Source organism: Biomphalaria glabrata, chromosome 8 (genome assembly GCF_947242115.1).
Source record: "Biomphalaria glabrata chromosome 8, xgBioGlab47.1, whole genome shotgun sequence".
NCBI lineage: Eukaryota > Metazoa > Mollusca > Gastropoda > Planorbidae > Biomphalaria > Biomphalaria glabrata.
The window spans coordinates 7,964,977-8,194,810 of NC_074718.1; the positions used below are offsets into that span (position 1 = coordinate 7,964,977).

The 229,834-nt window shown below is 36.8% G+C and overlaps 10 protein-coding genes, 4 long non-coding RNA genes and 3 other non-coding genes across 37 annotated transcripts; 7 read left to right on the forward strand and 10 right to left on the reverse strand.

Moving 5' to 3' along the window:
* Nucleotides 1-5,306: 5,306 nt before the first annotated feature.
* Nucleotides 5,307-6,131, reverse strand: LOC129927787 (uncharacterized). The gene is made up of 2 exons (XR_008779463.1): nt 5,742-6,131; nt 5,307-5,623 (listed from the first exon to the last, which is right to left on the reverse strand). It is a non-coding gene; the product is annotated as an uncharacterized LOC129927787 (long non-coding RNA).
* Nucleotides 6,132-7,404: 1,273 nt separating this feature from the next.
* Nucleotides 7,405-26,853, forward strand: LOC106078230 (uncharacterized). Of its 2 annotated transcripts, XM_056038583.1 has the most exons (10): nt 7,405-7,612; nt 8,392-8,500; nt 9,713-9,930; nt 14,412-14,525; nt 16,079-16,261; nt 18,278-18,500; nt 19,854-20,025; nt 23,137-23,285; nt 23,915-24,224; nt 24,303-26,853. In XM_056038583.1, the coding sequence occupies exons 1-9, from the start codon at nt 7,559-7,561 to the stop codon at nt 24,100-24,102; spliced, it is 1,410 nt and encodes a 469-aa protein (XP_055894558.1). In that variant the 5' UTR covers nt 7,405-7,558; the 3' UTR covers nt 24,103-24,224; nt 24,303-26,853. The 2 variants fall into 2 exon arrangements, with proteins under 2 accessions (XP_055894558.1, XP_055894559.1); XM_056038584.1 differs by lacking the exons at nt 7,405-7,612; nt 8,392-8,500; nt 9,713-9,930 and adding an exon at nt 11,193-11,844.
* Nucleotides 26,854-28,834: 1,981 nt separating this feature from the next.
* LOC106077593 (tripartite motif-containing protein 2-like) lies at nt 28,835-34,046 on the reverse strand. The gene is made up of 2 exons (XM_013238319.2): nt 33,894-34,046; nt 28,835-31,671 (listed from the first exon to the last, which is right to left on the reverse strand). The coding sequence occupies exons 1-2, from the start codon at nt 33,928-33,930 to the stop codon at nt 30,629-30,631; spliced, it is 1,080 nt and encodes a 359-aa protein (XP_013093773.2). The 5' UTR covers nt 33,931-34,046; the 3' UTR covers nt 28,835-30,628.
* Nucleotides 34,047-35,798: 1,752 nt separating this feature from the next.
* LOC106080040 (tripartite motif-containing protein 2-like) lies at nt 35,799-43,679 on the reverse strand. Of its 2 annotated transcripts, none has more exons than XM_056038586.1 (3): nt 43,344-43,679; nt 41,152-42,305; nt 35,799-37,555 (listed from the first exon to the last, which is right to left on the reverse strand). In XM_056038586.1, exons 2-3 carry the CDS (start codon nt 42,239-42,241, stop codon nt 37,350-37,352), a joined length of 1,296 nt encoding a protein of 431 aa, XP_055894561.1. In that variant the 5' UTR covers nt 42,242-42,305; nt 43,344-43,679; the 3' UTR covers nt 35,799-37,349. The 2 variants fall into 2 exon arrangements, with proteins under 2 accessions (XP_055894561.1, XP_055894562.1); XM_056038587.1 differs by lacking the exon at nt 43,344-43,679 and adding an exon at nt 42,520-43,163.
* Nucleotides 43,680-48,271: 4,592 nt separating this feature from the next.
* LOC106080044 (tripartite motif-containing protein 60-like) lies at nt 48,272-61,327 on the reverse strand. 6 transcript variants are annotated; one of them, XM_056038967.1, is made up of 4 exons: nt 61,223-61,327; nt 54,500-55,737; nt 52,342-52,601; nt 48,272-50,120 (listed from the first exon to the last, which is right to left on the reverse strand). In XM_056038967.1, exons 1-4 carry the CDS (start codon nt 61,276-61,278, stop codon nt 49,941-49,943), a joined length of 1,734 nt encoding a protein of 577 aa, XP_055894942.1. In that variant the 5' UTR covers nt 61,279-61,327; the 3' UTR covers nt 48,272-49,940. The 6 variants fall into 6 exon arrangements, with proteins under 6 accessions (XP_055894942.1, XP_055894943.1, XP_055894945.1 ...); XM_056038968.1 differs by lacking the exon at nt 61,223-61,327 and adding an exon at nt 60,962-61,206; XM_056038970.1 differs by lacking the exon at nt 61,223-61,327 and adding an exon at nt 58,739-58,825.
* A 4,299-nt stretch (nt 61,328-65,626) lies between these two features.
* Nucleotides 65,627-83,412, forward strand: LOC129927711 (uncharacterized). The gene is made up of 10 exons (XM_056038046.1): nt 65,627-65,815; nt 66,253-66,398; nt 67,601-67,769; nt 72,170-72,270; nt 72,397-72,519; nt 73,503-73,658; nt 77,151-77,239; nt 78,897-79,110; nt 80,386-80,532; nt 82,359-83,412. Exons 2-10 carry the CDS (start codon nt 66,338-66,340, stop codon nt 82,832-82,834), a joined length of 1,536 nt encoding a protein of 511 aa, XP_055894021.1. The 5' UTR covers nt 65,627-65,815; nt 66,253-66,337; the 3' UTR covers nt 82,835-83,412.
* Nucleotides 83,413-86,607: 3,195 nt separating this feature from the next.
* LOC106080045 (uncharacterized) lies at nt 86,608-96,462 on the reverse strand. Of its 4 annotated transcripts, none has more exons than XM_013241335.2 (3): nt 96,195-96,462; nt 88,954-89,037; nt 86,608-87,988 (listed from the first exon to the last, which is right to left on the reverse strand). In XM_013241335.2, exons 1-3 carry the CDS (start codon nt 96,325-96,327, stop codon nt 87,288-87,290), a joined length of 918 nt encoding a protein of 305 aa, XP_013096789.2. In that variant the 5' UTR covers nt 96,328-96,462; the 3' UTR covers nt 86,608-87,287. The 4 variants fall into 4 exon arrangements, with proteins under 4 accessions (XP_013096789.2, XP_055895553.1, XP_055895551.1 ...); XM_056039578.1 differs by lacking the exon at nt 96,195-96,462 and adding an exon at nt 96,070-96,091; XM_056039576.1 differs by lacking the exon at nt 96,195-96,462 and adding an exon at nt 95,279-95,384.
* Nucleotides 96,463-101,690: 5,228 nt separating this feature from the next.
* Nucleotides 101,691-112,437, reverse strand: LOC106080043 (uncharacterized). 3 transcript variants are annotated; one of them, XM_013241332.2, is made up of 3 exons: nt 112,290-112,437; nt 106,988-107,183; nt 101,691-105,119 (listed from the first exon to the last, which is right to left on the reverse strand). In XM_013241332.2, the coding sequence occupies exons 2-3, from the start codon at nt 107,079-107,081 to the stop codon at nt 103,579-103,581; spliced, it is 1,635 nt and encodes a 544-aa protein (XP_013096786.2). In that variant the 5' UTR covers nt 107,082-107,183; nt 112,290-112,437; the 3' UTR covers nt 101,691-103,578. The 3 variants fall into 3 exon arrangements, with proteins under 3 accessions (XP_013096786.2, XP_055894839.1, XP_055894840.1); XM_056038864.1 differs by lacking the exon at nt 112,290-112,437 and adding an exon at nt 107,623-107,811; XM_056038865.1 differs by lacking the exon at nt 112,290-112,437 and adding an exon at nt 107,629-107,800.
* On the forward strand, nt 109,466-109,537 carry Trnam-cau (transfer RNA methionine (anticodon CAU)). The gene has a single exon. It is a non-coding gene; the product is annotated as a tRNA-Met (tRNA).
* Nucleotides 110,510-110,581, forward strand: Trnam-cau (transfer RNA methionine (anticodon CAU)). The gene has a single exon. It is a non-coding gene; the product is annotated as a tRNA-Met (tRNA).
* Nucleotides 110,791-110,862, forward strand: Trnam-cau (transfer RNA methionine (anticodon CAU)). Its single transcript has one exon. It is a non-coding gene; the product is annotated as a tRNA-Met (tRNA).
* A 4,395-nt stretch (nt 112,438-116,832) lies between the features above and the next one.
* Nucleotides 116,833-117,980, reverse strand: LOC129927790 (uncharacterized). Its single transcript, XR_008779465.1, has 2 exons — nt 117,268-117,980; nt 116,833-117,149 (listed from the first exon to the last, which is right to left on the reverse strand). It is a non-coding gene; the product is annotated as an uncharacterized LOC129927790 (long non-coding RNA).
* Nucleotides 117,981-118,029: 49 nt separating this feature from the next.
* Nucleotides 118,030-120,315, reverse strand: LOC129927789 (uncharacterized). The gene is made up of 2 exons (XR_008779464.1): nt 119,920-120,315; nt 118,030-119,801 (listed from the first exon to the last, which is right to left on the reverse strand). It is a non-coding gene; the product is annotated as an uncharacterized LOC129927789 (long non-coding RNA).
* Nucleotides 120,316-135,463: 15,148 nt separating this feature from the next.
* LOC106080042 (uncharacterized) lies at nt 135,464-185,047 on the forward strand. 6 transcript variants are annotated; one of them, XM_056037983.1, is made up of 13 exons: nt 135,464-135,623; nt 149,795-149,894; nt 158,568-158,637; nt 162,121-162,146; nt 170,037-170,144; nt 171,781-171,907; nt 172,331-172,593; nt 173,125-173,217; nt 174,454-174,648; nt 176,617-176,782; nt 178,301-178,469; nt 179,309-179,457; nt 182,498-185,047. In XM_056037983.1, exons 2-13 carry the CDS (start codon nt 149,796-149,798, stop codon nt 182,686-182,688), a joined length of 1,656 nt encoding a protein of 551 aa, XP_055893958.1. In that variant the 5' UTR covers nt 135,464-135,623; nt 149,795; the 3' UTR covers nt 182,689-185,047. The 6 variants fall into 6 exon arrangements, with proteins under 6 accessions (XP_055893958.1, XP_055893959.1, XP_013096784.2 ...); XM_056037984.1 differs by lacking the exon at nt 170,037-170,144; XM_013241330.2 differs by lacking the exons at nt 135,464-135,623; nt 149,795-149,894 and adding an exon at nt 151,003-151,157.
* A 1,569-nt stretch (nt 185,048-186,616) lies between these two features.
* On the forward strand, nt 186,617-196,313 carry LOC129927810 (uncharacterized). Its single transcript, XR_008779497.1, has 3 exons — nt 186,617-186,771; nt 191,944-192,076; nt 196,213-196,313. It is a non-coding gene; the product is annotated as an uncharacterized LOC129927810 (long non-coding RNA).
* LOC106080041 (interaptin-like) lies at nt 196,306-212,769 on the reverse strand. Of its 4 annotated transcripts, none has more exons than XM_056039262.1 (5): nt 212,620-212,769; nt 202,559-203,673; nt 201,011-201,099; nt 198,142-198,274; nt 196,306-197,541 (listed from the first exon to the last, which is right to left on the reverse strand). In XM_056039262.1, the coding sequence occupies exons 2-5, from the start codon at nt 203,512-203,514 to the stop codon at nt 197,466-197,468; spliced, it is 1,254 nt and encodes a 417-aa protein (XP_055895237.1). In that variant the 5' UTR covers nt 203,515-203,673; nt 212,620-212,769; the 3' UTR covers nt 196,306-197,465. The 4 variants fall into 4 exon arrangements, 3 of the variants coding, with proteins under 3 accessions (XP_055895237.1, XP_055895236.1, XP_055895238.1); XM_056039261.1 differs by lacking the exon at nt 212,620-212,769 and adding an exon at nt 206,939-207,554; XR_008779496.1 differs by lacking the exons at nt 196,306-197,541; nt 212,620-212,769 and adding an exon at nt 206,939-207,558 and having other exon boundaries at nt 200,913-201,099.
* Nucleotides 212,770-217,869: 5,100 nt separating this feature from the next.
* Nucleotides 217,870-229,384, reverse strand: LOC106058344 (bromodomain-containing protein DDB_G0280777-like). The gene is made up of 5 exons (XM_056039666.1): nt 229,175-229,384; nt 225,221-225,999; nt 223,011-223,099; nt 221,509-221,641; nt 217,870-219,210 (listed from the first exon to the last, which is right to left on the reverse strand). Exons 1-5 carry the CDS (start codon nt 229,238-229,240, stop codon nt 219,138-219,140), a joined length of 1,140 nt encoding a protein of 379 aa, XP_055895641.1. The 5' UTR covers nt 229,241-229,384; the 3' UTR covers nt 217,870-219,137.
* Between the last annotated feature and the right edge of the window lie 450 nt (nt 229,385-229,834).

Below are 229,834 nucleotides of genomic sequence, written 5' to 3' on the forward strand. Positions count from 1 at the left end.
TTTACTTGAACAATAAGGGAAGGCCTAGTCTACAGATCTAGATCGCGTAGGGGCCATTAAAATTGAAGTTTTAATGAAATGCAATCCATTATGGCCTTTGTTTTAAAATCAAGAAACATACTAAAATAAGAGTCTAGTTAGGTTTCTGGATTTTTATTTGCGATTTTCGTCCAAAATATTGAATAATTATGTTTATAAATCAACTCTTATTAGAGCAAGTGTTATTGACTTTAATCAGATTCAAAATGATTTTAAACTGACTTAGACTATGCTAATTAGAGATTATGTATCAACACTTTACAAACTGTGATACTATATGGCTCCAAATGAACACCAATAACAATAAACTCAGGTGTATCTGAAGGAACAGTCTTGGGCCTGCTTTTCTTTCTGATTTAAGTGAATGGTTTACTAAATATATTGAACAATAAAAACAACAAAAGATACTGAAATCTTACAAAGAGAATTAGATAGATTACAAATCAATTTAAAGCATGTCTTTACAGACAGAAAAAGGCCAATTAGTAAGAGTAGCTAATACCTAAATCAAAACAAAAAACTACCTTCTCATTTCTGGTCAACCGGTTAGAAGACGAAACACTCATAATATCTAGGTGTTATAATAAATGAAAAGATATGGAATTTTCATATAAATGTAATGATTAAGAAATCAGACAGAGAACTAAGGTTTTTTTTTATGTTTACTTATCAAACAAGATCATACATTTAAAGTGCCACTAAAACTGGTTAGATCAATATTAGAATATGAATGCCATTCGAAGTTTTTTTTATAGATAATCATGATTTTAAAACCATTGCTACTTTAGGTGATAACAGCTTGGTGGCAGTTGTGAATGGTAAACTACCTACGCTAAACAAGAGAGAAAACTAGAGTCGTTCCACTTCCTCAGCCTCTGAAAGATCTTAAAAATCACATGGAAAAAAAAAAAGAGAGTTTGTAACACTGAGATAGTTGCGAGTACCTAAAGGCAGCACGGAAAACCTTCTCCCAGATATCCTATATAAAAGCTATAATTATTTTAAAAAAGACCTCAGAGCAGTGGACCGTTTAATTTTTTTTTTTATATAATTATTTTTAAATTAAATTTAGCTATTTTCAACATGTCTTATATTGAAAATCAAAAAAGCATATGTAGATGGTAAGATATATAACCCAATTATTTTTTACTCAGTATCTTGAGAGACGTGTTTAAGTTATCATCCGTCAAATTACCATTGACAAAAGTGTTGAAGCATCTTACTGAATCAAGTGAATTAAAATAAAAAATAAAACCAATAGAATTGAGTGAATCAACAGATCTAAAAAAAAAAAAATCTCGATTCTGTCTAAATCCATTATTTCTAAACTTAATTTTTTTAGACTTATATACACGTAGTATACGTCCGCTGGTCATTGACAGTATTTCTACTGGTTGCAGATATACGGTATATCCGCCGGTCATAGACAGTATGTCCACTGGTTGCAGATATACGGTATATCCACTGGTCATAGACAGTATGTCCACTGGTTGCAGATATACAGTATATCCGCTGGCCATAGACAGTATGTCCACTTGTTGCAGATATACAGTATATCCGCTGGCCATAGACAGTATGTCCACTGGTTGCAGATATACAGTATATCCGCTGGCCATAGACAGTATGTCCACTGGTTGCAGATATACAGTATATCCGCTGGCCAAAGACAGTATGTCCACTAGTTGCAGATATACAGTATATCCGCTGGTCATAGACAGTTTGTCCGCTGAACACTGACAGTGTGTCTACCTCTGTAAGTGTTAACTCCTTACACGGATGTTGCAAGCTTGGTGTAAGACAAGATAAGAGATTGCAATCAAGTTCATTTTGACACACAGGATCTGTGTCATGAGTGGTATGTGTTATAGGTTGAAATGTCAATGTGTGTGTGTCAGTAAAAGTACATCCTTATATACACTTCGTAGTGAATAATCGCTCTGTACACTCTGGCATTCAATGTAGATCTACGACTGAAATTGTTCTCTAGTAATTGTTCTCTTCACACGTGACAGGCACTTTATATTAGTCCCAAAAAAGTTTTGCATAAACCATAAAATCAATAAAGGTGTTTGGTCTTTGTTCTAACCACATAATACTCTTCTTAACCGTTGGCCATAGAAACAGAAAACTAATAAATTAGTTGTTTTTGTATTTATTCCAATCTTCCAAAGGCATTTATATAATTCTAAATTATATACATTCCTCTATTCCCATCAAGGAAATTGCATATGCCCATAAGTAAGCAAAGACATAATAACTTTACCTATTCGCGTGCCTTGTTTAGCAGCGCTTGGCTTCCGAATTCAGGAGTCTCAGGTTCGATTCTTAATTTGGCCTATGTCAAGATCTTGATATCAGCTCTTGATGTCTATACGTCTAGGATGATTCTTACTGATGTAATTTAGCTGATAAAACACACACATCACAGATGACTATGGATTAAAGACCACAATATTCAATAATGATATAAATCATGATCTCTGGACACAAATTTGCATATGAAAAATAAATATTTAATTAACAACTATAGTTACATATAACATGTGATTCTAGAATTAAAATTTAATAATCACATAGACATTGATGCTTGGCTGTAGGTCACGATGAATTAAAGTTCCTACATGTTGTCTCTGGCAAACAACTCACACATCTTGGAGCCAAGATCGCGAGCCAACCTCGGCGACTTGCTCCCAATGTCTGTATGTGTCGTTCACCAGAAAACGCCTAGCATACGACACACGCCCCTGCTAAAACTACATGGCGTTGTGTCCCGATTGCCCCAAACTCTACTCTATATAGGCTGAGTATCTAGCCTACGCCTAAACTAACATTGCTAATGTCTGTCCCGACCCACATATCAGTCTCTCTACAAGACAAACACCTAACTGACATTGTCCTAACCTTTGTCTGGTCTCTGTCAAGTCTATCGGTGAGCTTTGATAACATCTATTAAACTAATTAATAACCCTTGCACAACACTGTGACATCTTCCCCTTCTCCTTTGACTTTTGTTGCAATATTTGCAACCAAAGTCACACTAATACGACTCACTAAACTGCCTCTACCATCTCACATTTGGAGAACAAATTCTGGAACTATATTGAGACATAAAAATAATGTTATAGAACACATGCAGCATTGCTAACCAAAGTCTTTAGGCAACTGTAGCACACTGGAATAAGATTATAAAATCATAAACAAAGTGGTTGTAATTAAGAAGAAAAAAAAATCAAAACAAACATGTGAACATCGTCATCTCATATATCTGCACTGCAACTGTCACAAACTTCAACTTTAAACATCAAATAATATAGTCATGAATCTCTGCAAGTAGATTTACAAAAAAAATATACATCAAAGTGAACATGCAATTCTGCCAATCAAATCTTGAGTGCAAGTAAAACACGAATTAATATAAAACTAAAAGTAAGAAAAATGATATCATCTAATCATGGACAAAGTTTTTCGGATTGCAAGCTCCACTTGCATCTTATTTTCGACCTAAATATAGAACAGTATAATTCAATATATAAGTAACTAAAACATAATGATAATAAAATGAAAATACAAAATTCATTAGCATCCCTATAATAGAATAGAAATTGTAAAATGGCTGTACTCATTGCCAGTGTCCATCACACATGTCGTAGAAAAAAAACAACGCTTTGTCATTTACTTCAGTGTCTGTTATGCACCCTCCCCCATTAGAAGGACTCACTTGACTCTTCAACAAACAACTCATGTTCCACCTTGGATACAAATGTCCCTAAACGCCAATTTTCTGAGCTATCTAGATAGCGTGTACATTAATCGCCATAACTCAGCTAAAGCTCAAATATTTGCCAACAAAAAAAAAAAAAAAAAAAATCTATGTAAAAAAAATCAAAACCAATTCAAGCTCATCAGGCCTAAACTGTAACATCTTAGTGCTATCAAGAGTTGAACAAACTAATCAAATGACCTTGATACACTGATGATCTGTCAACACAGCAACATCTCACTGAAATAAAAAAAAAAAATCCACGACATACCTAATGTCGGATATTCTATATATAGCTAAAGCCAACTATCATCAACACGTTCAAGAAAATAAAAAAAAATAAAAAAATAGACGGCATACAAAAACTGAAACCAGGCCCAACAAAACTCGAGACCCACTGTAAAAAAAAAACAACTCTTGCCGCAACAACAAAAAATCATTACGTCACCCTGTGACTTAACTACCATGAATCCGTACAACAAGGACACACCAGGTAAAAAAAATCAACGCTCGACCTCAACTAAGAGGGAGAAGAAAAACAAATGTCCCTGCCCTCTGGCATGGCACTGGAAACGAAATTCCAAAACTTCCATTAACAACTACAAGGTTTGATAGGCATTACTAAAATACATGGGTGGGGTAGACACTACATGACCCAACGCCATTGTCTGTCTCTCAAACCCCCTATCCCGCCTATCAAAACACCAAAATGGCAACAAAAAAAACAACTGGCCAACAGTACTGCTCACCTGGCTAACCATCTACAAAGCTTAACAAGCTAAAAAGCAAGAAAAAAAAATAACTGAGGACAACGACACTATACGTTTACCCAACGCGAACATACAGGTCCAACCACTACATCATACAGCTTACCTAAACATTGAAAAAAACACGCGCTGAAGATAACTACGTTACCCTCAAACCGTGGATACACGAAGGCCCCAAGACAATGGGCGCAGGAATCAGGAGTGACAGTCTAAAAATAGATCATGTGTGACGTCCACTGCCAAACAGCCAATTCACCTGTACCACAACAAAAATAGGCAGAAAACAAAATGTAGAAAAAAAAAAATTTTGAAAAATACAATCATGGTATTACAACAAGTGTAAAAGTGTAAACAGAAACTCTACTTAATGCTAATTCTAAGCAGTGAATATTCGTCCAAACCTTTACAAGCAAAATACAATTTTCTCAATACTATGCTGGATAAAAAAAAAAAGTCAATACTATATCAAGTATAACCAAAGTATTTTCACTTAAAGAAAAATAACAGGTCCCAGTTATTCATTAGCCCCCAGACATCATTAAAGTGTCGTAAAAAAATTAAAATAAAACTTTAGACGAGGCCCCAATTGTCAAGATCTTGATATCAGCTCTTGATGTCTATACGTCTAGGATGATTCTTACTGATGTAATTTAGCTGATAAAACACACACATCACAGATGACTATGGATTAAAGACCACAATATTCAATAATGATATAAATCATGATCTCTGGACACAAATTTGCATATGAAAAATAAATATTTAATTAACAACTATAGTTACATATAACATGTGATTCTAGAATTAAAATTTAATAATCACATAGACATTGATGCTTGGCTGTAGGTCACGATGAACTTTCCATTTCTCTTCTCTCTCTCTCTCTCTCTCTCTCTCTCTCTAGTCTCTGCACGGATCCTGGAACCCAACGTCACAGTCCGCTCAATACTAGAGTGATATCCCCTTGAGTAGCAGGCAAAGATACACCATATATAGATCTACCGTCTCTGACCGTCAGAATGTCACTAAGACTCAGACAGTCGCCAAGACTGTCACTCTAAATAGACAAATAATCAAAAATATCGCTAACAACTAGCTAAAGCGCCATTCTATTTATTCATAATCAATTAACATCTAATACTAGATATATAACTAATAAAAACATTTCTTCTTACCCTGGTCCTTAAGAATTAAAGTTCCTACATGTTGTCTCTGGCAAACAACTCACACATCTTGGAGCCAAGATCGCGAGCCAACCTCGGCGACTTGCTCCCAATGTCTGTATGTGTCGTTCACCAGAAAACGCCTAGCATACGACACACGCCCCTGCTAAAACTACATGGCGTTGTGTCCCGATTGCCCCAAACTCTACTCTATATAGGCTGAGTATCTAGCCTACGCCTAAACTAACATTGCTAATGTCTGTCCCGACCCACATATCAGTCTCTCTACAAGACAAACACCTAACTGACATTGTCCTAACCTTTGTCTGGTCTCTGTCAAGTCTATCGGTGAGCTTTGATAACATCTATTAAACTAATTAATAACCCTTGCACAACACTGTGACAGCCTATTGTTGTTGTTTTTTTTTTTATTTCTGCCTTATTAGAACGCCCCTGAGTCTACCCAAATCTAATGGGTAACAGATTTTAGTTGGGGAAAGTAAAAGTGGTTGGTCGTTGTCCTGGCCACATAACAGTCTTGATAACCTTTGGCCATAGAAACAGAACTTTTACATCAGCGCATTGTCTACAACGGTTACTTAACTTTTTTTTGTACTCTTTATTTTCTTCCATTACTGGCCTTATACCTGACTCCGCCCTGCCAAAGCCCAAATGAATCGTAATGATTAATGCTTGTACATTTCTAAGATCACTATAAATTACATACAATTTCAGCACAGGCTTCATCCGATTATATTCCACTGGCTACCCACTTTGGAGAAGGAAAAATCTTTAAAAAAAAACAAAAAAACTCAGCTGCCTTGTGGCTAAACTCAAACATGGGAAAGGCTTCGGGAGACAACCCTGAGAAAAAAAATCAAGAACCGACTACTCCTAGGCAGATTTCAGTGCTTCACCTTGGCAGAGCCCTTAATGTCGCTGATCCCAAACTGTATTGACACTTGACGCTGGACATGCTGTGTGGGCGACATCGCATCGACTATAGTTAATGCCAAGATTTGATCTTATATCTATGAGATGATTAATAGTCTTGTACTTAAGTAGATATGGAGTTAGAAACACGTACGAATTGGTCCTTTGAATTAAACTTAAATCAATAAATGTAGGCTTGCTTCAAGGCTCCTTTTTATTTTATTTATTTTCGACAGCGATTAAATATTACAAAGTATAGAGTTAGAATTTTAATTGATATTATAACTTAATGGATATTACAGCTAAGTCTTTCGATTCCCCTATCACCCTGGTTTTAGTTGATGACAGTAGCTCTAGACGTGGGATTGGTGATTGTCTTAATGTGATTAGATCAAGTGAATCTCTAATTGCAGAGATCTTTAGTTAGCGTCTGGAGAACAATACATACATAAATGTATGAGTCATGAGCAGTGGCGTAGCTATGAATTTGCAATCATTAGGGGGGCCCGGGCGGCTTGACCTTTTTGGGGGCCCCTGCATTTTGCGTAATATTTAATTTAATTAAATACTCTTTTGGGGGCCCACCTTAATTGGGGCCCGAGGGGAATTTTCGAATTCTCTCCCCTCCCTCCCCCACCCTATCTACGCCTCTGGTCATGAGTGGAAGTAAACAGACAATTGGAATGTGAAAAGTAGATAAAGTTCTAATTTTCTTCCCACGCCAAGTACGTAGAGCAGACTTGAACACTTGCTGGTGAGTACGTGCCTGTATATATGCTGCTTAAGTGAGCAGTTATTGTCGAGGTCAGAGATAGCCCTGAAGTAGAGCTCATCTCACTGTTTGGTTTCCTGGTCTTCTCAAGACCTGGTGTAAGGCCACTGAAAAAACTGTAGCCATGAATGCAGTCTATTTAAATCTACGTTATGGGAATATTCGTCTAAGAAAGAAGGTAAGACATTTTATGTATTTGGTTTTGTTTAATGACATTTTTTTTCTTTATAACAAGACAAAATGTAAACAAAAGCATACAGAGCCATATCGGGACAAACGAGAGACGAATTTGAAAAGTAAGCTATTAATTATGTTTACGAAATGTTAGGTAGTGTATTAACTGTACTTAAGCCAAAACGATAACGGAATTAAAAGTTCTTTTCCGTATCTTATCTTATCTTATATAATACAGACGTTACTTCAAAAAAGAAGATGATTACGTTCTACTTGGCATGCATCTAGTCATGCATGTTAACCAATGACTTAAATTCTGCCAAGTCACTGGTTTTCCTGGCTAGCTCAGGCAACCCATTCCATGCTCTAATAGCACTAGGGAAGAAGGAGCACTTGTACAAATTTGCCTAGCATATGGAACGAGAAATGTGCCTTTATCTTTGTGTCTTTCTGAGTATTTTATTAGATTTTGTTTTTTGTATTTAAAGATTATGGTTCAGTGTTTTATGTATAAAATAAGACTAGTTATGGCTCGTATTTTTGTAATAAATTTCTCTAAAATTTTTACTTTAAGTCTCATTTTAGTTTTAGTTTTAATTTTCGTTATTCAGTTTATAATTATTTCATAGTTTTTTTCCAATTTCTTTTTTTATTTTATTATCCCCCTCATTTCTATGATTGTTAACGAATTTTGTTTTCCAATGTACAATCCTTACCGTCTTTGTTCCCTGACAACTGCACTAATGTCTGGATTCTACACTAAACGTTTTTTGTGTGTGTCAGTCTGTGGTGGATGCCTGGAACTCTTCAAGGAAATGTTTGGAATACGAGGACCATTATGACATTATAACAGAGTCTCCGCCTAGCTACGAGTCGGCCATTGGGGAAACAGGTTGGTATTTCAAAGTGGGTAATACACCATGGGATAAACAAAATGGGTAATATGTCAAGGCATATACAGCCCATTACACCATGGGTAATACAAACATGGGAGTGATAGCAAGTGCAGGTACCACGCGGTACACACAATCGAAGATACGACTTGTCTTGAAACAGAACTGATGCATGTCTTGTACGGAGACAGAAGACCTCAGAACACTGCCAGATACCTGGACCGTGCTGAAAGGGATTAATCCCAGTACGGAGCCTTAGTGCATGGAGGCTTACAAATGGTACCACACGGGGAATACTAAATGAGCTGTACAGACTGTCCTTTAAAGTTCGTCAGATGTTACCTATGGAATCAAGCCAAAATACATCTCAGTTTGGTGACTTAGTAAAGTTTAGTCACCCGAGTTTCTTTCGTGTTTAAGCAGACTGATATCGTCTTCGTAACAAATTTACCTAAATCTAGAGGTTGTTGAGAACAAAACAGGTAATATGTATTTTGTTAATGTTTTTAAATAGCTTCTATATAGCGCAATTTTCATGCTTATAGCATGCTCAGAATGCTATGGTCCAATCGAGACCAATCGTCACTAGAAGGCCTGAACACTGACCTTCAACGTCGCAACTTGTGGGCCCCACAGGTTGCAACGACGCAAGTCAGTGTAGAGGCCTACTATTACAAATAGTATCCTCCCCCTCTGTCCCTCCCCCTAGTTACCCATATGTAAAAAATAAATGTTTTATATGTTTCGGATGTTCCTTCAGAGCTGAAGATAGTCTGTTTCCTAGTCGAAACCTCCCGCAGGACGACGGGTGATGGGAGCGGGCGGGGTTTGAACCCTAAATCATCGCTATATCCGAATGACAGTCCAGCGCGCAAACCGCACGACCAGGCAGCCATCTGCTACTTAAGACCGGACTAATTTACCTGAGTAATGTACCATCGTTGTATAGACGTCTTTTGCGTGAACTAAACAAGCCCGATAAAAGACGAATTACTGAACATGAAATGCACTTAAGATCATCATATTGACTTGCTCTACTGTCTTAAAAGTCTCTCACACTTCAGTATTCATATATCTCATCTTTTCGTCAATTTAAGTGTACTTAACTTGCAATCTTCTGAATACCAAACAAAAAAGAAGCCAGAAGAGTTTTCGAAGATAGAAAATGATGATAAATGTTCTTATAAAGAAGTAATTTTTGGTCGCTCTAGAACTCAAAAGATGGAAGGCCCTGGAGACCATCAACACTCACTCAGCAGAGCGTGCTTGGAGCACTTCCAGCCTGAGCTCCCTGAGCAGCGACACGGAGGAGGAGCAGGACGTCCCTTCGCTGCTGACGGAGATCAAGCTTCTCAAGAAGCAGCAGGAAGATATGAAAAAGAGACAGCGAGACCATGAGCAACACTTGAAGGAGCTCTTGGAAAGACAGGTCTGTGTTCATGCCTAAATTATATCACCATTGGTCTGTCTTTTTTTGGCTTTAGTGTCTAGGTTTGTTTGCTTTTTGTTCTTGTGGTATACTCTTCGAACAGCCATCACGAATGTCCCGAGTTTGAGTCCCTACCATCCCATCCCGTTCTGTGGAAGTTTAGAACTAGAATTAGATAGTCTTCAATTATAAAGGGGAGGCTCGGTGGCTGAGCGGTAAAGGCTTTGCTCCCGAACTTGGGATCCTAGGTTCGAATCCTGGTCAAGACTAGGATTTTCAATTTCGGGATCTTTGGGCGCCTCTGCCTCCACATTACTCTAATACAGCGGTTCTCAACCTTTTGTGATCGGCGACCCCTTTTTACAATCCCCCACTTTGCCGCGACCCCCCTCACACACACACACAGCAATAAAAGATTAGACAAAAACAATCCATATTTTCGATGGTCTTAGGCGACCCCTGGCAAATCGTCAATCGACCCCAAAGGGGTCGCGACCCACAGGTTGAGAACCCCTGCTCTAATAGGTACCGCACATTAGTCGAGGAAAAGAAAAAAAAAGTTTAAGTCGTTGTGCTGGCCACGTGACACCCACGTTAACCGTAGGACAAAGAAACAGATAAGGTTTACACTTCATCCTATGATTCCTCAGACTGATGAGTTTACTTTATCAATCAAGTTTAAGCAACTTTCTGCCGATGCGGAACGCTTAAGAATTAGAGTTGTTGTTTTTGTACATGGTACACGTTTTAGAAGAAACAAAAAATCTAAGCAGCAGAAAGCTACCTAGATCAAGACGTGCTTTACAATTGAGCTGGAGTAATATTTAATTCACAAAAAAGTAACACGATGAGTTAAATATAAGTAACAAAGAGGAAGCGAAAAACACATAATCTTCATCTTATCTCTCTCACGAATTGAATAGTCCGGAAATCACCATTCTGAAATCAGACACAAGACTAGGATAAAGAAAATGAAATAATTGGATCGTGGCCGAACTAGTATCAACCGGAAATAAAGCGCTCTCATTTATTTTGTGTGTACTTTACAATACAAATATTCTTTTTTTTTTTTCGAATATGTAAATTAAAACTTTGAAGAATTATGAACTTGATAATTGAATTTAAAAAAAAACGAATTTCTTTCACAGTAACAAAACTATTTCGTCTTATTGTTATTATGAATCGATAGAAAGCCCATTTCCTGCTTTAAAAAATTGTAATATTATGTTGAGACCATAGACATAAATAAATATAGACTGGCCAATTAAAGATTTTTATGAAACGAAAATTTGTGACTTGCAATTTTGTGTACTTTATTATAAAGCATTTATGAGCAGTATAAAAGTGCTTTTTTAACTTTGATACACACCTATATATATTGTAAATAATGAGGCAGTGTAGCTTTGTTTAATCTCTAAGAATGAAGATCATGCAACTTTTCATAATTCGGAAATCCGAATACAATAGATATACATGTTTTCAAGTTACATGAAGTTACTTCCTTTTTCCAGTCTATATTTATTTATGTCTATGGTTGAGACATAAGGGGAGTAAACTACTTTCGATACATCTTAAAAATAGGAGTGATTTTTCTTAGTGAGGTTATTTAAGGCCACGTAAAGTTAATTTAGTTGCCACTTGCTCCTGAGTTACCATTTGTAAGCCTCCAAGAACTTAAGGCTCCGTGCTGGGATTAATCCCTTATTGCGCGGTCCAGGTATCTGGTAGTGTTCTGTAATGTTCGCCTGTTTCCGTACAGGGCAAGACACTGCTTTAACCAGTTCTTTCTGTTTCAAGACTAGCTGTGTTTGTGTTTCTAAGCACCCTGCTAGCGTAGAGGATGTGTTCAACTGTCTCCTCTTCCGTGTGACAGTGTCCACATCTGAGATCCTGATACTCCCGGATCCTAGCGAAGTAGGCTCCTATCGGACAGTGTCCCGTGCGAAATCGTGACAAAACTGCCTGATCCTTTCTGTCTATCTGCCACCATTCGTCCTTCATGTTTGGGCGTTTGAGAACTTTCCAGACTTCCCGTCTAGTATTACAAAGATCCCAGCTATCGTAACACTTGGACTTGATCCATTCACAAATCCTGGCTTTTGCACTATCGTTACCAGCTTGACCACTGGACCTTTCTGTGTGTTATAAGTACTGTGGATATTTTTTGTTAGTCACCTGGTGGTGTGTCACGTGGTACTCAGGAGAGGTGTGCCCTGCTCTGGAGATCTTTGAGCTAAGCATATCTTTAATCATCGTTGCAACACTACGATCAAAAGTTGTTTGCATTTAACTATTTGATATGTGAATTTAAACTTTGACCAATTATCAAGTTAATAACAGAATAAAAAAATAAATTTCCTTCATAGTAAAAAAACACTATTGCTCCAAATTCGTATTAAGAATCGATAAACGGCTTGTTTACTGCTGTAATAATGCTAATATCATGTTATGCATGTAGGCCTTCAATATCATTTACATAGGTATGTAAAGCAAAGTAAAGTACCCCATTACAATAAGTGCGATCTGTAAAGCATATGATGTAAAGGTTGGCTGTTTCTTCTACTGAAGAATGACGAGGGTGTCATGTGGTGTCATGACCAACCGCATTTACTTTCCCCAACTTAAGTCATTCATCCATTAGAGTAGGGTGGACTCAGGGGCGTCCTAAAAAATAAAATTCAAAATACCAAGATTCGAACTCGTGACTCCTCGGTTCGTAAGCCAAGAGCTTTAGGAATCAACCACCACACCCCGCCACTTGGAAAAGACACTGTAAAAAAAAATGTTTGCAAAATAGGAACATATTTTTTTTTTACCGAGCTTATAACAAATCACTCTGTCTGTCTGTCTGTCTGTCTGTATATCTCATCTAAATTTTGAACACTTTATTATTTCTCCCATTTCCCTTTCTAGCAGGGCCGGTCTTAGGCCACTGCAACCTATGCGGTCGCAGTGGGACCCGCGCTTTCATAGGCCCCGCGCTAATTCTATGTGTAATTATTAAATTGCAAAATATATCTGGAAATGTCCTGCATTTATTAAAATCTCTTGAAAACTCATAAAAATTTCCTGAAAAATTGACAAAATTGTCATTTGTGGGTGTCATTTATTACGGAAAACGCCAATCGTACATGCGATAAAAAAAGGAAATCATTTTTCATGTAATAAAATGTAATAATCTGACGAGTTTTTAGCGAAAGTTCCAATACCTTATTTACTTTTATAGTTATTGGCATATAAATATGCCATAGGTTGCAAGGTTCATAAAGTAAAGTTAACTGGATCGCAATTTGTACTTAGTAAAGAATGAATAAAATGCAAAGTCGATTTTTTTTCTAATACAAAATCTTAATTTTCACTTATTATCCTTATTCCCACCCAGACTAGGCCCCACGCAATCAGTTTCGCTTAGGGCCCCGCAATTGTTAGGACCGACCCTGCATAGATGAATTTGAAGAATAATGCAAAAGCTAAGAGACCAATTCTGTGTTAATACACTCTTTGGGTTGAGACATTTAAACACAAATATAGAGCGAAACACATACAGACACACACACTATCAATATATGCCCTTGTTTGCAAAATTGATTACTGCTTTTTTTTAAAATATTGTATGCATACATCAACCAAGAATATATGTAAATAAAACAATACCTATATGGATGCTTATTATGCTCAAACCAGTGGCGTAGCAAGGGATTTGGGGGCCCGGGCGGCTTGGCCTCTTTGGGGGCCCCTGTATTTGACATTCTGCATCATGACATGAATAATGTTGTAATATTTAATATTTAATTTAAAAAAAACGAACTCTCATTTAAGCCCAGGGGATTTTCACTTTCTCCCCCCCCCCTTTCCACAGCATAACTACGCTAATGGTTCAAAGTTATATAGCGATTCAGCTTCTACAATTTTCAATTAATTTGTTTTAATATTTTTGCAAACTTAATGTACCTAAACCGAAAGTTCCAATACCTTATTTTCTTTTATAGTCAGTGGCATATAAATGTTCCATAGGTTGCAAGGTTAGTAAAGTAAAGTTTATTTGATCGCAATTTTGTACTTAGTAAGGAATGAATATTTTTTCTAATACAAAATCTTAATTTTCACTTATTATCCTTATTCCCACCCAGACCAGGACCCGCGCAATCAGTTTCGCACAGGGCCCCGCAATTGTTAGGACCGGCCCTGATTTCTAGGATCAAGTTTGAGACTTTACACAAATCATTCATTGATGATGAACAAAACATGAATCAATAAAAAAAAATTAAAACATTTGTTAACTAAGTAGTTGTAAGTTATTAAATTTGTTGGCTATTGTAAGGGGGAAATAACTCTTACTATATTAACTGATATGGCTGTAAATGAGGAGCTATTCCCAATAGTTAAGCTTTAATTTTTTTTTTTATATTTGGCTTGTTTCTAAGTTTCACTTTGAACGCATTGTGTTTAAATCTCATCATTTCGTATGTTGTGTCATTTAGCCCCTTCACCACAGACGTCTGTCCAGTTTCAGCTACCATCAGACTGATACTAAGGTCATGTCCAAACAGTCCAGGATAGAACATCAGTTGAGGCGCAGTTCTAGTTATACCAAAGTAAGTCTGACACTGGAATTTTTTTTTTTTTTTTTTGTGGTTTTCAGGAGATAGTGATTCTTCGTAAATGTCCCACCATTAGTTGACTCTTGTAACTTTAGACCTATGGAAGCTTGCCTGCTTCTGCCTGTCTCAACCAACGCCTGTCTTATCTTATCTTATATAATACAGACGTTACTTCAAAAAAGAAGATGATTACATCCTACGCGTCATGCATTCAGTCATGCATATTAACCAATGACTCAAATTCTGCCAAGTCACTGGTTTTCCTGGCTAGCTCAGGCAACCCATTCCATGCTCTAATAGCACTAGGGAAGAAGGAGTATTTGTACAAATTTGTCCTAGCATAGGGGATGAGGAATGTGCCTTTATCTTTGTGTCTTTCTGAGTATTTTATTAAATTTTGTTAATTCATTTTGTGAAGATTATGGTTCAGTGTTTTATGTATAATTGCTACTTTACTTTTGAGTCTTCTGTCTGGAAAAAAAACCAAGCAGATGTAAATTAATGTATCCCTATTATCAATAGCTAGTATCCCAAGATGCTCGGTTTAGAAGTGAGGCCCAAGTCTGAGCACAACGGGTAAACTCACACATATTCCAGCTTTGTACCACAACAGCCGTGCAGATTTCCCCATATAAAAATAAACTGCCCCTTTAAAAATGGTGTGTGGATAGTGACTGTTGGGACTTTGCTTCACCACCCTCCCCCCTTAAAGCAATATATGTTTTTTGGATTTGGCTTCCCTCTTGGCTTAATCGTTTATTCTAACAACTGTTTTAACCCACGGTAAGGCTGATGACCATTTCCCAGATTGTTTTTTTTTCCAAAGTCTAGTAGAGTTCCAAATATGTTTTAATATTAATATTTTACATCGAACAGACCATTATGCTTGAGACTTACTTTGGACTGACCATTATACCTGAGATTTACAGTGGACTGACCTTTATACCTGAGACTTACAGTGGACTGACCATTATACCTGAGACTTACAGTGGACTGACCATTATACCTGAGACTTACAGTGGACTGACCATTATACCTGAGACTTACAGTGGACTGACCTTTAAACCTAAGACTTACAGTGGACTGACCTTTATACCTGAGACTTACATTGGACTGACCATTATACCTGAGACTTACATAAGACTGAACACTATACCTGAGACTAACAATGGAATGACCATTATACCTGAGACTTACATTGGACTGACCATTATACCTGAGACTTACATTGGACTGACCATTATTCCTGAGACTTACATGAAACTGAATATTATACCTGAAACTTACATTGGACTGACCATTATATCTAAACTTACATTGGACTGAACACTATACCTGAGACTTACATTGGACTGAACACTATACCTGAGACTTACATTGGACTGATAATATACTTGAGATTTACATGGAACTGAACATTATACCTGAGACTATATGAACCACCAAATAGAAGTTTATTGACACAGTCACAATTCGTATATTTATTTTTTTTAATGTTATAATTATTGACATGACGATTATGGGGCTATACAAAAATCTATTTTCAGGACGTGTTGACTGGTCTAAACGAAGAACTGTTCATTCAACTGAAACAGATGTATGTCAATACTTCACCCTTTAATGGTGACAATCCTGGAATGCCTAACTTAAAACATAACGCCATGTCTCACGATATCTTGCAGAACGAAATTATTTCTCTTAAAGAACAAACCAGACAACTCAAAGAAAAGGTAAGCAGTTCGGGAAAATGAATCCGCAGACGAAATAAAACTCTCAGCTTTTATTACAAAGCTTTTATCAACTCAATCTGTCTGTCTGGTAAAATGTTTGTAAATGCTATTTCTCCTACACCCAATCTCGGATCAGGCTGAAATTTTGGACATCTATTTCTTTTACCCGACAACACAGGACAAGAATCAATGTAACAAACTAGTTTATTAACTATTGGTAATTAAGTATTTTGTTTGGTATCTCGAACAAGGGAAAGAAATTGTAATTGGCTGAAGCTGAATTAGTCCCCTTGTGTCGCCGCTTTGTAGTAAGTTTCTAACAAACAATATATAACTATACAATCTTCTATTTTCATAGGCACTTCACTATCAAAGTGGTTAGTGTGTCGACCTAAGTAGTCTTGAGCCCTGATTTCGAATTCAGCTTTGTGTTTGTGTGTGTTTTTGCTTGTTCTATTTGTGTAAGTGCTCTATCAAAGGGAGATAAACAACTAGTTCTATTCTTAGATTGAGATGAGCTACGAAATGGCACACGTTTCAAGAAAAGAGTTTTTCTTTGAAAGTAGTCCCTTTCAAGGCATAGCGATCCATACGCCTGACTATACTGAGTTCATCGACCTTTTTTGTTTGCAGGGCGTCTACCCAACTGATGACTTTTTTTTTATAGAGAATCGATTTTATCACGCCCTAAACCTACACATTTTTAATGGTTTAAACTCAAACAAGAAATGTAGCGAATATTTTTTTTTTAATTCAATAAGCCACTTATAGTTTTTCTCTTAAAAATTAATGAATTTTAGTAAAAAAAAATATGAACATTTTTTACCACGCACCCATCCCACTTCTCCCCGAGAAAGAACCCTGGTTAAACGTATGTACAGATAAAGTATAGATCTATTATACCTTTTATGAACCTCCAAACATAAGTATTTATATCAAGACCTAGAAGAAATGAATAGAGGTGACATAGGGACTCCGAACTGGTATCTTTACCTAGCATGTCCAACAAACTCACTGTAGTAATCTTTATATATAATTATCTTCTTCCCTAATCAGGTCAGACGAGAAGTAAATGGGAAGATCACTCTCTTATTTCTGTGTATAGTCACCCCACGAAAAAAAACAAGAGCTCGCTACGGATGGCTGCGCGATGGAATGTCGTTTAAATTTATCAAACCCTGCCCGCTCCCATCCTCCTTTGTTCTACGGGAGGTTTGGACTAGGAACTAATCTAAGTATTCTACTATGTATATATTTATGTAAATAGCAGGGCCGGACTTAACCATTGTGGGGCCCTATGCGAAACGAATTTCGCGGGGTCAAGTTTGGGTAGGGAAGCGGAAAATATGAGAAACTTATGTGTTTGTATTAGAAAATAAATTCGTCTTGCATTTTATTTATTCCTTATTAGGAACAGAATTACTTTACGAGCCTTGCGTATAGCAAAGTCATACAGTATATCATAATAATTCTGTTTCCTACATAGATCCCGCTCACTAGCAAGAATTACCAAATGTTTCAATCTATCTTTGAGAATTGTTGACCTCCTGGTAAATCGACATGAGGGCGCGGGAAATCTGTTTTAAGTTAAAAAATGGTTTAAATTAATAATTTATACACCTTGAATTAGCGCTGGTCCTATGAAAGTGCGGATCCTTTGAAAGTGGGGGCCCACTGCGGTCGCATAGGTTGCAGTGGCCTAAGACCGGCAAAATAGCGGCGTATGCTACGCCGCCGGTCGACTAGTAGTAAATATATTAGTAAAGTTCACCTTCCAGACATTGTGCTCTATGGGGCAGATGGTTTCTGTGGCCCACGGTTAACGGGGATGACATGTGGGTGACACAACGACCAACCGCCTTTACTTTTCCCAAATAATGTCAGGTATCTATTATAGCCGGCTGGAATCAGAAAGCTAACTATAAGGTCACGTAATAAACTATTTTAATTTAACTGATTGCAAAGGTTAAATATCTTTATATATCTTGAAGCTTTAAAAAAAAAATGTATGTATAGGTCAGTGAACTAGAATCGGAAAGAACGGAATACACTAGCAAGTACTGTGCCCTGTATGACGAAACAAATGAATGCAGAAGCCAGGTGATGATACCTTCATGCCCGCCAGCCCATTCCTGGGGAGGCAGCAGTGCGTCTACAAAGATTTGCAGGTCTGATGGGAATAAGGATGAATCTGGCAGAGCCTACTGCAGCAATCCCCCGGGATGCCATTTTGTTGTGGGTATGTATTGCATGGGAAGCGTGGTCGAGAGGATAAGTACGCTTGAACCTGGCTTGGCAAGGCTACCTATCAAGAGGGGTCGAGGTTCGAAACCCGACACGAAGAGTTGTGTTTAATGAGCACCTAAAGGGCAGCACGGAAAACCTTTTCCCAGATATCCCTTCCCCCCCCTCCCCCCCCCCTCCCCCCAACTGGTCCACACATGAGATTGACCAAAGCGCTCTGAGCATGCTATAAGCATGAAAGTAGCTTTATATAAAAGCTATAATTATTATTATGTAATAATAACTATTATTAGTATGTTTAATCTTAATAATGCGAAACTAGAGCCCTATCTTAGATTTGTTGATGTCAAAGCTAATAATCTTGACATCAATTCTATTCTATCTACAGCTAAGTTAGATTAAGTATCATTGCACGCGATTTCTTCTATTTTGAGTGTTATGGTTGAATGTGCTTACTGTTTCATGAGCCTCTCTGTAGGTTGTGTCTGTTCTGTCTTGTGAGATGTTGTTATTTTTAATTGAAGAAAAACAAAATGACATGTAAGAATAACACTTTATGCAAACGGTTTTAGATTTTTTGTCCAAAAAAAATATTTTTTTTTTACAATTGTATTGCTACGTTAAGTAGGATCTGTCATACTAACTACTACATTTACAAAAATAAATTTTTACCTTTATTTTTGAATGGAAAAAAATCTATTTAGTATGCATATAAGTGGAATATAATTTAAAACAACAATTAATAAGTAGTATTTCACATTATCTCATAACTGTAACAATGACTAATAGTAATAAATCACTAAACTAAAGGAAGGGGAGATTTTTTAATATACTATGTACGGAAATGTTTTTTTTTTCCCTTCAGGCTTTGAATAAGAGATTGACTCTTTACAAAACAATTAGATCAATTAGATCTTCATTATATAACATCATTTAGGCCAGGTTCACATTTAACTTCACATTCACTTTCACCTATCCCTTGGTCGGCTGGATCGTTGGGGCACCACACAAGATCTGTCAACCTTCTTTCTCCATTCTTCTCTGTCATTTTGCCTTTGATAGAATTTAATTCTGATGTTCTTTCTGAAAATATTGAATCCTGCCTAATTACCTGCCTGGGAGGACCAGTTTGGGGGCCGATTGTGAGTTTGTGTTCCCACACAAACTGTCTTTGTAACCTTGTTAAAATGTGATTGCTAATGTGCGAAATAAACATCACTAGAAAAACGTAATTGCTGATTTGCATAATTTCCTGATTTAATCAGCTATCCGTCTGCCTTTTTCCTGGAGTAAATGCCAGACCAAGACAATGCAACTTACTGACTATATTCAAATGACCAATTTACAGGTAAGCCAACACTGACTCCTCCCATGAGAGCAATACTACCTGACATCAAGCCTATTGAGATGACGTTCAAGTGGACCATCTCCGACTACTTCAGCAAGCTCAGGTCGGAACATTTAGGGTACATGCCGAAACAAACATCCAGTCCATTCTACCTGGCTCACTGTGGATACAGGTAGGTGGATAGAAGGAGTACGCACTTACATATAAGTAGACCTTTTTTCTATGCAAGACCTTAGATTTTATCTTTGAACACTCGCTGGAGCATACAGGAAGTATGTCTTGTTTTTGATGTTTCTTTATAAGTGAGGGTTTATTGTCCAGGCTTATTGACCAGATTTATTGTCCAGCTTTATTGACCAGATTTATTGACCAGATTTATTGTCCAGCTTTATTGACCAGATTTATTGACCAGATTTATTGTCCAGCTTTATTGACCAGATTTATTGACCAGATTTATTGTCCAGCTTTATTGACCAGATTTATTGACCAGATTTATTGTCCAGGTTTATTCTCTGGGTTTTTTGTCCAGGTTAATTGACCAGCTTTATTGACCTGGTTTATTGTCCGGCTTTATTGTCCAGATTTATTGTCCAGGTTTATTCTCTGGGTTTTTTGTCCAGGTTAATTGACCAGCTTTATTGACCTGGTTTATTGTCCGGCTTTATTGTCCAGATTTATTGTCCAGGTTTATTCTCTGGGTTTTTTGTCCAGGTTAATTGACCAGCTTTATTGACCTGGTTTATTGTCCGGCTTTATTGTCCAGATTTATTGTCCGGGTTTATTGTTCGGGTTTATTGTTCAGATTATTGTCCAGGTTTATTGTCAAGGTTTATTTTCAGGGTTTATTGGCCGGGTTTCCTGCCAGACGGCAGGAGCTGCAAGTGAATAAATGTAAAATTCGGGTTCTTAATGAAGACTTTATATAAGCTGTCTTCAAAGGTGACTATATTACAAAGTGTATATCAACTCACTCGGTCTGGCCGATCTCGGATCAAGCTAAATTTGCACAATTATTTCTCTTACCTGTGAACACAAAAATCAAATTGAAAAAAAAACAACAACCAATTAGTTAATTAACTTTTGTTAATAAATTACTTTGTTTGGTATCTCAAATAAGGGAAAAAATAGTACTTGACTGAAGTGGTGGTATAAGCTGAATTAGTCCCCCTTTTTTAGGCTGCTGTCTCAGGCTTAGTGAACACAAACATGAAAAAAAAACAAGAGATAACTCTACAATCTTCCATGTTCATAGACTCTTCCCTAGCAGAGTGGTTAACGCGTTGGCCTGAGAAGGCTTTAGCCCACAACTTCGAATTCAGGTCGATCCTTTTTTTTTTAAGTACAATACTTCGTTCTTTCTCTCCAACTGGTCCAGACATGTGATAGGATCATTAAGTGTTGAAAATGCTAAAAGCATGAAATTGCGCTAAACAAAAACATTTGGTAAAATAAATATATTTCGAATCACACAGATTTATTATTGTTAGTCTAGATCTATTACAAATTACATTACACGACTGATCCAAACTAATTAATACACATTAAGCTTTGTCTTTATAGAAAAGTTTTTTTCTTTTTTTTTGTCTTTTGCTTTTCTTTATTAGCGTTAAGATTCAATGTTAAAGACATATATATCTAACAACAAAAATTTGTTATTAAAAGACAGTCTAATTACTTCAAACAATAAACTTAGTTTTGGTTTTCAATTTCTAGTGAATATGTGAAATGTTGAAATGTAAAAACTCTCAAATCTCATTGCCATTAATTTCTCTTCCTAAAATGTACTCCTCGTTTTGCTACACATATAAATTTAAATTCGTTGGGGAACATATTTTGTTCATTATTTAATGCAAGAATGAACGATTTTATTCTCAGTATATGAAGTGTTATAAAAGGTGCATTTTAATAGCAAGGCGTAGGCGTATAGTCCATATCGCCCACAATACATAGCAATAATTTCATAGAGGTTATTTCGTCCTCCATTGTTCTATTTATAGAACCTCTCGATGGCATGATAGCTTTCTAAATGTATTTTTTTTTCGGCAAGTTGTACGATTTGAATTAAAACTCGATGGCTCAAGCCTTCTCAAGCCAATACACTAACCACTTTGCAAATGAAGTGCTTATGAAAATAGAAGGTTTCAAAGCTATCTATTTTCAGTTTTAAAGTCTTAAGCGACGACCTAATTCTATACATAAGTTATAAAGGGGACTAATTCAACTTCAAGTACAATTTCTTTCCCTTGTTCGATGCCAAACAAAATACCTTATTGGCTTATTATGGCCAACAATTATTTAACTAATGTGTACATTTTGAAGTATTCTTGTTTTGTCAGAATAATGAAAGAATTGTGCTTATTATCAACTTGATCCGGGATTGGGTTTGGGAGAAATAACGTATATTAAAAATGTACCAGACAGACAGACAGACAGAGTGATTTGATAAAAGCTTTGTCAACACACACACACACACTTACAAATATTGTGGTCAACTCTATAATATAGCATTTATAGTTTTCCTAACACGTGACCAGCCCCCCCCCCCCCCCCGTGGCTTCTGTGGGCTTGGAAATCTCCCACACAAATCGGAAAATAACTTTTTAAGAAATGATGTTAAAACTTCAAACCCTTATTGGATTTCCTAATTGAAATACACGGTGGTGTGGTATTCGCTCTGTGCTGTCTATGGATCGTCCCAGGTTCGAAACTTCCTCGCCGTTTCGCGACAATCTGCAGGAGATTTAGGGTAGGATGTAATAATCTTCAATACCGAAGAAACATTCAAAACTAAGACAAACTAAGACAAACTAAGACAAACTAAGACAAACTTCTCACTTTAAAATCAAGCTCTTTCTAACATAAAGAAGTGTGGTCGAGAGGCTAAGTGCGCTTGAACTTGGCTTGGCTCGAGGTTCGACACCCGACTCGGGCAGAGTTGTGTTTACTGAGCCCCTAAAGGCAGCACGGAAAACCAACTTCTAGATACCCCCTCCCCCCACTGGTCCACAAATGAGATTGGACCAAAGCGCTCTGAGCATGCTATAAGCATGAAAGTAGCGCAGTATAAAAGCTATAATAATAATAAATTGAAGGGGAGCAAAGTTCCATTTTAGACATTGCAATCAATGGGGGGAAGTTGTTTCTAGTGTCAAATGATAACAAGTCATCCAGGACAAGGGCCAACCGCCTTTAATTCTCGACGTCAGGTCCGTTTGGTTGGAAGAGCAAGCGCTGTATGTCTCGGCCAGTCAACTTATATCACTTTATATTCTGTTTGTTACAGGTGTCAAATGGAGGCCTACCTAAATGGTGACGGCACCGCACGAGACAAAGGCCTGTCGGTGTTTCTTCGTGTCATCAAGGGAGACTATGACAAACTCTTGACCTGGCCGGTTTATCTCTCTTTGGACATTGTTTTAATAAATCAATCAGGTACAAACTCTTAACCAGTGACTTAAAATATAAAACTCAATCAGGAACAATCTATAAAACAATTAGATACAATCTAAGGATCAATCGAAGAGACTCTTATGTTTGTTGCGCAGATGTTTATATTGCAAATATAAAAGTATTTTAATCACTCAAATGATGTGTATATAGCATTAAAACTAAGTACACCTTGATTACAATGTCAGCAAACCTTAAATTAATTCCTATTTCTAAAAGTATATCAATCACTCTTCTTTATTCATTCTTTGCGTGTAATATATGCAATAAAGACTGTTTTTTAAATCTAATATTTAGCCCTACATTTATTTTGTTTATATGAAATCTAGGCCTCGTTATATACAATTGCTAAGAGAACAGTAATTTTGATATTTTGTTATAATATTTCATTTATTGCATAATAATTACAAATTTTTTATTGCATATTTTCGCATTTAATTACATACTATTTTCAACTTTGCATTACAATGATTTCGAATTATTACATACTCTGTAAAAATTTCGAATTTCATTTAAGAATATTATCGACTTTTTTATTACATAATAATCAGATTTTTTTTTTTTAAATTACTAAATAAGTTAGTTTTTGTTTTTGTTTCTTGTTGTATTCACAGAAACCTGCGGCGCCTCGCTGAAAGCTGGAGAAAATCAATTTCAGTTCCGGGAACCTTCCGGAACATCAGATTCTGACACTGACAGTTGGGGCCTTGTTGAGTTTATCCAACACGACGTCATCAAAACGCGGAACTATATCCGGAACGACGAGATAATCTTCAAATGTCGTGTGAGACTCCTTCAGTAGCAGACGACACTGTCACCTTGCAAAGAATAACAAAATAACGTAGATTCATAGTTTTGACAGAGAATTTGTAATTCTGAACGTCTATGTGAACTATACTTTCAAAGTATCCTCAAGCGGCAACGGTTTAACCCTTAAAGCGCGTGTGCTAGTTTTAGCCTTTAAACAACACAATTGTAATTAAAACAGCTCAGCATTTTAAGGGTTAATAATGGTGAAAATTGACTTTACCAATCATTCCATTCATGATCTTATGTCAATTGTGGCATTCTTCTCACTGAGTGTTAATAATAATAGTGATGACAACTTTAATGTATTTACCTCTGTTGACAAATATAATGTAGGCTTAAAGCGGTATGATAACATAACAATCGTGAGAGTTAAGATGACAAACTAATCTTTAAAAGTCCTGAACAGAGAAGTCTTAGTGTTTATCACGAATGTAGTGAAGCATGTTGTCTGTCTAAAGTGGATGGGGAGTGAGTTCCAAACCATTGGTCCATGCACTGTAAAGCCCGCAGACCGCAACGTTTGAAGGAGAAACGTGGCACAGCTAGAAGCCTTGTGTCCATGGACAGCAGAGCTCTCTGAGAGACATATGGAGTGGTCAGTTCACTAAGATACAAGGGAACGTAGCATCACTTGAAGCCTTGTGTCCATGGACAGCAGAGCTCTCTGAGAGACATATGGAGTGGTCAGTTCACTAAGGTACAAGGGAACGTAGCATCACTTGAAGCCTTGTGTCCATGGACAGCAGAGCTCTCTGAGAGACATATGGAGTGGTCAGTTCACTAAGGTACAAGGGAACGTAGCATCACTTGAAGCCTTGTGTCCATGGACAGCAGAGCTCTCTGAGAGACATATGGAGTGGTCAGTTCACTAAGGTACAAGGGAACATAGCATCACTAGAAGCGTTGAGCCCGTGGAGCACAGTGCTCTCCGAGACACATATGTAGTAATCAGCACACTAAGGTGCAAGGGCATTTCCTTGTTGTGGATGCACTAATGACAAAGTTTGGTCGAGCTGAAGTATCTGTGTTATCTGCGTTATCTTTGTGTTTCAATGTATCTCACAGATTCACCTATTACATTAACATACACGGAATGCATACAATATCAACTTTGCGTTAAGTTCAATCTATTCAATGACATATCCACATAAAATGAATATAAATCAAAACCATGAAATTAATCACAGTGACAAATAAAAGATGTGTACTGTGCAACTATAAATGGCTGACAGTATGAACCAATCAACGAACATTAATCAGCAATGAATAACTATGACCAATAAACCTCTGTAATTTGCCCTATCTTTTACAGTACAGTACTGTTAATCTATTCAGACATGTGAAGATTCTGAGCCGTTTGTTTGACTTTCTTTGATTTTTTTTCATGTGCTGGCCAGTAAATTTGTTGCCCCAACTAATAAGGGACACAACTTGAAGCTTACCTGGACATCTAGAATATATTTTGTCTTTTTTTCCGGCCAACTTAACCGAGACCAATCGTTATAGAGGGCATAAAAATCGACCTGCAACTTTGTAACCAGTGGGCAGTTTACACCAATAGCTCGTTACCACGTCACAGCTCTGTACAACGTGGCAACGAGCTATTGGTCTAAACTTCCCATTGGTTGTGACGTTGCAGGTGGGTGTTGAGGCCTTCTGTAACGAGTAGTCTCGACTTCACCAGTTTAAGTACTGAGTGTGCAGCCGAGCGTGACGAAAATCTTCCTCTAGACTGAAAGAAGTGGGCTATGCTTGAGTCACGGGTTATCATATCTGAAAAACAACGTGTAACTACAAGAAGAACGTAGATCTGGAGTTATCCTTACCCCAACGAGTTATGCATTGCCACATAAATCTAAAGCTAAAAACTGCAAATTGTGGAAAGTTTGCACTTGAGAAAACAGTGTGAAAACACATTACTATTGACTCGCTTTACGTTAGTACTTGACTACAAATAGACTGGTTGACTAGTATATGAAAAGATTATTTGGATAGTACTCTGTAGTCTTGCCAACTTTCAGCTTTCTAGCACTTTTAATAAGCTAGAAATGCGGTCCAACATATGAAGACAACACGATAGAGAGAGAAGTGTCTAAAATGCAAGGAAATTTCTTGGATCTAGAAACAAAACTACAATTAACTTCAAGCTTTAGTTGCAGAATAATTGATTACAATGCAGCATACTGGATTGGAAGCTTTTATCAAAGCTCTCCATCCAAATGGAGTGTCAGTAAAAAATGTGTCTTGGATCGTCATGTGCTGAAAACGTTAGTACTAGATTTATCAGGTGGAAGATCTTAAGGCTTTTCTGGACTATGTTGAGAAGTGTTTCAAAAGTAGAAGAGATAAGCTTAAACGAATCAAACCTATTATTAAGAAATTTTACTCAAAATGTGATACGTAATATCTTTGCATAGTAGTAGTTCTTCTAGTTCCTCTTTCAGACCTTGTGATCTATGGGGCTGATGATGTAAAGGTCATCCGTTTCTGTATCCCACGGTTAACGAGGATGTCATGTGGCCAGCACAACGACCAACCGCCTTTTTTTAGAGCTGGGCGTCCTAAAGCTAAGTCTTTCCGAAAGTAAAAGAATTATTCTTCACCAGGATTCGAACCCGGGACATTTGGTTCGAAAGCCAAGCGCTTTACCACTCAGCCACCTAGCCTCCAATATCATTACTTTGAATTCTTAATATTCTGATTTATAAATTAAATAAAATAAAAAATAAATTAAGCAATTAAACATTGAAGTCTTTATTGCTTTCACCGGAAATGAGAAATGAACTATAAATATGTCTATATGTATATTTTCATTGTTTATTCTTCTAAGTTGTTCATGATATGTGATTTAATATCAATTGTGTATTTATTTATTCCAATGTCAATAAAACTTATATCATTCCAAAACGGTACGGGTGATTATAGATATTATTTCGCATTGTTAATAAGTCTAATTATTGTAATTGGGTCGCGTCAGATTATTTACGATATAAGAAAACAACTTTTGCCCTGTCGCTAAAATTTTGCCTTATCTCTTGACGCAAAGTTTTGTAGATGGGAAACTGCAAATATCAAACAACAGTGTTATATATTATAATCTTGTATGTGTACCTAACTTTCTTTTATATGGTGTGGTCATTAGGGTACGGTTGATTGATCTTGCAACGCGACATTTGCATTAATAAGATGATACGAGAGCTTCGCATGTATTATTTGAAGCATTGATATGGTATAACTTATAAGTAGGCAAATTAAGATGGCTACAAGGCCTTTATGTAGATATGCATTCTATATTACATTGTCACCCTTCATCTAGCCCTTTGTCTGTTGAACCGTTTTGGCACGGTTTGGGCTCCATGGCTGACCCTGGTTCGTCATTCTTCACTGTCTTTTGCCTTGGATACAATATCCTTTAATAACAAGCCTGTGCATTTTTTTATATTGTCTTATCGTATGCACTTTTTTTCTCCTGGTATTGTTCCCTGAAGGAAGTTCTTTGCGAGCAGTGATTTCTTAACTTTCTGATAAGTAACTCTTTAATCAACACACGTGTTGTATATCTTGTTATCAATTAATCGAAGTTGAAACGACTTGAACAAATCAGCACGCGGATCTATTTATAGCTGTTCCTGGTATTTCTAGTTATCTGCAATATAAAAGGGTTTTTCCCGATCCACCCCTTAGAAATCAAACGAGTGCATATACAATTAAACAAAATTACAAAGGTCAATGCAGTATTGATAATTAGGGTTAAATCGGATAATTGATTGTAACACGGACTCAGACAATATGTGACATTTAGACTTCCGCTAACTTGTCCAACTATTGTTAGTTTGAAATTTATCGTTAAAACAGGTACTAGAGTTTGCTGGACTCTGTGACCTCTTATCCTGCGAGGGTGATGTGTTGTCAATACAACTACCAAAGATAACATCCAAAAATGCCCGAAGCCTATTAAAGTTAGATGACGCATCTTAAAAAAAATTATCTGTAGACTAGAGACGTTTGCTTTGATTGATGATCTCCGCGATCATGTTTCGAAAAAAAAATTTTCTATAAAATTTTGTGATTGTCTATTTGTAGATATGTCATTTAAGAAACCAATAACCAACTTGTATTGCTTGGTTCACAGTTGTAAAATCAACACTGATATTGTATAAAAGCTTTTATCAACTCTGTCTTTGTGGTAAAAAAATTTGTACACGTTATTTCTCCCACACCTAATCTCGGATAACTGAAATTTGGCACAATTATTTCTTTTACCTGACAGCACAAGAATCAATTGTATAAAATTAGTTAATTAACTAGTGGTACTTAATTATTTTGTTTGATATCTCGAAAAAGGGAAAGAAATTGTTCATGACTGAAGTGGTGGTATAAGCTGAGTTAATCCCCTTTAAAGGTCGCCGATCTTAATTGAAACAAACAATGTATAACTATGTATTCTTCTCTAGTCGTCAGTTCCTCACTAGCGGAGTGGTTAGCAGGCCTGATTCACGCGTTCGAAATCAGGTCGTTCCGCATTTTTTTTTAGAAAATGTCTTTAAAAACCAATTAAAAACCAATTACGTATAATCCACCCATAAATATCTTTCTTGCCCCTCCCCCGCCCCCAAACCATTTTCCCAACTAATCCAGACAAGTGGTAGGAATCATTGGCTCATAACCTTTTGAGAAAGCTAAAAGTATAAAATAGTTCTGAACAAAAATTTATGTTAAAAATATTGTTAATCCCATAGATTTATTGTTGTTGGTCTAGAATAGTCTAGATCTATTACAAATTTAATAACATCACTGATCCAAACTAATTGATACAATTACTCTCCGTATAAGCTTTAATTTCTTTAAAGTATTTTTTTAATGTTGTTCTTGTTTTATTATAATGCAATTATTGTTTCTGACATTCTAGCGCTGTACTGTAGCCACCTCTTTCATACACATTAGCGCCGCCTCTGCATTTAGCAGTTAGAGTCAGCGATCTTCATCTTGGCACCACTTTGTTTTGTCGATATGACTCCAAGTTCAATGTTTTATAGAACTCTTTTGTTCTCTACCAACAGAAATGTGTTATTGAAACTAGGATACAGTGTTGCCAACACACTGACAATCATCTCCGATGTTCGTAAGTTCAATTATCAACCAGGTGTGCGTTAGGCTCAGAAACGCCACCTTTTTTTTATGTTTGGGAGCTGACCTAACATTATGGGAAGTGTGGTCGAGAGGCTAAGTACGTTTGAGCTTTGCTTAGCTTGGCTACCTATGGAAGGGCTCGACTCCCGCCTCGAGCAGAGTTGTGTTTACTTAGCGCCTAAAGGCAGCACGGAAAACCTTCTCCCTTCTTTTTTAAAGAACTTAGACATTCCTTTATCTTTTTGGATCAGTAAAATTATTTTCATGTTATAGAGAACAAAAGTTAGGAAGAAAGTTATATTCCGATTAGCTGGATACGTCTAAAAATTCATAACAAAAATAAACAATTTCATAACAAAAATTCATAACAAATATTTATAACAAATTTCATAACAAAAATTCCTAACAAATATTTATAACAAATTTAATAACAAAAGTACCTAAGAAATATCTTACTTAATGAAAGTCTTCTTATATGATGACGTATAGTTTCAGGCACTTTTGAAGAGTTTAATTATAGAGAATTAAGTTAAAAATATAATGCATGTATTTAATTTCTACCATAAAATAAACATTAACATTTTCAACAATAATTTTTTTCGTAACGCATATTAATGGTGACAATTACTTTCGTCAAAAATCCTAAAATATTTTGCACTGCGTTGCAAACTTTCACCAAAACGTTTATAAAGAAATGAAAATGCTTATCAAGGGTTTACATAAATAATATCTTAGATTTAAAAGATATAAGATTAGTCAGTATTTCACATGTCTACACAAACCCAGTTATGCCCCCTGCTTATTGTTCTCATGCAGACAAAGCCGTTGTACGATGGAAGTCTATTTAATTTTTGCTTTTCGTTTTCTGATCCTGTCTTGAATAATGGCTTTTCTTTCAGTCCCAAATATGTGTCCCTGAGCCTTTGTAAGAGAACTAATTCAGAGACCATCTTCGGCCAGCTACTTTCATTTAAGCCAGTGAGAGCGAAATGAAGCCTGAGTTGATCTTTTATAGCGGGCACCTCTGTTACGCAGTCTCCTGTGAGCTTGCCAAAGAGGGTCGCCTGCAATTAGTCAACATACAAACACATATTTCAAGTGTAATTATTATTACACTTGATTTCTCAAAATCAGTTGAACATACACTCCATATCTTCTGTGTCCACTACACTCTATAACAGCAGTTCTCAACCTTTTAAGCTCGGCGACCCCTTTTTATATTTTCCCACTCTGCCGCGACCCCCCCCCCCCCAAAAAAAAAAAGAAAAAACACACACAAACAGCAATAGACAATAACAATCCATATTTTCGATGGTCTTAGGCGACCCCTGGCAATTCGTCAATCGACCCCCAAAGGGGTCGCGACCCACAGGTTGAGAACCCCTGATCTATAACCTTGAACTCTCTGCTGACCCATTGTCTTTCAAGGTCTCAATTTCTCCTAGGTCACTGATCTCACTTAGCAGCTTGTCACAATTAACAGGGACAAAGTTAAAGCGAACAAGGCCTAAGGCCTCGCTTCCTTCTTCAATCGTCAAGAGCAAAGACTTTTCTTTCAGTTTTAACTCATTGAACACTTCAATGGCGGAAAAGGCATCATCGATGATCGACATCTGGTTGAGCTGCTCCACCAGAAGGGAGAAACTCTTCCTCTCGATTTCAACATCGTCCTGGACACGTTTGAGCACGTGTCTCTCACGACTAACAGCATCCGAGATTTGCTCTTGTAAATATGCGTTTCTTTGTTTCAAGTTTTCAATAAGTTCCTCAAACACGTAGTTAACCATTTCCTTGGCACTTGCCTCGTATCGATCAAGTTTCTTTTGAGCAGTTTTTGGGGCACCAAATTTCTGGTCAAACTGAGACAAGACTTCAGCCGCTCGCGTTTGAATGGATAGAAATTCGCCCTCGATTTCTTTGGCGACTTCGTTTATATTTGTGATGTCGTGGTTTTTGGAATCTCTGTGGTCAATGACAGTACAGTCTCTACAGATGGAAGTACAGCATGTCCTGCAAAAGAAGCTCAAAGGCTGGTCGGCATGTTTCGAGCATCCGTTTTGAGCAGAACCGGAAATGCAGTCCATCATCCGAAGAGCTTTGTGATCTAATGGCAATCTGTCTAGGTCAATGTTTCTATAAGTGTTTCTACGACAAATTGGACACTGAAGAAAATGTTCGGGTTTTCTAAGTGTTTGCACCATCTGAATCAGGCAGTGTTTACAGAAAGTGTGGTTGCAAGGCAGTAATTTCGGCTGTCGTTCTCCATTGTCGTAATTTTCACTGCAGACAGAGCAGATGAGAAAGTTTTCACGTATAGTCTGAAGCAGAGAGATACTTGAGGATGGTAAGCTTGAAAAATCTGGCTCAGATTTTGTGAGAACGTCGCTTCCTTGTCCTAACATGTCTTCAGGAAGTTGCCAGGTTTGCTTTCCTGTGAAGTTATAATTGATGGATATATCTTCTTGTAAAACAATGTTTATTGATAGCGGGTTTTAAAAAGCAGATAAAGGGTTTAGATAGTTATTAATAATGATTTCAGTGTCGTGAATGTATAACTGAGACAATGGACCTCATTCAAAAATCGTATACAAACAACATTTAGCCGCGTGATTCTATATATCTTCTATACAAATTATGTAATCCATAGTAGCTGTCACGTGATACGTATTTTTCATTGTTTTATCAATATTATGACGTGGCTAAATGTGTTTATTTACAATTGGTGAATGAGGTCCATTGTACACTTGGAGATAAATAACTCGCGATACAGACGAGCTCTAGGCATTTAACAACCATGGCTTCCAAATTAGTTCCGATATATAATTGGTTGCAGATGGCCGAACTAAATCTCGAAATAAAGCCTACGTGAAATCAAAAGGCGCTAGAGGGGCTGGAATTTACATATAATACAAAGTACAATAGAAAATATTGGAAAACAGGCTCTAGACTGGAACCTAAAGTGGACGAGAAAGTCTGAGAGACCAAAGCAAGCATGGAAGAGAAGAACAATGAGCAAAGACGGACATGGAACTGAGGGGAATAGCCCCAAAACAGAGTCTGCTGAGAGGTAGTGTTGCTCCACTGAGAGTCAAATGAAATAAATCAAGTCAATGCTATCATGAAATCGTCATTGTATATGTTTTGTAATAATAAGGCTTGTCATTGAGTCCGAAGATCAATGAGGATTGCAGTATTTCCCGTGGCTGTAATAACTGCATTTAAAATACCCAAACTCTTGGCACGTGAGTTGAGAATTATCTAGTTTTATCTTCTAGAAGGAGCATCCAATCATAATTCTGAAAGGAGGCTGCCCGAGTAGATATTGTAAAGAGATACGTAGTTAACTTTTGCACTACAATCTTGCTTAATAGACTCTGTGTACGTGATATTAGTCTAGGGTGAGATAGGACAAAGGAATCAACGAAAACACGGCTTCACAAATACATTACGTATATTTATTCCTAGAGCACACCACCAGTTGTGAAACTATTTTATTATCTTTACTTGTGTAATCACACTGTCTTTATCATGCATGCACGGTGGGTGTATTATATTGTAACGGTACATTGGAATGGAGGTGGAGCTATTACAATACGACCAATGTGATTCTAACATTGCTGTTACATTGACTTGACTTACGCCCTGCCAGTTTAACGTAAGGTAGCAACAGTACTTCGCCATTGGAATCTGTTCTGGGCGATTCCCTTGGTTGGGTCCATGCCCATCCTGCCATTTTTTTTGCTTCTTGGTCCCCTGATATCGTTCATGTTTGCTTTGGTCTCCCAGACTCTCTCTTCCCCTGTGGGTTCCAGTCTCGAGCCCGTCTTGCAATGTCGTCTGCTGTTCTTCGCACTGTGTGCCCAATTCAGACCCAATGGCGTCGTTTGATTTCTTGTTCTTTTGGTGTTCACTTCCTTTTGTTTCCATTAGTTGCAGATTTTGTTTGGTTCTCTGACATTTATAATTTTGGCTTTGCGTATGGTCACGGTAACCATTAAAGTGCCTATAATACAAATATTGTTCTAACATTGTTAATACATGTTATTGTTTAGAAAGATTTAACTTGCTAGTTTAAGAAGATTTTTCTGGTTGGAATTTCTTGGCAGTGTGTGTGTGTGTGGAGGGGGGGTAGGAATGAGTGTGTGAAGTTACTTTCAACAGAATAACAACTTTTAAACACTGCAGACTATATTAATGCAAAGTTAATCAATTATCCAACACCTTTACGTCATTAAATATTGGTGTGAGCTCTTGAACATGCATTTACATAATATAAATAATTTTTAATAGATTCTCCATAAAACACATTTGGTGGTCTATAATATAAACCAATCTTGATGGCAGTTAAACAAAGTAGCCCCTTTAACGGTGCATTAAGATGAATTGTAATGTCGTTTAACTCGAAAGAAAAGTATTAGTGTAGTAGAAGTGCCTTATTGATTTAGTCCCATATTTCTTTTATAGTCAATTAGACCTAAGTATTCTTGGCTGTTGTCATATACCCCAGATGGGACCACAGGCCGAGATGAGATGAATATAAAATGTCAAACTATATTGTGAGTGTAGGTAATTATATAAACACTATTCACTCTATTTTTAAAATTATTACTTTAAAACTTAATGTACAAATACTTTGTAATATTATGTCAATACCTGAACGCTTGGAGGTGAATCCATCAAAAGTGTCCATTACTCTCTCTCTATATATAAGATGTTCTTGTATCTATTCAAATACACAGGTAAGTCTAGTATACGTCATTAATTAGCTTGTTAATATATGCTAACTGTACATAGAGTTATCAGACACAATCATTTGTGTGTCTGTGAGTGTGTGTGTGTGTGTGTGAGTGTGTGTGTGTGAGAGTGTGTGTGTGTGTGTGTGTGTGAATGCGTTTAAATTTTAATCAGTAAAGAGGAAAGAAAGATAACATCTCACTGATATCTACATGCATCTTATCAATTACAAAACTTCGATACCAATGTTTTATTGAATGTATCGATCTGCTTTCTATTTGACTCACAACGCAGACAGTATCGATTCATTGCTACTTCAGAAAAACGATCAACGATTACCTTTGTTGTTCAACAAAATACATTTCAAGCTTTCGATTCTTTTAAGTGTTAAAAAATGGGTCGAGAAAAAAAGTTACTTTAACATAAAATAAAATGTGTTAAGATCACATCACAATGATAATATGATCATAACTTCAACATCTTATCTCTGCCTCAGGTCGCATCTTGGTTCAGGACTAGTGCTTACAACTGTCCCCACTTTTAGCTGATCTGTTTGGCATCTGTGCCGCCATGTATTCCTGGGTTGTCTACCCTACCTCTTTCTTGTGAAGTCCCCTGTTATGAAAATGATATTCTGTATCGGTAGCCGTACTTATGTTTACATGTGCTTGTAACTCGTCCGTTAGAATGTGTTCACGAAATGTGTGTTGTGTAGTCATTCAGTGTATTAAAGCCATACTAAGCGGTCATGGTTCTCGACTCTGTTATCATTATGTTCATATAGCAATTTAATACACTGAATCCAAACTGTGCAGTTGTAAGAATTTCGAAATGGATAGGATATTTCGGCCAGAGAAGTTTGACATCGAGCCCACAGCACCTAAAGCGGCAGAGCATTGGCAGCACTGGTATGAAACTTTTAAAAATTTTGTATCAGTATGAAACTTTTAAAAATTTTGTATCAGTATGAAACTTTTAAAAATTTTGTATCAGTATGAAACTTTTAAAAATTTTGTATCAGTATGAAACTTTTAAAAATTTTGTATCAGTATGAAACTTTTAAAAATTTTGTATCAGTATGAAACTTTTAAAAATTTTGTATCAGTAGTATCGTAGATAATCTTGATACTAAGAAACTACTGATAAACTATATCTCTCCTGCAGTATACCAAATGATACTTGATAAAGACATTCGATGAAGCAATCCAGACTCTAAACTGCATCTACATTCAACCAAAGAATGAGGTGTTTGCTAGGCACAGGTTAGCTACTTGTAAACAGGAGCAAGGTCAAAAGATAGACGCCTACATGCAGAAATTAAGAATTCTATCTAAAGATTGAAACTTCAAAGCGGTGACTGCTGAACAACACCAAGAAGAGGCTAGTAGAGATTCGTTTATCAATGGACTAGTGTCCAACAGCATTCGAAAACGTCTACTTGAAAGGACTTCACAGACTTCTTCATTAATAACTCATGCTTCATTTATAGATTCGCGCATTGGTACAAAAACAAATTGCATCGAAGGTCACTAAGGAAAAAGTATCAATGGATCAATATAAAATATACTTTCCATTTATTAACTAACTCTTTAAATGAAATACTGATTTAAATGTTTTAAGAAAATAATTTTTAAAACCATCTTTGTTTTAGTTGTAAGTTTTAAAAAAAAAACGATTTCCGGTCACTTTATCCCTGGTCACATCATCCAAGGTCATCTCATTCCCTGGTCATTTCAACTCCTGGTCATATCATTTTTTTGTCGTTTCATCAGCTGGTCATTTCATCCTCTAATCTATCATAAAATAATTGTAATCTAATTGTAATTAACAATATTTCATATATTTATTTTTATTTTCATAACAAAAAGAATGCCACATTAAATAAGAATAGAATAAAATGTCATTAAAAATATAAAAATGTCACATCTATAGTTATAGAGATAATGTCAAAATTATTTCTGCGAGTTCATTGAAATCAGCAAGATAGGCTATTAATAGTAGGTACATAAGACGTTCCATAGGTACAGAAGACGATCCATTGATTCGTATTGCTGTACATAGTTTGTAATTTTTTGACTAATGTTGTGTATTTCTTGTAGTCAAGTTTATTACAACAATAAAAACGTCATGTTCAAGAGAGAACAATTGACAACTAAAGATAAAGTGAAAGATGGCCATCAGAAGATAAGATATCAGCTGATAGCCTTAAATTCTAATCTTTCTCATCTCTCAAAAGATTTCCACTAATTCCACCAAACATTTGATCATTACATCATACAATATGCGTAGGATAACATTAACATCCCCAATATCAAATATAACTTAATACAAACCCCGCATTACAACGAGGGAGAACACTATAAACACTATAATAAGATGTAAAAAAATATCAAAAAACATTATAAATAAACATATTTGCATATTAGATTAAACGAGGGCTTAAAGTCAAAGCCTTAACAATACAATTATACATTGACTAAGAAAAAAAAATTTAATTGGGGATGAAATGACTGGGAATGATGTGACCGGGGATGAAATGACTGGGAATGATGTCACCGGGGTTGAAATGACTGGAAATGATGTCACCGGGGTTGAAATGACTGTAAATGATGTCACCGGGGTTGAAATGACTGGAAATGATGTCACCGGGGTTGAAATGACTGGAAATGATGTCACCGGGGTTGAAATGACTGGAAATGATGTCACCGGGGTTGAAATGACCTGCAACCAAAAATGTTTTATCCCTCTAGTCAAGAAAACATAAATAAGCTAAAACAAATACAAAATAGAGCATTGAGTTTTATAACAAATGAATATTTCTATTTGATTAGAGTAACACCATTAGTAAAATCACTAAACTTAGAGACACTTCAGGACAGAAGAATAAAAAGTAAAGTAGCTATACTACATAAAATACTGAACAATAATTAACAAATAGAAAAGCAAAACCTTGTTCTAGAATTTCTAGGAAAATATATAGATCTAGATCCCTAATCCTCCTGGGCCCCCACTTGTGGAGGCCCCCAAATGAGAGCTCGTTTTTTTTTTTTTAATTAAATATTAAATATTACAACATTATTCATGTCATGATGCAGAATGTCAAATAGAGGGGCCCCCAAAAAAGCGTAACCCCCCCCCCCCCCGGGCCCCCAAATCCCTTGCTACTCCACTGGTTTGAGCATAATAAGCATCCATATAGGTATTGTTTTATTTACATATATTCTTGGTTGATGTATGCATACAATATTTAAAAAAAAAGCAGTAATCAATTTGGCAAAGAAGGGCATATATTGATAGTGTGTGTGTGTCTGTATGTGTTTCGCTCTATATTTGTGTATAAATGTCTTAACCCAAAGAACTGGTCTATAGGCTTTTTCATTCTTGAAATTCATCTATGAATCTTTGTAGGTCGAGGTCGAGTGCGTCTTCCTCTTCGCTATTACAGTCTTCTTGACTGAATGCTTGTAGATTCATTCTTCGAAACGCGTCATCATACTCTGTAGCTATACTATCGTCTTCATCGCTGTCATAGTCTTGTGTTTCCGTATGACTAAATGCTCGTAGTTGGGGCTGCAAACGACCTGAAAAACATTTATAAGGTTTACATTTTGTAATGTATATATATTTATATATATGTACATATATATATATATATATATATATATATATATATATATATATATATATATATATATATATATATTGCTTTTTTGTAACGGTACGCATCGGTACAGCGTACCGGCACCTTTTTTTAATTTGGGGGGAAAATATGACCTTTCTTATATTTTAACGTTTATTATTAAAGTATTAGTAGTTATAAGTTAGGCAATCTAATTGAAAGAAAAACGTGATTGAAGTTTAACCTTAACAGGTTAGTGAAATACAAATTGGAAAATGAATATTTCCTTCTGAGCGCGGAAAAAATAATTACGGAGAGACAGAGTTAAGTATTGTTGAATACATCAAATACAAATGCAAGAATAGGGATGTAGATCTTAAGTACCAGTGTTTTAAGGAGCTATTTTGGGAAGCACTACTTTGTTCACAACTTTGGACAGATAATTAACAACAACAAAGAAACATAAATCAAATATGACATGTTTCCACATCCATTCTCTCCTATTGACAAAGCATGTTTCCCATAACAATGCAACACAAAAGGACAAACAGTAGAATATCGTTCTTTCCAGCTAAAAGCTGAGATTACCCTATCGACAGTAACCTATTTCCATACACTGACGCGATAACATATACATGGTAAACAACAGTGTGAACAGAAGAAGTGGGCATCTAAAAGGTACAGGTAACATGTAAATATGTTCTATAAAAATATATCCAGAAATTGAGGAGCCGTCACCATTTTTATGTCATAGTTCTTGTGCCACATAGAAGTGGTTCTCGCTCGCACACTCTTTCTACTGATCTGTAATGTTCTGTGAATAAATCGCTGAGCCCCATCAGGGCCGGCGCTAGACTCTAATGCATGTCTTTGTGTTGTTATTATCTCTGGATGAGGCTTCAAGAAAAATCTTTAAGGGTTACGGTTTCGTCATCTGCAAAGAAGTTCGAGATAAACTCTGTTTCTTACTTAGATACCTCACTCCTTTCCCTTCACCGAGTATGACCGCCCTATGTTTCTCTTGACGATCTCCGTATTCCGCGTCTTGTTTTTTTTTTTTAATTATTTTTACTGCGGCTTCAACTTTTCCGTTACCTTTGGGATGTCCAGGCTCGGACCTGATGTGCGATGTGTTCCATCTGTTAGGGACTATTGCGAATTTTGTGGCTCGCAGTCAGAGATTAGGACTTTGAGGTTTCCGAATCTGGTGAAATGAGCCTTCCGTTTTCTAATAAACTCGAGACAGTGTGTCGATGGTGCGGGCCGCACAGGGCATTAAGTGATGAGTGGCATCAAGCCTACACCTGACATGTCAAGGCTGGATTAAAAGTCCTAAAATAGTGCAATATTGGCTGCATGAAAAAAACAACAGGCTAAAGCGACGAAGATTCTGTAAAAACACACATATAAGAGCTACGGGCTGATTTTTTTTTTCATTGGACCAAATTCTTCTAGAAATTATCCTCAAATTTTAGCAATATCATGATGCGGTATGAAAATTATAGATAAACTGCTAGTAAGAAAGCACTAAGATTTATGTGTAGTATCTTTTTTGTGAAATAGATTTTTTTCCAAATTAGCAATACTTTAACATTAAATACGCATTTCTTTTGGGGGGAAAAAAAAGGACTTATTGTTTGGGGGGGGGGGGCATCATGAGGACCGACCGTACCAGGCATCAAATACCCTAGCTACGCCACTGACTTAGGAATATGAGAAGTAGTCAACTGTGATGAAGTATGTTGTCCCTTGGATTTCCATTAAGTCACTTCCGACCTTTTCCCAAGGTCAATAAAGTTTCTCTCTCGTTATTTCGCGTATCCTAATGACATGCAGTGCATACACATAAGCGCTGTTACAGATGTAAGCTATTACATTATTTCGGAAAATGTGTTCGATTAAAGTAGTATTTCACTTTGGAGTCTGTAAAAGAGTTTTTAAAACACGACGCTCAATGGGTCACATTTATAAGAGAATATTTAAAAAATCTTTAGAAATTTACTATGTGTCATAGTGGCATCCATGCGGTCCTTTTGTTAGCCTTACCGGCCCACCGGGCAATGGCACTAATGCCTATATAGCCAGCTCGCCCCTGGATCTAGCCTTGGTGAATCAAAAGATGCGCGAGATGTGCTAATTCATGTCATTGACCTAGAATCTAAATCTTGTAGGCCTTCACACACAAAAAAAAAGGATTTAATTAGACTGTAGAAATAAAGAAATAGCAATTTTCAAGCAATTGAATGGACGTAACAAATGTACTTATTTTAAACTATTTAGATGTTAACTCTAAGGAATATAAATGCCAATGACTAAATACTTTGCAAAGTAGTAACAATGTACATTTTAAAAAAATATACAGCATCAGAAGACGTGAACTAGATCTATGTGTGGAGAGGTCAAGTTTTTGTTCAACTAAATCTTAAAGACTTATTATTTAAGCAAACGTGTTGTTCTGGTGTGTTTTTGTTTTTTCGAAGATTACTGGAAAGTAAAATAGCATTATGTAAGTGTTTTTTTTATTAACGTGTGAACAGGTCCATCAATAATACACATTGAATATGATTTCAATTTCGTTTAATTTGTAAGGTCTTAAAATGTTTGACATGTTTCGGATGTTCCTTCAGAGTTGAAGATAATTTACTTCCTAGTCCAAACCTCCCGCAGGACGACGGGGGATGGGAGCGGGCAGGGTTTGAACCCTCGACCGTCGATAAATCCGAACGACAGTCCAGCACGACCAGACAGCCATCCTATGAAATTATGAATCGGGATGTTAAAATGTAAGTCACGATTCTAATTCAGCTACAGCCAATAAATTCCATTGACTGACTCTATTGCGTTTATGGAATTGGGCATTTAAATTTGTTTTGGGTCTTTAGCTTAGGTAGGGCCACTTTGCATATCTTAAGTTTGCCGCTTGTATTTAAGAAACGAATTTTATTAAGACTGGTATGACGGTTTAAATTTTTTTTCGGAACATACATTGCAAACGCATAGTTATAAACATACATACAAACATACATGCTTACATACACACTAGCGGTAAAGTCATGTCTTAAAAGTAGTTAGATCAAAGTTATCATAAAATACACACAAACAAAAGCTGTATACCCACTATGCCTTGTATGTCTCTTTGAATCAGGACACCGAACAATAAGCGAAGAGCCGTCAAGAACTAAGGGAAAAAAAAAGGTTCCAATAATAGAGCTTCTAGACTACATTAACAGGATGGATCCTTGTCTATGAAATGATTCAGCACACATCTTCGACGCTAATGAAAACGGAGAGTAACCATAAATATATACGGCTACCTCAGGCTGTAAAACAAAGGCGGCGGTACAAAGTGCAACAGGGCAGTATTATGCCTCACGCTAGCCACCTCATAGAGCCTCTAGACCAGGCTTTGTTTAAAGTCATGAAGCTCTTATTGGGATAATGTGACACAAATAATACGATTTTGATTCTCTTTAACCGCAAAAGAAAGAAAAACTTTACCTTATAAATCGTTTTTCATTAAGTAAGAGCAAAGGAAAGAACTTAATAGGTACTACTCACTAAATCTTGTCTCTTCTTGGTGTTCTCCCAAAGCTAAAAGCTCCTGATCACTGAGAGTTTCCTTCAAGCTGGTGTCCACTTTACTTTCGATCTCTCCAAGGTCGCTCAGGCTTGTCAGGAAATAGTCTTCACCCTGGCGATTGAATTCGCAGGATTGGAACAGTTCGTTGTCGTCAAGACTTGCCATCTCGGAGAAGACGTCCTCTCCGTTATTGATCTGCTGCGCCAATGAGAAAATTTTGTAGATGTCATTGTTAGCGCGAGAGGCTTTGAATTCGTGGTAGAGTTTCTGGAGCTCCTCACTCTTCTCGCAAACAATGTCGAATCTGGATTGTATTTTGCTCTTTTGTTCTTTGATCATGTCTGTGACCTTGCTAGTGAGAGACTCCTGCCTCTGTTGTAAGTCCTGTTGATACTCCGCGAAAGCGTATTGAATCTCTTTTTTTATTTGTCTGTCCAAAATGTTCAGCCTATTTGAGGCATTAACTAGAGCATCTGACCTTCGCTTCAGTTTGTAAAAAATGTCTTTGCTTCTAATTTCAAGAGCAATCAACTCGGTTGAGTAATCTCGCATCGCTTTGGAAATGTCTGAGATTGTGTGCCCATCAACTTCTTTATGGTCTACGACAGTGCAATCTCTGCAGATTGGGACAAAGCATTTCTTACAGAAAAAGTTAACAGGCTGCCATTCGTGTTTTATGCACATCTGTTTAGAATTTCTGGTCGTTTGCGCTAAAAAGTCCATCATCTGAACTACCCGGTGGTCACTGGTTAGCTCCTTGATACTTTTACGATTAAGGAAATTAGCTTTCCTGCACATTGGGCAGTTTAGGGTTCTGTAGATTTTGTCTTCTACTGGACGGTAGGGCAGATGGGGCTCTTTTGGTTGATCGTAAATCGTCAACAGGCAGGTCAAGCAGAATGTATGATTGCAAGGGAGTAACTTCGGTGCGCGCTCCTTCTGATTGTATCTTTCGTCACACACGGAGCAACTCAAGAACTGTTCATGGAAGATGTCCTCGTCTATGAAAAGGTTCTTGCTTGTTTCTGGGCCCTTTGATACAGCCGATGCAGCAGCAGAACGGGCCATAATTGATTTGCCAGGAGAAGAGGAAGAGTCGCAAGGTACCTGTCTAGACCAGAAGCGTTTAATTCTAAAAAGCAGAAGAAACGTTTATTATATTTCAAATTGCTAATATGATTAGTATATAATTAGGTCGCATAAGGTAAAATTACGATTTTAAATAAACTTTTTTTTTCATTAATTATTTTGATATGTTTCAATCTCAATTTTGTGGAGAAATGTATGTGGGTGGGGTTCTCTGGGAAAATATTTTCATGCTTCCTTTAAGGGTTCAGCAAACTTACATCAGTTCGAGAAGGAATTCGAGCTCAATCCTCAAACAGGTGCAAAAGTGGTTTTGGCAACTCAGCTATACTGTCAGCCTGTACCAATTTTTTTTAAAACTTTTTTTTGTATATGGCCCGAAAATGTTTTGTATCCCAGTGACCTATGTTGCTAGTAGAATAAAAAAAAAAGTTAGCATTAAAACAAACAAGAGATAAGAGATCTTGTTGCGCATGCACTGACCTCTTACTCTGAATTAATGCAGCTCCGAGTCCCTCCCGAGAGGCATCCATAGACAACTGGGCTGGATGTGAAACAAAAACCTGGTGGTCTATACGCCTGATACACTTTCACGGGCATTACTGCCAATACCATTAAATGATGGTGCACAACTTCATCTCTTGTAAATAGTCTGCCAGTGTCGGACATTTTCAGCAACCAAATGCAAAAGATGCCATCCTAAGCATGCTAAAGGATCAGATTTTAATAGGATGGCCAAACAAGAGAAATGAAATTCCTCAAGCAATAGTCTATTTTTAAAAGGAGAAAGAATAGGCCAAATAGTACCAAAGGCGTTACAAAAGAAGTTGCTTACAGTTCACCGCCCCGCGCACTATTAAGGCCGCATCTGCCTTTAGTTACAAAATGATAAACATGAATTCTAAAAAAAAAAAAATAAAAAAATAAACGCATTGTAAAATATATCTATATAAATTCCCTCCCCTCGCTCCCGCCCCCCCCCCCAACAAAACAATCCTGCCTACGCCCATGCTGACTAGCCGTTGTTATAACTACATCTACAGATTTAGATTAATTTGTTTAATTGGGCATTGCATTATCTTACCTGTTGTATAAAATGTATTTCTATATTTTCTATGATAAATACATAAAAAACTTCAGTAGTTCTACTCTCATATAGATCTACTAGAAAACACTATTTTACTACAAACACTTTCAAAATGCCCTTTAATTTACGTGTTAACAACGCTGTCAGACTGTGTATAAATTTTTACAGATCACACAGAGGCCTAGAGCTATGAAGTTAAAATGCGTTCCTTTAAAGGCATATCCCTCCTTTATATAGTGTACAAACTGACCCGATGCGGATTGTCTGACATCAGCGTTTGAAATAGTTAGATGACGTTTAACAGAGCATCCTCGATAGCGTAACAAAAGCAGAATAATAGATACACAACAATGTCATCTTAACCAGAGGTGCCCAAACTTGTTTTTGCCCTGGGCCATATATATATATATATATATATATATATACATGGCCGCCGCTACCTACTGTGTTTTGCACGCAGACGGCCAAATGTAGGGGTCGTCCAAATCATTATTCCAAGGTTACCTATATTTTTATTATTTTTTTTGGGTGTAATAAAAAAAATTACTTAAATATTTTATTATTTTTTATATAAAAATAAAAAAAAGTTCCCCTTTCAGACCTTGTGGTCTATAAGGTAGATGATGTAAAGGTCATCTGTTTCTGTGGCCTACGGCCGGGGTCGGCAACCTGCAGCTCGCGAGCCACATGCGGCTCTTTGGGTGTGAAGCTGCGGCTCTTTAGTTCCATACGCAAATATTATTTATTTTATCGAAACATTTTTTTCAAATAGTTCTGAATATTTTAACGAGAATTAGGCACTGATTCTATCTCTGAGCCACTTGTACTCGCTTTTCACTACACCCCTCTCCCATTACACACGTTCTCACTGTTGTCAGTCGTCGGAAGCTCTCGGCCGTCGTCGGATGTTTCTATGTAGGTTTTAATTCGCTTTCGACACAAGACGAATTAACATCTTCACCAAGTGCTTTGAATAGTTTGTTGTTTCAAGTCAATGAGTTAGAAGCGATTATCTTCTCAAAGTTAGAAGCAATCTACAAGTAATGCTAATATGGCGAGCTTTGCGGTACCACTAGAAATTGTGCAAAAAATGCAAACCATTTATAGATGGTGAGTATCTGAAAGACTGCTTCATACATGCATCTGAAGAACTGATTCATGATTTCCAAAACAAACCAGAAATTTTGAAAAAAAATCAAAGATTTGCCACTGTCCTCTTAAACAGAACAAGATAGAATAGCTCAATGGTCTTCAAATGTAACATATTTGCAGGCGAAGATTTCCAACTTTTTTCTGTCATATCACTTGCTATAGATGAGTCTTGCGACATAAAGACACGACACAAGTTGTCCATTTTGTCAGGTATATGTCTTCCGAAAGGCCCAAAAGAAGAAACTCTAGGATTGCTACCACTCTCATGATAAACAAGAAGAGAAGATATAGCGCATGCCATGCAGAGCGGCAAGTTACTTCATTTTCAATTTTTAAAACAGTATCGCGATAAAATCAGTACAACTTTTGACATGAATTACTTCAGCACAGTTATAACCAAACCTAAGATGAATTTCTTGATAAATTTGAGCAGTTCAAAACCAATCAAACTATTCTAGCATTCCTGGTACACCATCTCAACACAAATAGTAACGAAATCTACATTGATCCATTTCAAATTGATACTGGATCTCTAGAAATGCAATTGCTCGATTTAAAAATAAAAAATAAAAGTAAAGTTTTGTGGGGTGGAAAATTTACAGAGTTGAAAATCAAGTTGGAAGTGTTGGAGGTCCAGAAATGTGTGTACGTAACGCAACAAAGGTGACCAGCTTTCAAAGAAATGCCGCGAGATGATGAGTTGAATAGTCTTTCAGATTGCTACATCTTTGGATCGACATGTTCGTGCAAGAAAGCGTTCTCTTGTATAAATAGAATTAAAATTAAAGTAAGAAGCCAACTTAAAAATGAAAATTTAGAGTCGTGTTTGAAACTAGAAACAAGTTATGAGCCTAATCTATCCAAACTTTCTAAAACCTTGCAAAACCATCGCTACAATTAAATTTGTTTGCTCAATTGTTTGTTAGTGAAGTACAAGTTAGTGGTGTAGTAAATGTTAAACTGCTTTAGTTTTTATCGAATTAAAAATAATTAGCTAATAACGCTATAAATATTATCTAATTTGTAGTGAAAAACACTATATATATAGGAATAAAAAGTTTAAAAAGAGTGTGTGAGTAGGCCTACTGTTTATTGTTGGCAAGAAATAATGTTGTGGCTCTTTAAAAACTTTAAAATTTTGTAAATTCTAATTTGTGGCTCTTCCGACTCAAAAGGTTGCCGACCCCTGGCCTACGGTTAACAAGGGTGTCATGTGACCAGCACAACGAATAAAACCGCCTTTACGTTTCCCTAACTAATGTCAGGTACCCATTACAGCTGGGTGGACTCAGAGGCGCCCGAAGATCTCGAAATTAAATATCCCAGTCTTCACCAGGATTCGAACCCCGGTCCCTGGCTCGGAATTCAAGCGCTTTACCGCTCAGCCAGCGCTCCTCCATTATTTTATTTTATATAAGTTCTAATTATTCTATTATCCTTTGAAAACTATTTAAGTTATTAAGCTAGTTAAGCGTAGAAAATTGTTGGGTCATTTTCGATCGATGTAGATGTACATTAAGTTGAAGGCTACTAGCTGTTTGGAGCAACACGCCAACGACCGATGAACAACAAAAAAGGGGGGGGGGTGGCGAAAAATAAAAGATTTATTTTCATTGTAGTTATTAATTCGTGTTTAATTATTACCAATGTTTCCAAAATTAAAATATCTTAAGTAAGAGATGTCGTTTCATCTTCTAATAAGACTTTATCAAATGTAGACCGTTTTCGCGAGATGCGTAAGCAACAATATGGGTTAAAACATTTTGAAGAAAACATCTCAAAACGTCTTCCGGATTTTTTTATCTGGGATTGGTCGAATTTCTTCCGACTTTCTAGCCGACTTGAGCAAAGTATCCTTTTTGCGACTCTTAAAAATTATGTAGGCAACACTATTTCCACCCCCCCCCCCCCCCCAAAAAAAACGGACTCGTTTTAGTGAAATTGCATTATGTCATTTCGTATTCTAAACATTCTTAGAAAAACTCATGGACCTCACTGTGGGAGCCTACATTGCTCCTCTAGGTCCCCAGCTTTTAAGGGGCTCGAACGAAAATTTTGTCATGTATGACGTCACCATCCAGAATTGCTTAAGAAACACTTTTTAATGTGTTTTATTTCAAGTCATTGTATAAGTGACTTGTACTTAGGATTATTTACTTTATATCAATTCAATAATAATTCACCGTTCAGTTTTTTCATTTTGTCCTAGATGTGAGTTGAATAATTTTGTAGGCACCTCTGAATCCGCGTATATCAAATGATTTTGGACACAATGCACATCTCTCCTACATATAATCGCGATAATCATTATCAAAGTTTACGAAATGTTGAAAATGGTTCACTGTCAATGGCTTTTGTGTTTCGCGCCACCATATTTTGAACTGAATGGTCCATGCTGGTTGGTTTAGGAATAAATAAATAAAGGCGACATTACAGGCACACAAGGAGTCAATGATTAGGGTGATATTAATTCTGAAAAGACACGAATATAATGCAGAAAGAAAATTTTTAAAAATTGCTCTTGAAAAGAAAACAACAATAGATGCAAAGCAATAAAGAATGAATGATTCTGAAAAGCAGCCTTAGCAACAACTGGAGAAGGACTATGACTTCGTAAAAGAAAAAAATACAAAGTTAAAATTGGAAATAAAGCATCTAAGAGGGATACTACAACGGTGCGAATATGAAATTATGAAATGGAAAAAAAAGGAATAATCAACAAAAATGGTACATGGTCCAGCTCAGTCGTAATAACTTTTTTTCTAGAAACAAAAAAGATGGGGGGGGGGGGGAATTTTTTAATTTCACACGCAGGCGGCCACAACCCTCGCGGTGGCCCTGTATATATATATATATAAATATATCCTAATCCAAAAGAACTCTTCAACAGCAACGCGCAGCAAAGGGCGTAAAGTCTTAAGGGAGGAGGGAAAACTCTCATCGCGGGCCGGATATAGCCCACGTGCCGTAGTTTGGTAATCGCTGACCTACAGTTAGTTTTGACATGGCGGATCTAAAGTTAGTTTGGGAATCGCTGGTCTTAAATTAGTTTCATACATATCTTAAGGTTATATCTGAACAAAGAGCGTTGAAAAAAAAAATAGACTTAACAACATGAAGCCTTTAGACTTTGGACCATTGTATTGACACAAGAAGTAAAAATAAAAATAGTTTTTTTTGTTGTTTTTTTAGGTTTACTGACATGGATGATGGATTGATATTTATATATACATACAGAGAGAGAGAAAAGAAGATAAATATAGATAGATAGATAGATAGAGAGAGAGAGATAAATTAGAGAGATAGAGAGAGAGAGAAATAGAGAGAGAGATAGAGAGAGAGAGAGAGATAGATAGATAGATAGATAGATAGATAGATAGATAGAGAGAGAGAGAGAGAGAGAGAGAAATAGAGAGAGAGAGAGAGAGAGAGAGAGAGAGAGAGATAGATAGATAGATAGATAGATAGATAGATAGATAGATAGATAGATAGATAGATAGATAGATAGATAGATAGAGAGAGAGAGAGAGAGAGAGAGAGAGAGATAGAGAGAGATAGAGAAATAGATAAATAGAGAGATAGATAAAAAGAGAGAGAGAGAGATTGAATTAGTTATTCACGTTGTTAGAAGTGTTTGTAATCTTTTCACATTGATACCATTGTTTTATTACACGTATCGATCTTTCTCTTTTTGTATTCACAACGAATACACTACCCAATCATTTCGATCACGATTCTTAATTAATAACCCAACAATTGAACAGAATCATAGATCATTCTATTATCTTTATTTCTATTTAAAATCATTGCAATGACATGTAGACGAAAGTAATATAAGAAATGGTAACAATCAGATAACAAAATCTACACTAAGAATGCGAGTTATAACAGAGCAACATTTTTTTTAACTTCACTTGTTTATTTAGAAATATTTATACCTGATAAAACATAGCTACGAAGGTGGAGAAAGCTATTTAACATGCTCAAGTAATGGAGGTTGTTTTTCTTAAACTAAAAATTTCTTATGGAGCATGATGGTAAAGCGTTGGAACCGTGTTCAAATTTCAAACGAGACTGTTTTTTTTAGTGGAATTTTTGGAAATCGCTGAGTCTAATGGGTGCCTTGCTTTAGTTGGAATAAGAAAAGGCGGTTGGTCGTTGTGCTGGCCACATGACACCCTCGTAGGCCTTAGTCCATAGAAGTAGATAAGCTGTAACATCATCTGCTTCCATAGAAGGCAAGGTCTGAAAAGGGTACATGACTGTACTGTACTTATTTCGTGTGCAATGTTTGAACGTGACTCTGGTTCTAGATAAATCTGTCAAAATAACAACGTCTATGGTTTCAATGAATGTAGACAATGGACTCTAAGACACGAGGAGTTTTGAAAACAAATGCTTGAAAGATATTAACAGAAGTGGGGTAGCTGGTTGTGTAAAGGGTTTACTTAATAGCTGGAGCCGACACCGAGCCATTGATCTCTTGTTGATTTTGGAGGATAAATTGTTTGTATTCAGGCCCAACCCTAACAATTGCGGATAGGGATGAGGAAAATAAGTGAAAATTAAGATTTTGTACTAGAAAATATATTAGTCTTTAATTTGTTTCATTCTTTACTAAGTACAAAATCACGATCAAATTAAGTTCACTTTACGAGCCTTGCGTGTAGCGACGTCACACAGTAGATCATCATAATTCAGTTTCCTACGTAGCTCACGGTCAATTGCAAGAATTGACTAATTGTTCAATCTATCTTTGTGAAATGTTGACTTCAAGTAATTCTTGATTAGTTTGAGGCGCGAGAAGCTTCTTTCACTAGATGCCACAGTTACGGGTAATGTTAAAATATTCTGAGTGCAACAAAGTAGTTTGAGGAAGCAGTGTATCTTTCATTAGTGGACAGATACGCTAAAATTTTTACTTGGGTTTATTGGCGGTATTTGGTAGAATATGCCTTAAAGATGACAATTTTGTCTATTTTCAGGAGATCTTTATTATGAGTTTTCAGGAGATTTTAATAATTCCAGGAGATGTCTAGGAGCTCCTGGAAAATCAAGAGGCTGCGGGAATGTTATAAGTTATAATCGACTGCTTTAATTATTTACACCTAGAATTAGAGCGAGGAAAATGAAAGAGCGGGGGCCCAGTGCGGCCACATAGGTTGCAATAGTCTAAGGCCGGCCCTGTTTGTATTGTTGGCCACATTGTTGATATTGGTGGATAAATTGTCTGTATTGCTCAGAAATCTCTGCATCGTTCGTCCTGTGCCGAAAATGTCTGATAGGCCGCTTACTGACCATGTATACAGTAAACTCTTTATGAACGAAAAGCAAAACGTCAATGAATAATTTTTTGAACATTTTCTGAACATTCTGCAAACAAGATGCCCGGTCAAAATATAATGAAGGTTAATCTAACAGTTGGACGTTTTGGCGAGTTCTTTAAGAACTTTGGTCCCTGCTGTTGATCTGCAGCCTGTTGAATGCATCCAAAGCCTGGCGGTACGGTGATTGTGGCTGTGGCGCTATTATACGACCTCGGCTGTTGGCTTGAGTGGAGCGAACACTTTGACCCTGCAGCAGACGAGAGATATCCGTTGATGGAGAAATGGAACTTGCCACCTGTGGTTATAAAAACAAGACACAAAATTAACGTTTTAAATTAATGTTTCGCCAAGAAAATAAAGTCATGTTATAAAACACAAAGAAAAGGGGAATAATAAAATAAGCTTCTCATTATTTTTCTTTACGACCTAACGTCCTCCCGTATGATCTCTAATATTATGTAAATATTGTTTACTTTATTAACTACAAGAATCATCTGCTATAACTTAGCAGATGGCGTTTAATGACTACGGTCGTGTTTCACGGAGACAAAACTGGTTATCTCTGCATCTACAGACTAGATCCCGTGTACGGAAGATTGGAGATACCCGTTACCCCTTTCCAAAAGTACAGCCCATAACCCAGAAGCGTTGTGAGGGGGGGGGGGCAAAGGGGCACGATGCCCTGGGCGCCAGCTTCGGGCGGGGCTCCCCCCGCAGCCCATATTTCCATATGTGGTGTTCATGGAAAATGGGGGAGGGCGCCAAAAATGCACCCTTCCCCGGGAGCACGTTTTGCCCACCACGCCTCTGTCATAACCTACAGTCAATCACATCCTAAAGAAGACCCTATTGTCAGGCCTGCTGTATTGGATTCAATAGAAAGGAAAACGGATAGCTGTGCGATATATCCTCTTACAGTCTTACCTTGTTTTTTACGTCCATAAATTCATCCGCTGTGACAAGAAATGAGTCCCAGGGAGATGTGTAATTTAATGTACGATATGTATACACCTGTTGTTGTTGTTGTTTGTTGTTGTTGTTTGTTGATGTTGTTGTTTTCACTTATATTCGCGTTCATAAAAAAAAATTACAAAAGGTTAATTAAGTTTATCTCATTTAACTTTATACAAAATGTTGATGTTCCAAGTCTGTTTCAAGCACACACACAAAAATACAGTATAAAGGGCATTGAGGAAGCTAGGGGATAGAGATGGAAATAGATAAAATAAATAATGTCAAGGAAACTTCAGTAAAAGATTACTATTGTATATGTTTATACCTGTGGTATTTATTGTATGTGTTTCAATACATGTTTGTACAAATACTCCTTCTTCCCTAGTGCTATTAGAGCATGGAATGGGTTGCCTGGGCTAGCGAGGTAAACCAGTGACTTAAACTATTTAAGTCATTGGTAATATGCATGACTATGCATGACGCGTAGGACGTAATCATCTTCTTTTTTATTTTTGAAGTAACGTCTGTATTACATAAGAAGATAAGATAAGGTGTGGCCTTTACTATGCATGCGTCTATACATGTTATACTCATTGTGTACACTGTTTTCATTCAGGCCGGTGAGAGGGAGCCCTTGTTCACTTTTACTGGCCTAGAGTTCCAAGAGCCGAAGGTTCAACTCTACCTGACAGTTTAAGAAGAAGAAGAAGAAGTGTGTGTCTAGACCTGCGACATTGCGTCTATTGTGTCTGTATCTGTCGGATGTGTCGGTACAAACACAACAGATGCGGCAGCTGAGAAGAGGACTTCTGTTGAGCTCAACTAGGAAATTTTATTAACAGTCAGAGTAGAACGTCGCCTTCGTTCTCAACGTGTCTTACTTGAGAACTCAGTGATGTCTAAGAGTTTTGTAGTATCTACATCACTAAATATCTTTGTAATTATGTGTGTGTGTCGCGTCTGTCGCCTCATTATTACCCTAATTGAGTGTAGGTCTAGATATAAACCAAGTTTTCTTTGGGACAGCTAAAACCAACCTGGAAATCTCCTCACATCTCAAACAAGACTTAACTAAGAATCTTTAACTCTAATGTCAAGGATGTCCTACTGTATGGTTCTGAAACATGGAGAACAACTGAAGCGACAACAAAAAAAAAATACAGACCTTCATCAACAGATGCCTGAGAAATATCCTAAGAATATACTGGTACAACAAAGTAGAAAACACCAAACTGTGGGAGATGAGTGGGCAGAAAAATATAGAAGTGCAGATCTTAGAGAGGAAGTGGAGATGGATTGGTCACACCTTTAGAAAAGATACCAGCAACAGAGCTAGACAGGCCTTAGAGTGGAACCCCCAGGGAACAAGACGCAGAGGAAGACCAAAAAGAACATGGCGACGCAGTGTACTAGAAGATGCCGAGAGGACCGGGAAGAGGTGGGAAACCATCAAAAAACTAGCAAGAGACCGTGGAGAGTGGCGTGTTTTTGTCGAGGCCCTATCTTCCATGAGGAACCCAAAGGAATGATGATGAAACAAAATTGAGATCCCTGCACCGTACCTGAGAGCTGTTGGTGTCTCGCGCTCTTCGCCCTCGTCTGTGTATGGGTCTGACGTTGGACATGCGTGTGGTGTTGCTCTCGTCCGCGTCCTCGTGGCTGCTGTCCCCGAAGGTTATGGAGTCTTGGCGTAGCTGTCCAAACAGATGGGATACCATAGAAGTTGAGGGCCAGGAATCAGAGTTAAAGCTGTGCTCTTGTTCCTCGTCGCTGTCACTTGTTCCCTCGTGACTTAACGTTTGATGCCGGTGGACTGAAGGAACTGAAAAACAAAGTCACATAATTTACATTTGGAACTAAAATCCTTGCCTAGAAAGCTAAAGATATATTTTAGGTATATATATTTATACATTTTTCCAGTATCAGAATATTTCCATTTTCTGTTTGTGTTTAAAGTGTTTTGTCGTAAAAAAAATAAAAAAAAAAACTCAGTAATATTCAAAAACTAAAAAACTCAAAGTTAAACATGTTTTATTGATTTAAGCTAAAACCATCACAGAACAGCAATGTACTCTATAGAGCGTGCAATGCAAGCGGGGCTACTGACCGACGTCCTCCGCAAGGGGGGGAGCGCCCCACAATAGAGATATAGCTAATTTTCAGCAAAATTATCGAGGACATATCGTTGAAAAAAAGGCGCAAAGTTCCATTCCTTAACGCGGTAATTTAGTTTTTAATCATTTGTATTTGACATTAACAACTTGCTACAATCTTTGTTGAAATAATTTTATTTGTTGGTAAAACCTTTTTTGAAAGACTGCAAAGAATTTTTTTTTTCTTTTATTCGGAAATTAAATAGGGGCCACCACTTCTTCTTTCGCCAGGGCCTAAAGCCCCCCCCCCCCCTCTGAAGTCAGCCCTGTCGCATAATATTTAATAAAACAAAAAATGAAATTATATACTTTTTCACCTGAGTATTACAAGTTCAGTAGCTTAAATAGAGGGTGCCGGGATAAGGGGCCCTAGTGACGCCACTGGAAAAGCTACTGTTATTTTTGTTTCGATTGTTTTTTTAAATGATTTTATTTACAACACATCTTAGGATGTCAGGAAATAATAATAATATGCCCAATGAGAATAACCAATCTTGTGTATGTCTTCTCATGTATATTAATAGCAAAATCGAAACTCTATGGCGGGATTGTTGTATGCAAAGAGATAAATATGTTGGGGGTTAGGGATTTTTGATATTGTGTTGATTGTTCTGGGGTAGAGGATCCTTAAATCAATTTTTAGTCTCTGATGGTTTCAATGGTTAGGTAGTATGTCTTTGATATTAAATAGTATTTCTATTATTATTATTATATTTTTAGGTTAATCTCTTTTCAATTGATTATGATTTAATACATGTGAACTATGAGAACTTACAAATAAAAAACTATATAATACTAAAAAGAAGCCCTCAAAAGAGGCAAGAGGGCCCATAAAAGAGGCATATAAAGCCCAAAAAAGAGGAAAAAAAAGAGGCCTAAGGCCCAACGATTCCTATGATGATAAAGCTAAAATTAAATAGCGCAAATTCTTAGGTTTCCTATAAAAAAAAAAGAGTAAATTACTTGAGGGAAGTACAAAGGAAAAATAAAGTGAGTAAATTACTTGAGAGAAGTACAAAGGAAAGATAAAGTGGGTGAATTACTTGAGAGAAGTACAAAGGAAAGATAAAGTGGGTGAATTACTTGAGAGAAGTACAAAGGAAAAATAAAGTGAGTAAATTACTTGAGAGAAGTACAAAGGAAAAAAAAAGTGAGTAAATTACTTGAGGGAAGTACAAAGGAAAGATAAAGTGAGTAAATTACTTGAGAGAAGAACAAAGGAAAGATAAAGTGAGTAAATTACTTGAGGGAAGTACAAAGGAAAGATAAAGTGAGTAAATTACTTGAGAGAAGTACAAAGGAAAGATAAAGTGAGTAAATTACTTGAGAGAAGTACAAAGGAAAGATAAAGTGAGTAAATTACTTGAGAGAAGTACAAAGGAAAGATAAAGTGAGTAAATTACTTGAGAGAAGTACAAAGGAAAGATAGAGTGAGTAAATTACTTGAGAGGAGTACAAAGGAAAGATAAAGTGAGTAAATTACTTGAGAGGAGTACAAAGGAAAGATAACGTGAGTAAATTACTTGAGAGAAGTACAAAGGAAAGATAAAGTGAGTAAATTACTTACGTTCGTGTCTGTCGTCATTCCTCAAGAGAATGTTCCTGAACTGAACTTGTGCCTCCTGGTCGTACTCAACCATCTGTCGTAGTCTTTCTCTTTCCGTCTGCTCTTCCATCTCCAGCAGCAGCAACTGCTGGGCGCTGATAGTTTCCTTCAAGCTGGGATCAACCTTACTCTTGATCTCGCCCAGGCCGCTCAGGTCTGCCAGGAAGCAGCCTTCACCCTGAGAATCAAACTCGCAGGAGTGGAACAGTTCGTTGTCGTCCAGATTGGCCATCTCGGAGAAGACGCCCTCTCCGTCCTTGATCTGCTGCGCCACGGGGAACATTTTGCGGATGTCGTTGTTCTCACGGCAAGCTTTAAAATCGTCGTAAAGTTTCTGGAGCTGAGCGCCATTCTCGCAGACACTGACGAACCTGGAGTTGATTTTGTTTTTCTGTTCTTTGATCATGTGTGTGACCATGCTGGTGAGGTACTCTTGCCTCTTCTCCAAGTGCAGCCTATACTCTATGAAGGCGTCTTTAATCTCCCTTTTGATTTGTCTGTCCAGAATGTCCAGCCTCTTTGAGGCGTTAGCGAGAGCGTCCGACCTTCGCTTCAGTTTTTCTAAGATTTCTTTGCTTCTGTTTTCAACGCCGGTAAACTCGGTGGAGTTTTCTCGCATCGCTTCGGAAATGTCAGCGATTGCGTGGCCGTCAACTTCTTTGTGGTCTAAGACCGTGCAGTCTCTGCAGACTGGGACCAAGCATTTTTTGCAGAAGAAGTTTACAGGCTGGCGGTCGTGTTTCATGCACACTTGCTGAGATTTGCTGACCGCCTGAGCCAAAAAGTCCATCATCTGAATGACCCTATGGTCGTTGGGCAGCTCCTTGATCTTCTTGCGGTTGAGGAATATCTCCACCCTGCACGTTGGGCATTTGAGCGTGCCCTCCATCGCTTCGTCCATCCTGAGAGTGGATCGACGTAGTGGCTGTAGGGAATGATCGTAGATCTGCGTCAGACAGGGGAAGCAGAAAGTGTGGTTGCAGGGGAGAGACTTGGGCGCCAACTCGTTCTGGTTGTATCTTTCGTGACACACGGGGCAACGCAAAAACTGCTCCTCGAAGACGGCCTCGTCTACGACGAGGCTCCTGCTAGTTTCGGATCCCCCTGACGCAGCAGCAGCAGCAGTAGCTGGGGCCATATTAACACTAGGTGAAGACGAGCAGTCACATTCTAACTGTCCAGACGACATGCTTCCGTTTCTGAAACAGAATTAAGTCCCTTGTGTTAATTCTATTTTCTAATAATAATAATAATAATAATATTAATAGCAATGCTAAATTTTCGAGATTATATGTAATAACAAAGACGTAGCGAGTGGGATTCAACTGTCACGTGGTCCCGCTTCAAACTCACATGTTATCGATAAGCTTTATTTCTTGACGAAAAAAAAAAAAAATCTCGAGGCCCCTTGTGAGTCGGGGGGGGGGGGGTGAAGAGAGAAATAAAAGAAAAAACTAAAGCGAAATATTTGTTTTCTCAAGTTAGACCCATTAACACCATCACTGGTATATATAATTCTTCAAGTAATGACTTTAAAAAAAATATTTAAAAAAATATCTCTTTTTTTTTTCTTGTCATTGTTGCAAACATTTCATTTAAAAAAAGATATCAGTAATACAAACATTTAACCAAATAATTAAATTATACGCTATTTTTTTATCTATTTAATAAACTCTTCAACATTAATAAATGAAGCATAAAAGTCAATACGAATTTACTAAGACTCCTGAGGACAGGTAAACAAATTACCCTAATTATCTTCACGACTATTTGTTATACTTTATGCTATTATTTTGGTAACATTAGTCAATGTACAACTTACCAGTTGAATTAAAAAAATATATTTCAATATTTATATTTTATCCTTAATACCAGCACCGGCTTTCATTTGCTGTCTTTTCAAATGTAATTAAAGACATTATTAATTATAAAGAAAAGGAACACACTCACTGTAGGCCTACAATATATAGATTATTACACTTTAGCAGACTTCCATTAGGTTAGGCTGGAAATGTATGTTGTTAAACTCTCGGAGTCAAATCGCTACAGTTTTGAATAAATTGAAATATAGTCCTTCACACTATACACTTCAATCTATATCTCTCAGTTATATATTCTACATTATAAACCATGACGGATCGCTAAATATAGACGTCTAAAAATAGTTTGATGACGATTTTTAAGGTCGTCCTCGTTTCCACAACACAAAGTTAAACGATTTGATAAACACGCAAATCAGCGAAGGAGAAATTGACTTATTTTGGTACAAATCTGGTGAACGACCTGGTCTGAACAAAGAACTTCGCAAAGAAGTTTGGTCCGGTGACACATATTTAGAGGCCAGTTACACAAAGACGTCTGCGAGACTTAAGTTTTGTTAGGCTGACACATACATATGTGACAGATCGATATACGTCTATAGATTCTGTAAGTTACCTTTGTTCAGTAATGGAAGGGGGAGGGCAGGTGAATCCTTGGTACTTTGGTAGACTACGATAAATGTGCACGTTTCTTAAGACAAAAGACTTTGTCCATGCTAGACATTGCTACATTGCTACAATGCTACATTGCTACAAGACATATTTTATGCACAACATATGCCCACTTGTCATTATTTCAAATCGGCCTCATTTTGTCATCGTTGTATCTATAATGCTAAACACCCTCGTACTTCAGTTAACTGACCACTTTATATGTCCCTCGTAGATTTAAGCAAACTACGAACTCATATCTTAGAGATGTGACGGTATTTTATTCAAAACAGTACGGGAATCCTTTCAGTACATGGACCAAATGTCTGGAACTCGCTCCCCAAATAGCATATTGAACTAGAAGGAAATGAGAAGGCCGACACGCTTACGAAGAGTGGGAGAACAAACACACAATCAAACATTGCACTCTATCCAGAAGAAATGAAGAAACTAATTGTGAAAAGAATAAATGAAAAAAATGGTCAAGCTGTTATCCGAATCACAAGAAAGTCGACGCCTATTATTAGCTATCTCGACATGATCAAAGTATAATCTTTCGCATCAGAACCGGACACAACAGAATGAGACAAAATATGTTCGGAAGCTCAAAATTCGAACCAGTGAAATCTGCCCATGTCACCAGGCAATGCTGACCATGTCTTTCAAAACTGCATTCTGTATCAAGAGGCCCGAACAAGACACTGGTCCTAAAACAGCCCTAAAGGAAGAAAACTATATGGAGAGCTTCCTGATTTTGGAAACCACTGCGCGGTTCATCTTATATATTGGTTTAGTCGTCTTAACGCTACAACATAACAATGAGAACGAGGAAGAAGAAAAAGCTCGTCAAAAATCTCAGACAAACAACATACTTAATTAAATTCAAGAAAAACATTAAGACCTTTTCCAAACGTGTTTAGACTAGCTTGTCCTATTAACTCTCAAAGGCGGCTCTAGTAGTGCGCAGGCCCATGGGCGAGTTTAAAATCAGGGTCAAAGAATATTGTGCGATGGGCAGACCGTAACCATATATTCTCCTTATTGCGGGTAAAGGTAAGAGGCCTGGGGCAGTTACCCTACTCGCCACTTCCTAGAGCCACCTCTGCGTGTTTATGTTTATTATATTATCATGGCGACTTGGGCCAACATTTTCATGTTAATAGCGCTATATATATATTAAATTATTGATATTATTATTAATTAATTTTCATTCTCTGGCGCTGCCAGGGTCGAACTTCGGTAAAGGGAGACAAAATTCATTGTAGTCTCCCCTTAACAGTGTCCAGTGAGAAGTTTTCTGATGATTGCCCAAAAGCCAGCTTATTAGACATATCAGAATTTCACAACAGCATAAACGTACCTATTTCGATAATTGAAAGTAACAACTTATTGTTAGGATAACAACTGAGACAAATTTTGAAACAAATCCTTACAATATAACGCAACATCAGATAAATATACTTTAAATCAAAGTCTTAATCCAACTCAAACTCATGAACACTTACTTAGTGACTGTTTCGCACAACTTACAAGAGTCGATAACAGGCTCCACGATGGATGCTATCTGACCACTTTCTTAGCAAATAGCCAATCAAGAGAGTTTCGATTATGGAAGGGGGGTTGTTGATCAATTGGGGAAAGGACCTCCCTCAACAATCACTGTATCGATTATCGCAAAACTAATAACATGAATGAATCAAATATTTTAAAATAACTTAGCTCATTTCACCTCGCATAATCTACACCAATGTCCAGGAAGATAGTTAAATGTAATTAAAAAAAACAAACAGACGTGTTTAGTTCTTGTAACTCCTTGGTGGGATTGAGAGGACACAATATGATTACGTCTTACACAACTAGGCCATTAACTTCCTTTCATTGCAAGATAAATTACCTTAAATCTACTATCGATGTATTGATTCAGTTGACGTAAAATCGATACCATATGCCTACTAAACCAATCAGAATCACTCCAGACTGTTTGGGTGCTATTCGATTTTTTTACTTTATTGACGATTTCCTTCTTGGCAGCCTAATGTATGACGTATAACTTGTGCGTGATAGGTGTTCTGTTAGATTCGTGTTTGTTTATCTCCTGGTAGCGCCCCCTTACCTACTGCTATGACTCAAATGTAAACAGTAAACTTTTTCCAGCACCAAGGTGAGGTCGAAAACAATAATAAAAATATTTGTTCGACAGTTACTGCAGTGAGTCATTCCACTTGCGCTGCCCCCCGGAAGGATCTTGAAAAATCAGATGGCATGAGAAAGTGTGCAACACCGAGATCCTCAGACAACGACGTCTACGCTAGCATGATCAAGTTCGCCGGATGGAGGACAATCGCATCCCGAGAGTCATCCTCTACAGGCAACAGGAGTCTGGCTCAAGAAAAACTGGTCTTCCCCACCTCCATGGATGTAATCAAACGAGACCTCAAAGCAGTGAATGTTGATGACTTTTGGGAAGATAGAACAAACTAGATGGACAGAGATGATGACCAAGAGAAGCTATAGACAGAGAAAAAAGATGGGCCTCAGCTCTGGAAGAAAAACATGCCAAACAGTAAATGTCTGGCTCCTCTATCACCAAAGGGAAAGCCACCTTAACCTGTAATATATGTGGACGGGAGTGTCTCTCCAAACCACGGCTCCACAGCCACACAAAAAAAGAGCTCGAGCAGGGTGTCATGTGGCCAGCACAACGACCAACCGCCTTTACTTTCCCCAACTAAATTCAGGTACCCATTAGAGTAGACTCTGATTAAAAAAAAGATTTGAGTATGTCAAGGTTGTCAAACAAAATGTGAACTATAGGCGTACATACATGGTGCAAGGCTATTTATTTACTTCTAGTAAGGGCTACTAGTATTAGTCGTACAGATGTCACTAAGTCTGACTAAGTTTATCTTCTAGCAATAGAGACATGAGTTCATCCACAGGTTAATCAGGCTAGGACATGGATAAACATAAGGATTTTATTTTGTCTGACAGCTTGTAAATAATTTTACGATATAAACAGACGATCTATATTTATCCAGTTAAATCGATCTACTTTAAAAAAAAAAAAACACACACCTGCTTAGTTATTCTTTATTTCAATAGTCACCTTTATACACAATAATTTCGCTTGTTTATGTAATACAGATCTTAAATTTATGAGATACATTCTCACACATGAACACACACACACACACGATTCATTCTTGAAATCAAATGTTGTTGGAAGCCGATCAGTTTATCATCTTTACCATCTCGTCTGCGTTTGATGTCGTACGCTGAGATGGATGGCCATTCTTATAATACGATATGATAGTAGGGGGGTCAACATTACAGAGGTGTCAGTTGACAGAAAGGGGGAAGTGAGACGGTGTTAAGCTTTAAAAAGGCATGCAAAATAAAGACTTTAACTTTAAAATAAAATATACTGACAGCATTGAATATAACATTCTAATTGACTGGAGAATGAGTGAAAAAGAGTTTGGGTCTCGGGGTGGGGTAATAGAATCATAATGATACCTAAAAATTATATAAGCAACAAGACGCTGAAACCGTGAGAGACGCTATGATTGGTGTGCCGCTCCGGTAATACATTAAATCAATCGATTCGTGGCCTACTTTACATACATACACACGCAGACACTTAGGCAAGATACACACCATACAACACAGTTTAAAACACACTCACACACAAACATGCACACATAGTCTCTGTAGCAGAAAACACACACACAGACCAGAGGCGTAGCTAAGGTGTGGGTAGGGAGGGACGAATTTTAAAATCCCCCCTGGCCCCCACTCGAGGTAGGCCCCCCAAATGAGTGTTTTTTATATTAAATATTAAATATTACGCAACATGCAGAGGACTACAAGGAGGTCAATCCCCATCCCGGGCCCACAAATGATGAGAAATTTCTAGCTACGCCACTGACACAAACTAACTCTGCTATCTTACCGTTTCATTCGAAACGACGTCTACCCGGCCGCTAGGCTCCGGTGACGTGAAAAAAAAAAGGCACAAGTAAACTGTCCAGTAATTCACAAAATGTTAAGGCTTGACCAGACTGTACGGTCTTAATATTTCAACGCCTAGATATCAACAAACAGATCTTAGCACACATTCAATCTACGGCTACACAAGGTGGCGAACTACACGAGACGATATCGATCCGACTAATCGAACACGGCTGGAACAATCGCCCAGGCTGTGTCTCACCTGTCTGGACTTGCCACTAAGTCACCTGCATGTTGTTCTACCCGATAAACTACCATCGACCTGTTATCTCAATACACCTGCACTGGATCGTAGAGTTTATAGAAGAAGAGACATACGTTCGCGTTAAAAATGTAAAAATCTTTTTGGCCTTTTAAATGCATTAGTTTAAACTAGGTCACATATCCATTAGTCTGCTGAACCGTTGGGGCACCACACACAATCTGTCGACCGTCTTCCTCTATTCCACTGTGTCTCTTGCCTTAAGTAGAATCTCTGACAGACCCGTCTATTATTTGATATTGTCTTCCCATTTATTTCTTTGTCTAGCGGAGTCTAGCGCTTCTTCTTTCCCCTGGTACTGTTGTTATCGGGTCATATTTTAATTTTCTTTAATACCAAAACGTAATGCAGATAAAGTCAAACTAAAGGGTATTCATTAGATAACTATTAGATCTAGGGCATGTATTATCTATCAATAGACCTACAAAGAGATTAGACTCTAAACACACTTGCAGTACTTCGTATCACAACATGGGAAACACCTTGTTTGTGTTATTTTCTCCATGGAGATATGTCACGTGCAACCACGCCTGGTCATGTGATGTCTCTAAAAATAAATACCTCCGCGTCATCTAGCCCCACACAAAAAAAAAATGTATTCAGGCTACACTTAAAACTTTCTCTTTTTTTTTTTTACATCTTAAATTAATAAATATACAATAAAGAAGTATTATAATTCAAGTGTTTATATATATATATTTTTTTTTATTAGTATTCATCTCAAATCAAGATTTTGTTTAGATAATGTATTTCACAGTTTCAAAGAAGAATCTCAGTAATAAATTAAAAAGGAAGGGAAGTAACTGCTGTTTTTCCTAAAAGAGCTGAACCGGTTTTAGTTTTTTCCCCTGGAGAAACGCTAAACGTTATTTGTAATTTGTCAAAAGTTGACAGCAGTGTTTCTTTGTGTTGACAGGATGTTAATGGGGGGGGGGGGGGCGACTTCACAGTGCTTACATAGAGTTTCTAGCTTGGCTTAAGGGTTCACTGGTGAAACGTTGAAAACCCCTGGTTTACAACATCTAAGCTTATCTGCTATTGTTCGTATCATACTGAAGTTGATCTGAAATTGTCAAGAAAGAAAACATAGGGAAGCTGAGCCCCTGATAGATATTTCAATATATGCAAAATGCTTACATAAGTGATTTAAAAAATTAGATTTTTCGCTTTCAGAAAAGAAAAAAGTAGCCGTTGCACCAGAACTTTGAATGGACTATTATGATGTCGGATTTTCACTATGTTTTCTAGTTTACGAGATCTAAACGGGACGGACGGACGAACAGACATTCTACACAAAATAATAGTGTATTTTCCTTTTCGGGGGCCGCTAAAAAAGTAATAAATTGACAGAAAAGTAAGAAATGAAAAAAAAAAGATGAATTTAGTAAAAAGTAACGTTTCCTTTTCAGACCTTGCGATGTATATGGGCAGATGGTGTAAAGGTCATCTGTTTTTGTGGTCCACAGTTAAAGAGGGTGTCATGTGGTCAGCACACGCGACCAACCGCCTGTAGAGCTTGGTTGACTCAGAGGCGCCTTAAAGATTCCTAAATTCAAACTCCCAGTCTTCATCGAGATTCTAACCCTGGACCCCAAGATCCGAATTTAAACTTAAGAAAAAAAAAACATTGATAAATCAAAAAGAAAGAAAAACAGAAAGAAAAAAGAAGTAAGTAAAAAAAAGTAAGTAAAAAAGAAGTAAGTAAAAAAGAATATGTAAGTAAAAAAGAAGTAAGTAAAAAAGAATATGTAAGTAAAAAAGAAGTAAGTAAAAAAAAAAGTAAGTAAAAAAAAAAGTAAGTAAAAAAGAAGTAAGTAAAAAAGAAGTGTAAGTCATTTGATATGTAAAAAAAAAAGTCTTTAGATAATGATACACTCCTGTAAACATACACTCTACATCTATTGTGTTAGTTGCACTTTATGGCCTGTATCAACCAGCTCGTCCTCTACCAGTCTCATTACATTTCCAGTCTATCAAATGTAGCGTTAGTCAAAACTAATCATCGCCCGTTTTCTCAATCATCTTAAAGCCGGTCCAACAACAATAGTCGCATTCACTCGTCAAAAAGTCATTTCATTCTATTCCACACTTTCCTGCAAGACACGTCTCACAGTCCGATCTTTTTCATTGTTCTGTCTTTCTGCCAGCCCGAAATGAAATTCATAAAGCGCAATCGATGTCTGGACGTGCATACTTGGCGAGGACTAGTCGAGGGTGTTTGTTAAAGATCGTCGCCTAACAGTCAGAATGTAGATCTAATACTGATCGCTTCTTAATAAAAGCGTGTCGGGGAAAAAATGTAATGAAAAATATATATACATATACTCATTACATTCAAGTCAAAGTAAAGTGTAAATGACATGGAAAAACAAGGAATAACAATGGGAATAACATATGAATGTACTTTACCGACAAGCCTAGCTAATATTACTTTTAAAAAAGTACTTTTTATTTTGTTTATAGTTTGATTTTTAAATTAATTCTACGATGCATAAAAAAAAAAAAAAAAACGTATTCTGTGAACCGGATGCATCAAAAAAAAAAGCGTTCTGTTTATGGTTTCGCCTCCATTTTATGGAGCTCTCCAATAGGAAAGTTTTGTTCAGCTTGACAAGGCTGGTAACACAGGACAGGGTTTGCCGTCTACGTGTAGGATGTAGTTATCTTCCCTTTTGAAGAAACATTTGCAGTTTAAATGATAAGAAGATAAGATGAAAATCTGATCCTAAATTTAATTTCACATGAATTTATTTCTCTTCACGACGTCTTTGTTTCAACCGAGATCTGAGCTGTAGCTGGACAAAAACCACAAAACTGCTGCACAAATAAAACAGGATGCAATATACATGTTAGGAAAACTGTTTGTGGATTGTATGGACGCGGGCGCAAATAGAAAAATGACTGACTAATAAATTATGCTATGTCATGCTTGGGCGTATTCCTTTGCGAACTTTACTTTAACAGAAGAACTTCATTTATTTTTTTTATTTTTATTTATAAGTAAATCATTCATTTGTTTGTTTTGATTATTTATTCGTTGTTTTTTTGTTTGTTTGTTGTTTTTTGTTTGTTGATACTTTGTGTAAATTAGGACGAGACCCATCTTTATAGAAGGGACGTGGCAGCGAGCTACTAGTCTAAACTGACCACAGATTGCGACGTCGAAGGTCAGTGTTCAAGTCTTCTATAACGCTTGGTCTCGATTACAGTCGGATTTAATACTCTTGAACTATGCACTGCGTCTTAATATTACCAGTAATAGCCAACCTTCAAATTAACAAGGAATAGATGAGATCTAGATGTACTTTGGCTTGGCTACGTTCGTAGAATACCAGTAGGTCGACTTGCACAGGACATTCTGTATGGCGATCTTATAGAAGGTAGGAGTGCCGCTGGTTGCCCACTTTTACGGTATACTGATGTATGCAAATGCGATTGAAGCTCTTCAAAATTGACACTAGCAGCTGGGAAAAAGTGGCACTGGATAAATCCACATTGAGAGAGATAATAAAGGAAGGGTCACGGATTGCAGATGCCATACACAACAGAAGCAGAAAGAAGGGTGAAAATGCAACAGCGCCCTGGTGATTACATATGTCCAATCTGCGTATCAAGGATTGGCCTTTTTAGTCACACAAGAAGTTGCAAAGGGAAAAGATCGTCTCTCGAGACGTAAAATACCACAGAAAGAAATGAAACATTTTACAAGAAGAAATGGGTAAAAATGTATCTAATTTTCGTATTTAAAAAAATATATATAAAAATAAAAATTAGAAAAAACATTTCTAAAGAGAATAACTCCATATTTACAGCTATATATCTAAATACTGTAAGCATTATCTCGCCTTTTATATCATCAAAATTAATTAATTACCATATTTAATAAACTATCTAGTTAATATTTTTTATTAACCATTCGGTTCAATTTTGTATGGATTTATGTGTTGTCTTCGACAATAAATAAATGTGCAAAATTTCAACTTCATCTGAGAACAGGAAGTATGAGAAATAACGTTTACAAACTTTGTATCAGACAGACAGAAAGTTGTTTTAAGCGTTTTAAACATATAAAATAACTTATAATAGTTCTCCTTTATTTTGCAAGTATTTCAAATACATGACAAGGGAAGCCCTAACCTGGAGCCCTCAAGGAAAAAGAAGGAAAGAAAAGCCCATAAATGCAAGGCGCCGCGGTTGGTAAGCAGATGGCAAGCAGATGGGAAATGAAAAACCCAAGATTGGTGGCAAAACCTCAAGAAAGGAAGTCCCAGCTTTGGTTGTTGTAGGTCTGTAAGTTATTTAACTCTTTCAACTAAAAGTCTCGTGAGAAAAGAAAAACCTAAGGGCTGAATAGTTCACAGACGTAGAGACAGAGTTATCGCTACATAAAGCACAATAGCAACGAACCAGAACAATCCTATACCGTTATATTCTTGTAGCCTTTTCTGACTAATTGATTGTGGAGAAAATCTTCACGTATTGGCAGTACAATGCGTTTTTCTTCTTGGTTCCATCAAGAAATCTTCAAATAAGGTAAACTCCTCTTTGTTTCTAGTTTTCATATTTTCTAGTGCACATTTTCCTAAATTAGGCCTTCTTATTTGTAATCTAAAAGTTCCTCTAGTATAATCTTATAATTTAATATGTAGAAACAAGTTTTTTTCTAAATGTTTAAATATCACCTCTTTCGTCCCAATCAAGTTAGTTAAAGAAGAAAAACCAATTATTTAATTAATTAGTGGTGATAAATACATTTTGTTTTATTTAGAAATGGGGTATAAATGTTGCGGGTTGAGCAATATGGCTATAATTGTGCTGTTCTTTCCCTTATATTACCTTTATTTTTTATATTTTGCTTCTTTATTTACATTATTTTCGACAAGGATTTTCATTTTGTGTAAATCCCGAAATATAAATAAATAAATTCACTTTTATTGAGTAGAGATTAAAAGTTATTATTGTTCTATAAGTTTGGAATGTAGTTTCAACAATATCCTCATTACGTAATGTCAAAGACGGCCATCTGAGATTGAAATTTCGGACCATAGTAGAAGCATGTCTTCAATCATCTTTCTTTGGTACATAACGTTGGCTAGCATCACTGTTCTTTATACAGGTAAGTGAGATGAACTAGGATTTACTTTAATTTCTACAGCTAGCTCTGAATTTCATCATTGTCAAAAGCCGGAAGTAGATAAGAACATACATGTCAAAAAACGGAAGTAGATAAGAACATACATGTCAAAAACGGAAGTAATAGATTTATCGTTTGCAGCTAAAATTGGGAACACAGTATGGCTAGATGGCTAAGTTAATAGAACGTATTTCTAACAACGCAAATGTTGTGGGTTCGATCCCCATCTTGCAATTTTTTTTCTCTCTTTATTTTTCAATGACAAACAAAATATGAAATGTTATTTTACTACATCCCCAGTTTTAAAATTAAATTTGAATTTAAAAAAAAAAGATTTTTCTAAACCAATGTCTACTGGTCTACTGGTGAGACAAAAGATGTCTGCTTTCTCTTTGGCGTCATTTTACGGTTATAGTCAGCTCGCTCGTGAACGCATTCGCTCCGGTTCGGATGAGTTAATCCAAGGGCCCTCAACCTGTGGGTCACGACCCTTCGGGGGTCGAATGACGATATACCGGAGGTAGTCTAAGACCATGGAAAACATGATTTTTTTTTCTGACGTACCTTTGCCCCTTCCAAAAGTCTATTCTCAGTCAAAGATGAAGGTGTTCCTGAGACAGAAAGAGTTTGAGCTTATTAATAGCGATAAAGCAAAAATGGTTACTCTTTATTGTCAGTAACTGAAATCTAGATTTAATGTAGCAGTCATAACCTGACTTGTCTTTTTAATTTTCAATAATATATTTTTGCGATACACGGGTTTTCCAGACTATACATAATAATTATTCACAATTGGATTACATTTTATACTTTTAGCAAAAGCACAGTTTTTTTATGTTTATGAACGAAAATATTTTTCCTGTTGGGATCGCCACATTATTGTGAATAGTAAAAGGGGGATGCCGAGGTAAAAAAAATTGAGAACCTCTGATTTAATCGAAGGACATGCACATCATAGTGTAAAAAAAAATTAAGGGTAAAACTCGTACATGACGTCAATAAATAAAATACTATCGAAATCGTTTTCCTACTATTTTTCTAGCCCGTCCCTTAGAGCTAACAATTATTGGCCTAATGACATTCTTAGTTTTGTTGCTGTTTGTTGTTCTGTTGTTGTTTTATGTCTTAATAATATAAGATTGATTTCTGTTGGTTTATTCGTCCACAATCTTATCCTGTCTTAGCTGCAAGTTGCTCGTTCCCGAAAGATCTTCGCGGCCAGTGGATCCGTAGCAGAGATGACGCACTCGTCGTATTCTCTGACACTCAGCTGACAGGGCTAAACATCCGGTGGAACTCTCAACGCCTAAATTCTTTTGACTGCTACTCAAACACTGGAGAAAATTATATCATGTACGTCTGTGGTTTTATGTGTTTCGATTTACCAGTGGCGCCACTATGTTGGTGTAAGGGGTGCAAACCGCACGAAAAGACACCTTTCAAGAGCTAACGTTAAAAAGTTTAAAAGTTACTTTTTTAAATTGAAGCTTAGCTAAATACCTGGATATGCTTTTTATGTTAAATGTTTTAAATATTTTTTATTAGGGAAAAAATGCATTTGGCATGGGGGGATGGAGGATGGGATAGTACCAGTGGCGTAGCTACCAATGTGCGGGTGGTGCGGGCCGCACAGGGCACCAAGTGGAGAGGGGCACCAAAATTCCCCCAGTGTGTATTAATTTCCTATTTCCGTGAGCGTTTCAGTAAAAACGACTAATTGTATGGACACGAACAAACATAAAAACTGTATTTTAAACATGAACTTATGATTTATAAACTAGTCATGTCGATATTTTGTTTCATCTCCATGACTATTTCTTCAATACAATGTAAGCTATAGAACAGTTTGAATCTAATTTACTAGATTTATTTCGGACACACGGTACATGTTGTTACTACACTGATCAATGCTCTGTAATATAAAGAAGAAGAAGAAGACAGACCAACCTTTTTTTACTTCATTGTTTAGTCCACTGGTTTAATCTAGATATAGAGTTTACAAATATATTACTAAACTCTAGCTCTAAACAATTGTCTTAGTTTATTCATTTCTTTATGATTCTTTATAGTTTAATTTTGGAAATAATTATATTGTAATGTCAATATTTTTAAATAAGCTAACCTTTGATTTCTACGAGTTTTGTTTTTTAACTAACTAGTTAATTGTAATACTGTAACGTAAACAAAATGATGAACAGTGTTCAAGACAGACTAGTCTGGCTAGCGCCTCAAAACCATTTTAAGCTCAGACAGAGAAATCGGCATCTCTGATTGAATTGGCTGACGGCTTGGATCAAAGAGTGACTTGGAGTTAGTAAAATTACTATCAAAATACGATCCACTCTTGAGGGAGCATGTGCTTCGAACTAAGCTTTGTTCCAGACCAAATACATTCTTGTCTCCACAAATACAAAATAAATTTATGACAATTTTGGGGGATCACGTTAAAAAACAAATCATACAGCAAGTAAAACAAGCCAAATATTTATATATGACTTTTGACAGTACACATGATATCTCAAAGTTGGATCAAACTTCCCAAATTTTACGGTACTTTGTCATGGATAATGACGGGATGCAGGTTCGTGAGTCTTTTATTGACTTCATCGACACAAAGGACAAGCATGCTGCTGGAATCGCTGAGATGATTCTAGAGAAACTGCGTTCGAATGGCTTAGACATAATGGACTGCAGGGTTCAAGGCTATGATAATGCTGCGGTCATGAAAGGTCAAAACTACGGTGTCCAAAAACGTATTCTAGAAGTAAATCCCAAAGCACTATTCATTGCCTGCTTAAATCATTCTCTTAATTTAGCAGGAATTCGAGCTGCTGAAGCTGAAGTCAATTCGATAACAATATTTGGTACACTTTTCTCAACTTCAACACACCGCTGGGATATCCTCATCAAAATAACTGGAACTAGTTGAGACCAGCTGGAGCGCCAGAGGAGAAGCCGTCAAGATGTTAGGGATAAATTTTTTAAAATTATAGAAACTCTGGAGAGATTAACTAGCAGAGATGAACATTCATCGACTAGATCTGAAGCAGATGGATTATTAGTTGCTATTCAGTCTTTTAATTTTCTCACCTATCTTGGATTTTGTGCTCCTGTATTAACTGGAATTAATGATGCGCAAGTCTACCTTCAAAAACAAGGATTGTCTATTCGAGACTGCTCACTCAAACTAAAAACATTAGAGACATTTTTAATTAGTAATCGAGAGGACATCGCTGAAGCCAGCATTACCTTTGCCTAAAGCGTGTGTTCATATCTGAGAATCAGTACAGAACCTCAAAAACGTGTTGGCTATAAAAAAAAAAGAAGCCTGGTGAGAAAAGTGACGACTCTGTACTTACACACAAAGAAGAGCTACGAAGGGAAATTTATTCTACCTTGGACAGGATTGTTCAAGAAATAATCACCCGATTCGAGCAACTTCATGATGTAGCAGATAGGTATGAATTTTTGTCGCCTTCCCAGCTATTAAATCCTCAGGTCGAAATCAATCTCGATAGTACTCCTAGCGACATTGATAAAAACGAATTTCTGCTGGAGCGAAAGGGGCTTCAACTGTTTGTCACAATTGATCAGAAGCCTCCGAACTTCCAAAACAAGGACCTGTTGAGCTCTTGAAATTTATAAAAAAATTTCAGCTAGATGATTCAGTCCCGAATATTGTCATCATGATTCGCATATTTTTTACTATTGCGGTAAGCGTCGCTACATGCGAGAAAAGTTTTTCCAAACTGAAACTGATCAAGAATTACTTGCGATCAACGATGACAAATTTACGACTCACTAATTTAACCATTTTGTTCATTGAACAAGAGCTGGTGGAAAAAAGTGATTTCGATAAAATTATTGATACTTTTGCCAGCAAGAAAGCTCGTAAAATTCACTTGTAGTATGTTTATGTAAAAGTGATTTTTTGAATTAACAATATTTGATTAATGAATACATATTATTTTGAACAAAAAAGTAAGGTTTTACAATGTTATTATTTAGTTAGCTTTTTTTTTGGGGGGGGGGGGGCATCAAGATGAGGTACCGCACCAGGCATCATAAACTCTAACTACGCCACTGGATAGTACCGTTTACTAACCGCCCCGGGTGACACTAACTTTAGCGACGTCTCTGTGTAATACTGTTAGATCATGCATCTATTTTGCTGAATGGTTGTTTGTTGCAGATCTTCGTAATACATGAAACAAAATTCAATGTTGCCAACTAAAAACAGCCTGGAAATTGTGATAATCTGGTGCTAAAATGTGCATAAATACTATGGTTAAAAAATTGTTATTAAAAATATAGCTTATCAAGAATTTCTTAAATCTGTACACAATACAACGAATATTTCCAAAAAGATACTTATTTTGCTTTAAATGAAAATTTCCACACACAAAAATGTAAGAGAAATGTCATCTGAAAGCAGAAGGTATATATAGTTCGTTCATCGTGGTTCGATGGTGGCCACTTTTATCAACAAGGAGGCTGAGGGCTTTACACTGGGTTTTGAGTCGACTGATGAGATCTATGTGAACCCCATAATGTTTGGCTGCATACTGGGTGCAGGTTATTCTAGCTGGAGCTAGTGTCGTTGGCCTTGTTTGTTTTTCTCTGTCACTTTTCTTCTGCTAGTGCTGTTCTCTTGTCCTCTGCAAATTGTGCGCCATGATGCTCTGTCAAGTGCTTCTGTCTCCCAGGTGGCTGGGTCTATGCTGAACGTCTTCAGAGAAGCTTTGAGGGTGTCCGTAAAGCGTTTTCCTTGTCCACCTTGTGAGTGCTTTCCTTCCCTTAATTGGCCATACAGGAGTTGTTTAGCGATGCTGTGGTCTTCTATTCTGCCAATGTGGCCTACCCTTCGCAGCAGGGCCTACATCAGGATTGTGTGGATACTTTGCAGGCCCTCTCTTAGAAGGACTTCAGTATCAGACATTTTCCGTGGCAAAATGCAAAACTACAAAAGGCCACAAAAAGCTGGCTAGAAGAGAACTAGAAATGTTCTTGGCTAAATTTTTAAAGACGTTTTTTTTTTTTACTTGTTGAATATTAAAAGCGTTTCCCTGTTACAATAAACACGTTAAGCATTCATACATACTTGATTCTAGATAAATTCAGTACAAATATACATTTAGTTCAAGAGAAAAACTAAATCATTATTTAATCAGGTTTCCACAAGCAATGTCACACACAACAATTTACTACAAGTTTTTCGTATGGCTGTGTGGCGAATTGGCCGAGTTGTAAAGTGCTTGGCTTCGAAACCGAGGGATTTCAAGTTCTAATCAAGGGTGAAAAATTGGATTTCGAATATCCGGGTACTTCGGAAACCCTTGAGACAACTAACTTTGATGGCTACCTAACATAGTGGAAATAAAAGTGAGTTGGCCGTTCAGCTGGTCACATGACATCCTCGTTAATAGTTGGGCATAGAAACAAACAGATTTACATTTACACCATCTGCCAGCATAAAGTAACATAATGCCGATTTTATTGACATTATCCATGTTCTGATACCTCCGCTTATCGTTCTGTGACAAAGTATTTGGGTCGCTGTTGGGTCTTACAGAAAAACAAAAACGTACAATCTTAACTCTACTTTGAAATCGAGGACAATGTATTATTGCCTAAGTTTTAGTACACATTTCATTATTTTACAATAAATTTGAGTTTTTATTTTCGCACTAAACCAGCAGTTAGCGGAATATCAATGAAATCATGTGACACTTTTATTTTGTGTTCACTTTCAGAAACAGTACCTATATATCATTACTTGGTGACATGAACTACTTTGTATGCTGGAGATTTGTGAAAGTCACATCACTAGCCTATATAATGTTTGAAGTGTCTGGTAAGTTCAGAAACAAAACAAGTAAAGAGTTAAATTAGAATAAACTTGACAAGCTAATGTCTTTACAAAATGATTGATTGGTTTTAGGGATTAATAAATTCCCTAAATACAAATCAATGTCCACAGACCTTATAAACAGCACTGGGTTTGATGCTAATGTCAGAGGCTATGTACAACCAAATGATACGCCTCTGGACGCAAGCAAAGTCTGCACTAAGTCAACCTATTTCACTACTTTAGCCAAACAAGGTAAACCTTTAAAATTATTTTATTTTGTGGTCGAGGGAAAGTGCACGTGTCTGCGAACCCGAGTGTTTTGGGGATTTCTTAACTCGAATAGTTTTCAGACAATAAATAAAGAAATGCGAAGGTGGCTGGTCATTGCATTGGCCACACATTCTAAATAACAGTAGTCGAAAACGTAACTGAGATTTACATTGTGGTACCACACTACGTCAGGTAAGGCACATTCCTCGTCCCATATGCTAGGACAAATTTGTACAAACACTCCTTCTTCCCTAGTGCTATTAGAGCATGGAATGGGTTGCCTGAGCTAGCCAGGAAAACCAGTGACTTGGCAGAATTTAAGTCATTGGTTAATATGCATTGCTAAATGCATGACGCGTAGGACGTAATCATCTTCTTTTTTGAAGTAACGTCTGTATTATATAAGGTAGATTTTGAAGGAAATGCTAAAACACAATTGCTGTAATAGTCACATGATAATTTTATTTTTTTTCTGTAATATGTCACATTTTCGGTAACACAAAATATTAAACTCTGTGTAATTGTTATAATGAAATTGAGAGTTTGATATGTAGCGAACGCCTTAGAAGGTAAATTATTCACCCAATATCCTATTGCATGCCGGTAGATAAATGTTTATTGGAAGAAAAAACCCAGAATGTTTTTTTTATTGAAATAAAATATTTTAATCCATCAATTAGAAAATCGTGAAAAGATTAAACACATGCTATTTATCAAGCAGTAGTAATATACTCTATAATTTAATTCAATAATAGATTCACTAAAGAAATTTTGACATTAAGCTTAAAACTTATGAATTGAATTGACCTAGATAGAAGCTTTCTCCTCTATTTATAGGTTCCCCAACTCTAAAATCGAAGGTTCTTTAATTTTTATAGGAAACCAATTATCTCCCTTTACATTAGTTACTAGTAGGCCTATAGTGTTGAGTCGGTGTGTTGACCTATTTCTGTGTTTGTCCTCAGGGGTGGCTGCTGCTGATGTGGCCGCCACATGTCCACCCCAGCTAAACGCCAGCTTCACATACTCCCTGTGTTCCACGACAGAGCTTAGCTTCTGCCAAGATGACAAGTACGGAGTCGCCGACTATGGAAGCTGCTCAACGCAAATCTTTTATTCAGGTTGGGAAACATTCATCGCTATCGTATCCTTTAATTTTCTGCAACAGCCACTGTAGAGACTTGTGTTTCATTAATGTAGCTTAAAGCGTAACTTAGGCTTGCCAAATTTTTGTCCACTTTTCGTATTGGTGAAGAGTTGTAACCCATAATTTCCCAGAATTTTGATTTGCCTCATTCACTAAACGCAGGTTAAAATATATTCGTTTACTACGTTTATTTCTTACTGTTTGCGGTGCAGTGGCAGTGGCGTAGTTAGGATATGTTGGGGGGGGGGCAGTTGCGTAGTTAGGATATGTTGGGGGGGGGCAGTGGCGTAGTTAGGATATGTTGGGGGGGGGGGCAGTGGCGTAGTTAGGATATGTTGGGGTGGGGGCAGTGGTGTAGTTAGGATATGTTGGGGGGGGGGGGCAGTGGCGTAGTTAGGATATGTTAGGGGAGGGGCAGTGGCGTAGTTAGGATATGTTGGGGGAGGGGCAGTGGCGTAGTTAGGATATGTTGGGGGAGGGGCAGTGGTGTAGTTAGGATATGTTGGGGGGGCAGTGGCGTAGTTAGGATATGTTGGGGGAGGGGCAGTGGCGTAGTTAGGATATGTTGGGGGGGGGGGCGGTGGCATAGTTAGGATATGTTGGGGGTCAGTGGCGTAGCAACCATGGCGCAAAGGGTTCATTGCGCCCGGGCCCACGACCACTAGGGGCCCAAAAGGGGTTATGAAGAGAATGCGTTGACATACGAGTTTAAATGCATCTCATTATCACATTAGTTTAATTAAATCATGTTCATTGGTCTTAAATTATATTTCTGGTGTCCGAGCAAAATAACAAATCCATGTAAATCTTATTACTGTAGTATGTAATCTATTAAAGGAAGATAACTCTTAAATTGTCAGTACAAGCGTTTCATTTAAATCTGACATGATTTTTTATTTCATAATAATAGCACTAATTTCTTGCAAACCTACGCATTGTGGAAAGTGATCTAGATCTATATGATGCATAATATTTGCTTTTGCTTTGGTCCAAGTGTTATTTATCTCTTTTGTATTACAATGCCTATTGACTAGTTAAAATACTTAAATTAATTGTATGAGTTAACAGTAGATATATGTTTCTTATAATGCTAGACAGCCGTAACAGGTTAACCATATGCACATTTCGTTAGATCGACTACATGAAATCTTATCTTAATATAGTAATACACGAATAGCCCACATTTAGACAGTATGTCTTCCAAATAGTGGAAGTATCAAACATTTGTTCATGGAAACCGAGCGAGAGATCACAATCGACTTTTTACTCAGTAGATTGAGCATTCATTTCTTGACAAAGTTGCTTTAAAAACCATCGTCCTCTAACTAGACGAAGCTGATGTAAAATATGACCATTGCGCTGTGAGAAGTCTTGAAGTTCCCAGACCCATGACGACCAATACACATTAAGAATTTCTGAAGATTCAGCATGTGACTCGGAGTCCCGAAGTGTAGTGACGCAGTGGGACAGAGGAATGACGTGATAGAATAAGAGCTGGTGGTTCTTCTGTCTCTGCTTGTGGAGCCAGGAGCAGGGACAAGAAAGTAAATACTACTGGCCAACACTCCAAGACCAAATGCCGACCACGTCCTCCAAAACTGCTCTCTTTACCAAGAGGCCCATATAAGACATTGGCCCCAAATCACCCCAATAGAAAGAAAACTATATGGAGAGCTCCCTGATTTGGAAACCACTGCGCAGTTCATCTCATGTATTGGTCTAGTCATATGAACACTCCAACATAACAGTGAGAACGATGAAGAAGAAGACTATGGCTAGGGCTTGTAGGAAGATGTATAGGGAATAGACTGCTAATTAAAACGACGGATAGAGAGACAAGACGATCATCCCCATGTGTAAATAAACATCAGTTGAAGTCTTCACAGGTTTTATCAAGTATGTTAGAGTTAATTGTTGTGTCCCTTGGATGTGTTCGGACTCGCATTAGACTTAGTGAAGTAGTGTAAGGCAACACACACAGTCCAAGACAGGACAAGACAGGACAGATCCAAAGCTATTAGGACATTGTTCTCCTTTACCCCGTGAGAAACAGGTGTACCCTGTGTACTGTCTGGAGTAGAAGTTTGTTCTCATTGACATTTATCTCATTAGGGTACAGTAGAGCCAAGTTTGGGAACAGTCACACTTTAAGAGTGGGCCCAACTTCGCATTCCTGAACCGAGCCCACGGGTACCTTGCTACGCCACTGTTGGGGGGGGGGGAGGGGTAAGGATATCACTTACTAATGTTACCATACGGTAATTAACTATTCATTAATATATTCAATTTAAGTGTTTTTGTAAAAAAAAAAATAGTTGCTTTAAATATGCATTGATTTTCACTTAGGAAACAAAATGGGAATGATGAGATTAATTATACTTTATAAGTCCAATACTTAGTTTTAAATAATGTAAACATAAAATGAAGTTTGAAGCTTTTAGTGCTGAAGCAAATGAGTAAACATGGCCTGTAACATATTGTTACGGTGCGTGTGTGTGTGTGTGTGTGTTTCTATGGTAACGATATGAAGAGGTTTGCGATTGGCTATGAATGAAGCAACATAGATTGAATATTGTCGTCACTTGGTGTTAGTTAGGGGAGACAACTCCAGAACGTGAGACTGAAAGGTGGTGTTATTGTAGTGAGTTAGATTTGGTTAAAGAATATTATTACTAAATTCTACTACAGTTATTTCTTCTCATTTCAACTTGGTTTTGTATATACTATAATCAAAATGTTCTATTTAGTTTTGTTCACAAAAGGAAGATATTCCAGTTATTTGAAGTTTTATTAGTCATTAGTATTACGCCTACAACAGTTTAGTTTTCTACCGTCAGTTTTGTGCTACAATTCAACGACCGGTAACAACACATATAATAATAGCAGCACTGAGGTACCAAGGTAACTAACAGTTGACGGTGAAGAATATAGGGCGGAACATAAGCCCCAAGGAAAACTCGAATCACTGATCCGACCCTGCGCTATTGCCATGTTTACTTCTAGTTTGTTTCAGCGCTAAAAGTTTAGTTACTACCACAAATATATTGATGTCGTCCTATGTTACCGTAAGAGGGCGGTGAATGTTATTTAATATGGGGTCTTTGTGTTATTTCAAAAATAAAAAGTATATAATAAATACAATATAAAATATATCCAAATATTTTGTTTTATTCTTAAAAATTTGAAGATTAAAATATGAATTTCTACTCGGATTTCTGTTTAATGCGAATCTGTATAGCTGGTATACATAAAATTAGCTGTCAGTCAATTTGTTGTGTGGTTGAAGAATAGAAGGGATGAAAATGGGTTTTCGCACCGGCTGACACAAGTCCTAGTGACTCCACTGATAATTTGTTGTAGTATAAAATGGAACTAGATTCTTTCTTATTAAAAAATGGATTCTGAAAATGTCTAAATGTTTACCGAGTATGATATTAATATATATGTATGTCTATTGACATTTCAGTCACCGGCACATTTGCTTGTATGGGCTTTGTACCTCTTGATCAAGACATCTATATCAACTTCTTCTCCAGTGGCAGAGTCATTTGCTTTGTATGTAGAACTGCATCGTTTTATTCGTGATAAGACTAATAATAAAATGTATTAAATAAAACTTAAAAGAAATGAATAAAGAATGAGAAACTGCTGTAGCGAAGGATGTTCCAATACATATATTATACTTTTAAGGAGATAACTTTTTTGAGCACTCGCATCCAATCTCAGCATTCTGTAGATTGGTCAATGCACCTTAGCAAAGATGCCAAACTCATTCCGGCCATGGAGCGGCCTTAGGCATATGCTAATTAAGTAGCCGCCTAAGGCCTCCGAATTGTAGAGGGCCTCGCATAAGACAAAACAAAAATTAGAAAAATAAACAGTGAAACTTGAATAATGATCTCAAACATAGCTAAGCTCTATTTTTCAATTTCTTCTAGATTAGCTCTAAGTTCTTACCATGACTCAAGGTTTATTTAAAAGGTTTAGATTCTCCTGTTGGACTTGTTGAAAATGTCGAGACGAACAAAAAGAGGATGTATTTATAACAAGTAGTCAAGAAATTAGCTAATTGGCAAGAAAAAGTCATGAAAACTGTCATGGAAGATGCGGGTTCATTGATACCAAGGCACGTCAGCATATCAACTTCAATTGGAAAGATCTAGGCTTATGGTCATCTTCTATTAACAAAAAAGAACGTGTCAAAAACATATTGATTGATTTTTTATATAGATACAGATATGTTTGTAATAAATTAATTTATTTTACTTTTTCGTAGTATATTTTTAAATTTTCATTTGGGAGCCACCGAATTCACATCGCTTAGGGCCAGCCCTACTTGGGGACATACAATTTGCAGTAATCGTAGGGCTCAATGTAACTAATTTTTAAAGCTACATTATGCATTGCGGGCAGATGTTTCAAGAGGCCGGATAGCACGACTTTAGTGGCCGGAAATGGCTGATAGGCCGTATGTTGGACATCACTGCATTATAGGAACATGGGAGATTCCCTGTGGTGCTGGGGGGGGGGGGGGGGGGCAAAAAAGGGCTGAAGGGGGAGCAAATCAACAAAACTGGCCTAGGAAATATTGAAGGTCTTATAAGAGTCTTCGCCACAGCTTTGTGTGGACGTAAGCACTGTTGATTTTGACAATGTCCGCGCACACAATTTTGAAGCCTGCAACTTTCAATAGTACTTCTTAAATAACAATATAAATCTTCATGAAAGTCTCAACAGTCTGGAATTAGATAATAGGGAAATACTAGAAAGTTAATTTAGTTGTTAAAATATTAATTTAATAAAGTGGTTAGAGTAATAATAACAATCCGTGATTGAGCGTGATGTTGAAAAGCACTTTTCTCTTCTTGAATTTGTTTCCAATAGTTAAGAACGGGTCTTTACTGAAAAACTATATTTGCTATATTTGTATAAGTGGGAAGCGTGGTAGAGAGAATAAGTACGCTTGAACTTGGCTGGCTTGGCTACCTATGAAGGGGGCTCGATGTTCGACACCCGACTCGCCCAAAGGCAGCTTGAAAAACCCTCTCCCAGATATCCCCTTCCCCCAACTGGTCTACAAATGAGGTTGGTTCATAGCGCTCTGAACATGCTGTAAGCATGAAAGTAGCGCTATATAAAAGCTATTATTATTATTATTATTATTATATTTTTAGTCTGCCATTAATGTCATACTTTCTCTATATCCTTTCAGAAAATACCAGACAAAGTGACCGGTACTTTCAGCGGCGTCTACTACAACGGTGACTGCAGCACCGTGGTTACTGGCGTCCCTACCAGCATAACCTTAACAAAGAAAAATCAGTGCGGCGCCATGAGTACTACCATAACTACGACCAGCGCCACAACATCTAAGCAGACTACTTTATCAGAGGCGTCTACCGTTGATGATACTACAGAAATTCTCGGTAGGTGAAACGGCGTAGAAAGATTATAGGCCTAATGATTATAGGTTAAAAATATGTATAAACCTATAATGTGAATGATATGGATATTTATAACTGATAAAAGGAGGCGCGGTGGCTGAGCGGTAAAGCGCTTGGCTTCTGAACTGGGGGTCCCGGGTTCGAATCCTGGTGAAGACTGCGATTTTTATTTCGGGATCCTTTGGCGCCTCTGAGTCCACCCAGCTCTAATGGGTACCTGACATTAGTTGGGGAAAGGTAAAGGCGGTTGGTCGTTGTGCTGGCCACATGACACCCTCGTTAACCGTAGGCCACAGAATCAGATGACCTTTACATCATCTGCCCTATAGACCACAAGGTCTGAAAGGGGAACTTTACTTTTTTTTATAACTGATAAAAGATGTTTTAAGAGACCAAACCTGTGTATACTTATAGACTTCCACTCTAAACCCAGGATTACCTCCGATTAGTGTTGTTTTTGTGCTCTCTCATTTCCTTTCTCTCTCACCCTCTCTCTCATTCTCTATCTCTCTTTCTTTCTCATCCTCCCTTCTACTCTATTTATTTTATATAGTAACAGAAAATTCATTTTACATTTGATCTGCTATTTTTAATTAGTCGACTTGTCTTAGTCAAATGTATCTTTTAGTCTTTTCCTGTTCAGCATACTACGGGGTGTTTTTGGCTAGGGTGCATTCATTTCTGAAGAAACATGTCAATTAAAACAAAAACTTATTCATGTATTTATATCAAAGAGATATAGCCAATACATCAATATTTTACAAGCCATTTGAACTCATGTTTTTCGTTGTTCTCGGGGGTATGGCAGTTTTCAAACTGGAATGGCACACGATTTTCCCATTTACATATTAGTCTACAGTTTAAATTACAGGCACAATGTAGGTCTATTTTACAAATGATTAAAAACATCCATTTCATTCTCTTGGGTCTGTATTTTAGATAGTACCATGATTATTGACTTTCTGAAGTACTTGATTTACATTTAGGCAATATAGTTTATGGTTCCCACTTGCCTTGAGGACCCAAAAAAAAATTGTTTTGAATAAAAAAGGAATAAATTGCGTTATGTTGATTTCAAAACGTCCCCAGTGGTGTTAAAGGGAAATAAGTCAAATGTAAATAACCCAAATGTAATTTAACGAGTTGTCGAACTTACATTTGCCATATACCAATACAAATACTTTTAATACACAAGGTCAGGTTGAGTCTAATAAACAGGTCAAAGTGAAATAAATTACTGTTTGTTTTCCCAATCAGTGACAAGAGTGGAGGAGTCCAAGGGTGTCGACTCTGCGACAGTTGGGGTAGCAGTTGGTCTAAGTGTGGGGCTATTTGCCCTCGTTCTCGTGGCCCTTCTGCTATTTCTTGTAATCTGGAGGCAGAAGCTTGTCGTCAAAGTCTCAGGTATAGTTTGTATCTTTGGAATATTTCATTCCACTTTTACGTATTGATTGTCATTGTGCATTTTCCTCCTGTCCTGACCCATGGTTCCTTTTCATGTCGGTAGGTTCGGCAAGGTTGTCATTGCCGGAAGTGGTAATGGATATAAGCACTCCACTACCTATAAAATGCTTCCTAATAGCGTGCGTCTCAAATAGCCTCTGACAACCATGTGTGGCTCAGATATTTTAGTCAGGCGGAACTGTTCTCACTAACTGGAGAAGGGGTGAAGGCGAGTAACTGGCACATAAGCCGCCCTAAGTCAATAAGCTTCGGGCAGAAGGGGATCGTTACCGTTGGCTGGTTACCCGCCTTGGAGAAGGAAAACTCTGAATTCAAACCTCAGCTGCCTTGCAGCTAGACCCAATCATAGTAAAGGCTTCGGGAGTCAATCCTGAAGAAAAATCAGAAGCTGGCCATCCTTTGGCAATTTACAGCACAGTACCACAAGCTGGCAGAGCCTGCGACGCCGCTGACTCAAAACTGTATCGACACTTGCCGTTCCTTTGGATACATCAGAGGCGTGGAGAGGAGGGAACTGATGTGTGGGCGAATTCGCTTCGACCACAGCTAATGCCCAGGCATTCCTTTCGTCATCCATGAGATGATCTATAGACGCTACGCGATAGAGGGAGGCATTATCATGTCGGTAATTTAAGTAGGATCACGTCCATCCCTCCCTTTAGTCTGATTCTGTAATGTATCTGAAATTTTACGGCTTACATTTGTTTGGCTTCTTTAACATTTGCTATTGTTGGGGCTTATCTGTTAAGTTTTCTTTTCGCGTTGAGCCTACCTTATGGCCGCTGCTAGCGCTAAAGACCATCCAATAAACTGTAGTTTTTATTATTATATTGAATACATTTATAAACTGTATATGCTAATGAATATTAACTTTTAAAAATTACTTTTATAGTGCGCGTCTTTCTTGCCATAAGCATGCTAGGTGCAGCTATAGTCCAAACTCTTTTGTGGACGATTGGTCTAAGGGGGGTGTCTGGGGGAAGGTTCCCATTCTGCCTTTGGGCACTTGGGAAACATAAATCAGCTTTAATTAGACCAATAGTCATAGTAGCCTGAACACTGAGCTGTGACGTAGCGATGAGCTATTGGTCTTCACTGCACACAGTTTGCAATGTCACAGGTCAGTGTTCAGACCGTAAGATTGTCAAAAGAGTTGAGCCGAAGGCTCTTCGAGCTCTAGGTTTGCAGGCCTGCTTAAACTCTGTCTGCTCTGTCTGGAAGAGATCCAAGCCAATGTCTATATAAGATATTGATATATCCAATGTGTCTGACACTCCTGGCGCATGGACTATAATACATGGTCGAAGGCCGATCACACCGGGAACCCCCGCCATCTTCCTATGTTTTAGCAATCTAACCGTGCAGGAATCTCCACTAGTGTTACGGTCCCTTGACGAACGGTGCATGGATTATCGACAGGGACTTTGAATCTCTCTTTCAACTCCACACCGTGCAATGGGAAAGCTCTCGCATTCCCTTGGACACTCTCACAGGAGTTTTATTTTGCTATTCATTTAGTCTAATCTAATTACTTCGTCACGTAATATTTTCCACCCGAGTGCCACGTTGAGGCAGAATAGCGTACCCAGGAGTGTTCAGACCTACTAAGACTATTGGTCTCGACCTTAGTCGGGATTCGAACTTGATCTCTTTTATAGGTAGCCAAACGGTTTTTCCCTTTCTGTCACTCGCTCTACTATTTTGTAATATATTACAATAGAATTTTTAGATATTTTTTAATGTAAAATCGTTCTTCATTTGAACAGACTCGTTTACAGAGCCGAAAATTCAAAATAACAACAAAGATGACAATGTGGCAGTCAGCGTCATTGATTCAGGAATAAAGAAACTAGACCTAGGAAATCAAGACCAGAAAATGGGTCGCGAACAAGTCAATGTCAAGGACGCCAACCGTGGATTGAATTCCGACAATGGCAAGTTTACAGACAGAGGGCAACTCGAAGTTGGCAACACTGAGCAAGCAAATATTGGTTGTGACAATAACCAAGCCCCGACTGACTCCAACGTCTTTGTCGTAGATAGTAGTCAGTCAGGTCACAGCCGATTCGAAACGAATGGTGTCGTTGTCAAGGACGCTTATGCAATGAAAGATGGCGTCAAGGATATCCCGCCATACAAAGTTGATGTGAAAGATAAAAAGAAAGATGCCAAAGACGGCATTACAAAAAAGAAAGGAAACAAAAAATTCCAGTCCAAAGGGAAAGGAAGAAACACTAAGTAGTATAGTGGAAAAAAACAAAAAACAATATAAGGGTCTCCTAATGTAGAATTGTTAAATACAGCCATATATGGACAGTAGCGTAGCTAGGGTGAAGGAAGGGGGGGGGTTCAAATTTGAAAATCCCCGATGGCCCCCCACTTGAGAGGGAAAGCGCAAATGCGTGTCTGAAATTTGTTTTTAGATTAAATATTAAATATTACGCCATTATCTCATGTCATGATGTCGAATGTCAAAATGTAGGTTAAGGGGTCAATGCCCCCCGGGCCCCAAATACCTAGCTATGCCACTAATCTGTAGCCTGGGCGGACTGGCTAAGTTCATATCACTGACTTACAAAAAATTAAAGCAAACTACTGTCATTTGACGTTTAAGTCGACTAAAAAAGAAAAAAAAAGCATTGCAGACATTAATCAATTTTCAACCTGTCTCTGAGCTCCAAAGGTTAATTAATTTCAGATTTAGAATTTTTCCTACAATTTTTATAAGAAGAATAGCAGTATGTCTATATTGCATTGTAGACACCTTTAAAAAAATTCATTTTATAAATATACGGGCCCAGTGCCGCCAGTGGGCTATGTCCGAATCGACTATAAGGCCGGCGTCGAAAGTAGCCCTATCGGTTGGAATTGAAGTATAGCCCGTAAAAGATTTCATAATATTTTCTTAGAAATGGAGCCCACAGAAAGCCTCGACTTTATAACACATTTATAAACTTATTTTTTACAGACTTCTAATAATTGCCAATACATTTTACGTAATAATTGAAAAGACTTTATCAGTGGGCCTATACGTCTTGCTTGTGGTGAGCTAAATCAGTAATACATAGAGTCTACTTAGTGACTAATAACTCATGGCCTCTGAGGTCATAGTTACGACCCTATTATGCTATGAGCAAAGTAAGTAGGGTTATAATAAAATCATTGAACTTGATTAAGGTAAACCCCAGCATGCATAAGTTCAATTCCCCATTCATTATCAAATATTACAAATTAGGAAGACAAGCACGCGTGGGTTTCGATCACTATCAGGTCACACAATCCCTCACCGATATGGACAGCCAGTCTGGTATGTAGGACTGTTGTAATGTTTCTAATCTGTGCCTCGTTTTACTATATAACGGAATGTCTATAGCAGCGGGGCTCGGCCTTTTTCAACATGTGTGGGGCGAAATAACGTCTCTACATTTGTGTCACTGGCCGCCTCACCGCCTAAAGTCGAGTCCAATGAAGTTAGTACCGGTACTATGGGGCTTCTTTGTGCTCTCTGAACCGAATATGACCTCGGGCCGTAAGTCAGTATAGATAAACATTTAGATTCATATTTTACACTTTATTTCTCCCACTTCCTATTCGCTGATCAAATTGTAAATTTTCCACAATTATTCATTGTCGTTGACAGCAAACGAATCAATGTAAAAAAATTTTAAAGAAAATTTACTAAGCTAAGGGGAAATAAGCCATATATATACACTAACACTGCAGAACTGCATGATTTCTTTTGGCAAATGGTAAGGCTTATGTTCAATGTTTGGGTCATAAACTTTATTTCTCACTGATACTTAGAGGTGCGGCGGCTGAGCGGTAAAGCACTTGGCTTCCGAACCGGGGAGCGGGGTTCGAATCCTAATGACTGAGATCTTTAATTTAAGGATTTTTGGGCGTCTCTGAGTCCACCAGCTCTAATGGGTACCTGACATTAGTTAGAAAAAAGTAAATGCGGTTGGTCGTTGTGCTGGCCACATGACACCCTCGTTAACCGTAAGCCACAGATACAGATGACCCTAAAGACCACAAGGTCTGAAAGGGTATTTGAATATTTTTTTTTTTGTCACTTAAAGATTATATTAATTATAGAGACTATATGTATTTATCAATTATTCTTAATTACAATTTTCACAAAAAGACTATTTAATGTTTTAATCTTTGTCTCGGTGGTTACATCAGTGGTCGAAAATAGTTGTAAGAGCTGAAGTCTAAAAAGGCGAAAATAATTTAGCTCAGAAGGCGGTATGAGGTAAAGGGGAGATCCACACCTAACGCGCTAGTGTTACACCACCAAAATCTTGGGCTAATTTTGTAGTGAGATGGCTGCCTGGTCGTGCGGTTTGCGCGCTGGACTGTCGTTCAGATTTATCGATGGCCCAGGGTTCAAACCCTGCCCGCTCCCATCCCCCGTCGTCCTGCGGGAGGTTTGGACTAGGAAGTAATTATCTTCAACTCTGAAGGAACATCCGAAACATGTAAAACATTTTACAAACAAACATTTTTACCCTAAAATTATTTTCAACTTGTTAGGGCCTTTTGGGTTTTCTAGTTTTTTTTTGTTTTTTTTTTAACTATATACATGTAACCTATAAGTAATTAAACAGCTCAGAGTCTGGCACTTTGACCATCTATCGAGGCTTGATAACTCATGTTCCGATTCAGACTTGAGTAACTTTTTTTTTAAATTGCTTTTGAAAAAAACAAGGAAATCCACCCCCATATATCTGGTACCTCCTTCCCATAAGTACCTGTACGCATAAATTTAAATATTAAAAAACAACAACATTGAGTTGGTCGTTCATGTTATTCATTACTTGTGTTGCAGTGAGTAAAAGTGTGACTGACTTGCAGGGTCCGGCTACGAGTTTATAAGTCAGTTTATATTTAACACGAACTTTTTTTTTCCCTGGCTAACTAAATAACAAACGAAACAATCCTTTTCCTTTATGAAGCTAATGGCTTTTTGGAGAGTAATTACTTTGTTCTTGATAAAAAAAAAATATTTTTACCCAGAAAAAGTCTGGTTACCGTACGCCAAGGTATAAAGCCAATGTGTACCGGTTCGTAAAAATTCTAATTTAGTGTTTCTAATTTGGAAACATTACAAGACAGCACCAGTAGTCTAGCATCGAATACTGGACCTAGTTAGAGACAGTACGGTATAGAATACTTTAGTTTAGCCAAACGGATTATTGTACACAAGTTGGTGCCGCTAATTGTTCCAGAACGTCTTTTCTTCCCCCCCCCCTACCCCCCCCCAAGATTTACACAAACTAATTTATAGGAAACTTGAGCCGTTTACGAAATCCGTGTCCACCCAGTGTCCGTCCATCAATGAAGAGCTAATAGGAGAAATTGACAGGAAATTGCGACCTTAAGGCACCTTGCAGCAGTGTTTCACCCTGGGAGGAGCCTGCGGACGCAGCTGGTCCCAAACTGTATCGATTTATAGCTAATTCCTAATCATGCATCATTTATAAGAGGATTCATAGACGCTTCGCGCAAGAAGGAGGTCTCTTTATAACTAAGTTCTGAGCTCCTTTAGTCCCGTGTTTATTCTCACCAGTGACTTATTTTCGAGGGCAATGCCGTTGTCTTGGCTGCAACACCTTAAGGGAAGAGAGATTTAGTTTGGTATGTCTACAGTAAAAGCGTTGTGTAGTCTAATATTTAATACTTTTTAAAAAATTATTATCTAACTGTGTGAACGACTAGAATCTAAATCACTGAAGAGGTATAGCTCGTGAAACCGCTTATGAACTACCGGTAGATAGGACCGGATTTACCTATAAGCAATCCTAGAAATATTTAGGACTGACATATATTATGTGGATGACAATGGGCCCCAAAGGAGCCTTATTCTTCAAATAGCTTAGGGCATTATTAAGTCTAAATAGGGCACTGAATATCACAGGTCAAATTTATGGAGCGCTTTTAGATAGAATTCTAATACAGACTTACAAACAGGCTGTGATATTTTCAACAAAATAATGAAAATGAAACATAAAATATTTATAACAAATTTAATACATAAATTTTCATAAAACAGCAGCTCATAAAAGTTTTGATATGCAGTTTAAGAAACTTTTGTAAATCATCTTTCGACTGCATAGGTCAGGGCAATTTTAGCACCACAATTAAATTACTTGAATCTAGTCAGCTCTAGACTTGAGTATCTATGTACTAGGAAAGTTTAAATATAAATAATTATACAAGGTTATAGTTTCATTACCCACTTCAGAACATGAAATGAGATCAAATGCCTCCACAATGACAAGTTGTAATTGATAGCATTGTGTCAAGCCATAACTGGTGCATACCCTGACAGACAATTTGAACAATGAAGATTCACTGAGCAAGATGTTAAGGCCCCTATGGCAAAAATGATTTAGAGACATCTAAACAGGAAGGCCTGAACCTAACGTACTGAAACAAGATGTGTTTAATGACAATGATCTATTTGTTATTTAAATACAAGCACAACAATGAAGTGAAAATCACACATCTGTATTGACTTCAAGAAACATTCTGAAATAACTATTTGCTAACACTAAAATAATCATTGATTAAAAAAAAAAAATGAAAATACAAGAAAAGGAACAAACAAGACAATGAAACAATGACATCTGTCCACGACAATATTGAACAAACAGATACACAGACTTAATGTTAACTAGATAACACTATCGTTAAGTACAAGGAGCAGACAAAGATGTCTCATCATCTGACCAGACATTTTCAAACACATCATCATCACCCTCATCTAATGGCTGCTTGTCCTCCAGGGAAATTTTGTGCAAATTGGCGTAGAGCTGACCAACGGTCATGTTGTCCAGAATGCAGCGGAGCACACCCCCGAAGAGGGCATCTTCTTGGGCAGTGCTGTAGTCATGATCAATTAAGTCGTCAAACAGGAACACAGCATTCCCTTCTGTTGGTGCCTCATCTGAGGCATCGTGCACAGCCTCTGCTTCGTCTTGCGGGTCATTGAGAGACAAGCTGGTCTGTGAATTGTTGTTCATTTCCGCAATGTTCAACGCTGTCCAGATTCTCTGCTGTCTCTGTAAGGAGGAACGAGGGGATTCTTGGGCAGAGGAGCGAACAGAGTCCGCTAAATGAACACCAGTTGGCTCTGGCAGCTGTGCTGGTAACGTACCGGAATCAGAAGTTGACTGCTGTAGTGATGAATGACAAGAATCTGTATGATGTAAAGATGGAGTATCACATTCTGGCTGGAGTAAAGATAGGTTATCACATTTGGACTGTTGTAAAGCTGAAAGCACTGAATCTGTAACATCTGAGGTAACTGGGTTGATATTTACATTTGAATGAACTAAACAAACGGATTCATCTGCTTCAGGTGCACTGCAGGCACCACCACGTGGTATATCTGAAAGTTATAGAAAGAGAGAACAACAATATTGGTATTAAAAACTAACTCCAGAAACATGAGAATTACAAGTCTGCAAACATGAGAATTACAAGTCTGCAAACATGAGAATTACAAGTCTGGAAACATGAGAATTACAAGTCTGGAAACATGAGAATTACAAGTATTTATGTCACAGAGAGAGAGAGTGAGAGAGAGAGTTAAAAAATGTTTAAAGTCTTGGATTTTGTATAGTTAGAATTTGAAGAGAGAGATTAAAGAAAGAACTATACTTGTCTTAATAAATGATGAAACAGTTAAGAAGGAGACTTGTGTCTATGTTGTGCCTCAGGAATAACTTTTTAGAGGTCAATCATTACGACAATAAAAGAGTCCACATCATAACACTAATATCCGTGACAAGTTTCAAATGCAGATGTTAAAGTTTGAGGAAAAGTGTTCAGTTGGTCAGTGACTTAGAAATTCCACCTCCATCCTGCCACCATTGATTCTTGGATGGACATTGACCCAACTGGATGGGGGGAGGTGCCCAAAACAGTCTAATGATGAGGTGGGACCTATAATTGAGGCCCTTATCTCCACTATGAGTCAAAAGGATATAGTGAGTCATATATATAATGAGTATAATGAGGAATTCTCAAACACAAAAATTATAATTGGGTAGAGTTATAAGGTTTTATTTGAGAATAGAGTCCTTGTATTAACGGGCTTTCTGAACTGTAGGCCTTTACAAATCATTATTTTTTAGGTATATATAGTTATATTATACATTAGTTTTATCTTTATCTATAAAGCTGAATGCAAAATATTTTACAATTTATTTGTTAGTAGATAAGCATCAAGTAGGCTTGACTTGTACATTTAAGTCTCAAAAAAATATTTCAAAATGCTTACTTTACAAAATATGTCACAGTCTAAGATATGGATCCTTCAAGGAACCAGAAAATATATATATATAAACTTACCCATTTTATCTTTGTCTTTTAACACTTGACTGGAACTTTGTTGTCTGAAGCTTGGGAGTAATGAGTGAAGTCTACATCTCAGACCTGCACAATATAATGCAACAAAATTGTTACTCTTGTTTATTATAGAGGTTAATGTCTGTAACATTATCTGAATTGCTAGACAAATAATAAAGCTTAATAAACTGAATGGATAAGCTATTGATCTAGTGTCTAAAAAAAAGTAATCCCTATTTCAATCATTTAATTTTTTTTTATTTATAATTCTGGTGAGATTTTATTAAGTCCTTTCGTGTATGTAGTTTAGACCAGTTCTTATAAAACTTTATTTCTGAAAAAAAAAAAAAATCCCTTTGCCTTTAGCCTTACCTAAAAACATTAATACTACTTTTTTTTTTAATTATTTCCCCTTAATACATTGTACATCTACCATTTTCTTGTGCTAAAAAAACATTTTTTCTAGATTTGTTCCTTACGGCCCCCATGCTTTGGAACTGACGTCATTACTTTCCATAGCCACAGATGGAAAGTAGGTCATCCATAGTCCGGTCCAGCCAAGCGTATCAAGAAAAGCAATGTTTGCTTTTAACAGGGCCCCCAGATCCTAGGTCATTGTGGTTACCAAGTGAAGCGTGGCATTACGTCATAAGTTTCTCCTCAGACAATGTATGTTTGGATGTAGTGTACACTGAATGGACTATACTACCTTAGTCAAACTTGACTTTTTAGTTCGAATAGGCCGATATGGTACGATGTCTACTTTGCTTCTAGACTTAAATATTGAAATAATTCTAATGAGGTAGTTCCGGATCTCTTCTTTTCTCAGTCACGTGGGTGTGTTGTTTAAATTAATGACCACATTGATTCCATTGTAATTTTAACATGAAAATAGTCTAGATCTACACATCTTTAAGTAATAAAAAGTATGTTACAATAATTCACTAATTTTTATGATTATTTATTAGGACTACTAGATCTAGGCTAGCACTAAATCTAGATCTACATCTTATCATAGGAAGATATTGCCGTTATTACCATGTATAAGACCACAGTCACGTGACTTTTTATAAAGTAGGACAGAGATTCGGAACTACCTCATTAGTCTATACATCTTGGCCTCAACAAGCATTATTGGCAAATTTATGACGAAATCTGTCAAGTATCAATTGTTAAACCAAAGAAATATTTACATAAATCTTAAGTTAAAATGGGTTTATTTTGTATTAAGAATTTGAGTAATTCATGAAACTAAATAGCTAGCGTTTTGGTGTATTCTGTGTTTAGAATAAAGGAAGTTTTGATAAAACTGTTTAACATGTTTTTAAACACATTACCGGTATTATCAGTGGTTCTCAAATCGTGGTCAGCGAGACGACCGTAAGGGGTCCGCAGAAATATGAAAATTGTATATAAATAACTTCTCTAAAAGCCAGTTTATCCGATCGGATAGTTTTAATACCTCGCCCCCTCACAGCTGTTTTATATGTCTATTACTTACTATTATTTCAAGAACTAATTTTTATACTTTGCATCTATGTAGCTTTTTCACTTAGGGGTCCGTGGGTAAGTTTTGACTATGTAAAGGGCTCCCCCGAGTAAAAAAGCTTAAGAACGTCTGCCTTTGTATGATACGTTTGTTCACTATTTAGCAATGCAATGCAGAATCAAATGTACAAATCTCTACGTAATGTAGCGTCCTTGACATTTAAGTTTGTCGTGAAAATTCCAAATACTTTGATCAAATGCTTTAGCGATTGTACAGAGTAACCTGGTCTACCTTATACCATCGTCATACTGTATAAAGTATTACAGTACATTTTTGAAGAGGCATATATCTATACGTATCTCAGATGATTTCGTGAGTCTACACACCGTCAAAGGCCTTTACTATTAAAGCCATTTCTTTGTTACGCATTCCCAAAAAATACAGGTTTGTGGGTCATTTATAAATAGAACAATGATTCGGGGAGGAGTTAGAATGTCTGATAGCAGTTGATGACCCGAAATATATAGTTTTATTGGTCACAAAATTATTCATTTTAAGCTATGTGTTAATTCTGTGCCATCGGTCTTATATAATTAGCATAAAAGGTTTCCGTCGGGTCAGGGGCGGAGGTGTAGTGAGGGGGTGGGGCGGCGGGGCATCCTACAGCTTGCGGAGCCCTATGGGAAACGGATTGCGCGGGGCCTAATCTGAATTGTGATAAGGATAATAAGTGAAAATTAAGATTTTGTATTAGAAAATAAATTCGTCTTTACATTTTATTCATACTTTACTAAGTACAAAATCAATGTCAAATTAACTTTACGAGCCAGAGCCATCTACAGTAGATAGATTTTCTAACAAAAGGCCGATAAACATTCTGCCTTTTATATTTACTATTGAATAGCAAAATATCGCTTTTTTTTTAAGATGTCAAGATAGATGCCAGAGACAATTAAAGTATATTAAATATTTGAACTTCTTGTTTTGGTTAAAATTCGCCTTATTATTACATTTTTTATTAAATGAAAGCTGAATATGCAGGGTTTTTTTTTAATCGCGAGTAGGATTGGCGTTGTTTTGTCTGTTTTTATGGAGATTTGCATCGGTTTTCAGAAGATTTTAATAGTTTCAGGAGATTTTTGTATATTTTACAATTTCAGGAGAATTCCAGGAACCCTTTAACAATAAGTTAAAATGGTTTAATTTTATAATTTACACCTAGAATTCGCGCGGGGCCTATGAAAGTGCGGGGCCCACTGCGGCCGCATAGGTTGCAGTGGCCTAAGACCGTCCCTGCCGCCGCCACCCTTTCCGGAGGGATGCGCCACACACGCAAAGAGGCGTCTAAAAAAATAAAATTATTGGAGGTAATTGTATTGGTAATACATTCTAAGGTATGTTTTTGTTGTATTATATTATTATTACTACTTTTGATTTATAATCCTACATTTCTATGTGATGTACATGGAAAATGGGGGGACGGGGCCGTCAATGGAGTTCCTTGCCCCGGGCACACGTTTTTCTCTCCGGTCCGTGGTGTCATCTTGTTCACTACTGTATGACCCAAAACTAGATCTAAAAATGCGGAGGAATACAACTATGAAATGGGATGATTATATTTTTAAAAAGTAGTTCGTAGTTTATTCTCATCCCAGTGTCAAGGTCAACTAAATTTACACGCATAGAACGACAAAGGCAAAAACTGGCCAAACCAAAACCGTGAGGTGTCGATAAAGGGCCCACTGACGCGTTTTAATGTTTTGAAAGTGACCAGTACACCAAATCAAGAGCCCTAAATTACAAGGAGCCCTAGGCTTGAATGAATAGAGGCCGTTATTGAATCACGTGTGTTCGTAACAGTGGCGTGATGGCCTGGTCTTTGTGTAGGCCTAAGTGAAACGATAGCGCTTTCAAACAAATAGGATTGGACTGGGGGGTCAAGGATATGCAGAGTAACTTTATAATAGTAGTTTCCAGACATTTTTAACTTATTCTAGTATCCTAAATTAAATGTCGACTACCATATTTATATTTTTTTTACACCTATACTTATTTCTTTATCAATAACTTAGTGGTGTATGATAGAACTATTGATATAATCTAGAACCCAAATAGTTGTATGTAAGACAGAAACTGATGACGCGACAATTTTTGGGTAGCCAGGTTGTTGGTAAACAAGTTAGACCGAGATTCAGATTTAGCCACACAATCTACATTTGGCACAATGATAACAAAATTTTGTTACTACAAAGGAAAGTCTTTGGGTATTACATGTTCCCAAGTCAAACAGCTGCTAGGGTTCGTAACCGATTAATAATGAAACAGCGGAAAACTGATTTACTGCTGTAATAACTTATAAGACTTTCTGTGTCCGAATGAAATTATTACAAGATCTCCACTCTGGCCTAATGAAGCCAATGATATTTGCTGCCACACAATTCTCGCGTTGGTGGACAAGGCAAAAAATAGATGAACTTAACTTCACCTGCAGTTAACGGTTATCGAATGTCGGTCGTTTTAGTACTTAAAGGTCAAATGTTTATTAACCAATTATTCTCGATTTCACTGGAGCTTTTTTTTCCCGCAGCTCTTTTATAAACTCAAGTTAACCTCTGATAGAGCACCTCTGGTCTTTATGATTTCTCAAATAATCTTCACACAAATAATGGATACATAAGTTCTTTTTGTATATGAGTTGTCTGGTACCGCTCACCAAGCAGACGCCGCTGGTCAAGGGCAGGCTATTCAACCGGAAGTAATAGCTGCGTTAACAAGAAGGCGCAGCTAAATAAATAGCATTTTCTAAAATACCATTTCAAAGTGCAGGTATCATTTCGTTTGAATTTCTGATGTTCCTTTCAAAAGAGAATAATTACATCCTATGCGTCGGCTATCCATACATATAGACTCCGAGTCGGCTATCCATACATATAGACTCCAGTCGGCTATCCATACATATAGACTCCGAGTCGGCTATCATACATATAGACTCCGAGTCGTTTTTTTTTTTTTTGGCTGTTTCAGGCAATACCATCCATGCTCGAATCGCACTTGCACGAATGGCACTTGCACGTATTTGTCCTGGCGTATGGAATAAGATATGTGCCTTTATCTTTGTTGTTTTTATTTTCAGTACTGTAACATTATTTTATTAAGCGGGTCTGATATCAAGTTTGAATGTTATATCTCAACCACTTTATTTTCTATCCTGAAGAAAAAAATAATGAAATTCCAAAAATTTTAATTAAATACTTAAATATATTTTAATATGCAGCAGTGTAGAAATTGTGTTTTCTTTGAAGTCTAAGCTTGAAGAGACTAATACATGAAAATTTTCAATATAACAAGTTTAGGATACACTCCAAAAAAAAAAAAAACACAGCATATACAAAACTAGATTTAATATATAAAAGTACCAGTAGCATTTTTACACATTTTCAAAATTTGAAATAAATAGACCACCTGTGATGATCTATCTGCTTAACAAGGCCAACAAAAACAATATTTTGGGGAGAAAGGAAGGCCAAGAAAGAGAAGAATCGATAGAAAATTCAATAGTTTGACTTAAGACTTAATGTAGCAAGGCAAAAATATTTGCACTGTTATTCCCACATACCAGGATGAAGAATAAAATGTGTATTGAATGCATAATTTTTATAAATATGTAAACATTTAAAGATTTATCAAAATGCCACAATTAACAACCAAGCTGTGTCACATGTGCAGAAACTGTAAGGAAGAGATGGGACTAAGAATTCATTGTAAAAACTCAACTGCAATTGAAAGGTATTGTCAAAGAAGCCATGGAATTTGCCTAGTTTAATTTAAAAATATAGGCTGGCTATGTTGTAAAGCAATTGGCTTCTGAACTTAACTTCTTTATATCCCAGTGGAATTTTTTTTTTTTTTAAATCATTTGAGACTGGAGCATCCAAATACATTGTAGGATATATCACATGACATAGATATCTTTGATTTGCTTCCTTTATGTTCATAAGAACAAGACTATTGTCAAAAGGAAATCAAAGCTTAGATCTAAATGCTTGACTTTTCAGTCAGGATAATCTATTGCTTGCATCAAATCTCAACATTATCAAAAAATGTTGAATGGATAAAATCACAGACCTATATATATTATACACAAGTCTGTGGATAGGACATTGTGGCTAAATCTGAAGAGGATACTATTGCCAGTATTGGAACAAAAACATTTAGATCAAATATAAAAATATATTTATAAATATATAAACAATTTAAAAAAAACATAACTGTTTTACTTCATTATCTTAAAATTTTTAACAAAATAGACCTCAATTAATTTATTTTCATTTAGTGCATGATCTATATTTAGATCTACTGATTGAAAAGTTCAGAACTATACAGTAATACACCTACAGAATATTGAAGTCCTGGGTTGGATCTAGATCTATTCCAGCAAATAAGAAATGTTTGTTTGAAGATATTTTGTGTATGATCTAGGTCTATGTAATATGTAGAGATTAGATCTAGATTTAATTATTTAGTATAATTTAGATGATCTATTAGTCATTCTATTCAACATAGGATTACTGCAGGGCAGTATAATGTCAATTAACACATTTACATTAGTCTTAGATATCTAGAACATAGATCTACTTATAATTAATAATATAGTAGTCAATAGTAGATTCTAAACTAATCTAAACCAACGTTTTCAATCTACATCTAGAGTCTAGAATAATATTCTAGAGTTGGATATTAGATTAGATTTTAGGTTAATAGCTTAAAATAAATTAAATGTTTTAATAGGCTATATCTTATGCCACTTATGGTATGTTGCCTAGAGTACATGTCACGTACCTTTTAATGTCTAATGTAAAAGCATAGTTAACATATTTAGATCTAGATCTAAAACTACATTATAAACAAGCCTACACGACAGTCGACACACACCAGTGAACAAATGTTTCAGCACAGCTAAATCTAGTCTAGAACTAGAATCTAGTTCTTTGTGTTCACTTTTCGTTATTTAAAATTACTGACACCAAGAATGAAATGGAATTAATTAATATAATATAATTATACACTAGCCTAGGTCATAGGTTTATAGGCATATCTAGATTATTCTAGATCTATAATATTAGAATGATAATATAATGATAATCTTGCTTGACTCTAGTTCTAGTCACTCTTGTTTCGACTCTAGTACTAGACTATATAGTCACTCTTTAGTCTATAAGATTGATTCTAGACTCTAAATCTAATATAGACTAGATCTAGAATATTATAGAATCTAGATCTAAAACTACTAGACTTAACTAGACCTAGAATCTAGTAGATATCTAGATCTTGATTAATCTGTATCATATGTCTATGTTAGATTTCTATTTAGACTGGTAATAAAAGATATAGATATAGATTCTATCAGTAATCATAGTCATAGATTGAATAGATCTAGATTCTAGAATGACTAGATAGAGACTAGTCACTATAGTAACTAGTACTACTAGATCTAGTAGTTAGGTTAGGTTACTAGTAGTAGATCTAGAAATCTAGATCTAAAATCTAAGTTCTTATGAATATTTTAAGTGTCGTATACAGTATAATAGAGTACTATAGACTAGTATAGACAGTTATTTAAATGACAGTACGAGTATAGTATTATTATAGTCACTATAGTGAAGTATAGTGTGGGCTGTGTGGCTTATGACTTATTTCATATTCGTAGTGTAGGCATAGAGTTGCCAGAGTGAATGTTTAAAAATAAAATACTCACCCTGCCATCTACTGGTCACTTTATTCACATTAGGCTTAGCTGTCTTGTCCTTGTTCCCGCATGTGCATTGTGTAGCTGAGGCCATCTCACTGCTACAATTTGTCGAGTTGACCATTCCGTGTGAGACTATCATAAAGAAGTAATCGCGAAACGAACCAGGCGATCAGCGACTCTGAAGAAGAAAAAAAAGTACTGACACACTCGGTGGCCTGCACTCTATTTAAACCAGTGACCCCACCACGGCTAGGCCGTTCTGTGTAGTTTGGTGGTAGTTCACCCCGCCCCCCCCCCTCCCACACCACACCTGAAGAAATGGGTCACGATTCGTAAACAAACTGGAACACTCTAATGTCCCTTTACTTCGCGGTGTTAGGGCGGTTATGGCTGGTTGTGTTTGTCACAAGTCTTTTGTGAATAAAAAAAAAAAACGCAAATCGCTAACGCCACTCCCCCCCCCCTTTTTTCTTTTCACTGGAAGTCAGAAACGATTCTAGCGTGAAGGCCAGAATGTCTCTCACACACACACACGCCATATCAAAGCGTGACCAATACAAATTAACGTCCATTCTTTCATCTAGCGAAACGCTGACGCACACAATCAACGCGCTGGAGTTGGGTGACCTTGACGTAACGCGAATAAAAGTAAGAAAAAAAACGGGGGGGGGGGGTCTAGGGGGTGCCGAAAACTTTGTAAATAAACAGCCCTTTGTGAGGTAAATGTTTACTTTCCAAAATTTGGTTGATATAAAGCAAACTCTAGGTACTACTCGACTTTCCAGCATGAAATATATTGAGGCTACTTGTACTATTCAACTTGTAATGGACAAATAGACTTACTTTAAATTCTTTTGTTTTTCCTTAATTTTATGTTATTAAAGGGAAACTCCGATAGTTTTTCAAATTTTAGTTTTTGACATATTTAAATTCTGCGTAAAAAGTTGTAATAGTAAACATTGTATCATTTTTTATTTAAATGCTCGCAAAATTTTATATTTAATAAATTTTACTGTAGATATACCAAAAACGCAGCTCTCGAATCTAAGTTAGGCCTACTTTATTTAACTCAATGTACCGTTATTCGTCAAATAGACACTAAATCTCGTGCTGTGTTACTCATTTTAGATTTTACCGTTTTGCACAGTTCATATAGCAGCACTTCCAGAGCTCAAAGCTATCTGGAAAGACAAATTGCTTTGCCATCGAAACTTATATCAGAGTGATGCGCTCCTTAATGGTCTTGACCACACGCTTGCAAATATTGGACGCTGACTGCAGAACTAGAGACGGGGATCCTAGCAACGGAATTGAGATGCTACAGAAGGATCCTAGGTAGGCCTATCACCTTCAAAGGCTGCATCACAAACGAATATATTAGAAACAGGATCACAACAGATATGGAGCTTAACGATGATCCGCTAACCACTGTCAAGAAACACAGGCACAGTAGACCTACTTGCAAATACCTCCCTTCAGGGCAGGGCCGGGCCGGTGCTACAAATTGCGGAGCCCAATGCGAAACGGATTGCGCGGGGCCAATTTAAGTCTGGGTAGGGATATACTCAAAAAACTAGAAAAGATTGATATTGATATATGTGTAACCTTTTGTTTTTAGTTTTTAATAAAAATATATACATAATAATAATAACATAAATAAATAATAATACATTCGCATTTACAATATTATTAGGACACCGTGATTGAGCTGTTACAAAGTAGACATGTAGTTTACTTGTCAAGTCTACGCGTGATTCTTGAGTCCTGCTACATGTACACATGTTATACATGAATTTATAATGCAGTTTTAACAGTAACGTAGTTATAACGCAGGCAAACCATTTCAATTCTGTGTCGTTTAACAATTATAATTAAATATATTTTTTTCCTCACTAGTTTAATGAATATATCTGGCTACATTGTAAGGTTTATTATAGATGGTTAAAAATATTAACATTGCAAAGTCGTTTAAAAATATGATAGATAAAATCCACTAGGCGCTAATTGAGGTTCAAATGCAACGTAATGTTATTACAATAATTCTCAAATTACCATGAAATATATATATATATATATATATATATATATATATTGTTATAAACTTGGTGGTGGCACAGAGAGGGGTAGTTGTGTGTGTGTAGTCAGCCGACGCAAATCGCCCCAGGCCAGCGCTAGACGAGCGGTCAACCGTGACGAGCTACGACGGTCAGCCGAGTCGAGTGTCAACAGGACAGTTCGGGAAGAATCGCCGTCGTGAACAGAGCTCAGGAGCGTCACGAGAGTTGTAGTCGTCTGACCACCTAGAAACGTCGAGCGGCGTTCTGTCCGGTTCGAGAAGGCCAGTAGGGACCCTATATAAGAGCGGAGGTGACGCAGTCAAGACGGTTCAGAGCCCGGTTCACTACAGTCAGGTCGACTACAGCACAGTTCAGCGGTGTGGTTCTGTACGGAGCATTACGACGGTTCAGTGCGGAGTACTGTCAAGTACAGTTGAGACGACTGGCGTCTTGATCTTGGTCTGCGATCGAGTCCGACACAACGAGCCTAGTGTGAAGTCAGTCCTGAACTGTTGAACCCAGTGCAAGCCCGGAACGAGACGGAGAGGCCAGTGCAAGAGTTGATACGGCGGAACGGTGTTATCGGAGAGATATTTGTACAGTGTACGTGTTTCCAATTGTACAGTATTGGCCGTTATTTATTAAACTATTAAAGTGTTACGTTACTTTGGAGCCCTGAGTTGTCAAGTTCTTTAAGTTGGTGGTGTATGGTGCAGTTTGCAGAGAGCATGGATAGTGAGATTCGTAACAATATATATATATATATATATATATATATATATATATATATATATATATATATGCTTTTTGTAAAAAAAAAAAAAAAAAAATAGGTGCCGGAATTCAGTGATTAGGTGCCGGTACTCAGTGATGGATTGCCTAATTTTTAACTACTAATAAATTAATAATAAACGTTAGAATACAAGAAAAGTAATAATTTTTCCCCACATTCAAAAAGGTGCCGGTACGCCGTACCGATGCGTATCGCAACAAAAAAAAAAAAAAGCACTGTAAATAATATATTTATAGGCCTACCTGTTACAGTGGAGAATACTGTTACAGTGGAGAATACTATCTTGGTACCCCAGTATATGTAGGCCTACAATATCAGATTATAAGAGGGGGGACCATAATGGCTACATACTTCCTAAAACTAAAGAATAGTGCCGCTCTATAGTTTAAGAAAGGAAGATTTACTTGTATTTTTTGTATTCTCTATATAGCTGATAACTAGATCTATATTTAATTAAAGTATCCCTTTTTGAACTGGCGATCTATAGAGCACATGATGTGAAGGTCATCACAGTCATCTGTATTTGTGGCCATTAGAGCTGGGTGGACTCAGAGACGCCTTAAAAATCCCGACATTTAATATCTTAGTCTTCACTAGGAATCGAACCCGGGACCCTTAGGTTCGGAAGCCAAGCGCATCCACCACTCATCAATTCGCTAAGATAGTATTTTAAAATCTTTGACTTTCTTAGTTTCTACGTTCCTTCAGAAAATTATTATATGGCCTGCAGGGGTGGCGGCGAGCAGGCGGAGTTCGAACCTCGGGATATCCTCGCGACATGCGGGGCGTATAACCACACGAGCAGGCAACTAAGTTTTGATGTGGCGTTAAATTCACGCGTTGGATTCAACGTTTTACGATTATAAAAATATAACATTTTAAGTCATTACAACACTTCAATGCTAAAATTATCCACAGTAGCCGCTTCTTCTAGTTGTATAGACGAGTCATGGCCTGGCCATAGAAATATGTACAAAGGGTGATACGGCACCCTCTTCGTGTGCTGGACACCCCTGAATTAACCGACATAGAGCTAGTTCAAGACTTTAGTTTCCCGGCTAGTTTTTTAACGGATATTTAAGGCTTATATCCAGGGCCGGCCTTACAAGTTAAGGGGCCCTGTTTAATGAATGTTTACGAAGCCCCTCTTGTAATTTTTTTTTACAATAAGAACTATTAGGCTTACTATTAATTCAATCATTATATCAACATTCATTATGCGAGCATAGGAAGGAACTCAATTGCAATAGACGCCAGTGGCTTAATTTAAGTTACATCAATCGCATGACACACTAAATATGTTAACCATTTAAGTCCTACACCTTTAAAATCATGTGACAAGAGCCATATGAGTGATAGGGATATTCTAATAGTTAATTGCGGGGCCCCTGACAGACGCAGGGCCCAATTAGGAGCAATCGATGAAATCGTCCTATGTCAGGCTCTGCTTACATCTATTTCCATACTAGTTGATACTCTATCTATACATACAGTCAGCTTAATATTACTAATTTTTGTTTCCGTAAACAAAATAATGTGCTTTTCGTCAACTGTTATCTTGATACCCTTTAACAACTGCATATTTAAGCCTGTTCAAGAAAAGGCTATAGAAGATCAACTCCCTTCCACTTTTTTTTTTGTCACTAAGATTTTTTAAGGCGACTAAATTGGCAAAAGTCCCACATTTTCAATGTTCTGGCAAAACACATAAGTGGCGCACAGGTCTAAATAATGGTAAGGTTGGATAACCTTTAGGAGAGACACAGTGGGCTAAATATAAGTTAGAGACACACACACATACAACGCCTTGAGCTTACATTTTGTTTGGTTAACGGCGCTCTGTAAAATAAACTAATATTACCACGTGAATGTTTCAACTACCCTAGTAGATTTCCTTACATAATACAGAGACAATTGTTCCGAGTTCTCATTTTCACAAGTTAAGAAGTTTTTCTTTCCATTTCTATTTTTAGCTTAGATCTAGATCTACAGAATCGGGACATGTCTTTAATTTCAAAATAAACGAAACACTTTATTTAACGCTTGTTATCCGGTATGTAAAACACACTTATGTTTTGAAAGCAAAAGATTCTCAGCTGAATAGAAGACGTTAAGATTTGAATTCTAATTCCAACTGTTTTACTGTGAAATAGCATTATGACTTAAAAAAACAAGCAACTCCGTCCTTAAAACTATAACTACTAATAATGTACAAGTTATTTCCCTTATTCAATATCAAACAAAATAATCAATTACCAATGATTAATTGACTGAGTATAATTTTTTTCTTGATTCATGTTTTGTTAGGTGCAATAAATAATTGTTTAAAGTATTAACTTGTTCAGAGAATGCGTGAAGGAGAAATAGCCTTAACAATTATTTAAGGGGACTAAACCCAAAAAAATTAGCCGTATCTGTGAATACTGAAGTATAAGTTTTCTTGTTGCTATTTAACAAAATAATGAATTACCAGTAATTAATTGTCTAACTTGTTACTTTTTAAAAATATTTATATAAGCTTTGTACCGGTAAAGATATTACAATCGTAAGAGTCAGTAAGTCTATTTAGATATAAACAGGTAGAGTTTTTTGCTTCATTTTAAGCAAAGATCAGTTTTTATATCACTCAGCACAAGTAAAACACGCCACAATAAACACTTCACTCCAATGTTTTATTTTGTTATTACATAAAAAAAAAATGACAATAGTCAATCAATAAATCACTGTGTCCAATCACCGAAACAAAAAAAAAAACCAATACATAAAAGAAATGTAATAATAATTACACAAAGAATGTGTTTAAAAAAAAGAGAATATTAATCTCACTTATTTTATAGCCCTAATACAACCAAAGACAAAAAAGATGGTTTTACTTGTAGTAAACAATGTGTGAGTATTTAAATAGTATGAGGGGGGGGGGGGTAAAATATTTAGAGACAAAGCTTGAGAATACCATGTCACTTTGAATATAAGGATCACTGCTCACACACCTAATTATTTAAGTTCCAACTCAACTGGTGCGAACAAAGCACAAAATAATAATAATATACTGAATATACTATTAGCATGTTTAGAAATAATGTCAGAGACTGTCAATAAAATAAGATGTGTATGAGATTCAATGACTATGAAGACACCTAGCCACTTTCAGTTCTGATGCCCTCTAGTTTGCTTGACTTTCCAATGTCCCACAGCTGAAGACAATCCATTGTTTAATTTCCCACCTCAAGCAGTCATTAAGGAATTAAAGTAAGTATACACACAGCATGATTTGAGATTTATCTGCTCACTCCAATCACTTACTGTTTACTTCTGCAACCCATTTTAAAAGTTATTATGTTGTATACAAAATAGTATATGATACATATACACTAAAAGAAATATATATATTATGTCTGGCTAGTTGTTTAATTTTCTTAAAACATGCCTGTGATAACATGTCATTAGTATATTATGTCAAACAAGAGTTATCTATATTTCAAAACTTTTTTTTTTATTTCAACAATTGACTGTTATCAATGGAAAAATTTTAAAAATAAAGATGAATGAAATCTGAATTAGACTAACAACTTAATCACAAATGGAAATCTAATTACCAAATTATAGAAAAAAAAAAAAAAGAGTAGATATATGATTGACAGATTATGTTTCTTAAGTTAGTGAAGTCTTTTAAAATTTCATCGATCTCTTTAAATGTAATTCTTAAAGTCAATCTAACCAATAGATATATATTGATTTTTTAAAAATCTTATGAACTCAGATATTGAACTTTTATGTAAGAGAAATGCTATTAAAGTACACATACTTATATAAATGTTTTACAACAATATTCTAAGTAATAATTAGTCATTTAAGAATCATCTCATGAGCCAGGTTAGAATATTAAACAGAACTCTTCAGCAAATAATCTAGCATTTCATTGTAAACAATTCGGTAAAGTTGTAGTACCAGGGACTTCTGTCTACCAAATGACAACATGGACGCCAGAGACGCTGCAGACAGCACTATCTTGCGGCTAGACCTATGCAAGATTTCAAAAGAGGGTCTCTATTGACACATGAGAAAAATAAAAATCCTTTAAGTTTGTAGCCCAATGAGTGCAATGGTGACCAGATTCGAAAGACAAGACAAATCACGTTGCAACAAAGAAGCCAAAAAGAGGAAAATGAAAGCAAGGCTGTATAACCTTCTTAAAAGACCTAAAGCCCATGGGAACCAGCTGATAAGAGGCCGCTGAAGTTGTCGAGAGAGCTTTCCACTTTGTGCATCAAACAGCATTGGAGGACCTAAGTCTAAGTAAGTGGCCCAATGACTATTGACTTTTATATTTCCCTCCATAAAATGTAATAGTAACATCATCCTGACAATGCTGTATTAATATTTTAAATTTATACTTTAAAATACATAGTTAGATAAATATTGCAATAAATTTGAATATGGCACCAGCAATACATTAAGATAGATAGTTTCTACCAAGTATATTTCACTACCAAAAATTTAATATGGCACTAACAATTGCAACAAGCTCGAAACTACTGCCTTAACTAGTTAACTGAAGAATAATGAAATCTTCATCGTCATTCTCTGATATAACTCTGAATGAAACACTTTCATTATCTTCTTGATCTTCCTCATAATCCCAAGTGGAACCATCTGGTGAGGACATGCCACCTTTAAGGTTCTCAATTACTAACGGTGACTCACTATTGCACAACAATGAATCGTCTTCCGACTTCTCAGGAAATGGGTTCAACTGGTTAAAATGTTTGTTACTGACTAGGTTTTTAAAATCAAAGTTGCAGAATTCAGCACTGGATGAGCAAGGGTCTGTCTGAAGAGAATGGGCATTGATGATGTTTGTAGTATCTGGTATTTCACCATTTGAGCTAGACTGTGAAAACAACCTCAACAAAAATGGCCTCTGACCTACATACTCTGAGCAATGCTCTAGATCCCGGTCTGATGGTTGCTCTATGATTTCAAAACTTTCACAAGAATGGGTTGACCTCATAAAAGAAGAGTGAAGTGGCTCCTGGGGACTTTTTTCCCTAATAATTTGATAGGCATGACCGGCAGTGAAGTCAAACTTCTCACTGGCTGGTACACTATGGTGATAAGTTACAGACAGCTGCCTACTACCTGGGTTGTTGTCATGCTCAAGAGGATGTGACTCCTCATCTATCACAAGTAACATGCTTGCAACATGACTAAGTGCGATGGATAAAACTCGACTAATTGAGTTTAAGGGAGACAACCAGTTCAAGCCATGTGAGACTCTTTCCACAATCACATTTACAGAGGTATGTAAAACTGCACTTCGATTTTCATCCCCTGCTTGATTATCTCGATTTGGTCTGCTGCCCATTTCAAAAGTTCCATCAATAATTGGTACAAAATGTCTATGGCTCTCAAGAGTGCTTTGGTCATAAAAAGATGTTACTTGTGCTCGTATAACTTTCCCAGGTCTCTTAGTACTGATACTTTGAAGCTTACAGTTATTATTTCCTAGTGTACATAGGTTAGAGTTTTGTTTTACGCAGTCTCTATTTATAACTTCTGAGACAGGAGACTTGCAGAGCTGAGTAGGGATTTTCTGTTCTATATTTTGATTGTCAGAAGGAGACACAGTGGTGCAGCTGAAACTTTGACTTTTGTCGAGAGGCAGGGGGTCGACATAATGAACCCGACAACCGTGTTGTAAATCTAAGCTGTTCTTGAGAGCATCTCCCGGGCTTAGGGTGGAGGATGATTTTGATAGTGTTGCAGTTACAACGCTGGTAAAACCAGGTGTTTCTGGCTGTCTTGTTGTGGTTACCTGATAGCTTTGTATGAAAATGTTCTTGGTACTTTCAGCATTGAATGTTTTAGAAATTTTGGACTGATTCCCATCAACCTTATCTTCAGTTCCTGTACAGGGTAAGACTGACGAGCATTTGCTGTGGGATTTAGGTGGTGTTTTAAGTGTATTTTGAACAGGTTCAGTAATGATTGTGTCTTTCCCTTCTGCATTGTCATTTTCAATGTGCACAGAGTCTTTTCTTTCTTGTGTCAGCTGACTTGAGCTTAGGTTATGGATGGCCTCTAGAACAGAAAAACAATTTAAATATAGTTATCAGTTGAAAAAAAAAAGCCCTAAATTATACATATATATATATTTCAATACATTGTATTCTAAATAAAGCAAGGAAACTAAATTGCTTTACTCTAATAATTATCCTATAAGATACATAGTTGGATGGGTACAAGGTCATGATGTGTTTATCAGGACAAAGATGCCAGGCATTCCAGACTTCAAAATAACTGGCTCAGGGCAACTCTAAAAAAATAAGTTAGACTGTAAACATTTCCTGAATAAAACTTCATACACATAACATGTAGACATTTTATCTTCATTTTTAAAACTAACACAAAGAGTAAAATATGTATATTTTACTTCAACGATCAGTAATATAGGAAGAAAAAGAAATATTAATTTACATTTGTAAATAAAGTTTGCAATTCAATGAAGTCCAGTAGGAAATCTGCCCAATGGCAGCATTATCTAGTTGACCATCGGAAAGGCTTTTATCCAACAGACAGGTGTGTACCAGGAGCTCTTCACACCAAGTCCTGTCTAAAGGTTACACAATGGCAGCACCCATTACTGGGTTAGATTGTGCCATACACATGACGCACCACAACCTTTTCAACCTCCTCTAGCTATTAACAGTCTGCAACTGCACTAACCATGGGGAATCACTTCATATTTCTACTTTTTTATGTCTCAATACCGTGCCAAACCAGTGTCACTCCGATGAGGCGGTGGATTGGCTATTTGTTTTTTTGGTGGGTGGGTATGAGTATTCTAGATCTAGATATTCTAGATTATAAATATATTAATTATAAACATTATATCTACATAATATAGATCTCAGGTGTCTAGATCTTGTCATACAGATGATTACATTTTTTTCCCTTGTTCTCTTTATTATGGTGGAGCGTTCAGATGACTAGACCAATACAAGATGAGCTGCACAGTGGTTTCCAAATCATGCAGATCTCCATATAGTTTTCTTTTTATAGGGCCATTTTTAGGCCAGTGTATTGTCTGGCCCTTGATAAAGAATGCAGTTTTGAAGGACATGGTCAGCTTTCTCTGGTGACACTCCATTAGGGCAGATTTTGCTAGTCCCCATTTTTAGCTTCCAAAACATATGATGTCTCATTCTGTTGAGTCTGGTTCTAAGGCGAAAGATTAGATGTTGGTCATGTCAGGATAGCTTATAATAGGCGCCGTCTTTCTTATGATTCAGATGAGAGCTTGTCCATTTGTCAGCCTTCTAATCTAGATCTCTATAGTCACTATGTGCTGGTATCCATTGATTGAATAATTTTTTTTTTTTATTTTTTTTTTTGCAGTTGTTGTTATTAATGTCAAGCTTTATATAATAAGTGCTGTCCTGAGTCTTTCAATACAGGATTAGATCTATATCTATTAATAATTAATATTATACACATACTAGATCTATAAACTATACATTAATAGAGATATCTATCCATAGATCTATTTAATTTAAATAAAAAAATTGTAGACATAAATCATAATCTAGTCTAGATTCTATAATTCTAGGTCTAGATTATAGTTACATCATTATTATTATTTTGTATACTAGATCTACTATGTCTATACTAGTTTAGAATAGTGGTAGAGTCTAGATATTCTATATATCATTATGATAGATTAATTAAAATATTAAATAGATATTATTATTATTAGTCTAGATCTATATTTATATATAGATCTAATTATTATTATATATTATTAGATTATTATTATTAGATCTATTCAATTCTATTCTATATAATTTTAATTAATTTAATAGAATCTAGAATCTAATAATAATTATAATATAGTCAATATAGACGATATCTATAGAGTCTAGATTCTAGGTTATTTACTAGTCTCTTACCATTAAAATCCAAAACAGTTTGTTCTAGCTCATCTGCCAAATGCGTCACTGCAGAACTAAGCAGTTTCTTTGTATAATAAACCCATTGCGCCATCTTATTTTTTGATTATTTATGATTCAAATGAGCCTGCTGAACTGAAGTGCTACAGTCTCTGCCACTGGGCTGGCTAAGTGCTACACTTGAAACCGTCACTGTCTATTAAAAAAAAAGAATTAGAGTACTGATTTGTGATTACTAATCTAGATCAGGTACTCGCCCTGATAAAATGTAAATAAATCTAGATCTAAATGTCTCATCATTGTTAGAGCCTTGAGGGAAAAAAAAACGCGAGTTTCGTCTGCTCTATAAACTCATCTGCAGTAGCGTCCCTTTTAACTCGATCGAGATTTTTAACTCCTTGATATCCACAAATGAGCGAAAATGAGGTCACATGTCACTAACCTACTTTTTTTTTTATTACGCAATTTTTCCCGCTTGCGTGTGTGTGTGTGAGTTTGTTGTTGTTGTTTTTTATATATATATTAAAAACACTTCTATACAAATTAATACATGGATTTTTTCCTTTAATTTAAGTTAAATAGGTCTAAATATTCTAAAATACTCGTTAATTATTATAATTAAAATATTAGATTACATCTACGGATTGGTGTCGAAAAACAACAACAGCCAGCTCAAGGTTCCGCACTCGACGTTATGTTCAATTCTTAACACAGCGCTAATCTATCGTAGTATCACTGTTAAAATATGTAACCTACAATAACTGTAGCCATATATATTATATAGCATAATACGTATACGGACACATTTGATTTACTATGCTAAAAATCACCTCTGAACAACACTTTTTGTAAAAGTTGGCAGCTTTACCTAAAATTTAGATTTGCTATCAGTTGGCATATATTGATATTAAAAAATGTTAGAATGAATAGGCTACCCGAAATTAGCAACAGTGTCAATCATCTATAGAAGTGTTTCTCAAACTGTGTTCCGCGGGGCCCTATTGTTCTGCTAGGCTTGAATAGGCATCACACAAATTACTGTAATAATTTACTAGTAGGCCACCACGTGAATTAACCTCTCTAAAAAATTAAGCAAGGAGTTCCAGGAAGTACTCAGAATGTGCGAAGTGTTCCGTTCGGAAAAGAGTTTGGGAAGCACTGATCTATAGATTACTATAGTCAGTTCTATTTCCAAGCCGAGATTACAAGGAAAAAAATATTGAATAATGTTTGCATAATCTGATCATTTCGAAATCATATGATCTCCCTGGCTTTGTACGTTGCGTGCCAAATGTGCTTAGGCCTAAATAGGCCTATAAATTTTAGACTTCTTACTTAATGCGAACGAATTCCCTATAACTAACAATGACTAATATCTGACTACGTTGTCTGGTTATAGCAGATGAGCTAAGCCAAAAAAAAAATCGATACCGTCCCATATGCTAAGACAAATTTATACAAATGCTCCTTCTACCCTAGTGCTATTAGAGCATGGAATGAGTTGCCTGAGCTAGCCAGGAAAACCAGTGACTTGGCAGAATTTAAGCCATTGGTTAATTATATGCATGACTAAATGCATGACGCGTAGGACGTAATCATCTTCTTTTTTGAAGTAACGTCTGTATTATATAAGATAAGAAGAATCGATACCGTCCTGATTGACAGAACGAAATCTTATGAAACATGTTGCAGAGGCGGTGTCTAGAGTGTTAAGGCGTAGCATCAACAGGTTGTCTGTAGGGTTGCTGTTCGTGCGGTGTTCGCGCTGGACTGTCGTTCGGATTTATCGATGGTCCTGGGTTCACACCCTGCCCGCTCCCATCACCCGTCGTCTTGCGGGAAGTTTGGACTAGGAAGTAAGTTATCTTCAACTCTGAAGGAACATCCGAAACATGTAAAACATTTTACAAACATTTTAGACTTGTGTTACGACAATACATGTTTTCTGATTAAGATTATTATATTACATGTATTCCGTTAAAGAATATTCCGTCCTAACCCAAACCCCCTGCAGGACGTCAGTGGATGGATGGCCGTGGGCTCGAAAAGGTAAGTAGTATAACCCGCGGTTAAAAGAGACCTGCACAACGACCAACATGCACCTCTACTTTTTCCAAACATTAGAGCAGGTTGGTCTCAGAGGCGCTCTAATGGATCCCAAAATTAAAAAAAAATCACAGTCGTCATCAGGATTTGAACTCCGGATCCTCCGGTTTGGAAGCCAAGCACTTTACCACTCAGCCACCGTGCCGTTCCTGCATCACTGAGACGACAGACCGGAAGGCATACCACACGCCCAGGGTCAGGCAGCCATAACCCTTAGATTTTGAAAATGTTAATTTGGCAACACTGCCGATGATTTATCATCTTCTTTTGGTAATCTAATTAATTGTTTCCTGTCGTGGAGTTACGCTTGCCTCTAAAACTCAAAGCACGTGGGATTCTATTCAAGGCCTGTATAACCAGTTGTCCATAAGTAGCAGAGTGGCGCAGCGGAAGCGTGCTGGGCCCATAACCCAGAGGTCCGTGGATCGAAACCACGCTCTGCTAATCTTAATTTTTTTTAACTTTTTTTTTCCCCGTTTCAATTCTGAGACTTTTTTTTGTGGGGAGTGTATGTCTCATTTCGTGCAAATATTTTAGATTGCACAACTATTACTTATGAGTTTATATTTTAAACCAGTCGACAAAGTCTAGTTTAGGCATATCACGTGATGGTTGCCTTCTTGTCTTTTAATTTCAGAAGATCAATCTCATAACCCAGCGTCCAGTTATAGCCTATGCTGTAGGGTTTTGTTTGTGTGAAGAATTTCTTGTTAGGAAACAAAAAATTTTAATTCTCCAAATGCAAATCTTGAGAGTATTTTTTTCTTCTTCGTTCTTATTTATATAATGTTGAAAGGTTCAGACATTTTGGCCTGTATCTAAAATGAGTTGCGCAGGTGTTTCCAGATCTGGTAACTCTCCATTTTGTTCTATAAGGGGGTTTGGGGGCCAATATCTTGAGCGGGCCTCTCGAAAGGATATGCAGTTTCGAAGGACATGGTCGGCATTCTCTGGTGATGCTCCACAAGGGCAAATCTCACTAGTCCCCATTTTTTAGCTTCCGTAACTTGTCTCATTCAGCTGTGTCCGGTCCTGAGACAAATTATTGTGAGTTGGTCATGTCAGACAGCTCCTAATGGGCATCTTTTTTCTTGAAATTTGAGTGAAAGCTGATCTATGAAAATATTGAATACACACATATATATTTCAAGCAAAGTGGAATCTCGTTAGAGTTTTAATTCCATAATAATAACATGAAGATTGAGAGGTATGAACTGAACTGGCTGATTTCGGACCCTGAAAAAAGCACGTCTCCTGTATATACAGGTCTCCAAACCGAAAGTTTAAGAATCTACTCCTACATTAGTGCACTCTGTGTAGACAGTCGAAGCTTCTAGAAAGTCAAGTTTACTTTCTTCGGGAACCTTGAGGCGTAGGCCTACAGGTTTCACACATAGTTATCACATACGTATGTACAGCAGAGTGGCGCAGTGGAAGCGTGCTGGGCCCATAACCCAGAGGTCCGTGGATCGAAACCATGCTCTGCTAAATTTTATATTTGTAACATTTTTTTTTTCAATTTCTAAGTTGTCGTTTTTTTTTTCTTTACAAACTAATGTGGGGCAAATATTTAAGAATCTTAGAGTTGCACAAATATTAATTGATGACTTTATATAGATTTCCAGGTCTGAAAGGGATACCTTTGTTTTTCTCCATTTTACAAAAGTCTTTTGCCAAGGTTATTACCCGAGACGTAGAGCAGAGTGGCGCAGCGGAAGCGTGCTGGGCCCATAACCCAGAGGTCCGTGGATCGAAACCACGCTCTGCTAATGGCATTTTTTCCTATTTTTTTTTTTTTTTTTTTTTTGCATTTTTATGACGTTCTTAAATTTTGTGCACAAATCATGTAGGTCTCTAATTAGTTTATAAAAACGGTTAAGATTCTAGAGAATGACATTGGTCTACATATAGACATACATATTTTATGTCTATAGGCGACTATAGTTCTACCTTAGTTTACAACTTTTGTGGAGCTACAATTTTCGCTTACAGATGGACACTTGCCATAACCCCAGGCAATAATCATACTAACTAAACAAATTTTAACGAAAAATATCATGAATAGTTAACTTTTACTTCATAATTCGTTATTATTAATTTTTCAAGTTATGCTAGTGAGGCGACCACAGCCAATTGGTTTCCCTTTGAAGAATCATAGAAATCGCTAGTAAACCATCATTATTGGTAATAATAAACAGTCTATGTCTACAAAACTAATAAAAACTAAAATCTTAGATAACTATTTGGAACAAAAATTATTTTAGTTTAAAATCCATCCTATGGTTATTTCCCTGGCCACTTTCGGAACTTAAAGTAGGCTCCCTTGACATGATCATTTGGAAGCGCAAGGTCCTCATATTTGTACAGTGCTGGGATAAAAGGAAGAAGGAGACTTAAGATGCGCTGCAGTTATTACATCAAGGAGAAAGCCATTGGAAAGGTTACATTTTTTCTTAGCGATCTACAAGGCAGCGGTTAAAGAAGGTTGTCACGTGGGCAGCAAAAGGGTCCTCACTCTTCCCCACCCCATCAATGCCTGGCACTTAAGATGCTTAAAAATGGAGTGGATTCACGGACGAAAAATAAAAACTTTTGTTATTAAAATTCCAGCTTACAAATAGGATTTGAGCACAAGACCCTCGCTTTGAAAACTAATTGCTTTACTTCTCAGCCACTAATAAAAGTACAAACCAAACGATTATTCCCCCCCCCCCACCTCCAGTAAAAGAGTATGTAACTAAACTTAGCCTTTCAAACCTTGCGATCTATTTGTGTGTGTGTGGGGGGGGGAGCATATGCTGATAAAAACACGTTTATTCTACCCCCAGTTAACTAGGGTTTTATGTGGCCAGCACAACTCCTGTCATGCACCCATCAGAGCTCAGTGAAATCAGTGGCGTCCTAAAATTCACGAGGCTTAAAATTGCAGTCTTCCCCTAGATTCGAACTCTGGACTCCTCGATTCGGAAACCAAGCGCTGTATCACTCGGTCACCACCACCCCCTCCCCCACGTAAAAGTTAAATATCTGTACTATATGAACAGTTGCCTAATAAACATGACAACATAACATTAGCTATAGCATTAGAACCAAAGATCTACCGTTAAATACGACGTATGTTAAAGTTTATAAACATGAACAAGATCTATGGCTAATAAAAGGCTGTAAAGAAAGATCAAACTATCATCATACGAACCTAATTGATCAGTCTGGTTATTAAACACAACACAGTAGTGTCAATCTCGGCCCCGTATAGCCAACAGTTTTCTCTCTCTAGATCTAGACGCACTGCACTCTAAGTCATCACACAGCTGTCGCACAAACATGTGTGTATTTTTGTTCCCCTTGTTGACAAACGCGTCTGACCCTTGACCTTTTAAAGGGGCGATCACATGATCAAAGTAACAAACGACAACAGGTGCAATTTTCCCCTAGGCCTGCTTGTAAATTTAACAGCTCTATCATCCATTTCTGTTCATCATTTATTTGACTACATATCCATCTGTTCTGTTTCTATTTTTATGCATCCATTTCTATCATTTGCTATCATTTTTGTTTCCTAACTATCGCTTCTGTTTCTTTCTCGCTCTCTTTTTTTTTCTATCATGCTCTTTTCCTTATTCTCTCTCATATTATCTCATTATTTCCTTCTCTCGTCCTCTCTCTTTTTCTCTCTTTCTTTCTCTCACTGTTCGTCTATTTCTACCATTCTCGCTGTCCACATTTCTCTCACTCTATCGCTTTCTTTTCACTCTTTGTTCTTCTTCTCTTTCCTTTTCTTTCTGTCATTTTCTTCTCTCTCTTTTCCTATTTACTTCTACTCACTTTATCTGACTATTTCTTTCTGTCCCCCCCTCTCAGTCTATCTCTCTCTCTCTCTCTCTCTCTCTCTCTCTTGCTCTTTGTCAGCTTCAATTTCTGTTAACCATCACTGAATGAATCATATTCCAAAATATTCCAAAATTACTGCTATAAACAAGTATGAAATAGGGCCTAAATATTTATATGTAATCCTACTTTTTATTCAAATAGTATAGTAAATGGCACACTAAACATTTATATTATATTTTTTGGTAATTGAAATTATTATTTTTTAAATGGGTATGGGAATCAAACCCGATTCATTCGCATTATTAGCGTGACGCTCGAACAACATAGCTAACCATAACTACTGTTACTATTACTGCTATGTCCAAAAATTTAACTTGAAATAAATGAATTTATGTTGCACTTGAGTTTTTGAGTTGTGATTTTTGACCAGTTTTTGACCACCAATGACATCTGAGTGTCCGTCCCTACCCTTGAGTCGCCCCTGATCAGTAACATACTTAGCAAGGCTCCAATACTCTTCCGATAATTCTTTCACGACCAAGGCTGAACTTTTCCTGTGCAATAGTCCAAAATAGTTGAGCCAGCCGTCAGGAGCTGAGACTGTTGACAAGGGGATTTAACAAAGTCAACGGAGTCAAGCTCCCTTGATCTAATCTCTGCACCAGTTACTTACGTGGTCAGGTAAACTGAACGAGGTATAGAGAGATGGGGAGACTAGTAACGGGCTTGACTTTCAAATATCAAATTAAAATTTAGCCTGGGGGGTTTAAAAAAAAAAATTTAAGATCAACGAAATATAAGATTGTTTGTTGTTTCCATTGGAGATTTACACAATAATGTAAACATTTTGAAGGAAGCTAAATTAAACCTATTTGTTGCCAAGTAAATACAAAAGGATTACGCTAGTAGATACACACGGCAATATACGCACATCTTCGACTATACAATCTGATGTATCCGTCCAAGCTGGTAATGACTATAGTCCATACTCTGGATAATGATAAGGTATGAAATGTAATAACTAATTCCCTAGATCTATTTTTATTTCAATTCCTACAATTAGTTTGCATTCTCATCATGGGTGGAAGGAGAAACTTGGAAGAATGAAAAATAAATAAATCTAAAAATAAAATTACGCAATTTATTCAGAACCTAGTGACTCAAACAAAAACAAGTTTTTATATATCTTCCCTAAAAGATTATTTAGAGTCCTGTGCGATGGAACTCCGAAAATATACATACATCAATCGGAGGCCCTAGGTGGTTGTCTATTTTGTCTAGGCTTAAGGCTAGCACTGCCTTATGCATAAGAAATAGGCATGATGGCTGAGTGGTAAAGCGCCTTCGTTCCGAACCGAGGAGTCCCTGGATCAAATTTTGGTGAAGACTGGGATTTTTGTTAATGTCTGATCCTTAGGGCGCCTCTGAGTCCATCCAGCTCCAATGGAAACCTGACATTAGTTGTGGAAGAGTAAATGTGGTTGTCCGTTGTGCTGGCCACGTGACACCCTCGTTACCCGTGGGCCACAGAAACATTTACATCATCTGCCCCATAGATCGCAAGGTCTGAAAGTGGGGAACATTTCGTCTAAGAAAAATCGCCAGCTAATAGGCCCTACAGCAGGGGTTTTCAACCTGTGGATCGCGACCCCCTTGGGGGTCGATTGACGATTTGCCAGGGGTCGCCTAAGACCATCAAAAATAAGGATTGTTATTGTCTATTCTTCTATTGCTGTGTGTGTCTATGAGGGGGGGGGGGGTCGCGGCAGAATGGTATATTGTAAACAGGGGTCGCCGAGCTTAAAAGGTTGAGAACCGCTGCCCTACAGAGATAACTCTGTTTTGACCGTTATTCTATTTCAAAATTATTAAAACATTTTAAAATTAAATTTGGCCTACGATTTTATTTTATTAATGAATTTTTTTTTGTGACACATTACGGATCACACAGTTTCGGCGGTAATTATGACACCCCTCTGTAATAACATTCATGTAGGCTACTGCATAGCTCACAGGACTTCATATAGCATTCTGAAAAATACATAGAATTTGAAATTAGAGTCGCCCAAGATTGGAACCCGGGTCCCTCGGTTCGTAAGCCAAGCGTGTACATGTACTTAAAAATGACCAACAGCTAGCCTCACGTTGGCAACTAAAAGCTTCAGAGGTATATTTATGGCCCCTAATATATATGTCAGGTCAGTTGACATCAACCTTTCGGCGGATGTTACCAGTATTGTATAAACTCAGAAAACAAAACGACTTTAAGTGTACAGACTAAGAAAAATGGAAATACCTTTGTGTTATCATAAATGATAACTTATCATTGAAATCCCCATATTAACGAAATTATTTTGTAAAAAATTAAAGTATTAGGATTTCTTAAAAGAATTTTTCACAAAATCAAACAGGAAGATAAAACTAAAATAGGCCAATAGTAGAATATGCTTCCTCTGTTTGGGGCTCCTCAACTCATGAAAACATAAAAAACCTAGAAAGCATGCAAAATAGAACCGTAAGATTTATATCAAACAAATAGTCACATTTGATTACAATAACATCATTAGTACAACAGAGTAACTCCAGGACAGAAGACTAAAAAGTAAAGTAGCTAAACTATAAAACGTAATGAAATGCTCAGAAAGACACAAATATAGTAACACATTCCTTATTCTATATGCTGGGACAAATTCGTACAAATGCTTCTTCTTTCCATTTACCATTAGATCATGGAATGGGCTGCATGAATAGTCCAGGAAAACCAACGACTCAGCAGAGTTTAAGACATTGATTGACATGCATACTAGACTGACACATGAAATGACTTATGACCTAATTATCTTCCCTTTGAAGTAACGGTCTGTAAATGTACAGGTATACGATAAGACGTGTGTATGATACTTTTATTTGGCTACATTTTAAAGGCTACCTTTTGCCGATACTACTATGCTTGAGATTTTCATCCAGATACTTTCTCTCTCAGTCTCTCTCTCTCTGTCTCTCTCTCTCAGTCTCTCTCTCTCTCTCTCTCTCCCTCTCTCTCTCTTATTCACTCCTTCTAATGATGGTAATTATATAAAATAATCACGAGGATTTATGATTCCCCTTGTCGCCAACTCGGGCAGTCAAAGGAGATACTGGAGCTTATCTTAATGAAGGGCAGTCAGAGGAGACACTGGAGCTTATCTTTCATGGGGGGGCAGTCAGAGGAGACCCTGGAGCATATCTTTCATGAGGGTCCCCAGTTCTGATAACACGACATGTACTTTTCACAATAACATAATTTATATTATAAACATTTATATTATAAATAAGTGTTACAAATCCTCCTATTAGCTTGAAAACTCTGCATGAGTTCAAAAAGGTTAAAATAAAATAATAGGTAGATCCTGACTGGAAAATGAACAGTGGCTAGTCGGATATTTCGAAATATTAGAGAAACTAATAACTACCCAACTGACCAAACAGTGGGAAAAAAGGCGTACAAATGTCAAACTGGAAGCTATTTCTAAATTATTTTAAAAAATTGTATTGGCTACTTTTGAAGCTAAAGCATGGTGCTCCCCTTTGAGAGTTAAGGTGGGGCGGTCGTCTCATTCGTTCTCTCCACCCCTAAGTGCCGCTTCTGCACTTTACAATTCGTTGAAACCTGCGATATGGGACTGCATATTAAACAATCCCTAGACCACACTTTACCATATGGTACGTTAGGTGTGGTAAATCTATAATCTATGATACAACGCAGGCGAGATATTTGTCAAGATCTTGATATCAGCTCTTGATGTCTATACGTCTAGGATGATTCTTACTGATGTAATTTAACTGATACAACACACGCATCACAAAATACTATGGATTAAAGACCACAATATTCAATAATGATATAAATCATGATCTCTGGACACAAATTTTCATAAGAAAAATAAATATTTAATTAACAACTATAATTACATATAATACTCATGTGATTCTAGAATTAAAATTTAATAATCACATAGATATTGATACTTGGCTGTAGGTCACGATGAACTCTCCATTTCTCTTGTCTCTCTCTCTCTCTCTCTCTCTCTAGTCTCTGCACGGATCCTGGAACCCAACGTCACAGTCCGCTCAATACTAGAGTGATATCCCCTTGCGTAGCAGGCAAGGATACACCATATATAGATCTACCGTCTCTGACCGTCAGACTGTCACTAAGACTCAGACAGTCGCCAAGACTGTCACTCTAAATAGACAAATAATCAAAAATATCGCTAACAACTAGCTAAAGCGCCATTCTATTTATTCATAATCAATTAACATCTAATACTAGATATATAACTAATAAAAACATTTCTTCTTACCCTGGTCCTTAAGAATTAAAGTTCCTACATGTTGTCTCTGGCAAACAACTCACACATCTTGGAGCCAAGATCGCGAGCCAACCTCGGCGACTTGCTCCCAATGTCTGTATGTGTCGTTCACCAGAAAACGCCTAGCATACGACACACGCCCCTGCTAAAACTACATGGCGTTGTGTCCCGATTGCCCCAAACTCTACTCTATATAGGCTGAGTATCTAGCCTACGCCTAAACTAACATTGCTAATGTCTGTCCCGACCCACATATCAGTCTCTCTACAAGACAAACACCTAACTGACATTGTCCTAACCTTTGTCTGGTCTCTGTCAAGTCTATCGGTGAGCTTTGATAACATCTATTAAACTAATTAATAACCCTTGCACAACACTGTGACATCTTCCCCTTCTCCTTTGACTTTTGTTGCAATATTTGCAACCAAAGTCACACTAATACGACTCACTAAACTGCCTCTACCATCTCACATTTGGAGAACAAATTCTGGAACTATATTGAGACATAAAAATAATGTTATAGAACACATGCAGCATTGCTAACCAAAGTCTTTAGGCAACTGTAGCACACTGGAATAAGATTATAAAATCATAAACAAAGTGGTTGTAATTAAGAAGAAAAAAAAATCAAAACAAACATGTGAACATCGTCATCTCATATATCTGCACTGCAACTGTCACAAACTTCAACTTTAAACATCAAATAATATCAAACGTTGAACAAACTAATCAAATGACCTTGATAAACTGATGATCTGTCAACACAGCAACATCTCACTGAAATAAAAAAATCCACGACATACCTAATGTCGGATATTCTATATAGAGCTATAGCCAACTATCATCAACACGTTCAAGCAAAAAAAATAGACGGCATACAAAAAACTGAAACCAGGCCCAACAAAACTCGAGACCCACTGTAAAAAAAACAACTCTTGCCGCAACAACAAAAAATCATTACGTCACCCTGTGACTTAACTACCATGAATCCGTACAACAAGGACACACCAGGTAAAAAAAATCAACGCTCGACCTCAACTAAGAGGGAGAAGAAAAACAAATGTCCCTGCCCTCTGGCATGGCACTGGAAACGAAATTCCAAAACTTCCATTAACAACTACAAGGTTTGATAGGCATTACTAAAATACATGGGTGGGGTGGACACTACATGACCCAACGCCATTGTCTGTCTCTCAAACCCCCTATCCCGCCTATCAAAACACCAAAATGGCAACAAAAAAAACAACTGGCCAACAGTACTGCTCACCTGGCTAACCATCTACAAAACTTAACAAGCTAAAAAGCAAGAAAAAAAAATAACTGAGGACAACGACACTATACGTTTGCCCAACGCGAACATACAGGTCCAACCCCCTTCTACCTTCTCCAAACAATAACTCGCCCCTGTCTGCCTGCAAAAAACACAGTATAAGCACAGTATAAATGTAACACTGCCCAGTGCAGTAATTATGCTTTAAAAATAATGTCCACCTCTTTCTATCCCACCTCTATGAAATCCCTAAGCTCCCTATCAAAAATAAAAACAAGAAAACTTACACCTATCTCACTACATCATACAGCTTACCTAAACATTGAAAAAACACGCGCTGAAGATAACTACGTTACCCTCAAACCGTGGATACACGAAGGCCCCAGGACAATGGGCGCAGGAATCAGGAGTGACAGTCTAAAAATAGATCATGTGTGACGTCCACTGCCAAACAGCCAATTCACCTGTACCACAACAAATGCTAGGCAGAAAACAAAATGTAGAAAAAAAAAAATCTTGAAAAATACAATCATGGTATTACAAGTGTAAACAGAAACTCTACTTAATGCTAATTCTAAGTAGTGAATATTCGTCCAAACCTTTACAAGCAAAATACAATTTTCTCAATACTATGATGGATAAAAAAATAAATGTCAATACTATATCAAGTATAACTAAAGTATTTTCACTTAAAGAAAAATAACAGGTCCCAGTTATTCATTAGCCCCCAGACATCATTAAAGTGTCGTAGAAAATTAAAATAAAACTTTAGACGAGGCCCCAATTGTCAAGATCTTGATATCAGCTCTTGATGTCTATACGTCTAGGATGATTCTTACTGATGTAATTTAACTGATACAACACACGCATCACAAAATACTATGGATTAAAGACCACAATATTCAATAATGATATAAATCATGATCTCTGGACACAAATTTTCATAAGAAAAATAAATATTTAATTAACAACTATAATTACATATAATACTCATGTGATTCTAGAATTAAAATTTAATAATCACATAGATATTGATACTTGGCTGTAGGTCACGATGAACTCTCCATTTCTCTTGTCTCTCTCTCTCTCTCTCTCTCTCTAGTCTCTGCACGGATCCTGGAACCCAACGTCACAGTCCGCTCAATACTAGAGTGATATCCCCTTGCGTAGCAGGCAAGGATACACCATATATAGATCTACCGTCTCTGACCGTCAGACTGTCACTAAGACTCAGACAGTCGCCAAGACTGTCACTCTAAATAGACAAATAATCAAAAATATCGCTAACAACTAGCTAAAGCGCCATTCTATTTATTCATAATCAATTAACATCTAATACTAGATATATAACTAATAAAAACATTTCTTCTTACCCTGGTCCTTAAGAATTAAAGTTCCTACATGTTGTCTCTGGCAAACAACTCACACATCTTGGAGCCAAGATCGCGAGCCAACCTCGGCGACTTGCTCCCAATGTCTGTATGTGTCGTTCACCAGAAAACGCCTAGCATACGACACACGCCCCTGCTAAAACTACATGGCGTTGTGTCCCGATTGCCCCAAACTCTACTCTATATAGGCTGAGTATCTAGCCTACGCCTAAACTAACATTGCTAATGTCTGTCCCGACCCACATATCAGTCTCTCTACAAGACAAACACCTAACTGACATTGTCCTAACCTTTGTCTGGTCTCTGTCAAGTCTATCGGTGAGCTTTGATAACATCTATTAAACTAATTAATAACCCTTGCACAACACTGTGACAATATTCAATGTCCAGCATGCAACGTTGAAGATGCATATAGGCCTAAATAAATAAATAAACCTAGAATATCATATATTTTAGATAGACAGACAGACAGACAGACAGACAGACAGATAGATAGATAGATTTATAGATAGATAGATAATCGCGCTTGTACATTTATTCATTATATTTTTACTTAGAACAAATTAATTTTGTTGAAGATATACAAAGAATCATCGTAGCTCTTGTTTCTGCACACACTACTTAGATATAACTCATTAAGACACACAAAAGGCAGACACCTGATAGCCTATCGCTCCCTACACCATAGCGTCCACCAGTCCTGCCGTATCCTATCCTAAACAAAGTCCAAGGGCATGTAGTCCTAAAATCTCTTGATAAGCAATTGTTCCCCTGAACGCCAGACTGGCTAGAGTGGTCCGGCTGAAATGGACATGCCCGGTCACGTCTTGTGTTAAGAGTCGTGCCCCTTTGTTTCTTTATTGTTGGTCTGTCAGTTTTGACCCTCCAAGGCATATTTCTGATCCTAGAGTAGCGAATCTGAATAAAACATACTAACAAAAAAAGCATTTAAAAAAAAGTTCCCCCTTTTATGAAGCTGATTGCTATTAAAATTATGATACAAGTCTAATTAGGTATTTACACCCCCCCCACTCCTCTTTCAGACGTTGTGGTCTATAGGGCAGATGATGTAAAGGGAGCGCGGTGGTTGAGCGGTAGAGCGCTTGACTTCTGAACCGAGGGTCCCGGATTCGAATCCTGATGAAGACTGGGATTTTTAATTTCGGGATCTTTTGGGCGCCCACCCAGCGCTAATGAGCACCTGACGTTAATTGGGGGAAAACTAGAGGAGGTTGGTCGTTGTGCTGGCCACATGACAGCCTCGTAAAACGTAGGCCACAGAAAGATACATACATACAAAGATACATAAACAGTCGAATTTCAGAGAAAATAGTTAGAGCCAATTTCTAAATAGCCGCCCAGTGTCCAACGTTTTGAACTAATAAAGAGATTGCAATCCTAACAGAAGGAATATGTATACAAAATATATATACTGTATATTGATCAAGGTTATCATTATAATGATTCGAGCAAGACATGGGCGGTTATGAATCAAACAGAAACATAATAATAATAATAATAACAATAATATTCTGAAACGGTCGTTTACCAAAAGGCCCGAACAAGACGCTGGGCTTGAAGTACCCCAATAGAAAGAAAACTATACGGGGAGCTCCCTGATTTGGAAATCTCATGTATTGGTCTAGTCATCTGAACGCTCCAACATAACAATGAGAACGAGGAAGAAGAAGATGAAGAAGATTTTGAAACAGGAAGTTAACAACTTACTGCGATACCTACAAGAGGAGAAATCGTTTACGTATTTATTTTAGCGGGAGATAATCTAATTAAACCCTTAAGTTCTTGTAAATTATCAGTTAGTGCCCTTATTTCAACAGGCTATCTGTAGTGAAGTTTTGCAAGCTGTTGGTGTAGAACGTAATTTATCAGTATTGTTTCTAATACACTATATGAGTGACTATATCAGCGTGTTGATGGTCTATTTTGTTGATGAGTATATATATGTTAATGGTGCATGCGAGTCCATATGACACAACAACAGAATGAATCAAGAATATACTTAATAACGCAGGCTGATAACTTCAACAATTTAATAAACAATCAAAAGGGCACAGTCCTCTGTCGTCGCTAGCCTAGCGTCGTCTCTAAGGCGTCTTGTCCGTTATTCTTCTTGTTCATAATCCTACTCTGTTCTTACTCGTCACATTACTTAGGAAAAACCCGATTCACATCAACTTCTACGCATCTTGTGTCATTAAGACCGGCAGGCCGCGAGTAATATCTGGCTAGTAAATGATAATTATAAGTCAATAAATCTCTTGCACTGCCTAGAAGAGCGAACACCTTATGATTCGATAGGTATGAAGACACAATTGCACAATTTCCTCTTAGCAGCTTGCAAATTCTTCATGGGCTAAAAACCGAAACCAAAAATAAAAACCTGGATTTAACACGGATCTTGAAAACGGCTCTAACGTTTTTTTTCCCTAGAAATTTGGCCGTTTATGTATATCTTTGGAAAATAATAGAATTTCAAGCTAATTGGCCACACAGGGAAAACTCTGTCTTGACCGTTACAATTTTTCAAAATATAGTCTTCTTCAATTAAATCTGGTTTGTGGTTGTCATACAACATCTTATAGAGTACAGACTTTTCTCCAAAAAAGAATACCACTATATCCTACGTATGTCCATGTGTCAATCAAGTCGTGCTTGTTAAGTAGAAAACTTAAAATCTGCTAAGTGATTGTTTGTTTTTCTTTGGCTGATTCAGGCCATCTATATTTGGAACACGCATGCATCTTCTAAGTCTTATCTTACACAACATTGACGTTACTTAAAACAAGAAGATGATTACGTCCAAAGCGTGTTCCTAGATCAATCTAGTTATACTTGTTAATCAATGAGTTGAAATCTGCCAAGTCATTGGTTTTCCTGGCTAATTCAGGTAACCCGTTTCAACAAATTTGACCTAGTGCTAGAATATGAAACAAGGAATGTGCCTTTATCTTTGTGTAATTCTGAGTATTTTATTAAATTTTGTTTTTGTATTTAAAAGATTATGGTTCTGTGTTTTATGTATAATTGCTACTATACTTTTTTAGCCTTCTATCCTGAAAGATTTAAGTTAAAATATTTTACTAAAAGGGATCTACCATGATCTATAGACCTTTTTTGGCCTTCCGCCCCCGTTTCGTATTTTTTTCCTTAAATTCATGTTAACATTTTTTTTTTACCAAAGAAATAATTTCCCCCTGCAACTCAACTTCAACCCCAGTAACTGATGTTTAAAAATTGTCATTTATATTTAAATTGTTTTAGTTATTACATCCTAGAAGCGAATCATCCGTTCTTCATAGAGCATTTTAAGGTTAATTTCGTAGTCAGCGATGTCCATTTAGTCATTACGTGAGATTGTAAAACGCTTTAATCAATGAAAGTCAAATTCTTTCCTTGCAGTCGGAGGTTGGTTTCATTCATTGGCGTTAGATGCCTGTCATGTAAAACATTTTTTTAGTTTTTGCCTGCTTTAAGTCATCGCCCACATATGAAACTTCCTGCTTATTAACTCTTTCTCTCCGTAATTGTTTTCCTCGTTTCGATAGTATTATTCGTTTCGCTCATTTGTATTTCACCATCCTGTTCTGATTAAACTTCAGAAACCTTTTTTTTTTATTGTTTGTTATCAGAAAATGTTATATTTGGTATTGAATTATTGGAGAATGCATGCTCTTTTTACACAACACAAAATACAATTTATAAATCAATTTAGTTTATTGGGGGTCAAATCAACGTTGGCATTGTCAATTAGGAGAGAAAGAGTTAAAACAAATTCTAATTTGTATTAAAGAGCTTAAGAAAACGAGCAATGCAGCTTACTTTCGAAATCCACTGAACCTCAGTTAACAATAAGAGTTTAACATGTTTCTTTTTAAAAAGTTCTAAAAAATGAGCTTATTTTCTGCATGGACTTATATTACATTTACAATGTTTATTATTAGATTCAAAAAGGAAAAAAAATGGTAGAATAAATTTTAACAAGTTGTTGCCTGTGTATCACAGCTAACAAGGTGAATAGTAGGCTAGATAGATCTGGATTTTCTTTATTCTATATTAATTATGAAGCCTTTCCAACCACTGGTGGTACCAGTTTCAATAAGCTAGATAACTACATAATTTTGAAATTATACTCCATCACTAGCCAAAAAAAAAAAAAATCCTATTGTGTCACAGATAAGTTAAAATATTTAATTCAAGTTTTGATCAATTTTATAACTGTTTTGTTTGTTTATTTTTTTTTTGTTTCGTTTTTCATTTGAAAAAAATAAAACCTTTTCTGCTTTGCCTTTATTAAACCTCTATTTGAATTGTAAGCGTTTTGGATTGTTCACCAATTTCTAAGTTACATTACTGTAACTCTATGATAATGCCTAGCAATGTAAAGCTTGGGAATTAGAAATGTGGAACATTAGACAAAGTAAAATTGCGTTCTAGCGAGTTATTGTAAATGTTTTTATTGTTATAAAAAAGGTTAAATTTTTCTATTTTAATGTTAGATTCAGCTTTTTTTTTTTTAAACTGTCATTTACATAATAATATATTAACATAAGTAAATAAAATAATCTATAATCTTAAAATAGTATTACCTAGTTGTTTGTTTATCAAATCTTAAACCTTTACGCGCCCAAGAATTGAAGACAATAGATAGGCCTACCTCCGATTATCTCAACAGAGTAAGAATTTAGAAATAGAAAAAGGGGATTCCCGAACTCAATTTCTATAGTTGTTTCTGTTCTTAAATTAGTAGAAAGCTAACTTTGTATAGATTTAGTTTGCTAGCGTGAAATGCGAAACATTTTTATTTATTTGTTTTGTTTCAGTGCCTCTCTCATTTTTGTTCCATCTCTACGTCCTTCTTTTATGCCTAGCGCCCCCTTACCGACCACCATTGCTCCCGGCACCTAGCGCCCTCCTCCCCCAATTTCACAAAATCCCCCCCCCCCCCCCCGGGAGCGCTAGCTCCTCCGCTGAAGACCACTTAAGACCACTACTATGTACCATATATCTAGTTCCAGTACTGTCTTATAATGTTGCCGTGTCTGGATCGGCATCCCCAAACTAAAATTGTATATTCTCTTACTAGATTTACAAACGCGCTAAACAAGTTTTTCTTTTCATGGGTTGGGGGGGGGGGGGAGAGGAATTGGGGCAGGGTATAAATGTTTCTTTTTTTTTTTTAAATCTATCATTTATTAGTTAATAACATCAAAGTAATCACTCTTACAGAGTGTAATAAGCTTCTTAAAGTAGGAAGTGTCTTAAAAAATAAAGCAACTATTTTTTTATGTCACTTGTTTAAGCGTTAATTAAAATGTTACGTTAATTTTACCCAAGAATAGAGTCAATGTCTTACGTTCCTTAAGTCAGTAAAATGCTCAGTAACAGAATTACCAATGTTACAAGTTTTAACAAGGTAGTACGACGACTAAATGCTAGCAGTGAAGCAGTCTTGGATCGGTAGCTTTTCAAATGTGTAAAAGTAAGTAAAAAGTGAAGTTCCCCTTTCAGACCTTGTGGTCTATAGGGCAGATGATGTAAAGGTCATCTGTTTCTGTGGCCCACGGTTAACGAGGGTGTAATGGGACCAGCACAACGACCAACCGCCTTTAACTTTCCCCCAACTAATGTCAGGTACCCATTCTCATAGGCGCCCGAAAAAAAAAATCACAGTTTCCACCAGGATTCGAATCCGGTACCTCCGGTTCGGAAGCCAAGCGCCTTACCACTCAGCCACCACCACCGCGCCTCTCTATTCAAAAGCGTGACTAGCCAAAACGCTGACTCATTGTTTCACTCTCCTCTTCATCAACCACTTGTTGCCTGTAAAGAAAGCTGACGGGTTAAGCTGATGTTTCCTTCTCCTGGCCTCTTGCACACGCGCGAAACAAAAAAAAAAAAAAGAAAAAGAGATGCGAAGAAAGGAGGACTCGCTAACCAAGTCCCATCTGTTAAGCCAATGATGCCCAAAATACGGCCCGCGGGCCAGATCCGGCCCGCGACATGGTGCCATCCGGCCCGCCGAAATGTTGGCACAAAGTGTAGAAAATCCTCCCCCTTTTGTTTCCAGAAAAAAAAATTGAAAAATCTATCTACTTTAGGGGCTTGGAGTCCTCAATTTTTCTCTGATATAGTCACTGATGCCATAGCATTTAACATTTGTGCGTTTATTAAATAGGTCAAGAATGTTGAATCTACTAGGAAAAATTAACGGTTCTTTACTTTTTTTGTGAAACATAAGCCAAAATATTTGTTTTGTAAAGAAAGTGTGATTGTTTTAAGAAACAACAATATATAAACGGCATAATAAAACAAATAGGACGACATTCTTCGTTTGAATCGCGAGTAAAAGATTGTGAAAGTTCGCCAAGAGATTGGAAGATTGATGGGAATATTTACCAAAAAGACATAAGAAAATGAGTCGGTTGCAAAACTAGCTACAATGTTGCTTATATTTTAAGTAGAGAATTGAAGCCATTTTCCGACGCGTGAAAAAGAAAAAAAGATAATGAAGTACTGGATATACGGCTTTCTAATCTAATAGTTTCAGTTCAATTTCAATTTGTTTGTGTAGGTCTACTTATTCGTTCATGTGGCCCGCGACACGAGTGTCAAAGATTAAAATGGCCCGCAAGCCTAATTTGTTTTGTAAAATGTTTTACATGTTTCGGATGTTCCTTCAGAGTTGAAGATAGTTTACTTCCTAGTCCAAACCTCCCGCAGGACAACGGGGGATGAGAGCGGGCAGGGTTTGAACCCGGGACCATCGATAAATTCAAACGACAGTCCAGCATGCAAACCGCACGACCAGGCAGCCATCCTGGGCATCACTGTGTTAAGCGGTTCCTCACTTGAGACGCACGCGTGGTGGCGGACCTTTTCAAGATTTTGTGGCAGTATATTGTAGGAATACGAAGGAATCTCTCATACAGATCGACCTCCTAGCCATTCCGTCAAGAGGATCCAAGCGAGACAAATCTTTATTGTTAGGTCCGAGTTCTGGTCAGCCTGTGTCTCCTGTTAACTTTGGAGAAAAAGGGGGTCAATTCAGGTTGTTTACTTCAAGATTGTTTTTGTTTTGGATTGTTATACTTTGTGAGGTGCTTTTTTTGAATAATATGTAACTCATAGTAAAACATTGTTTTTTGTTCTTAGTCCAGGATAGTTGGACTTTAGTTATAGAGTTGAAGTATAGACTCTAATTATTTCTATTTATTATTCAATCTATGGGATATTGAGCTGTGCCTGTGCATGTAGGCCTGCCTCATATATAAAAAGTTATATGTCCGTGAATCGGAATTCTGATTTTTCATTCTGTCTTTATATTTTATCGTCATAGTATTGTTAATGACTTGGTTACATGTGGTATTCAGCATTGAAATACACAGACGTATATTAGAGAAGAAAAGAGCCTTGACAGTCATAGAAGGCTGTAACCCTGACCTGCAACGTCGCAACCTTTGCATAGTTTAGACCAATAGCTCGTTGCTGTGTACGACGTGCCAACGAGCTATTGGTCTAAACTACCCACAGGCTGTGACGTTGCAGGCGAACTCTTTAATAGACAACCACAAAGCTTCCCTTGTTGGGACTTAGTGGAACGTCTCTAGTATAGTGTATTCATTTGTATTCAAAGAAAGTCAACGGCTTTGTTATGCTCCTAATAGAAAATGCGCAACACCAACACCAGCCACAGTTGTCGTACAAATTCTTAGAGATTACAGAGGGAGGGAGGGAATCAGACTCAACGGCCGCCCAAGACTGACCTACAGAGAAGTGTTACGAGCGAGACATGTGAGCCACAGGTATCAAGGAAAGTGTGTGGAAGGAAATAGCCCAAGACCGGACAGCATGGAGACTGACTGTGCGAGTGTGCGTGCTGGTACGAACTTTGCAGAGAGGAAAAGAACTGAAGCTGCATTATAGTCAAGAGAAAGAAAAAGAAAGCTGCCCTATCAATTAGCCCCCCAAAAGATGCATATACATGCACGAACTGTGGCAAACTCTGCCGCTTCAGAATTGGCTTGATCAGTGGCACCAGATTCTGCCCCGTCACAAAACGAAACCAAAACCAGCGACTCATCTGGGCTCATCCATTGTCTTCCGAGACAGAAGGAGTCATATACATATGCATAAGTACAGACGTTCTTCAAAACAGAAGACTGATATGCCCTACTCGCATCCATATGTTTAACCAGTCGTGCATGTTAAGTAGAGACTTAAACTTAAAGTCGTTGGCTTTCCTGGCTGTTTAAGGCAAACCAATTCCCTGAACTAATAGCATTGAGAAGAAGGAGCACTGCCTCTATACTGGTGGGAAGCGTGATCGAGAGGCTAAGTACGCTTGAACTTAGCTTGGCTTGGCTACCTACGAAGGGGGCTCAAGGTTCGACACCCAACTCGGGCAGAGTTGTGTTTACTGAGCGCCTAAAGGCAACACGGAAAAACCTTCTCCTAGATACCCCCCCCCCCCCCCAACTGGTCCACAACTAAGATTGAACCAAAGCGCTCTGAAAGTAGCTTTATATAAAAAGCCATAATAATACCTTCCCAGGACATTACGACTGCAAAATTACAAAAGAAATTAGTGAACGCAAGGATTGTATATTTCTTCAAACCCCAGCCCTATATTGTTTTTATTTCACCATTAAAATCTACTTCCTTTAATATCCAGGCTCTCAACAAAATTAACTAACGTCCCAATGTAAGAGGTTTACTGAGTGCTATTGAAGATATATTTTTTTCTTTGCACGAGTGAATCACTCTTAAAATACCATAAAAGCTAAAGACAGAATACAAACTCCCGCACACACTCTTATTCAATTAACAAGAAACAGACTTAACAACGGAAATAAATAAAAAACACAAGATGTAAGCGTGAACACATGGAAAGCTCCTGATGCTAATTTTGCCACTATATAAAATATCAGTGACACTTATTTGGCAGGGCGGAAATAGGGTAAAGAGCATTATTAAGTGCTGGCCCTTGTCCGCATCCTCTTTTTTTTCTTCTTCTCAGTCACTGTTTCTTTCTTTGCCTTCACCCCTCTCGCTCTCTCCATCTCTACCCCATTCTCTCCATCTCCCGTGTTTTGAAAAGGACTGTTTCGGGAATTTCCAAATGTAAATATTAATTGGTTCAAGAGTTTAAATGAATGTTCAGGAACCTTTAGCACATCGTTTTCTAAGTCTAGATCTAAAGGCTTATCTTTGGAGTATTATAAAGTGTACTAGACCTGTTCGTTCACTTTAAACCGGGATTCTTTCTAAATACCACTTTTGTTTCATCTACCATCTCTTTCTAGCCCCCCCCCCCCCACCCCTCCACAAACACACACAAAACAACAGGAACTAATTTATTTTCTGAGGAATTTGAAATCGCTACGCCTTGCGTTCGTTTCAATAGGACTTTACCACTCGAAAACAACGAGACCAATCGTCAATGAAGGCATGAACACTTGACCAGCGACGTCACAACATGTAAGCAGTGGAGACCAATAGTTCGTCTCTTACAGACACGAGAAGTAATCAGGAGCTAGTTTTTTTTTTCTTTTCTCATTTCTTGAAGGAATAAAATCTTGTGATCTGTAGAGTAGATGATGTAAAGGTCATCTGTTTCTGTGGCCCGCGGTTAACGAGGATGTTATGTGGCCAGCACAACGACCAACCGCCTTTAACTTTCCCCCAACTAATGTCAGGTACCCATTCTCAGAGGCGCCCAAAGATCCCGAAATAAAAAATCCCAGTCTCCACCAGGATTTGAAACCGGTACCTCCGGTTCGGAAGCCAAGCGCTTTACAACTCAGCCACTGCACCTCAAATTAACTAATTGACCAATTAACTAATTAAATATTTCAACAGATTCATGTTTTGTAAGGTACGATAAATAAATGTGTAAAGTTTTAAACAGCATTCGAGATTTGGGTGCGTGAAAAACAACAAGTACAACAATTGTACCAGACAAACAGACAGAGTTCTTTTAAATGTGTTGTGATGACCCTCTTGCTGTTGACGGCCGTAGCACCAAACTGTTGCTAGGCAACTAAACTGCAGCAGGCGTATTAAATTTAAACTTGTAAAACTTGAAATAATTTGAATAACTTGTTTTTGAACATAACTAAAATATAACTTTTATTAGAATATATATACAAATTCAACTTGAGATGAAATACAATACATGTACTAGACTTTAGGAATAGCATAAAATTTTATTCAGAACAAAACCTAACTCACTAAAAAAACACTTCTTTTTTTTTTTTTGTCTGGCATTCTGGAGTCGTGAGAGCTGGGTGGACTTAGGGGCTATTTGCAATCCCGAAATTCAAAATTCCAGTCTTCACCTGGATTCGGAAGCAAAGAGCCATAAAACAACCACTCCAACCCACACCCCACCTCTTTTTGATACAACGCCTATGATATTCAAATCTTTAGATTCTGGTAGGCCTTCATCAAAACCAGAAAAGATCCCTTAAAAATTAAAATTCTAAATAAAACAATTTCCTTCCTTTTCCCATGGCGAGGTTTATGGTCATGTTTAGAATAGTCTCAAATGGCTCAAATCAAGTTGGATTGCCTCCCCCACCACCCAGCTCTTTCCAGTGCTGCCACTTGACCACTTTTCAATGAGCGGACATTTGATGATTGGTTTCATTAATTTGTGGATCCAGGACTAAGCCGTTTTATTTACATCCGTTTTAGTTAAAGTGTACAAGTAAAGTGTACAAATAAAGTGTACAAGTAAAGTGTACAAATAAAGTGTACAAGGAAAGTGTACAAGTAAAGTGTACAAGGAAAGTGTACAAATAAAGTGTACAAATAAAGTGTACAAGGAAAGTGTACAAATAAAGTGTACAAGTAAAGTGTACAAGGAAAGTGTACAAATAAAGTGTACAAGGAAAGTGTACAAATAAAGTGTACAAATAAAGTGTACAAGGAAAGTGTACAAATAAAGTGTACAAGTAAAGTGTACAAATAAAGTGTACAAGGAAAGTGTACAAATAAAGTGTACAAGGAAAGTGTACAAGTAAAGTGTACAAGGAAAGTGTACAAATAAAGTGTACAAGGAAAGTGTACAAATAAAGTGTACAAGGAAAGTGTACAAATAAAGTGTACAAGGAAAGTGTACAAATAGAGTGTACAAGTAAAGTGTACAAGTAAAGTGTACAAATAAAGTGTACAAGTAAAGTGTACAAATAGAGTGTACAAGTAAAGTGTACAAGTAAATAGTACAAATAAAGTGTACAAGGAAAGTGTACAAATAAAGTGTACAAGGAAAGTGTACAAATAAAGTGTACAAGGAAAGTGTACAAGGAAAGTGTACAAATAAAGTGTACAAGTAAAGTGTACAAGTAAAGTGTACAATGAAAGTGTACAAGTAAAGTGTACAAATAAAGTGTACAAGTAAAGTGTACAAGTAAAGCGTACAAGTAAAGTGTACAAGTAAAGTGTACAAGGAAAGTGTACAAGTAAAGTGTACAAATAAAGTGTACAAGGAAAGTGTACAAGTAAAGTGTACAAATAAAGTGTACAAGTAAAGTGTACAAGTAAAGTGTACAAGTAAAGTGTACAAGTAAAGTGTACAAATAAAGTGTACAAATAAAGTGTACATTACGACGTTATTCTTTCTGTTGACTGACAACCTTGTTATAATTATCATTTCTTTTCCAGTAATTTTTAAAATATTCTACTATCATAAGTTAAACATATGGACATAGACAAACAGTGGCGTAGCTAGGAGTTTGTCATCAGTTGGGGGCGCGGTGGCTTGACCTCTTTAGGGGCCCCTGCATTTTGACATTCAACATCACGGCATGAGAGAATGGTGTAATATTTAATATATAATGTAAAAAAAAAAGTGGGGGCCCGGATGAATTTTCAAACTCTCCTCCCCAACCATAGCTACGCCACTGTAGACAGGATCTTTGTTTCCGGTTATGAAAGGGGGTGCTGTTAACGGTGGTTGACTCGTATCACCAAACTTCTGGTACTCAACTAAACCGCTGAAGGTGCGATATAATCCTAACTAACACAACTTGAAATAACTTCAATCACCTCACTGTGAACAAAACGAAATCAAACTTTATTCATATTATAGACAAAATCAACTTGTGATAAAATTATATAAATGTAGTAGACTTTAGTAAAAATAGTATTTTTTTTTTTACAAAATCTACCAAACTACAACGGCACAGCCTTTCCGTCTGACGTTCATGAGTCGTCTGTCCTAACTAAGACCAATGACGACAATGCCATCTATGTTGCATCATTCGCAGCCAATCGCTAGCCATAGAAACACACACTCTCAATAACAGGTGTGTGTGTGTGTGGGGGGGGTAATTTTTTCCCCGCTTTTTTTTTTAGCGGCCCCCGGCAAGGGTAATAACTGCTATCAGTTGTGTGTGTTATATCTGAAATTGGCCCTTAACAAAACCATCAATTAAATAATCATTCAATAACTTCAGTTAAGCCAGGTGTACATCGAATCTCATCCCCGTTTTATACGCATGAATATCAACAATGTGCCACAAAAAGTAACATGAATATATCTCCGTATCCTGTGGTATCTTGTCGTCAGTCGGACTAATAATCCAAACATTATGGACGAAGATAGGGTTGTGGTGGCTGAAAGTTTGTAAGTTCTTAGCTTCTGAAATCCATGCTGAAAATATTAAAACCTGCACTTTTACCTGCCCGAGTGAACCATTTGGTTGGGGGGGGGGGGCGATTATTAGTTTGTTTCCACACAAACTAACTTTGTAATTTTATTTCTTTGATTTTCAATGGTTATGACCTTGGATTGTGGTGACTGTAGTTTGCTTTTGTTTTTTTCAGGCTGTTGTTTGAAATCTAGCAGATTTACTTGATGATCCCAGCTACTACTAGGATCTATGGTTAAAATATTAAATTGTGGGGTTCAAGTACCCCTCCCAAGGCTATCTCGTGGATATATCTGTTTTATGTTTAAGGTTAAATTAAATATTGTTTTAATAGAGGTATGCCGTCAGGTGACCTTGCTGAGCAACGTACAGGTGACCTTGCAGAGCAACGTACAGGTGACCTTGCAGAGCAACGTATAGGTGACCTTGCTGAGCAACGTACAGGTGACCTTGCTGAGCAACGTACAGGTGACCTTACTGACCTAAGTCAAGTCAAACGTCCTGATCTTAGAAGTCATGAGTGTTGCACTTGGTGACAGTAGTTTTATTTTCTTCTTTTACGACAATTATTGTTTTAAACGTAACGTTTGTGGCTGCCAGGTAGTGTAGTAGGGCCTAAATGCTGACCTATAAAAATGTAGGATCCTGCATTCATAGAGAACATACTATTGTTTCCTTGTCCAGAAGGCAGTGTCAACAGCGAGAGTCAATTTTTATTTTTTTTATTTTAGCAAGGTAGGCAAAGACAGGGCTATGACCTGTCCTGAATCATGTTATTGTGATTTTTTTTCCTTCCTGTCCAGCTGATACTACTCATCTGACCTATTTGGGCGTGCTGACACTACTCATCTGACCTATTTGGGCGTGCTGATTCTACTCATCTGACCATTTGGGCGTGCTAATACTACTCATCTGACCTATTTGGGCGTGCTGACACTACTCATCTGACCTATTTGGGCGTGCTGATACTACTCATCTGACCTATTTGGGAGTGCTGACACTACTCATCTGACCTATTGGGCATGCTGATACTACTCATCTGACCTATTTGGGCGTGCTGACACTACTCATCTGACCTATTTGGGCGTGCTGACACTACTCATCTGACCTATTTGGGCGTGCTGATACTACTCATCTGACCTTTTTGGGCGTGCTGATAATACTCATCTGACATATTTGGGCGTGCTGACACTACTCATCTGACCTATTTGGGCGTGCTGATACTACTCATCTGACCTATTTGGGCGTGCTGAGACTACTCATCTGACCTATTTGGGCGTTTGTTACAACATTCCAAGCTGTTGTGCCACTTGATTCAGTCATGTTCAAAATAATTACTCGAGCCATCACACATTTTTGAGGCTCGTAAGGTGGGGCCAGAGGCGTAGATAGGAATTTGCCATCATTTGGGGGCCCGGGGTCTCGAACTCTTTAGGGAACCTTGAATTTTGACATTCGACATCATGAGATAAAGTCAGCCCTTTCTTAACCAGCTATCACGACATAATCCGATACGTACTGAAAACAAAAATGTCATTCTTACATGATGTCTTGACTGTAAGCGCTCAACGCACGCCAGTGTTTTCTCCGGAGGTTTTGGGCCATGTACATATGGAGCTGTCTAGGCCTTATAAGCACTCCAAAGAATCTGCAGAGAGAAGATTTCTTTTCGATTCTTTCTTCAAAGTACTCTAGAACATTCCGAATAACCTCCCTTTCCGCAAACAAAGTAGCTTGATCCTGTACATAGTCCCACGACTTAAATTATGTTGAGCCGAGAAATCTCAACGCGGAGGTCGTCAAGCCATTAACTTCCAATTAAACATTTCTTTTATAATTCAACAGTTGAACCTTCCGAATCTACTGTTAATTAAAATCCTCCCGTAACGGGGCAAAGGTTTTCTTAACCGTTTTTTTTTTTAAATATTTCTTATTTACCTCAGGATATATTGAAGGCGCGGTGAATGAGCGGTAAAGCGCTTGGCTTCCGACCCGAGGGTCCCGGGCTCGAATCCCGGTGAAGACTGGGATTTTTAATTTTGGGATCATTGGGCGCCTCTGAGTCCACCCATCTCTAATGCGTACTTGAAATTAGTTGGGGAAAAGTAAAGGCGGTTGGTCGTCGTGCTGGCCACATGACACCCTCGTTAACCGTAGGCCACAGAAACAGATGACCTATGCATCATCTATAGAGCACAAGGTCTGAAAGGGGAACTTTACTTTACTTACTCACGATCTACCATAGGCCTACGGGAACCCAGGCGCAGTGACGGGAGGGGGGGGGGAGTCCCCAGTGCAGCTCTTTCCTGGGGTGGGATAACCCCAAAGACGCCGTTGGTTCTAAGCTGTATTGAGTTCTGACAAAGTATCACTCCCTCCCCCACCATATCTTCCCAAACAGCTCCCGACGAAACACGTTTCAAAGCTAGACATATCAAACAATATTTACCTTGTAAATCACAAACATTTTTTTTTAGAGATTCTGCGTTCAAAGACCTGATTGAACCGGCGTGGTGTAATAACGTATTGTTTTAAAAAAAACGTCTTTTAATCCCCTAGCTTGACTAAAGCTTTAAATGTCGAAAGTCTGCCTTCTGGTAACTCCAAGAAAAAGACTTGATCATCTTACACAGGTCAGTACAAGACGTTTCCTTATTTTTATGTTTCGGTATAAAACTTATCTTTGATTGTGTGTGTGTTTGTGTGTGCGCGCGCGTGCGTGTGTGTGTGCGCGTTGGAAGGAGGAAAGAGGAGGGTGTCCTTACGTTTTAACAGTATCTCTACTGCTAGTATTCACGCATGCGTCACGCTAGTGAAAAATACTTTGACCTATTAAAAAAAAACCTTCGTAACTTGGGGAGGGGGGGGGGGGGGCTTCTAAGAAATTCACTGTCCTCGTTTACACAAGGACAGAGTAGACCTAAGTGTGTGTGTCATAAAAAAAAATTAAAAATGTGCAGACGTTTATTTCTATCTTTCATATTTCTGTGATTGGACTAATAGTTATCGCAGGTAACGTAAGATTTTACATCTAAAATCCTTTTTATGTTTTATTTTTAGAATCTTACAATCTAAGTTCATTCGCCATTTAACTTTGAGGTTTAGCCGGCTTTCCCTTCAATTCAAAACAATGAAATTCTAAATCTAGGCTAGATCAAAATCTAGATCTAGGTCAAAATGGCTTGACGGAGGAAACTCGAGAAATTACGCATGAAAACGTGGCCGTGGCTGACTCTGTGATGAAAGTATTTAAATCTAGATCTAGATGTCAGGATCTACAGGGGCATTAAATATCATTAATAGCGTTCCATGTAACTCTAATAAATCACATTGGGGTTTAAGGCTAAATCTTATACTAATGCGAGTTTTGAGAAAAAGAAAAATCTAAAAATACTTTTTTTTTAATTTAAAAGGTGACTATCTAGGGAAAAGAACTTCACATTTACAGCCATATATCTTAATACTTTAAGATTTATTTCCATTTTTAAATATCAAACAAATTTAATTACTACAAAACAGCTAATTGGTTGGTTAGCTTTTTGATTTATTCATATTATTTTGAGTAAGAACGATACCTGGAGCCGAGAATGGGAAGTGGGAGAAACAACGTGTTCAAAATTTGTACCAGACAGTAAGACGGATGAGTTGACACGAGCTTTGTAAAAACATCCACAAAATTATTGAAAAGACTCGAACCCCTTTTATCCCTATAGAGCTTAACTTACCACACAGTTTAAATGACGATGATAAATTATCAACAAGTGGTACCATACATTGAAAAACCGTAGTAGTTGCATATAAACACTCAAGCACCATAGGTAAAATGACCATGGTTGAAAGTATATAAGATTTTGATCTAAGTACCCAAGCTACTATGACAATGGACTACGACTATATATAAACCATAGCAGCATAGCTGTACTGACCATGTTTGGTATAATAAAGACACGTAGGTACCATAGCTGTAAAAAAAATTCTGGGTAGCTAATAGCTAAGTAACATATCTGTAAAGACCATCGGGGTAGCATATAAACAGCTAAGTAACATATCTGTAAAGACCATCGGGGTAGCATATAAACAGCTAAGTAACATATCTGTAAAGACCATCGGGGTAGCATATAAACAGCTAAGTAACATATCTGTAAAGACCATCGGGGTAGCATATAAACAGCTAAGTAACATATCTGTAAAGACCATCGGGGTAGCATATAAACAGCTAAGTAACATAGCTGTAAAGACCATCGGGGTAGCATATAAACAGCTAAGTAACATATCTGTAAAGACCATCGGGGTAGCATATAAACAGCTAAGTAACATAGCTGTAAAGACCATCGGGGTAGCATATAAACAGCTAAGTAACATAGCTGTAAAGACCATCGGGGTAGCATATAAACAGCTAAGTAACATATCTGTAAAGACCATCGGGGTAGCATATAAACAGCTAAGTAACATAGCTGTAAAGACCATCGGGGTAGCTTATAAACAGCTAAGTAACATAGCTGTAATGGGACCATCATTAAAATGAGATCGTTAGCACCAAAGCCAAACGGCGCATGCTCCAAGACGATGACCAGGTAATTATCCAGACTGCAGTGTTTCCCAAACTGTGTTCCGCGGAACACTAGTGTTTAGCGAGGCTTGAATATGCTTTCGACGAACTACTAGAATAATTAACTAGTGGACAACCACTGTTGAACCACGTGAAATAATCAATTAAAAATAAGCAAGGTGATCCGTTAAACACCAAGAATGCGCGAGGTGTTCCGTTAACGAGAAAGTTTAGGAAACACTGATCCAGGATGGCTAGCTGGTCGTTTGGTATGCGGTCTCGCCTAGGTAATCCCAAGTTTGAACCGCCGCTATTCTCCGCCTGCAGCAGGCTTGAGATAGGATTAAATAATCTTAATCACCGATATAACGTCAGAGATATGTACAAACAAAAGCATAACCACCGCGGAAACAAAAATGAGCAACAGATAGGATAATCACAGATAGGATAACCACATATAGGATAACCACAGATAGGATAACCACAGATAGGATAACCACAGATAGGATAACCACATATAAGATAACCACATATAGGATAACCACAGATAGGATAACAACAGATAGGATAACCACAGATAGGATAACCACAGATAGGATAACCACATATAGGATAACAACAGATAGGATAACCACAGATAGGATAACCACAGATAGGATAACTACAGATAGGATAACCACAGATAGAATAACCACAGATAGGATAACCACATATAGGAAAACCACAGATAGAATAACCACAGTTAGGAATAGGGAATAGGATAACCACAGATAGGATAACATTGGGGGGTGATATAACCGCAACACCTTATCTCCCTAGCAAAGTCCAATATTGTATCATACCTTAAAAGCGGCCTGATGTCGACATATGAGGAAGTAACTAAGCCTAAAATAGCAAATATGATAACAAGCAGATCTATTTAAAATGAATAAAAAATGACTTTAGAGTCGCAGAGTGGGTATAATAACCAAACAAGGCACTGTGTTAGAAACGACTGTTAGGTAACTTGCAAGAAACTGACCACGTCAATATGATAATTAAAAGCTAAAATGATGGCTATATATGTATGGCTGGAATGACTACCGTGGTAGCATACCTGTAATATGCTTTGTGGGAAGCGTGGTCGAGAGGCTAAGTGCGCTTGAAGTTGTCTTGGCTACCTAGAAGGGGGCTCGAGGTTCGACACCCAACTCGGGCAGAGTTGCGTTTGAACCGCCGCTATTCTCCGCCTGCAGCAGGCTTGAGATAGGATTAAATAACTTAGCGTCTAAAGGCAGCACGGAAAACAGACTCCTAGATACCCCCTCCCCTCACTGGTCCACAAATGAGATTGGACCAAAGCGCTCTGAGCATGCTATAAGCATGAAAGTAGCGCTATATAAAAGCTACAATAATAATAATAACCATGCTAGCTCTATACCAGTCTGTGATCTCCGGGAAAACATAACGAACCGAGCTGTTTGGACGAACGGACCGACAGCATAGTGTTTAAGATAATTCGCTTATATTTTGCTCAGACCAAAGCAGGTGTGTGTGTGTGTGTGTTTGAAAAGGTGTGTGTAAATCTTATAACGTTTATTTACAGGGGAAAATGGTCGTCGAGTCTTCTACACTAAGCGTCTCTAAACATGTATTTCCTGTTTATCAATTGCATCCAGTTATGTGCAACTATCAAATATGTATTATAACGAGACTTACAAATGCTTAGGTGACACGGAAAGTAGTAAATATACAGTTACTATTGCTTAGGGGAAGCACAAAATAATTTCTATTATATAATTAAAATTCCTCCTAAGGTGACGCATACAGAAATTTTTATTATATATTTAACAAGGTTAAAAAGACAGTTTGTGTGGAAACACAAACTCAAAGTCGGCCCCCGAAGTGGTCCACCCAGGCAGGTAAAAAGGCAGGTTTCAATATTTTCAGAAATAATGAATTTCTATCAAAGGCGAATGGCAGAGAAGAATGGAGAAAGAAGGTTGACAGATCCTGTGTGGTGCCCCAAAGGTTCAGCTGATCAAGGGAAAGGTGAATGTGAATGTGAAGTTAGATGTGAACCTGGCCTAGCTGATGTCTTATAATGAGTATCTAATTGATCTAATTGTTTTGTAAAGGGTCAATCTCTTATTCAAAGCCTCAAGAAAAAAAAAACATGTCCGTAAAAAAAAAAAAAAAAAAAATTCCTTTAGATTTATGTACTACAGAAAAGAAAAAAGTAGCCGTTGAATCTGAACTTTGAATGATCTAAAATATCATAATGTCCGATTTTCATTTTCTCTTCTAGTTTCTGATATCTAAACGGGACGGACGGACGGACGGTCGGAAGGACAAGACAGGCCACACAGCTAATAGCGTCTTTTCCCATTTCAGGGGCCGCTAAAAATTCTTAGGTGACGACCTGATTCTCTCACAAGGTTTATCTCCCCTTAAAAAAGCACTGTTTCAATATAAAATGAATTAATTACTTTAATTTAATTTAATTAATTTTACAGCGTAATACCAAGCTAACGAATTTTCGTAATAATGATTTTGCCATCACCAAAGTAAATGTGGGCTTCAGTCCTCTTTAACTATTACCACAACGCAAAGAGTCTATTTTTAGCACCTTATGACCGAGCCTATCGTGGTTAAATAATTTTTCATGGAAATGTAATATTTACCCGAATACAATTTGGAAACATTTTTATAATGATGAAATTCAGTGAAGAAGAAACGACTTCCGGTCCGAAAAATACGTTTATCTTCTATTAGCTGTAAATGTCACTGTACAAAGGCAATGTGAATAGAAACGTGCCCCTACAGTCTCGAAAATCAGTTCATCACGCCGAGTCGTTTTCCATGGCAGTTTTTTGTGTAAAACAATTGACATATTATTGGTATGGAAGAGAGTCTTTGCTGTGTAACTTCTCAAATAGTTAAGTTCAAACATTTAATACTGCAGTTAGTGCAGGAGATTTAGGAGCATGGAAGCAGAACTTTTATTAGTCTCGTGCTGTAAGCCTCTGACGTCAGCGAAAAGACAGCCGTGTCAAGTTGTAGTTTGTTTGTTTTTTCATTTGAAGAAAAAGATGTGTAACCAAAAATTAACATTACGATAATGAAACATTTTCAAACCTATATAAAGGTCGACCTTCGAGTTTTCACAATGTGATCAATGAACTTTTTTTTTTCCTTTATATTGTTTGGCGCTTTCACTGTGTCTAATACAGATAAACCAAACGGAGGTAACGCTCAACTAAATCCAATAACACTGGCGAAAGGCCGAACAATCAATATAAGTTAGTCGGCGCTGATACTGAATGTCGAACAAGAAGTTTAATAGCAATGAAGGGAGCTGTCGAATGTCAGCTAACTTTCTACGTTTATCAAAGGCTTCCTATCTCTAAGGTGTCCTGGAAGTAGTCTGTTTACGTCGGCTGATATTTCGTTTTAACTAAAACCTAGTCTTGTTTTTACTAGTCACGTCCATAGACATAAATAAATATAGACTGGCAAAAGGAAGTAACTTCATGTAACTTGAAAACATGTACATCTATTGTTGTCGGATTTCCGAATTCTGAAAAGTTGCATGATCTTCAGTCTTAGAGATTAAAAAAAAAACACATGTGAAAATATTGTAATACTTATATAGGTTATGGCTGAAATAGTTATGAATACTTAACTTTTATACTGCTCATAAATGCTGAATAATAAAGTACACAAAATTGCAAGTCGCAAATTTTCATTTCATAAAACTCTTTTATCGGCCAGTCTATATTTATTTATGTCTATGGTCACGTCATTGTCTCTAAGTTAAAACTTCCCCTATTTACGAAACAAATTATTAATTCCTAATCCCATAACATAAAATTCATAATCTTTAAAATTAAAAAAAAAATCGTTGGAGCCGTTTTAGAAATTATATATGATTTCTAAAACGGCTCCTACGATATACATCTTTTCATACATATGTATACATCATTTCATGTCGTTCCTATTTCAATTGTTAATCTATACTCTGGTAGTAACAGCATTTTTCTCAAATAGCCTCTGACAAACAGTCTAACACAAGACCTTCACGTGTGACCCAGATATTGGGTCCGGGCACCGTCCGGCGGAACTGAAATGAGAAGTTGCTAGGACGACTGATTGAGCCTAAATCAATAAGTTTTGAAAAGAAGGGGTTCGTTAGTCTAGGAGAATGAAAACTCAAACCTCTGTTGCATTGTAGCTATACCCAAAATATGCAAAGGCTTCGGGAATCGACCCTGTGGATAAATTAGGAGCCGCTGACCCTTAAGTACCTTGCAACACACGGTGCTACACACTGGCAGTGTCTGCGAAGCCGCTGATCCCAAACTGTTTAGGCACTTTCCTTTCCTTTGACACATCAGTGGCACGGAGAGGGGTGACATTTTTTCGACTGTAGCTAGTGCCCTGATATTAATCTCAATTCTAGGAGATGATTCATAGTAGATAGTGCCCTGACATTCATCTCATTTCTAGGAGATGATTCATAGTCGCTAGTGCCCTGACATTCATCTCATTTCTAGGAGATGATTCATACTAGCTAATGCCCTGACATTCATCTCATTTCTAGGAGATGATTCATAGTAGCTAGTGCCCTGACATTCATCTCTTTTCTAGGAGATGATTCATAGTAGCTGGTGCCCTGACATTCATCTCATTTCTAGGAGATGATTCATAGTAGCTAGTGCCCTGACATTCATCTCATTTCTAGGAGATGATTCATAGTAGCTAGTGCCCTGACATTCATCTCATTTCTAGGAGATGATTCATAGTAGCTAGTGCCCTAACATTCATCTCATTTCTAGGAGATGATTCATAGTAGCTTCATGACAGACGGATGGCATATAAATATCAAATAGTTTTTAAAGCAAATATTAAAATACTCTATTTTAAGCTAATTAAGTTTGAGATTGTACTTTACTTTTTTACTTAGTATTACTTTTTTTACTTAGTATTTAAATTAAGATTGCATATAGCTTCCACTCCTGTGTACATACGGACACACAATGCATTGCATACAACTTGACATGTAATCACACCTGTCATGAATGATTGCCCATCTTATGGCCCATTGAAGAGGTTACACCCAGTCATGCCTGTTCACTGATTGTCTCAAAAGTTACTTTTAGTACATTAATAAACATCATGCCAAACTGGCACTTCGTTGCACTTGTTTTTGGCCAGGTCCTTGTCCCCGTTTCATTTCACATCTAAAGAGCAATCTTTTTTTTATATATATAAATCATTTCCTTCTTGCAGTTGATTTGTCATTTTTACGACATTAAGACACAAGCGATATTCCATGTAATCTGATCTAGTTAATACGCATATGCACAACTCCAGACGGTGATTCCCCCCCTTTTTCTAAACTATGTACATATACCTGACTATTAAGATCGGGATGTCCTCTTTGAATAGATGCGTTGTCTAATCGCAGGAAGAATTTTTTTAAGATCGAAAGCAACACGCCTCTGTGATTAAAAGAAATGAAGTTTCTCTATTACTTTTTATTATTTTGATTGTATGCGCAGGTGTTGATAGAGCCCATACCAAATTTTACCCTAAAGGCTTGTAACTCTTGTTTCACTATCATTGACTTCGTTGCCTCCCTTTGTTACTGTGTATGGCAGTGATTTTCGCTAACATGAAGACATTATTGTGTCGTCAGTGTTTAAGGCTAAAAGGATTGTTTACAAAGCTTGCATCAACTCACTCCGTCTGCCCGATACAAATTTCAAACACGCTTATTTCTCCCACTTCCCATTCTCGGATCAAGCTGAAACTTTGCACAATTACTTATTGTAGAAGACAACACCTGAATCAATCAGAAAACTAAATAGTGTAATTGATTAATTTAGTTTTTTTTTAATATCGAAAAGGGGAAATATTTCTTACAGCACTGAGTTATATAGATATAAATGTGCAGTTATTCCCCCTTTGATAAAGTTAATTATTTTTACAAAACGTTTATCAACTTAACGGATTTAAGGTACGTGGAGGCCCCGGGGCAGAATTTTTGTGAAGGTCCAGTTTTTTATTGAAATAATATCACCAATAGTAATGTGTAATTGCATTGCATATTATAAAAGAAAGTACTTCTAAATTAAATGTAGTTTTGCTTCGTTTTAAAAAAAAACTTTATTTAATAGTCATATTTTAAAAAGATTGTAAGGGTTTACGCAGTGTATTTGGTTTATCCAAAGTATATAAGGAGAATACGAGCACACTATGAGCTGACACTTTGAGCTACGAAAGTGTTGACAACTTTAAGATTTCAAGTATGTTGGTAAAAATGCGAAAAACAAAATGTCCTACAAAAAACGTAAAGTTTCTGAACCGTCGAAATGTAGTTTTTTTTTCTCCTTTTTTGTGGAGGCCCCTTTCTTGTGGAATTAGTACCATGCCTGCATGCCCTCCCTTAAAACTGGCCCTGTTGAAACGGAACATAATTATTTATTTTACCTAACAAAACATGAATGATTTTTTTTTAAACTACCAATCATTCAATTAATTATTGGTAATATTTTCCTTTTTGAAAAAGTAAAATAAATTCTACAACATTGAGATATATAGTTGTAACTGTAAGTGTCGAACCGTTCCTTTTAGAAAAAAACTTTTTCAAAACTACTTTTCATATTTGGCTTGTTTTTAATTTTTTTATTTTTTTTTGTTTTTAGTGTACATTAAAACTTCGATGGTCTGTCCGGAAAATCAATCATCCGGATAATTCAGCGCGGAATATTGTAAACGGTCCATTTCAGTTACAGTATAAAAAAAAATTCATATCACCCCGTTCGTAAACATAAAATTCAAGTAAAATGTTCATGTGAACAAAGCTTTATACGTAGTAGCCTACAATTATAATGAGAAACAATCGCTGATCTTTGGCTGCCTGGTCGCGTTGGACTGTCGTGTGGTCATCGCGATGGTACCAGGTTCATCCCCTGCCCTCTGCCATCCCCCTGTCGTACTGCTGGAGGTTTCGGACTAGGGTGCAGATTATCTTCAAGTCTGTAAGAACATCCGAAACAGGTCAAACATTTTACAAAACATTTTAGAAACAGATACCATACTGTACTACAAAGACAAAAAAACACAAGAAAAAGTAGTTCGGTTATTTGACGTTCCGGATAAATGACGTCTGGATAAATGATGTTCTAAGAAGACAATGAGTATATAAATCTTCTTGCATTTTATGAGAGCCTGTTCTATTTGAAGCTAAAGGTTCTGATAATGTTTAGGATAAATTAATACACACACGCACACACACACACGCACGCACACACACACACACACACATAAATAGTGTGACAATGGAATTGAATGGGCAATAAGTATTTGTATTTTCGTACACGTTCAACATTTGATGGACCTCATTCACCAATCGTAAACAAACACCTTAAGTCACGTGCTTCCTCATCTTTACGACTTACTACTCTGTTCGAATCAAGCATGGATATCACGTGACCGTACCTTTTCGTCCTTTATCCAATGACATCATCATCATCATCATCTAACTCCATTTGAGTGAGGGCTTGAGAGGCAAAAGCCCTGGACAGAAACCCTTCTGTCTTGCGTAATGCATACATGTCACCATACTGGTCGAGAATTTTTGGTTTCCCAGACCTGTCGAGACGGAGATCAGCAAGTCTGGGGCAGTCAAACAGAATATGAGGCACGGTTTCCTCTTTTTTCCCGCAGTGGGGGCACCGTAAATAGAAATTTGGCCATAGCCGTGAGAAATATCAGCCAACAGGACAATGGCCTGTCCTGCACTGTGCTATAATAGCTTGCTCAGGTCACTATAGCCTCCACCACGGGAAGTGCGGTCAGGGCACCGCATGTGCTCCCAGACTCCACGGGCTTTTTGGGACTTGTCCCAGCACTCAAACCACTTTTCCATTTCTGTTTTTTTAATTATAGCAAGAGCATGATGAAAACTTACATCTTGTTCAGTTGGTGGAATTTGCCCTCCCTGGTGGGCCAAGGAGTCTGCAATAGTGTTACCAGTCACACCTATGTGACTCGGTACCCACTGCGTTAATACAGGGGTGCCATAGCGTTGCTTTTTGTTGTATGAAGCTATGATGACAATGTCGATATTGGGAGGCCATGGTCTAGGGCTTTGCAAAGCCTGTAGTACAAATTTTGAGTCAGTGACCACAACAATCTGTGTTCATGGTCCAAAGAATTTGACTGTGTAAGAGCCAAGAAAGTCGATGTAGGCTCTATAGCCAGAATCTATCAATGCCGACCCATCAGTATATGCAAAAATAGCACTGGGCTTGAAGGCAATAATGGTCTTCAGTGCTAAAATTTGAAAAGAACAGCTAAAACAGTGCTATATATCTCAATACTGCAGGAGTACGCTCTCTTTTTCCATAGAAAACAATTTTTTTAACCACTAATTGAGTAACTAATGGGCTAATATTTTTTTTATTGATTTAGAGACAATGACGCGACTAGTAAAAAGAAGACGAGGATTTTAAGAAGAATAGCGAAATGTAAACAGACTACTTTTGTCGACTTTAGAGAGAGGCAGTTTTTATGGACGTAGAGATATAGCTTGAAGACATTCGACGGTTCCCTTTGTTAAAAAGCTTTTTGTTCGACATTCGCGTCGACTAACTGATATTGCTGGAATCAGTTATTTATTGTCATCGATTTTGAATAATTTATGCAAAATTTCATATTGATCTAGGAATGAGGAGAGGGAGAAAAAACGTGTACAAAACATTTATAGGGAGGAATTCCACATATATGACTACATCTAACAATAATTATAATTTATTTCTCTTCTTCGATACCTAACAAAATAATTAATTGTAAATATTTACTTTGCTAATCGGTAATTTTTAGCGGCCCCCAAAAGGGGAAAAGACGCTATTAGTTTTGTGTGAAATGTCTGTCTGTCTGTCCGTCCGTCCCGTTTAGATCTCGTAAACTAGAAAAGATATTGAAAATACGACATCACAATATTTTAAACCATTCAAAGTTCTGATGCAACGGCGACCTTTTTTTTTTCTGAAAGCGAAAAATCTAATTTTTAAAATCAGTTATGCAAGCAGTTTTTTAATGAGAAAAAGCTAATTAGTATGCATTATAAACTAGACCTAATTTAAAACGAATAGTAATCGGGTTCGAAGACTGGGATGTTCAACTTCGGAATCCTTGGGCACCTCTGAGTCCACCCAGCTCTAATGGGTACCTGACATTAGTTGGGGAAAAGTAAAGGCGGTTGGTCGTTGTGCTGGCTACATGACACCCTCGTTAACGGTAGGCCACAAAAACAGATGAACTTTACATCATCTGCCCTATAGACCACAAGGTCTGAAAGGGGAACTAGTTAGGCCAGGTTCACATCTAACTTTGCATTCATTTGCACCTATTCTTTGATCTGCTGTACCGTTGGGGCACTACACAAGATCTGTCAACCTTCTTTCTCCATTCTTATCTCTCATTTGTCCTTGATACAATTTCATTTGGATGTTCTTTCTGAAAATATTGAAGCCTGCCTGGGTGGACCACTTCAGGGGCCGATTTTGAGTTTTTGTTTCCACAATAACTGTCTTTGTAATCTTGACTTTTATGATTCATGTTTTGTTAGGTACAACAAATAATTGTATAAAGTTTCAATTTGATCCAACAATGGGTGTGGGAGAAATGGCGTGCTAAAGTAATGTGTACCAGACGGACAGAGTGGGTTGATATAAGCTTTGTACAAATGTGTAAGGCTACTTTAATAGTACAATGTACACTATATAAGAATAGAACTAGTCAATGTGTTTTTGTAGACTCTCTATTCATAAATCCTACCATCTTCTGTTTACTTTTTCTGCACGCTTTCCTTCACCTCTGACCTCTCACGTTACTGGCTGTTACTTGAGATGAAATACAAGCTGATGTCAAGACATTTTTTTATTAGAAATTAATCCTACATCTTAAAGTTGTTGCAGAGTTAAATCACGTTTTAAACAAGGCGACGGAATTCTTTTTCATGAGAGGACCCAAAGATGAATAACAACAACATCATATCTAATGATAAATAAAATAAATAAAAACTCGTCATTTATATACATAACTCTAGATCTATCTAGTAGGTCTAGATCTAAGCATTTAACTTCATTCAATGTACCAAGCTCACTCCAAACATTTGCCCATTTATTCTCTATTAAAAAAAACAACAACAACAAACGAACAAATATAATATAAGATCATTAACATTGATGTCCAAAACTGGCTGTCCGAAATAAATTTTGGGAAGAAAATCGTAAATTAATTCGGACACCCTATTAATATTTTTTTGTATGGAATCAGACAACTTGGCTTACAAATCAAATAAATCAGCTCCAAAAACAGAATAATTATTGCCGGGCTCAGTAGTATAGACTTAGCCAATCAAAAAATATAGTATAGAGGCCCCTACACAGTTTCGAAAACTTTTAATAAAAATCCACTTTATTAATATAAATACCAACATCTAAAAACGTCATATTATAAAAGAAAGAAAATACTTGTGAATTAAATTTTCATTTTCTTCGTTTAGAAAAAAAAGATTATTTAATATGCGTGTTCTAGTAACAAAATAAAAAGTAAATTTTTAGGGTTTACGCAATGAAGCAAATCCGAAGTGTATTATGAGATTCCGAGCACACTATTAACCCTTAAAACGCGTGTGGTAGTTCAGCCTCTAAACTTCAGAATTGTAATTCCATTTTGTATGCACTCATTGTAAAACAGTTCAGCACTTTAAGGGTTAACGGAAACTACGACAACGTTGTCAGTTGTAAAATTCAAAGTCTTAAAAATGTGAAAAAAAAAAAAAACAAACAACAAAAAACTTCAAGTTGCGACACTTCGAAATATGGATTTTAAAAAATCTATTTGTGGTTGCCCCTTTCTTGTGGACCCCCCCCCCCCCTGGGATGTAGCCCCACCTGCCCTGACCTGATGACAATTGTTGGGGCGCATCCACTCTGTGTCTTACGCCGATAAGTCAAACGGAGGTAACTCTCAAATAACTGACTCCAGCAATATCATTTAGTCGACGCGAATGTCGAATAAGAAGTTTAATAACAAAGGGAACCGTCGAATGTCGTAAAGTTAAATCTCTACGTCCTTAAAAAACTGCCTTTCTCTAAAGCCGTCAAAAGTAGTCTGTTTACATTTCGTTATTCTTCCTAAAATCCTGGTCTTGTTTTGTACTAGTCATTTCATTGTCTTCTAAGTCAAAACTTTCCATTTCTATGAAACAAATAATTAATTCCTAATCGTACCATAACACAATACACGAATTAATCAATAGTTATTCAGTTAGTTAATTAATGTATTTACCTTCATATAGAAAAGGGGAGATAAATATTGCAATATTGAGCTATATGGCAGTAATGGTGTGCTTTCTCTCATATTAGCTTTGATTTAGAAGAAAACGTATTTCCTATATTTTTTTTTCTAGACTTCCAGTTAATCGAAGTAAAAAAATTAAATGATCGGTCATAAAATGGAAGGATGCCAAATGTACAAATATTTGATTTGATTAGTTGACGTCCTTCAGAAATAAAGATCTGGGCGTTCGTTCACAAATTAAGATCCTTATGTTCTGGTGGAATTCTAAACCAAACCTCCAACAAGACGGCAGATGGTAACGGCTGGCAGTGTTTGAATTCGTGATTACCGTGACGACAGATCGAATATGACTAGGTACCAATCTGTTGTATTCTTTATAAGAAAAAAAAAATAGTAAAGTAAGTATAGTTCCCCTTTCAGACCTTGTGGTCTTTAGAGGAGATGATGTAAATTTCATCGGTTTCTGTGGCCTGTGGTTAACGAGGGTGTCATGTCGTCAGCCACCGCGTCTCCTTGTTTAAGAAATGGTCGACTATAAATTATGTTTAATTAGATACATACATTATCCTTTCTACTATGTGCTAAATTTTACTGGAAAGAATGTCTTAAGTAGCATTTGACAACAACAACATGACTGGGGTGTTGAACAGTATCCGGCTTTATTTATATCCTGTTTGGGGTTAATTATCTGGTTGAATGAGTTTGTTAAGAGTTAAACGAATCCTGGTGAAGACTGGGGTATTTCGTTTCGGGATCTTTGGGTGCCTCTTAGTCAACCCAGCCCAAATGAGTACCTGAATGAGTTGGGGAAAGTAAAGGCGGATGGTCGTTGTGTTGGCCACATGACACCCTCGTTAATCCACAAAAACAAATGACCATAGCATCATCTTCCTATAGATCTCAGGGTATAAAAAGGGAACTTTACTTTAATTAGTTAATTAAACATTGGTAACTAATTATATCGGTTGTTATCGAAAAAGGGAAAGAAATGCTTCTTATTCAGCGAGGTTATTTCCCTTATTTCATTTGTATAAGTTTTCTCTCCCACTTTATAGTATAATGACAGTACATGAATCAATCAAAAGGTTAGCCAATCGAATTTTTAATTAGTGGTAATTAATTATTTATTTTTTAATAGCAGAAATAAGGAGGGGGGGGTGGAGGGGGGGGGGCGGAGGTAAACCACTCTGAGATATGTCACAGTGATTAACGGTTCTTCCCCTTAGATAAGCCTTTTTTTTTATTAAGTATTTTGTTTTCTTTATTTTTATTCTAGAATGAACAACAGTCTACCCAGTATAGAGGATAACACGAGCCCAGATCTGCTGCATTGTTCTTATACAGATGAATATGAACCAGAACTGAGGAACAAAGAGGTTAGAATAGTGATTAGATGTGCTCTAGAGTGTGTGTGTGTGTGTGTGTGTGCCTGTTTGTATAGGCTGACCAATTGTGATGTAGCCTTTGATCACGTGATAAAAACATGGGGCTGATAAAGGTCAATTGGAAGCTAGAAACTTGTGAGAGAACTACGTATGTTGTATACTGGCAGTAGTTTTGAAATGGTTCAACTGTAGTTTCAAATCTTTGTATTTCATTAGAGTTTCCAAGTGTCTACGTTGCAATTAAAAGCTGTAAATATTTATAAATAAAAGGCAAGAATACTTTGTTTTAAAAATAAAAGGTTTATGGGCAGAGTGGGGCTTGACCTCTTTAGGGGCCCTTACATTTTGACATCCGACATCATTACATGAGATAATGCCATTTCGAAATATGTAATGTAAAAACAAATTCCGGACACTCATTTGGGGGACTCCCTCAAGTGGGGGCCCGGAGGGATTTTCAAATTTGGACCCCCCCTTCCCCCACCTTATCAACGCCACTGTTTATGATCTGATTTAAGATATTACTTTCCTTCCCCTATTCACCTATTCCTTGGTCTGTTGGATCACCACCCAAGATCTGTTAACCGTTTATCTTCATTTCTGTATGTCTATTGATTTGTTAGACATAATCTCTTTCAATGGCGGGCCCGTTCATTCTTTTATGTTGTCTTCCCATCGCTTTCTCTGCCTGTCTCTTCTTTTTTTTTTTTCCTGGTACTGTTTCCTGAAGGAAAAACACATTCACTTATATTTTGCTATACTCTTGGGTTTCATTAAATATAGTTCAGTGATGTCGCTACTAATATTGTATAGCCTTGTTTTATATGGCATGGGGGTTGGAATAATGATTATCATATCAGAATATTAAACTCAATGAGACATATTACATACTCTTTCGAAATTGTACCCTCCATCCAACTTAAAACATATTGTTAAATTTAAATAATTGTTGTATGCATTTCGTCGGCTGCCTATGATGTCCTCTTGGTTAATGTTCAGTGATAGACGCCCACTGTGACTCTGTCCCCCCCCCCCCCCCCCCCAAACTGTCGTGCTGTGTTCCTCGAGTTACCATCGCCGTGTAGATAAGGTAAACACCATGCACTGACCTAACCCTCTTGTCTGTGTTCACTGATCCGTAGTCTTAGCGAGACTCTAAGGGGAGCGAAGCCGAATGAGTAGTTTTTCAATCTGTAGTACACCTAAACGCTACTGGAACTTGAGCTACTGCGTTAATTTTACACGATGGATAAGGTAAACATAACACATTTTTTTCTCTTTCAAAATAATTGTCAGGCGAAAGTCTAGCATAATCAACTTGTTTCTCACCGTTGTTGTAGTTTAATTATGTGCGAATCTGAGAATTGACATTTGTATATATGCGCGATTCACCTGCGATGGTATCTTGCAAGAACTGAAATCAGGCGATGGTATCTTGTAAGAACTAAAATCAGGCGATGGTATCTTGCAAGAACTAAAATCAGGCGATGGTATCTTGTAAGAATTGAAGTCAGCCGATGGTATTATAAAAATGTATACTAGACTAATATTTAACAAATTACCAGCTGTGACCTTAAACGGTCATAAAAATATTATTTATTTTATTTCTTTAATTATCAGAAATATGCCAACCATTGCTAAGTATCAGGTATATTGAACTATATTATCCCTGATTAGTAGCACAGCATAGATGCAGCACCTTGGTTTAATATACATTCTGAATCTACCCCTCCCCCTCCTTTAAAAACAATTCTTCATAACTTTGTTTTTTGCTATCTTCAGCCTTTGTTTGTAAAGCATTCGTATATAAAGTTTAAAAAAACAAGTTCCCCTTTCTTTGGCCAATGGTTAACAAGCAGGGTGTCATGTGGCCAGCACAAAGACTAACCGCTCTTACTTTCCCAAAACTAAATTCAGGTACCTATTAGAGTTAAGTGGATTCAAGGGCGCCCTAAAAATACCAAAATTCAAATTCGAAGTATATATATATATATATATATATGTTTAGATTACAAGTTTTATTACCACTCCCTTTGTCCTTCTCTAGCCCTCTGTCTACCTTTCTTTCTACCTCTTTCTTCCTCTCTCTCTTTCTCTCTCCCCTTTCTTTATCTCTCTCTCTCTCTCTCTCTCTCTCTCTCACACATAGGCCTACACATACATGTGTAAGAACACCTGGACTGGCGTCATAGAAAGCTTTATCAAAAGGTTACTTCCTTATTTAAAAAGACTAAAATTAAAAAGACCAAATCGTTCAATCATTATATCAAACTTCTAAAGAGTATTGTACAAAAATACAAACTTTGGACTATATTATATGAAAGAGAACTTTAATAAAAATCCAATAGGATGTAAACAAAATCTGTATTTTAAAGTTACGTACGAAACTCTGCAGACATTGGAATGAAAGTAGTCTTAATATAGATCTATATGTTACTTGCAAAGTGCGAAATGCAGGCATCCTATAGAATGACTTGTTCTGTGTTAGGCAAAGTAGGACATTTTTTATTTAGAAAGATATTAATGAAATTAAATATAAATGAGTGGGAAAAAAACACACAAATAAACAAGAGTCTAAAACTACCTCTGTAGGCCCATGTCTTAATGCTCTATGCTAATTGCGTTTTTTTTTATTGCATTTTCCTATTCTTCGTGGTCTTTTTTTTTATACTTATAAATGATTTTATGTTTAGAACAAACGCTTTGAGACCCACTGAAGCAGACAGATTCAAACCAATGAAAGTCCATGTACATTCTTATCTAATAATAAAGCTTGTCTACGAGTCTGAAGATTAATGAGGAGTGTAGTATTTTCTGTGACTACGCAGCCCCAGCTGTAACCTATATATTTTGCCACATGCAGGTCAAGTATAACCATGGTACGCCGGTGGTCGATTGCCATTTTCTTTTCGCCGTCTGCGCCTGTCCTCGGCAGGGAATTTTCTTTTGGTCTCAAATGTGTAATACGCGGCCTTTGTAAAAGGACTTACAGCATTCTCGTTCTGAAGCCGCATGCAACAAGGTGCTGTCTTCTATGTCAGCCAAGGCAAGTTGGCGCCTAAGCTGGTCTTTAAAGCGTTTCCGTGGGGCACCTCTGTTACGAAGACCACCTTTTAGCTCACCAAAAAAGGTTGCCTTTGGCATACGTTCGTCCCCCATACGGGATACGAAATGTGTGTCAATATTTCAGACCAAAAAAAATAATTGCAGCGAAACCTTGTTTAACATGAACAAATGAACTTCTTGTGTTTTCCCACGACCATCACAACACAATAGGAGACATTATTTTCATCAACTTTTTACCTAGTACAACTAAGCTGTACAAATCATGCACTCTTAGACGCTCGTAATTAAACATGCTTCACACTTTAACGACATTACTGGCGAATAGAAATATTATTCCGAGAAATTCATATTACTAATAAAATACTTTCAATCATCATTTAACACATTGCCTGAAGCGGTTGGAGCCATTTGGAGGCGCTGTGACTCAGCGGCCAAGCGCTTGCTGAACCGGGTTTCGAATCTTGGTGAAGACCGGGATTTCTCATTTCGGGATTTTTTGCGCGCCTCGGAGTCCACCCAGCTCTAATGGGTACCTTATACTAATTGGGGAAAAGTAAAAGGCTGTTGGTCGTTGTGCTGGCCACATGACATTCAGGTTAACAGTGGGACACAGAATCATCATCTGCCATAAAGATCGCAAGGTCTGAAGGGGGAACTTTACTTTACTTAGCTTTATTCATTCTATAGGTTAGGAGATATTTCTCACTTTGACTGGACGTTTCAGGCATTCTATAGAATTCGCATTTTGCCGGTAACATACACATAATATGTACATAAAACCGCCATAACATGCCTGGTGTAGAAAGCAATCCTTGTAGCGACGAATTATTATCAATTTTCAACCCAAGAAAGCTGGGAATTCCCAAAGCCGATATCCTGGTTCTTACGATCATTTAGTGTTTGTTCCCAGTTCCCACACACGCCTATAGTAGGCCTACTCTATATATAAGTCCAACATCTCAAACACAGTGAAACCAAGTCGTGCTTTTAATAAAAGACTATCTTAGTCATGGCTAATGCCTATAAACAGATCACGCCTTGTATGTTTAATTAAAAAGTTTTATATTGAATTCTGTATTTCTAATATTGTTTGTCAAGATCTCAAAAGACTCAGTTATCCTGGAAATACCGTCCTACGATTAACAGCTCTGATCAAAGACAAAGGTGCATACGCGTTTTTGTCCTGTAGATAACTCTTCTGATTTTGAGGTTGTTAATGTGAAGCGAAGTAGTCGTAGAGAAAATCAATGTGTTTGATAAGTGTTTTAAGGACTTCCGTAGGTTCAGCATATCAGGGAGTGATAATAGTACCGAGGCAATACTGTGTTAAAGTTGTGTTGCAACAGCGGATGTGGTTGAGGCATTGAAGAGTGAGGGAAAAGAACGGTAGATATCGGGAGGCGAACCCTAGACCTAAAGACTGATGAGTGTATGTCTGTGTGTTTGTGTTTCGTTGTCCTATCATCACACTACACGCTAAAGATAAATATCCCCACCCACTCGCCTCTAATATCCCCACCCACTCGCCTCTAATATCCCCACCCACTCGCCTCTAATATCCCCACCCACTAGCCTCTAATATCCCCACCCACTCGCCTCTAATATCCCCATCCACTCGCCTCTAATATCCCCATCCCCTCGCCTCTAATATCCCCATCCACTTGCCTCTAATATCCCCACCCACTCGCCTCTAATATCCCCATCCACTTGCCTCTAATATCCCCATCCACTTGCCTCTAATATCCCCACCCACTTGCCTCTAATATCCCCACCCACTTGCCTCTAATATCCCCACCCACTCGCCTCTAATATCCCCACCCACTCGCCTCTAATATCCCCATCCACTTGCCTCTAATATCCCCACCCACTTGCCTCTAATATCCCCATCCCCTCGCCTCTAATATCCCCATCCACTCGCCTCTAATATCCCCACCCACTCGCCTCTAATATCCCCATCCCCTCGCCTCTAATATCCCCATCCACTTGCCTCTAATATCCCCATCCACTCGCCTCTAATATCCCCACCCACTCGCCTCTAATATCCCCATCCCCTCGCCTCTAATATCCCCACCCTCTCGCCTCTAATATCTCCATCCACTCGCCTCTAATATCCCCATCCACTCGCCTCTAATATCCAAATCCACTCGCCTCTAATATCCCCATCAATTCGCCTCTAATATCCCCACCCACTCGCCTCTAATATCCCCATCCACTCGCCTCTAATATCCCCATCCACTAGTCTCTAATATCCCCACCCACTCGCCTCTAATATCCCCATCCCCTCGCCTCTAATATCCCCATCCACTTGCCTCTAATATCCCCATCCACTCGCCTCTAATATCCCCACCCACTCGCCTCTAATATCCCCATCCCCTCGCCTCTAATATCCCCACCCTCTCGCCTCTAATATCTCCATCCACTCGCCTCTAATATCCCCATCCACTCGCCTCTAATATCCCCATCCACTCGCCTCTAATATCCCCATCAATTCGCCTCTAATATCCCCACCCACTCGCCTCTAATATCCCCATCCACTCGCCTCTAATATCCCCATCCACTCGCCTCTAATATCTCCATCCACTAGCCTCTAATATCCCCATCCACTCGCCTCTAATATCTCCATCCACTAGCCTCTAATATCCCCATCCACTCGCCTCTAATATCCCCATCCACTAGCCTCTAATATCCCCATCCACTCGCCTCTAATATCCCCACCCACTCGCCTCTAATATCCCCATCCACTCGCCTCTAATATCCACATCCACTCGCCTCTAATATCTCTATCCACTCGCCTCTAATATCCCTATCCACTCGCCTCTAATATCTCTATCCACTCGCCTCTAATATCCCCATCCACTCGCCTCTAATATCCCCACCCACTCGCCTCTAATATCCCCATCCACTAGCCTCTAATATCCCTATCCACTCGCCTCTAATATCCCCATCCACTCGCCTCTAATATCCCCATCCACTCGCCTCTAATATCCCCATCCACTCGCCTCTAATATCCCCACCCACTCGCCTCTAATATCCCAATCCACTAGCCTCTAATATCCCTATCCACTCGCCTCTAATATCCCCATCCACTCGCCTCTAATATCCCTATCCACTCGCCTCTAATATCCCCATCCACTCGCCTCTTATATCCCCATCCACTCGCCTCTAATATCCCCATCCACTCGCCTCTAATATCCCCATCCACTAGCCTCTAATATCCCCATCCACTCGCCTCTAATATCCCCATCCACTCGCCTCTAATATCCCTATCCACTCGCCTCTAATATCCCCACCCACTCGCCTCTAATATCCCCATCCACTCGCCTCTAATATCCCCACCCACTCGCCTCTAATATCCCTATCCACTCGCCTCTAATATCCCCATCCACTCGCCTCTAATATCCCCATCCACTCGCCTCTAATATCCCCATCCACTCGCCTCTAATATCCCCACCCACTCGCCTCTAATATCCCAATCCACTAGCCTCTAATATCCCTATCCACTCGCCTCTAATATCCCCATCCACTCGCCTCTAATATCCCTATCCACTCGCCTCTAATATCCCCATCCACTCGCCTCTTATATCCCCATCCACTCGCCTCTAATATCCCCATCCACTCGCCTCTAATATCCCCATCCACTAGCCTCTAATATCCCCACCCACTCGCCTCTAATATCCCCACCCACTCGCCTCTAATATCCCCACCCACTCGCCTCTAATATCTCCACCCACTCGCCTCTAATATCCCCATCCACTCGCCTCTAATATCCCTATCCACTCGCTCCTGAGTCCACCCAACTCTAATGGGTACATGTCTTTAGAGGAAAGAAAAGGCAGGTCGTCATTCTGCTGTCCACATGACACGCTCGTTAACTGTCGAGAAACAAAGGACATTTACATCATCTGCCAGATCTGAAAGAGATACTTTACTTTTTTAATTTTATTAACAATCATAATAGGAGGCGTGATGGCTGAGTGGTAAAGTGCTTGTCTTCCGAACAGTGGGTCACGGGTTCAAATCCTGGCGAAGACTGGGAATTTTACTTTCGGGATCTTTAGGGCGCCTCTGAGTCCACCCAGCTCTGAAGGGTACCTGACATTAGTTGGGGACAGTAAAGTGGTTGGTCGTTGTGCTGGCCACATAACACCATCGTTAACCGTTGGCCAGAGAAACAGATGTCTTATGAACATAGAAGATTGTATAGTTATCTATTGTTTCTATTTCATGTTTGTGTTTACTAAGCCTCAGACGGAAGCCTAAAGGGGACTTATTCAGCTTATATCACCACTTCAGTGAAGTACTATTTCTTTTCCTTGTATGAGATAGTGCGTTAACTAATTTGTTAATTATTTTTATTGATTCTTGTGTTGTCAGGTAAAATAAATAATTGTGCAAAATTTCATCTTGATCCGAGATTGGGGTTTCGGAGAAATAACGTGTACAAACTTTTGGCCAGACAGACAGACAGACAGAGTTGATATAAGCTTCGTAAAAAGTTCGTACTTTTGTACTCCTCTGTCGTTATAACAACGTATTTTAATACTAGGCGTGTATTTAACACAGTGGTTCCCATACCAATACTTGCGAACCCAAGTTCAGGATGCAGGATGGTTGGTAAACTTGCTTCATTAGTATAGGTACTGTGATACAATCCAAGGTATTGATGTAAGATTGCTGCTTAATCAATAAATATCATCAAGACGTTACTCTTAAAAAATAACAATGCTTACTCCTTATTGTAGATTTACTTTAAAAATAACAATGCTTACTCCTCATTGTGGATTTACTTCAAAAATAACAATGCTTACTCCTTATTGTGGATTTTCAATATTGGAGGGAAATCCATAAATACCTACCTTTTTGGTGTATCGGATGTACAGAATAAAGGGAGTGTTTTCAAACTATGTTTTTTAAAAGCTATATTGACATTTTAAGCTCTTTCTGTTTGTAGCTTTTATTTAGTTTGCAGCATTGAAGTTTCATTCTAGCGTCCTTGACATTGGCCATTTTAATACATTTGCTCAACACTTAAACTGCTAATCTTTTCATATCTAAGTCCTTATGAGTGCCCATCCACTGAAATGATGGCTCCACCCCTTCTGGGACTTCTGGCTTAACCAGTTACATCATGATTTTTCTTCTGTTATTATGGTTTATAGCCCCAGTTATAAGAGATAACTTCCTTGTTGCATTCACGTGACCTGTAAGCACCATCCTAATAGATTAAACACGCTTTAAAAAAAAACACATTCAGTCCTTTGAAAAGAGGCATATTCTGACACGTTAGATTATAAAGACGGATTCGTTTATAGGGAATGTAGTACATATCAAAACACTGTATAAGCTTGCAGTTAATTCTATTATATAACAACGAGTGTCGGCAAGTCTATATATGCATTAACGAATATTTGAATACGCGAGATAAACAAAAATTTCGCTTATCAGGATAATGAGAAACTAGCTCCATGAACAATGTAGATAAATGAATGGTCTAAATGTAAGGATACTATAAACAATAAATAGATTATATGTAACTGATATAGTCTTTAGCTAATGTGATTGGCGTTGCATTGTGTTTTGTTTGTTTTTGTTTCGCAGGATGATGAGAGCAGTAGGGAGGTGGCGTGCAATCGAATTGGCTTTATAGCCAGGACGAATATCTCCCAAGGTAGGTGACACATATACAGATCTGTATTGACGAAAGTAAACAATCATTTTTTTTTTGTCACTATTTCGCATTATTACAATGGTTATGCTTGCCCTTGGTGTGGCAAAACGTGTACGTCACAACTGGAGCCGAAGACAAGCCTTATTATTTCGTATAATGTGTAACTAATTCAAGTTTAGATCTAGAGAACTGGAGAAAGGGCTTTTATAGCGCAATGAAATGAACAGATTTCTAGACAAAAATTTTGTTTTTTGATTGTCATCATTATTATTAAACTTCATGCGAGTGTGATTTTCAGAGGCTTAAATAATCTCTTCCAAAAGTCTTGGACAAAATCCACTGCGTTTGTTTGCAAATACACGTATCATGCCATACAAGTCAAGTGCATGTGACCACGCCAGCCCCACACACACCTTTGGACTCGGAATTCAGAAAGTTTAAGACAGTGGGAAAAAAAAATTCAAACACTGTTTCTACTTCCTCCCCTTGAATCAAAGTTTGGCCTGAACCTACAGTTTGTACCCATGTAACAACGCCCCGGCCTGCACTGATCATTACTTGCTTGTTCAGAAACTATAGGGCCGGACAGAGCATTTCGTGAGATCTAAGACTCCGCTGCCTTTTTGGGGTCTCGTCAAACCATGTTTCCATTTCTCCATTTCTGTTTTTTTTTTTTGTTGGGTTGCTATTAGAGTGCAGACGACGACTCTTACAACTGTAGTGCTCCCATCTAATGAGTTAAATGAAAAAGAAAGCTTTGTGTCTGAGAAGCTTCCAAGCACATGCAAATTTTACTAAAACCTGTCTATTTTATGAAGACTCTAAACCTAAAACAAGAGAGTGGTTTTTCTATTTCATTCACTATAATATAGCTGTAGTTTGGGTGTCGACCGCCTGAAAAACTGTTGATTGTGACATTTGTAAAGGTTTCTTTCGTCCTAGCCAATGAACACAGTTCCATATGTCATGGCGCCCACTAGACATCGTGCTGGTGTCCTCATTAGCATGAACATTTCCGCAGACTTTTGCTCTACAAACGCTGAAAAGAGTCTTAGAAACATTGGGTTTACTTATCCTTGATCTACATGACAACATTTTCCGCGGACTAACAATTTCCAACAACTGATGTTGATCCGGAGACAAGCCTGAATTTGAAACACCCCACCTTCTTTTTTCCGACCTATAGTCATGGTCCTGCCACAAGGATATAACACTAACCGATTATGAATAAGAAGAAATTTAAAGTTCGGTTGACATTATTGGTTTATTTAATCACGTGATCTAGCTGAAAGGTGTAGGCAAGGGGAAAAAAAACTCAAGAGAGCAGGAGTATGATTAGGTCACAAAAAGGTTAGATCTAGTAGTGTCTACAGTCTACACAGAATACTGTGTACGTGAACAAAGTAAGTTTAAAAAAAAGAATTATTTTGGAGTGTGTAAGTCTCTGTCTCTGCATAAACGTAAGGTTGTAGATTTCATTGAATCTTCCTGGTAGTGATTCTCTTTGATTCTTATTTATTTTATTTCGTATCTATCTATCTATCTATCTATCTATCTATCTATCTATCTATCTATCTATCTATCTATCTATCTATCTATCTATTTGTCTATCTATCTATCTATCTATCTATCTTTCTATTTGTCTATCTATCTATCTATCTATCTATCTATCTATCTTTCTATTTGTCTATCTATCTATCTATCTATCTATCTATCTATCTATCTATCTATCTATCTATCTATCTATCTATCTATCTATCTATCTATCTATCTTTCTATTTGTCTATCTATTTATCTATCTATCTATCTATCTATCTTTCTATTTGTCTATCTATCTATCTATCTATTTGTCTATCTATCTATCTATCTATCTATCTATCTATCTATCTATCTATTTGTCTATCTATCTATCTATCTATCTATTTATCTATCTATCTATCTATCTATCTATCTATCTATCTATCTATCTATCTATCTATCTATCTATCTATCTATCTATTTATCTATCTATCTATCTTTCTATCTATCTATCTATCTATCTCACACACACACACTCGCTACTTTTTTGTTCTAGTCTCTTGTCTTTTTACTCTTTATCTCTCTGTCTCTTCTTGAACATCTCTCCCTCTCTCTTTTCTCCCTCCCTCTTTCTTCTTTTCTCTCTCTCTCTCTCATTCTTCTCTCTGTCTGTCTGTATTGGAGATTTGAACTGTCTTCGACTTTGCACTTTTTGCGTTATTCTACTTTGTAATAACTGCAGGGTGGCAGAGCCTGCGGCGCTACTGATCTTAAACTGTATCGGATATTCCGAGAGGGGGGGGGACTGCTGTGTGGGCGACATCGTTCCGACCAAAGACAATGCCCAGGCTTTCATCTCACTTTGTTCGAGATGAACCATAGTCGTTTAACGACTGAAGGAGGCCAATGATGAATTGAATAGCTTTGACGTCTTTCTGGCGCTTTGACCTTAATACTTAATATTTCTTTCTGAAGAAACGTCGTATATGTATCTCTCCTTCTCTTTTTTTTCTCTCTTCCTCTCTCCCTTCCTCTGTTTCTGACATTTTCTTCTTTTGTTTCTCTCTCTCTCTCTCTCTCTCTCTCTCTCGTCAATTCTAACTCTTGTCTGTTCTCCTTTTTAACTTTCTCTTTCGCCATTTCTGTTTCTTTCTTCTTTCTCCTCTTATTTTCCTTCTCCCTTTCTCTGTCTATTTCTCTCTCATTCTTTTTTTTTTCCTTTCCTTTCTTTTGCTCTCTTCTCATAATGTCTAGCATTCTCTTTGTTTCTGGCTACCTTCTCTATTGTTTGTACAAAGTTTATAACAACTCTGTCTGTCTGTCTGTCTGTCTGTTATGTCTGTCTGATAATTTTTTTTGTGTGTACGTAAATTCTCCCACACCCATTCTGGGATCAAGTCAAAACTTTATACAATTATTTGTTGTACCTAACAAAACATCAATCAAAGAAAAAAAAATATCCATTATTTTATTAATTACTAATGATTTCTTTTGGTATCGGAAAAGGAATATAAATGCTACTTATTGAAATATGTGGCTGTATATGTGAAGTTATTCCCCTTACTACGCTTTATACACTTTTTTTTTCACTTTCCATCTTTAGATGAGATTGAAATTTTGCAGACTTATTTTTAGTTCCTAACAATGCATAATTGAAAAATAAAGAATTAGTAAATCAATTAGTATTAATTAATTAATTTTGTTATCTATAAATGGAAGCTTATCCCTGTAGTATTGAGATATATGGCAGTGGTTTCGCGTTTTGTTTTTGTTTTTTATATGTTTTGTTTCGCTCTCTTTTCTTTCACACAATTTTGTTTTTGCTTTCTCTTTTGTCTTCCTTCACGCAGCGTTAATTCAGTCAAGTCCTTGTGTCTCACTTTTCATGTTGCCACGTTACGCAGTTAGATAGAATGTCACGTGTTAGACATAAACACTGTATTCTTGCGCCTTTCTATTCCCCAGATCAAATTCGGACAGACAGTATCCAGGTAAGTTAATCTCTCATTTATAGTCAGCATTACAGGGGGGGGGGGCGTCCCTTCTGGAGTAGCGCGATGGGTGCCCGCAACACGGATAGATATCCACCAAGGAATGACACCAAATAGATGATATGACAGAAAGAATTAAATTCTAAAACAAATTCGTTTTCTATCTTTCACTTTTTTTTTCAAGATGGCGCTGCGCATGTTTTTAGCTGCATCTCTGTAGATGAAACAAAAAAAATACGACAGAAATGATTATCAAGTTACGATACGAAAAGAAAGAAAATGATATTATTTTAGTAGCTGGGGAGGGCACAGAGATAGTTCAAAGCTTCAAGTACATTGGAACTGTGCTAGCGATAAATTAAATGTTGTTGAAAACACAGATTCTATCATATGAAAAATGGGGGCAACAAAGATTAAGGCTACTTAGAAAAGTGTCATCCTTTAGTGTTAGCGAAAAAGCCTTATCAATGTTTTACCTCGCCCACATCTGCAGTATTTTAAGTTTCAACGTTGCAGCCTGGTATTGAAATCTGAACCTAAAAAATAAAAAATAAACTAAATTTGTAATTGCTGTAGTAAGATCACAGGCAACAAACAAACCCCAAACTTGGACAACTATTTGAGACAAACATTGCTAAGAAAGCTATAAAGATTTTAAACATAATAAAAAGTCACCCTCTTCTTCATGACTTTAACATTTGACCATCATAAGGAAGACAGAAGACACTGACCACAAAAACAAATAGACACAAGAACTCTTTTGTTCCTTTCGCAATTCAATTGTTGAACAATATGTAACCTACTGTTGTCAATTTCGCATGTAATACTATAATGATGTAGGCTAATGTTAAAAGGAAACTGTAATATGAACGTATATGTTGTGTGCTATTGTACAAGTGTTTGCTCTAATCATGTACTGTTTTTTGTAATGAATAATTGTTAAACAAATTTCCTCGCGGATAATAAAGACTATTATTATTATGTTAAAAACGAGCAAGTAGTCATTCTCTGGCGCTGCCAGGGTCGAGTTTCGTTAAAGAGAAACAAAATTCATCGTAGTCCCTTTAACAGTTTCCACTGAGGAATTTTCTGGTGATGTGGCAGGTCTGCAGCAGTACCGCCCTCTGACAGGCAACGAGGATGTTCCCAGGAATGTTAAGGGCCTTGCAGGTGTCGGTGAGGTGTCTGTGAGGTCAATTGTTATTATCCCCTCGGTTGATATAACAATTGGATGTATTGTTATTTTGGACAATTTCCATAGACGCTTAATCTCCAAGCCTAGGTTCCCATATTTTCTTTGTTTTTCTATCTCAGTTTTTCTTAAATTATGAGGCAGTGGTATGGCGATGTCGATAATGGTGGCGGTTTTTTCTTTTTTATCATTATTATTTATTATTATTATTAGTAGTAGTAGTAGTAGTACTTTTATTATTATTATTATTAGTATTAGTAGTAGTAGTACTTTTACTATTATTATTGTGCGTCACAAAAATAGAAAAGTAAAGCAACGAATATTTTATTTTGGGTAAATATGTTGACACTGTTAGTGTTATTCCTACCAGGTGACACCAACCCTAGTAACGCCTCTGCGCAACAATACTTGTTTATGTACATTGGATGCATGAATTAAAAAGAAATACATTGTAGGGATGGTGGATATTATATTTGTGTTAAACTCTGGAAGTAGAATAATTGTTAATTCGTCTGTATAAAATTTAACTTCAACATTTTTCACCTATGTTGTAATCTAAGCAAGACCATTCAATATAAGGATTGGTCTCGGCCTAAGGCAGTCGAAGAGGACCACTGTGATATTATAATATAACACAAAAAGGCGAATGGGTTCGGGGGTGAAGATTGAGGAAGAGTGAAGTATTTCATGTGTCATGTGACCTACCAGAACTATATAGTTTACGGTTATATGCGAACTGTTATTCTCGGAACTCGAGCGCATACATCATTTCCACGTAATTTAACGTGGTGATAACGTTCTGTGAGGTATCCTGGTCACGCCTTGCTATAAATCACGTTTTACGTTTAATCATAGGCGTAACTCTTGAAAGGTAATTATTCTCATTAACATCCTGCATGAATAATTAAATAAAATACTTTCATAGTTAGAATCGTGGTTGGCTGCCTGGTCGTGCGGTAACGCGTGCTGGATTGTCGTTCGGTCGTCTCTATGGTCCCGGGTTCATGCCCTTCCCACAGCCGACGTCCTGCGGGAGGTTTGAACTAAGAAGTAGATAATTTTCAACTTTGAAGGAACATCTGAAACATGTACAACATTTCACAAGCATTTTTTTGGTGGGAAGCGTGGTCGAGAGGCTAAGTGCGCTTGAACTTGGCTTGGCTTGGCTACCTATGAAGGGGGCTCGAGGTTCGACACCCGACTCGGGCAGAGTTGTGATTACTGATCGCCTGAAGGCAGCACGGAAAAAAGTTCTTCTAGAGAGATTGGACATGCTATAAACATGAAAGTAGCGCTATATAAAAGCCATGATCAATAATTTATTTTACAAACAAACATTTACTAAATTGAAGTTAATTTATTAATAATGATAATGATACGGACCTCGCCGTACCACTATCCCACAATAGAAGGAAAACAAAGCTATCTTTAGTAACAATACCTCTATTGTTATATCAACCGAAGGGATAATGTCGACAGGCCTCGCGCACACATCTGAAGCCCTAAGTATTCATACGAGGATCCTTATTGCCTGTCAAAGGGCAGAACTGACAGTACATCATCAGAATATTTCACATTGGACTCTGGTTAAATGCAATAGATTGTTTTCCTTTAACGAAGCTCGACCCTGGAAGTGACAGAGATTGAAAAATTAAATTCATTTCCATAATAATAACAATACTCTTTCTAATCCGTGAGGAAATTCGTTTGACAATTGTGCATTACAAATAACAATACATTATAAGCGGATACAGCCTATACTGTATACGACAGCACACAAAGCGTATAATCATACCCTAGTTTCTCTTTAACACCGCATGCGAAATTTACAACACCAAGTTACATTTTGTTCAATAATGTAATACTCTAACATGAAAATATAACCCTGAAGTAAGGCCCGGTTTTACGTATCTGCAACACAAGCTATATCTTAGGGCACACAATAAATGTATAGCACTAATGTATAATATCTAAAAAAGGGTCCGATATCTCAATTAGTTTAGGACCTTTTTAAATTTTGATACTGCATTGCCTTCAGTGGTTATTAATTATGGTCTTGAATAGATACTATCTTGACTATATGAGGATTTGTTTTTTCCTTCGTGATCAATATTTCACTTTTGGCACAATATGTTTGAAGGAATAAAATATCAAAGTACATGCCTAAAAACTCCTGGCCTAATGATTCAATGGGCTTTGTTGCTGAACATAAAAATTATTTATGTGTCAGACGCGAATAGCCCAATTTTTCAGTAAAAAAACATTAGAGGCCAATCTGGCAGGTAGACTAAACTAAACATAATTGCTATAATTATTGAAAAGTTGGTGCTGGTAGCTTTATGAAAATCATTAAAATTAAACATTTACTTTAAAAAAAAGGGGGGGGGGGATTTTCCATTCCAGTGAATTTTAAATAAAACGAGCTACATCTCTGTGTCCCATACTATAATTTTTAAGTATAAAAAATTAATATATAACAAAAATACTAAAACTTATTTAACGGAAAGCACCATGCATTCATTGCCACAACTCTCAATACTACAGGATTAATCCCCCTTTTCTTATTTAAAACAATACAGATTATTTAACACTAATTTATTTCCTCATTTGTTAATTTATTTGATTGATTCACGTATTGTCTTCGACTGTGAATATAATTTTTTAAAAAAATATTGAAGCTTAAGCTTTAACGAGCTACACACTGTCTGCCTTCTTCCTGAGCTTGTAATTGCTGGATACCAACATGAAAATATAATTCTATATAAACATAAATACTAACTAGGATTTGATCTGTAGACTTGTACCCACCGCTAGAAGCAAATGTATTATGTAGACGTTTGTATAAACAACACTATACCTGATGGGCTGGAGTCGAGGCTATAGCTCAGTAGTGCTTGCTTTTTTTTTATGACTTGTAAAATGTGACCAATAGCCTCATCTGGCTATTTGCTGCCACCATGTCAGTTATTATTAAATCCCGAGGCTGCCTTGCTTTAAGTAATCATTTATATTTCTCTCCGGACTAACCGTTGACTAACAACTTACGAAGCTTTTATATTACATTGACATTTGTGTGTGTAGCCATATATATAGGCAGTGGCATGGGCGTAGCCAGGATTTTTTTTCGGGGAGGGTTTGGGGGGGGGGGGATTCCCCCCCCCCGACCTCCCACCCACCCCGCCGCGGAAAAAAATTATATATATATATATATGTGTGTGTGTGTGTGTGTGTGTGTGCATAATTAATCTTTATTACATTCTGACCTTTTCGGAAGACGTTTATTGTTTATTGTAGACTCCCCGCCCTTGCTAGCAAGGGGGTCTGGGGGAGTTTGCTGCGCTCCTCCAGCGCGGGGCTTAGCCCCGCCGCCGAGCACTATTTCTGGTATTGAAAGCCAACAAAATGCATATTCTGAGGTATCTACAGTGCATTATCTTGCTATTAAAAAGTTTTATTTCAAAAACCTAATGTGCTATTCTTACTGACTTAGACCCTCTTGCGCCGTTCGGCACATTTTCCGGCAAGCTGTTTCCGCAACTCTTATTTTGCGTAATTCATTTTGTCGGAAAACATGTCCCGCAAAACCTCATGCGACGCTCTGTCACAACCTTACTAAGGATTCGACTCCCAGTTCGGCATATGATTTCTTTGATTTAGACCCGATCTCTATGACTGACTAATAAAAAACTGTCTTAGCCATCTTTGTTGAGACACATTTAATGATTTTATATTTCGGTAGAAGACTATTCACACTTAATTAATGGAGCCCAAGCCACTGGTAGAAATTTGTAACCTTTCTTGACTACGCTCTTGTAATTACATGCCTGTATTTCGCTTTAGATTTTATATCAAAAAGGAAAGTTTTTTCGTCAAATCATCTGTTGAGGGGTTTTAAACTAAAAAATCTCTGTTTTTTTGTTTTGTTTTGTTTTTAATTCAAAACCCCATTTAGCTACGATCATAGAATTTGGTGACTGTAGTTTGCTTTAAAATAATATTGAAGAGAGAGGTTTTTAACTCTAAACGCTCTGTAGGGGAATTTGAAACTCAAAACCATCTGGAGGGGTTTTAAACTTTAAAGAAAAAGCCATCAACTCAAAACCCCTTTGGCTACGCTCATAGATTTTATAGTGTGTAATTTGCTTTTTTTTTATATTGAAGAGGTACTTTTTAGCTTTAAACCCCAACTGGAAGGGGGAGGGGGGTTAAACTCAAAACCCCTTTGGCTACGCTCATAGAATTTTTAGTGTGTAATTTGCTTTTTTTATATTGAAGATGGGGTTATCGTAAATTTTGGATGGGGTTTTAAAATCAAAATCTTCCTCAACTGTGCTGTTGGAATTTGGGGATTGTTGTTTGCATTTTTTTTTTGTTTTGTTTTATAGAAGAGGGGGATTTAACTGCAAAAACCTCTGGTAGGGGTTTAAAATTCAAACCCCCCTGTAGGGGGTTTTAAACTCAAAGCCCCCCGGTAAAGGGATTTGTATCTCAAAACCCCCTGATAGTGGTTTTTAAAATCTCAAAACCCCCTGTAGGGGGATTTAAACTCAAAACCCCCTGGTAGAGGGTTTTTAACTCAAAACTGCCTCGGCTGTGCTGTGGTAAGTGATGATTTAGTATTAAAATCTCACCTAAAATAAACAAAATGAAAGCAAAAATCAGTCTCTAAATTCCGTCCCCCCCCCTCAGGAGGGGGGGATTTCATTTCGGGGGGGGGGGTTGAACCCCAAGAACCCCCCCCCCCTGGCTACGCCCATGGGCAGTGGTGGTGAGGCGTCTGTCTGTAAAGGACGACACATTCTTTGAGGATTTTTACTCTTTCACATTTTTTTAAATTATAAATTCCTTAATTTTTATGAAATAGGTTGACAATAGTAAGTTATGAATTTTCTTTTCTTGGAAATATTAAATACCACCAAGCAAATTATTTTTAGTTCAGTATTTTTAAGGAGGGACTACTCTTAAATATCAAATTTGAGATTCAATACAATGTACAAGGATGTTTTACCTTAAAAGTAAAAATTTTAATTAATATATTTTTATCATTTAATCAAATTTAATAGAAGATAATTTAAAAAAAACAACAACTTTTTTTAAAAGAATTGTAGGCTGCTAAATTGATTTTAAAAATAATATGTATGCTTACTTTAATCATGTCATTGCAAGACTATTAAAACTCAAACTGTTTCAATTAATGTACGAATTCTTATCGCACCATCAGTTACGCCCTGGCGGCTATGGATGTTTGTCTCACAACAAGAACTCTGATAACTATCTGAAATCGATAGTTATCATTAGCATTAACTGCATTACATACAAATAATCTAATATCGTAAAAAAATAAATCCTTTCTTTATAATTTGTTTGGAGTGTCAAACAATTAGATTCTATGTTTAAAATGTCAGAGAAGTCTGAGGCTTTTAATATATCATATTAAGCATGGTTTTAACTCTTGACTAAATTTTAATGTTTTGTACAACCATTTGGCGTTTGCCTCTCGGTATTGTGAGTGAGCTGCCGCCACTGTGTACATAGTCTAGTGCTGCAGTGCATTCTTTGTTTTGTGATAGTTGACTGTGTACATAGTCTACTGCTGCAGTGCATTGTTTGTTTTGTGATAGTTGACTGTGTACATAGTCTAGTCAGTCTAGTGCTACAGTGCATTGTTTGTTTTGTAATAGTTGACTGTATACATAGTCTAGTGCTGCAGTGCATTGTTTGTTTTGTGATAGTTGACTGTGTACATAGTCTAGTGCTACAATGCATTGTTTTGTGATAGTTGACTGTGTTCATAGTCTAGTGCTGCATTGTTTGTTTTGTGATAGTTGACTGTGTACATAGTCTAGTGCTGCAGTGCATTGTTTGTTTTGTGATAGTTGACTGTGTACATAGTCTAGTGCTGCAATGCATTGTTTTGTGATAGTTGACTGTGTTCATAGTCTAGTGTTGCATTGTTTGTTTTGTGATAGTTGACTGTGTTCATAGTCTAGTGCTGCATCGCATTGTTTGTTTTGTGATAGTTGACTGTGTACATAGTCTAGTGCTACAGTGCATTGTTTGTTTTGTGATAGTTGACTGTGTACATAGTTTAGTGCTGCAATGCATTGTTTTGTGATAGTTGACTGTGTACATAGTCTAGTGCTGCATTGCATTGTTTGTTTTGTGATAGTTGACTGTGTACATAGTCTAGTGCTGCATTGTTTGTTTTGTGATAGTTGACTGTGTACATAGTCTAGTGCTGCATTGTTTGTTTTGTGATAGTTGACTGTGTACATAGTCTAGTGCTGCATTGTTTGTTTTGTGATAGTTGACTGTGTACATAGTCTAGTGCTGCATTGCATTGTTTGTTTTGTGATAGTTGACTGTGTACATAGTCTAGTGCTGCAGTGCTTTGTTTGTTTTGTGATAGTTGACTGTGTACATAGTCTAGTGCTGCATTGCATTGTTTGTTTTGTGATAGTTGACTGTGTACATAGTCTAGTGCTGCAGTGCTTTGTTTGTTTTGTGATAGTTGACATTGTACATAGTCTAGTGCTGCAGTGCTTTGTTTGTTTTGTGATAGTTGACTGTGTACATAGTCTAGTGCTGCAGTGCTTTGTTTGTTTTGTGATAGTTGACTGTGTACATAGTCTAGAGCTGCAGTGCATTGTTTGTTTTGTGATAGTTGATTTGACCTTTCGTTCTCTTCCTATCAACAGCCCGACCCCCCAATGTCTCACGGGCGACTTTATAGGAAGATAAATCCCGACTCGGCCAGGAATAGACATGGGAGAAAACATTTTGGCGCGAAACTTCAGCCCAAAGATGTACGATTTTTTATTTTTATTTATATTTTGTTTGTTTGTTTAAGATGTAAATTCTAATGGGATAAAACTAAGAAGCTTTGTTTAATTAAAAATAAGTAAATAAAAACTTTCTGTCCAGAACAAGAAATAAATTAGTACCAAAAGTAGTACGCCAGGTTGATAAACTTGTTCAACCCAAGAAACTTTGTACCAAAACGTATTGAAGTTTGAGTCCCCCATCCTTTCCCCCCCCCCTAAATTAAACTTGGAGCCCAGGTTAATGTGCATATTTGTTTAGAACAAATGAAGTTTGCGCCCTAAAAACATTGAACTGTTTTCCCCCAAAACTTTGCTTCCACAACCAACTTGCTTTCGATAAGCTTTGTTTACACACACACACAAAATCAGCTTGTGCCAGAAAACGTGTTTGCCTTTTGCCTAATTCTGATCAGCTTATTTGCCTTTTGCCTAATTCTTATGAACTTGTTTGCCTTTTTTCTAGTTCCATTTTTTTTTTTTGCTAATCGGCCTAAGTTTTTAATTTATTTGTGCTAATAATAATATATTTATATATTCTACACCCAAAACCTACTAATTTCAACCAAAAAAAAAACAGAGTTCTACTTTTTATTCTGTCTCTTTAGCACCCTTTTCATGAAAATGAATGTTTACATATTAATCCCCAATATAAATAGCCTAATCAACCGACGCATGGAAAATCATATACGCTTTGAAACAATAAAATCCAAGCATGTCAAAATGTAAAATTCTTCAGTTTCAGTCTAAGAAACTTTATTAGTATCATTGATCTGATTTTGAATAGTCTCTTCGAGGTGTATTGATCTTCTTTCTTTCATCGATCTTTCTTTTGCCCAAGCTTCATTTTGTTTTTGCTTGTTTAAGGGGCTATATACAAGTGGCGTAGCTTGGGTGAAGGGAGGGGGGGGTCCGAAATCCCCCATCGCCCCTAATTAAGGGGACACCAAAGTGAGTGTCCGAACTTCTTTTTACATTAAATATTAAGCCAATGCCACCGTTATCTTGCTATTTGTTTTATGTAAATTCGTGACCATGTTGCATGTTTTCCACACATTACACTTGTATATTAAGTACATTATCTCATGTCATGATGTCGAATGTCAAAATGCAGAGGCCCATAAAGAAACCAAGCAGCCCCGGACCCCCAAAATTCATTGCTACACCACTGGCTATTTGAACATTACAACTGCATCCCTCTCTCTCTCCAACAGATTTCGAAAGAAAAAGAAAATAAAAACAAATATCTAATAACAGAATAGGTCACCAGTTTCCACAACCATACCAATGCCAATTAACCAAATCAAAGACTCGATCCAACAGAATACAGAACAGAAGCATTAGAAACAAATTATTCACACAATTTGACACTTATCCCGAATAATTTGATCAAAAACCTTCAAATTTTTTAGTCAAGCACTGAATGCAATCCCCGATTTTCCAATAGTAGCCTGATAAAGACAAGAATATTCTGTATTATAAACTTCTTGATAAGCTACGTGTATATATATGTATAGTGCATACGTATGTTTGTTATCTATCGCCTTCCGTCTTACTCAAAGACTATATATAGTCTGTGGTCTTACTTTATTCATGCTATTATTTGTTTCATTTACCAAAGACTTTAGAAGCAATTTGCAGAGACTTTGATGTACCAATGTACAGCCGGTCAAGTGAAGGTTTCAGGACCATGTCCTCAGAATTCCCGCCAACCTATGAACGCGCCATGAGTGATAACAGCGAAACACGTAAGTAGTTTCCCCCTAAATACATTTTCTTATCTTATCTTATATAATACAGACGTTACTTCAAAAAAGAAGATGATACATTTTGGATACTAGATAATTGAAGTACTTTTGCTGAGCTTTCCAATGATGTATACATTATTGCTATATGTCTACGTTTGCTCTTATTTCCTATATAATATATACAATAATCTAAAATTTGATGGCTTCCTTGTTGTGTGGTCATTTGACAGTCTTTTGGTGGATTTGACAGTGCTGGTTTCGAGCCCTGCCCACTGACATCTCCTGTTGTTCTGTGGGAGGTTTGGGCTAGGAAGTAATCATCCTCAAAATCTTTAAAAAAAAACATCCTAAACATTTGTTAATAATACAATATCTGGTCTAATTACGAATATAACAGCAAGCAGATATCTTTCTTACTTCTAGATCCCAAAGAACTGCACAGCGCATTAATGTTACAGTCATCCAATTCTCTTGTAAAGACTCCATTTGTGAGTGATGCTCAGGAGAAGTGCAACATTGTTGAATACAGTTCTGGCTCAGGCTCTGACACAGACGATGAAGATTTTGTAGCTGTTGATAAGCAGCACTTGTTACGGGAGATTGAGACTCTGAAGAAGCAGCAGGAAGAGATGAGGCGTCTGCAGGAAATGCATGACAAACGTCTGCAAGAATTATTGGATAGAGAGGTACTTCACATGTGATTTTGTGCAGGCTAAATTTTCTTCCTTCTTAGTTTTCTCTTTGAATCATTACTTGGTTTTAAAAAAAAGATTGCTCATGTAAACAAAAAAATTAATCTTTTGCGTATTGAATACCCAAGAAAAACCAGAGATAAATACATTATTTTTAAATGCATGCTTATTTAGAGTGAAATAGTATCAAATGTTTTAATCATCATTACTGTACACAATTGTGTAAGTTATTCTCCTTATCTTTCTTCTTTAATGCTTCTGCTATTTTGCAAGTTGACAAGAGTCCCATTCATGCTTTGGAGGTGGGGGGAGGAGCACCACTCAATAGCGACCATATCTCCTCTCATTATTGTAATGCTTATCTCCTGTTAGCTTTAATTGTACTTGATCTGGGAAGTGGGAGAAATAATGTGTGAAATAGTTTGACCAGACAGATGATGTGAGTTATACGCTTTGTAAAAATGTAAATTAAACTTTCATCTAGCCCAAGGTTTTTATCCTAAAACCTTTTCTCTTAATTCCCAGCCGTATGTAAATCGAAGATTGGAAACCATACGACAGAGCACCAAACAGACTCATCATGTGGCCACTCGCCAGAAATTGTTGTTTCACAAAGAGGTAACAATATAGAATACACTTGTATTCCCTTCCAAAAAAAAAAAGTCAAGCTAGTAGTATTTCTTTAGTTACTTTTTTTTTAAACGGAGACAACACCTTAGTTGTTCAATACTCATGAGGCACTTCAAAGATTTGCTTGGTGAGTATAATGACAGGGAGGTGCGGTGGCTGAGCGGTAAAGCACTTGGTTTCTGAACTGGGGGTCCCGGGTTTGAATCCTGGTGAAGACTGGGATTTTTATTTCGGGATCCTTTGGTGCCTCTGAGTCTACCCAGCTCTAATGGGTACCTGACATTAGTTGGGGAAAAGTAAAGGCAGTTGTTCATTGTGCTGGCCACATGACACCCTCGTTAACCGTAGGCCACAGAATCAGATGACCTCCTTTACATCATCTGCCCTATAGACCACAAGGTCTGAAAGGGGAACTTTACTTTTTATAATGACAGGTTAGCTAATTTAACTAATCATATAGAACTTGATAAACTTGTAGTCATCAGAACTAAAAACGTAAACAAAATGTGGAGTTTGTATTTCCATCCTGTAGGAGACATCTATAAAATTCATTAATGTCCATAAAATCCATTTAGTTAATACACTCATTAATTCCATAGACTATACCTATAAAATCTATGGTAAGGCTCATAAAATTCGTGGACAAATCCTATAAAACACATGGATCAAATCTCATCTGTCCCTTGACTTTTATTATAGGGGTGCTATGACAATTCACGTAACCAAGCCTCTCTACTTTTCAGCAGCTGTTCTTAGTAGGATATCAAGAGAGAGGCCGGTCCATTCTTTTATCTTTTCCATGTTAAACATGGATAGGCCAATTAAATTTCATTTTTGAGCTCCACAGCTAATGCCCAGGTATTCATCCCATTTCCATGAGATGATCCATAGTTGCTTCGCGACTGAAGGAGGCTGTGAATGAAATACCTTCACATCTAACAATTAATGGCTGCCTGTTCATGGTGTCTGCACTCTAGACTGTCACCCTGATTAGGGTTTAAACCTGCCTGCTGGTATCCTGCTGGATGTTTAAGCAAGATGTAATAATGTTCAATTCTAAAGGAACATCCCAAACATGTAAAACAAAAAAATTCACTCCCTATTTCCTCAAAATTTTAATGCATTCAGCTCTCACTCTAAATATCCATCTTGTCATGCCTAGCCACAAAAGAATACATTCATAAGGATGGAATTGTATGCTAACTATATATCTGTTTTGTCCAGGGAGGAATGATGTTGGCCCAGGAACACATCTACGTCCAGCTGGAGCAGCTGTATGAAAACCTGCATCGGATGAACTACCCAACCAAAACAATCCAGTCGGTGCTAGGCAACAACCCTCAAGACACTTACTGTGATGCCAACTCTGTTACTGAGATCAGCACATTAAGACTGGAGAACAGCATACTAAAGAAAAAGGTACCTTGATATGAACACTATACTTTCTTTTGATTTCAGCTGAACTTATCAGGGTCTTTGTGCTATGTCATTCTGTTTGCATTGAAAGTACAAAACAGGAATTTTTAACATGAAAAACATTTTAAAAATTATATCAATTAGTTTAGATCAGTCATATAATTAAATTAGTAATAGATCTAGACCAAAACAATAAATATGTGCGATAAAAAATATTTTTACCTGTGGTTTTTATATAGGGCCATTTCATGCTTTTAGCTTTCTGGACACGCTATCATCCTATCACTTGTCTGGACCAGTTGGGAAAATTGGGAAGGGGTGAAGAAAGAATTGGTTTCTAAAAGCATTTTCAATAGAAAAAAAAAATGGGAACAACTTGAATTCGTGGCTCACCCTGCCTCGGCTGATGTGCTAACCACTCTGCTAGTGAAGTACTTATAACTAGAGAAGATTATATAGTTATACATTGTTTGTTTCAACTTAGAGCAGCTATATAAAGGGGACCAGTTCACCTTTAACCACCACTTCACTCAAGTACAATATATTTCCCTTTCTCAGGATACAATAGCAAATTAATTAATTGTCAATAGTTACTAACTAATTGGTTAATTTTTTAATTGATTCTTAGGTTGTCAGGTAAAAGAAATAATCGTGCAAAATTTCAGCTTGACCCAAGATTGGGTGTCAGAGAACAAGTACAAACTTTTTACCAGACAGACAGAGTGAGTTGATATAAGATTTGTAAAAACTTTAGAATAGCAATCTAGAATATAAAAGTCTTTTTGCGAAGTTTCCTTAAAAATGAAGATACTTAGAAGATATTTGAAGAAATTGTTTTAAGTGGCTCAGAATTTAATTGCTGCTCTATTCCCATTATTAGTCAGTTCTTTTTATAATTCACTATTATTACATAGAATCATTATGCTTAAAGAAGTTTTTTTCTTTCTTTTTTTATTTTTATTAGAGCTAACCAATGCATGAATATACCTACTGTTATGTACATTATTATGATTGGCAGCCTGGTCCTGTGTTTGGCCCTTTAGACTGTCATCACAGTGGTCCCTAGTTTGAATCTTGCCTTGAATCCTTCAGGAAGCTAGGACTGGGGTGTAATATCTTTATTTCTTCTAAACTTATATAAAACAAAACATAATGTTTCATCTTCATTAAAAATTTACCCAAATTCTAAAACTTAAACTTCTGTTAGTTGCATTCCTTCAACCTGTTTTTAATATTATAAATTTTTAACTAGTACATGCAATGCATCATTCCATATATACACACAAATATCCTCACTCCATAATAATAAGAAAAGATGATAACCGAAAAGGTTACAATAAGTGGGAGCCATGTAACATTTCACTAAGTAGGCCACAGGTTCTCAATCTTTTTTACCCTACAGTAAAAAATTGCCCATAGAGCCCTAAGTGAAAAAAAAGCTAAATAAATTATTAGTAGTCCCTTTATAAATTACTAAGTTTTTGGGATCAATAATTAAAGATTAAAACTTAAATTTGAGCCCTAACATTATAGACTTTTAAAAGGTGAAGGTTGGACCCAAAGACATCTTAATTTCTAAAAAAAAAAAAAAGATATTTCGCTTAGGTTCTAGCACTAATTAGGAAACTTTTGAATAATTCTATTAAGTTTCAAAGAAATTCTATAGAGATTTTCTTAATAGAACTAGAAAATGGCAAGACTTTTGTTGTAATGTTTAAATAAAGTATTAAATAAGACGATATCTCATTTAGCTAGAGCAATTAAAAATACAATAAACATGCATATTAGAAAACCTGTAACAGGATTTCTTATATATGATATTTGTATATTCTATTCATTGTTCATTAAATCTTTGTATTGTTTTAGCTTTTAAAAAGACATTTCAAATATAATCAATGGAGCATATATTATGTAATACTTTTATCAATAGCTAAATTGGCAAATCATTTTTCTTTTCTTTTTATTCTTCAGGTAGCTGAACTGGAAAAATTAACCAAACCCAGTGCGCTGCCACGAAGATGCCCCCCTCCACCTTGTAGCCGCGGACATCTTCAGACTAGCCTGGGACAAATACAGGCAAAGTCAATGTCCAATTTATTGGACATTGATAATAGTTCAAAAGAAAAATTTGTTGCAGGTAGGAGCTTAATAACTACTTCAATTATTTTTTTTTGTATATTAGACTTTAAATTATTTTTAAAAAAAAATTGAAAAAATAGAATTTTGGTTTATTTTATTAACATCAATCATTTAGGTAGGCCTATATTTTAAAAATAAAGTTAAAATAGAATTGCTTACAGTATTTTTGTGATGAATGGTAATAATGGACTAGCAGAAATAATCTCCATTCTGAAAATTTCTCTTTCACAAGTATAAATAAAATAATAAAATTAAAATGAAATAAATTATTTTCATATTAAAAGTATATTTTTTAAATATTTTTTAATGTGAGAAAATATTATTATCCATTAAAGTTTTGCCATTTTTTTTAACTTTCTCTAAAATTAGCTAATATAAATACTTGAATAGTCTAGCCATTTCAACTCCCAGTGGCATATTACATCTGTGGAGATATGCTTTTCCCTTTGTAACATATTTGACTAAAGAGGCCAATCCTTGATACACAGTGGCAGTCACAATGATATCAAAATAGACTTAAATTTCATTCATGAATGGTTTAACTTTTCATTAAAATTAACGTAAAGTACCCCTTTCAGATCTTGTGATCTATAAGGCAGATGATGTTAAGATCATCTGTTTATTTGGCCAATGGTAAACGAGCATGGTGTTATGTGGCCAGCACAATGACCAATCGCCTTTACTTTCCCCAACTAAAGTCAGGTACCCATTAGAGTTGGGTGGAATTCAAAATCAGTCTTCACCGAGATTTGAACCCAGGACTCCAGGTTCGGAAGCCAAGTGCTTAACCACTCAGCAACCACCACCCCCTAATTTTTCATTAGTTTACTTCTAAATTTAGCAAATATTTGATTCCTGAATGGTTTTCACCTTCTTAATATTATTTTTATACAAAGCTTTTATCATCTCACTGTGTATGTTGTTTTTTCTCCGACACCCAATCTCAGATCAAGCTGAAATTTTACACAATTATTTCTTTATCTGACAACACAAGAATAAACAAAAATTAACTAATTAGTTAATTAAATATGGGCAATTAATTATTTTGTTTGATATCTTTAACAAGGAAAGAAATTGTACTTGACTGAGGTGGTGGTATAACTATACAATCTTCTGTTTTTCTACACACCTTACTAGCAGTGTGGTTAAAATGTCAGCTTTTAAAAAACGATTAAGGTCAAATTCATCGAGATATTCCTTTCTTCCCCCCCTCCCCCTCCTTTTCTCAACTGGTCCAAACAAGTAATAGGATCACAGCCTATTGAGAGATCTAAAAGCATGAAATAGCGCTAAACAAAAACAATCGCACAGACTTATTATTGTTGGTCTAGATCTATCACAAACTTAATGACATGGCTGATCCAAACTAATTGATTTGATTAGTTGTTTTTTTCAAAGAGTATTTTCAATGCATTTCTTATTTTGTTCTAATCATTCTCCTATGTCCTACTGTGAGCTATTTGCCTAATTCATAATCTCTCTCTACATGAATGGAATGTTTTGATTGGTCTCATAGGTCGGCCCACCTCTCCTCCGCCACTGCCTCTGACTCCACAAGAAATCAAGCCAGTGGAGGTGACTTTCAAATGGACGATATCTGACTACTCAAAAAAATTAAGCAATGAGAAAATCACTGGCCGCAAAGAATGTTCAAGTCCCTTTTTCCTGTCTCATTGTGGTTATAGGTAAGAGCACTGTTTTGGCTTTTCTTTCTAGCGCTATATTTTAGTGCTGTCTAACTTTTATCTACCTGAGGGCCATATGAATTTTAGACATACAACATTGCACTGGCAGTACCAATGCTATAAGTTGTTGAGACCAGTACAAAAGATTCTTTGCAGCTTTATTTTTAAATAATAGAAGATTCCAGAATCTTGTTTGATGCGATTTTTATGGAAATATTTTAAATGCCATTTAAATCCAGTAATAATAGTCTGAGGTGCAGTAGCTGAGCGGTAAAGTGCTTGGTTTCTGAATCGGGAGTTCTGGGTTCAAATCCTGGTGAAGACTGGGATTTTTAAGTTCGGGATCTTTGGGTGCCTCTCTAATGTGTACCTGATATTAGTTGGGGAAAAGTAAAGACAGCTGATCAGTGTGCTGGCTACTTGACACCTTCGTCACCATGGGCCACAGAAACAGATGACCTTTACATTGTCTGTCCTATAGATCAGAAGGTCTAAAAGAGGAACTTAACTACTTTTAATAGTAGTCTAGGTTTATCTCAAGGTTTTAGTGAGATTGATTGGTTGTATCCACTTTATAGATGGCTGTCTTGTCATGTGGTGTGCACTCTGGACTGTCATCTCAATGTTGCTGGGTTCAGACCCTCCCCACCACCATGACTCACAATCTTGTGAGAGTTTTCGGCTAGGATGTAATAATCTTAAATTTCGAAAAAAACATCAAAAACATGTTAAACAAAACAAAACTTATTAAGAAGAGAAGGTATTAAATCTATTGTCACTTCAAACATTCTATGATTGGTTAAACCTTATATCTCGTTCTTTTTATTTTGGTCAACCAGGTGTCAGCTAGAGGCATATCTAAATGGCAATGGAACAGCTAAGCACAAATGTATTTCTGTCTTCTTGCGGATTATCAAGGGTGACTATGACCGGTATCTAAAGTGGCCAGTCAACTTACACCTTGTGGTCATACTGGTTAACCAGTCAGGTTAGTGAATCATTCTCACCAAGTTGAAGTTTACATTTTATATGACTAATCTGCTAAATGTCATATAAAATAATTGAACTGTACATTTATGTACCTCCATTCTCATAAATTAAAAAAAATTGTTTTCATGTACTTTGTTGAGATTTAATGAAATAATATATCAATGTATTGAAATGTTTTTACAACTTTTTCTTAACTGTTACATTAAATTTTTTTTTTTTTGCTTTTTTTTTAGTAAGAAATAGAAGTAATTATCATATATTTTATTTTTAAAACATTTTATTGTCAATGCTTTTTATTTTTTACTTCCTAATACTCAGTGTTGATTTTGTAAATTGATTTATTACATACTTTGCATTGGATCTAAATAAGTATCTGAAGTAAAATTAATACCAACTCAACATCCCTAATAATAGGCAGTATTTACAGACCACCAAATTCTAGTTTAGAATACATGCAGGAACTATGTAATCAGATTACTACACTTAAAGAGACAAATAAAAATGCAGTTTTTTGGATTATGGGTGATTTCAACCTACCTGATATAAATTGGAAAACACTAACCATAGATAAACACCAAAACCTTAAGGACATAAATGAGCTTTTTATAGAAACTTTACACAACCTAAGTTTAGATCAAATCATTAAAAAGCCAACTAGATTAAACAACACATTAGATCTCTTCTTAACCAACAGACCTGGATTAGTAGTTGATTATGAAATTATCCCTGGTCTTTCAGACCATGAGATCATAAAAATACACAGTCAGATAAAAGCAGTAGCCAATACAAAACCCAAAAGAAAAATCTTACTCTGGAATAAATGTAACCTAACACAACTACACCAAGCTGCACTAAACTTTCAACAAACATTCTTATTAGAAAAAGACATTAACCAACCAGTCGATGACCTCTGGAATTTCATTAAAAACCATCTTAAAAGCATTATAGAAAATCATATACCAACTAAATACACATCAAACAAAATAAATAAATGCTGGTTTAATAATAGACTAAAGAAGCTTTGTAAACAGAAGGAAAACCTCTATAGAAAATTTAAAGAAACTAATGCAGAAAGAGTTTACAAAAAGTATATAAAAATTAAACACTTAACCCAAAAAGTAAGCAGACAGCTGCAGAGTGAATACATAAACAATGTAATATCTAAAGATAACAACAAAAACCTATGGTCATACATTAAGTCTAAGAAAATGGAAACAACAGGCGTAGCGCCATTAAAAGATGAACATAACATAATACATAATGATAATGAAACTAAAGCAAACATTCTAAACAAATACTTTGCATCAGCATTCTCAGCCCCAGGAGACAAAGACATATTACTGAATTTGAACCAAGTAGACAACATAGAAGATATAGTAGTACAAGAAAATGGAATTCAAAAACTATTAGCCAACACCAAACCAAATAAAGCTTCTGGACCTGATGGTATTCCAGCTAGATTACTCAAAGAACTAAGTAATGAGCTGGCCCCAGTGTTCAAAATACTCTTTCAGGCTTCACTTAACCAGGGCAGAGTACCAAAGGACTGGAAAGAAGCTAATGTCACCCCCCTATTTAAAAAAGGAGAAAAATCTGACCCAGGAAACTACAGACCAGTATCACTTACCAGCATCACATGTAAAATCCTAGAACACATAATATGTAGCAACATCATAAACCACTTAGACAAACATAATGTCCTCACACCATACCAACATGGCTTTAGGAAATATAGATCATGTGAAACACAACTAATAGGACTAATTGATGATTTTTCAAAAGGTTTAGATAATAGTGAACAAATAGATGCTATCTTACTAGATTTTTCTAAGGCTTTTGACAAAGTTCACCACCATAGTTTGCTTAAAAAATTAAAATATTTCGGCATTAATGGTCCACTGCATCAGTGGATTAAAGACTTTCTGATAGGGAGAGAACAAACTGTAATAATAAATGGCTCTAAATCAACACCGATAACAGTAAACTCAGGTGTACCTCAAGGTACAGTCTTGGGTCCACTACTATTTTTAATTTACATAAATGATTTACCAAATTGCATTAGTTCAGGAACAAAAGTCAGATTATTTGCAGACGATTGCATAATATATAGAACAATAAAAACAACACAAGACACAGATATTTTACAAAGAGAATTAGATGAATTACAGAAATGGGAATCAAATTGGAGCATGTCTTTCCACCCAGAAAAATGTCAGTTGTTAAGAGTAACAAAAAAACTAAAACAAATTAATTCCACTTATCTTATTCATGGCAAACCAGTATCACAGACTAAAAACGCAAAATACCTAGGTGTTATAATAAATGAAAAACTATCATGGAATCCACATATTGATGAAACTACAAAAAAATCAAACAAAGCATTAGGATTTATTAAAAGAAATTTCTATAAATCAAATAAGAACATAAAACTAAAATGTTACTTAACCTTGGTTAGGCCAATAATAGAATATGCATCCTCCGTTTGGGACCCCTCAACCCAAGAAAACATTAAAAAACTGGAACAGACACAAAATAGAGCAGTGAGATTCATAACAAACGAATATTCACATTTGACTAGAGTAACACCTTTAGTAAAATCACTAAATTTAGAAAGCCTTCAGGACAGAAGGCTCAAAAGTAAAGTAGCAATCATACATAAAACACTGAACCATAATCTTCAAATACAAAAACAAAATTTAATAAAATACTCTGAAAGACACAAAGATAAAGGCACATTCCTCGTCCCATATGCTAGGACAAATTTGTACAAATACTCCTTCTTCCCTAGTGCTATTAGAGCATGGAATGGGTTGCCTGAGCTAGCCAGGAAAACCAGTGACTTGGCAGAATTTAAGTCATTGGTTAATATGCATGACTAAATGCAAGACGCGTAGGACGTAATCATCTTCTTTTTTGAAGTAACGTCTGTATTATATAAGATAAGAGATAAGATAAGAAGCTTTTTACTATACCTATTTTTTTTATGTTTTTCTTTAAGTTATCAAAATTTTATTTTATTGTTCTTTTTGTATGTTTAGGAAACCAACAAGACTCTTTAAAGGCAGACGGCAACCAGTTTCAATACCAAAAACCCTGTGGAGTGGCAGAAACTGAGTCAGACTGTTGGGGTCTGATTGAATTTGTCAGCCATAAGTTGATGCAGCAGAGAAGATACATCAAAGATGACAGTATCGTCCTTAAATGCAGGATCATGATTCTTCCAATGTAGCCTGTTCTGAAGGAATAGAAGAAATGAGCTTGCATCGCAGGAACGTGTTGAAATTTCACTTTGGAAGCTCAACACTTTTTCTAATGTATTGCCAAGTATATTAAAAGGTTTGGTAGTAAAATCTTCAAAATCTGGCATTCATTTTACCAGTGTACCAGCAAGTATAACTTGTTCAAGCATCATTGACTTTGGAAGTTTATGAAAGACAGATTAAAATTTGAAAAATTTTGAGAATCTCGACTCTTAATGTGAATTTGATAACGCTTTAATGAGTGGCTTTTATTATTGGAATTCAGAATTGTGGCATGCCTTTAAGCCCCATGAAATTGGGTGTATTGACAAGGTGTTGAACTATCAGCTCCTGTTTTCAAGTAATATGCTACTTAGATCAGATGGATACCAATTTATTGAAATTCTGTGCCAGTGGAGGCCTTTTAATGCTGAAAAATTTAGGAAATGCTATTAGCATTAAAAATGCTTCAGTATCTGGTACAAATGTACATTATTCATGTTACTTTTGACCAGTTTTCGCTCCTTTTGTTCTCTGCAACAGTGCCTCTGGTGCTCGCTCCAAGGTTCCAGTATTTATTTCTAGTTTGCAATCTCTTAGGTTGTACTATAAATATGTCAGAGATAATCTGAGGGAGCTATTTTCTCTGGCCCTTTTAAAGAGTTTTCTTCTCTTTTCTGTGACATGTTTTTATTATGCAAGTTTCTTTTTTTTTTTTTTAATAAGGTAAAAAAATATTTTTTCCCTAAGTTCATAAATCTTCTGCTCAATGATAGTTGTTATATTTATTTAAAAAAAATGAAATATATTCTTCTTATAAACATTTTCTTTGCTAATAGTGCTGGTTACTTATGAATATTATACCAATGTCATTATTTCTTTATTTATCTTACATATTAACTCAGAATAAGATGTGGTAATATTTTCAGTAATGAGACAGATCTGCCATTTTTGTAGCAGGTGGTAGAACAAATATTGTTGGGAAACAAATATTTATTTGAACAGGTTGAACTCACTGCTTGAGTCATAACTTCATGTTTACAGCGAATGTTGAATGTATTATAGTGGACCAAGATCCATTGTACACGATGTCACTTTTAGAAATATGGAGTGTGTAACCTTGGTTAAGCGCCAATTTTTTTTTTTTATTTTAAAATAGGTTCCTCTTTGCATCTCGCAAACCATATTCATATCATAACATGTCTTACTGGTGAACTTGTAATAATCTAAATGATATTTTTTTTCAAAATTTTATCTGTGCTTAATTGACATAACATAACAATAAGATTTAGATTTTAAAAGTTCTTTAAAGCCTTTTATTTTCAACAATAGCTCACTGAATGTAGGTGAAAGATATTGAATTTGTAATTTTTAACTATTATATTCAGTAATCCAACAAGATGCAAGATGAAATTGTATTTAGACATAATAGCAATATACAGTGATGTATGGTGACTTGTATATATCTATATTGCTGTTATTTGGTATTTTCTTCTTGTTTTATGGGAAGAAAAGTAAAGCAGAAAGAACAATTAGATTGTAGGGATCTAAAAATACATGTTTAGTCCTACTCAAGAACTCAAGTCATTTCAGGCTGCCTGCACTCTGGTCCTGATTTTGAACCCTGCCCACAGTCAATCCTGCAGGGGGAATGTCCACTACTATAACAATTCAAATCTAGTGTGTTGATGTTTTGCTGTCACCAAACTGCTCATGTTATACAATTATTGTTTGTCTCATCAGCTTTGACTCACACTTACTGGCGCTGGTTGTCAGTTTATATATTCCACCAAAATCTAACAATATATCATTTTGTATATGATTCAGATTGTCAACATGATGGTCCCGAGTTCAGACCCTGCCCCTGTTCATCCACTGCCCCTCATCATTCCCTGTCCCTCGTCATTACCCGCCCCTCGTCATCCCCTGCTATCCTACAGGTACCATCTATTTTGTATACCATGGGGGGAGGGGTATATGGGAGAAGATTTCTGTGATGCTTTTAAGTGCTCAGCAAACAAATTCAGCATGAGTTGGGATTCAAACTCAATCCCCTTGGTAGGTAGCCAGGTGGTTTTCGCCCTTCAGCCACATATGCCACATATGACATCGTTATTAGTTGTTATTAGTTGCTTTGGCTTTATCATAAGCTTGATTGTATATTCTCCATTCATCTACATTCTACATGTATACTGCTGCTCAATTCATTTGGATATATACTGGTGTTCATTTTATTTTGATATATACCGGTGTTCATTTCATTTAGATCTATACTGGTGATTGTATGAGGGTATTTTATTGCTTACTATTGTGTAAGAAACAATCTTGAATAAACATATCTCTAAATTAGTGGGCTTTTTTATTTCTTAACTGTAAAAAAAAAATTTTTAATTACCAAAAAATTCAAACAACTTTTATTTCTATTTAACACTTTGCTAGCATTTAGAGGGAGCAGTAAAGAGCTTAACTCTCGAACTGAAGATCCAAGGTTCGAATCTCGGTGAAGAATGGGATTTTTAATTTCGGGATATTTGTGAGCCTTTGAGCTCATCCAGCTCTAATGAGTACCTGACATTAGTTAGGGAAAAGTAAAGGCGGATAGTCATTGTACTGGTCACATGACACCTTTGTTACAGAAAACAGATGACCTATAGACCACAAAGCCACTTAGGCTTTGAAAATTGGCCCTTTAAAGACTTTGGTTTTCAGTTTAGACCTACTTGTGCACTAAGATATACCAACAGTTGTTATACTGCTACTGCACACAAAAAAAATAGCAAGAGATCTAATACTGCATTCAGAAATACCAACAGATCTAATTATAATAATCAGGCTTGTCTTTGAGTCTGAAGATTAATGAGGATTGCAGGTATTTCACGTGGATACTCAGTCCCAGCTGCGACCTATATATTTTGCCACAATCTACGCAGACATATAACTTGTCCGCTGGTGGTCGATTTGGGTTCCTCTTTTCCCCGTCTATGTCTGTCATCTGCAGTCTTTTTTGTTTTGGTCTCAAATGTGAAGCCGGCGGCCTTTGTAAAAATTTTCAGCTGCCTTATTCGGAAGTAGCCTGCTGCCAGGTGCTCTTTTCTATGTAAGTCAAATCACGTTATGGCACTTTAGCTGGTCTTTAAAGCGGTGCCTATGGGCACCTCTGATGCCGACCACAAATTGCTCACCGATAAAGATTGCTTTTTGGCTTCCGGTCGTCCCCCAGTGTAGATGTCCAATTATAAACAGTCTAACTGTCCAAACCGGCATTCGGAAGAACATAGCGATTTGTAGTACGGTCTTGTGAGTATTGTCCTTGCGTAGCGCTGACATCTTTGGTGAAAGCGTTCAAAAAGTCATTGTTACTTTCTGTATAGTATAAACAGATCTAATACTGCATTAAGAAATACCAACAGATCTAATACCACACTACGACAGAACAAGAAATCTACATTACAGATTTCTATTAAGTTTATACGTTTGGTTGGTATAACATTTACGTTCCCTCATTAATGTATATATTACAAATTATTTTTTGAGAATTCAAAATTTGGACTATTTTAGATTTTAAAAAAAAAAAAAAATTAGCATTCAAGGAAAAAAAGCAAGTTTTTTTTCAAATCTATTTTTAAAATTATTTTCTTCCTTTTTACTCCATTTTCTTGTTTTCTATCTTTTTAATTATTTGAAAAGATAAAGTCTTTGTTAATTTAGTTTTTATAAAATGCAGTCTTCTTTAGCCTACATGTGTTTGTTCAAGTTGGCATTAAAACATACATTTGAAAACCACTGCAGACAAGTGGATTAAAGTAAATATTTATTTTGTTGACGCCAAACTAGTCTTTCTTGGGACTGAAGACACCTGCTACGCTAGGGATTTTTTTGTTGACACTTGTAGTAAAGTATTGACCAATGTTAGACAAACATTGTCTGTTGTTAGTCTCACGCTAAAAGGAAGTATTCCCAGTCTATAAGAGGATGTTGCGTCTGTATATGGTCTTGTTTTCTAGTAGTTATTATAATGATGCATTTTTCTTTAGCCTTAAAATGCATGATGGCTGTTGGAGTATTGCTTCTCTGTGAGTAGACATTTTTCTTAAAGTAGCACCACCTCTGTCTCCTGTTCAGTGGCGTACTGGAGTGGGGGGCAAAATGAGTATTTTTTTACATTAAATATTTAATATTACGCAAAATGCAGGGGCCCCTAAAGAGGTCAGGCCCCCGGGCCCCCAAATGAAGGCAAACTCCTAGCTACGCCCCTGCTCCTGATTTTGTGACTCAGTGCTGATGCAGGGTGCAGCTATGGGCCACAGAATGAAGAAGCTCGTTGCATCGGTTTTGTCTTCTAGACACATTTCAACATTGCATCCATGTTGAATCGTATGTATTGAATAAAACTTGCCAGGGATGAAAGAAAGCCTCAAACGGGTTGAAGTTGTAACGGCAGTTATAGTAGTTTCAAAGAATTCGAGTTTGTCTCCCCTGGATGATTGGCATTTCGCTTTGCTCTCGAAAAGCTCTCTAAAAAAAATACAAATTAGTTTTTAGTTTGTTAACTTCTACAGAACCTGAAACGTGAGGTAAACTCCGATTGGTTAGCTATTTACATCTACTAGGAACTAGCTCAGACATAAAGATACCTGGGAAGGAAAGCTATAGGATTGGCGTATAGTCCACAGAGAAGTCTAAGCTCTCGTGTCAGTCACAAATCTAGCGCCTTTAATATAGACTTAGCAAAGTAAACACTTTCCTTCTAACTCCTATATTAATGTGCACAGTAAACACTTTACTTTTCTTCTAACTCCTATATTAATCTGCACAGTAAACACTTTTCTTCTAACTCCTATATTAATGTGCACAGTAAACACTTTTCTTCTAACTTCTATATTAATGTGCACAGTAAACACTTTTCTTCTAACTCCTATATTAATCTGCACAGTAAACACTTTTCTTCTAGCTCCTATATTAATGTGCACAGTAAACACTTTTCTTCTAACTCCTATATTAATCTGCACAGTAAACACTTTTCTTCTAACTCCTATATTAATGTGCACAGTAAACACTTTTCTTCTAACTCCTATATTAATGTGCACAGTAAACACTTTTCTTCTAACTCCTATATTAATGTGCACAGTAAACACTTTTCTTCTAACTCCTATATTAATGTGCACAGTAAACACTTTTCTTCTAACTCCTATATTAATGTGCACAGTAAACACTTTTCTTCTAACTCCTATATTAATGTGCACAGTAAACACTTTTCTTCTAACTCCTATATTAATGTGCACAGTAAACACTTTACTTCTAACTCCTATATTAATGTGCACAGTAAACACTTTTCTTCTAACTCCTATATTAATCTGCACAGTAAACACTTTTCTTCTAACTCCTATATTAATCTGCACAGTAAACACTTTTCTTCTAACTCCTATATTAATCTGCACAGTAAACACTTTACTTTTCTTCAAACTCCTATATTAATCTGCACAGTAAACACTTTACTTTTCTTCTAACTCCTATATTAATCTGCACAGTAAACACTTTTCTTCTAACTCCTATATTAATGTGCACAGTAAACACTTTTCTTCTAACTCCTATATTAATCTGCACAGTAAACACTTTACTTTTCTTCTAACTCCTATATTAATCTGCACAGTAAACACTTTTCTTCTAACTCCTATATTAATGTGCACAGTAAACACTTTACTTTTCTTCTAACTCCTATATTAATGTGCACAGTAAACACTTTTCTTCTAACTCCTATATTAATGTGCACAGTAAACACTTTTCTTCTAACTCCTATATTAATGTGCACAGTAAACACTTTTCTTCTAACTCCTATATTAATGTGCACAGTAAACACTTTTCTTCTAACTCCTATATTAATGTGCACAGTAAACACTTTTCTTCTAACTCCTATATTAATGTGCACAGTAAACACTTTTCTTCTAACTTCTATATTAATGTGCACAGTAAACACTTTTCTTCTAACTTCTATATTAATGTGCACAGTAAACACTTTTCTTCTAACTCCTATATTAATCTGCACAGTAAACACTTTTCTTCTAACTCCTATATTAATCTGCACAGTAAACACTTTACTTTTCTTCTAACTCCTATATTAATCTGCACAGTAAACACTTTACTTTTCTTCTAACTCCTATATTAATGTGCACAGTAAACACTTTACTTTTCTTCTAACTCCTATATTAATGTGCACAGTAAACACTTTTCTTCTAACTCCTATATTAATGTGCACAGTAAACACTTTACTTTTCTTCTAACTCCTATATTAATGTGCACAGTAAACACTTTTCTTCTAACTCCTATTAATCTGCACAGTAAACACTTTTCTTCTAAATCCTATATTAATCTGCACTGCTGACTTCTTCAGGGCTTACACAATTGGATGGCCGTTTGGGCCTGTAGCTAAGGCCTGAGGGTAGAATGAATCCCATAATATCATGTTGGCTTCGACCCTGACTAGGCTTAAAACTGGACACTTTTAATCAGAAACAGAATGCTTAATGGCCGGATGCCCAGCTGTATCTGAATCTGCCTATCTTGGCCGCCATATTAAATTTGCGAAACTAATAATTCATCACCTGGCCTTAAACACATGATCTGATTGGAAAATGTAACCCTTCTAATTACGACTACTCACCACGGGAGGGTCTCGAGTCAACCAATTGTCTACTATTATGGGATAGACATACGAGGCGCGGTGGCTGAGCGGTAAAGCGCTTAGCTTACGAACTGGGGGTTCCCGGGTTTGAATCCTCGTTAATTTCGGGATCTTTGGTGCCTCTGAGTCCACCCAGCTCTAATGGGTACCTGACGTTAGTCGGGGAAAAGTAAAGGCGGTTGGTCGTAGTGCTGGCCACATGACACCCTCGTTAACCGTAGGCCACAGAAACAGATGACCTTTACATCATCTGCCCTATAGACCACAAGGTCTGAAAGGGGAACTTTTTTACTATGGGATAGGCCTAACTCTGGACGGTGGATTTTCATCGACAAGATGTACTCTATATTGACAAAAAAGAAAAATCTGAAATGGTCATTGACATTGAAGTACCATATCAGACATAAGAAAAACGGAAAACGATCAAAAGGATCAAATATCAAAGCATAAACTTAAAGCGACCATGTAAGTCATCTAAAATAACAATAGGCCTAAGCTTTGTCTGTTACTATATTAACCAGGGGAATACCACACATCTGAATGTATATTATATTCGTTTATACAGTATTACTTCATAATTGTAAAAATAAAAATCAGTGACCATTTACACATATTTTTTTAAAAAGTTCATTGTAAGTTTTATCTTTGAGCCTCAAGTCCTAACATAAAAAAAGAGAGCATTATTTCCCCTGCATACATCGACCCATCTATGACCTACATCAGTGGTTCCAAAACTTTATTGTCTTGTAGACCCCTTACCATGTTTTCTGATTTTCGGTAAACCCCCTGCTTAACTTGCAAATTTTGCATATTCATGAACATTTTTTATAAACTAATTTCTAACTGTAGTGAGTAGTAGAGTAAATTAAAAACTACATATTAAGTTATAGATCTTTTTCATTGATAAAACCCAAATTTAAACTAACTAAAATAACAATTTATATGTATTGCTGGAATCACCAAACGCACTGGAAATTATTGTTGTGCAGGTTTATCATCCGTTGCAAAGGGTATTTTATATAGGAATTTGTTGTTCTATGAAGTAGTCCTTTAAACATTAAATATTAATTAATTAATTACTTTGCTTTAGTATCGATGTCAAACTTTTTGCAAAGAGCTGTTTTTTGTGTATTTCTTGATCTTTCACATGTGGCTCAAATACTGAGTCGGCGGAACTGTTTTCACTGACTGGAGAAGGGACGAAGCCAAGTAACTGCTGCCTAAACCTGTAAGCTTCGAGCAGGAAGGGCTCATTAGCCTTGTTTTGCTACCCAACTAGCAGAAGGAAAACTGAATTCAAAACTCTGCTGCCTTGCAACTAAACCCGTAGGCCTACGTGGGAATTGTTTCGTGGGTAACCCTAAGGAAGAATAAAGAGCCGACGACCCTTAGGCTGTTTACAGCACAAAGCGCAACACTGTCAGAGCCGACGATGCCGCTGATCCCAAACTGTATAGATGTCGTTTGCAAAGAATTACATAAGAAGCATTTAATTTTATAACTCATGCCACCTATGTGCCCTTGAACTGTAGCGTTTCTTAAAGAAAATATTTTAATAACATCAGATGTAGGTTTGAGTAAAAAAGTATTTAAAATTACAACTGCTGGTAAAAGCAATGTTTTAACTATAGTGTTTTTCCGTATTTTGCTATAAGTAACGAGATATTGTAAGACACTCACAAACCATCATCTTCTCTATATGATGTCTAAGAGAGATTTTGTGGGTCTATTCTGAACTATATCTTTCTTGGAAAGTTTTTAAAATCTCTATCTTTTTATCAGGGTGGCATTATCTCAAATGATCCTTCAGCGTAGGCCCTAATTGGTTTCATAAAAAAAGGCAATTGACAACGCTTATTTGACAAGAAAGGAATGAATCCCAATTTTAAATAAGCAACGTTGTACAGTCTACATTTCTTTTTGTTAAAAATCAGTTACATGTAGACAAAATTAATCTGTTTAAATAAATATTGCAATTAAATGCAACATTTTTGGGGGTTTGATGAGCAGGATACATATTTAAAGGATTAACTAAGGTACAAATCATATATTAGTGTAGGAAAGAATTACTTTAATGGGATGTTTAAATAAAAGTCAGGACCCCTGTGGACATCTCATAGACCCCCAATTTCTTCTTTTACTTCCTTAGACCCCTTGGAAGTCTTCGTAGACCACTGGGGGTCAATATAGACCACTTTGGGAATCACTGACCTACATAATATTTCGTCTTCTTAGACCACTTGGGGACAATATAGACCACTTTGGGAATCACTGACCTACATAATATTTCGTCTTCTTAGACCACTGGGGGTCAATATAGACCACTTTGGGAATCACTGACCTACATAATATTTCGTCTTCTTAGACCACTGGGGGTCAATATAGACCACTTTGGGAATCACTGACCTACATAATATTTCGTCCTTCATTCAGACTTTTTTTTTTTTTATTGTCTGTCGTTTCAAGTGGTAATATTATAAGAATGCAGTTGTTGTTGGTTTTTTGTTTTTTTTTTCGTTTTATTGCAATTACTTAAGTGACTTACTTTCTCTTCCATCGAATCTAGGTCATTCGGAAGCAGCTCATTTGGCTAAACGCCTGGGGACAGACCTGTTTGATAACTGTTTATACACAAAGGTCACTTGTGGTTTCGATCCCTGCGCTACCTACACCTGTCCTACAGGCAAAAAGTGCAACATGTAAGTGTTTTTTTCAGCAGTATATTTCTTTACATTTGGTATATTTTAGTTTCGCAGGTCACATTCCCATTAAGTCTGTTCACTTGCTCTTAGCTCTTACGATCTGACCATTAGATTTACGTGTCCACTGGCGGACAACTGGACAGTCGCTGCTTCGTCAATGCTCTACAGCTCTTTTTAAGTTCGAAGAACGCTGCGTACCCAGCGCAGATTTTATGCGTCAGAGCAGTGATGCCCAACCTAGATCGGCCCGCGGGACACTTTAATTTCTGGCACTCATGTCGCGGGCCGTATCAACGAAAAGAAAGAAAAAATGGGCTACCTATCGTTTCATGTCCTCTGTGAAACCCAACCCTAGCTTTTACACTTTCCTTCAAAAGTTTTACATCCAGAGTCTATATTTGCTTTCTTCGGATCTCCTATTTCATTAACGCACATACTTAAATGGTACAGTACCAAAAGCGTTGTTACCAAAAGGCGATCTGAAATAATGCCCTGGGTTGTACACACAGGATGTCACGTACCAGGCTAAATCACGACAGCAGCGGACAGTTCAGATAATTTAAAAGAAAAACGTAAGATTTATGTCGCCTAAAATTAAAACATTTAAGTTTGTTGTTGTTGTTTGGTTTTTTTTTTAAGAATAAAATTTAATATGACTATTAGAATAACTGAACATGAAATAAATGGGAGAAAGAGTGAGAGCCTTAAATAGGTACAGATTTATTTTCAACAATTACTTCCGTTGATAGGACTGACCAATTCTGTTCCTGTTTTTTTATTTATTTTAATTCACTTTCCAAAAGATTACATTGCGAAAGAAACAACAATAAATGTAAAAACTTTGTTCAGAAATTGTTCATAGTTCTTGCGTTCATTTGCTTTTCCTATTTTCCCCCTCTAGACACATGAAATTCCGCATACATCCCACATAGGCTTACATCTCACACGAAATGCCTGATCTTCGGAGTTTTGAATGGCAATGTCTTTATTTACTAGTAGTCCAACATTTCTGGGACACATACACACACAGAGGTTGTTATGGATGGTGTGTTCTCAATCATTCTCTAACTATGGGGAAGGCTTGTTAATACAGGTTCTGTTATCTTGTAATAAGAAACATTAATATTTTTATAGTGACTTCTACTCTAAATATACACTGACAATTTTACTGTCTATTCATAGCATTCATTCATGTATCATAGTTGGTGTATACATATCATAATTTTAGGAAAAGAGGGAACAATTAAGCAAAAACAAATATATATATAATTTATGTACTAGGATACTTTCACATTGTTTTCATATTTATTAATATTAAACAAAATATAACACGTTATAATTTAATGAAACACTGTTCTGACTATGTAAGAGTTAGATTTCAATAACAGATTTCATATTTCGGTAATACGTTTTACATAGATTTGTTATTTTTGTTCTTTTGATAAATATACGGGGAGTAGCATGGAGAGCCTACAATTTATAGAACAATAAAATGTACAAAAGCTTTAATAAAAACTGTACAATTTTGGAGAGTGTTCATTTTCACAGTCAACCCCCCCCCCCTTTTTTTTTTCTGTAAGGGTCTACAAGTTTGAGCTATATTGTCTTTTTCTATTTGATAGTATTTGTTTTATCAAGTAATGATAGTTATTTAAATTACTAATCGTATTCATATAAATAAATATTAATCGTATTTTTGTAAATTTTAGCAGTCGTAATTGTATGAATTACTTATAATAAAGCTGATAAGTGACTCAGCGAAGTAATTGGTTTATGTAATGTGCAGATAGATCACGATCCTTTGGTGTTAGCACAATGGAAGATTTTAAAGAATTTTACATTGTTACTAGAAAGCTAAAAATTAGCTAAATATATATTTAAAAAGTTTATATCAAGAAAAGAACTGATCATTTACAGCAATATATATATAATACTGTAAAAACTTATTTTTCTTTTCTATATTAAACAAAATAAATTAATTACCCACTAATTACTTAGTAGAATTGCTTTTTTTATTGGTTCGTGTTCGCTAGAAACAATGATTAATTGTGCAAAGTTTTAACTTCATACGAGAATGGAAAGTGGGAGAAAGAACGTGCTCAAACTTTGTACCAGACAGACAGACAGACAGACAGGCGGGCTGAGATGTTATTAGCTTTGTTAAAACATTGCTTTCTGTGCTTAAGGTACACCATTTTAAAGGGGGTGGGGTGGGCATTAATTAAGTAGGACCTGAAGCTGACAGGCCGAGTCCAATCATTATAAGAGGCCTGAACACTGACCTGCAACGTAGCCACCTGTGGCTCAATTAAACTTCAATGTTTCCAATTACATGTAAATACAAATAATTGATATATAATTTTAACACTATTTTGATCTTGGTATTAAATATCATTATTACCGCTAGTTAGCTGCCCTTGTTTTTAAACTTATAGATTGAAAGTGTACTGCTTCCTGTACATTGACATCAGTGTGTACTCTAAACGGAAGAGCTTAGATAATGCGACTCTGCAGTTCTAAAAATGTGCACACAAATAGCTTATAAACATTTCCTTTAATTTGTACACCGGATGCACGATAGAAATTGCTCTTTATAGTTTTTAAAGTTGGAGAAAAGCAATTTTACATAGACTTATATGGAGGCGCAGTGGCTGAGCGGTAAAGCGCTTGACTTCCGAACCGGGAACCGGAGTTCGAATCCTAGTGAAGACTGGGATTTTTTAATTTCGGGATCTTCGGGCGTCTCTGAGTCCACATGACACCCTCGTTAACCGTAGGCCACAGAAACAGATGACCTTTACATCATCTGCCCTATAGACCACAAGTTCTGAAAGGGGACCTTTACTACTTACTACTATATATGTTATATCTAGACTGGACATGGAGGTCTTTTAAACTACAAAAAATGTGAATTTTTTTTTTAAAAGTTGAAACAAGGCGTTGTTTTGTAAAGTAGTTATAAGAAGTAAAGTTGTTGTTTTTTTTCAACCCTAACCTATGTAACATATAATTTAATGTTTAGATCTAGATCTAGTAATTAAACAATAAAAATAAGAGTACTCTCGTGTCATAATTATTATTTTGCAATTTTTAGATACATAATCTAGAAAGATCTAGGTAATCAATCTATTTAAATGTACATAAGATTATTAAAATCAACAGACATGAATTATTTCGATCTAGGATTTCTAAAACATCTCAATTGAAACTAACAGGAAATAGCTTTGTTTCATATATTAGCGTGAATATATAGTTCTGTGATTAATAGCCCATTCTTAAGAAAATCCGAGAAATGATTTTGCATTATTTCTAAACTTTGAAAACTAAAGATCATTACTTTTCGAAGACAGAAAAGATTGATTGGGGCGACTTCCCTTAGAGCTTGAAAAAGAGTTACGTACATAAAAATCTATGTAAATAGGTTTGTGAATCGATCAATCGCGGATAAGAATTTGTTTCCAGTTTCCAGTCAAGATATAATATATAAGTCTATGCAATTTTATTTTTGGAAAGATTTAACTTTTATGAATGTCCCTTGTTTACAACGAATGGCTGCCTGGTCGTTCGGTTTGCGCGCTAGACTGTCGTTCAAGCCCTGCCCGCTCCGATCCCCCGTCGTCCTGCGGAAGGTTTGGACTAGGATGTAAGTTATCTTCAATTCTAAAGGAACATCCGAAACATGTAAACCATTTTAACAAACGTCCAGAATATTCTAGAAGTTCTAGAGGGAAAGAGTACATCTAGACCCTTTGGATCTTGTTACACATTTATTTGTTTTAGCATTTTATCAGGAGAGTAAATCCTTTTTGTTTATATTTACAAACAGATTCTAGCGTTTTATTTTCTGAAATAATGCATTTCATCCTTTACCAGAGGCGTAGCTAGGGTGGGGAAGGGAGGGGGAGAATTTGAAATTCCCTCCAGACCCCCACTTGAGAGCCGCCAAATGAGTGTTTTTTGGTTTTTTTTAAATTAAATATTAAGTATTAAGCAAAATGCAGGGGCTCACAAAGAGGTCCAGCACCCCGCACCCCCCAAATGATGGCAAATTCCTTGCTACGCTACTGTCCTTTACAGATGCATACAGATTCTAGCATTGCATTTTCTTAAATAATGTATTTCTTCTTTTACAGATGTTTTGACTGCAATCCGTTTTGTGTTTAAGTTTAAACTCTTCTGAGCTGATGATTTCCAGAGCAAAACGGACAACAATAAAGTCTCACTAAAATGGAAACCAATGTGTTGTTTTATTTGCTTTTAATTTGTGTTGTTTTAAGCAACGGCCTCTTGGTGACTTTAAGGCTTATAGACAAATGTTGGTCTACATTTTTTTTTGCCAGTTTCTATTAACAAGAGCGCAGTGTGGCATGTGCTAAGTCTTAACACTTAAATTTCAAAATATTCTGAACAATTTTATTACAGTAACCGACATTGAAAAGCAAAAGGAATGTAAAATATTGCTTCTATATAGATTAGAAGGGTTTGAAACGGACACACTTTGTATAATAACTAAGGCACTACCAAGTCTGGCAAGGATGAGAAGTTGGCTCCTCACCAACCGCCCTGACAGGAGCCGCCCCCAACAACAAGGTGATCATTTTTTCCACCTGTCTTTCGTGAGACCTGAGTTCTTGAGCCAACGTCTTAGGTTCCTCCTCCAATGCGAAGGTCGGAGACCGAGCCCACTGTGGGACTTTCCTTGTTCCTATAATGTACCAAAGCAAAATCTGTGGGAGAATCATCACCACGCGTATGGTCCGCATTAGGGAACTCTGCAACGGTCGGGACTGGGTTAGCAAGCCCTTATCCCATTCTCACCACGTGCATGTACGCTCTCACTAAAGCATAACTGCGGTAGCCCACTGAAAGCGAGGCTCGATCTTGTTCTTAGACTATCCGCTTCCCCGGGCTAAGGTTTCCATAGAGGCGAAACTCTGAGTAGACGGGATCTGGAATCACGGTAACGGCTGTGATCAAATGATCATGTAGTTGATAGGGAACCTTCGAACAGAGAGATCGGTGAAGAGCCATCTCTCATAATTCTTAACATAATTTTCTATTAGATATGGCCTCTGCACTTCCCCAGGGATGTTCTAACGTCTTCACCACCTCCAAATAGTAGGCCCATATAGCGTTTGTTTCTAAGCCACCAGACTACAGAACGAATACGAATACAGAAACGATTACAAATAACAGTATGAAAACAAGGACGAGTAACATATATACAATGAATAATGCGAAATTGTGTTTTAGAAGAGTTGAAAAAGATTTTGAATTTTTGGCATCGATGTTTAGACATTTCCTTCTCTGTCGACAATATACCGCAAATGTTTCAGCCTCTGTTTATGTTTTTCCTTTGCTTAGTTGACTTAACAAATGTCTTGGTTTACACTTCAGTTCCAAATCTTCTCTTGGACAGTAAATCTACTTCTACCATTCCTCCATTGCTTTTCCATTTGTAACTGAAAAGATCAATTAAAATTTTTTACAAACTATGTCCTTGATTGTTTGACCCTTATTTTTTAACGAGACAAATTAGAAGGATCATCACTAAATTGATTCACTAACATTTTCCAATAACAATGAATGTAGCATTTTGTTAACGCTCATTCGAATGTTTTAATGGTGGTCACTGTGTCACTAATGACATAACTATAGGACTGGATGAAGTCGCGATAAGACCCTTCTCGGAGTTCATACTGTGCCGTTTATAAATTTGTTTAAAATCGTTTCCTAAGGAATGTGGTAGATCAGCGACTACTGATCATTTCATAGAAATAAGAGGAATGCCTTGGATTTGCCGTTGTCGGAAAGATGTCGTCTGCACATCATTCCGCCCCCCCCCCTTCCCACGAAACTTCTATACAGATTAGAAATGTTCCATAGGAACGGTAAGTGCCGATGCAGTTGGAAGTCATGGCTAGTCTATATCAATAAATAATTGTACGAAGTTTCAGCTTGATTGGAGAATGGGTGTGGGAGATAGAACTAGTACACACTTTTAACCAGACAGACAGACAGAGTGAGTTTACATAAGCTTTGTAAAATATATTTCCACTTACTTATAGTTATTCTTTTCAAGATATTTTTCCACACTGGGCTTGATTTTCGGAACAGAATTTTCACTGTGGTTTCCCCTTCCTGTGATGATTTTGGCAAATCTGTCCTCTTTCCGAAAGTTGCTGTCGTGATACTCTAGGAAACCCAGAGACAGAATACAAAGTGAAAGCTACATATCATTCTGTTTCTACGGAGCTGTACGTGAATGCATTGTATACTAATTAACAAGTTAGAAACTACAGAGAAACGACTGCCGTTTTTTTTGTAGGAGTAGAAACATGTTGTTACGTCACATCCTGACAAGTTGCTTTCACAAATAACAACTAGCAAACAATACAAATATTTTTTTTTATAAAAAGCTTATTTAAGTGGAAGAACTGTGTATTTATAGTCATATCTTTCAATACTGTAAGACTTTAGTTCCTTTAATCAATATTCAACTAAATTAATTATGGACACCTGATTATTTAACTGGTTAAATTTTTTATGATTTATATTTTGTTATGGACAAAAAATAATTGTGTAAAGTTGAAACTGGATCCGAGAATGGGAAATTGGGGAAATAGCGTGTACAAAATGTGTACATCGATAGATAGATAGATAGATAGATAGATTGATAGATAGATAGATAGATAGATAGATAGATAGATAGATAGATAGATAGATAGATAGATATGACATGATAGATAGATAGATATGACATGATAGATAGATAGATAGATAGATAGATAGATAGATAGATAGATAGATAGATAGATAGATAGATAGATAGATAGATAGATTGATAGATAGATAGATAGATAGATAGATAGATAGATAGATAGATAGATATGACATGATAGATAGATAGATAGATAGATTGATAGATAGATAGATAGATAGATAGATAGATAGATAGATAGATAGATAGATAGATAGATAAATAGATAAATAGATAGATAGATAGATAGATAGATAGATAGATAGATAGATAAATAGATAGATAGATAGATAGATAGATAGATAGATAGATAGATAGATAGATAGATAGATAAATAGATAGATATGACATGATAGATAGATAAATAGATAGATAGATAGATAGATAAGATAGATAGATAGATAAGATAGATAGATAGATAGATAGATAGATAGATAAGATAGATAGATAGATAGATAGATAGATAGATATGACATGATAGATAGATAGATAGATAGATAGATAGATAGATAGATAGATAGATAGATAGATAGATAGATAGATAGATATGACATGATAGATAGATAAATAGATAGATAGATAGATAGATAGATAGATAGATAGATAAGATAGATAGATAGATAGATAGATAGATAGATAGATAGATAGATAGATAGATAGATAGATAGATATGACATGATAGATAGATAAATAGATAGATAGATAGATAGATAAGATAGATAGATAGATAGATAGATAGATAGCTGGATAGATAGATAAGATAGATAGATAGATAGATAGATAGATAGATAGATAGATAGATATAACATGATAGATAGATAGATAGATAGATAGATAGATAGATAGATAGATAGATAGATAGATAGATAGATAAATAGATAGATAGATAGATAGATAGATAGATAGATAGATAGATAGATAGATAGATAGATATGACATGATAGATAGATAGATAGATAGATAGATAGATAGATAGATAGATAGATAGATAGATAAGATAGATAGATAGATAGATAGATAGATAGATAGATAGATAGATAGATAGATAGATAAGATAGATAGATAGATAGATAGATAAGATAGATAGATAGATAGATAGATAGATAGATAGATAGATAGATAGATAGATAGATAGATAGATAGATAAGATAGATAGATAGATAGATAGATAGATATGACATGATAGATAGATAGATAGATAGATAGATAGATAGATAGATAGATAGATAGATAGATAAGATAGATAAATAGATAGATAGATAGATAGATAGATAGATAGATAGATATGACATGATAGATAGATAAATAGATAGATAGATAGATAGATAAGATAGATAGATAGATAGATAAGATCGATAGATAGATAGATAGATAGATAGATAGATAGATAGATAGATAGATAGATAAGATAGATAGATAGATAGATAGATAGATATGACATGATAGATAGATAGATAGATAGATAGATAGATAGATAGATAGATAGATAGATAGATATGACATGATAGATAGATAGATAGATAGATAGATAGATAGATAGATAGATAGATAGATAGATAGATAGATTGATAGATAGATACATACATACATAGTTTAGGAAATGTACAACAATTCAAGCAACAGCCTAAAAAAAAATAAAGCTAAATACTAAAGTATACACTCTGGACGAACGTTCGGTGGTCACGTTAGTCTGTCTCTAGGTTTTAAATGTACCGTCGCGTCGACTAAAGAAATCCCCAATTCACCCCAACTTCTAGCGTCTATCAAGTCATTACAGCTTCATGTAGTTTTGCACTGTTTAGCATGCTCAGAGCGCTAAACTGAATATCAGCTTTGTTTGTTTGTTTTTTCTAAGTATTTTTGTATGTTATTCTTCTTTTGTTTTACAGTACGGTATTTCAGTGGTCTTGCTGATGTGCAGCGAAAGATCAGCAATTATTTCTCACGATAAAGATAGGCTTCTACACATAACGAGATGTTTCCCTGTATATTAAGTTTACCCCAAACGAATTTCCGTATTTGTTGATAAAATAGACCATTTATAACATTCCTCATTCGATTATCCAGACATACCCCGTTTTCAATAAATCAGGATAATTGACAGTTCTACAGTACTTGGTTCAAAGTTCATCAAAGTGTGAAGAAAAATGCTAAAGAACAGTTAGGTTCACCTTCGATCTTCTTGTACAGGAAGCGATCACATTGGAAAATAGCCTCGTTCACAGATAGACCATGAAGATCTTTGAATTTGGGGCCAAACCTGAAAAATGACAACAGAATGTGTCAACATTTGGCAAAATGTTTGTCAACAAAGTTTTTGCTAATCTTTTGTTCATACGCGTTCTTGAACAGAAGAATGTGAACGCTTTGACATGTCCTCTTAATAGCTAGCAAACTCTACATGGGTTCAAATGGGAAACTAAAACCTGGACACGGATCTCGAAAACGGCTCTAACGATTTTCATAGAAAAGTACCAGATCATTGGCCACACATGGAAAACTCCTTTCCCTCGACCTATCATTTAGTCTGGCAAAACGTTCAATATGTCGACCGTCTTTCTAAGTTCTCTTTATCATTAGTCTTGGACAGAATCTCTTTCAATGACAGAACCGTCCATTATTTTATGTTGTCTTCTCATCGCTTTCTCTGTCTGCCTCTTTTTTTTTTCCTGGTAATGTTCCCTGAAGGAAGGTCTTTTTCAGCCCTGAGTACCTTGTGATATGGACAAACAGTTTTCGTTTCCATATTTGACAGCAATTAATTGACGAATTGGTTCCATTGTTTCATTGGTGCATGTCGAGTCTTTGCCAATGAATAATTGTGAGAAGTTTCAGCTTCATCCAAAAATGGGTGTGTGAGAAATGACGTGTACAAACGTTTTACCAGACAGACAGAAAGACAGACAAAGTAAGTTGATATAAGCTTTTTAAAAAGTAGCTAAAGTTTGGCAAGCGATTAATTTTATTCTATTCATTAAGTTATTATAATTGTCGCATGGATGAGACAAATATAGAAAACGCCTTTCCATCCAACGTTTCAAGCCCCAGGGACTTTTTCAGGCACCGTAGATTTGGAACTGCACAAACTACATACTTCACTATTTTGTTCATTTAGCAATTAAATTGTTGAACAGTATGTAACTAGCTGTTGTAAATGTCGCATGTAATGTTAAAAGGGAAACTGGGGTATGAACGTATATTTTGTGTGCTATTCTACAAGTGTTTGCTCTAATCACGAATTGTTTTTTGTAATGCACACATTTCCTCACGGATAATAAAGATTATTATTATTTTTATTATTATTATTCAAGAATATTAAGATTTACTGGTTCAAAATGATTTTATTTTAGATTAGCTTGCATATTAGCTCCTTTACGCTCACAAATTAACTTGAGCCCACATTGTTTTAGTTAACAGTGAATATAAATCGAATTATTATTATTATACAAAAATAAATTGTCATTATTTAGTCTTATAAACAGTGTCCACTTGGGAATTTTCTTGATCTGCAGCTGAACGCCCTCTGTCAGGAATCGAGAATGTCAGAATTGTCAGTTTTCATTACATGATTGGCTTATTATTACAATAGATTATATTAATTTAGTTAACTTCCATAGCCACTTAAATACGTTCGAGCGTGTGTTTTTATATTTTGTTCTTATTTTTAAAACTATAAGTTGATCTTTATTTTAAAAAAAATAGTTTGTTTTTCTACTTACGGTGTATTTTTGGTATCTCTGTCTTTCTCAGATGAGGAATCTGAACAAGAGTTCATAGAATGACATCGACATAGACTCTCAGATACTGAAATCTGAACTTTATCATCATTTCCTAAACTATCATCATCATCCTTAATATGTTCTATCAAAAAATATTTTAGTTGGTTTAATCTTTTCAGAGCTAATTTCTGTTCTATTGATGTCTGTACATCTAGTATATGTTGCTCTAGCCTCTGTTTATCTAGTTTCTGTTGGTCAAACTGTGTTTTCTGTAAAGATTTTTGCTCTAGAAGTTGTTGTTTTAGCATGTTCATATTCAACTCTTGTTGGTCTAATAGTTTCTGTTCTAGTGTGTGTAGATCCAACTTGTGTTGTTCTAATAGGCTTTTATTGCGTTGATCTTGCTCAGACTTTTCAATCATCACTTTTTGTCTCAATGAGATGTTTTGGGATAATTGATCTGCAAGCTGAGATTTAATCTTTTTAAGCTCAGAATGTGTATGTTTAATTACAAGATTCTGCTCCTGTTTGGTGTTTTCGTGGTCTAATTTGTGTTCATCTAAGTTTTTTTGAAACACCATATATTGGACTTCCATTTGTTTTTCTATTTTTTCATTCTCCCTCTGTTGTAGATCCAATCTTTGCTCTTCTGACTCTTTTTGTTCTAAAATTTGCTTTTGAAATGTTTCTTGTTGACATATTTGTGCTCGTGATATCTCCCGTAATAGATTGCCCTGTTCTTTGATTCGTTTTTTTAATTTGTGGTTTTCTTGTTGAAGTTGTTGGAAACTTTGCTGGTTTAAAGACATTTGGTCTGAGAGTTCATTATGGAGCCTTTCTTGATGAGATCTTTGCCGGGACCATTGTTCTTCCGTTACTTTTATCTGCGCTTGTGTTGACGCTTTCAAACTTGTTATCTCTGCCAAGACTTGAGCTCTGTCATTGTGTCGAGTCATGCGCAACTTTTGTTGTTGACGAGCTACTTGTTGAAGTCTTAAGTTTTGTTCCGAGAGTGAACGCCTGAACTGACAGAGCTTTTGATTGGTCTCTCGTCTCCATCTACTTGCTTGTAGCTCTTTTACTTTCCAGTTATGAATTCTGCTCTGAATGTCGCACTGAAACAAAATATGATGGAAGCACTTTTACGACATATATAGCAAGATATATTTGTGCATATATATATATATATATATATATATATATATATATATATGTACTATAAAGTAGAAAGTAAGGCGTATGTATGTATGTATGTATGTATGTATGTTAGGAATAGAAATAAAAACCGCTTGACCAATCTTGATAAAACTTGGCAGAAATGTTTCTTGGGTACTAACTTAGACCGTACTTTATGTATTGTAGCCCTAAAACAAACTTAAGACCTTCAAAACAAAAAAGTTGACCGACTCTATTAAAGCTATAGTATTTTATGGATCTAGGCTTTGATTACAATGTTGGCAAAGGTGTTGTTTTACATGGTAGGCATCTATCAGCCCACATGTTTTGTGTGTCGTATGGAATATTACTTGCTAGCACACCTCTATAAATGTGTATGTTCTACTAGTTGGTGCCAAGTTGACTGGGCGTTTGCTTATTGTCGAGTTCACACCATAGACATTAGGTCAGGCAGATGTATGCCAACCGTATAAAAATACTTTATTTAACCTTTTGTTTAAAACTGGAGAAAAAATAAAAAGAGGTCACGGTTGAGTTATTTCTAAGCAGTCAAGTGCAACTTCTAGAAAAAAAAAAACGAAACAATATGAAAAGATAATTTTAGAGACGACTTTACGTGTATCTTCAGTTCAGTAAATCGATAAACAAATACCTAATACGCCTTAAAGAATTATACATTCAACCAATATATCTAATATATATATATATAATTGAATGTAAGGTATGTGTATTTATGTATGTATATATATATATGTTTGTTTGTATGTATGTATGTATGTATGTATGTCACGCATACAAATCAAAACCATTTGACCAATCTTGGTAGATTTAACATAAATGTTCCTTACATCATAGCGAAGACCATAGTATATGTTTAATGGCTCTTTCACAACAGGAGGGCCCTATGCATAAAAATACCTAAAATTACCCGATATAATAAAGAGTTGCGTTCTTTACTAGAGATAAAGAACGAAACTCGTTACCACATCGGGTAAACCCATTTTCACAGGAATTAATATTTGTCATGAATGTCGTCTGAACGGGTTGACCCATTTCCGCACTCTTCTTTTAGTTTCGTGTCAAAGAAAAAATGTGAAGGGAACATACGCCATGTTTGACATCTAGATCCAATCAAGTAGTGATGCCCAAACTAAGGCCCGCGGGTCATATCCGGCTAGTAGCATTATAAATAGAGAAAAAAATCATAATAAATCTCTTAGCTCAAAAAAGGTTTTAGCTGATAAATATGATTTAGTGGAGATCTGTATATTTTATATCCTTTTATACTTGTTGAATGATATGTAGAGAATACATTCGTTAAAAATTGCTGAATCGACCACTCTCCTGTCATTATGGCCTGGTATTTGCTTTGTCATGCTGGTAGGTAGGACGACAAAGTCTCCAAGTGGAAGGGAATTAAGTGGAAGCCCCGCATCATCGCATTGACAGTTCAAGACGCGGTTATATCAATTCACTATGTCTGATAAAAAGTTTTGTACCCGCTATTTCTCCCACACCCAATCTTGGATCAAATTGAAATTTCACACAACTATTTCTTGTACCTGACAAAACAAGAACCAATTAAAAAACAAAATAGCCGATTAATTAATTAACTATTGGTAAATAATCACTTTATTTGGTATCGTACAATGGAAACAAATTGTACTTGACAGAATTAGTCACCTTTACACAGTGTGTAGAGAATTAGGTCGTGGCTTAAAGGTTTTAAAGCTAACAACAAATACATTTAAAACCTATTTTCATAAGCACTTCGGTGGCTCTGGCCTGGCGCAGTGTTTAGTGTATTGGCTTGAGGAGTCTTTAGCCCTGTAGTTCAAATTCAAGTCGTAAAGTGTGTTTTTTTAATTATAAAATGCACTCAAAAAAGCGATCACACTAACATTCACACAGATAAGCCATTCTTTCTCCTTCTCCTTCTTTCTTACTGATTCAGACTAACGACATGATCACAGCACATTGAGAATGCTGCATGCCGTTGATCTAAATAACAACATTTGGTTAAAATAATCTCTAATCTCACAGATTTATCATTGTTAGTCTAGATTGAATTCAAATTTAACTAGATGACTGATTCAAACTAATTGATACTATTTCACTTAATATAAACTTTGTTTTTGTTTTTTTCAGTATTTTTTTTTTATTTTGCTTGTTTGTACAAACCATTCGCTTTCCGTGACCACACTATGTCATCAGCGCATCAGTAATAATCCAACTCCCTCGAAGCTCGATCCTTCGGAGAGTCTGGCTCTCCTTGAACTAAGCTCTTCATTTTCTGTCAAACTACTTGCAGTTCGTGGTCTTATTCAATGCACAGGCCATAGATTTGAAACCCGCACAATATGCAGATCTAATGGACCACATTTTTATCACTAAATTTCATAATAACATATTCAAAACTTCCGTTTTTAGGTAAATGTAACAGCTATTAATTTTTATTGTAGCACATTTAAGTTACGTTATGTTTGATTGCAGCAGAAAACTTGATCACTTATTTCATTACTTACAAAAGGAAGTTTCTAAGCCTATTACTATTCATTTGCGTTTTTAACTGTCATGTTTGTCAGCCATCTACCGATGGCTACCCTATTCAGGGCTTTATCCTTCTTTCTGTCTTCTTATCTCTCCTCCTATGTAAGGCTATATTGTCCATTTTTGTCCTTTTTATCCTCCTGCTTGTCCTTTTCTCTGTCATTTTTTTTAAAGAGTTTTATCGTCCATCTGTCATTCTTTATCTTTGTGTCTTTCTGAGTATTTATAAGGCTGTGTAATCTTTGTATTTGTAAGTTATGGTTCAGTTCTTTTATGTGTTATTGGTACTTTACTTTTTAGTCAGTCTTCTGACTTTTGACAATTGAGTCATTTATTACAAAATGATCTACTAAGCTCAACTTTCTTCTTTTCAAAGTATTGTAAAACTTCTTATTTTTGCCAGCCGGAGTGTTGACTTGTAAAGGTACTAAATGATTTGTCTTCTTTACCTGGTATCATTTAATGGTGTTACTCTAATCGAATTAAAAAATGTGTTTGTATTTTTTAATAAATCTAACTGTTGTACTTTACGTGTGTTCTAGTTTCTGTTTTAGAAAATAGATCTTGACGACCTTAAAGTGTTGACAAATGACAAAAGACGCATATGCAAAAAGAATTGTGGAATGACAACTAAAGATATTATTGTGTACTTACCAAAACGACGCAGCAAAGAAAGCTAAATACAAACAGCAGATCAAACATCCACATTTCCATTTTAGATTAGTGACTAGTCTCTTTATTTACACTTACAAAATGTTGTAAAAATAAGCTAAAAAAATACTATACAGGTTGGAAGCTATCAATTCCATGTTTAATTGCCTGCGTGTCGTTTATACGGTAATCGATATTTTCCATTGATCGAACAAGTAGTTCTACGAATTGTAAATATTGATTTTTTTTAAAGTCAGTATCTTGTGTTTTCTTAATTTCCATTCATTGACTGAGACAATCATCTGGATGTATAATGTTTTAAAACAGCTTTGTTTGTTTACTGTTAGCTGTTGACGTTCTCTCTGCCAGTCTCTCTTTCTCCGTCTGTCTGTCCTTCTCACTGTCTGTCTCCCAGTCTCTCTATCTCTGTCTTTCTTCTGTCTCTCTGTGTTTCTCTCTCTCTGACTCTTTCTGACTCGATCTGTCTTTTTCCTCTCTCTGTTTTTTTCTCTTTCTCTCTCTCTCTCTCTCTCTGCCTCTCTGTCTTTCCTTTGTCTCTCTCTCTGTGTCTCTTTCTGCCTCTCTCTTTGTTTCTCTCCTGTCTCTCTGTCTTTCTTTCTGTCCCCCCCACTCTCTCTCTCTCTCTGTCTTTCTCCTGTTTCTGTCTTTCTATTTGTCTCTCTTTTAATGTCTCTCTCACTTTTTCTCTCTCATTCTCTCTCTCTCTGTATCTTTCTGACTCTCTCAATCTCTCTTTAACTCTCTCTCTGTGTCTCTCTCTCTCTCTCAACACATTGCACTCCTCTTTCTTCTTTTCTTTGTCTTTCTTTCTGTCTAACCATCTCAAGTGCAAACTTTGCTCTCTACTTTCTCCGTTTTTTCTTTAGCAAAAAAAAAAAAAAAAAAAAAAAAGAGGGGGGGGGACAGTTACAAGTTGTTTTTTTTTTATTATTTTTTTTTTTTTTTACATTTTTTTTAGATTTGCAAACATGACGGAAAATCTATAAATAGCAAGCTTTTGGGAGTATCCTGTGTACAAACTAAAGGTAGTGTTGATAACTTAGTCTTTTTTTTTTAAAGATAGATCATTCATTTTTGCGACTTTTCTAGTACTGCAGAATTAAATTTCAAAGTCCGTTTGATTATTCACAGAAGAGTTTCACTATGGAGGAAACTTTAGACTTACAACTTTTTTTTATTACAAAGCTTCTATTAACTCACTTTGTCTATCTGTCTGGCCGAAAGTTTGTACACGTTATTTCTCCGACACCCAATCTCGGATCAAGTTGAAATTTTGAAGAATTATTTTTTTTACCTGACAACACAATAAACAAAAAATAACAAAATAGTTAATTAACTATTTGTAGTAAATTACTTTGTTTGGTAGGAAACAGTACTTGACTGAAGTGGTTTAATACGCTTAATTTATTCCTTTTGCCGTATAAGGCTTAGTGAACGCAAACATCAAATAGAAACAATAGATAACTCTACAATCTTCCATGTTCCTAGTTTCTTCGCTAACTGAGTGGTTACCGTGTTGCTTGTGAAGCCTGAGAAGGCTTTAGCTCTCAAGTTCAAATTCAGGTCGTTCTCTTAAAACAAAAACAACATTTAAAAAGCGATCACCCAGATACCCCGTTCTTTCTCTCCCTTTTCAACTGGTCCAGACAAGTGATAGGATTATAGCGCATTGAGAACGCTAAAAGCATGAAATAGCGCTAAACAAAAACATTTGGTAAAAACAAAATTCTAATCGCACAGATTTATTGTTAGCTTAAAGCTATTACAAATTTAATTAATTGATTCAGATTAATATATACTTGTTTTTGTATTTTGCTTGTTAAAAATTAAAATGCACAATGCATTAAGGAGACTGGATATATAAGTCAACTGTACTTCCGTAAATTAGATCTCATTTTCTTTAAAACCCTATCATCAGCTTGCAAATTCTTCATAGGCTAAAAAAACAACAGGGTTGGTAAACATTGATCTTGAAAACGGCTCTAACGATTTTCCAAATAATTTTTAAAAACTAGCTAATTTGTCACACAGGGGAAACCATGGTTTGACTGATATAATTTTAAAAAAGAAAAGGCTAAAGTGTTATTATTCTGAACAAAAGTAAGTCAGTGAGTATCCTGCATGTATTTTAAAGAGTTTTTACGACTTAAAAAAAAACGTTACAAACCGTATCCCCAAGTAATGTTTATAGTTTACGGTTGTGTTTTAAAAACAAACTTCATCGTTGAACAGATTGTACTTAGTTTGCAAGTAAAACAATTATCTTTAGCATGGCACTTACGGTGTACATACAATATATAATTTCTTTGTTTGTATGAAATCAGAATTATGCTTTTTATCTTTGTGTCTTTCTGAGTATTTTTAAGGTTGTGTTTTCTTTGTATTTGCAACTTATGGTTCAGTTCTTTTATGTGCTATTGGTACTTTACTTTTTAGTCTCCTGACTTTTGACAATTGAGTCATTTATTACAAAATGATCGAACCAGCTCAACTTTCTTCTTTTCATAGAATAGTAGGATTTCTTATATTTTTGCCAGCCAGAGTGTTGATTTGTAAAGGTACTAAATGATTTGTCTTCTTTACCTGGTATCTGGTAACTAGCATTTAATGGCGTTGCTCTAATCCAATTTTAAAATTCGATTTTTTTTAACATAAATATTACTTCTGTGTTTTACGTCTGTTCTAGTTTCTGTTGTAGAAAATAATAAATAGATCTTGAAGACCTTAAAGTCTTGACAAATGACAATGACGCATATGCAAAAAGAATTGTGGAATGACTACAAAAGATATTATTGTGTAAATACAAACAGCAGATCAAACATCCACATTTCCATTTTAGAATAGTGACTGATTAGTCTCTCTTCATTTACGCTTACAAAATGTTAAAAATAAACTTAGACTTAAACAAAAAGAGTTTGTGCTATCAAACATTGCGTCGGATCCCTATCGGATCCGCCTATTTGCAAGGAATATTCAAGAGGTGATTTTGTTTTGATTGTCCAAAGCAATAATGTTTCACATGTTCCTTTTAAGTTGAAGATAATCTACTTCCTAGTAGATGTCAGCCGAGCAATGTTAGATAATCTTTCGGCATTGTTTTGTAACTGAAACTAAAAAAGAAAAAGAACAGGTCTACCTAAACTTCCTGATTTGGCACTCTTAAGATCAATATCTACTACATCTAGATCTAAAATCAAAGTTTGGAATAATTTAGATGTAATTTAGATTAGATTTACGTTTAAAAATAAAGCTTAGATCAATATAATGAAAGCATTATTACATTAAAAAATAGTAGATTAGTTTTAATATTTAGTAACATTGCAATATAGATCTAGACATTAGGAAATCATAATCTACACTTTAAGTCTAGATTTAGATCGAGAAATTGTAGATATTGATCTAGTCTATATAATTCATAGCTAGATCTCGAAATTCTAGACCAAGAATTTACAGTGATTTTAATTAGAATATAAATCTAGATCTTGTGTACAAAGTCTGGATTAGATGTAATTCTAGCTAGTGTGTCTTTTTTAATACATGATAGTTGACGAGGTTTAATAAACGTTGATGTACCTAGTTCTTATAGCATTTCATTTCAAGAATGTATTTCATATGACGTCGAAAGAAAAAATTTTACTACGTCACACGGCCTAGTTAGACAAAAAAAATGTCTTTATTAACACGAGATAGTTGACGAGGGTTCCTAAGACACTGGTGCACCGAGTTCTTATCGCATTACGTTTAAAGAATGTCTTTGTCTGTCTTTCTCTCTCTCTCTCTCTCTCTCTGTCACTCTGCCTCTCTCTGTCTTTCTCTCACTCTCTCTCATTCACTCTGTCTCTATCTGTCTGTCTCTCTCACTCTATTTCTCGCTTTGTCTCTCTCTCTGTCTCTCTAACTCTCTTTGTCTCTCTCTCTCTCTGTATTTTTCTCTTCTCTTACTTCAGTAAAGTACTGTTTATTTCCCTTGTTTGAGGTATAAAACAAAATAACGTATTACCAATTGTTAATTAACTAATTGGTTAATTTTGTTAAATGGTTCTTGTATTGTCAGGTAAAAGAAATTATTGTGCAAAATTTCAGCTTCATCCGAGATTGGGTGTGGGAGAAATAACGTGTACAAACCTTTGGCCAGACATAAAGACGAACAGACAGACAGACAGACAGAGTGAGTTGATATAAGCTTTGTAATAAAAATTAGAGCTCATTTCCTTTACGATTCCTAATATCAACTTGCAAATTCTTCATAGGTTGAAAAAAAAAAAACAGGTGTTGTTGAACACGGATCTCGAAAACAGCTCTGAGGATATTAAAAAAAAAAAATATTGAAAAAAAAAATACTTCCTAATTTGTCACGTTCAAGAACATTAGCTGCATTATTTTAATATAAATTTAGCTAACAGAATTAATTTGTGACATCTGGCGTACCCAGGATTTTTTTTGGGGGGGGAGAGAATATACTTTTAATCTACCTTTCATTAGATATTTAATTAACTAATTGTTCTTTGTTTTTGTTTTTTAATTGATTCTTGTTTTGTCAGATAAAAAGAAATAATTGTGCAAAATTTCAACTTGATCCGAGATTGGGTGTGGGAGAAATGACGTGTAGAAACTTTTTACCAGACAGATAGACAGAATCAGAAAAATCTTTTTTAAAAAATGCAAAGAGAGCTGCCGAGTCAGAAACCCCATTGACAACGAAAAACGTGCTGAGAATTACTCCCTTAGAGCACGTGAGAGGAAGCGAGCAGTGAGTCTTAAGGTTGCCTTGTCCCCGTACAAGGACAGCCTCTGTGTCGTACATGAACCAGTATTCTCTCTATCTATAGCTTGTCCCAATCGTCCTTCGTGCAGAACTTTGCATTCATAAAGAATGTGTTCTATTGTTTCATCGTCCTCCATGCAATGGCGACACCGTGTGTCGTAGTTCTCCTTCCATCGTCCGAGGTAAGCACCAATTGGACAATGGCCGACACGGAACTGGGCTAGGACTGCCTGTTCCGCACGATTAAGTTGCCACCATGCATCCCTTCTGTCTGGTCTCCTCATTGCCCGATAAAGCTCACGCCCCTTGTCCGAAGAATCCCAGCCGTCGTGCCAAAGTGTCAACATGCGCTGGTTGACTAGGGATCGTACACTTTCATATGAGTACGGTTCATCATTTTCGAGCGCCGTTGCGACCGCGGTTTTCGCGAGCTGGTCAGCCAAATCGTGGCTGACCACCCCACAATGGGCGGGCACCCATTGCAAAGTAACGTTCACGCCGAATCGTAGGAGACGCCCTCCGACCGTTAGGACGTCCCATACCCTTCTAGCACCTTCATCCAGCCGTTCTATGGCCTCCAGTGCGGCCACCGAGTCCGTGAAAAGGACTATGTCGTGCGCTGACGCAGTCCCGTTACGTACCATCGTAGCCACCCAGTCCAGTGCTTGGAACATTGCTTCGAGTTCTGCCTGATGTGGAGACAAGTTTGTAAGCGGTACGCAAGTACCCAAGATAAACTCTTGCTCTACGATATAGTTTTGCAGACTTCTGCGACATAATAATAAGAGAGCATAAGAAAAAGTCGAAGTAGAATTTTGAACTACATGTAATACACACGTAACTGTGTGAAACTTGAACTCATAGTTTTTTATATCTGGACATGAAATCGTTGTCTTACCTGTCAACCATTTGTGGCCTTTGGCATTGAAAGCGACATCGAATTCACAAAGACCATCTGTAATTACGATACTGGAAACCAAAGCGATACCAAGGATACAGGGAATCCAGATCTCTGTTGACTGAAGTATCCATTTTGACGGCACGGGTTCGAAGCACGTGACCTTAGGCTATATTTAGTATCCTATAACAAACTTCATTGATAGTCTTATAGTCTAATTTATATAAAGTGTACCTGTGAAATCAGAGTTATCTCTCTTTTGGTAGGGAAACAGTAGTTTTCGTATATCGAAAGGGAGCTAAATACACAAAGGTAAACACACACAAAATCTCAAAATTTTACATAATCATAAGGTATCAATAAAGTTATAGAATAATTTTTCGTTTAAATTTTACGTTTAACAATTATTTTATATTCACAACTTTATTTTCAGGAAAGTTTTGCAAATTTTTTCCCCTTAGATTTAGGTCTAAATGAGTTCAGTTACCCAACAATGTCAAGATTTAGCAAAACGCACAGATGTTAACTGTACCTGCTAGTACAATATGCATGTACACTCCATAATGTAAAAGATTCGTACCTATTATCATGTTATTCAAAAATTCATGTTTACAAAGAAAAATATGTTTTGTTTCACTTGCTTTGGATGTTCTTTCAGAATTGAAGCAATCCTAGCAATGTCCACGGGCAAGATTCAAACTCAGGACTATCAGGACGTCCAGAGCGCATACCACAAACATCGTTAACATGTTTAGACAGTATCGCCAAAAGTGTTTCATCTAACTTTTATGTCTGTAAGTGTTGGTACTAAAAAATAACTTTCAAAAAATATTTATAACTTGAAGTAATCCTCTCTTGAGTAACTACTTAAAAAAACATGACTCAATGTCATATTAAATAATTATTATATTCAAATTCAATACTACCAGAATCAGACTAAACATGAAAGCAGGAAAAAGGAAAGAGAAAACAAGGACTCATAGGAGGCCGGCCCACAAGGCATCCTCATTAGCACGAGCTGGAAAAAGGCTGTAGATATAGCTTGCCAACCCATGCACCGAACAGCAAGGGAGTACCTATGCTATATTCAATAGTAAATACTACAGTTATTACAAAGCTTATATGAACTTACTCTGCCTGTCTGGTAAAAAGTTTGAAAAAGTCATTTTTCCCACAAACCTTTCTCTGATCAAGTGGAAACCTTACATAATTATTTATTGTACCTTTCATAACACGAATAAATAAAAAAAAAAAGATTTACCAATCAGTCGATTTATTACTGGTAATCAATTATTTTGTTTGATACCAACATGGAAATTTTTTTTATCTTTTTAAAGACTTTTTTTTTTTACTTTGATAAGTTTTAGAAGTTCTTTCACAATAGTATTACTAGAGTTCAAACCTTCCACAGGACTGCAGGGGATAATAGTAAGCAGGAATCAAGATATGGATCATTGTGATGACAGTCGAAAGCGGATACCACATAACCAGGCAGCTAAGTATACTGACCTGCTAAAATAGCGAGCTATATACTTTATACTTTATACACTATGTTTGTTCGTGCGTTTTTACATGTTCAGGATTTGCCTTCAGAGTTGTAGGTATTCTACTTCCAAGTCCACACCTCCCGTATACGACGAGGATGTCAGCGGGCGGGGTATATTATAAACCCTTGAACATCAAGACGACCAAACGATAGTCTAGTGCACGGTGGCCGGTCACTTCATCCCTGGTCACTTCATCCACGGTCACTTCATCCCCCGGTCACTTCATCCCCGGTCATTTCATCCCCTGGTCATTTCATCCCCTGGTCACTTCATCCCCTGGTCACTTCATCCCCTGGTCACTTCAACCCCGGTCATTTCATCCCCTAGTCATTTCATCCCCCGGTCACTTCATCCCCCGGTCATTTCATCCCCTGGTCACTTCATCCCCTGGTCACTTCAACCCAGGTCACTTTATCCCCGGTCATTTCATCCCCTGGTCATTTCATCCCCCGGTCACTTCATCCCCCGGTCACTTCATCCCCCGGTCATTTCATCCCCTGGTCACTTCATCCCCTGGTCACTTCATCCCAGGTCACTTCATCCCCGGTCATTTCATCACCTGGTCATTTCATCCCCCGGTCATTTCATCCCCTGGTCACTTCATCCCCTGGTCACTTCATCCCAGGTCACTTCATCCCCGGTCATTTCATCACCTGGTCATTTCATCCCCCGGTCATTTCATCCCCTGGTCACTTCATCCCCTGGTCACTTCATCCCAGGTCACTTCATCCCCGGTCATTTCATCTCCTGGTCATTTCATCCCCTGGTCACTTCATCCCCTGGTCACTTCATCCCAGGTCACTTCATCCCCGGTCATTTCATCCCCTGGTCATTTCATCCCCCGGTCATTTCATCCCCGGGAACTCTAGTGCACGACCAGGCAGCCGTTGTAATCGTAAATAACTCAATGAGCCGCATATGTGATACACTGAAAAAAAGAATATCACAGCGATTTATAATACAAGTGGATTTAATACAACAAATCACAATTATTCGTAATAACCAGCTGGTTCAATTAACCGAATTCAACCGCATAATAGGATTTGTTTAGATACTCTATGATTAGGTTCGAATAAGTGGCTGGTTCGATCAACTGGCTTTAAAAGTATTATCAATAGCTTTACCGTATTTCATGACTGTTCACTTTTTTCTTCCATTTTAATTTTAGGTAAGCAGTTGAAAGTATTTCAAGCCCGAAGATTAATGAGGAATACAGTACATCAGCTGACTATACAGATTTATTAGAGACCTGGATATTTTGACAAATTCAATACAGACAAAGCCGTTGTCCGCAAGGGGTCTAATTAAGTTATAAGTTCGTCGTTTTCGCCTGTCTTCGTCAAATGGTTTTTCTTTGGCTCTCATCTGTGTGACCCGTGACCTACGTGATAACTTTCCAACTGCCTCTCTCGGTGGCCGTAAGTTGCGAGTTTTTGTCCACTATGCCAGTTAGAACAAACTGACACCTGAGTTGATCTTTATATCACTTCTGTTGGAACACCTCTGTAACTCTGTCCTACCTTTAAGTAGTTTAACATCGCCTTTGGCATACGCTCACCCCCCATACCGAGCAGGTGTCCACCCATCGCAGCTGTCGAACAGTAAGTAGTTCCTCTTCCATGTAGGCTCATCATTGTGTAGTACTTTTGATGGAAGCGATCAATTAGCCTTAGATGCTTCCAATACAGCACCCAGGTCCCAAAGAAAATTCGTGTGATGATCCCTGCTTTATAGACATTGATTTTGAATAAACAATAATGTTTAGTCACTTAAAGATCCACTGGAGAATACATTTTCTGGAGTGTTTCTACTTTTACAATCTAATCCACGCCTATGTAAATTTAGATGCGTTTTTAGTGAACTCAAAGAAAGGTGCGCCTCCTGCCATAAGAACCAGTACGGATGACCTTAACTCTTGCCGAAACCGTTGCCAAGAAATGGATCTGGCTGTCCTGCAAATTCACTGCTCCTGCGTGGACACTTGCTTTGCTTATAAAAATTGCTGTTACGACATTGAAATTGAATGTCCACTTGTGGTCCAGCAAGGGCTTGAGAGATATGGACACATGTTGGACGTACAAGTGGAATGCATGGAAATGGGTGACTTCTTAGCCGTGGCTAGCTGTCCAGGGGAGACAAACTATTCTCAACGATTAATAAATAAAGATTCTGTTTACGACATAATAATTAATACTCCCGTTCAGGATCCCTCTACAAGTATCGTCTTTGCCAATCAAGACATTTATAGATGTAATTTTCCTAACGGATCAAACAAACCGTTAAAATGGAGGATCTATTTAAGCGTTACCGATCTTCCATACGACAACATAATATCTAGGATTGAACAGTATAAGTTTCATTCCCCAATCTACAGGGAGTCTCATGTTTCAGCTTCTAGTCTTTGCCTTTACAGAACTTTTAAATGGTGTGACCAGCAAGAGAGGACTCGATGCCCCAACCCGATAACCTGGATATCGCTTCAACGTCTGCGATGTCAAACAAACAAGTGCACAGTCTGTCGTCTAAATGCTTCAAACCTGTGTGTCAGTGAACCGTACGATCTGCATTCTGGGTCTGTCATTATGACACCTAAACTCCTCGACCTGGTTCTCTCTGCGGATAATCTTCCTTGGTCTCAAGCCGAATGTCGAATGTCCACTGACGTCACCTTGAGCAGCTTGATGTGTCGTTTCGTCAACTGCACAACTCATTTGGGTTTTCATCTTCACCAAGATGGCAGCTGCCGGAAGTTTAACCTTTTGTTTATCGCGTTTCCAGGAGACGGCTGGCGAATAGATCCCGAAGAAAGCAGTGACATTTTAGATTATATGACATATTATTTAATCCATGTGCTAAATATAAAGAATGTCTGGAAAGTGGAGCCCAAATTTACATTATATCATCTAGAGTCAAAACAAAATGTCTCTGTGTCCACTTTCGTTATCGACTATAACTCCTCAGCGCCTGAAGACTTCCTCTTCCTAAGATATAGCCATGAGTTGTCTATCCTGGCTAGAGACGTCAGAACTATGGTGGACATCAAGCTAAACAAAGGCCAGAAAGAAATGTCTAATTTATCTTTGGTCTACCCACATCACACGGCACAATCGAGACCACCATTCTTTCGGTGGTGCCAGACCAACAATTTGGCGATCCGCCGGAGAAATTACATTACTTTTTTAGCGTCGAATTCAACCGAGAAAAACTTTTGGGTTTGTTTATGTCGATCATTGTATAAGAGTGAAAACCTGCTTGACGTATGCATCTATGTACAATGTTGTGAATTTCAGTGTTTTTATGGCAACCAGTTGGGATTCCACATTCCTGAAAAAGAATCTAGCACTTCTAGCACATTTCGACATGCTAATATCCTTGGGATTATATTATTTGTAGTCGTTTCAAAAATTGGGATAGTTTAATGGGGAAGGTATCTAAAATAGTGAGGAAAACAAAAAAGGTAAGTTCCCCTTTCAGACCATGCGGTCTAGAGATGATGTAAAGGGTCTTCTATTTATGTGATCCACGGTTAACGAGGGTGTCTTGGGGCCAGCACAACGAAAAAACGCATTTGCTTTTACCCAACTTATGTCAGGTACCCATTATAGCTGCGTAGACTTAGAGGCGCCCTAAAGATCCCCCAAAAAGTGCTAAATAATTATCATATGCTAAAAACTAACACTAGCTTCTCAATACTTTAGTTTGTACACCTGATACACCAAAAAACGAACTAAATTTATATTTGTTTCGCTGTGTATGAAAATGTTCAATTCTATTTACTTTTAATAAAACTTTTACATTTACACGCCCGTCCAAGTAAAATGAAATAATAATCCATTGTTGTTATTTTTTTCTTCCATTTTCTCTTCAGTTTTTAAACAAAAGTCAATGATACCACTGACTTACATGTTTGGTGGTGTTTAATGATTGACTGAAAACATTTTTTTTTTCAAGTAAGGATTACATATCGCACAAAAGAAGATTATGCCTACTTTAAAAACAACATCTATATATTAGTTTTACAGTACTGGCGACAGTACCCTTGGAAGTCTATGAGGCAGTGTTTAGTTTTACAGTACTGGCGACAGTACCCTTGGAAGTCTATGAGGCAGTGTTTAGTTTTACAGTACTGGCGACAGTACCCTTGGAAGTCTATGCCAGGCGACGTGCAAGCTTGACCAAAGGGAAAGAGCCCCTTCCAGATTCTTGGAATGAGAGAGTGACTATTTATCAACACTCTGTTCAAAGCCCTCCCCCCCCCCTTTTTATTTTAAGAATCAACTTTATGATTATGTAATAACATCCATTATGCGTGGTCACGTTCCATCAGCCATTACACCTGCCGTGGCGAGGCCGGAAGCCGAGCCCCTCGAGTGAGTCATTCGCATTCATACAGTATACTGCAGCTAAGCGTGAAAGGGTCGCTACTAGAGAAGGCAACATCCGTGTTAAAGGAATAGATTGATGAGACTAGGCACTTAGACAGCTTTCATTCTTCCTTAGCAGGTGCAGTGTACATGTAAACTTGAAAGTCCGCTGGAGATTCTGTTTCATTTTCACTGTCTACCAATCCATTTTCTGTCTCTCTCTCTCTGTCTCTCTCATCGCTGTTTCTTCTTCCTCTCTCTCTCTCTCTCTCTCTTTTTCACCTTACCATCTGATACAACTGTTTTATACGTGATAAAAATCTTTTATCATTCCGACTTTCAAAGCAAATCACAAAGACTGTCGATGCAAAAATTCTAAACCTAAAACCTAAGAATTTTAGAAGCCATCTTTGGCTCAGCCTGCTACATGGAGGCCATTCTGTGGACACTTAGCTCAGTTAGCTGCCAACTACCGCCATAAGAAAAAAGTTCTTTAAATTATTAGTAGCCCTGAGGCACCTTAACTTGACATCATGAAGCAATATCAGGAAACGCGGACGACTATCACTTTGCTTCTGACTAGATTCCAAGAATGAGTGTCTGCAGTTTACTGTATCTCTGGACACAGTGTTTTGAACAGATCAATAGTGACCATTCCGCCGCTGTTCTTCCATTCATATCTGTAAATATATAAAAACATTTTTACAACAAAAAAAAAGGCCTGTCTGCTATCAATCCAATCCAATAATACAGTGTTTCCCAAACTGTATTCTTCGGAACTCTAGTGTACCGTGAGGCCTGAGTAGGTGTTCCACGAAATACTGGAATAATTAACTAGTAGGCAAACACGGGACGTAACCTCTCTATAAAGAAACAAAATAGAGCAAAGTGTCCCGCTAAATACTCAAAATGTGCGAAGTGTCCTGCTAAATACTCAAAATGTGCGAAGTGTTCCGCTAAATACTTAAAATATGCGAAGTGTTCCGCTAAACACTCAAAATGTGCGAAGTGTCCCATTAAAGAAACGTTTGGGAAGCCCTGGGACAATATATTTCAAGTAGGTCTGTAGGACTCTTCACAACTCAACGCACAGAAGAAAAAAAAAATCCTTTTAATAACATAGCTTATCTAAAGGGGAAGAACTCAATCCTTAAAACTATACGTATAATGTACAAGTTATTTCCCTTAATTAATGACCAATTAGTTAATTAAAAATTAATTAACTAATTGAGTAGTTTTGTTTATTGATTCATGTTTTGTTAGGTGCAATAAATAATTGTTTAAAGTATTAACTTGATTAGAGAATGCGATAATCGTTATTAATTATTTAATGGATGGGTACAGTACAGTTCAACGGCGCCTGCTCCGAAAGTTTCAGAATAAACAGCGGAGTCAAACAAGGATGTGTCCTGGCCCCAACCCTCTTTGGAATACTCTTCTCAAAGCTAATCCACCACGCGTTTGACAAATCCACCGAAGGCATATATCTTCATTCCAGATTCGATGGCAAACTTCTAAATATTGCTAGACTGAGGGCCAAAACTAAAACCAGAACAACCCTCATAAGAGATATGCTCTTGGCGGACGACGCAGCGGTGGTGGCACACTCACAAGAGGAGCTTCAGTCACTAATGTCCTTCTTCTCTAAGGCTTGCAAAGAGTATGGCCTAACCATTAGCACAAAGAAAACTAATGTTATGGGACCACCTGCTACAGCATCACCATCCATCCTCATTGACGATAACAAGCTTGATGCCATAAACGAATTCTGCTACCTTGGATGTACAATCCAAGGTGACCTGTCACTAGAAGAGGAGATCAAAAAATGCATAGGGAAGGCCGCAACAACCTTCGCTAGGCTCCGACCAAAGTTTGGGAAGACCAGAAGCTCACCACAGGGACCAAAATGGAGGTCTACAAGGCATGCGTTCTTAGCACGCTACTATATGGCAACGAGTCGTGGACAACCTACACAAAACAAAACTCATTTCACTCGCGCTGCCTTAGAAGGATCTTTAAAAAAACATGGAAAGAAAGAGTGTGTAATACTGAGATCCTCGCGAGAACAGGCCTTCCCAGTATCTTTACGGTCCTCAGGCAAGGCCGCCTGCGCTGGCTCGGACATGTTCGCCGAATGGAGGACAATCGCATCCCGAAAATCATTCTGTACGGGCAACTTCCGTCTGGCTCAAGAAAAACTGGTCGCCCCCACCTCCGTTACGTTGATGTCATAAAAGGGGATTTAAAATCAGTGAACATTAATACTGACCATTGGGAAGACAAAGCCTTAGACCGCACTAGCTGGAGAGACGTGACCAAGAAAGTTATAGACAGCGAGAAAACATGGGCCTCGATTCTTGAAGAAAAGCGTGCCACACGGGAAATGGCTAGCTCCTCTGCCACCAAAGCGAAAGCCACCTTGACATGCAATATATGTGGACGGGAGTCTCTCCAGAGCCATATGAAAAAGTGTTCGAGATGAACCATAGTCGTTTCACGACTGAAGGAGGCCAATGATGAATGGGACTAAACCCAACAAATTGAGCCAGAAGTATACAGAAGTATTAGTTTCTTTTGTTGCTATTTAACAAAATAATTAATTACCAGTGATTGATTGTCTAATAGGTTACTTTTGTTTTATTGATTCATGCCTAATCTATGTCAATGAATAATTTCAACTTGATCCGAGAATGGCTATGGGAGAAATAACTTGTACTCACTTTTTACTAGACAGACAGACATATAGTCTGAGTGAGTTGATATAAGCTTTGTGAAACAATCCCTGTCTTTATGTGTTATCTACGAACTTCGGACCGATAGACAAAGTTACCGTATCGCGTTTTTTTTTGTCTCGTTTAATGGTTTATTTGAGGGTCACGTGAATAACTCATCCACCAATCAAATGATTGCGTGAACTCCAATTGTATTTAGCGTGTAAAATCAAGCTGGAAAGTTTAATTAGTTAAGTATGTACTCACTGATATCCGTTCTCTCTCAAGTATTTCTCTACGGCTGGCTTTATTCTCGGAATATTGTTTTCACTGTGAAGTCCTCTTCCAGTTATTATATGGATAAATCTGTTGAATCTTCTGTAATTACTACAGTAGTATTCTAGAAAGAAAAAAAGAAATTTAACAAGCTCTATAACTCACTTAGGAAATATTTTTTTTATTAATTTAAAACTTTAAAATATTAATAAAATTTAAAAAACTAAAGGTCTAACAGACATATCTAAAGATTGAAGCCACAGCAAGGAACCCGTGAAAGTCGAGACCATTTGTTAGCATTTCTATTATATTTTTTATTATATTATTTCTCTCAATAATATAGAAGCTATTTCCCTAATATAAAACAAAATAATTAATTACTAATATCTAATAGACTAATTGGATTAATTTTGCTCTATCGATTTGTGTTTTGTGATGACAATACATACTTGTTAAAAGCTAAAACTTGATCTGAGAATGATCAAAGAATGGGTATTGGATAAATAATTATTTAATTATCTAAGGTACGTTACACTACATAAATAGACGCATGTGTGAATACCGAAGGATTAATTATCCTTGTTGTTATCCTTAAACAAAATAATTAATTACCAGTAATTAATTGACTAATTGAGCAGCTTTGTTTATTGATTCATGTCTTGTCTACGCCTATGAATAATTGTGCAAAGTTTCTTGATCCGAGAATAGGTGTGGGAGAAATAACGTATACAAACTTTTTACCAGACAGACAGACAGACATACAGAGTGTGTTCATATAAGCTTTGTAAAAATGGTGAAAAATAATGTACCATAAAAAGGATGCCAAGTAGTTAATGAAACTGAAAATAATATCAAAGAATTCAAAGATCTCCTCGTTTGCTGAAGTTAGAGATGACTGCCTGGTTCTGTAGGATGCGCTTTTGGTATGACGCCCAGACATTGTCAAGTTCGAACCATAGACATAAATAAATATAGACTGAAAAAAGGAAATAACTTCATGTAACTTGAAAACATGTACATCTATTGTATTCGGATTTCCGAATTATGAAAAGTTGCATGATCTTCATTGTTAGAGATTAAACAAAGCTTCACTGCCTCCTTATTTACAATATATATAGGTGCGTATCAAAGTTTAAAAAGCACTTTTGTACTGCTCATAAATGCTTTATAATAAAGTACACAAAATTGCAAATTTTCGTTTCATAAAACTCTTTAATTGGCCAGTCTATATTTATTTATGTCTATGGTTCGAACACTTGCCAAACAGCTTTTAGCAACATTTTAAAGTGTCGATAATCAAAGTATGCAGGTTTCGCAATTACAGTTTGTACTAGCTTTGGAAAAAACAAAATTTTATTCTACAAAGTTTGAAAGCGAACGAAACAATATAAACAAAACAAACATGGAAAAGTAGGTCAGAAAATGTGAACCTTATCGGTGTGGAAATGTGTACATTTTACATTTCAAGTATGCCAGTACATTTTGTGTTTTACCGTGTTCCATCGCCTCCAGAAATTCAAGAAACTGCTTTGTGGCGTCGGACACTGATAAGTTATGTAGATCCAATGTTTTAGTAGGGTCACTGGAAAAATTACAGAAATAGATAAACTTAAACAGCTATGTAAATTTAAGTCAAGATAGCTAGGTATGTTTTCTCCGCCAATAAATAGACGCAAGCAACCAGGTACTCTCTTGCCTTCTTAAATACATTAGTAAAGTGTAGATAAGCCAGTGGCGTAGCTTGGCTGAGGGAGGTGGTCCAAATTTGAAAATCCCTCCGGGCCCCCACTTGAGGGTGGCCCCCAAATCAGTGTCCGAAACGTGTTTTTACATTTAATATTGCGCTTGTATCTCATGTCATGATGTCGAATGTCCAATTGCTGGGGATAATAAGGTCAAGCCCTCCCCTCACCCCACCCCGAGGGCCGACAAATCATTGAGACAAGCATCAAGCATTGCCCAGATAAACGCCTACTTTCGTGTTGCCCCAGATAAACGCCTACTCTCGTGTTGCCAAGGTAAACACCTACACTCGTGTTGCCCAGATAAACACATACTCTCGTGTTGCCCCAGATAAACGCCTACTCTCGTGTTGCCAAGGTAAACACCTACTCTAGTGTTGCCCAGATAAACACATACTATCGTGTTGCCCAGGTAAACACATACTCTCGTGTTGCCCCAGAAAAACACCAACTCTCGTGTTGCCCTAGAAAAACACATACTCTCGTGTTGCCCTAGAAAAACACATACTCTCGTGTTGCTCCAGAAAAACACATACTCTCGTGTTGCTCAGATAAACGCCTACTCTCGTGTTGCCCAGATAAACGCCTACTCTCGTGTTGCACCAGATAAACGCCTACTCTCGTGTTGCCCAGATAAACGCCTACTATCGTGTTGCCCAGGTAAACACATACTCTCGTGTTGCCCCAGAAAAACACCAACTCTCGTGTTGCCCCAGGTCAACACCTACTCTCGTGTTGCCCTAGAAAAACACATACTCTCGTGTTGCCCTAGAAAAACACATACTCTCGTGTTGCTCCAGAAAAACACATACTCTCGTGTTGCTCAGATAAACGCCTACTCTCGTGTTGCCCAGATAAACGCCTACTCTCGTGTTGCACCAGATAAACGCCTACTCTCGTGTTGCCCAGATAAACGCCTACTATCGTGTTGCCCAGGTAAACACATACTCTCGTGTTGCCCCAGAAAAACACCAACTCTCGTGTTGCCCCAGGTCAACACCTACTCTCGTGTTGCCCTAGAAAAACACATACTCTCGTGTTGCCCTAGAAAAACACATACTCTCGTGTTGCTCCAGAAAAACACATACTCTCGTGTTGCTCAGATAAACGCCTACTCTCGTGTTGCCCAGATAAACGCCTACTCTCGTGTTGCACCAGATAAACGCCTACTCTCGTGTTGCCCAGATAAACGCCTACTCTCGTGTTGCACCAGATAAACGCCTACTCTTGTGTTGCCCAGATAAACGCCTACTCTCGTGTTCCCCAGAAAAACGCCTACTCAGGTGTTGCCCAGATAAACGCCTACTCTCGTGTTGCCCAGATAAACGCCTACTCTCGTGTTGATCAGGTAAACGCCTACTCTCGTGTTGCCCAGGTAAACACCTACTCTCGTGTTGCCCAGATAAACGCCTACTCTCGTGTTGCCCACCTAAACACCAACTCTCGTGATTTCCCAGATAAATGCCTACGGTCATGTTGCTCAGTTAAACGCGCAACCCAAGCTTAATTTCATTACCCTGTTCCACCGACTCTAAAAAATTATATGACTGCTTGTGGAATCTTACTCAGATAAATAGTGTACATCAGCTATAAGAGTATCTGACGATAACAAAAGAGTGATACGTTGTCTGATTAGTACAGCTATTCTAGTCATGCAGCACGAATTGAGAAACCCTGCTTTGAATGAAGCCAAAAAAGAACTAAACAAGCAAAATAAAAAAAATTCTTCAAAAAAAAGAAAGCTTATCTAAAAGGGAAGAGCTTCGTCTTTAAAACTATATGCACCAATAATGTACAAGCTATTTCCCTTATTCGACATCAAACAAAAAATTAATTACCAATAACTAATTGACTAATTGAATATTTTTGTTTATTTATTCATGTGTACACAAGTTTTACCAGAAAGACAGACAAAGTGAGTTGATATAAGTTTTGTAATTTAAAAAAATTGCTTGGCTTACTTTCTATGCCTAGAACGACTTCTAGATCTCCGATTTCTTTGCCTTGACCTATATCTCGACCTTTCTCTTCTTTCAGCTTTAAGCTCTATCTCTCCAGAGACATTTTCTTTTTCTCTTTCATCTTCTGATTCGTATTCGTCGACCTCGTTCTCTTCCCAGAATTCATATTCATCGAATGTTTGTCTTTCTTTATTTTCATTAAGAATTGTGTCTGGAATTAACCGTCGTTGCTGAAAGCGTGGATGTTTGAATCTCTCCTGCTCTTTTCTTTGCTGTTGAAAGCTTTGCTGTTCTAATATCTGCTGCTGTTTTAATCTCTGCTGTTGTAATCTTTCCTGTTCTAATCGCTGCTGTTCTAATTTCTGTTGATCTAATCTCTGTTGTTCCAATCTCTGCTTTTGTAACCTTTGTTGTTCTAATCTCTGCTTTTCAAGTTTCTGTTGGTCTAATCTCTGCTGTTCTAGTCTCTGCTTTTGTAACCTTTGTTGTTCTAATCTCTGCTGTTCCAATCTCTGCTGTTCTAATCTTTGCAGTTGTTGCTGTTGTCTTTGCTGCTTCAAATTTTGCTGTTCCGAGCATATCTGATACTCTTGGTTTATCCTTTGCTGTTCCCATAGCGCTTGCTGTTGTGGTAATACTTGCTGCAGAGGTCGCCTCTGCTCAAATCTTTGATGCTCTAATCTTTCTTGCTCTAATCTTTCTTGCTCTGATCTTCCTTGCTCTAAATCTCGCTGCTCTAACCTTTGTTGCTCGGATTTTCGCTTCGTACATATGCAGAGCTGTGGAGTATGTTCAAAGAATGTTAAACAGAAGCACGAGAAAATACAATCACAACACTACATCGCAATCTCAATATCTTTTTTTTTTGTCCTTGTTCTTTAACTTTGAATATCGTTAAACATATAGTTTGACAGCTATGCTGGGCTGGACAAATATCCCGCCTTTGGAACGTCGGTATGTAAGGTTGTCGGCACAACAGATGTGCCTCCAGAAAATGCTTTAAAGACCAGCTTAGACGCCTGAGAGCACCTGGCAAAAGGCATCTTCCGAACAAGAGGAGATAAAGTCCGCGTGATATACATCTGAAACAGAAAGAAAATCTACAGCCAAGGACGGCGAAAGGAGAACCTAAACCAACCAACGGCAGACAACGGTTATGTCTGTGCTGGATGTGGCAAAATATCTAGATCATATCTAGAACTGCAAAGACACTCATCCTTTATCTTTGGACTCGAAGACAAGCTTTATTATTATTACTGTTATTTTTATTATTATTAAATTATAACTGTCATGATTTTATTTCGGAGAGCATTAGTATCCCCCTAAATTGCATGAAGTGTACGGATTTGGAGGTGCCTCTAGGGCTCTACTGAAAATATTGGAGAAACAAGATGTTGAATATACTTTCCTTGAGTCCAATGCTTTCAAATTCAGCTCAGTAAACAAATAATCTGGCGATGAACAGAGATAGAATATTAACCTGTGGAAAGTGTAGATCAATAGCTCGCTAGCACGTCACATGTCTGTGTTGTGTTTGAGAAAGACTGACGTAAGGAGTGAAGTGATGGCTTCCAAACCGAGGGATCTCGGGTTCGAATCTGGGTGAAGACTGGAATTTTGAATTCCGGGATTTTTAGGAAACTTAGTAATAATAATTATAACTTTTATATAGCGCTACTTTCATGCTTATAGCATGCTCAGAGCTCTATACCCCAATCTCATTTGTGGACCAGTGGTGGTGGGGGTATCATGCCTTTAGACGTTCAGTAAACATGACTCTGCTCAAGTCGGGTGTCAAACCTCGAGCCCACTTCATAGGTAGACAAGCCAAGCCAAGTTCAAGCGTACTTAGCCTCTCGACCACTTCTGGGTGTTTTATATAGGTGCCGGGCATTAGATGGGGGGGGGGGGCTGTTGGTCGTTGTGCGGCCACATGACACCCTTGTTAGTTTTCTGCTACAGAAACAGATGACCTTTACAACATAGATCGCTTGATCTAAAAGGGGAACTTGACCTCTTTTTTATAATACAATTTTTTTGACTGAGAATTTGTGGTCTAGTTCCATTAACCTTCGTTGAAACGAATAACATATCATGTCACACATTTTTAAATAGCGGAATCACTTCAGAAAGTCACATGATAACTAAATTTACAGCCTCGCACTTTTTTTATGGTTGACAGGTTCACGAGAAGGAAGTAGCTATAATATTAACAACTTTGTGACGTGAGGATTTTGTTGTGCATAGTGCTTAGTTTTGGAAAACCACAGGACTATAGTTTGTTTGTTTTTTATTTCGCAAAACTGACCAAAAGTAAACAATATACCAGTGGACAATGCTGAAAAAAATTCAATAAATTCTGTTTCGCTTTAACAAAGTTCGACCCTAATATAATAATAATAATAATAATAAGGCCATGTAAGTTTGTAGAGATTTTTTAAACTTATATATGGCGCATCCGGGTCGGCTCTAGTCTAATAGCAAACCCAGGGAAAACAATATTGGTAGACAGATTGGTATCTTGTGCAAGGTCAATAGTCAAGACATTGATGAAGTTATTATGATTCTATTATGTGAGATTTATTTAGTATTTATCTTTAGTCTACAGTGACAAGGCCAATGACACTAGCTCCAGCTGGAATAACCCGCCCTGTGTGCAGCCGAACATTCCGGGCTCACATAGGTCTCACCAGCCACACGAGGAGGCATAAAACCCCAGTGCAAAGCCCCTAGACCCCTGGATGACAAAGTGGTCATCATCAAACCACGATGGACGAACTGTACAGTGACATGACAGATATGAGCAAATTTCAGATCAAAGTGCAGTTTGTGAGCATTGCTCTGTGAATATATTCCAAAATGAACATTCATTATCATTTGACATCTTTAACAAAATAAAAGGATTTTATCTTTGCTTTAGCAACCTGGAGTGATGTCCAATTTCAGTTACTTAAATAATGAGTATAGCATGGCAAAGATGAATCAAGATATTTCTGGGCTGTTCATAACATACCAATCCTAAGTGTAATAATATGTTTATATTACGTCATTGTTTGTTGATGTTTTGTGAAAACTTGTCAGGATGTGACGCAATAAAAAAAAATGAGAGCTTTAACGTCTTCTGTACTAAAGATCAAGTCTCTATTAAACCAATGTTGTCTTTGTTATTTGTTAGCCTAATTTATTGTAATTATTTGTACAAACAGCAGTTGGAGTCAGATCGTGATGTTTATAACTGCTTCAAGTGAATTTACATCTATTTACAATTAAGTGCCCGGTTTTGAAATAGATTGGTGAATAATGGAGTTATTGAATCCTCCTGAACCCTTGTCACAAGATGGACATTTTTCTGAGACATGGAAAAGATGAACTTTAGAGTGTATACGGCTGCCACTGAAAAGAACATGAAGCCAATGCCTGAAAAGAAAGCACTATTACTACAACTGATCGGTGCAACCGCTACAGACATCTATAACACTTCTCAGGTATGTTAAGATGATGACGCATAAATAATAAGGCTTGTCTTCGAGTCCGAAGATTAACGAGGAATGCAGAATTTCCCGTGGTCCCAGCTGTGACCTACATATTTTGCTGACGAACTCATAGGTATGTTTGAAAATAATTTTACCTAAAAAAATTAAAGAGAGAAAGATTGTTAGAGATTTTGAAATTGACAAAATAATTTTAAAGATGCCATATGGTAAGATCACTATTACTTACTAAGTACTAACAAAATATTTTGTGCTACAAGCAAAGGAACTTAGATATTTGATTCTGCAGGGATGAAAAAAGTACACAAATTATGTTTCACTAAAACGCTTCGCTTTTCAATACTTCCGTATTCTGCAGACCGGATACACACAAAAGGCTTTGCTATTTATAACTTTGCCTTCATGTTTGAAAATCTTCAAAGTAATTTTTTGTTTAAAAGCCTGGCCTATATAACCTACTCACCAATGTGACTACAAGTAGAGTGATACCAAGCAATACAGCACACAAAACAATTTTCCATTCCTCCATAAGTAAATAGGCAATAAACTGGAGACCAAGCGCTGCTATACCTCATTGTCAACCCGCGTACAGGCGATACTGTGATTTAACAGACTACTTGTTCCGTTGTCTATTTATATACATTCATTGTCTACCCAAATGATACACTCCAAAGATTTGTACACCCGACACATATGTGTATATAGTAGAAAAAAAAAGTAAAACTCCCCTTTCAGACCTTGAAATCTCTAGGGCAGATGATGTAAAGGTCAGATATATGTATAAACACACACATAGATACAATATATATATATATATATATATATATATATATATATATATATTCATTTATTTATTTATATCATATATAAAAAAGAGGTATTCCCTAAGTTTGAAATGTTTTATTTGTCATATCTTGACACATATTGGACCATATCCTAGCTAAAGGAGATAGTCTTATAGTTAATGAATTAGAAGCGTCGCATCATTTGTTCTTCTCGCAAATTACATCAGCGCTGCTCTTTGCGCCAGGAACAGTAATAAGATCAAATTGCCTGTCGTGTTGTGGTCTCTTAAAGTCTTTGTCTTTTGTATCTGTCATCCATTTGTTGAATTTTTTTTTTT

Bases quoted from the DNA above. Each gene is read 5' to 3' on its own strand.
- LOC106078230 (XM_056038583.1), top strand. From the start codon at position 7,559: ATGAATGCAGTCTATTTAAATCTACGTTATGGGAATATTCGTCTAAGA. The intron at 8,501-9,712 runs GTTGGTATTTCA...TGGTCGCTCTAG, and splicing joins GTCGGCCATTGGGGAAACAG to AACTCAAAAGATGGAAGGCC. The intron at 20,026-23,136 runs GTAGGTGGATAG...TGTTTGTTACAG, and splicing joins CTGGCTCACTGTGGATACAG to GTGTCAAATGGAGGCCTACC.
- LOC106077593 (XM_013238319.2), bottom strand. From the start codon at position 33,930: ATGGACACTTTTGATGGATTCACCTCCAAGCGTTCAG. The intron at 31,672-33,893 runs GTATTGACATAA...ATAACTTCACAG, and splicing joins ATTCACCTCCAAGCGTTCAG to GAAAGCAAACCTGGCAACTT.
- LOC106080040 (XM_056038586.1), bottom strand. From the start codon at position 42,241: ATGGCCCGTTCTGCTGCTGCATCGGCTGTATCAAAGGGCCCAGAAACA. The intron at 37,556-41,151 runs GTGAGTAGTACC...AATGTTTTTCAG, and splicing joins CCAAGAAGAGACAAGATTTA to GTCGTTTGCAGCCCCAACTA.
- LOC106080044 (XM_056038967.1), bottom strand. From the start codon at position 61,278: ATGGTAGTTTATCGGGTAGAACAACATGCAGGTGACTTAGTGGCAAGT. The intron at 52,602-54,499 runs GTAAGTAATTTA...TTTGTTTTTCAG, and splicing joins GAATGACGACAGACACGAAC to TTCCTTCAGTCCACCGGCAT. The intron at 50,121-52,341 runs GTACGGTGCAGG...TTATAACCACAG, and splicing joins GAGACACCAACAGCTCTCAG to GTGGCAAGTTCCATTTCTCC.
- LOC129927711 (XM_056038046.1), top strand. From the start codon at position 66,338: ATGTCTTCAATCATCTTTCTTTGGTACATAACGTTGGCTAGCATCACT. The intron at 66,399-67,600 runs GTAAGTGAGATG...ATCCTGTCTTAG, and splicing joins CATCACTGTTCTTTATACAG to CTGCAAGTTGCTCGTTCCCG. The intron at 72,520-73,502 runs GTAAACCTTTAA...GTTTGTCCTCAG, and splicing joins CACTACTTTAGCCAAACAAG to GGGTGGCTGCTGCTGATGTG.
- LOC106080045 (XM_013241335.2), bottom strand. From the start codon at position 96,327: ATGATAGTCTCACACGGAATGGTCAACTCGACAAATTGTAGCAGTGAG. The intron at 89,038-96,194 runs GTGAGTATTTTA...TATATTGTGCAG, and splicing joins AGTGACCAGTAGATGGCAGG to GTCTGAGATGTAGACTTCAC. The intron at 87,989-88,953 runs GTAAGTTTATAT...TATAACTTTCAG, and splicing joins AAAAGACAAAGATAAAATGG to ATATACCACGTGGTGGTGCC.
- LOC106080043 (XM_013241332.2), bottom strand. From the start codon at position 107,081: ATGGCGCAATGGGTTTATTATACAAAGAAACTGCTTAGTTCTGCAGTG. The intron at 105,120-106,987 runs GTAAGAGACTAG...TTTCTGTTCTAG, and splicing joins AACTGTTTTGGATTTTAATG to AGGCCATCCATAACCTAAGC.
- LOC106080042 (XM_056037983.1), top strand. From the start codon at position 149,796: ATGAACAACAGTCTACCCAGTATAGAGGATAACACGAGCCCAGATCTG. The intron at 174,649-176,616 runs GTACCTTGATAT...TTTATTCTTCAG, and splicing joins ACAGCATACTAAAGAAAAAG to GTAGCTGAACTGGAAAAATT. The intron at 176,783-178,300 runs GTAGGAGCTTAA...TTGGTCTCATAG, and splicing joins AAAAGAAAAATTTGTTGCAG to GTCGGCCCACCTCTCCTCCG.
- LOC106080041 (XM_056039261.1), bottom strand. From the start codon at position 206,998: ATGGAAATGTGGATGTTTGATCTGCTGTTTGTATTTAGCTTTCTTTGC. The intron at 201,100-202,558 runs GTAAGTAGAAAA...GTCATTTTTCAG, and splicing joins AGAGATACCAAAAATACACC to GTTTGGCCCCAAATTCAAAG. The intron at 197,542-198,141 runs GTAAGTGGAAAT...TGATCTTTTCAG, and splicing joins CTTGAAAAGAATAACTATAA to TTACAAATGGAAAAGCAATG.
- LOC106058344 (XM_056039666.1), bottom strand. From the start codon at position 229,240: ATGGAGGAATGGAAAATTGTTTTGTGTGCTGTATTGCTTGGTATCACT. The intron at 226,000-229,174 runs GTGAGTAGGTTA...CATACTCCACAG, and splicing joins CTCTACTTGTAGTCACATTG to CTCTGCATATGTACGAAGCG. The intron at 219,211-221,508 runs GTGAGTACATAC...ATATATTTACAG, and splicing joins TTGAGAGAGAACGGATATCA to ATATGAATGGAAGAACAGCG.